The sequence below is a fragment of the Coregonus clupeaformis genome, chromosome 1 (genome assembly GCF_020615455.1).
Source record: "Coregonus clupeaformis isolate EN_2021a chromosome 1, ASM2061545v1, whole genome shotgun sequence".
Taxonomy (NCBI): domain Eukaryota; kingdom Metazoa; phylum Chordata; class Actinopteri; order Salmoniformes; family Salmonidae; genus Coregonus; species Coregonus clupeaformis.
In genome coordinates, this window is record NC_059192.1 from 28,324,537 (window position 1) to 28,612,894 (window position 288,358).

Here is a 288,358-nt window from a genome sequence, read left to right on the forward strand (position 1 = left end):
AAGTACAATCTTTGTCCCCATGTGCAGTTGCAAACCGTAGTCTGGCTTTTTTATGGCGGTTTTGGGGCAGTGGCTTCTTCCTTGCTGAGAAGTCTTTCAGGTTATGTCGATATAGGACTCGTTTTACTGTGGATATAGATACTTTTGTACCTGTTTCCTCCAGCATCTTCACAAGGTAATTTGCTGTTGTTCTATGATTGATTTGCACTTTTCGCACCAAAGTACGTTCATCTCTAGGAGACAGAATGAGTCTCCTTCCTGAGCGGTATGATGGCTGCGTGGTCCCATGGTGTTTATACTTGCGTACTATTGTTTGTACAGATGAACGTGGTACCTTCAGGCATTTGGAAATTGCTCCCAAGGATGAACCAGACTTGTGGAGGTCTACAATATTTTTTCTGAGGTCTTGGCTGATTTCTATTGATTTTCCCATGATGTCAAGCAAAGAGGCACTGAGTTTGAAGGTAGGCCTTGAAATACATCCACAGGTACACCTCCAATTGACTCATATGATGTCAATTAGCCTATCAGAAGCTTCTAAAGCCATGACATCATTTTCTGGAATTTTTTAAAGGCACAGTCAACTTAGTGTATGTAAACGTCTGACCCACTGGAATTGTGATACAGTGAATTATAAGTTAAATTATCTGTCTGTAAACAATTGTTGGAAAAATTACTTGTGATGCACAAAGTAGATGTCTTAACCGACTTGCCAAAACTATAGTTAGTTAACAAGAACTTTGTGAAGAGGTTGAAAAACGAGTTTTAATGACTCCAACTTAAGTGTTCCTGGCACCGACGAAGATGGCGGCCTCGCGACTAGCTCTTAGGAAACTTTGTGTTTTTTTGTTTTTTTCATGTATAATTTTTTACATTATTAGCTCAGAAAGTGTTTTGTATCATTACATACAGCCGGGAAAAACTATTGGATATCAGAGTGGCGGTAACTCACTAGCATTACGACCAGGAATACGACTTTTGATGTGTATTTTTAATGGACTATGAGATAAAACTGGGTTAATCACGAACATAGAGTTAGAATTCTTTGTTACTGGGCCAGGAATTTAATTGGGTCATTTCACTGTGTGTGTGGGGGTAAAGAGGCAATCTGACCTAGGGTCAAATTGTTCGCTCTTACTTAAATCCATGGCTGTCTTATCTCATCAGAGATTGAAACTAGCTTGTGGCCTTTTGTTTCTCTCTTCAAACACAGTGAAGGGAGTGGCACCAGGGTTGAATGGAGTTTGGGCTAGACCTTTGTCTCTCCTTGGCTATCTTCTTGATAGATTACAGCATTTGTGTATGGTTGAAAGATTAGAGTAGGGACCTATCATGTCCAACAATAAGTCTTCAGGTCAAGCCCGGGAGAGCCAAGGTTGAACAGAGTTTAAACTAAACATGAGTGTTTTTGCAAGACAGGGGAGTGATTTATTGTAGTACTATGTGATTCTGAACTGAATGAAAGTCGAATTTAGCCGCCACCATAGACAAAGGGAGTGGGCGGAGCAATAAAAGAGCTGGAAACTGAAGAAGGAGGGATTTTAAAGCTAGGGTGTGTGGAGGGCACTATATAAGATGGAGAGAGAGAGGAAGAGGAGGGGCTACTCTGCAGACCAGCTTCCTTTTATTGAAATTCAATAAAGTAAATCTTGATTCAACAAAAAAATAAGATATTTGATTTTTAATAAAGTATAGTGATTAATTTCCACAACACTTTCCCGAAGCAGATCCTTTGTTTGTTCTCCCCAGGGCAATTGAACTGATTCCAGCGGCTGACCCAAAATATCGCCGGCGGAGGAGAGGCACTCGGAGCGGCTTGCTGGTTCGACTTAGGAGGCGCGCACACCACGCACCGCTTCCATGTATACTACTCGCTAATGTTCAGTCTCTGGTTAACAAGGTCGACGAGCTCCGGGCAAGGATTTCTTTCCAGAGAGACATCAAGGCCTGTAACATACTTTGTTTCACGGAAACATGGCTCTCTGGGGATATTCTGTTGAAATCGGTCCAGCCAGATGGGTTCTCAGTTCGTTGCGCAGACAGGAATAAATATCTCTCCGGAAAGCAGAAGGGCGGAGGTGTGTGTTTTATAATTAACGACTCATGGTGTAATTGTAGTAACATACAGGATCTCAAGTCCTTTTCTTCACCTGACCTAGAATACCTCACAATCAAATGCCGACCGTATTATCTCCCAAGATAATTTTCTTTGGTTATAGTCACGGCCATGTATATCCCCCCTCAAGCTGATACCATGACGGCCCTCAAAGAACTTCACTGGACTTTATACAAACTGGAAACCACATATCCTGAGGCTGCAGTTATTGTAGCCGGGGATTTTAACAAAGCAAATTTGAGGACTAGGCTACCGAAGTTCTATCAACATATCGAATGTTGTACTCGCGCTGCTAAAATCCTCGATTATTGCTATTCGAACTTCCGGGATGGTTATAAGGCCCTCCCCCGCACTCCTTTTGGCAAATCTGACCATGACTCCATTTTGCTCCTCCCTTCCTATAGGCAGCAACTCAAACAGGAAGTACCCATGCTAAGGACTATTCAACGCTGGTCTGACCAATCGGAATCCCCGCTTAAAGATTGTTTTGATCACGCGGACTGGGATATGTTCCGGGTAGCTTCCGAAAACAATTTAGACGAATACACTGAAACAGTGACTGAGTTTATCAGGAAGTGTATAGGTGATGTTGTGCCCACTGTTACTATTAAAACCTATCCTAACCAGAAACCATGGATAGTTGGCAGCATTCGCGCAAAACTGAAAGCGCGTACCACCACATTTAACCATGGCAAGGTGACTGGGAATATGGCAGAATACAAACAGTGTAGCTACTCACTCCACAAGGCAATTAAACTGGCAAAACATCAGTATAGAGACAAAGTGGAGTCGCAATTCAACGGCTCAGACACGAGACGTATGTGACAGGGTCTACAGACAATCACGGACTACAAAAAGAAAACCAGCCATGTCGCTGACACCGACGTCTCGCTTCCAGACAAGCTCAACACCTTCTCCGCCCGCTTTGAAGATAACACCGACGAGTCCCACTACCAAGGACTGTGGCCTCTTCTTCTCCGTGGCCGATGTCAGTAAGACATTTAAGCATGTTAACCCCCGCATGGCTGCCGGCCCAGACGGCATCCCTAGCTGCGTCCTCAGAACATACGGATATATTCAATCTCTCCCTTTCCCAGTCTGCTGTTCCCACATGCTTCAAGATGGCCACCATTGTTCCTGTACCCAAGAAAGCAAAGGTAACTGAACTAAATGACTATCGCCCCGTAGCACTCACCTCTGTCATCATGAAGTGCTTTGAGAGACTAGTCAAGGATCATATCACCTCTACCTTACTTGTCACCCTAGACCCACTTCAATTTGCTTACCGCCCCAATAGATCCACAGACGATGCAATCGCCATCACACTGCACACTGCCCTATCCCATCTGGACAAGAGGAATACCTATGTAAGAATGCTGTTCATTGACTATAGCTCAGCATTCAACACCATAGTACCCTCCAAGCTCATCATTAAGTTCGAGGCCCTGGGTCTGAACCCCGCCCTGTGCAACAGGGTCCTGGACTTCCTGACGGGCCGCCCCTAGGTGGTGAAGGTAGGGAACAACATCTCCACTTCGCTGATCCTCAACACTAGGGCCCCACAAGGGTGCGTGCTCAGCCCCCTCCTGTACTCCCTGTTCACCCATGACTGCGTGGCCCACCACGCCTCCAACTCAATCATCAAGTTTGCAGACAAAACAACAGTAGTAGGCTTGATTACCAACAATGACGAGACCGCCTACAGGGAGGAGGTGAGGGCTCTGGGAGTATGGTGCCAGGAAAATAACCTCTCACTCAACGTCAACAAAACAAAGGAGATGATCGTGGACTTCAGGAAACAGCAGAGGGTGCACCCCCCCTATCCACATTGACGGTACCGCAGTGGAGAAGGTGGAAAGCTTCAAGTTCCTTGGCGTACACATCCCTGACAAACTGAAATGATCCACCCACACAGACAGTGTGGTGAAGAAGGCACAACAGAGCCTCTTCAGCCTCAGGAAGCTGAAGAAATTTGGCTTGGCACCTAAAACCCTCACAAACTTTTACAGATGCACAATTGAGAGCATCCTGTCGGGCTGTATCACCGCCTGGTATGGCAACTGCACCATCCACAACCGCAGGGCTCTCCAGAGGGTAGTGCGGTCTGCTGAACGCATTACCGGGGGCAAACTACCCGTCCTCCAAGACACCTACAGCACCCAATGTCACAAGAAGGCCAAAAAGATCATCAAGGACATTAACCACCCAAGCCACTGCCTGTTCACCCCGCTATCATCCAGAAGGCGTGGTCAGTACAGGTGCATCAAAGCTGGGACCGAGAGAATGAAAAAGAGCTTCTATCTCAAGCCCATCAGACTGTTAAATAGCCATCACTAGCACATTAGAGGCTGCTGCTGCCTATTGAAATCACTGGCCACTTTAAGAAATGGAACACTAGTCACTTTAATAATACATATCTTGCACTACTCATCTCATATGTATATCCTGTATTCTATAATATTCTACTGTATCTTAGTCCATGCCGCTCTGTCATTGCTTGTCCATATATGTATATATTCTTAAAGTCCATTCCTTACTAGATTTGTGTGTTTTGGGTATATGTTGTGAAATTGTTAGATATTACTTGTTAGATATTACTGCACTGTCGGAGCTAGAAGCACAAGCATTTCGCTACACCTGCAATAACATCTGCTAAACACGTGTATGTGACAAATAAAATGTGATTTGATTTGATGTAAACTTCCAACTTCAACTGTACATGTTTGTTTTGGGCTTCTTCCCTGTTGTTTTCCATTATGTACCTTGTGTTGGGTGGAGTAAATAAAACCCCTAATACGTATTCCTGCGCCTGTCTTCTAATCATTATACAAAGTGACATGCAGTCAGTCTTAGCGTTCCCCAGAGACATTTTATCTTTAGAGGAAGTTTGTGCCTGACACTTGATTACAGAAATAGAGGAGAGGAGTTGGACAGCCTGTAACAGAGACAAAACAAGATTACTGTGTGCAAAAACCCTCTATTCTTCCACAATGTTCCAAAATCATGCACTACACCAAACGCATATCTACTATCAGTGTAAATGTTAACAGAGCTGTCCTTTGCCAAAATACAAGCTCTAGTCAAGCCAAATAGTTTTGCAGCCTGGGAAGATAAGTGTGAGGGGAGTCTAGCTCTCTCCACAGTTTCCAAAACAGTCACAACAGCATAACCAACCAATGGTTCCCCTTTTTCATTTCTCTGAGCAGACTCATCTACAAAAAACTCAAGTCCGGATTGTCTAACGGGGTGTCTCTCAAGTCCAACCTGGGGCTACAGTCAACTTCAATAGCTAAGTCACAGTCATGGTCTTCACCGGCTTCTGCTGTAGGGAGAAGAGTTGAAGGGTTAAGAATGGTACATCGTTTCAGAGTAACATGGGACATTGTCAACAGAATGTTCTGATAGTCTCGCAGGGGTCAAATGAGCTGTTCTTTCCTGTGTAATAATTGCGTGCACAGCATGGGGCACATGTACGGTTAAATGAGACATTGCCACAATATCAGAACATGCCAAAATAGCCATCTCAAACAGGAAATCATTCCCCTGATCACAGTATCCAGTCTTTTAGAATAATAACTAACAGGTCTATATCCCACCCCATGATACTGTGTCAAAACTGCTGACATAAACCCACCTGTCTCCGAAACAAAAAGATGGAAGGGTTTAGTATGGTCTGGCAAACCCAAGCAAGAGGTAGACATTAATGTTTGTTTCAATTTTACCTATGCCACCTCAGCCTCATCAATCCAGATCACAACTTCACTCACCTCCATCTTTCTCCCATAAATACAATCCTGCAGCGGTTGAACTATCTCTGCATAGTCTTTCAACCATGGACGACAGTAACCAGCCACACCCAACAAAGACATCATGTGCTGCTTGGTAACAGGTTTAGGCAAAGCTTTAATTGCCTCTAATCTATCTTTGGAGAGGGCGCGACCCTCAGAAGTAATGTCATGACCCAAATATTTAACAGAGCTCTGGCATAATTGCATCTTACTGGGGGAAGCTTTATGACCATTTTCTGCCCAAAAAATCAACAATGCTGGAGTGTCCTCGTGACATATATCCTCTGATTGTGAGCAAACCAACAAATCGTCAACATACTGAACCAAAATACTCCCTCCAGGAGCAACAAAACCGCCTAGGTTTCGAGACATTTCTTGGGCAAAGATGGCAGGTGATTCAACGTAGCCTTGAGGCATTTTTTTTACCAAGAAATATAAACGAGATCCACTCCTGTGACTCTTCAGACACAGGGATGCTAAAGAAAGCATTGGCTAAATCAATTACTGAAAAACAACTACCTACGGGCACCTGGGATAAAATGGTAACAGTGTTAGGCACCAGGGGCGCTCTAGCATATACAGCATAATTTACTATTCTAAGGTCTTGCACAAAACGATAATCACCAGATGGTTTGTTACAGGGCGAATTTGGGCAAGGAACCAGAGTGCCTCTTTCAAGTATCGCATTAGAATGGGAATGATACCCTTTTCGGCTTCTTTGCTAAGAGCTTTGTAAGGTCTGTGAGTGCTTTTTGGAACGACCACAACTGGCGCAGCTCCTTTCATGCGTCCAATGTCGGTCTTTGATTTAGTCCACAGTTCTTCAGGTGTATCTTTTAGCCAATCAATGTGTGAATTATCTTGTAATACCACAGGCATGGTTTCAACGGGAATTTGTTATTTTCTTGGTATTGTCATTGCAGTAGCCCAGTATGGGGAATAGAAAGTTGCTGTTGAAGCTGACCACTTTCCCTCTCCTTCCCAGGCCACCCAATCAGTTGCTTCCATAACTTTCTTCATCCAAACACCCACATCTTTCCATTGTGTTCCAGGGGCTTTTGATAAGCTACAATGGGGAACAGAGCCAGGGACTTCATACAGACTCATCTTAGTATCCATCAGCAACACTCCAGCTGCTACGATGTATTCTCCTCTGTATATCCCATTCATGGTTATCTCAACTTTCTCTTTTCGTTTTTACCATCTCTGTTGGTATTCAGGGTCCTCTTCGCATGAGGGAACAGCAGCAGTACAATGTAGGTGTTCAGACACTTCCCAGTTAGCATGCAATGGGGAAGAGAGGGATTGCTCTCTCAGCTACCCCTCAACATGCTGATCAGTCAGGTGCCAAGCATAGTAACAGTTCATCAGGCACTGGAAGATTCAATTTTCTCTCGATCCCAATGACAAGCCTTCTTCAGTACAGGCAACAGATAAAATCATTTTACACATCAAATCTCTTCCTAATAAATGTACTGGGCAGGCAGAGGAGTATAGGAATCGGTGTCTCTATTTGCCCTCTCTTCACTCCACGTCCAGGGGTACGGTCAAACATTATTCGGGGGGCAGACAGGGCAGACATTTCAAACACTGAGACCGCGGCCCAAAAATGGAATTTTGTGTTTATTAACTAAAATGTAAATGAGGTGGTTTTGGGTTGACATGGTGGTCAATTTGAGCATTTGACAGGTTTCTTCTGGTTCTTCATTATTGTTTTCTTCATTTGTTTCTTCTTCTGTTGCCGCCTCATCCTATGTTTGGTAGCCCACTTGTCCACCTCCTCTTCCAAATGGGTTGTCCACCTGCACGCCAACAGGTGGGGATGGCCACTCTCCTTGGCCTTCTTGTCTTTTCTGCTTTTTCCTTCGTTGCTGTCCTCACTGCTGCTTCTCTTTTCCTCTTCTTCTTCTTGACTGCTACATTCTTCCTGTTCACTCTCATCATTCTTTCTACTTTTACTCTGTGTTCGGCTTCGCGTTTTTCTCCGTCCTCTCTTTTCGTCTTCTCTCTTCCGTTCCTCTCTTTCTTTTCGACGTTCCTCTATGCACCAATTTATAAGTCGCTCTGGATAAGAGCGTCTGCTAAATGATGTAAATGTAAATGTGCTCTTCTTCTTCACGTTCTCTCTCCTCTTTTTCTCTCTGATCGTTTGCTCTGGTTCTTGTCTTGGCTGGTTGCTTTCTGTCTTCAGCTCCAGCACCTTCTGCAGCTCCTCCAACAGCTCCTGTACGAGGGAGTGGGAGGCCACCATCTCTGTCTGCTGGTGGAGGATTTGGCAGTGGCGGATATCCAGAGCGTCTGCTAAATGACTTAAATGTAAATGTAAGGGGGGCCCATGAAAGGGTTCCCCTCGGAGAAAGGCCAGCCAGGCTTCTTCTTTTTATTTTGTCCTTCTTCCTCTTTCTTCTCCCGTTCCACTTGCTTTACCATCAATCGTCTTACAGTTTAATCTTTTTAATTTTCTGCTTCTCTCTCCCACTTTCTGAAATCGTCCCCCGTTCACTTTAACTTTCTTGTATTGTCAAGTTCTGCGTGATTTCTGGCTGACCACAGCTCTGCCCAAACTTGAAAACGGCTTTATCCTTGATGAACGCAAAGGACAACTCAAAACTGTTCACTTTATGATTTTTTATTGTCATAAAGATGGAACAGAATAGGTTGATAACCTTCAAAACACACAAACAAAAGCCCATGGATTAGTTACAAATAACTCTCAATTCCACTTTCTCAAAAATAAGCATAAACTAATGTTACTGAATCCTCAAACCTAAACAAACAATCATTTCATCATTTAGATTAACCTAGGATCATTGCAAGTTAATAATTAAATATCAATATCATAATTAAACATTTAACAATACACATGATTATAGTAACGTTACTGTCAAGTACTACGTTCACATAATGAAGTCTTCACTATTTAATTTAATTAATAATTGTATTGTATGTTACAACCAAACCAAAAGGGCATATAGAAGCATGAATTCACAACACATTCTGTCCTACCAGTTGCGTCTTTGGATGATCAGGAGCTGTGGTCATTGGTATCTCTTCTCAGGAATGAGTGAGAGCCAAGTAAGCTTTTACCAAACATTTCGATGCCATGCACATGCACTGCTTGTGGGTGCGCAGGTTAATATGGTCCCCAGAGCACTTCCTGGTGGTTGGTTTCAACAGCTCCGGTTGCATGGTTGCCCCCTGCAGGTTGGGAGTGCTTTGAGCACCCTGGGTGGATTTAGGCTTGAGTGCTCGGTATAGCTTGTAGTCAGGAATTGACACAACATGTATTTTCTTTCAAGTTGGCCTCTCACAGACTCCCGTTTTTCTGTGCTCAGTGTCCCATCAGCAGGGAAATCTCAATTTGTCCATCTTGTCCAGTCTTATGTTTGGTCCAGTACCCCCCTACCAAATGTTTGGGCCATCACACTACACAGCTGTTTTGGCTCCCAGCACGGATCCTCCATCCTACTCTTACTATTTCCCTTTCCCATAATAAAACCCTTTGTTTAACTTTTTTTACTTCCAGCTTAACACGTTATCCCACACTCACACAACTCTCACACCAGGGCTAAACCCCTGTTCAGTCAATTAGTCAATCACATAATACTCACATCCATATTTACTTAGTACTATTCTCAAACACACTCAGTAATCTCCCTTATTACTCCTTAAGCATCTTCAACGATTCTCTTGTCATTACCTCCTATGCATACATATGTATCTTCAACGATTCTCTTGCCGCTACTTCCTATACATATAAAGTAACACCTTGTGCTCAATAACACCTTGTGCTATTACCAGTGGTTCTCAAACCACATAGACAATAGTCATAAATGTCTACAGACAATTGTCAGTGGGGCTTTTCCTGCCCTCACTCTAGCCTTCTTCTAAGACTATCTCTAGCCTTCTTCTAAGACTATGGTACCTTTCTTCATTTTTATGTTTATTTTTATTGTTTTTTATTTATTTATTTTATTTCATACAAATTCATTTAAATTGACTTACTGAAATTCAGTGGACGTGTCCCTCAGAGGTTCGCAGATCAGGTAGCTCACAGTAAAAGTCTGGTCTGGGTGGGTCCACGTCTTCTTTGGTTAGATGGGAATTTCCCTCACACCTAGGGCTGTTACAGTGACCGTATTACCGCTACACCGGCGGTCACGAGTCAAGATGGCAGTCAAATTCCATGTGACTGTTTATTCTTCATACTATAAAATAATAGAAAATAATGCCACGGAATTCTAAGCAAATCTTGTCTGCTAAATGAACTAGTGTAGCCCACAGCCATATGGCATAGACTGATCAGGGCCTAACATAAGGACAATGCAGAGTATGCTATTCTGTTCTTCTGAAATAGACTACATTTTCTTCATATCATGTTTCTTCAGACCTGTCTAAAATAAATAATGGATTTATTGTGATGGTGTAGGCTATTTTACATGGATTTATTAGACTTTTTAAAATGTAAATGTTCCAAAGGTCTGCATCAGTGGTGGAATGTGTGGAATACAGGAGATGCTAAATGTGTTTGTTAATTAACGGTCTGCTAGAAGAAAACATTTCTTGACTGGTGAGCTTTAACTGCAGCGCTATCTGGATAAGGGGCAGGGGTTGTGTGATGATCATACTTACATGTGTTGTGCACCTTTAAGAGAGCAGGGAATTGTGGGTGAGTAGTTGGATAAACACAAAGCGGGAGATGGCAAAAATGGCCAGTCCAATATGGCATAACCAAATACCTACAATGCTGGTTAGCAAATGACGAATAGGCAACCTTAAATACGTAACATTGTCACAACGTACTGACAACAAAATTACAATGTAAACAACTTACGTTGTACCAACCAAAATGGGTCTTTCACTTTGAAGATTCGTATTGCTCTTGCGTAACTAGTACGAAACCAGTATGAAAGCTTATGTCGTCAGTTCGTCGTGACAAGGTAACATTATTTGGTTGGCTGCAGCAACAGGGAATTTGAATTATTATGTGTACTATAATTAATGGAATTTTTTTGTAGGTGTTGATACATTTTCTGCTAGGAAAAAATAAAGTCTGAAGTTTTAAAGTGGAAATTACAAGTTTGCACTTTCTGCATTCTCAGCAACAAGATTAATCAAATGAAGATCCTGCATCTGTACCCTCTAACCTTTTGTCCAACTTGTTGGGAAAGTGGTTAAGTAGCTGATTTGTGTCAAAGGTTACATTGTTTACTGTAAACGTTGGAAGTCATGATGTCACAATGGGACCCTTAGAATGTTGAAGAAATCCCATTAAAGTGGATGAGGTTTTTTAAGAAGGACAAAAAAAAAGTATAGATGTAAAGTCCCCTGTTTAGGGGACTGCCGTGTTTCTGGAACCAGTTCCGACTGACATTTTTGCTTATAAATCTATTTGTGGACAGATAGATTTGAAATGGCTTGCATTGAGCGATAGCACTGGATCCCACGGAAACAGTAGTATATGTTGTCCTCCTGTGTGACATTGGGTGTGAAATCTGAAAGAACTTGAAGCTGGGATGTCCCTCCTACCATTTCATTCGCTTTTCCGACTGTCCATCAAATCCTGGCTGAACCCTATGTCACAACCATTGACAAAACACATGAGTGCAATCCTTACAGCGCAGCAGGAGTGTGGTTTCATCACTATAGCACATCCAGAGATCGATTTATAGCCATTAATCTAAAATAATTAATAGATTTGAAAGAAAAAACACTTTCTGTTTGTCATAGATGGACAAGTTTAATATGATATGAAAGGTGAGATCCTAAACAGTTCAGGAAGCCAAGCTAGAGCTTTTTGTGACGTTCAGTGGTGGGGGCAGATGCTTTGATCAAGAGAGACCTTTAGAAAATATGCACATTTTCTCTAACACTAAACATACAAATATTTATTTTACAGTTATAAAGAAGGTGAAATATTATAGTTAGTAGTTTTATAATTTGAATATACCATATTTAGAAATCATATACAGTACCAGTCAAAACTTTGGACACACCTACTCATTCAAGGGTTGTTTTTTATTTGTAATATTTTCTACATTGTAGAATAATAGTGAAGACATCAAAACTATGAAATAATACATATGGAATCATGTAGTAACCAAAAAAGTGTTAAACAAATCAAAATATATTTTATATTTGAGATTCTTCAAATAGCCACCCTTTGCCTTGATGACAGCTTTGAACACTCTTGGCATTGAACATTAGAGCATGCTAATAGAGCACATTAGCATCAATGCCTTCCTCTTGCAGGAACTGCTCACACACTCCAGCCACATGAGGTCTAGCATTGTCTTGCATTAGGAGGAACCCAGGGCCAACCGCACCAGCATATGGTCTCACAAGGGGTCTGAGGATCTCATCTCGGTACCTAATGGCAGTCAGGCTACCTCTGGCGAGCACATGGAGGGCTGTGCGGCCCCCCAAAGAAATGCCACCCCACACCATGACTGACCCACCGCCAAACCGGTCATGCTGGAGGATGTTGCAGGCAGCAGAACGTTCTCCATGGCGTCTCCAGACTCTGTCACGTCTGTCACATGTGCTCAGTGTGAACCTGCTTTCATCTGTGAAGAGCACAGGGCGCCAGTGGCGAATTTGCCAATCATGGTGTTCTCTGGCAAATGCCAAACGTCCTGCACGGTGTTGGGCTGTAAGCACAACCCCCACCTGTGGACGTTGGGCCCTCATACCACCCTCATGGAGTCTGTTTCTGACCATTTGAGCAGACACATGCACATTTGTGGTCTGCTGGAGGTCATTTTGCAGGGCTCTGGCAGTGCTCCTCCTGCTCCTCCTTGCACAAAGGCGGAGGTAGCAGTCCTGCTGCTGGGTTGTTGCCCTCCTACGGCCTCCTCCACGTCTCCTGATGTACTGGCCTGTCTCCTGGTAGCGCCTCCATGCTCTGGACACTACGCTGACAGACACAGCAAACCTTCTTGCCACAGCTCGCATTGATGTGCCATCCTGGATGAGCTGCACTACCTGAGCCACTTGTGTGGGTTGTAGACTCCGTCTCATGCTACCACTAGAGTGAAAGCACCGCCAGCATTCAAAAGTGACCAAAACATCAGCCAGGAAGCATAGGAACTGAGAAGTGGTCTGTGGTCACCACCTGCAAAACCAGTCCTTTATTGGGGGTGTCTTGCTAATTGCCTATAATTTCCACCTGTTGTCTATTCCATTTGCACAACAGCATGTGAAATGTATTGTCAATCAGTGTTGCTTCCTAAGTGGACAGTATGATTTCACAGAAGTGTGATTGACTTGGAGTTACATTGTGTTGTTTAACCTCTTCATCACGAGGTTCCCCATATCCGGGGTACTCCTCCCGCAATCTCAAACAATGGCATAGTACGGTTTTTAAACATGTGTGAATACCTGAATGTTACACACTACTGGAACGAGAAGCGTCTCAACTGTGAATCTAGCTAAACTGTTGTTGCCCAAATTAAATAATATTCCGACTCCAAGCAAATATATAAGCATATAGCAAAACCAGTACTGTATTTTGAAACCGTGCATGTCCGTATATTCGTAGACAGATAACGTATTTTTCTCAACCTATCTACACAAATGATACACCATTCAAAAGCTGCTACCTCACAGATTCCAACAGTGATAGCCGTGTTCCTCTATTACCAACACTCACTAAACTATTAATCAAAGAACGTCAATAACAAACTTCCATTTTTTTTATTACAACAACAAACTGCGTCTTACCTTTGTTGTTTCTGTTACCAAAAGTAGTGTCTGATCGAATAAAACCACTTGAAAAGATACTCTAGGGTCTCTCTCTCATTCCGAGTCGATTTCAATGAGTTTCCATCGTTTTACATGGCCAACAATGTGTTTGAAGATGAAGTCAGTAGTTTGGTTCAATCACAACAGGCACTGTTTTGTTGCCATCTTCTGGATATATGATGCAATCCCGGTGGTTTGTCATTGTTCTCATTTAATTATACAGATCCAGAGCTTTTGATAGAGGGGTCACATGTCAAAATCGACCAACCGGTTGTTGAAATATCCTGGTGCGTACCCCATTGTCTCATATTGACTTGCTGCATTACGCACGGTTACGCAGAGCGCACCACAACACTAGAATTTTGGAGGTAAAACACAAAGTTTATTCAAATATGGCAGGTTCTAGTAACAAATATACAGTTACAGAGGCGTTATTAATTGTAACAGATGAAAGTTGGACTCCATGTATCCCCATTGACTCTGAATCAGATGATGAGGACCTGCTTAGACCGGACGAACCAGACCCCAACGACGAGAACGAAGGTTATCGTGTCCAGGGCCCTACTCAAGCATCAGAAGAGTATGTAATCCCATTGTTATTTATTACTTCTAATACTACTATTACTAATTTATTGTATGAGTACAAAACATACATTCTAAAATATATATTTGAGTAACTGAAGCTCAACGTAAGTTAGCGCTAGCTTAGCTAGCTTAGCTTAGAGGCCCACGCGCAAATTGACTTACAATAGAACACTATGTGTATTATTTATTGTCACTGAATTATCACTTTAGTCAACATTCTCATAGTTCTAACTATTTATTTTATATATCTGACTGTTTTGAGTCAGATTTGTCAATGAATGAATACAAGTGTGTTTTAGTCATGATTTTCTTTTCTCTTTTGTCTTGTTTGTACAGTGAAGATGATTATAGGGGTATGAGCCACAGCCAGAGCATCTGCCTCCTCAGCCACAGCTTCCCCTTCCTCAGGCAGAGCCTCCTCTTCCTCAGCCTGGCCGCTTGTCTAGACAACGCACTTCTGCTCCCCTCCCTCGGCCACGGTCTTCATCGGACACTGAGTCCCCTGTAAAGAGCCCTCAACCCAAAAGAAAAGGAAAAGCTTTCTCAAAGTCAGCGTGGTGGAGGTAGGCCTGCCACTCCAAGAGTCGGGGAGGAAGAAGAGGAAGAAGAAGATAGGTGGCATAATAGAGAAGAGAAAAAAGGGTCTACATTTTGTGTGACAACCCACCCAAGGACACCATATCATTGTTTATAGTTTTGGGATGTGTGTAATTTTTGTTTTTAAATTGGTTGTTTATAGTTTCGAATAAATCTGCTCAGTTTGGAGTCAAACTTTCCCATTGTATGGTTTATTTTAATGGGAACACGTATAGAGGTCTGGGAGAACATGGGAAACAACATCAAAACAGTTGTATTTTGATGGAATGTACACATATAGTGATATGTTAGTGAAATTAAATGCATTTTGCTGTCTGGTACCTGATAAAAGTCAAATGGCACTGATGGTGCCCAAATCTACCCAAATGTCTCCATTTGGTAATCCGCCTAAACATACTTCAACTAAAACCCCTACAACTTTGGTTTACTTTACTTTATTGGCATCAAACTTCACATAAGTACTCATCAGATATTGGGCTATGGTCCCATAGTGTTTAGGGGCTGCAGCTGCATAAGTCCAATAAATTATTCCCTATAAAACCTGAAGTTACTTTCAGGCGGAATCAAAACCTCCCAATTTATGCTGTGTTCTAGCTTCACGTACTATGACACAGTAATACCCACATTAATTATTTCACTTCAAGATACATCTCACATGTGTTACCTTTCTTTTGCTACCAATATTATGTTGATAGCCCTTGTCGTTTTGGAGATATACTCTATTCAATTTGGGCATGCACTTTTGAGGCAGGCACTTTAGCCAGGTACCTAGTGATGAAGAGGTTAAGTGTTCCCTTTATTTTTTTGAGCAGTGTATAAACGCAACATGTAAAGTGTTGGTCCCATTTTTCATGAGCTACAATAAAAGATCCCAAAAATGTTCCATACACACAAAAAGCTTCTTTCTCTCAAATGTTGTGCACAAATTTGTTTACATCCCTGTTAGTGAGCATTTCTCATTTGCCAAGATAATCCATCCACCTGATAGTTGTGGCATATCAAGAAGCTGATTAAACAGCATGATCTTTACACATGTGCATCTTGTGCTGGGGACAATAAAAGGCCACTCCAAAATGTGCAGTTTTGTCACACAACACACCAGCCAGGACCTCCACATCTGGCTTCTTCACCTGCGGGAGGGGGAGGGGGGGTGTTGAGGAGTATTTCTGTCTGTAATAAAGCCCTTTTATTGGGAAAAACTCATTCTGATTGGCTGGACCTGGCTCCCAAAAGTTTCAGATTTGTGCAATGTTACAAAGATGGAAAAAAGCTGTCCTTTAAATATTCTTGATATGTTCGTCAAAAGAGAGATCAGGGTCCAGAGGAACGCCAAGGTCCTTCACAGTTTAATTTGAGATGACTGTTCAACCATCAAGATTAATTGTCAGAACCAAGAGCAGATATCTTTGCTTCTTGGGACCTAGAACTAGCATCTCTGTTTTGTCTTGAGTTTAAAAGTAAAAAATCCACTTCCTTATGTCTGTCACACTGGCTTCCAGGGTAGCCAATGTTGGAGCTTCACCATGTTTCATCGAAATGTACAGCTGTGTGTTGTCCGCATAGCAATGAAAGTTGACATTGTGTTTCCAAATGACATCACCAAAAGGTAGAATATATTGTGAAAACAATAGTAGTCCTAAAACGGAACCTTGAGGAACATCGAAACTTACAATTGATTTGTCAGAGGACAAACCATCCACAGAGACGAACTGATATCTTTCCGACAGATAAGATCTAAACCAGACAAGAACTTGTCCGTGTAGACCAATTAGGGTTTCCAATCTCTCCTAAAGAATGTGGTGATCGATGGTGTCAAAAGCAGCACGAGGACAGATGCAGATCCTTGGTCTGACGCCATTAAAAGGTCATTTACCACCTTCACGAGTGCAGTCTCAGTGCTATGATGGGGTTGAAAACCAGACTGAAGCGTTTTGTATACATTATTTCTCTTAAGGAAGGCAGTGAGTTGCTGCGTAAAAGCTTTTTCAATTAGTTTTTGAGAGGAATGGGAGATTCGATATAGGCCAATAGTTTTTTTTACATTTTCAGTGTCAAGGTTTGGCTTTTCCGGAGAGGCTTTATTACTGCCACTTTTAGTGAGTTTTGTACACATCCGAAGGATAGGGGGCCATTTACTATGTTCAACATAGGAGGGCCAAGCACAGGAAGTAGATCTTTCAGTAGTTTAGTTGGAATAGGGTCCAGTATGCAGCTTGAAGGTTTAGAAGCCATGACTATTTTCATGAATGTGTCAAGAGATACAGGATTTAAAAACTTGAGTGATCCTAGGTCCTGGCAGTTCTGTGCAGACTCAGGACAACGGAGCTTTGGAGAAATACGCAGATTCAAAGAGGAGTCCGTAATTTGCTTTCTAATGATCATGATCTTTTCGTTGAAGAAGTTCATGAATTCATCACTGCTGAAGTGAAAGCCATCCTCTCATGGGGAATGTTGCTTTTTTGTTAGCTTTGCGACAGTATCTAAAATACATTTGGGATTGTTCTTATTCTCCTCAATTAGGTTGGAAAAATAGGATGATTGAGCAGCAGTGACGGCTCTTCGATATTGCACGGTACTGTCTTTCCATGTTAGTCGGAAGACTTCTAGTTTGGTGGAGCGCCATTTCCGTTCCAATATTCTGGAAGCTTGCTTCAGGGCTCGGGTATTTTCTGTATACCAGGAAGCTAATTTCTTTGTGACAAATATTTTTTGTTTTAGGGGTGCAACTGCATCTAGGGTATTACGCAAGGTTAAATGTAGATCCTCAGTTAGGTGGTTAACCGATATTTGTACTTTGGTAGGTGGAGGGATTCTGGAAGGGCATCTAGGAATTTATAGCAACGCTTTTGATGATCCTTGGTTGGGGTCTGAGCAGATTGTTTGTTGAGATTGCAAACGTAATAGGATGGTGGTCCGATAGCCCAGAATTATGAGGAAAAACATTTAGATCCACAATATTTATTCCCCGGGACAAAACTAGATCCAGGGTATGACTGTGGCAATGAGTAGGTCTGGAGACATGTTGGACAAAACCTACTGAGTCGATGATGGCTCCGAAAGCCTTTTGGAGTGTGTCTGTGGACTTTTCCATGTGAATATCACCAAAAATGTGAATATTATCTGCCATGACTACAAGGTCTGATACGAATTCAGGGAACTCAGTGAGGAACACTGTATACGTCCCAGGAGGCCTGTAAACAGTAGCTATAAAAAGTGATTGAGTAGGCTGAATAGATTTCATGACTAGAAGCTCAAAGGACAAAAACACAGTCATTTTATTTTTTGTAAATTGAAATTTGCTGTCGTAAATGTTAGCAACACCTCCGCCTCTGCGAGGTGCGCTGGGGATATGGTCACTGGTGTAACCAAGAGGAGAGGCCTCATTTAACACAGTAAATTCATCAGGCTTGAGCCATGTTTCAGTCAGGCCAATCACATCAAGATTATGATCAGTGATTAGTTCATTGACTATGACTGCCTTGGAAGTGAGAGATATAACATTAAGTAGCCCTATTTTGAGATGTGAGATATCACAATCGCTTTCAATAATGACAGGCATGGCGGAGGTCTTTATTCCAGTGAGATTGCTAAGGCGAACACTTCCATGTTTAGTTTTGCCCAACCTAGATCGAGGCACACACACGGTCTCAGTGGGGATAGCTGAGCTGACTACACTGACTGTGCTAGTGGCAGACTCCACTAAGCTGGCAAGCTGGCTAACAGCCTGCTGCCTGGCCTGCACCCTATTTCATTGTGGAGCTAGAGGATTTAGAGCCCTGTCTATGTTGATAGATACGATGAGAGCACCCCTCTAGCTAGAATGGAGTCTGTCACTCCTCAGCAGGCAATGTTGTCATTAGCTAACAAAGTTAGTCAATAATAGCTAGCTAGCTAAAATCAGAGATGGTCTCCCCTCAATGTTATACTGCATCTAAAGTCAATCTGGCGACATCCAAATGATGACTAAAGGTTTTCCTACTAGTTATTTGACTCATTTTGCAATGTCGTTGTATTTCCAAGCCACTGTAATGCACTTTTGATGATACCAGAGCTCATTGAGTACGCTCGATCAGTCGGAAATGCTTCTCAGATAGGGGCTTGCGTGCACTTGAGAATAGCCATAGCTACCATAGTGATCCCCTTGAGAGTAGCTCATTTCAGTGTATCATTCAGATATAGCTTGCTAGCTAACTAGTTGGTTGTGCTCGAAATGATATAATAATGCTAGCTAATTGTTTCAGTGCTCCTTCCAAATGTGAAATTACAAGACAGAAAGGACGCTTACCTAAGCTGTTCCTCTATGTCCTTTTGGTTTTGAAGGTAAGGTAGCTAGCTAATCTCCTTTCCAGAGACTTCTGCCCAAATGTGCAGTCCCTGGGGGTCTAGAATATGAAGTAAATGCCTGACTGTGTTTTGGGTCACCACATAACCCATTTGGATGCATTTAAGATCCATTAGTTTGTATCCATAAAGCTTTCCATGTCCGTCCAGTTGATCAAGAAGGAATAACGCTATGTCAAGGAGGTCTGATCGTTTTTTCCGTCTACTGTAGAGCCATAGAGAACTCAGATTTCTCCACAATGTAGGTAACTAATGACAACACCATCTATATTGCTCAATGACACTAATATACTGTATATCTCCCCATGGCTCAAACCAAGGAGAAAATAAAAGTTGATCAACTCAAGGAAACCGGACATAATGTCAACCTGTGCTTGAGAGGAAGCCAAGCTTGCCAAGTAGCCTATGCTAACGTTTGAGCATAATAAAGGCATAGGCTATAGTCATAATAATGTACAACTGGATTATTTTGTAATAATGACATCTTTCTCGTTATAACGTTATCTTTCTTTATATCTGTCACGCCTACTCCTGCTCCCTCCGGCTCCACATCGTTACGCACACCTGGAATTCATCACCACCCTGATTACTCTCCTTCATATAGCCCTCAGTAGCCTCTGTCGTCAGGCAGTATTGGTTTTGGTAACGTTCAGTACGCTTCTCCTGTTTGGTATTTTCTTAATGTTTATTATTATCAAACTCACCTTCTGCACCTGCTTCCTGACTCCCCGCGTATAGGTTACAATATCATAATAATTATATAAATAAAAATAGGAGTGGCAGCAATACACCACCATAGTTACCCATCCTGACAATCTCATTGTCAGCTTCTGAAAGTGCCATCCAAGTGAGAAATAAACACACTAGAGCTAAACCACAAAGTACATGTAATATCTGCATAAATACAATGTAGTTACTAGGTGTTACACAGGATTTAGCTATTTCTATATAATTACTTAGCGAATTACCTACTCATTACCAAGTGAAAATACCTACAAACAATAGATGAGTTTCTACTTTAGTCAACTTTATTGAAACGTAAAAAGACCTTACATTTCTTACAAAATAATAAGGATTTGTATTGTTAGATGAATAATGTGATTAATTAGGTTAAACAAAGATATAACAAAAATAGCTATTCTAGTGGTGACTGTAGTCTATAGAATGGTGAGTAGCCTAGATAGCTAATTTAGAAAAATGGGATTGTCTTTTTCTCTCCTTTTTAACGTTACAAGTAACAATGGAAATCAGCAACTCTGTCTCTGTCTTCATATGTCTCTTTCTTGTAAACATTTCCCATCCTGGAGTCTGAGACATTGTGGAAACCTGTGGTAAAGAAGAAGAATGTATGACAATTTAGCATTAGACACTACGTTACCCTATATTAGTTATCATCATCATGCTTTCTATAGTTTAGGCCTATAGCTAGCTAGGCTTAGCTCGCTACCTGGCTAGTTATTGTGTTATCCAGATAGCTATAAAAGTGCATGCTAACACCAAAGATTTTTTATAACTAACCCAAAATAGACCACACCCTGTTGTTTCCATTAGGAAGCTAGTGAGTCAAGTGGGCAGAACAAGCAAGGACGTGGGCAGAGCTAAGCATGAGCTAGCAAGATCATATTGGCATGTTCTAGCATGTATTTGCATATTTCCGTTAAGGATCGCCTAGTCTGTGAAGTGTGCATGTGCAATAACTCAATTCACCCTTGCACTCCTTCTAAACATCGCACTTTTTTACAACTTTGTCAAAGGGAGTCCACTCTGTTCATAAAATATTCTAGTTTTGGGAACAGAATACTGTATTGAGATCAAATGTTTCATCGATGAGAAAATCGTCAGAATGTCAGCTCAGTTCCATCTTGCTCCATACTCTCCCACTGCCGGCCACTGAGCTTCCGCTGTCCACCATTTTTGGCGGGGAGAGGAAACTCCAACTGGATGCTTCACATTTATATTTCCGGTGAAAGATCTGGGCCATTGTTCTATCTGTGCTAACGCTAATAAGTTAGTTAGTGTTTAGCTACATTCAAAAGGAACTTATGTTACTCATGGTGTGTGTTGGCACACGTAGCTAGCTTACTTGGTGTGCTCCGTTTGCATCACTTTCAATGGGGGACTTTTATTGTGAAGGCTACAACACTTTCTTTCTTTCGCGCCAATCTATCATGTCTAGATTTTGAACACTGACCTTCTCTACCCCGTTGTTCGAGCATGTTGTGCAGATGGGCAGACATTAAACCTTAATTCCTTGGATAAATAAATAATTGCACAAATGCATCACATCCAAAAGTGAGAATGTTCTTCAACAGTGCAAGGTTACATGATGGAATTAGAGTCTTATGACAATTTTAAGTGCATTTATAAACCATTATTCAACAAAGCTTACAATTTGGCAAGCACAAATGACTATCTCACAATTTTAACCATAACTGTGTATTAATGTGTCTAACAAAATGTAATTGATGGGTAAAGCAATTGACCCACTGTCAAATACACCGTTAAATGATTTAACAATTTAAACTATTTTTTGATGTGAACCGTTTGTGAACCCGTTTTTGCCATTACGCTCATACGCGTCCATTAATTTGAAACAAAAGCTTGACCTGGGCCTGGGAATCAGACTCCAGTGCCCTTTATAGGCTCGATGCAGAACGTTACTTCTGTATTTAATAAACAGTACCCACTTTTTCCGGCACAGCTGGAAGTCGTCGCTCAGTGAGTGAAAATGGCAGAGGTTTTCTCTCGGTGCCTTCAGGAGTTGCCGAAGTTGACCGTTAACATTGTCCACAGATTTGCCCATTAGTGCCAAAAAAGCAAATTGGAGAAGGGCTTTAAATTCTACATATCATTTTATTTAACTGATTGTGAAGGTATGTATACTTAACATTATTTGCCAACTAGCTAGCTAGCTAGGCTAGTTCAGTACTTGCCAGCAGCGACAGCATTAGCCAGCTCGCTGAACTAGTAAACAAAACAACCAAAGTTAACTTACTACCTGGCGATCTAAGCAGAGTTGTGTCAGTGAGGAGATCGGTTCTCAGTTGGCTAACACTTATCATGGGGTTTGTGCAGTTTGAAATATGGTGTGTTGGGATGCTATCGGCAGTGGTTTAAACTAAAGTACCGGTACTTAAAGATGCACTCCAGGATCTTAAGCGCAACAAATTTGTAACATATAGTATGAATTGCATTCGTAACATATCATCCGAATTGCACACACAAATATATATTGTTTATTTTTTGCAGGACGTAACATATCATACGAAATGGATGATGTAGTACACAATTTGATGATGTAGTACACAAAAAATGGGGACCACTTTTGGCTCATGAGGTCCACTTTCAAAACTACTGGCTGAAATTATACAAGCTTTAAAATGAGGGCCATGTTGTCAGGATGGGTAATGTTCTATATAAGTACACATTAGTTACAAGTAATTACCTCTCAAGATACACTTCATTTTAACTATCTAAATCCTGTGTAACAACTAGTAATTACATTGTACTTTGGCAAACATTACATGTGCTTTGAAATAGTGTCTTATTCCTCATCTGGGATGACACTCTATTAAATCTGTTTTCGTAAACTAAACCAAGTTATCTCAGATGGTACGCTTTATTTTGGGGGCAATGCTAGCAACAACGTTAACTGGAGCTATATTTTGAACAGTGCACATTCATGATTAAGTTATTACAGCCTTATTGAGCATACGCTATAATCTTTCAGACACCCAGCACATCCACAAGGGATCCTTCCCAACCTTAATCTCAGTTGTTAGTAAATCGGCTGCAGCTGAGAAGAAGTGAAACACTAAGTTGATGAATTTAGTGAAAACCTGACCATTTGTAACAAGCATGGTAACAAACATTAGTTGATACACTTCTGTAATTACAGACTGCAATTACTACCAGGTACATGTTGTTATTACATTGTAACTATGAGTTATTACTGCTAACTACAATACTTGTAACAGTATAAGGATCCCTTAAAAGGAAGCGTTACCAAGTATTCAAAAGTTTAGTATTTGGTCTCATATTCCTAGCACACAATGATTACATCAAGTTTGTGACTCTATTAACTTGTTTGATGCATTTGCTGTTCGTTTTGGTTGTGTTTCAGATTATTTTGTGCCCAATAGCAATGAATGGTAAATAATGTAGTGTCACTTTTATTGTAAATAAGAATAGAATATGTTTCTAAACACTTCTACATTAATGTGGATGCTACCATGATTACGGATAGTCCTGAATGAATTGTGAATAAATTACAGACGCATGGGGGTATGATAATGTGTGTCTAACTTTCTCACTCATCATTATTCACGATTCATTCAGCACTATCCGTAATCGTGCAACTCAATATTAGGAAGATGTTCCTAATATTTTGTGCACTCAGTGTAATTATATCATCATTCTAGAGACATGATGCAACGGGGCAGTTAGTGTACTATTTTAGTGTACTAACGCAAGCACACACACACACCCTTTGACCCTTCCACAAAGGGGCTCTTTTTTTATTAATAGTTTTTATTATACTGTATGTTCAAGCAAATAGGCAGAATAAACAGCATTGGACAAATAACAATTGCATCGTCAATGTACCTCCAACACATTTTCACATTATATTGAGTAAAACAAAGTTCATAATACATGCACACCCTACCAAGCAACAATAGATACTATGCTAATCGATTCCACCATACAACAAAAAAACGAATTAGAAAATAAACCCTAAATTAAACCCAAACCCCATTCCACCAATCCCATCCCACCCCACCCGTCCCACCCAAGTGACCTATTTGATCTAACTCCTTATAGCAAGATACCTTACATTTTCAGATGCGTTTGACCACATTGTTAATGTTCTTTAATTTGCCCTTTCATTAAGAATTCTAATGAACTTTTAAGATGATCTCATAACCAGCCAAGCACAGGGATTGTGTCAAATGAAGGGGAGACTATTCTGGGAAACTGTAGCATCTTAGAAGAGCATATATCTTAATGTTCCACTTCACAATAAGATTAAAGAGTTCATGTGCTAGCATGTGAGAAAATATATGTGATTTCCCCTACTAGTGTTATTTAGGAATATGAGAATAAATGTGAATAAAGAAGGTCTTTGAGAGAAGCTGAGAGTGTGGACCTATTTCTGGGTATTTGTGTTGTAGAGAAGACTCGGTTTGAACAGGCTATTAAATACAGCTTAACACTAAAGGGCTGATTTACTAGAGGGTAATGGGTGTTTAGTGCGTCTTAAACTGTCCCCACGAGCAAGAAATAGCTCATGTGAATTTACTTGTCTGACGCACAAAGAATTGAAGACAGTGGCAGAACAAGCAGTGTAAACATTTTTAACCCATTTTCTTCGGTGTAGCCAATATATAACTGTCCATTGACATTGTTGCGTTGAGTGGCATTAACTGACCTGGTTCTGAGGCTGTCAGACACTGAGCTGGTCCATGTTGTGATGAGTCCGCCCACCACACTGTTTCCCAGCCTCTTCACCACCACCTGGTGCAGGCCAGAGATTAAAGGTTGAGTGCTTGAATGCTGACTTGTCAATCAGCTACATATATTTATAAATGGGGACAATAGCGGATGATCAGGATTCATCTGGATAAATGTATAGATATCCTGCTTGTCCACATTCACTATGACAAACAAGGCTGGGAGAAGCTAAACTGTACTGAAACGCTCTATATCAAGCATCAAGTCACACATGTTTAACTGTTTATACAGTAGCATTACCAGACAGTCATGCCTTTCAACATAGAGCTGGATGTTAATTGCCATCTCATGATAGGTGACACACTAGCCATGTATGTCATAAAGGGGGAAGTCCACTTTTGGAAGTGTGAAAGAGAGATCCTATATACTCTGGCACACCGTTCATGATTCAATTTGGGTAAGTAGTTGTGAACTTCCAATTTCAAACACAGAATATCAGTTTGGGTCAGCTGTGATTGGATCTGTTTGGGTCTGGTTGTGGTCTGATTCATGTTTTCAGGTCAGTAGTAAACTGATTAACTGTGGTTGGGGACTGTTATCTTCATTAGGGAGAGAGACAGTGGGGTGCAGTGGGGACACTGGTGGAGGGTTGAGTTGAGTTCAGCTGACAGAGCCTCCGCTCTTCTTGTGACTGCAGCCCAGACAGACAGACACTTTAGTTGTCAAGATTCAGGCAGATACAAATGGCATTATGTTTGACTTCAAGTTCACACTGCGATCCTTCCTACTGCGATTTTTCGTACTTGAATTTGCACTACATGTCCTATACATCTTATCTTTGATGTATAGGAAGCAAAGGAAAATAGTGACCATATTGTACAACAGTATTGAAAGGTTCAGAATATACACTGTATATGCAAAAGTACGTGGACCTGGACACCCCTTCAAATTAGTGGATTCGACTGTTTTCAGCCACATCCTTTGCTGACAGGTGTATAAAATCGAGCACACAGCCACGCAATCTCCATAGACAAACATTGGCAGTGGAATGGCCTTACTGAAGAGCACCGTCATAGGATGCCACCTTTTCCAACAAATCAGTTATTAAAAATTCTGCCATGCTAGAGCTGCCCCGGTCAACTGTAAGTGCTGTTATTGTGAAGTGGAAACGTCTAGGAGCAACAACGGCTTAGCCATGAAGTGGTCGGCCATACAAGCTCACAGAACGGGACTGCCGAGTGCTGAAGCACGTAGCGCGTAAAAATCGTTTGTCCTCGGTTGCAACACTCACTACCGAGTTCCAAACTGCCTCTGGAAGCAACGTCAGCACAATAACTGTTCTTCGGGAGCGTCATGAAATGGGTTTCCATGGCTGAGCAGCCGCACACAAGCCTAAGATCACCATGCACCAGGGGCGCAGGAGGGTCATGTCCCCCCCACATTCTGAAATGGCATTTTTGTCCCCCCCAGTTTTATCATTGCATTCTCTGCATGGCTGGCTGGATTTAGGATCTCACAGACACCACAGAGTTGGCTGACTGTGTGAAGGCAAAGCTTCTGGAAGGATGGCTGGACCAGCACAGCAGAGTTGAGCATAGTTCAGTGTGTACAGTGCATTCGGAAAGTATTCAGACCCCTTGACTTTTTCCACATTTTGTTACGTTACAGCCTTATTCTAAAATTGATTAAATTGTTTTTTCCCCTCATCAACCTACACACAATACTTCATAATGACCAAGCAAAAACAGGTTTTTAGAAATTCTTGCAAATGTATTAAAATAAAAAACGGAAATATTACATTTACAAAAGTATTCAGACCCTTTACTCAGTACTTTGTTGAAGCACCTTTGGCAGTGAATACAGCCTTGAGTCTTCTTGGGTGTGACGCTACAAGCTTTGCACAGCTGTATTTGGGGAGTTTCTCCCATTTTTCTCTGCAGATTCTCTCAGATTTATGTCAGGTTGGATTGGGAGTGTCGCTGCACAGCTATTTTCAAATCAAATCAAATCAAATGTTATTTGACTAGTGTTCCATTTCTTAAAGTGGCCAGTGATTTCAATAGGCAGCAGCAGCCTCTAATGTGCTAGTGATGGCTATTTAACAGTCTGATGGCCTTGAGATAGAAGCTGTTTTTCATTCTCACGGTCCCAGCTTTGATGCACCAGTACTGACCTCGCCTTCTGGATGATAGCGGGGTGAACAGGCAGTGGCTCGGGTGGTTGATGTCCTTGATGATCTTTTTGGCCTTCCTGTGACATCGGGTGCTGTAGGTGTCCTGGAGGGCGGGTAGTTTTCCCCCGGTAATGAATTCGGCAGACCACACCATCCTCTGGAGAGCCCTGTGGTTGTGGGCGGTGCAGTTGCTGTAACAGGCGGTGATACAGCCCGAAAGGATGTTCTCAGTTGTGCATCTGTAAAAGTTTGTGAGGGTTTTAGGTGCCAAGCCAAATTTCTTCAGCCTCCTGAGGTTGAAGAGGCTCTGTTGCGCCTTCTTCACCACACTGTCTGCGTGGGTGGACCATTTCAGTTTGTCAGTGATGTGTATGCCAAGGAACTTGAAGCTTTCCACCTTCTCCACTGCGGTCCCGTCAATGTGGATAGGGGGGTGCACTCTCTGCTGTTTCCTGAAGTCCACGATGATCTCCTTTGTTTTGTTGATGTTGAGTGAGAGGTTATTTTCCTGGCACCACCCTCCCAGAGCCCTCACCTCCTCCCTGTAAGCTGTCTCGTCATTGTTGGTAATCAAGCCTTCTACTGTTGTGTCGTCTGCAAACTTGATGATTGAGTTGGAGGCGTACTTGGCCACGCAGTCATGGGTGAACAGGGAGTACAGGAGGGGGCTGAGCACGCACCCTTGTGGGGCCCCAGTGTTGAGGATCAGCGAAGTGGAGATGTTGTTTCTTACCTTCACCACCTGGGGGCAGCCCGTCAGGAAGTCCAGGACCCAGTTAAACAGGGCGGGGTTCAGACCCAGGGCCTCAAGCTTAATTATGAGCTTGGAGGGTACTATGGTGTTGAATGCTGAGCTATAGTCAATGAACAGTATTCTTACATAGGTATTCCTCTTGTCCAGATGGGATAGGGCAGTGTGCAGTGTGATGGCGATTGCATCGTCTGTGGATCTATTGGGGCGGTAAGCAAATTGAAGTGGGTCTAGGGTGACAGGTAAGGAAGAGGTGATATGATCCTTGACTAGTCTCTCAAAGCACTTCATGATGACAGAGGTGAGTGCTACGGGGTGATAGTAATTTAGTTCAGTTACCTTTGCTTTCTTAGGTACAGGAACAATGGTGGCCATCTTGAATTATGTGTGGACAGCAGACTGGGATAGGGAGAGATTGAATATGTCGGTAAACACACCAGCCAGCTGGTCTGCGCATGCTCTGAGGACGCGGCTAGGGATGCCGTCGGGGCCGGCAGCCTTGCGGGGTTTAACAAGCTTAAATGTCTTACTCACGTTGGCCACTGAGAAGGAGAGCCCACAGTCCTTGGTAGTGGGCCGCGTCAGTGGCATGTGTTATACTCAAAGCGGACAAAGGTGTTTAGCTTGTCTGGAAGCGAGACGTCGTGTCGGCGATGTGGCTGGTTTTCCTTCAGTAGTCCGTGATTGTCTGTAGACCCTGCCACATATTTATTGCCTTACCTCCATAACTTGCTACATTTGCACACACTGTATATATATTTTCTGTTGTATTTCTGACTTTATGTTTTTTTTACCCCATATGTAACTCTGTGTTGTTTTTATTGCACTACTTTGCTTTATCTTGGCCAGGTCGCAGTTGTAAATGAGAACCTGTTCTCAACTGGCTTACCTGGTTAAATAAAGGTGAAATAAAAAAATAAAATAAAAAAATAAACATATGTCTTCTGTCTGAGCCGTTGAATTGCGACTCCACTTTGTCTCTATACTGATGTTTTGCCAGTTTAATTGCCTTGCGGAGTGAGTAGCTACACTGCTTGTATTCTGCCATATTCCCAGTCACCTTGCCATGGTTAAATGCGATGGTTCGCGCTTTCAGTTTTGCGCGAATGCTGCCATCTATCCACGGTTTACGGTTAGGGTAGGTTTTAATATTCACAGTGGGCACAACATCTCCTATACACTTCCTGATAAACTCAGTCACCGTTTCAGTTTATTCGTCTAAATTATTTTCGCAAGCTACCCGGAACATATCCCAGTCCGCGTGATCAAAACAATCTTGAAGCGTGGATTCCGATTGGTCAGACCAGCTTTGAATAGTCCTTAGCACGTGTACTACCTATTTTCAGGTCTCTCCAGAGATGTTCGATTGGGTTCAAGTCCGGGCTATGGCTGGACCACTCAAGGACTTTCAGAGACTTGTCCCGAAGCCACTCCTGCATTGTCTTGGCTGTGTGCTTAGGGTCGTTGTCCTGTTGGAAGGTGAACCTTCACCCCAGTCTGAGGTCCTGAGCGCTCTGGAGCAGGTTTTCATCAAGGATCTCTCTGTACTTTGCTCCGTTCATCGTTCCCTCAATCCTGACTAGTCACCCAGTCCCTGCCGCTGAAAAACATCCCCACAGCATGATGCTGCCACCACCATGCTTCACCGTAGAGATGGTGCCAGGTTTCCTCCAGACGTGACGCCTGGTATTCAGGCCAAACAGTTCAATCTTGGTTTAATCAGACCAGAGAATCTTGTTTCTCATGGTCTGAGATTCCTTCAGGTACCTTTTGGCAAACTCCAAGCGGGCTGTCATGTGCCTTTTACTGAGAAGTGGCTTCCGTCTGGCCACGCTACCATAAAGGCCTGATTGGTGGAGTGCTACAAAGATGGTTGTCCTTCTGGAATGTTCTCCTATCTCCAGAGAGGAACTCTGGAGCTCTGTCAGAGTGACCATCAGCTTCTTGTCCACCTCCCTGACCAAGGCCCCCCGATTGCTCAGTTTGGCCTGGTGGCCAGCTCTAGGAAGAGTCTTGATGGTTCCAAACTTCTTCCATTTAAGAATGATGGAGGCCACTGTGTTCTTGGGGACCTCCAATGCTGCAGAAATGATTTCGTACCCTTCCCCAGATCTGTGCCTCGACACAATTCTGTCTCGGAGCTCTACGGACAATTCCTTCAACCTCATGGCTTGGTTTTTGCTCTGACATGCATTGTCAACTGTAGGACCTTATATAGACAGGTGTGTGCCTTTCCAAATCATGTCCAATCAATTGAATTTACCTCATGTGAACTCCAATCAAGTTGTAGAAACATCTCAAGGATGATCAATGGAAACAGGATGCACCTGAGCTCAATTTTGAGTCTCATAGCAAAGGGTCTGAATACTTATGTAAATAAAGTATATCTGTTATTTTTAATACATTTGCAAACATTTCTAAAAACCTGTTTTCGCTTTGTCTCTATGTGGTATTGTGTGTAGATTAATGAGGAAAATTATTAATTTAATCAATTTAGAATAAGGCTATAATGTAACAAAATGTGGAAAAAGTCAAGGGGTCTGAATACTTTCCGAATGCACTGTATGTGTTGCTCTCTTTCAACGAGTTGTAAAGAAGAGCAGAAACTGGCTACTCTTTAGTTGACTGATGTACCTGGCAAGGTAACTGCTGTTTAACTTAACAGAAAAAAATTGAACTAGTGTCTATTCGCAGTGCTGACCTAGTATTGTAACTGACATGTAACATTATCTAATGTTTCATCCCTTCTTGACTGAGGTGAATGAAATAGTTATGCTAGCTAGTAGCTACCACAGCCAGGTCAGCTCTAGCCTCAAGCTATTTGTCAGATAGCGATATGAGATGGCTATTATTACTATCTAACAGCATTTGTTTGTATGGAAATGTTTTGGAGCCTTTGTTTTGTCACGTTTCAACAGAAGTAAATTAACTTGGATAGCTTTCGCCAGTTGATGAACAGTTAGAGAGAGAAAGCTGGCCAAAAATTGGCTAACGTCAGCTATTATTTTTGCCTGAATCACACTAGACCTGACTCAAATGATGAAACCATCAGCCAAGCGATTGAAGATTAATATTCTGACGTTTTTTCAGTGCAATGTGAGTTTTTATTAGTCAGTATGGCAATGTAACGTTATTGATCTGTCAGTTTCCCTAGCTAATTCCCTAATTTTCACACAATAATAAACAGCACTGCCCTCATCCACAGCTTTTCATATCACAATTTGCCTGCACCTGCTGGCTTTCTGTCTGACTCCCACCCGCTACCACAAGAACTGGTCCCAAACCCAACCACAGTCCCGCAATGTTATTTTAGGCATATGTGACGCAGCTCACTTGCCAGCAATGATCCCAGCAATTTTGTGCCCTATAGGCAATATCAAATGTGCAAAAATAACTTAAGAAATAGGTTAAATTAACAGAGATTCTCACATGGCCCTTATATTAGGCTATCTGTATTACTGGGCTATATCAGCCAATATGCTAGATGTAGTTTGAAGAGAGCAGAGTAAGAGATACTTGCACTTTCTCTTGAGCTACTTTTATAGCCTACCTTTTAGGAGTGAGAAATATGGGTGATCAATATTTAGGCCTGTATCTAGGCAATGTGGTAAAGTATTTCGGAATTACATTTCCTTGGAAAGATAACTGCCCCATGCTTCTCCGCCCATGCATAGGCTATAGCCTACTCTATTTAATTGAGACCACACGCGCACCTGATCTTGCAGGTATGGCTACTGAACTTGAAGCAGCAAGAATAATGACAGCGACACTTGCTTCGTTTTGCATAGGCCTATAGGATATAGCCTACCTTTCTAGGAGGACGATTTGCAGGCAGAGACAAATAAATGGGTAATCAATACTTATTGAAAATGAAAAGGCGCAACTCTCACTCAACATACTACCCTAACCTATGTGCGCGTTGTGCCTTTGCCTTTTTGATGATGCTTACATTTTTTGATTGCACTTTGACTCTTTGATTGCACTTTGATTGCACTTAAGCGCCCTCCTTCTTTCCATTATCAATAGCCTATTTATTTACAGACGCTGTAGTAAACTACAGTCTAATCATATTTAAGTACATTTTATATTTAAGTTAACTGTCACGTGATTCTCCGCCCATGTATGCAGGCTACTCTATTTCAATAAGACCACACATACTGTAGTAGGCGTACTTGAACGCTCACGCCCAACTAGGAGAGGTAGGCTACTGGTTGAAGCAGCGAATTCTGAGAGCGTGAATAATAAGAAAAATATGTGTTTTTAATACAATAGGTAGGCTAACGAAGCAGAAAGAGGGCTGTTTCCAAATAATCTGTGCGACAACTAAAATATTTTAATCCCAAAGTCGTCTGTCTGACCGACCACGCCGCAATGATCGCTGTCGGGACCACAGGTCCTGCAGGCATCCCACGGGAATGCAGCCCTCTAGTGCACAGTCAGTACATAACACAGCTCATCATGTCTAAGCAGGATCAGATGGTGACAGGGGTCCCAGCAGAGTCAGACAGCAAGGGAAGACCAGTCTACGGAGCTCAGGTGAATTTTGCAGTATATTAACAATATCAGTGAATTATATAAAGTTCCATCTTGAATTGATGGGTAGACCTACATTAGCTACAGGACAGCAGTTTAAGCTTAAAGCTACAGTCTGGGATCTGGGAATAAGGGTCATTTCAATTATTGAACCATTGATTCTATTCTTGGACAATATAATGTATAAATGTACACCAAGGTGATTCTTTGTCAGGCCTCAACTTAGGAGGATCAGATTGTGACAGGGGTCTCAGCAGGGTCAGGCAGCCAGGGAAGACCAGTTGAGGTTAATCTTTCCAGATACAACACTTTATTCTCTCTGTGCAGCAAACACTGGACAAGCCAGATACTATTTTAAGGTAGTCTGACAAACCTCAAGGTGATTTCCAAACTGTATCAAGGTTTGATATAGGCTTTTCCCGATGACACAAAACATGTCAAACAAAAATGTGAGGAAGACCTGGTAGAAGCTATTGATGATTATGAATGGATACAGATATATTTGAATGCCTAGTCATGTTCATATAATCTCAGACATAAATTACTGCAGTTTAAGACCATCCATAGAACTGGAAGGTTGGTTATCCTCCCACAATGTCAAGTTATGTATCACTAGATTTGATTTATTACAAGATTAAGGGTATACTGGGCAACTTTCATAAGGTCTGGATGCCATATATGGAATACAGTATGACTAAAGGAGTCTGTATTCAAAACATGACCACGTCAGGGGAGATACCTATTTAGGCAATCCCTAGCTGCTGGGCTGCACAGTCCAGGCCCTGGGGGTCTGCCGTCCTGTGGGTTGTCACTCAGGTCTTGGCTTAACACACCCAAAACCATTAATGAATGTTTCACTAAGATCCTAAAGCTGAGTGGGGTGTGTTGGGTTGGGGCGCTGCAGGGTGGTGGACCCCTAGGGACAGGACGGAGCGACCCAGCTATATTGTGTGCAAGTAAAAAGATCTCTACAGTACTATTAGGCCTATGAGATTAATTATGTGGAGAATTTCCTGTTTCTGTGTGTTTAACGTGCACTAACGATCAAAGGTTTTAGAACACCAACCAATTCAAGGGTTTTTCTTTATTTTTACTATTTTCTACATTGTACAATAATAGTGAAGACATCAACACTATGAAATAACACATATGGAATCATGTAGTAAGCAAAAATGTGTTAAACAAATCTAAATATATTTTACATTTGAGATTCTTCAAATAGCCACCCTTTGTCTTGATGACAAAGCTTTGCACACTCTTGTCATTCTCTCAAGCAGCTTCATGAGGTAGTCACCTGGAATGCATTTCAATTAACAGGTGTGCCTTGTTAAAAATGAATTTGTGGAATTTATTTCCTTCTTTATGTGTTTGAGCCAATCAGATGTGTTGTGACAAGGTGGGGGGGGGGGGGTATACAGATGATAGCCCTATTTGGTAAAAGACCAAGTCCATATTATGGCAAGAACAGCTCAAATAAGCAATGAGAAATGACAGTCCATCATTACTTTAAGACATGAAGGTCAGTCAATACGGAAAATGTCAAGAATCTTTAAAGTTTCTTCAAGTGCAGTCGCAAAAAACATCAAGCGCTATGATGAAACTGGCTCTCATGAGGGCCACCACAGGAATGGAAGACCCAGAGTTACCTCTGCTGCAGAGGATAAGTTCATTAGAGTTACCAGCCTCAGAAATTGCAGCCCAACTAAATGCTTCACAGAGTTCAAGTCACAGACACATCTCAAGATCAACTGTTCAGAGGAGACTGTGTGTATCAGGCCTTCATGGTCAAATTGCTGCAAAGAAACCACTACTAAAGGACACCAATGAGAAGAAAAGACTTGCTTGGGCCAAGAAACATGAGCAATGGACATTAGACCAGTGGAAATTTGTCCTTTGGTCTGGAGTCCAAATTTGAGATTTTTGGTTCCAACCGCCGTGTCTTTGTGAGACGTGGTGTGGGTGAACGGATGATCTCTGCATGTGTGGTTCCTACAATAAAGCATGGAGGAGGAGGTGTTATGGTGTGGGGGTGCTTTGCTGGTGACACTGTCTGTGATTTATTTAGAATTCAAGGCACACTTAACTAGCATGGCTACCACAGCTTTCTGCAGCGATACGCCATCCCATCTGGTTTGTGCTTAGTGGGACTATCATTTGTTTTTCAACAGGACAATGACCCAACACACCTCCAGGCTGTGTAAAGGCTATTTTACCAAGACGGAGAGTGATGGAGTGCTGCATCAGATGACCTGGCCTCCACAATCACCAGACCTCAACCAAATTGAGATGGTTTGGGATGAGTCGGACCGCAGAGTGAAGGAAAAGCAGCCAACAAGTGCTCAGCATATGTGGGAACTCCTTCAAGACTGTTGGAACAGCATTCCAGGTAAAGCTGGTTGAGAGAATTCCAAGAGTGTGCAAAGCTGTCATCAAGGCAAATGGTGGCTATTTGAAGAATCTCAAATATAAAATATATTTTGATTTGTTTAACACTTTTTTGTTTACTACACAATTCCATATGTGTTATTTCATAGTTTTGATGTCTTCACTATTATTCTACAATGTAGAAAATAGTAAAAAATAAAGAACAACCCTTTTATGAGTAGGTGTTCTAAAACTTTTGAAGGGTAGTGTATATTAGAGTTTATTTTTTATTTTTATTTTTTAACCTTACCCTTGGGAATTAAAAAAATGTAAGGTGGGAACTGGGAAGGAAATTGTGTTGGGAGAGAGTTGAGTTATTGACTAGACTCGTGGGGATCGGGCATGCAGGCGGCCTGGGCTGGCTGGTCGGTCTGGCTGAAATTTGATAAAGTCTGTATTTTTTCAAGAGTTGTTAATTTGTTAGGCTATTAGTTAAAGGTGTAACACAATATGTATTATTGAATAACCTTTGATCTAGTTCAGTCTTATTAATCACTTATAGTGATCTCTGATGACTGTGGGTATTTTTGCTTAATTTTTGTTCTAAATAGAGACAGCATATTGGATTGTGTAAAAATGCAGGAAATTAGCTTTAGATGTCCCAAAAAATTCTGGGTGAGGACCCCCAGATCCCCCGCCAGGTTATGTCCCTCCCACTTCTGAAACCAAAATGCCGCACCTGCTGTGCGCAATGCCAACCGTCGGCTGGAGTGGTGTAAAGCTCGCCGCCATTGGACTCTGGAGCAGTGGAAACACGTTCTCTGGAGTGATGGATCATGCTTCACCATCTGGCAGTCCGACGGACAAAGCTGGGTTTGGCGTATGCCAGGAGAATGCTACCTGTCCCAATGCATAGTGCCAACTGTAAAGTTTGGTGGAGGAGGAATAAGGGTCTGTGGCTGTTTTTCATGGTTCGGGCTAAGCCCCTTAGTTCCAGTGAAGGGAAATCTTAACGCTACAGCATGCAATGACATTCTAGACGATTCTGTGCTTCCAACTTTGGGGCAACAGTTTGGGGAAGGCCCTTTCATGTTTCAGCATGACAATGCCCCTGTGCACAAAGCGAGGTCCAAACAGAAATGGTTTGTCGAGATCGGTGTGGAAGAACTTGACTGGCCTGCACAGTGCCCTGACCTCAACCCCATCGAACACCTTTGGGATGAATTGTGAGGTTCATCTCACTCTTTTGAGAAACAATGGAATACTGTGTGAGCTCTATCATGATGTTTGTCTAGCCATGGTTAGTATTTAAAACATTTCACATCAAAAGTGTGATGAACAACAAAACAACATAATATGGCACTTAACGTTTCAGGGAAGGGGTGAGGAAAATATTGAAGAGAACTTTGACCTCTTTGCTTTTGGTTTTCCTACCTGTAACATGACAATATTGTCACCTTCAAACGTGACAAATACATCAGTTACAGTTAAGAGCAGGGATTCGATTCTCCATTATAAAACCCTAACAGGGGGAAGAACCCACAGAAACCTGTCATCTTCCGGTATAAAGACACACCTAATTTACATACAGTAGTGATGGGCTTCACATTCATATGTACAATTCAAATAAATTCAAATACAATTTTATTTGCCGCATCCCCCGAATACAACAGGTGTAGACATTACAGTGAAATGCTTACTTACAAGCCCTTAAAAAATAAAAAAAATAAAAAAATGCATTGTTGGTTAAGTGTTAAGTAAAAAAAAAATTATGCAAATAACTAAAGAGCAGCAGTTGTCAGCTTCCTGCTTCCCCTGTTTGTCTCCTGGCCTCTAGAGGTCAGCTGTGTTCCCCTTTTGCCTTAGTTTTTCCTCATGTGTCCTAATTAGCTTATCTATGTCACCTGTGCCTTGTTTCCCCTTGAGTATTTTAGCTGTGTGTTTTCCCCTTGTTTCTCACTTGGTTATTGCGTCCTGACTGTGTGTCTCCTGCTTTGTCTCACCGTGTCTGTCCTAGTAAGTTGTTGAAGTTATCTTTAGTTTGTTTTTCTCCCCTCGTGGAGTTGTTTTGTTTTGCCTCCTGTTTTGGAATATTAAATCTACTTGCCTGGAGTATTGCCTTGGGTGTTTCATTTGGGTCCTACAACATTTCCTCTGTGGCTAAGGGGTAGTACCCCCAGCTCTACACATCTGAGACCGGAGTTCTAACCCGGCTTGTGACAGAATAACCAAGTCAATCATGGACCCAGAAACACTCAGTTCCCAGGACCTGTTGGCGGTGATCATTCGACATGAGGCTTCTTTCCAGCGCCATGAAGCCGTTCTCAGCCGACAAGAGGAGCTGATGGCTAGACATTCTCAACTCCTGGCCGAAATGATGAGTTCCCTTCACCAGCTCTTTGAACGCCTCCTTGGTTCTCCCCCCTTCCCCCGGTCACCTCCCAGTGACGACAGGCCTTCTCGGTTGGCGGAGCCCCGACTACCACCTCCCAAGCCCTTTTCTGGGGATCCAAGCTCTTGTCAGGGTTTCCTCACCCAATGCTCCCTCACCTTCGAGCTCCAACCCTCAAGTTTTCCCACAGACCGTTCCAAGATTGCCTACCTCATTACCCTTCTTTCAGACAAGGCGCTCGCCTGGGCCTCTGCGGTGTGGCAGTCCCAGGAGGCCTGTTGTGACTCCCACGCTGCATTTGTAGAAGAATTCAAGCGGGTGTTCGATCATCCTGTCAGTGGGCGGGAGGCTTCCAAGCGCCTACTGTCTCTCCGTCAGGGCCCCCGAAGCACGGCAGATTTTGCCATTGAGTTCCGAACCATAGCAGCAAGGAGCGGATGGAATGATGAAGCGCTGAGGGTCTGCTTTCAGGGAGGGTTATCTGAGCCCCTTCAAGATGAGTTAGCCACCCGTGAACCAGCTGAAGATCTCGAGTCCCTCATAGCCTTGGCCATCCGCCTGGACAATCGTCTAAGAGAGCGGAGAACGGCTCGCCGTCAGGTGTCTCAGTCCCAAGTTCCTCTGAGCAGCTCTGTTTCTCCTGTTTGGACTCCGTCATTCAGAGCTGCCCCGGCTCCTGAACTGCCCCAAGATTCCCCGGAGAGCATGCAGTTAGGCCGTTCCAGGCTTTCTTCCAACGAAAGGGAACGTCGCATGAGGGAGCGTCGGTGCCTCTACTGCGGGGTTGCCGGCCACTTCCGCTCCACTTGCCCCGAGCTTTCGGGAAACGCCTGTCCCCGCCCAGCTACAGGAGGGTTGTGATGGGGAAAATTAGAGCTCCTCCTACTAACGCGGTCCTAGCTATTCCAGCCACTCTGTCCTGGGAGGGCCACCAGCATCGGGTCCAGGCTATGATCGATTCCGGTGCCGCAGGTGATTTTATGGATGTAACCTTGGCTAAGGAACTTAAGATCCCTACCCAACTACTTCCTCAACCCCAGGCAGTTACAGCCTTAGATGGCCGACCTCTGGAACCAGGAAAAGTTACTGAGGGCGACTCAGTCCCTGCGACTTACCATCTCTCAACACCAGCAGGAGGAGACCTTCTATCTCATTGACTCTCCCGAGTATCCTATTATCCTGGGTCACCCTTGGCTATGCAGACATAATCCCCAGATCGACTGGCCTACTGGCACCATTCTTAGCTGGGGTCCCACTTGCCAACTCACCTGCATGCTTCAGAGTTCCTCAGCCCCTAGTACCCAGTTTCAAGAGTCTGTTGACGTCTCCCGAGTCCCCAGTGTTTACCATCGGTTCAAAACAGTGTTCAGCAAGGCCCGGGCTACTGCCTTACCGCCTCATCGCACTTATGACTGTGCCATTGATCTACTCCCTGGGTGCTGCCCTCCTAGAGGTCGGATCTTTTCCTTGTCCTCCCCCGAGCACGCAGCTATGGACACTTACATTAAGGAGTCCTTGGCAGCCGGCCTCATCTATGCCTCTACTTCCCCGGCTGGGGCGGGCTTCTTTTTTGTTGAAAAGAAAGACGGGGGTCTGAGGCCTTGTATTGATTACCGGGGACTCAACAAGATCACGGTTCGGAATCGATACCCTCTTCCTCTCATGGCCACTGCTTTTGAGCTGCTTCAAGGGGCTTCCATTTTTACTAAGCTGGATCTCCGCAATGCTTACCATCTCGTGCGGATCCGGCCAGGAGACGAATGGAAGACGGCGTTCAACACGCCCACGGGACACTATGAATATCGGGTGATGCCGTTCGGGCTCACCAATGCCCCCGCAGTATTCCAAGCCCTGATTAATGATGTTCTCCGGGATATGCTTAATCTGTTCGTCTTCGTGTACCTGGACGATATCCTCATCTTCTCGAGGTCACTGAAGGAGCATGAGGGGCATGTTAGCCGGGTTCTCCAGAGGCTCCTTGACAATCACCTCTACGTTAAGCCTGAGAAGTGTGAATTTCATGTTTCTCAGACTCAGTTTCTCGGGTTTATTGTCACTCCCGGGCACCTAGAGATGGATCCCAAGAAGGTCAAGGCGGTCCACGATTGGCCCACACCTGCCACGGTCAAGGAGGTTCAACGGTTCATTGGCTTTTCTAACTTCTATCGGAAGTTCATCAAGAATTTCAGCTCGGTGGTAGCCCCCTTGACGACGCTTACCAAGGGAGGAGGGACCAAGATTCACTGGGGTCCGGAAGCAGCAGGGGCCTTCGAGGATCTCAAGCGCCGCTTCACTTCTGCTCCGATTCTGGTGACCCCTGACCCAGAGAGACCTTTCGTGGTGGAGGTGGACGCCTCAGAGGTGGGGGTGGGAGCCGTCCTGTCACAGAGGGGTGCGGATGGGAGATTACACCCTTGTGCCTTCATGTCTCGCCGCCTGTCTGAGGCCGAGCGCAACTACCACGTGGGGGATCTAGAGTTGCTTGCGGTTAAACTGGCCTTGGAAGAGTGGCGCCATTGGCTTGAGGGGGCTCAGCACCCTTTCCAGGTTCTCACAGACCACAAGAACCTGGAATATCTCCAACAGGCTAAGCGGATGAACCCTCGGCAAGCACGATGGTCCCTTTTCTTTAATCGATTCCAGTTCATCCTGACTTACCGACCTGGCACCAAGAACGTCAAGCCGGATGCTCTGTCTCGAGTCTATTCTCCCGAGGTACAAGAGAAGCCCTTGGCATCGATTATTCCGAGGTCTAGGATCGTCGCACCTCTTCAGTGGGAACTAGAAAGAGGGGTACGAGAAGCTCTTGCCCATGAGCCCGATCCAGGCGGTGGTCCTGCCGGTCGCCTGTACGTTCCTCTCTCGGTTCGGGCCCGCGTCTTGCAGTGGGGTCATGAGTCGCCCTTGACATGCCATCCTGGCAGTGCTCGCACACTGGAGTTCCTCCGACGGCGGTTTTGGTGGCCGTCCATCAAGAAGGACGTGCAGGTCTACGTTGAGGCCTGCCCTGTGTGCAACCAGGGAAAGTCGACACGCCAGCGACCCCAGGGACTGCTCCATCCCTTACCTGTTCCTCGAAGGCCATGGTCACACCTTTCGCTGGACTTTGTTACGGGACTTCCTCTATCCCAGGGCAACACCGTCATCCTTGTGGTGGTAGACCGTTTCTCTAAGGCTGCCCGGTTTATTCCCCTGCCCAAGCTGCCCTCGGCTAAGGAGACTGCTGAGCTCCTCATGAACCATGTCTTCCGGATATTTGGCATTCCCCTGGACGTGGTCTCTGACCGAGGTCCCCAATTCTCGTCCCGGTTTTGGGGGCCTTCTGCAGGCTTATTGGGGCCACAGCCAGCCTATCGTCAGGATTCCATCCAGAGTCTAATGGCCAAACGGAACGGATTAATCAGGATCTGGAGACCACCCTGCGGTGTATGGCGGCCAGTAATCCCACGTCTTGGGCCACCTATATCATTTGGGCTGAATATGCCCACAACACCCTCCAGTCCTCAGCCACCGGATTGTCCCCCTTCGAATGCCAGTTCGGTTACAACCCTCCTTTGTTTCCAGAGGAAGAGGCGCAAGTTGGTGTTCCCTCGGCCCAGCGCTTTGTCCAACGCTGTAGGCGGACCTGGAAGAAGGCCAGGTGTACCCTCCTTCGGACCTCCCAGAGATACCAAAGTCAGGCTAATCGCCACCGCCGGACGGCCCCTAGTTTCCGAGCTGGTCAGAGAGTTTGGTTGGCCACTAAGAACTTGCCCCTCCGGGTCGAATCCAAGAAGCTTTCCCAGAGATACATCGGCCCTTTCCGCATTTCTAGAAAGGTTAACCCTGTGTCGTATCGTTTAGTTCTGCCTCGCTCCCTTAGAGTTAACCCCACTTTCCATGTTTCACTCCTTAAACCTGTCTTGTCTTCTCCTTTTGCCCCCCCCACAGACCCCCGCCACCTCCCAGGATCATAGACGGCCAGCCAGCCTACACAGTCCGCCGGATACTGGACTCCCGGAGGGTCCAGAACTCTCTGCAGTATCTGGTGGACTGGGAGGGCTACGGGCCAGAGGAGCGCTCCTGGGTTCCAGCCAGGGACATCCTGGACCCAGGGTTGATCCGAGATTTTCGCACCCTGGGGCCAGGGTGTTCTGGAAGGAACGTCAGGAGTCGTTCCTAGAGGAGGGGGTCCTGTCAGCTTCCTGCTTCCCCTGTTTGTCTCCTGGCCTCTAGAGGTCAGCTGTGTTCCCCTTTTTGCCTTAGTTTTTCCTCATGTGTCCTAATTAGCTTATCTATGTCACCTGTGCCTTGTTTCCCCTTGAGTATTTTAGCTGTGTGTTTTCCCCTTGTTTCTCACTTGGTTATTGCGTCCTGACTGTGTGTCTCCTGCTTTGTCTCACCGTGTCTGTCCTAGTAAGTTGTTGAAGTTATCTTTAGTTTGTTTTTCTCCCCTCGTGGAGTTGTTTTGTTTTGCCTCCTGTTTTGGAATATTAAATCTACTTGCCTGGAGTATTGCCTTGGGTGTTTCATTTGGGTCCTACAACATTTCCTCTGTGGCTAAGGGGTAGTACCCCCAGCTCTACACATCTGAGACCGGAGTTCTAACCCGGCTTGTGACAGCAGTAAAATAAAATAGCAGTAGGGAGGCTATATACCGGGCGGTGCAGAGTAAATGTGCAGGGGCACCGGCTAGTCGAGGTATATTGAGGTAATATGTAAATGTTGGTAGAGTTAAAGTGACTATGCATAAATAATATACAGAGTAGCAGCAGCGTAAAAGAGGGGGGTGGGGGTGGGGGGGGGCAGTGCAAATAGTCCGGGTAGCAATGATTAGCTGTTCACGTACAGTACGTAAATGAAATGAGTGGTCAGCAACCCTGGTCCTAAAATGCCACAGATTATGTAGGCTTTTATTCCAGTCCAGCAGTAGAACACCTGATTCAGCAAATCATGGTACAGGGACCAGCAGGGTCGTCGACAAATATTTGACCAATTAAATAATAGATCAACATTACAACCTTGAATATTCAGACTTTTGAGAAATTAGTCTCAAACATGTTCACAGATAATTCAAAAACCATAAATCAAACAGCAAAACTGAAAGCAGTGAAATGAGCAGGTAAATGTCAGACGATGTCACTACAAAGTGCGGTCTGTGTAGGATCAGACACTCAAGAGATGCGAGCACTCCCACATGACAAGGTGGTTTCCCAAGTTGCCCTTACATCACCTCAACGAGAAACACTCAAACCTATTCATCACATTATTAGAGACTTGATATAATGAAACCATCCTCTACAACAGCAGTATTGCATCAACTGTGCAGACAGAAATGACGTCCAAGAACCCTCTGCACAAGATCCACAACAAGACAATGGGCCTGGGTCTTTAAATGAAAACAACATGGTTAGCAGATGACTGGGGAGTAGTGGTATTTAAGATAAGATTGGAATAATGTGCGTCACATACACGTCTGCACGTAGGCACACACACACACACACACACACACACACACACACACACACACACACACACACACACACACACACACACACACACACACACACACACACACACACATCTGCCAGAACAACAACCTCTCACTCAACGTCAGCAAGGCAAAGGAACTGATCGTGGACTACAGGAAACGGAGGGCTCAGTGTCAGCAAGACAAAGGAACTCATCGTGAATACAGGAAACGGAGGGCCGAGCACACCCCCATTCACATCGACGGTGCTGTAGTGGAGCGGGTCAAAAGCTTCAAGTTCCTCAGTGTCCACATCACTGAGGACCTACCATGGTCCAAACACACTAACACAGTCGTGAAGAGGGCACGACAACACCTGTTCCCCCTCAGGAGGCTGAAAAGATTTGGCATGGGCCCTCAGATCCTCAAAAAGTTATACAGCTGCACCATTGAGAGCATGTTGATTGGCTGCATCACTGTTTGGTATGACTACTGCTTGGCATCCGACCGCAAGGCGCTACAGAGGGTAATGCATACGGCCCAGTACATCACTGGGGCCGAGCTCCCTGCCATCCAGGACCTCTATACCAGGCGGTGTCTGAGGAAGGCCCTAAAAATGTGATCTCTGCTACCGCACGGCAAGCGGTACCGGAGCATCAAGTCTAGGACCAAAAGGCTCCTGAACAGCTTCTACCTCCAAGCCATAAGACTGCTGAACAGTTAATCAAATGGCTACCTGGACTGTTTGTATGGACCCCCTTTTTTTATTTTTTTGCACTGACATTCTTGCACTGGCTCTATGAACACTCACTGGACTCTACCCACACACTCACACATACTACACTGACACTCCATCACACACATACACACACACACACAAACACACAGACACTCACACACTACATACGCTCACACACAAAACACACACACACATACATATTGACGCCACACACACACTCACACAGTCTTCACATACGCTGCTGCTACTCTGTTTATTATCTATCCTGATTGCCTAGTCACTTTTACCTCGACCTACATGTACATATTACCTCAATTACCTCAAATACCTCGTACCCCTGCACATTGACTCGGTAACGGTACTCCTTGTATATAGCCTCGTTATTGTTATTTTATTATGTTACTATTTCTTTTTTTGTGCTAATATTTTCGCACTTTTTAACTCTGCATTGTTGGGAAAGGCCTCGTAGGTAAGCATTTCATGGTAAAGTTTACACCTGTTGTATTCGGCACATGTGACAAATACAATTTGATTTGATTTCAGAATGCATCATCATAGTAGCAAGACTGCCATCTAGTGGCATCAGATACCAGTGCTCTTTTCACCACTAAGTCAGTCATATATAGCCCAGTGTATAGCCCTGAGAGTGGAGGCAGTTTCAAGTGGTGTATGATGATGGTCTTCCCTGATATTGGTGTTAAAGAAATGCTCCGTAACTTTGGCGACTACTAAGTATTTCTTCAACCTCCTGCTTTGGGCTGGATGTGTCAATGTGTAGTTCATACATGCATAATGTTTAAGCAGAATTATTGTCTTACCTCAATTAGCCACGAAATCCCTAGTTTGAAAGCGACTGTTATTCCGGAAGCTGTGCTACGCCATTTTCCTGAGATTTTTTCAGCGATTCTTTCTCACATGGGCCAGCCCCCTAGCAATGTCAGTTCAACCAATGAGCTTCAGCCCCTCGCCATTTCAGTGACGGCTAGCAAGAAGCACATGATTCACCCACAGCAGAGCAAGAGAGAGAGCATTGACGTGGTGCACATATCTGCACATATTTGATGGGAGTACGCCATTTTCGGGGACCACTTTTGGCTAAAAAGTATACTGGCTAAAAAGTATACAAAGTACCGGAAGATCTCTTTAACAGTATCTGGTGGTGAAGGTGAGAGCCAGAGCTATGGCCAGGTGAGGCATCAGTCTAAGGTACTGGGTCTGGTGCTCAATGATCTTCAACTCTTCCTTGTCCTTCGGCCCAAACTGACAACGACTGGAGGGAGAGTGAAAGAGGGTGAGGAAAATTAGTGTGAGAGGGGGAGTGAGTAGAGCGTGAAAGTTGCTTACACTTGTGTGTGTGTGTATGTGTTGTACTGTGAGTATGCATATGCTGTTGTAGTGGAACATTAGTTTTGTGGAGTGTATGTTGAGTGTTGAGATGTGGTCATCATCACACGCATGCCTTGATGTGCACCTGTTGCTCTAGAACCACTACAAAGCTTATCTCTGAGTATTGTATATCTAAAACAGCACAGGTGTCTCAGTGTGGAGAGTGTGGCAGGGTTTAGGGCAGACAAAGGCGATGGATGGTGGTATATAGACTGGTTTACGGGGTACATGAAGATGCTGCAGTCTCAAAGGGAGGCACTGTTATCATTCCTATTCTGATTTCTAGACTGAAGGGCAGAATATACTAACTTTAATGACATAAGCTAACTAACCGAGATACTGTAAAGTTCATGTAATGTGACACTCAGATGTACTTCAGATGTATTGTTTAAGTTGTACACACTAACTGTACGATTGACAGTCCAATGTTACTGCTAAGATGTGTTAACCAGAAAGATCACACAGATGTTTCTACTATGTCAAGGTTTGTCCCCAATCTGCTTTGACACGATGCCAGATCACAGAGGAGAACACACCTTGGTGTTAACACAGAGGGGAGGTCCTCACACAGATGACGTCCCCAAAACCTCTCCTCCAAGTACAGTAGACTCAACTCTGAAGACAAGGCTAACAGTGGTTACACAATGTACTGTTCAAACACAGCCTTCAGGAAGTATTCATACCCCTTGACTTATTCCACATTTTGCTGTGTTATAACATTAATTCAAAATTGCGTAACCTTTTCCTGCAGTCAATTGACCAAATCGCCCTCTAGTTTCCTCATGGGTGGAATATTATTAATATTTTTCATTACTTCATAATTAATAAACATAAAGAAAAATTAAACGCCAGGAATCCAGTGTTTCTATGTCAAACGGTTTTGTTATATTTCAGTCTTCTGTGATGTATATAAAGTGCAATATTGGGACGCAAACTCGAAATTGAATACATTTCAACTCTATATCTGACGTAGTACAGGTGTCTTCTTTATTTAAGCCCATAACCGTGTGTGAGGTGTATACTTTTGTTTCAAGTAGATTTGTTTGACTACCAAGAAACATTCTGTGACCCTGATTTAGTCCACTGCAGTAAAAGGTTAAATTGATGTTTTCCCTCACCCATCTACACACAACACCCCATAATTACCAAATTAAAACATGTTTTTGGAAATGTTTGCTAATTGATTGAAAATGAAATACAGAAATATCTAATTTACATAAGTATTCACAATCACAACCCTGTGTCAATACCTTGTAGAAGCACCTTTGACAGCGATTACAGCTGTGAGTCTTTCTGGGTAAGTCTCTAATAGCTTTCCACACCTGGATTGTGCAACATTTGCCCATTTATTATTTTGAGAATTCTTCAAGCTCTGTCAAATTGGTTGTTGATCATTGCTAGACAACCATTTTAAAGTTTAATTCAAAACTGTAACTCGGCCACTCAAGAACATTCACTGTCTTCTTGGGTTATTGTCCTGCTGAAAGGTGAATTAATCTGCCAGTGTCTGGTGGAAAGCATACTGAACCAGGTTTTCCTCTAGGATTTTGCCTGTGCTTAGCTCCATCCATAAATTTTTTTATCCTGGAAAAACTCCCCAGTCCTTACCGATTTACAAACATACCCATAACATGATGCTGCCACCACTATGCTTGAAAATATGGTACTCACTGGTACTCAGTGATGTGTTGTATTGGATTTGCCCCAAACACAACACTTTGTATTCAGGACAAAAAGTGTATTACTTTGCCAAATGTTTTGCAGTATTACTTTAGTGCCATGTTGCAAACAGGATGCATGTTTTGGAATATTTTTATTCTGTACAGGCTTCCTTCTTTTCACTCTGTCAATTAGGTTAGTATCGTGGAGTAACTACAATGTTGTTGATCCATCCTCAGTTTTCTCCTATCACAGCCATTAAACTATGTAACTGTTTTAAATTCACCATTGGTCTCATGGTGAAATCCCTGAGCGGTTTCCTTCCTCTCCGGAAACTGAGTTAGGAAGGATGCCTGAATCTTTTAATTGACTGGGATACACCATCCAAAGTGTACAGTTCAAGTCGGAAGTTTACATACACCTTAGCCAAATACATTTAAACAGTTTTTCACAATTCCTGACATTTAATCCTAGCAAAAATTCCCTGTCTTAGGTCAGTTAGGATCACCACTTTACTTTATGAATGTGAAATGTCAGAATAATAGTAGAGAGAATGATTTATTTCAGCTTTTATTTCTTTTATCACATTCCCAGTGGGTCAGAAGTTTACATACACTCAATTAGTATTTGGTAGCATTGCCTTTAAAATTGCTTAACTTGGGTCAAACATTTCGGGTAGCCTTCCACAAGCTTTCCACAATAAGTTGGGTGAATTTTGGCTCATTCCTCCTGACAGAGCTGGAGTAACTGAGTCAGGTTTGTAGGCCTTCTTGCTCGCACACGTTTTTTCAGTTCTGCCCACACATTTTCTATAGGATTGAGGTCAGGGCTTTGTGATGGCCACTCCAATACCTTGACTTTGTTGTCCTTAAGCCATTTTGCGACAACTTTGGAAGTATGCTTGGGGTCATTGTCCATTTGGAAGACCCATTTGTAACCAAGCTTTAACTTCCTGACTGATGTCTTGAGATGTTGCTTCAATATATCCACATAATTTTCCTTCCTCATGATGCCATCTATTTTGTGAAGTGCACCAGTCCCTCCTGCAGCAAAGCACCCCCACAGCATGATGCTACCACCCTCGTGCTTCACGGTTGGGATGGTGTTCTTTGGCTTGCAAGTACCCCTTTTTCCTCCAAACATAACGATGGTCATTATGGCCAAAGAGTTCTATTTTTGTTTCATCAGACCAGAGGACATTTCTCCAAAAAGTACGATCTTTGTCCCTATGTGCAGTTGCAAACCGTAGTCTGGCTTTTTTATGGCGGTTTTGGAGCAGTGATTTCTTCCTTGCTGAGCGGCCTTTCAGATTATGTCGATATGGGACTCTTTTTACTGTGGATATAGATATTTTTGTACCGGTTTCCTCCAGCTTCTTCACAAGGTCCTTTGCTGTTGTTCTGGGATTGATTTGCACTTTTCGCACCAAAGTACGTTCATCTCTAGGAGACAGAACATGTCTCCTTCCTGAGTGGTATGACGGCTGCATGGTCCCATGGTGTTTATACTTGCGTACTATTGTTTGTACAGATGAACGTGGTACCTTCAGGCATTTGGAAATTGCTCCCAAGGATGAACCAGACTAGTGGAGGTCTACACATTTTTTTACATTTACATTTACATCATTTAGCAGACGCTCTTATCCAGAGCGACTTACAAATTGGTGCATTCAACTTATGATAGCATTTTTTTTTTTATGGGGGGTGGGGGAAGAAGGATTACTTTTATACTATTCCAGTTATTCCTTAAAGAGGTAGGGTTTCAAGTGTCTCCGGAAGGTGGTCAGTGACTCTGCTGTCCTGGCGTCGTGGGGGAGCTTGTTCCACCATTGGGGTGCCAGAGCAGCGAATAGCTTTGACTGGGCTGAGCGGGAACTGTGCTTCCGTAGAGGTAGGGGAGCTAGCAGGCCAGAGGTGAATGAACGTAGTGCCCTCGTTTGGGTGTAGGGTCTGATCAGAGCCTGAAGGTAAGGAGGTGCCGTTCCCCTCACAGCTCCGTAGGCAAGCACCATGGTCTTGTAGTAGATGCAAGCCTCAACTGGAAGCCAGTGGAGTGTGCGGAGGAGCGGGGTGACATGAGAGAACTTGGGAAGGTTGAACACCAGATGGGCTGCAGCGTTCTGGATAAATTGAAGGGGTTTAATGGCACTGGCAGGGAGCCCAGCCAACAGCGAGTTGCAGTAATCCAGATGGGAGATGACAAGTGCCTGGATTAGGACCTGTGCCGCTTTCTGAGTAAGGTAGGGTCGTACTCTGCTGTCACGATCGTCGGATATAGAGGACCAAGGTGCAGCGTGGAAGGTGAACATACTTATTTATTAAATGATACACGAACAAAACAACAAATCGATACGTGATGTCCACAGGTGCAAAACACAAACCAACACGGAACAAGATCCCACAAACACTGTGGGAAAACCACCTGACTAAATATGGTTCCCAATCAGAGACAACCAGCAACAGCTGACACTCGTTGCCTCTGATTGAGAACCACTCTGGCCAACATAGATATACAAAAACTAGACTAGACACAACGAGCACAAAACATAAACTCTACACACCCTGGCTCAACTTAAAAGAGTCCCTAGAGCCAGGGCGTGACATCTGCGAATGTTGTAGAGCATGAACCTGCAGGATTGGGTCACCGCTTTGATGTTAGCGGAGAACGACAGGGTATTGTCCAGGGTCACGCCAAGGTTCTTTGCACTCTGGGAGGACGACACAATGGAGTTGTCAACCGTGATGGCGAGATCATGGAGCGGGCAGTCCTTCCCCGGGAGGAAGAGCAGCTCCGTCTTGCCGAGGTTCAGCTTGAGGTGGTGATCCGACATCCACACTGATATGTCTGCCAGACATGCAGAGATGCGATTCGCCACCTGGTTATCAGAAGGGGGAAAGGAGAAAATTAATTGTGTGTCGTCTGCATAGCAATGATAGGAGAGACCATGTGAGGACATGACAGAGCCAAGTGGCTTGGTGTATAGAGAGAATAGGAGAGGGCCTAGAACTGAGCCCTGGGGGACACCAGTGGTGAGAGCACGTGGTGCGGAGACAGATTCTCGCCACGCCACCTGGTAGGAGCGACCTGTCAGGTAGGACGCAATCCAAGAGTGAGCAGCGCCGGAGATGCCCAACTCGGAGAGGGTGGAGAGGAGGATCTGATGGTTCACAGTATCAAAGGCAGTGGATAGGTCTAGAAGGATAAGAGCAGAGGAGAGAGAGTTAGCTTTAGCAGTGCGGAGAGCCTCTGTGACACAGAGAAGAGGTCTTGGCTGATTTCTTTTGATTTTCCCATGATATCAATCAAACTGAGTTTGAAGGTAGGCCTTGAAATACATCCACAGGTACACCTCCAATTGACTCAAATGATGTCAATTAGCCTATCAGAAGCTTCTAAAGCCATGACATCATTTTCTGGAATGTTCTAAGCTGTTTAAAGGCACAGTCAACTTAGTGTATGTAATCTTCTGACCCACTGGAATTGTGATACAGTGAATTATAAGTGAAATAATCTGTCTGTAAACAATTGTTGGAAAAATGACTTGTGTCATTAAACAAAGTAGATGTCCTAACCGACTTGCCAAAACTATAGTTTGTTAACAAGAAATTTGTGGAGTGGTTGAAAAACAAGTTTTAATGACTCCAACCTAAGTGTATGTAAACTTCCGACTTCAACTGTAGGTTAGGTAATCATTCAAAAATGAACTTATTTAGGCTTGCCATAACAAAGGGGTTGAATAAAGACATTTCAGCTGTTCATCTTTTATTAATTTGGAAAAATGTGGAAAAACATCATTCCACTTTGACATTATGGGGTATTGTGGGTACGCTAGTAGAAAAAAATATGGCTATTTAATCAATTTTAAATTCAGCCTGTTACACAACAAAATGTGGAAAAAGTCAAGGGGTGTGAATACTTTCTGAAGGCACTGTAACCCTGACACTCTACACATGTCTAAAACTGGCCACATGGCCCGAATAAATAAATAAATATATTAAGTACCAGTCAAAAGTTTAGACACACCTACTCATTCAAGGGTTTTCCTTTATTTTTTCTATTTTCTACATTGTAGAATAATAGTGAAGACATCAAAACTATGAAATAACACATATGGAATCATGTAGTAAACAAAAAAGTGTTAAACAAATCAAACTATATTTTATATTTGAGATTCTTCAAATAGCCATCCTTTGCCTTGATGACAGCTTTGCACACTCTTGGCATTCTCTCAACCAGCTTCACCTGGAATGCTTTTCCAACAGTCTTGAAGGAGTTCCCACATATGCTGAGCACTTGTTGGCTGCTTTTCCTTCACTCTGCTGTCCGACTCATCCCAAACCATCTCAATTGGGTTGAGGTCAGGGGATTGTGGAGGCCAGGTCATCTGATGCAGCACTCCATCACTCTCATTCTTGGTAAAATAGCCTTTACACAGCCTGGAGGTGTGTTGGGTCATTGTCCTGTTGAAAACAAATGATAGTCCCACTAAGCCCAAACCAGGTGGGATGGCGTATCGCTGCAGAATGCTGTGGTAGCCATGCTGGTTAAGTGTGCCTTGAATTCTAAATAAATCACAGACAGTGTCACCAGCAAAGCACCCCCGCACCATAACACTTCCTCCTCCATGCTTTACGTGGGAAATACACATGCAGAGATCATCCGTACACCCACACCACATCTCACAATGACACGGCGGTTGGAACCAAAAATCACCAATTTGGACTCCAGACCAAAGGACAAATTTCCACCGGTCTAATGTCCATTGCTCGTATTTCTTGGCAGGTCTATTCTTCTTATTGGTGTCCTTTAGTAGTGGTTTCTTTGCAGCAATTTGACCATGAAGGCCTAATTCACACAGTCCCCTATGAACAGTTGATATTGAGATGTGTCTGTTACATTGATTTCGGCTGCAATTTCTGAGGCTGGTAACTCGAATTAACTTATCCTCTGCAGCAGAGGTAACTCTGGGTCTTCCATTCCTGAGGCGGTCCTCATGAGAGCCAGTTTCATCATAGCGCTTGATGGTTTTTGCGACTGTACTTGAAGAAACTTTCAAAGTTCTTGACATTTTCCACCAAAGGGTGGCTACTTTGAAGAACACTTTTTTGGTTACTACATGATTCCATATGTGTTATTTCATAGTTTTGATGTCTTCACTATTATTCTACAATGTAGAAAATAATATAAAATAAAGAAAAACCCTGGAATGAGTAGGTGTGTCCAAACTTTTGACTGGTACTGTATATAATAGGCATTAACAACACTACCATCATCACTCACACTACCAAGTCTACTAGCCCCACTTTAAGTTCCTGAAGATTTTACTATGTGTGTTGGTTGTGCATTGGTGGGTTTGGTGGGGTGGGGGTTCTTGTCGTGGTCCTCTGTAGCTCAACTGGTAGAGCACGGCGCTTGTAACGCCAAGGTAGTGGGTTCGATCCCCGGGACCACCCATATACAAAAATGTATGCACGCATGACTGTAAGTCGCTTTGGATAAAAGCGTCTGCTAAATGGCATATTTATTTATTTATTTGTTGTGGGTTCTTTGTCAAGGTGCCAGATGGAAAGCCTGATACCACGGTTAGGTACAGAACAGGACGTGTGTCACAAAACAGGAAACGTGTCCTCCATGTGCAGTAGCCTGAATCGACCTTGTGATTGCCTCTCTCCCTCCTTTTCTTTCTTTCTTTCTTTCTTTCTTTCTTTCTTTCTTTCTTTCTTTCTTTCTTTCTTTCTTTCTTTCTTTCTTTCTTTCTTTCTTTCTTTCTTTCTTTCTTTCTTTCTTTCTTTCTTTCTTTCTTTCTTTCTATCTCTGTCTTTCTTTCTCTCTCTCTCTCTCTCTCTGCATGGGGGTTATTCTGGGGATGCCAACCACAGAGGGAACCCTCCCCTTTCCCTCCACCCACACTCTCGCCCCCACATTGGAAACTTCAGGAGAACAAACGCAACCCACATGTGAGGATGCACAAAAACACAACAACAGATACGGAAAAAAAGAGACTCAGTAGGGCTGTCAAAAGAAATCTGTTCTCTGAGGTGAACAAAATAATGCTTCATACCAACTGTTGTTTTCTTTCCATTTTGAGCAGTTAGTGCTTTTGTTGACATTCTAAACATGTTACACCTATTATGAATTGAATGGAGTTGGGTCAGCTCTGAATGGAAAAATAACAATCTACATTCATAATTTATTACATATATATACATATAGAGTTGGTTTGGAGCTAACATATCACTTCTATTGGCTTCATGTAAACATTCCACACAATGAAAAGTGCTTCAAATCAACTATTGTGCTTGAGCAGGGAGTACAAAAGGCTACCTCTAGAATGACTGTCAGAACCTTTTACTTTTCAGTTGGAAATACAACTGGGAAAATTGTATATTTCCAATATCAATCACATCCAATGCATATATAGATTAAATGTAAAAGCAACCCATTTCTAGATAATGTGGATGTATGGGAGCATCAGAGCTGTACTGTACCTGTGGCTGTAACGCACTGCAATGATGAGGCCCAACTGTAGGAGAGACAGAGAGACACAATGTAAGAACTATCCAGACAGAACTGGGCTGATGCTACATGCCTTTATCTGTAGGTACTGCTTAATTGCTAAATCATATCCATATTTGTTTTGTGTAAAGTTCTTATAGTTCCAAAAACAAAATCCTAAGCTTAAATATGAAACTGTGTTTTTTATGTTTTATTATTTACCATTGACCATAATGTCTTATGTCACTTTTTATTTTACTTATTCAACCTGGAAAGACACTTGCAAACTTTGTACAGGTTCAAAGGCTAAGTTACTGTGACCCACAGCCTATACACACTGATACGATCAGTCCCAAAGAACACCATAGACATCATCTGGGCTAGACAGATCTATTAGCAGCTCTGATTTCTATGCTTCTCTGCTCTCCCCAAAGTAATAATAGTCCCTCATAATTTGAAGCAGCCAGATCTGTTTTAGTAACTCATTTACAGTATGACAATTCTATTTTTGCAACCAAGCAACATTACCAAAGGGTCACCTAGGGGCAGAGCTTTTAATGGTTTGTCTTGGTTACTTGCCAGACTTGGGACACAACCTTGTATTCAGTCCAGTCATTGGGTACACGCATCAGACTATGACATCAGCCAATCTGGCACAGATTTACCCAGACTGATGCCCATAATCCACTTAAACTGCAGATGATCTGAGCTGATGTATCTCATTAGAATAGCATGTAGAATGTAGAAGATGTCTGTGTAACAAATGCAGTGTTCAGGAAACCTGTCTATGTTGTGCTTTGTCCCTATGATGGTGTTGAGGGATGTAAAGTAAATCAAGACTGCCCTCTAGCTATCACTAACCATCACAGTAAAATGGGAAACATGGGATAAGCTAAATTGACATACACTATCCTAAATCATAATGCACATGGCCCTGTAAACTGACCTTCATGGCAGCCATGGCTTGGACAGTGAGCCCCAGCCTGGTAGGGGTGAGAGCAGCCAACATGGCATTAAAATGTTTGCTATTTTTCTGAACCGGAGAAGAGTACAGCCCATCTGCTGACACAGAGCCAGACCTGGAGCAGGAGGGTCATAAAACATATTGATGCTGCATACTTTATATAGTTAGACATATTCCAATTATGTCTGGATTGCATTCAACTTCCAAAGGCAGTTACAGAGAACTGTTCACTGACCTGGCAGTGGAGCACATAATATTTATATGGTATATAGAAATAAAATGATTACAGTCCACTCACTTGTTGAGTAGGTTCTTCCTCAGTATCCTGACATTGTCGAATATCAAGATGCCATTGTCAACCATGTGTAAGCCTGCGAGAACACACACAACATGCCTAAGTGTCAAATGTTCAATGAAAATCCACAAGAGTGATCTGTTTTATCGTCTCGGATTGAGACGATAAAACAGTGAGAACCTATGGGAATGAATACAAACATTGAACAGATGGGTACGCGGCTTGCCAGTTCCTGCTCGACTTTACTTTTTTATGGCTATTTTTGTGTTCATTATTACTTTGTTTGCACAGAATAATCATGCAATAATTTCCTACATCCGACAAACACGTCTGGATCAGAAATCGTAAGCTACACACTTCTATCAGCCTCCCAGATCTGGAATACTACATTTGCTCCTTTGTTCCCTACACAGCGTGCTTACCTGTTGCTGCTGACCAAGATGACAGAAGGCAACGAAGAAGAAGAAGGAAAGGGGGACTCCAAGCTAGGCTGAAAAGACGGGCTACACTTCATAGTATCATGATGGCTAATGTCCAATCTGTGGAAAATAAACTTTGTGAACTCAGAGCAAGGCTTCAATCGCAAAACGACACCGGATTCAAAAATTTGAATCTTTCAATTTAAATTATTATATAAAATTCTTGCTACCAATAGAATGTTATTTATATGGGGGATACAATCTTCCCAGCTCTGCAGATTTTGCTGTGAAGAGACAGAATCATTAGATCATTTGTTTTGGTTCTGTCCATTTGTAGCTTGTTTTTGGACACAGGTCCAGGAATGGCTAAAGGATTGCAATATTTACCTGGAGCTAACCTTGCAGATAGCATTACTGGGTGATCTGAAAAGTCATAGTCAATCGATCAATAATATAATAATACTTTCAGCAAAAATGTTTATTTTTTAATTCACAATCTGTAGAAGCAATGAGAATAGAAAGGTTCAGAACTTTTGTAAAACATCACAGTACGGTTTAAATATATATGGCAAATAGAAATCCTATATGGATGGTGTTAAGAGATAGATGGGAGGTATTGAATAGAGTTGAAGGATGGGACTAATAACAAATAACAACAAATAATAACAAAGATAGCTAATAATGTAAGCATACTGTGTCCATAATAAGTATATAGGTTGTATGTTGGGAGCTTTTGGGAAATAATAATAATAATAATAATATGCCATTTAGCAGACGCTTTTATCCAAAGCGACTTACAGTTATGCGTGCATACATTTTTTTGTGTATGGGTGGTCCCGGGGATCGAACCCACTACCTTGGCGTTACAAGCGCCGTGCTCTACCAGCTGAGCTACAGAGGACCACTAAAGAGCACAGTTAGAAAGATATGGCATATAGAAGCAAACCGGATGGACATCATGAAAATGATCGGAGAGGTTGAGAGTAGAAGAAGTTCAGGAGCAAAAAAAATAAGGCCCCCCCCCAAAAAAAGGCTTCAATCGCAGAGAGACATCCGGGAATGCTGTGTCTTTGTTTTTACAAAGATATGGCTTACGGACGATACACTCGACTCTGCTATTCAACCAGATAGCTTTTCCATTTCCGTATGGATCGAACGGTAGCTTCTGGTAAGAGTAGGGGGGAGGGGTATGTTTCCTCATCAACAATTTCTGGTGCACCGAAATTGAAAAGATCTCAAGCTTCTGTTCTCCCGACCTGGAGTTTCTGATGCTAAAATGCCAATCCCACTATATGCAGAGGGAATTCAAGTGTGTTATTATCACAGCTGTATACATACCGCCACAAGCAAACACCAAGGCGGCACTCAGCGAACTGTACAATAACATTAGTCAACAAGAATCCTCTCACCTGGAAGCAGTCTTTATTGTCGCGGTGACTTTAACCAAGCACGTTTAAAACACATTTTTCCAAAGTACAGTGGGGAAAAAAAATATTTAGTCAGCCACCAATTGTTCAAGTTCTCCCACTTAAAAAGATGAGAGAGGCCTGTAATTTTCATCATAGGTACACGTCAACTATGACAGACAAAATGAGAAAAAATATCCAGAAAATCACATTTTAGGATTTTTAATGAATTTATTTGCAAATTATGGTGGAAAATAAGTATTTGGTCACCTACAAACAAGCAAGATTTCTGGCTCTCACAGACCTGTAACTTCTTCTTTAAGAGGCTCCTCTGTCCTCCACTTGTTACCTGTATTAATGGCACCTGTTTGAACTTGTTATCAGTATAAAAGACACCTGTCCACAACCTCAAACAGTCACACTCCAAACTCCACTATGGCCAAGACCAAAGAGCTGTCAAAGGACACCAGAAACAAAATTGTAGACCTGCACCAGGCTGGGAAGACTGAATATGCAATAGGTAAGCAGCTTGGTTTGAAGAAATCAACTGTGGGAGCAATTATTAGGAAATGGAAGACATACAAGACCACTGATAATCTCCCTCGATCTGGGGCTCCACGCAAGATCTCACCCCGTGGGGTCAAAATGATCACAAGAACGGTGAGCAAAAATCCCAGAACCACACGGGGGGACCTAGTGAATGACCTGCAGAGAGCTGGGACCAAAGTAACAAAGCCTACCATCAGTAACACACTAGGCCGCCAGGGACTCAAATCCTGCAGCACCAGATGTGTCCCCATGCTTAAGCCAGTACATGTCCAGGCCCATCTGAAGTTTGCTAGAGTGCATTTGGATGATCCAGAAGAGGATTGGGAGAATGTCATATGGTCAGATGAAACCAAAATATAACTTTTTGGTAAAAACTCAACTTGTCGTGTTTGGAGGACAAAGAATGCTGAGTTGCATCCAAAGAACACCATACCTACTGTGAAGCATGGGGGTGGAAACATCATGCTTTGGGGCTGTTTTTCTGCAAAGGGACCAGGACGACTGATCCGTGTAAAGGAAAGAATGAATGGGGCCATGTATCGTGAGATTTTGAGTGAAAACCTCCTTCCATCAGCAAGGGCATTGAAGATGAAACGTGGCTGGGTCTTTCAGCATGAGAATGATCCCAAACACACCGCCCGGCCAACAAAGGAATTGCTTCGTAAGAAGCTTTTCAAGGTCCTGGAGTGGCCTAGGCAGTCTCCAGATCTCAACCCCATAGAAAATCTTTGGAGGGAGTTGAACGTCCGTGTTGCCCAGCGACAGCCCCAAAACATCACTGCTCTAGAGGAGATCTGCATGGAGGAATGGGCCAAAATACCAGCAACAGTGTGTGAAAACCTTGTGAAGACTTACAGAAAACGTTTGACCTGTGTCATTGCCAACAAAGGGTATATAACAAAGTATTGAGAAACTTTTGTTATTGACCAAATACTTATTTTCCACCATAATTTGCAAATAAATTCATAAAAAATCCTACAATGTGATTTTCTGGATTTTTTTTCCTCATTTTGTCTGTCATAGTTGACGTGTACCTATGATGAAAATTACAGGCCTCTCTCATCTTTTTAAGTGGGAGAACTTGCACAATTGGTGGCTGACTAAATACTTTTTTTCCCCACTGTATCATCAACATGTATCCTGCCCCACAAGAGGAAGCAATGTGCTGGATCATGTATATACGGGGCTGCAGAAGAGAGAGTCAGCAGTTTTAAATGTGTTGGCTTCCACATCATCAAGGACTTGTCATGGACCAACAACACCACCACTCTTGTCAAGATGGTGCAATAGCGTCTCTACTTCCTAAGGCGGCTGAAGAAATTCGGCATGCCACCCCAGGTCCTCTCCAAATACTACTGCTGCACCATCGAGAGCGTCCTGGCTGGTTGCATCACAGCAGGTACGGGAATTGCTCCATCCACGACCGCAAGACCCTCCAACGGGTGGTGAAGATGGCTCAGTACATCACTGGAACCGTGCTCCCACCCATCCAGGAACTCTACTCGAAACGGTGCCTGAGGAAGGCCCGCAGCATCATCAAGGACCCCACACACCCCAGCTACGAACTGTTCACTCCCTTACCGTCGGGAAGATGGTATCGGAGCATGAGGTCTCATACCAACAGGCTCAGAGACAGTTACTATCTACAAGCCATCTGACTGCTGAACACTTGAACTGGACTGACCACCTGCTCTGATTCTCTGCACCTAAGCACACATGCAGTCACTCATGTGCACGCACGCACGCACTCGCTCGCACACACACACACACACACACACACACACACACACACACACACACACACACACACACACACACACACACACACACACACACACACACACACCAGACTCTTATTATGATTGCTAAATACTGCCCAATTTAAACACTTGCCCCCCAATCCCCCCTTCCCCAAAATACATGTAAATATTGGACTATAAATTGTACCATCCTGTATTATACTCATGCTAAAATGTTTATTCTATTCTGCTAAACGATTCACTTTATGTTCGTATTCTTATCTTTTATTATTTCTTATTGTTACATGGTCGAGAAGGAACCATTTTGTTGGACGGTGTATACCATGTGTATCCTGGACATACAACTAATAAAACTTGAAACTTGAAAATACATTAGTAAATCCATAGGGGCTGTTGCTAAACACAGTCTATAGCAGACAGATTGTTATGTTGAGTCAGTCCCACACAATGATGTATATACACCCTGGATTGCTGATGCTACTGTATGTATTGGTCATTGAGAGGCTTTGAAGCCACTGGTCGGCGATGTTGGCACTCCCAAGTAGGAACAGTCCTCCACGGGAATGAATGGAATTCTACAGTCTTTCAATTCAAGGTTTGAAAGGACCAAAGGACCAAATTACATGTATTTAAGTATTTTTTTATTGTAGTGGATACCGTAACATTAGCAATCTCAAAAAATTATACTTTAAGGAAAATGTTTTAATATTTTATTTTATTTTTTATTTGTATGTTTAGTTCACATAAATAATGTAAAAGTATACATTAAGGTGTCTGTGATATAATAAATGTGGCAAAAACGAATATAGACATTAATAAATGTATTTCTACAGCTTCCAAAATATTTTGTACAATGGTGAGGGAGTGCCAAGATGGAGGCATGGTGGCTTCAACACAGCACCCCCATCAGTCATCTAGTGTATATACACTATATATGCAAAAGTATGTGGATAACACCAGCTGGCGACACGCATCTATGCGTGCCTGGCAGATGCCTCAACTTGGATGTCGGCCCACCACCTCAAGCTCACCCTCGACAAGACGGAACTGCTCTTCCTCCAGGGGAAGGCCAGCCCACTCAAAGACCTCTCCATCACTGTTGACAACTCCACAGTGTCGCCCTCCCAGAATGCAAAGAACCTTGGCATGACCCTGGACAACACCCTGTCGTTCTCTGCAAACATCAAAGCGGTGACCCGCTCCTGTAGGTTTTGGGTATGTGGTATAATGTCTTCTGCACATAGTGAAACCAAATATGCTACACTGTAACTAAACTGGAATGTCTTCCTAATCCAACTGACTGGCACAGTAGATCAATGTTGAGTGGTGAATAGATGTTGCTGCTGTGTTGAACCAATCAAGTGTCTACAGGAACCCCTCTTTATACTTCTATTGGTACATTTTGAAGTTAGGGACAGGCGGGAGGTGGGGTCGCTCCAGTTCAGTAGGTGGCGTTAATGAACAATAACGTTGGATGCCAGCCACCGATAAACCCCACAAAAGAAGGGGCGGGGTGACAATGGTAGCTAGCCTCTGCCTGTCAGGCACTGTTTTCCCGCAGTTTTGTAATAAAAAAAAAAAACGAGTCGATGTCCGCGGCCCAGAGGAAACAATTAGCATAATAACAAAATCCCCATCAAAATCCATCAGTTTAAGCTAGAGATATCTGTTTTTGGCATGGTCTGCGTCTCAATCCACTGCATCTGCCGATGTCGCCCTTCCGCATCTGCGGTGAAAGGTGGCAGAGCTAGAGCGGTGTTTGTCAGACCATGAGACATCCCGAAAATCTGTGTTCTCACGAAAATGTATGTAGCGTCCAAACGGTTTGGCCCACAAAAACAATTATGACCCCTCTATGGAAAGATGAGACTCGCACCGTTTTGCTCTACGACCCCCCACAAGGGTCACGGGACTCGTCTGAAGTCAGTATATCCAATCTGCCAACTTCTGTCTGTAGCGTCTGAACCGTTTGGGCTACACACTAATATGACCCCTCTGTGGAAAGGTAAGTCTCTCACGTGCAGTACCAGTTGTGAAAAAAATTCCACAAATTAACTTTTAACAAGGCACACCTCTTAATTGAAACTCATTCCAGGTGACTACCTCATGAAGCTGTTTGAGAAGGGTGGCCACTGAAGAATCTCAAATATAAAATATATTTTGATTTGTTTAACACTTTTTTGGTTACTACATGATTCCATATGTGTTATTTCATAGTTTTGATATCTTCACTATTATTCTACAATGTAGAAAATAGTAAAAAATTTAGAAAAACACTTGAAAGTGTAGGTGTGTCCAAACTTTTGACTGGTACTGTATATGGGGGATTGGAAATGATGCATACAATTACATTGATAGAAGCCACAATCTACTGTATTTGCAATATTAAAGATGATCTACCCCCTAAATATATATATTTTTAAAGCCTTAGCTATCGCAGGAATATGTCGTCATGATCAACATGTGATAGAAAAGTTGGATAAAACCATCATCACAGTAGAGATCACAAACCTGCTCATTCGAAAGAGTTCGCCTTGGGATATTTCTTCACGAATATGATCTTTGGTTTCCCAACATTCACCATCGAGGTATCTTGCAAGACTACTTGGAGTTGATTTGTCAGCCATAGATGTCTCATATGTCCTCTCTTGTTGGGAAATATCCAATGGCAAGCGGAGCACAGAGCACAACCTGACAGTCTGACACAACTGTTATCACTTTCACATTCAACTTTCGCGTCCGGATGATGTCACTCTGTGTAGCTGAAACCAGAGGCGTCATTCATATATCAATGCTACGTTCGTAACCAAATGGGAAGTGAGAATTTATCATCATAGAGTTGGATAGAGGACTGTAGATGGATCAAATCTGTTTTGGGATAGACATTAGTGATGTGCAGTTTGCAAAAGATTCATTCTTTTTGAATGACACTTTTTACTGACTCGAGAGTCATGATTAGTTTTTCTGACTAACTCGTTCAATTTGGTCTTTCGTTTGACCTGCTAGTGCTGGCCGCAATGAGTCCTACAGCAAGATGTCACGCCCTGGCTCTGGGGACTCTTATATGTTGAGCCAGGGTGTGGATTTTCTATGTGTGATTTTCTATGTTTTGTTCTAGTTCGTGTTTTCTATGTTGGCCAGGGTGGTTCCCAATCAGAGGCAGCTGATTCCCGTTGTCTCTGATTGGGGACCATACTTAGGCAGCTTGTTTGGCACTGTTTATTGTGGGATCTTGTTCCGTAAGGTTTGTTTTGGTGTGTTAACCTAGGACTTCACGTATCGTTTGGTTTGTTGTTTTGTTCGTGTTGTGTACGTAAATAAAGATGTACGCTTACCACGCTGCGCCTTGGTCCGCTTCTTATAACGATCGTGACAGAAGATCCCACCTCGACTGGATCAAGCAGCGTGACGAGGAGAGAGGATGGACCTGGGAGGAGATAAGTGAGAGTCTGGCAAGAGGGTTGGAGGCCATGAGCACGGGGGAGAGACAAGCCCAAAAAATGTTTAGGGGGGCTCACGCCGTGGACGACGAGGCAGCAGGAGGCCGCGATAGAGCGGTTCAGCCGGTTAGCAGAGGAGGCCGCTAGGTTACGGGGGTCACTGGTCACGAGGGAGAAGGAGAGTGTGGAGGCACGGCGAGAGGAACTGAGTAGGCAGCAGAGGGAGCGGAGGTTTATGAGGAAACCCAGTCCCGCTCCTCGCACCAAGCAAGTGGTGTGTGTCACCAGTCCGGTCCGGCCCGTTCCTGATTCCCGCACAAGGCCAGTGGTGTGTGTTCCCAGTACGGTCAGGCCTGTTCCTGCTCCCCGCACCAAGCCAGTGGTGCGCGTCACCAGCCCGGTCCGGCCTGTTCCTGCTCCCCGCACCAAGCCAGTGGTGCGCGTCGCCAGCCCGGTCCGGCCTGTTCCTGCTCCCCGCACCAAGCCAGTGGTGCGCGTCGCCAGCCCGGTCCGGCCTGTTCCTGCTCCCCGCACCAAGCCAGTGGTGCGCGTCTCCAGCCCGGTCCGGCCTGTTCCTGCTCCCCGCACCAAGCCAGTGGTGCGCGTCGCCAGCCCGGTCCGGCCTGTTCCTGCTCCCCGCACCAAGCCAGTGGTGCGCGTCGCCAGCCCGGTCCGGCCCGTTCCTGCTCCCCGCACCAAACCAGTGGTGCGCGTCGCCAGCCCGGTCCGGCCCGTTCCTGCTCCCCGCACCAAGCCAGTGGTGCGCGTCGTCAGCCCTGTCCGGCCCGTTCCTGCTCCCCGCACCAAGCCAGTGGTGCGCGTCATCAGTCCGTCACGGTCCATGCCTGTTCCACCGGTGCCTGGTCCGGCACCGGTCAGCTGCTCCACACCGGAGCCAGAGCAATCCGCTCCACCGATGTCCAGTCCAGCTCCGGCCAGCGGGACCAGACATGGGGCGCTACGGGGGGGTAGAGAGAGAGTGGTGGTCACGCCCGGAGCCGGATCCGCCTCCGAGGCGGAATGCCCACCCGGCCCCTACCCTCTTGTGTTTGGTTGGCCCGCGCCTTTGGGGGTACTGTTACGCCCTGGCTCTGGGGACTCTTATATGTTGAGCCAGGGTGTGGATTTTCTATGTGTGATTTTCTATGTTTTGTTCTAGTTCGTGTTTTCTATGTTGGCCAGGGTGGTTCCCAATCAGAGGCAGCTGATTCCCGTTGTCTCTGATTGGGGACCATACTTAGGCAGCTTGTTTGGCACTGTTTATTGTGGGATCTTGTTCCTTAAGGTTTGTTTTGGTGTGTTAACCTAGGACTTCACGTATCGTTTGGTTTGTTGTTTTGTTCGTGTTGTGTACGTAAATAAAGATGTACGCTTACCACGCTGTGCCTTGGTCTGCTTCTTATAACGATCGTGACACAGGATTAATACATGCTCCTCCAGCTCAGCAGCTCCAGAGACGTGCTTCGACCATCAACTGTCTGTCATATGCGTGCAGGAAAATAAATTATGAGCATAAAGAAGAACTGATAATTGATCGCATGGTGCAAGAATGACTGCAATTAATTGATTATTGAATGTTATGATGGACACAGCTTTGTAGAACCAAAACATACACAGCCTCTGCTCAACAAACTCGAACTCGACAACAAATCATTTGGGGGGCTGCAGTTCGCGAACGACTGTGCTTACCACCTTGCCTGGCTACCCAGACTACTTGCTCCTGCCAAACACCACGCCCATGGACGTTATTTTCTTCTTCGCAATGAAAAGTATGTAGCGAACGACAGAGCAGCGGAAGAGTCAAGCAATGCATTCCGCCAAGAGTCGTTCACAATCTAGTCCGGTTGCAGCCACAACTAGACCTCGTTTTAAATGTATCAAGAAATAATCGTATTTGTAAATTATGTCTAGCAATCAACAAATGTACATTGTTTAAAGCACATGTTTACAAGTCTCAATCATAAATGACAGCTCCAATAAGCCCCCTATGGTGACAACATATGAACGAGAGGCTTATAGAATCATGACTCTTTCGAGTTTTCAGTTAATCGTTCGCAGGTAGGGGGTCCTGCGTGCTCTAGGCATTACTGACGCAAATGAACAAAATGAGTCAAAAGAGTCGTTCTTTTGACTGAACGAGTCGAAAAGATCATAGTCAGTAAAAAGAGCCAACTTCCCATCACTAATAGACATTGCCATTGTGGGCTTACACCATTTTAAAGTAGTCAACTGGGTGGGACTTCCTATGGGTGAAGGAGAGATCTCATGATTCCATCCGGGTCATCAGGAGGGATCAGCCAATTAATTATACTTGTGAGCAAACATTCCATAACTGTAGCTGGCAGTAAATCGCCATCCTTGGGTTTATACCTGTTCAAACAACACACAACACACACCATTTAGTTTGTTTGCCAACTCATAGAAATAGTAGAAGAAAATGGACTACTTCAAAATGGAGATGGCCTCAATGGCGCTGTAGGCCCTACCCCGCTCTATTCTCCCTAGTAAGTGGTTCCTTCCAAGGTGCACCACAGAGCAAAGATATGTGTCCAGACAGTATAGTCAGTGGAGGAAGAGAGAGAGTGTCAAGCGACATCACAGATTATTCATTAATATTGACCAGATACTCTAGTGGTCACTCAGTGGCAGTCGGAAGGAGGTAAGATCAGGTGGGACCATTCTAGCCAATGAGAGGGCAGATACGCTTGTGAACAGCAGAAACAACAGTTTCCACTAGTTATCCCTCTCCATCCTCATAAACTTCTTGCCCCCTCCGAAATAATTGGTGCATGACGCCCCTGGCTGAAACATATACAAAATTATACATTGTATCATACCATTTTAATTTCTCTGTCAGCAAAATGAGAGGGAATATTGTTTGAGACAGACATGTAATGTGTATGGTAATTGAAGAAAAACATTCAATCGAACATCGTTTAATGCCTTTCCGGAGTCGCTGCCAGGTCAACTGTATGTAAAATAGGCTATTCAATTCAAATCAAATCAAATTGTATTTGTCACATGCGCTGAATACAACAGGTGTAGACCTTACCGTGAAATGTTTACTTACAAGCCCTTAACCAACAATGCAGTTCAAGAAATAGAGTTAAGAAAATATTTACTAAATAAACTAAAGTTGAAGATAAAATAAAAAGTAACACAATAAAATAACAATAACGAGGCTGTATACAGGGGGTACCGGTACCGAGTCAATGTGTGGGGATACAGGTTAGTCGATGTAATTTGTACATGTAGGTAGAGGTAAAGTGACTATGCATAGATAAATACACAGTGAGTAGCAGCAGTGTAAAAACAAAGGTGGGGGGGGGGGGGTGAATGTAAATAGTCCGGGTGTCCATTTCATTAATTGTTCAGCAGTCTTATGGCTTGGGGGTAGAAGCTGTTAAGGTGCCTTTTGGACCTAGACTTGGCGCTCCGGTACAGCTTGCCGTGCGGGAGCAGAGAGAATAGTCAATGACTTGGGTGACTGGAGTCTTTGACAATTTTTTGGGCCTTCCTCTGACACTGCCTAGTATATAGGTCCTGGATGGCAGGAAGCTTGGCCCCGGTGATGTACTGGGCCGTACGCACTACCCTCTGTAGCGCCTTATGGTCGGATGCCGAGCAGTTGCCATACCAGGCGGTGATGCAACCGGTCAGGATGCTCTCGATGGTGCAGCTGTAGAACTTTTTGAGGATCTGGGGACACATGCCAAACCATGCCCTCTTCACGGCTGTCATGGTGTGTTTCGACCATGATAGTTTGTTGGTGATGTGGACACCAAGGAACTTGAAACTTTCGACCCGCTCCACTACAGCCCCGTCGATCTTAATGGGGGCCTGTTCGGCCCTCCTTTTCTTGTAGTCCACAATCAGCTCCTTTGCCTTGCTCACATTGAGGGAGAGGTTGTTGTCCTGGCACCACACTGCCAGGTCTCTGACCTCCTCCCTGTAGGCTGTCTAATCGTTGTCTGTGATCAGGCTTACCACTGTTGTGTCGTCAGCAAACTTAATGATGGTGTTAGTCGTGCTTGGCCACGCAGTCATGTGTGAACAGGGAGTAGAGGAGGGGTCTAAGCACGCACCCCTGTGGGGCCCCAGTGTTGAGGATCAGCATGGCAGATGTGTTGTTGCCTACCCTTACCACCTGGGGGAGGCCCGTCAAGAAGTTCAGGATCCAGTTCCAGAGGGAGGTGTTTAGTCCCAGGGTCCTTAGCTTAGTGATGAGCATTGTGGGCACTATGGTGTTGAACGCTGAGCTGTAGTCAATGAACAGCATTCTCACATACAGTACCAGTCAAAAGTTTGGACACACCTACTCATTCAAGGGTTTTTCTTTATTTTTACTATTTCTACATTGTAGAATAATAGTGAAGACATCAAAACTATAAAATAACACATATGGAATCATGTAGTAACCAAAAAAGTGTTAAACAAATCAAAATATAGTAGCCACCCTTTGCCTTGATGACAGCTTTGCACACTCTTGGCATTCTCTTAACCAGCTTCATGAGGAATGTTTTTCCAACAGTCTTGAAAGAGTTCCCACAATACTGAGCACTTGTTGGCTGCTTTTCATTCACTCTGCGGTCCAACTCATCCCAAACCATCTCAATTGGGTTGAGGTCAGGTGAATGTGGAGGCCAGGTCATCTGATGCAGCACTCCATCACTCTCCTTGGTCAAATAGCCCTTACACAGCCTGGAGGTGTGTTTTGGGTCATTGTCCTGTTGAAAAGCAAATGATAGTCCCACCATGCACAAACCAGGTGGGATGGCGTATCGCTGTAGAATGCTGTGGTAGCTGTGCTGGTTGAGTGTGCCTTGAATTCTAAATAAATCACAGACAGTGTCACCAGCAAAGCACCCCCACACCATCACACCTCCTCCTCCATGCTTCACGGTGGGAACCACACATGCAGAGATCATCCGTTCACCTACTCTGAGTCTCACAAAGACACAGCGGTTGGAACCAAAAATCTCTAATTTGGACTCATCAGACCAAAGGACAGATTTCCACCGGTCTAATGTCCATTGCTCGTGTTTCTTGGCCCAAGCAAGTCTCTTCTTCTTATTGGTGTCCTTTGGTAGTGGTTTCTTTGCAGCAATTTCGACCATGACGGCCTGATTCACACAGTTTCCACTGAACAGTTGATGTTGAGATGTGTCTGTTACTTGAACTCTGTGAACCATTTATTTGGGCTGCAATCTGAGGTGCAGTTAACTCTAATGAACTTATCCTCTGCAGCAGAGGTAACTCTGGGTCTTCCTTTCCTGTGGTGGTCCTCATGAGAGCCAGTTTCATCATAGCGCTTGATGGTTTTTGCGACTGCACTTGAAGAAACATTCAAAGTTCTTGTGATTTTCCGTATTGACTGACCTTCATGTCTTAAAGTAATGATGGACTGTAATTTCTCTTTGCTTATTTGAGCTGTTTTTGCCATAATATGGACTTGGTCTTTTACTAAATAGGGCTATATTCTGTATACCCACCCCCCTACCTTGTCACAACACAACTGATTGTCTCAAACGCATTAAGAAGGAAAGAAATTCCACAAATTTACTTTTAACAAGGCACACCTGTTAATTGAAATGCATTCCAGGTGACTACTGTAGTGTATTAAGATTATGACTTTGATAAGGTTTTAAGTGGAACCTGAGAGGATGTTTATTTAGAAGAAAGGGAGCCGTTTTTAGGGTGACGCCCCATAGAAGACAGGGGATTGGACAGTAGAGGGAGAAACCCATATTTTGGGGAACATTATAAATACTGGATGGAGACAAAGAAGAGCAGAGCGGCCATTGCAATTTGGGAAACACTGCTCTCCGGATGCTATATACATCTGTAAACTTATGCTGAAATCTTGTGATATGAATAAAACGTATGATCAAAGTTCAGTATAAGTTATTAGCAACATTGACTCGACACTACAATTTGGCGACGAATGATGAGGCGGATCTACGTCTCTGCAGTGTTATATTCATGAGCAACGACGTGACTCTCGCTCAAGACGCCGGCATAAGGTGAGATTTCTCACGGTCTTGGGTGTGTGTTTCATTCGTTAGCTTCTGGGTGTGTGTGCTGGAGAGATGTACCATAAAGGACCGATGTGTGCTTGTGTTGCTTTATTGCTGTTGACTAGGGGTCTGGCCTAACCATTCTAAATTTGTTTGCACTGGTAGACAGCGCAAAAGGGGGGAGAGTGTCTATAGGGTGTCTATAGAGATATTTTGCTTGAATAAGAGTTCAAGAACAATCGATTGAGAGAGGAAAGAGGCCTAGGCAGATGTATGTAACTTAGAGCCGCTGTGGATCAACGACAAGCCCTGATACAGGCGACCTCTATGGTGGGCCGAAAATCCTGATAACGCGTTAGATGTGTTTTAGGTGAGTCCTGAGGACTGGAGACCGTGGTATATTGATAATGTATGTTGCCCCTCAGCTAATAGTTGACGAATTATTTGATTGATGCAATCCCTCGTATCGATTCCACTGGGATCTCGTGGTAGCACAAATTTAGCTAACAAATGGAATTTTACGGCACGGAGGAGGGAGAAATGCTAACGTGGCCTGCTAATTATGCTTCATGCTACATGCTAATGCTAAATGCTAAATGCTAAATTCATGCTACATGCCAATTTTTGATTCGGGGTTATGATTAATATTTGTTCCTTGGTGGTCCATAGGAATGGGAAGAGCCACCAATATTGTGTTTAGTTAGCTTGGGCTTGGTGCCTAGTGTTTTGTGAGCTCTGTTAAGTGTTATTGTTTGTCTATAAGGGGTAAAGGAGCTATAGCGAGAATGCTAACGTTCTGTTGTCTGTAGTGGAGAGAGCTGCTTCCACTGTGAAATCGTAGTGATGAATGTACTGCGCATGCGTGTGATTTTACAACACTAGAGTGACGTAGGGGTAAATAGGTCACTCCTCTGCTACACTGTGCTGTGGGTAGACGAACGAAGGAACAAAAGACAGAGAGATTTAGAGTCTAATGGTGTATTCTGGTTGTTACATCGGCTGTTGTTTGAAGATGAAACTGTTTTCTTGAGACCTATTGAATTGATAAATGAGAGAGAGATGTTGACGGATTAAAAATAAAAATAAGTAAATAAGTAAATAAAATAAAAATGTTATTGAGCTATTTATGCGATTCCTGAGTTAATTCTTAGAGCGAATGTGACTGGAGGAATATTGAATGGTTGAAGTAACTCAGTGATTGCATAAACTACTAAATTCTTGTCTGTTTCTTTGTTCTTTTGTCATATGAGAGACGATAGTATGAGAGGAGAGAGAGAGAAAGAGAGGAAGTGCTGACGTGTACATCATGTGACAGGGTGTGACGTCAAATATCAGGCTAGTGCTGTTCTGTTTACAAAGTCTTCCCCTACAGGATATTTGATGTTATGACAATTTGACAAAGACTTGGCAAAAGACTGATCAATTGAAGTAATTGCATTTTGGAGTTTTTGTGCATGGGTGAGTTTGATTACAGTTGTGTTGGGAATCGAGTACTGACATTATTCTGTAAGATTGAGGTCATTTGGTGCTTATTAGATAATGGGGTTTATGAGTACTGTAGTGTTGCTGGATTATAGGTATTATACATACTTTTCCTGATTGAAGGTGGTAAGATAGCCACTAATTGATAAATTAGTAAAATAGGAAATATAATTTTTTTTATTTTTGATTATTCATAAATTTATTGATTAATTGTTTAATTTAAAAAATAAATAAAATAATAAAACAACTTTAATTAATTATTTTTGAATATTCATATTTTTTATTGATTAATTTTTATTATTTAGAAGAAAAAAAAGAAAAGAAAAAATGTGTTTGTTTATATTACTAATTAAAGGGAGGACACTATAAGCTATATATTCTAAAATAATAAAATAATTCACATTAAAGGAATATAATACAGTTGTTACAATGGGGAAAAAGGATATCAGGACTATGAAGGTAATTACACCTGTTGATATAGTACAAAATAGTAATCCTTTAGTTAATGGTATTGCTAGGTTATCCGGCAAATGGAACAAACGTTGGCCTGACATTGAACAACCATGGCCAGTGGAAGGGACTCTTAACCCTGACGTAATCAAGATAATGAAAGTGCTTCTGTCAATTCATAAAGCAGATCAAAAGAAAGGGAAAAAAGGGAACAACGTAAAGAAAAGAGACAAAGAGAGCTGGGTGTTCTTAAGCTGTTTGAGAATGAAGGACAAAAACGGATAAAAGATGCCAACGATAAGATAAACAAAGGTATAGAGAAAATTGTGAAACAACAAGGAAAGGCGACAGAAAAACTAATGGCAGAAGTCAGTACACCTTTCTCACATACGGATTCAGCAAAAAGACCCCCACCTTATGAGAAAGAAGTAGAGCTTAAGGACGTCTATCCTCAGCTTCCGGTGATCGTTCAGGAGGGTGATTATTGCATCAGAGATGAAGATGAACGAATAATAGAGAGAGGACAAGCAGAAACGACCATAAAAATGAATCCAAACTCCAGAAGTAAGAAAAAACCGAGATGTCTGGAAACTAAGGGTAGAATGAGGTTCAGGAGAATGGAACTTGATGAAGACGACGACGATGATGATGATGATGATGATCAGAGTGATTCAGAAGAAATCATGGGTGGATATGACCCTGTGATCAGACGGAGGTTGGCAAGAGCGGAAAGAAGGGGTGATGGATGTTTGAAGAAGAAGACAACAAGAGATTCGAGTTCTGATAAAAGCGAAGATGAAGACAGCGATAAAGAGTGGGAGAGTAAGGGTGCTTCATATTCAAGAGGATTTTATCCAGCAATGACTAGCACAGAAGAAATAGAAAGAGATATAGACCGATGCGTATCATGCCTGGATAAAGCGAATAGTTTAGAAGAAGTAAAAGAACTGGAGGAACAACTCAAGAAGCTGAATATACAGAAGAAGAAGCTGCTGAGAAAAGAATCCCAAGAATCTGGGAAGAAATATACATTGAGGCCAAGGAAAGAGGGCACTAGCAAGAAAATTATGCCGGTGATCATTCGAGGTCGAAACTTAGAATATAAGCCTTTGCAAAGTACCGATATGTCAGATATACTTGAGAAGTTGCCTACTCTTCAAGATGGAGCCTATCCTTGGATTTCAAAATTGGAAGAAATTACAGTGGGAACACAGTCTGCTATAGGAGACATTAAGATACTTTTTGCTAATCTCCTGGGAATTCCAGGTATGGAAGAAATTTTTCAGAGAGCGGGACTGAATAGATATGTGGGGACTGCAGTGAACGACCCTGAATTGTTGGCTGCAAGTAGGAATCATCTGTGGAGAGCATTGAAAGATACGTTTCCAACAAATGTTTATCCTGATAATATTCTGATTGACCCACTAGGACAACAAGAAAATCCGAGAGCCTATGTGTCAAGAGTTCATCAAGTGTGGAGAAATATTACTGGAAATGATCCAGATGTGAGTCAAATTGAGCAGTCAATTTTGAGAGCTAAATTGCAGATGGGACTGCCCTCACCAGTAAGGAGTAAACTGGCAGAGGTGGTTGGACTTGGAAGCATGACAAAAGGTGTCTATACAGATCATATACCCCATCAAGTGGATTTGTACAGAAAAAAGGAACACAACCAGAAAGAACAGGACCAATAAACTCTCAGAAAACTCAATCAAATACAGCTGGGGGAGAATAAGAAGGAGAAGAAACAAGCTTTGGTTATGCAGAATCAGGGTGCACTGAATCAACAATCACTGCCACAGCTTCAACAGGACCAGTTCCAATCGCAATTGTATCAGCCACCAATAGCGGTTCCAGTTGTTCCATATCCACAGCCAGTTTCTGGACAGACACAGAATTGGAGAGGAAGAGGACGAGAAGGCTTAGAAGGAGGAGGAAGGTTTCAGCCACACTTCCAGCAACTTTCAGAAGTGTGTTATAATTGTGGACAGGTTGGTCACTTTACCTGTGAGTGCAATGCGCCAGGAGGAAACAACAGAGGAAATTTCTGAGGAAGATAAAGGAGCAAGTGAAGATCATCTGGAGGACAGGTGAACCCTTAAAGGAGCAAGGATTCTAGAGTGCCTAGAAGATCCGAAGGGGGGTGTCAGATGATAGCACCGATTAGGGAGAAAAAAAATATCTAACAATTGAAGTGAAAACAAAGGACGAGGAGAGGTGAATAGTGGAAAAGCTTTTATCTGTGTTGAGCCTAAAGAGGTTAAACATCTCACTATGTAAAATTAACTAATTAGGATAGGGATTTGAGGGAGTAAAACAGCTGATTACTCTTAAGGAACCAATTGAGCTCTGCTATAAAAAATCAAAGAGAAATTAAAATACACATACTGGTATTAGAACATATACCTATTGCATTGTTGGGAAGAGATGCATTGTGTAAATTGAACTGTACAATAAGATGTACTAGACGGCTGTCTGGTAGAATATTTTAAAAGAGTAGGGTTTTTGGGAATCATATTTGCTTGAAAAGATAATGTCCTCCTTCCTATGATAATCTATTAGACTGCCTATTAGACAATCTGTCTGAAAAATAAAGTTAAAAGGGGTGACTGTTATTCTTGGTTACATTCCTACACCAGGAGATTTCAAACTAGGCTAAAAGATGTTCGATCGTTTGCCAAGTCTGTGTGTAAAGAAGTCTAGACAGGGGATAATATCTTATGTTTCACGGAGTCGTGGCTGAACGACAACAATGATACCATTCAGCTAGCAGGCTACACGCTACATCGGCAGGACAGAACGGCTGGCTCCGGTAAGACAAAGGGTGGCGGTCTCTGTATATTTGTAAACAACAGCTGGTGTACAAAATCAAATACTAAGGAAGTCTCGAGGTTTTGCTCGCCTGAGGTAGAGTATCTTATGATAAGCTGTAGACCACACTATTTACCAAGAGAGTTTTCAGCTATATTTTCATAGCTGTCTATTTACCACCACAAACCAATGCTGGCATTAAGATTGCACTGAATGAGTTGTACAAGGCCATTAATCAACAGGAAAACGCTCATCCAGATGCAGCGCTCCTAGTGGCCGGGACTTTAATGCAGGGAAACTTAAATCCGTTCTACCTAATTTCTACCAGCATGTCAAATGTGCAACCAGAGGGAAAAAAAACTCTAGACCACCTTTACTCCACACACAGAGACGCATACAAAGCTCTCCCTCGCCCTCCATTTGGCAAATCCGACCATAACTCTATCCTCCTGATTCCTGCTTATAAGCAAAAACTGAAGCAGGAAGCACCAGTGATTCGGTTAATAAAAAAGTGGTCAGATGACGCAGATGCCAAGCTACAGGACTGTTTTGCTAGCACAGACTGGAACATGTTCCGGGATTCTTCAGACAGCATTGAGGAGTACACCACATCAGTCACTGGCTTCATCAATAAGTGCATCGATGATGTCGTCCCCACAGTGACCGTACGTACATACCCCAACCAGAAGCCATGGATTACAGGCAACATCCGCACTGAGCTAAAGGGTAGAGCTGCCGCTTTCAAGGAACGGGACTCTAACCCGGAAGCTTATAAGAAATCCCGCTATGACCTCCGACGAACCATCAAACAGGCAAAGAGTCAATACAGGTCTAAGATTGAATCATACTACACTGGCTCTGACGCTCGTCGGATGTGGCAGGGCTTGAAAACTATTACAGACTACAAAGGGAAGCACAGCCGCGAGCTGCCCAGTGACACAAGCCTACCAGACGAGCTAAACCACTTCTATGCTCGCTCGAGGCAAGCAACACTGAAGCATGCATGAGAGCACCAGCTGTTCCGGACGACTATGTGATCACGCTCTCCGTAGCCGATGTGAGTAAGACTTTTAAGCAAGTCAACATTCACAAGGCCGCTGGGCCAGACGGATTACCAGGGCGTGTACTCCGAGCATGTGCTGACCAACTGGCAAGTGTCTTCACTGACATTTTCAACATGTCCCTGACCGAGTCTGTAATACCAACATGTTTCAAGCAGACCACCATAGTCCCCGTGCCCAAGAACTCTAAGATAACCTGCCTAAATGACTACCGACCCGTGGCACTGACGTCTGTAGCCATGAAGTGCTTTGAAAGACTGGTCATGGCTCACATCAACAGCATAATCCCAGAAACCCTAGACCCACTCCAATTTGCATACCGCCCCAACAGATCCACAGATGATGCAATCTCTATCGCACTCCACACTGCCCTTTCCCACCTGGACAAGAGGAACACCTACGTGAGAATGCTATTCATTGACTACAGCTCAGCATTCAACACCATAGTGCCCTCTAAGCTCATCACTAAGCTAAGGATCCTGGGACTAAACACCTCCCTCTGCAACTGGATCCTGGACTTCCTGACGGGCCGCCCCCAGGTGGTAAGGGTAGGTAACAACACATCTGCCACACTGATCCTCAACACGGGGGGCCCCTCAGGGGTGCGTGCTCAGTCCCCCTCCTGTACTCTCTGTTCACCCATGACTGCATGGCCAGGCACGACTCCAACACCATCATTAAGTTTGCCGACGACACAACAGTGGTAGGCCTGATCACCGACAACGATGAGACAGCCTATAGGGAGGAGGTCAGAGATCTGGCCGTGTGGTGCCAGGACAACAACCTCTCCCTCAACGTGACCAAGACAAAGGAGATGATTGTGGACTACAGGAAAAAAAAGAGGACTGAGCACGCCCCCCATTCTCATCGACGGGGCTGTAGTGGAACAGGTTGAGAGCTTCAAGTTCCTTGGTGTCCACATCACCAACGAACTATCATGGTCCAAGCACACCAAGACAGTCGCGAAGAGGGCACGACAAAGCCTATTCCCCTCAGGAGACTAAAAAGATTTGGCATGGGTCCTCAGATCCTCAAAAAATTCTACAGCTGCACCATCGAGAGCATCCTGACTGGTTGCATCACCGCCTGGTATGGCAACTGCTTGGCCTCTGACCGCAAGGCACTACAGAGGTAGTGCGTACGGCCCAGTACATCACTGGGGCAAAGCTCCCTGCCATCCAAGACCTCTATACCAGGCGGTGTCAGAGGAAGGCCCTCAAAATTGTCAAAGACTCCAGCCACCCTAGTCATAGACTGTTCTCTCTGCTACCGCACGGCAAGCGGTACCGGAGTGCCAAGTCTAGGTCCAAAAGACTTCTCAACAGCTTCTACCCACAAGCCATAAGACTCCTGAACAGCTAATCATGGCTACCCGGACTATTTGCACTGCCCCCCCCACCCCATCCTTTACGCTGCTGCTACTCTGTTAAGTATTTATGCATAGTCACTTTAACTCTACCCACATGTACATATTACCTCAACTACCTCAACTAGCCGGTGCCCCCACATTGACTCTGCAACGTTACCCCCCTGTATATATAGCCTCCCTACTGTCACTTTATTTTACTTCTGCTCTTTGTTTTTCTCCAACACTTTTTTTTTTTTTTTTGTTGTTGTTTTATTCTTACTTTTTTGTTTAAAATAAACGCACTGTTGGTTAAGGGCTGTAAGTAAGCATTTCACTGTAATGTCTGCACTTGTTGTATTCGGCGCATGTGACCAATAAAATTTGATTTGATTTGATTTGATTTGATTACCCAATCACATATTCTAAAAATTGGTGGTAAAAGGTTTTGTGAATAAATCAGTGGAAAGGGTTTTTTAAAAGTTAGGAGAAAAGATTAGATTAAAAAAGTTAGGAAAACTAGGGTTGAATTAACTCTAGGACAGTAAGCTAAGTTTCAATGTTAGTAGGAAGAGAGAGTGGCACTAGTGGTGATAGATGGAAATACAAGTAAGGAGTTAAGAGTCTTAGGGAGAATGGATGAAGTAACAACAAGGACATCAACACTTCAGCCTATTATAACAACAGTGAGAAGCAATTTAACTCTTTCAACATTGATAGTTATTAAAGCCATAAATATATTGCATTTGATTACAAGGGAGCAGATAGCTCCAGCACCAATTTTAGAGGAATTTCATAGTCTGGGAAGCCTATCATTGGAGGATAAGACTAAGAGAGAAGTGGGGATTTTTCCATGGTATGGTGTAAAATTTGGGAAGATCATATTGATAATATTACCTATACTTTGATTCCAGATAGTTCTGATAATATCACTAGTGTTATAGATGCATTGAAGAATATAAGGGATGCATTTGGTAGATCTGAAGGAGCTGGATGGTCAGTGAAGTCTTGGTTGCAAGATTAGTTAGGCCCAGTGGGAGCAGTGATGGTTTAGATTTTAGTAGCAGCTTTGATAGCACTGTGTGTGATGTTTCGCTTTTGTAATTTGTTACTGACCTTTGCGAAAGCTATGATATTGAGATGGGTTGGAGTAGTGATGCCTGGAGACAACACTCAGATGCCGTTGTTGACTGTTCCTGATCTGGATGATGAGGGACAAGTGGGACTGGATGGAGTATTGATGGATAAATATCATTTTTGATTATTTGATCATTTTTTAAATGTTTTTCAATATTAGTGTGATTTTAGTATTTTGTTATGAATCAAAGGGGGGAAATAGGATAATGTGATTCATATATCATTTATATATCATTTTTATATTCTTCGTTGATATTGATGTTTTAATTTGAAAGTGTTGTTTTGCAAAAGATACTATTTGGTATTTTCTTTTCTTCCAGAAGCATTTGGGGGAATATGTAGAGATTGAAATACTCAAACAAGGACAATATGAAAGGACAATATGAAGGGACTGGAGGAGATGGAACAAGGAAGGTGTGGAAATGTTCCAATTCCATCATCAAAGATGCATTGGAAGTCGAGACTGCTGAGGAGATGAAGTGTAGTGGACTACATTCCAGTGTCTGCAATGAAATATAGACATATTTGCATGTGTAATACATAATTTGTGTCATATTCTTAGGTATTAATTTTTGTAGAATGATATTTGATGTTATTGAATACATGTGGGGATCTTAGATGTTTTTGTTTATTTCGTGGAAGCTTAGGGACATGGAGTCTAGGCAGGGATAGAGATAATCCACCGTAGGGTCCGATGGGTCGACCAGCCTTAGTGTGGACATTTTTTGGATAGTATTTTGTTTGCTGGGGCTTTCATGTGTATTTAATTGCATCATAGTTTCAAATGCATTGATAAAGATTTATGAATTGATCTGGAGTACCTAGGTGGTTGCCTGGGGCAGAGGGGCCGTGAGAGAATTTTACTGTCTTGATTGATGGATGGATATTTGGAAAGAAGGCTGCCAGACAGGTTTTTCGCTCTCACACTCCATAAAGATTTGTTCATATTTCATAGTAATGTATTCACACTTCATAAATATTTGTTCATATTTCATAGAAAGGTATTTACACTCCAGAGAAAAGTGTTTTGGGGTTTATTGTTAAAGATACTCAATAAGAGAAATTGTTACTTGTCATAATCCTATTCTTTTTGTTTTCGAGACTTTTAGTTAGTCTCGAAGGGGGGAAATATGTAGTGTATTAAGATTATGACTTTGATAAGGTTTTAAGTGGAACCTGAGAGGATGTTTATTTAGAAGAAAGGGAGCCGTTTTTAGGGTGACGCCCCATAGAAGACAGGGGATTGGACAGTAGAGGGAGCAACCCATATTTTGGGGAATATTATAAATACTGGATGGAGACAAAGAAGAGCAGAGCGGCCATTGCAATTTGGGAAACACTGCTCTCCGGATGCTATATACATCTGTAAACTTATGCTGAAATCTTGTGATATGAATAAAACTTATGATCAAAGTTCAGTATAAGCGGACTCCTTTGTTACAGCATTATTAGCAACATTGACTCGACACTACACTACCTCATGAAGCTGATTGAGAGAATGCCAAGAGTGTGCAAAGCTGTCATCAAGGCAAAGGGTGGCTACTTTGAAGAATCTCAAATATAAAATATATTTTGATTTTTTAAACACTTTTTTGGTTACTACATGATTCCGTATGTGTTTTTTCATAGTTTTTATGTCTTCACTATTATTCTACAATGTAGAAAATAGTAAAAATAAAGAAAAACCCTGGAATGAGTAGGTGTGTCTAAACTTTTGACTGGCACTGTAGGTGTTCCTTTTGTCCAGGTGGGAAAGGGCAGTGTGGAGTGCGATTGAGATTGCGTCATCTGTGGATCTGTTGGGGCGGTATGCAAATTGGAGTGGTTCTAGGGTTTCCGGGATGATGGTGTTGATATGAGTCATGACCAGCCTTTCAAAGCACTTCATGGCTACCGATGTCAATGTTACGGCGCTGTAGTCATTTAGGCAGTTTACCATTGCTTTCTTGGGTACAGGGACTATGGTGGTCTGCTTGAAACATGCAGGTATTACAGACTCAGTCTGGGAGAGGTTGAAAATGTCAGTGAAGACACTTGCCAGTTTGTCCCCGCATGCTCTGAGTACATGTCCTGGTAATCCGATGCTTAGGCTGTATTTACATTGGCAGTCCAATTCAGATCTTTTGCCAATTATTTGCATATCTGATATTTTCCCTAATGTGTAAACAGCAACAACAAAAAAACATATTTATTTCGATTAATACCACCTTTTGTCACGATTCAGACAGACGACCAGAGGACCACAATTGCGTCACACCAGAAAGTTTATTAAACTTAAGGGAAAAGGGAAGTAGGGAGTGAATGAAGGCTCCAGGGGTAACAGGGATCCCGTCCAATGCGCTGGGTCTGTGCCCCCCCCAGTGGCAGCGATGCGTCCTATGAAGCCGGTGGTGGGTGGTCCAGAAGTCCTGGGGGGGGGGGAGACACAGACACAACAGGGCGGAATGAAACCAGGCAGCAGTACAGTTCAAGGGAAATCCAAAATACGTAGTAGCAAGGCAGAAGGCTGGTCAGAGTTACCGGGATTGAAGAGTAGTCAGGAGTCGTAATGGCAGAAGCAGGTCTGGATCTCCTGAGGCAGAAGAGTATCCAAAAAACAGGCAGGTCCGGGGTCACAAAACCAGGGTGAGCCAGAAGCGCGAGCAAACAGGTTCCGGGTGTGAGCTTTGCAGACGATCTGACACCGGAGAGCTGAAAGACAGGGCCTTAAATACTGGGAGAGGTAGTGGGTAATGCAGCGCAGCTGGCAGAGTAATTAGAGCAGAGCAGAGCAGGGACAGGTGGAGCTAGTTAGGCTGAGTAGAGAGAGTGGTGAGCAGAGTGGAAGAAAATTAAGGTGGTAACCCGGTGGAGTGAGAGGCCCATGACAGAACCCCCCAAGGGACGGCCCCAGAAGTCCCAAGAGCAACACCACGCCGGGCGGGAGGAGGGGAGCCGGAGGAGGGCTAGAACTCCTCCGAACGGTCCGAGTGAACGTCCTCATCCTCGGAGGAAGCCGGAGGGCCGTGGTCGGGAGATGGGACAGGTCCCGAGACAGGATCAGGCACAGGACAGGAAGCCGAGCGGGCCGGACGGTTAGGGACCCCTCTGGGGCGGCCCCTACGGATTGCAGGTTGATCAGGATGCCGTTGGTGGAAAGCGGTGATGAGAGTCCTATCCACAATCCGACTAGCTGGCACCCAGGTCCTTTCCTCAGGTCCATAGCCCTCCCAGTCAATGAGGTACTGGAGACCCCTACCCCTCCGTCTGGACCGAAGCAGGCGGCGGACGGTGTAAACCAGACCACCATCGACGAGCCGTGGAGGAGGAGGACCAGGCGCAGCAGGGACCAGCGGACTCTCATGGATGGGCTTAATCTTAGACACATGGAAAGTGGGGTGCACCCTCAGGGAATTAGGCAGTTGGAGCCGGACAGCAGTTGGGCTAATCACTCTTATGATAGGGAATGGGCCAATGAACCGAGGTGCCAGCTTCTGCGACTCCACCCTGAGTGGCAGGTTCTTCGATGACAACCACACCCTTTGACCAACATGGTAGGTGGGAGCAGGAATTCTCCGACGGTTGGCCCCGGTAGTGTAGCTGGCAACGGACCTGAGGAGTGTGGCTCGGGCTTGTGACCAGGTGCGGCGACATCGACGGGCAAAAGCAAGTGCAGATGGGCAAGTAACCTCCTCCTCCTGGCTGGCAAATAGAGGAGGCTGGTATCCATAAACACATTGGAAAGGGGACATACCGATGGCAGAGCAGGTCAGAGAATTGTGTGCGTACTCCACCCATGTCAATTGCTGCGACCAGGAGTGGGGGGTTGCGTGAAGTCATGCATCGCAGTGCCTTCTCGAGCTCCTGATTAGCCCGCTCTGACTGCCCATTGGATTGGGGATGGAATCCGGAAGTCAGACTGACTGTGGCTCCCAGCAGGTGACAGAACTCCTTCCAAAAAGCGGAGGAGAATTGTGGACCACGGTCAGAAACAACATCCTTTGGCAGTCCGTGGATCCGGAAGACGTGTTCCAGGACCACCTGGGCGGTCTCCTTGGCGGTTGGGAGCTTGGGGAGGGGAATGAAGTGTGCCATCTTGCTGAAACGGTCAACGATGGTGAGAATGACGGTCATGCCACTTGAAGGGGGCAGCCCCGTGACAAAGTCAAGGGCGATGTGAGACCAGGGACGTCTGGGCACAGGCAGGGGCTGCAGCAATCCGGCTGGGGGCTGGCAGGACGACTTGTGTTGGTTGCAGATGGGGCAGGCTTGGACGAATTCCCGTACATCCTTCCTCAGAGAGGGCCACCAGAACCTCTGGGCGAGCAGGTTGTAAGTGCGGGTGGAGCCAGGGTGACAAGCTAGGCGGGAGTCATGTCCCCACTGAATGACCTGGGACCTCAGGTCTTCGGGGACAAAAAGGCGGTCAGCTGGGCAAGTGCTGCGACCTGGCTGGTTACGGAGAGCCTCCAGCACCTGTTCCTCAACAGCCCAGGTCAGAGCTGCAACGATGCAGGGACTTGGCAGAATCGACACAGGGTCCTTGGAGGGGGTGTCATCCTTCTGGAATTGACGGGAGAGGGCGTCTGGCTTGGTGTTGCGTGATCCAGGCCGGTATGACAGAGTGAAATTAAACCTGGTGAAGAACAGGGCCCAGCGGGACTGCCTGGAGTTCAACCGTTTGGCCGTGCGGATGTACTCCAAGTTCTTATGATCGGTCCAAACGAGAAATGGAATGGTGGACCCCTCCAGCCAGTGACGCCACTCCTCCAAGGCAAGCTTCACAGCCAGCAGCTCACGGTTCCCTATGTCGTAATTGCACTCAGAGGGGGACAACCGACGTGAGAAAAAGGCACAGGGATGGAGCTTCCTATCCTCCGCAGCCCACTGAGAAATCACAGCACCAACTCCCACATCCGAGGCGTCCACCTCCACAATGAATTGCCGGTCCACATCAGGCATCTGGAGGATGGGAGCGGAGGTGAACCTCACCTTGAGGGTACTGAAGGCTTTGTCGGCTGCTGGGGTCCAGGTGAAGGGTTGCTTGGTGCTGGTTAGAGCAGTGAGAGGGGCAGCAACGGTACTGTAGTTCCGGATAAACTTCCTATAGAAGTTAGCAAACCCCAGAAACTGTTGCAGCTTCTTTCTGTTCTCGGAACTGGCCATGAAGTGACTGCTGATACTTTGGCAGGATCCATTTGGATACTTCCCTCTGCCACTATGTACCCCAGGAAGGCCACTGTCTTGACGTGAAACTCACATTTCTCTGCCTTGGCGTAGAGGGAATTCTCCAGAAGACGATGAAGGACTTGCTGGACATGGCGGGTGTGTTCAGACAGGTTTCTGGAGTAAATTAAGATGTCATCCAGGTAAACGAAGACAAACTTGTTTAACATGTCCCGCAGTACATCATTCACTAGAGCCTGGAACACAGCAGGAGCATTGGTGAGGCCAAAAGGCATAACCAGATACTCGTAGTGGCCTGTTGGTGTATTGAATGCGGTTTTCCATTCATCTCCCTCCCGGATCCGCACTAGGTGGTAAGCGTTTCTGAGATCCAACTTGGTAAAAACAGTGGCTCCCTGGAGCAACTCAAAAGCAGAGGTGAGCAGAGGCAGAGGGTAACGGTTTTTCACTGTGATGTCGTTGAGTCCCCTGTAGTCGATGCAGGGGCGAAGAGATCCGTCCTTCTTCCCCACAAAGAAGAAGCCAGCACCAGCAGGAGATGAAGATGAACGGATTAATCCTGCGGACAGAGAGCCATTGATGTAGTCCTCCATGGACTTTCTTTCAGGAGCAGACAACGAATAAAGACGACCCCTTGGAGGAGCTGTTCCAGGGAGGAGGTCGATGGCACAGTCGTACGGTCGGTGAGGGGGCAGAGATGTGGCTCTTGCTTTGTTAAACACCTCTCTGAGACCATGGTAGCATTCTGGGACATTGGAGAGGTCAGGAGCGGAGTTAGTAGGTACTGGCCGAGGGGGTAGTGCGGCAGCAAGCAGGCAGGTACGGTGGCAGTCCTCTCCCCACTCCCTGATCACCCCGGTCACCCAGTCGAGCTGAGGGTTGTGCCGGGCGGAGCCATGGGTAACCCAGGATGAGGGGTTGGCCTGGAGAGGGGAGCAGGTGAAACTGGATAGTTTCTTGATGGTTTCCGGACAGACCCATCGAGACCGGGGCCGTGACATGAGTGACCGATCCGAGTAAGTGTCCGTCCAGTGCCCGGGCAGGAATAGGAGGTGTCAAACGGAGGTTCTCCAGTCCCAGTTGGCGTGCCAGCTTGATGTCCATTATGTTGGCTTCGGCGCCAGAATCCACCAGAGCAGCCAGGGTGTGAGTTGAGTCAGAGAGGCGGAGGTGAACTTGCAGCAGGGGTTTGCGGTCGGAGGACTGGATGGTCATTGAACTCAACCGGACTCCCCCTACGCCCGGTGAGCTTCGGCCCTTTAAAGGGCAGGTTACCACACGATGTCCATCACCTCCACAATAGAGGCAGAGGTTTGAGGTGAAGCGGCGCTGGCGCTCTGCAGGAGTGAGGGAGGCTCGCCCAATCTCCATAGGCTCAGACTGATCAAGCTGACCTGGGTGAGTGGCAGTAGATGACAGGAGCCCAGTCGGATCTCTCCGAATGCCGGTAGTAGGTGGACCTTGGCGCCCCCTCTCACGACGACGGGTCTGTATCCTTCTGTCGATCCTGACAGTCAGTGCGATGGCTTCATCAAGAGTGGAAGGCAGTTCATGGGAGACCAACTCGTCCTTGATATAGTCAGCCAAACTATGGAAGAACGCGTCCACCAACGATGGTGTGTTCCAAGAACTTCGTCTAGCCAGGGTTCGGAAGTCGATGGAATGGTCTGCGACTGTACGTCTGCCTTGTCGAATACTGAACAGTTCACGAGACGCCTCTGCGGTGGGTGAATCCAGGTCAAACACCTTCAGCATCTCCTCAGCAAACAGGTCGAAGGTTGCACATGCGGGGGTTTGACGTTCGAACTCTGCTGTTCCCCAGAGTCGAGCTCGGCCCGTCAGGTGAGTGATGGCATACCCAACTTTAGCCCCCTCCGTGGCGAAGGTCCTTGGCTGCAAGGAGAACTGAAGTCGGCAGCTAGTCAGGAATGGCCGGACCTGGGTTGAATCGCCGTTGAACCGCTCGGGGTTTCCAATCTTGGGTTCCGGAGCAGCGGCTGCAATGACCGGGGCAGGTAACTCGGGGGCTGGGCTGGTGGGCAGACTGGCTGGGGTAAGGTTGGTGAGGAGTTGAATGATCATGGCGAGTTGTTGTTGCTGCTGCTGGAACTGCTGCTCATGCTCATCGGTTTCCATGTCGGGAAAGTGTGCGCTGAGTCCATAATGGTCAGATCGTACTGTCACGATTCAGACAGACGACCAGAGGACCACAATTGCGTCACACCAGAAAGTTTATTAAACTTAAGGGAAAAGGGAAGTAGGGAGTGAATGAAGGCTCCAGGGGTAACAGGGATCCCGTCCAATGCGCTGGGTCTGTGCCCCCCCCAGTGGCAGCGATGCGTCCTATGAAGCCGGTGGTGGGTGGTCCAGAAGTCCTGGGGGGAGACACAGACACAACAGGGCGGAATGAAACCAGGCAGCAGTACAGTTCAAGGGAAATCCAAAATACGTAGTAGCAAGGCAGAAGGCTGGTCAGAGTTACCGGGATTGAAGAGTAGTCAGGAGTCGTAATGGCAGAAGCAGGTCTGGATCTCCTGAGGCAGAAGAGTATCCAAAAAACAGGCAGGTCCGGGGGTCACAAAACCAGGGTGAGCCAGAAGCGCGAGCAAACAGGTTCCGGGTGTGAGCTTTGCAGACGATCTGACACCGGAGAGCTGAAAGACAGGGCCTTAAATACTGGGAGAGGTAGTGGGTAATGCAGCGCAGCTGGCAGAGTAATTAGAGCAGAGCAGAGCAGGGACAGGTGGAGCTAGTTAGGCTGAGTAGAGAGAGTGGTGAGCAGAGTGGAAGAAAATTAAGGTGGTAACCCGGTGGAGTGAGAGGCCCATGACACCTTTTTCCAGTAATTGGTCTTTTGACCAATCACATCAGATCTTTTCACATCAGATATTTTTCAGAGCTTATGATTGGTCAATAGACCAATTTGTGTAAAATATATTTGAATTGGGCTTCCTGTCTTAACACAGCCTATGTGAATCTGAATCCTGATACAAACCCCATTCTCCATACACAACTTCTGTTTGGATTCTCAGATCTTTTTTTATTTTTTTCTGAAGTGGTTTTTATGCACATGACCTGTCGTTACCAGGAAATTAGCATTGCACCTGTCTGCTACTTCAGAGGTTACATCAGTGGGAATCTGCAAATATGATATGGGTCACTTGTAAAACTAAGTGTGGAAAAGAAAATCTGATTTGGGTTCTTAGTGTGGCTGTGTAAACACAGTCAAATTATGTAAGAGAAAATGGTAAACAAGTAAAACGTAATCAATAATAGATAGCCTACAGTGAATTTGAAAATTTGAAAATTATACATATTGTACCGGCTGGTTATAGAAATAATTTTCACTATATCTAAACGGGTTTCACAGATAATGGAAATGATCACCAAAGGGAAGAATTGGTCCCATCCCTAGTGTAGGCCCTCACACAGCACGAATATAATAGACAATATACCCTGCTCTTTACATGACATCGACTGACCAGGTGAATCCAGGTGAAAGCTATAATTCCTTATTTTTATTTTATTTTAGGGGGTGGATCATCTTTAATATTGCAAATAGATTGTGGCTTTTATCAATGTAATTGTCTGCATCATTTCCAATCCCCCATATATATACAGTGGGGAAAACAAGTATTTAGTCAGCCACCAATTGTGCATGTTCTCCCACTTAAAAAGATGAGAGAGGCATGTCATTTTCATCATATGTACACGTCAACTATGACGGACAAATTGTGGAGAAAAAAATCCAGAAAATCACATTGTAGGATTTTTTATGAATTTATTTGCAAATTACGGTGGAAAATAAGTATTTGGTCGCCTACAAACAAGCAAGATTTCTGGCTCTCACAGACCTGTAACTTCTTCTTTAAGAGGCTCCTCTGTCCTCCACTCGTTACCTGTATTAATGGCACCTGTTTGAACTTGTTATCAGTATAAAATACACCTGTCCACAACCTCAAACAGTCACACTCCAAACTCCACTATGGCCAAGACCAAAGAGCTGTCAAAGGACACCAGAAACAAAATTGTAGACCTGCACCAGGCTGGGAAGACTGAATCTGCAATAGGTAAGCAGCTTGGTTTGAAGAAATCAACTGTGGGAGCAATTATTAGGAAATGGAAGACATACAAGACCACTGATAATCTCCCTCGATCTGGGGATCCACGCAAGATCTCACCCGTGGGGTCAAAATTATCACAAGAACGGTCAGCAAAAATCCCAGAACCACACGGGGGGACCTAGTGAATGACCTGCAGAGAGCTGGGACCAAAGTAGCAAAGCCTACCATCAGTAACACACTACGCCGCCAGGGACTCAAATCCTGCAGTGACAGACGTGTCCCCCTGCTTAAGTCAGTACATGTCCAGGCCCGTCTGAAGTTTGCTAGAGTGCATTTGGATGATCCAGAAGAGGATTGGGAGAATGTCATATGGTCAGATGAAACCAAAATAGAACTTTTTGGTAAAAACTCAACTCGTCGTGTTTGGAGGACAAAGAATGCTGAGTTGCATCCAAAGAACACCATACCTACTGTGAAGCATGGGGTGGAAACATCATGCTTTGGGGCTGTTTTTCTGCAAAGGGACCAGGACGACTGATCCGTGTAAAGGAAAGATTAATGGGGCCATGTATCGTGAGATTTTGAGTGAAAACCTCCTTCCATCAGCATGGGTATTGAAGATGAAACGTGGCTGGGTATTTCAGCATGACAATGATCCCAAACACACCGCCCGGGCAACGAAGGAGTGGCTTCGTAAGAAGCAATTCAAGGTCCTGGAGTGGCCTAGCCAGTCTCCAGATCTCAACCCCATAGAAAATCTTTGGAGGGAGTTGAAAGTCTGTGTTGCCCAGTGACAGCCCCAAAACATCACTGCTCTAGAGGAGATCTGCATGGAGGAATGGGCCAAAATACCAGCAACAGTGTGTGAAAACCTTGTGAAGACTTAGAGAAAACGTTTGACCTGTGTCATTGCCAACAAAGGGTATATAACAAAGTATTGAGAAACTTTTGTTATTGACCAAATACTTATTTTCCACCATAATTTGCAAATAAATTCATTAAAAATCCTACAATGTGATTTTCTGGATTTTTCTTTCTCATTTTGTCTGTCATAGTTGACGTGTACCTATGATGAAAATTACAGGCCTCTCTCATCTTTTTAAGTGGGAGAACATGCACAATTGGTGGCTGACTAAATACTTTTTTTCCCCACTGTATATATATATATTTAAAAACATATTTTCCTTTATTATTTTCACCTTACCCTGCCACTATTCCCCTAATTGGAGTAAACTATTGGACAACAACACTTAGGCTTCTTATACAGTGAGGGAAAAAAAGTATTTGATCCCCTGCTGATTTTGTACGTTTGCCCACTGACAAAGAAATGATCAGTCTATACTTTTAATGGTAGGTTTATTTGAACAGTGAGAGACAGAATAACAACAACAAAATCCAGAAAAACGCATGTCAAAAATGTTATAAATTGATTTGCATTTTAATGAGGGAAATAAGTATTTGACCCCCCTCTCAATCAGAACGATTTCTGGCTCCCAGGTGTCTTTTATACAGGTAACGAGCTGAGATTAGGAGCACACTCTTAAAGGGAGTGCTCCTAATCTCATCTTGTTACCTGTATAAAAGACACCTGTCCACAGAAGCAATCAATCAATCAGATTCCAAACTCTCCACCATGGCCAAGACCAAAGAGCTCTCCAAGGATGTCAGGGGCAAGATTGTAGACCTACACAAGGCTGGAATGGGCTACAAGACCATCGGCAAGCAGCTTGGTGAGAAGGTGACAACAGTTGGTGCGATTATTCGCAAATAGAAGAAACACAAAAGAACTGTCAATCTCCCTCGGCCTGGGGCTCCATGCAGGATCTCACCTCGTGGAGTTGCAATGATCATGAGAACAGTGAGGAATCAGCCCAGAACTACACGGGAGGATCTTGTCAATGATCTCAAGGCAGCTGGGACCATAGTCACCAAGAAAACAATTGGTAACACACTACGCCGTGAAGGACTGAAATCCTGCAGGGCCCGCAAGGTCCCCCTGCTCAAGAAAGCACATAGAAAAAAATATTCATCGGCCAAGTGTGCAAGTTCTCCCACTTAAAAAGATGAGAGAGGCCTGTCATTTTCATCATAGGTACACGTCAACTATGACAGACAAATTGAGGAAAAAAATTCCAGAAAATCACATTGTAGGATTTTTAATGAATTTATTTGCAAGTTATGGTGGAAAATAAGTATTTGGTCACCTACAAACAAGCAAGATTTCTGGCTCTCACAGACCTGTAACTTCTTCTTTAAGAGGATCCCCTGTCCTCCACTCGTTACCTGTATGAATGGCACCTGTTTGAACTTGTTATCAGTATAAAAGACACCTGTCCACAACCTCAAACAGTCACACTCCAAACTCCACTATGGCCAAGACCAAAGAGCTGTCAAAGGACACCAGAAACAAAATTGTAGACCTGCACCAGGCTGGGAAGACTGAATATGCAATAGGTAAGCAGCTTGGTTTGAAGAAATCAACTGTGGGAGCAATTATTAGGAAATGGAAGACATACAAGACCACTGATAATCTCCCTCGATCTGGGGCTCCATGCAAGATCTCACCCCGTGGGGTCAAAATGATCACAAGAACGGTGAGCAAAAATCCCAGAACCACAAGGGGGGACCTAGTGAATGACCTGTAGAGAGCTGGGACCAAAGTAACAAAGCCTACCATCAGTAACACACTACGCCGCCAGGGACTCAAATCATGCAGTGCCAGATGTGTCCCCCTGCTTAAGCCAGTACATGTCCAGGCCCGTCTGAAGTTTGCTAGAGTGCATTTGGATGGTCCAGAAGAGGATTGGGAGAATGTCATATGGTCCGATGACTTTTTTGGTAAAAACTCAACCTCGTCGTGTTTGGAGGACAAAGAATGCTGAGTTGCATCCAAAGAACACCATACCTACTGTGAAGCATGGGGGTGGAAACATCATGCTTTGGGGCTGTTTTTCTGCAAAGGGACCAGGACGACTGATCCGTGTAAAGGAAAGAATGAATGGGGCCATGTATCGTGAGATTTTGAGTGAAAACCTCCTTCCATCAGCAAGGGCATTGAAGATGAAACGTGGCAGGGTCTTTCAGCATGACAATGATCCCAAACACACCGCCCGGGCAACGAAGGAGTGGCTTCGTAAGAAGCATTTCAAGGTCCTGGAGTGGCCTAGCCAGTCTCCAGATCTCAACCCCATAGAAAATCTTTGGAGGGAGTTGAAAGTCCGTGTTGCCCAGCAACAGCCCCAAAACATCACTGCTCTAGAGGAGATCTGCATGGAGGAATGGGCCAAAAATACCAGCAACAGTGAGTGAAAACTTTGTGAAGACTTACAGAAAACGTTTGACCTGTGTCATTGCCAACAAAGGGTATATAACAAAGTATTGAGAAACTTTTGTTATTGACCAAATACTTATTTTCCACCATAATTTGCAAATAAATTCATAAAAATCCTACAATGTGATTTTCTGGATTTTTTTTCTCATTTTGTCTGTCATAGTTGACGTGTACCTATAATGAAAATTACAGGCCTCTCTCATCTTTTTAAGTGGGAGAACTTGCACAATTGGTGCCTGACTAAATACTTTTTTTCCCCACTGTATACATGCCCGTCTGAAGTTTGCCAATGAACATCTGAATGATTCAGAGGAGAACTGGGTGAAAGTGTTGTGGTCAGATGAGACCAAAATGGAGCTATTTGGCATCAACTAAACTCGCTGTGTTTGGAGGAGGAGGAATGCTGCCTATGACCCCTAGAACACCATCCCCACCGTCAAACATGGAGGTGGAAACATTATGCTTTGGGGGTGTTTTTCTGCTAAGGGGACAGGACAACTTCACAGCATCAAAGGGACGATGGACAGGGCCATGTACTGTCAAATCTTGGGTGAGAACCTCCTTCCCTCAGCCAGGGCATTGAAAATGGGTCGTGGATGGATATTCCAGTATGACAATGACCCAAAACACACGGCCAAGGCAACAAAGGAGTGGCTCAAGAAGAAGCACATTAAGGTCCTGGAGTGGCCTAGCCAGTCTCCAGACCTTATTCCCATAGAAGATCTGTAGAGGTAGCTGAAGGTTCGAGTTGCCAAACGTCAGCCTCGAATCCTTAATGACTTGGAGAAGATCTGCAAAGAGGAGTGGAACAAAATCCCTCCTGAGATGTGTGCAAACCTGGTGGCCAACTACAAGAAACGTCTGACCTCTGTGATTGCCAACAAGGGTTTTGCCACCAAGTACTAAGTCATGTTTTGCAGAGGGGTCAAATACTTATTTCCCTCATTAAAATGCAAATCAATTTATAACATTTTTGACATGCGTTTTTCTGGATTTTTTTGTTGTTATTCTGTCTCTCACTATTCAAATAAACCTACCATTAAAATGATAGACTGATAATTTCTTTGTCAGTGGGCAAAGGTACAAAATCAGCAGGGGATCAAATACTTTTTTCCCTCATTGTACGTACTAAATTATATACATTTTACGGACACAGTATATTTTATATTAGTTATCTTTTGTTTGTTTTTAGTCCCAGCTACCCTCAACCCCTCCCATCTATCTCTGAAGACTATCCAGTTTTGATTTCTATTTGCCATATATTTTTCAACTGTACTGTGATGTTTCACAAAAGTTCTGAACCTATATACATTTTACAGACACAGTATATTTTACATTAGTTTTTATTTTTTAGTCCCACCTATGATCCCTTATTGATATCACCTGTTAAATATGCTTCAATCAGTGTATATGAAGGTGACGAGACAGGTTAACCTCTACTGGATCGGTGTCCCGTATATGGGACAGTTGAGCTGACATGCGCTAATGTGATTAGCATGACTGTTGTAAGTAACAGCAAACTTTCCAGGACATGTCTAATATGGGCAGAAAGCTTAAATTCTTGTTAATCTAACTGCACTGTCCAATTTACAGTAGCTATTACAGTGGAAAAAAAACATGCTATTGTTTGAGGAGAGTGCACAACAACAAAAAACGTATCACGGCAACTGGTTTGATACATTCACCTCTGAAGGTAAATAATGTACTTACGTTCAGTAATCTTTCTCTGATTTGTCATCCTAAGGGTCCCAGAGATAAAATGTAGCATAGTTTGTTTGATAAAATCAATTTTTATATTCAAATGTAGGAACTGGGTTCTACAGTTTGAACCCCTGCTGTCTCTGGCTCCACACCCACCACGCCATCTAGATGTGTGAAAGTTAGTGTATAAGCTAATGATCCATCATGTATGACATTACTGGGAGTGTGTAAACTTACATTTTGTATTATCATATCATTTTTGTATGTTCTCTATAGTTATGTACATTATGTACAATGTATCAATTGACCAATTCGGCACATTTGGGCAGACTTGATACAAAATAGTCCAGTATTGCAATGCTTCACTGGATCAATCTGAAGCTTTCTACACCCACTGCTGCCATCTAGTGGCCAACATCTAAATTGCGCCTAAACTGCAATATTACAGTGGGGGAAAAAAGTATTTAGTCAGCCACCAATTGTGCAAGTTCTCCCACTTAAAAAGATGAGAGAGGCCTGTAATTTTCATCATAGGTACACGTCAACTATGACAGACAAATTTAGCATTTTTTTTCTCCAGAAAATCACATTGTAGGATTTTTAATTTATTTATTTGCAAATTATGGTGGAAAATAAGTATTTGGTCACCTACAAACAAGCAAGATTTCTGGCTCTCACAGACCTGTAACTTCTTCTTTAAGAGGCTCCTCTGTCCTCCACTCGTTACCTGTATTAATGGCACCTGTTTGAACTTGTTATCAGTATAAAAGACACCTGTCCACAACCTCAAACAGTCACACTCCAAACTCCACTATGGCCAACACCAAAGAGCTGGTGGACAGGTGAACACCATACCTACTGTGAAGCATGGGGGTGGAAACATCATGCTTTGGGGCTGTTTTTCTGCAAAGGGACCAGGACGACTGATCCGTGTAAAGGAAAGAATGAATGGGGCCATGTATCGTGAGATTTTGAGTGAAAACCTCCTTCCATCAGCAAGGGCATTGAAGATGAAACGTGGCTGGGTCTTTCAGCATGACAATGATCCCAAACACACCGCCCGGGCAACGAAGGAGTGGCTTCGTAAGAACCATTTCAAGGTCCTGGAGTGGCCTAGCCAGTCTCCAGATCTCAACCCCATAGAAAATCTTTGGAGGGAGTTGAAAGTCCGTGTTGCCCAGAGACAGCCCCAAAACATCACTGCTCTAGAGGAGATCTGCATGGAGGAATGGGCCAAAATACCAGCAACAGTGTGTGAAAACCTTGTGAAGACTTACAGAAAACGTTTGACCTGTATCATTGCCAACAAAGGGTATATAACAAAGTATTGAGAAACTTTTGTTATTGACCAAATACTTATTTTCCTCCACAATTTGCAAATAAATTCATAAAAAATCCTTCAATGTGATTTTCTGGATTTTTTTTTCTCATTTTGTCTGTCATAGTTGACGTGTACCTATGATGAAAATTACAGGCCTCTCTCATCTTTTTAAGTGGGAGAACTTGCACAATTGGTGGCTGACTAAATACTTTTTTTCCCCACTGTATATTGTGACTTTTCTCTTGCATTTCAAAGATGATAGAACAAAAAAAACACGCATGTTTTTTTGTTTTTATTATCTTTTACCAGATCTAATGTGTTATATTCTCCTACATTAATTTCATATTTCCACAACGTCAAAGTGTTTCCTTTCAAAACCTATCGAGAATATGCATATCCTTGCTTCAGGTCCTGAGCCACAGGCAGTTAGATTTGGGTATGTAATTTTAGGCGAAAATGGAAAAAAAGGGTCAGATTCTTAAGAGGTTAAAGAAGGATGTTTAAGCCTTTAGACAATTGAGACATGGATTGTGTATGTATGCCATTCAGAGGGTGAATGGGCAAGACAAAATATTTAAGTGCCTTTGAATTGGGTATGGCAGTAGGTACCAGATGCACTGGTTTGAGTGTGTCAAGAACTGCAACGCTGCTGGGTTTTTCACGCTCAACAGTTTCCCGTGTGAATCAAAAATGGTCCACCCCCCAAAGGACATCCAGCCAACTTGACACAACTGTGGGAAGCATTGGAGTCAACATGGGCCAGCATCCCTATGGAACGCTTTCAACACCTTGTAGAGTCTATGCCCCGACGAATTGAGGGTGTTCTGACAGCAAAAGGGGACGCAACTCAATATTAGGAAGTTTTGTACACTCAGTGTATACCGTATCTACCCTAGTGTAGGCCCTCACACAGAACAAATATCATAGACAATACAGTGGCTTGCGAAAGTATTCACCCCCCTTGGCATTTTTCCTATTTTGTTGCCTTTCAACATGGAATTAAAATTGATTTTTTGGGAGGTTTGTATCATTTGATTTACACAACATGCCTACCACTTTGAAGATGCAAAATACTTTTTTGAGTGAAACAAACAAGAAATAAGACAAAAAAACGGAAAACTTGAGCTTGCATAACTATTCACCCCCCCAAAGTCAATACTTTGTAGAGCCACCTTTTGCAGCAATTACACCTGCAAGTCTCTTGGGGTATGTCTCTATAAGCATGGCACATCTAGCCATTTTGATTTATGCCCATTCTTCAAGGCAAAACTGCTCCAGCTCTTTCAAGTTGGATGGGTTCCGCTGGTGTACAGCAATCTTTACGTCATACCACAGATTCTCAATTGGATTGAGGTCTGGGCTTTGACTAGGCCATTATAAGACATTTAAATGTTTCCCCTTAAACCACTCAAGTGTTGCTTTAGCAGTATGCTTAGGGTCATTGTCCTGCTGGAAGGTGAACCTCCGTCCCAGTCTCAAATCTCTGGAAGACTGAAACAGTTTTCCCTCAAGAATTTCCCTGTATTTAGGTTCATCCATCATTCCTTCAATTCTGACCAGTTTCCCAGTCCCTGCCGATGAAAAACATCCCCACAGCGTGATGCTGCCACCACCATGCTTCACTGTGGGGATGGTGTTCTCGGGGTGATGAGAGGTGTTGGGTTTGTGCCAGACATAGTGTTTTCCTTGATGGCCAAAAAGCTCAATTTTTGTCTCATCTGACCAGAGTACCTTCTTCCATATGTTTGGGGATTCTCCCACATGCCTTTTGGTGAACACCAAACGTGTTTGTTTATTCTTGTCTTTAAGCAATTAATTTTTTCTGGCCACTCTTCCGTAAAGCCCAGCTCTGTGGAGTGTACGGCTTAAAGTGGTCATATGGACAGTTACTCCAATCTCTGCTGCGGAGCTTTGCAGCTCCTTCAGGGTTATCTTTGGTCTCTTTGTTGCCTCTGATTAATGCCCTCCTTGCCTGGTCCGTGAGTTTTGGTGGGCGGCCCTCTCTTGGCAGGTTTGTTGTGGTGCCATATTCTTTCCATTTTTTAATAATGGATTTAATGGTGCGCCGTGGGATGTTCAAAGTTTCTGATATTTATTTATAACCCAACCCTGATCTGTACTTCTCTACAACTTTGTCCCTGACCTGTTTGGAAAGCTCTTTGGTCTTCATGTTGCCGCTTGCTTGGTGGTGCCCCTTGCTTAGTGGTGTTGCAGACTCTGGGGCCTTTCAGAACAGGTGTATATATACTGAGATCATGTGACAGATCATGTGACACTTAGATTGCACATAGGTGGACTTTGTTTAACTAATTATGTGACTTCTGAAGGTAATTGGTTGCACCATATCTTATTTAGAGGCTTCATAGCAAAGGGGGTGAATACATATGCACACACCACTTTTCCATTATTTCTTTTTTAGAATTTTTTGAAACAAGTTATTTTTTTCATTTCACTTCACCTATTTTGTGTATGTCCATTGCATGAAATCCAAATAAAGATCAATTTAAATTACAGGTTGTAATGTAACAAAATAGGAAAAACGCCAAGGGCGATGAATACTTTTTCAAGGCACTGTATATACCGTATCTATAGTGAATTTCAAATCAGTAGGCTACCATAACCTCAGTTCTGAAAATTCACTTTTTTGAGAGTCACTGTCTTTACAGTAAATAATTGATATTACAGGATGATAGACTTTACATTTACAGACGGCCTCAGCTTGGTCACCTTTTCCAAACTGAATAATTATATTTGCTTTGAATCTTGTATTGTATGCATTTCAATCCAACGGTCTTATTGCGTGCAACCTGTCACATTGTTGGCCTGCAGTAATTGAGGTTACCATGTGATCCAAGCATGGCCATTACGACAAAAGCCAGTACCAACGTCAAAAGGCATTCTAATTAGGACTTTGAACATATTATTACTATAGTTCACCTCATGTGGCATGTAATTCATTGAACTACACTGTGTGACTCTTATGATCCTGGGGTAAAATTCCATTACTCTGAACTGAATGCCTAACATAATGAAATATCATAAAATAGAGACAAGGAGGCTGATATAAATCAATGAACCAACTTTAATTAACATACTTAAGTGCAGTGGTATATAAACAAGGATTACAAGATGTGTATAAAGAATCTAACATGAAGTATATCATGTCTACTCTATCTCATGTCACACTTTCACAAACCAGCTCTCCTGCCTGTTGGGGTTGAATTTTCCTAATCTGTCAGTGTTTCCCTTGCGTCCTGTCTCGGTTCAGTCAGTGCTCATCCAGTCTGCTGTCTACTTGCAGTACAGGTCATACTTCAGTTTGGCCCCAAGCTTAGTCCCTGCCAGGTGCTTCTCAAATGCTGTGTCCATCTCCTGGCTTTGGGCTGGGCTGAAATGGTTCTTCCAGTCTCCTACTTCACCTGGGGAGGAAATACCCATTAAACACACATGAGAAAGACTAAAACACGTGATCAGTGTAGAGCAAGAAGTACATAACATAACCTTTCTAGTACTCTGTATTCTGGACATAAAGCATGAGGCAAGTTATCTTTAGATTACAGTTATTCATAGATTACAGTTGACCTAGTCTTTTAGGTAGTGTGAGGTAGCCGACATATTATAAAATATCACTTTGCTTGATGATAAGATTACCTAAACCTCACACGTAAGACATGCAGTATAGTGAATGTGCATTGCGAGTATGAAACATACAGTATAAATACACAAATGTAACCCAAAAATCCCAGTCCACCAAGTTTAATGTTGGTGGTGTGATAATCATGCATGAAACTAACTAAACAGGTGTGCAACAGCCTTTTAAATCAAATCAAATCAAATTGTATTTGTCACATACACGTGTTTAGCAGATGTTATAGCGGGTGTAGCGAAATGCTTGTGCTTCTAGCTCCGACAGTGCAGTAATATCTAACAAGTAATATCTAACAATTTCACAACATATACCTAATACACACAAAACTAGTAAGGAATGGAATTTAAGAAAATATACATATATGGACAAGCAATGACAGAGCGGCATGGACTAAGATACAGTAAAATATTATAGAATAGAATGCAGTATATACATATGAGATGAGTAGTGCAAGATATGTAAACATTATTAAAGTGACTGTAAACATTATTAAAGTGACTAGTGTTCCATTTCTTAAAGTGGCCAGTGATTTCAATAGGCAGCAGCAGCCTCTAATGTGCTAGTGATGGCTATTTAACAGTCTGATGGCCTTGAGATAGAAGCTGTTTTTCATTCTCTCTGTCCCAGCTTTGATGCACCTGTACTGACCTCGCCTTCTGGATGATAGCGGGTGAACAGGCAGTGGCTCGGGTGGTTGATGTCTTTGATGATCTTTTTGGCCTTCCTGTGACATCGGTGCTGTAGGTGTCTTGGAGGGCGGGTAGTTTTCCCCCGATAATGCGTTCGGCAGACCGCACCACCCTCTGGAGAGCCCTGCGATTGCGGGCGGTGCAGTTGCCGTACCAGGTGGTGATACAGCCCGACAGGATGCTCTCAATTGTGCATCTGTAAAAGTTTGTGAGGGTTTTAGGTGCCAAGCCACATTTCTTCAGCCTCCTGAGGTTGAAGAGGCTCTGTTTCGCCTTCTTCACCACACTGTCTGAGTGGGTGGACCATTTCAGTTTGTCGGTGATGTGTACGCCAAGGAACTTGAAGCTTTCCACCTTCTCCACAGCGGTCCCGTCGATGTGGATAGGGGGGTGCACCCTCTGCTCTTTCCTGAAGTCCATGATCATCTCCTTTGTTTTGTTGATGTTGAGTGAGAGGTTATTTTCCTGGCACCACACTCCCAGAGCCCTCACCTCCTCCCTGTAGGCGGTCTCGTCATTGTTGGTAATCCAGCATGAGGCTGTCTGTTCAGCACAGACATGTTTAGGTTGTGTGAGGTCATGTAGAAAATGAGAGAGAGAGAGATCTCTCCTATGCTACCTATACCATACCCCAGCAGAGTGAAAGAACACTAGTCAATGAATGACAGACTATATACTGCACTGTATTTATGGGTAACAATCATGGTTTGTTAGGCAAACAGACAGTAATTGATTAATGCATTCATCCTATAGGAGGTTACCAAAGGTTATTATCCCAATGCTTTCTCTCCCTGAAAAGGACAAGGATTGTTTTAGGAGGACCTGGAGACCTGAGACATGAGTCTGTATTTAAAGTCGACAGACATCATATCAAGTGTATATTTGTCTCACCATAATACCACATTTTCTGTCTCAGGTGGGTGGGATTAAACAAACAAAGCTCCCTCATACAGCGCTCTCTCTCTCTCTCTCTCTCTCTCTCTCTCTCTCTCTCTCTCTCTCTCTCTCTCTCTCTCTCTCTCTCTCTCTCTCTCTCTCTCTCTCTCTCTCTCTCTCTCTCTCTCTCTCTCTCTCTCTCTCTCTCTCTCTCTCTCTCCTCTCTCCTCTCTCCTCTCTCCTCTCTCCACTCACACTCACACTCATACACACACACACACACCTTTCCTGAAGAAGACGTTGCCCATCTGGCCGTGTGAGTCATTGGAGCTCTCCTTCATAGCGTTGAAGGTGCTCTCCTCTGCGATGGCCTGGACCTGGGCATCACTGAGACTGAAACCAAAGAACTCAGAGACCCTTCGCACACCTTCACTCAGGTCCTGGGTGGGTCACAATTAACAAGACAGAATGTAAATGACACAAAGCAAACCTATCAAAACTATGGTCTGTATCCAAAACACAAGGAATGTTTGATACCTGTTTTAACTCCTCAAAGGTGACTATTATCACGTTAGGGTCATCCATTCTCTTCTCCCAGCCAAGTGCATGGTCAAAATATGAACCCCAGGGAACTAGGAATAGGCACATACTATTCAGGTGAGGCTTTGTAATGTATAGATACATCTGACTGTAATACCAATGACTCAAGTTGTATATTTGTAAGAAGCAAACCCCAAATATAAACCCAATGTTCATAAGGGCACTTTACTTTAGGTACCTTTTCCACTCATAAACTCTGAGAAGAAGCGATCCCAGGACTCGGCAGTTGGTAGAACTGGGTTTTTGTTGGAGAAGTGATAGAAGGAAACCACTGTGTCTTTCGGGTTCCTGAATATCACCAGCATCTGTTTTTGATCAACAGAAGACCATAACATAATAATAATAACTGTATATTTTTTTGACTGTTCCAGGCAGCCTGGTCTCATAGACTAGACGTGGCATAGTAAACAAAAATCACTCAAATATGAATGATTTGTTACGTTTGGTATGGTTACATTAGACAGAAGGTTACTAATTTTTTTTTAAATAAACACTGCCAGACAAAAGTTTGGACACCAACTTACTCAAGGGACTTTCTTTATTTTTAAAAAATTTTATATTGTAGAATAATAGTGAAGAAATCAAAACTAAGAAATAACACATATAGAATCATGTAGTGACCAAAAAAGTGTTAAATAAATATTTTATATTTGAGATTCTTCAAATAGCCACCCTTTGCCTTGATGACAGCTTAGCACACTCTTGGCATTCTCTCAACCAGCTTCACCTGGAATGCTTTTCCAACAGTCTTGAAGGAGTTCCCACATATGCTGAGCACTTGTTGGCTGCTTTTCCTTCACTCTGCGGTCCGACTCATCCCAAACCATCTCAATTGGGTTGAGGTCGGGGGATTGTGGAGTCCAGGTCATCTGATGCAGCACTCCATCACTCTCCTTCTTGGTCAAATAGCTCTTACACAGCCTGGAGGTGTGTTGGGTCATTGTCCTGTTGAAAAACAAATCATAGTCCCACTATGCCCAAACCAGATGGGATGGCGTATCGCTGCAGAATGCTGTGGTTGCCATGCTGGTTAAGTGTGCCTTGAATTCTAAATAAATCACAGACAGTGCCACCAGCAAAGCATGCTTTACGGTGGGAAATACACATGCGGAGATCATCCGTTCACCCACACCGCATCTCACAAAGACACAGCAGTTGGAACCTAAAATCTCCAATTTGGACTCCAGACCAAAGGACACATTTCCACCGGTCTAATGTCCATTGCTCATGGTTCTTGGCCCAAGCAGGTCTCTTCTTATTATTGGTGTCCTTTAGTAGCGATGTCTTTACAGAAATTCTACCCTGAAGGCCTGATTCACACAGTCTCCTCTGAACAGTTGATGTTGAGATGTGTCTATGTCTTGAACTCTTTGAAGCATTTATTTGGGCTGCCATTTCTGAGGCTGGTAACTCTAATGAACTTATCCTCTGCAGCAGAGGTAGCTCTGGGTCTTCCATTCCTGTGGCGGTCTTCATGAGAGCCAGTTTCATCATAGCGCTTGATGTTTTTTGCGACTGCACTTGAAGAAACTTTCAAAGTTCTTGAAATGTTCAGTATTGACTGACCTTCATGTCTTAAAGTAATGATGGACTGTAATTTATCTTTGCTTATTTGAGCTGTTCTTGCCATAATGTGGATTTGGTTTTTTACCAAATAGGGCTATCTTCTGTATACCCCCCCTACCTTGTCACAAAACAACTGATTTGCTCAAACGCATTAGTAGGAAAGAAATTCCACAAAATAACTTTTAAGAAGGCACACCTGTTAATTGAAATGCATTCCAGGTGACTACCTCATGAAGATGGTTGAGATAATGTCAAGAGTGTGCAAAGCTGTCATCAAGGCAAGGGGTGGCTATTTGAAGAATCTCAAATATGAAATACATTTTGATTTGTTCAATGTTTTTTTGGTTACTACATGATTCCAATATGTGTTATTTCATAGTTTTGATGTCTTCACTATTATTCTACAATGTAGAAAATAGTAAAAATAAAGAAAAACCCTTGAATGAGTATGTGTGTCCAAACTTTTGACTGGTACTGTACATATAAAATACAAATATATATTTACACATCTTTTTTATACAGTGGGGGAAAAAAAGTATTTAGTCAGCCACCAATTGTGCAAGTTCTCCCACTTAAAAAGATGAGAGAGGCCTGTAATTTTCATCATAGGTACACGTCAACTATGACAGACAAAATTAGAAAAAAAAATCCAGAAAATCACATTGTAGGATTTTTAATGAATTTATTTGCAAATTATGGTGGAAAATAAGTATTTGGTCAATAACAAAAGTTTCTCAATACTTTGTTATATACCCTTTGTTGGCAATGACACAGGTCAAACGTTTTCTGTAAGTCTTCACAAGGTTTTCACACACTGTTGCTGGTATTTTGGCCCATTCCTCCATGCAGATCTCCTCTAGAGCAGTGATGTTTTGGGGCTGTCGCTGGGCAACACGGACTTTCAACTCCCTCCAAAGATTTTCTATGGGGTTGAGATCTGGAGACTGGCTAGGCCACTCCAGGACCTTGAAATGCTTCTTACGAAGCCACTCCTTCGTTGCCCGGGCGGTGTGTTTGGGATCATTGTCATGCTGAAAGACCCAGCCACGTTTAATCTTCAATGCCCTTGCTGATGGAAGGAGGTTTTCACTCAAAATCTCACGATACATGGCCCCATTCATTCTTTCCTTTACACGGATCAGTCGTCCTGGTCCCTTTGCAGAAAAACAGCCCCAAAGCATGATGTTTCCACCCCCATGCTTCACAGTAGGTATGGTGTTCTTTGGATGCAACTCAGCATTCTTTGTCCTCCAAACACGACGAGTTGAGTTTTTACCAAAAAGTTCTATTTTGGTTTCATCTGACCATATGACATTCTCCCAATCCTCTTCTGGATCATCCAAATGCACTCTAGCAAACTTCAGACGGGCCTGGACATGTACTGGCTTAAGCAGGGGGACACGTCTGGCACTGCAGGATTTGAGTCCCTGGTGGCATAGTGTGTTACTGATGGTAGGCTTTGTTACTTTGGTCCCAGCTCTCTGCAGGTCATTCACTAGGTCCCCCCGTGTGGTTCTGGAATTTTTGCTCGCCGTTCTTGTGATCAATTTGACCCCACGGGGTGAGATCTTGCGTGGAGCCCCAGATCGAGGGAGATTATCAGTGGTCTTGTATGTCTTCCATTTCCTAATAATTGCTCCCACAGTTGATTTCTTCAAACCAAGCTGCTTACCTATTGCAGATTCAGTCTTCCCAGCCTGGTGCAGGTCTACAATTTTGTTTCTGGTGTCCTTTGACAGCCCTTTGGTCTTGGCCATAGTGGAGTTTTGAGTGTGACTGTTTGAGGTTGTGGACAGGTGTCTTTTATACTGATAACAAGTTCGAACAGGTGCCATTAATACAGGTAACGAGTGGAGGACAGAGGAGCCTCTTAAAGAAGAAGTTACAGGTCTGTGAGAGCCAGAAATCTTGCTTGTTTGTAGGTGACCAAATACTTATTTTCCACCATAATTTGCAAATAAATTCATTAAAAATCCTACAATGTGATCTTCTAGATTTTTTTTCCACAATTTGTCTGTCATAGTTGACGTGTACCTATGATGAAAATTACAGGCCTCTCTCATCTTTTTAAGTGGGAGAACTTGCACAATTGGTGGCTGACTAAATACTTTTTTCCCCACTGTATATATATTTCCCATTATTATTTTCCACTAACCCTACCACTCCTCCCCTAATTAGAGTAAACTAATGAACAACAGCACTTAGGCTTCTACAGTGGCTTGCGAAATTATTCATCCCCCTTGGTATTTTTCCTATTTTGTTGACTTACAACCTGGAATTAAAATGGATTTTATGGGGGTTTGTATCATTTGATTTACACAACATGCCTACCACTTTGAAGATGCAAAATATTTTCTTATTGTGAAACAAACAAGAAATAAGACAACAAAGCTGAAAACGTGAGCGTGCATAACTATTCACCCCCCCAAAGTCAATACTTAGTAGAGCCACCTTTTCCAGCAATTACAGCTGCAAGTCTCTTGGGGTATGTCTCTATAAGCTTGGCACATCTAGCCACTGGGATTTTTACCCCATTCTTCAAGGCAAAACTGCTCCAGCTCTTTCAAGTTGGATGGGTTCCGCTGGTGTACAGCAATCTTTAAGTCATACCACAGATTCTCAATTGGATTGAGGTCTGGGCTTTGACTAGGCCATTCCAAGACATTTAAATGTTTCCCCTTAAACCACTCGAGTGTTGCTTTAGCAGTATGCTTAGGGTCATTGTCCTGCTGGAAGGTGAACTTCCGTCCCAGTCTCAAATCTCTGGAAGACTGAAACAGTTTTCCCTCAAGAATTTCCCTGTATTTAGTGCCATCCATCATTCCTTCAATTCTAATCAGTTTCCCAGTCCCTGCCGATGGAAAAATATCCCCACAGCATGGATGGTGTTCTCGGGGTGATGAGAGGTGTTGGGTTTGCACCAGACATGGTGTTTTCCCTCATGGCCAAAAAGCTACATTTTAGTCAGAGTACCTTCTTCCATATGTTTGGGGAGTCTCCCACATGCCTTTTGGCGAACACCATTAAGCAATGGCTTTTTTTCTGGCCACTCTTCCGTAAAGCCCAGCTCTGTGGAGTGTACGGCTTAAAGTGGTCCTATGGACAGATATTCCAATCTCCGCTGTGGAGCTTTGCAGCTCCTTCAGGGTTATCTTTGGTCTCTTTGTTGCCTCTCTGATTAATGCCCTCATTGCCTGGTCCGTGAGTTTTGGAGGGCGGCCCTCTCTTGGCAGATTTGTTGTGGTGCCATATTCTTTCCATTTTTTAATAATGGATTTAATGGTGCTCAGTGGGATGTTCAAAGTTTCTGATATTTTTTTATAACCCAACCCTGATCTGTACTTTTCCACAACTTTGTCCCTGACCTGTTTGGAGAGCTCCTTGGTCTTCATGGTGCCGCTTGCTTGGTGGTGCCGCTTGCTTAGTGGTGTTGCAGACTCTAGGGCCTTTCAGAACAGGTGTATATATACTGAGATCATGTGACAGATCATGTGACACTTAGATTGCACATAGGTGGACTTTGTTGAATAATTATGTGACTTCTGAAGGTAATTGGTTGCACCAGATCTTATTTAGGGGCTTCATAGCAAAAGGGAGTGAATACATAAGCACGCACCACTTTTCCGTTATTAATTTTTTTGAATTGTTTGAAACAAGTTATTTTTTTCATTTCACTTCAACAATTTGGACTATTTTGTGTATGTCCATTACATGAAATCCAAATAAAAATCCATTTAAATTACAGGTTGTAATGCAACAAAATAGGAAAAATGCCAAGGGGGATGAATACTTTTGCAAGGCACTGTACTTCCAGCTCATACATACTATATACATTTTACACAATCTATTTTACAATAGTTATCTTTTGTTTGTTTGTACTCCTATCCTTCCGCTACCTTCAACCCCTCCCATCTATTTCTGAAGACCATCCAGTTTGATTTCTATTTGCCATATATTGTTAACTGTGCTTTTTCACAAAAGTTCTGAGCCTATATACATTTTACAGAAGGTTGCTTAAGGAAAAACCAAAAGGATGGTGGTTGGATGGGTAAGCATATAACGCGAACATCTAGAAACCCAAAGGTTGCATGTTACTGCTTTTTAGCTACTTTGCAACTACTTAGCGTGTTAGCTAACCCTTCCCCTAACCAGAACCTTAACCTTTTAACCTAACTTCTAACCTTAACCTTAACCCTAACCGTAACCCCTTACCCCTAGCCTAGCTAACGTTAGCCACCTAGCTAACATTAGCGTTAGCCACCTAGCCACCTAGCCACCTTGCTTACATTAGCCACAACAAATTGTAATTTGTAACATATTATACGAATTGTAAATCGTAACATATCATACGAATTGCAATTCGTGTTCATATCATATGAAATGGATTATGGACATCCACAAATTAATACATACCATACCAAACGTAACATATCATACTAATTTGAGTGGGCCGGATTTTAGTTTACTATGTTACGTCTACCCCTGAGTCCATGTTGATCCAGGACATTTTCTATATCCTGAGGAAGGGGGAGGGCAGAGTTATGGCGAGTTATGAGACACAGTCTATTGCCAGTTGTAAACAAGGTTTGAGATTTGAGTGGAACGTGATTGTCTGCTGAATAGTGTCCTACGTGTGTATGTTTACTGCTTTGCTCTGTCTACCATGTACTCTGTACAGTTTGTTCTTTGCAGTATGTGTATCTATGTCTGTGTGGTACTCTGTCTGCTGTGGCTGCATCTGCAGAGAAACAATAGTTCTCACATTGCACAGGAAAAGCTTTCACTCTTACATAACAAGGGAATTACAAGTTGATGTTTGGAGGAAGTCGTGATGGAATTTTGTATCACTCATATCAAAGGAGGAAGTTCTGTGGGCCCGAAGCATAAAAAAACTGCTGGAAAAGTAAACATGGTAATCGTGAGTTCCATCACAACAACACTTAGATACCTGGATGAAAGAACATACCTTTGTTTTCTTTGTGGTGAAGGATGCAGGAATGTTATCTGGGTGCATGTGTGTCCCTAGAAATCTGGGGGACGGTGCTTTGTGAATAACCTGCAAGTTAGACAAGGCGTCCATTTAACGCTACATGAGCCATGGTATGCTGTTGCTCTTACGGTCATATACTGAACAGACACTGTGCAAACAGGCATGTTAGGTTGTTTTAGGCATAGGGGATCACAGGGTGCCAATGGAATGACAGTTACAAACTCTTCACTCCTGACACAGCTGGCCATGTATACTGTAGGGAGACCACTCTTGTTGGATTAAGTTTTAGATCTAGCTGTGCTAACATTTCCACACACAAGGGCTCATGAGGGCGTTCAGTGGAGGCCACTCACAGCACATGTTTGTAATTCACTAACATTCACTAACAGGCCTTACTGGATCACAGCATGATTGCAACACATGTATGTAATTATTGTGACTAGTTACAGAACAGTAAAACTACATTATTGTTTGCCTGTGTAACAGATGGGGATTTGTGAAACTCACTCCTCAGCCTGAAGTGTCTCCACTTGCGCTGGCGAAGAGCTAGCTTTTCGGTGGTGTGACTCTGTAAGATGCTTCAGGGGCACGGTCACATGTGTTTGCGAGGCAGAGGTCCTGGTTTGGAGCCTCTGTATGAGCCGAATCAGGAGGAAACGGTACTCGCTAAGCAATCAGCGTGACGTCCTTTGCACCTGACTGTATAGATATTCTCTCTGTTTGTGACATAAGTAGCATAGAGAACAGTGTCCTGACCTGACGTTGTGTCATGAAAACGTACTTTATGGACCTAAAGTGGGCTGAATACCTCACAATATAACTACAGCACCTCTTTAAACTACAGGGAATTTGTGCATTTTTGAACCATACAACCCCACACAACACATACACAGCATTTCCAATGAGCTACACCCACATTATTTACACATTTGACTTATTTGAGGCAGACAAACCTGCAGTGTTGCTAAAACTACAGGGGAGTCAACCAGTATAACCCACCTGCAGCATTTCTGGCCCAAAGAACTCCATCAATGGAGGGATTTTGGACTCTGCTTTCTCACCGGTTGCTGCTGCTATTATTTTACGAAGCACCGCCACCATCCAATTAAAACCTGCCAGAGACAGTGAACATTCAGGTCCATTTACATTTGAGCATAAGAGAAAGTTTTTCAATTTACACAGAGGGATCAGGAATAGAAAGGGTTAGTGTCCTTTGATTTTCTTAAAAAATGTGTCACCACGTTTCACAATGAGGTAAGAGTGAGTTATAAATTATTATCCCAAAATATTTGTCATTTCAGTGGCAATCCGCTAAGGACCGGTTTCCCAGAGACAGATTAAGTCTAGTCTTGGTATAAAAACCATTCTCAATTGAGAATCTCCATTGAAAGTTCATTTTAGTCCAGGACTAGGCTTATTCTGGGTCTGGGAAACCAGCCCTTAGTGTTTTGTAATATCCATAAAATGGTTTCATGGATTGTGAAGGATACAGCTAAAAAAGAAACAGGGTTAACATCAATGAGGCCGTTTGAGGCTAAAAGGGGAGACAAGGTAAAGGGTGGGACACACCTTCAAAACCAGGATTTGAAATATACTCAGAGTGCTCTTTGCACTTTATAAATTGCCCTTTACAATTTGCATTGTCCTTAAAAGATACTTTGAACGGTAGGCTATGTATTGTTTGAACTGTGTACTGAAGATTCCAAAAGGAGCAAACTGAAAGATATACCTTTTTTTTATACACCAAATTAACATGGTATAGGCAGAGCCACGGGCAGTAGGGGTGCTGGGGGTGCGGCAGCACCCCCTGTGGTAAAATGGTGAAACGGCACTACTCCCTGCAGAAGAGGTGTAAGAATTTGTGTTGTTGCAATAAAAACGACTAAACTCTTTTTCCGTATCATTATTGCTATAAATTATACTGGGATTGGGGTAAGGGAGAGAAAAAAAACATGGGATATTTATGTAGGGACCCCATTCTGCATGGAGAGCTCTCAGCTCTGTTTTGTAAGTGGTGCGCTCATGATCTTATCTATTCAGTTGTGGGGGTTTGGAGTCGGAAACATGCTCTTCCGTACAACAGACAGTTTAGTTTGAGATGAGTCGGGTCTCTCTCTCTCTCTCTCTGTCCCTCTCCCATCTCTCCCTCTTCTCTCCCCCTTGTGGTGGATATCAAGTGATTTGGAGCATGCTTGCAATAGTCTTCCACTTCTATTTTCTATTAGTTTAGAATTCTAAGCTTGGCGAAAATGGGAACAATATAAAAAAAAGGAACATGAATTGCATAGCAGTCCATTTGTGCTTAGTTTTAATTGTCACAATCTTGTTTTTACTCATTTAGTTACAACACCCCTCTCCTTTTCTCTCTCTCTCTCACACACACCCGTTGTAATTATGCACTACAAAGACATGTACGGTCTGTTCACAACGGTCTATTTTGTTTTGCAAACAGTCATGAGATAAATTAACTTAGGCTGTAGTGAATACTGTTACCGAATCTTGTCCTATGCTTAGGATACTCATCACATTAGGAATTGTATATTATTGTTAGCCTGCAAACGCTTTATTATAAAGGTGATTTTTAAAAAGATGATTTGGACATGAAGTTCGAAGATTAAGGTCTCTTCAACCACAAAATATGCATCTAAGCCAAACTGAAATCTTATCAGAAACATGTTGGGTCTTTTTCACAGCTTTCTATTTCCTTACAACCGATCAAATTTACATTTTAGTCATTTAGCAGACACTCTTATCCAGAGCGACTTACAGTTTTTTTAGTGAGTGCATACATTTTCATACTGGCTCCCCGTGGGAATCAAACCCACAACCCCGGCGTTGCAAACGCCATGCTCTACCGACTGAGCTACACGGGACTATGGATGTAGTTTGGAAATTTTGCACAGAAGATCTTTCCCATTATTTTTTTTGTTATTCCATTTTCTCCCAGGTCCCTAAACGTATTTGATCCGCGCAAGAAGCAGAGTTAACAGAAAACTTTACCAATGTCAACTAGATTGAAGCATTTTATTCTATCATTTATGGCATTATTCTGGTGAGCAAGGGTTTATTTAGTCTTCTAGGGCAACATATAACGACAGAAGAGAAGCTGCATGTATATGTATTATAGACAAGTTGACTAACAAATAGCCTACCTGTCACGGTTTCGGCCGAGGCTGCTCCTCCTCCTTGTTCGGGCAGGTTTCGGCGGTCGTCGTCCCCGGAGTACTAGCTGCCACCGATCTATGTTTCATGTTCGTTTGGTTTTGTCTTGATGTTGTACACCTGTGTCTAGTTAGTCCTCATTAGTGTCCTATTTAGTTCTCGTTGTATGTGTATGGTGTTGTGTGTGATTGCTCTTCTGTTTTGGTGTTCTGAGCTACGTACTTACCTCTGTTGTTTGGAGAGGTTTTCGCACATGTTAGTGCGCCTTTTGTTTGACGCCTGTGTGCGCCTTTATTTCGCCTCCGGGCTTATTGTGCTCGTTTACTACGTGAATATTTCACTAAAGTCTTTTGGACTTAGCTTCTGCGTCCTGCGCTTGATTCCTGCACCACACCCACCTTCAGCACCCCTGACAGAATCACACACCATTTAATATGGAATCAGCAGGAGCAACAGTCACGCCTGAGTCGCTGGAGGAGCATGTCCGCGGCCAGGATGACCAGATACGACAACTGGGGACCGCTCTACAGGACGTCATCAACACCCTGCACCGATGGGAGTCCAGAGGGGTACCCACACCTCCACCTACCCTGCCACCCCCATCGGCCGGTCCACCAGTCCCAGGTCCGGAACCCAGTGGGATTCGGCTCTCGCTCCCGAGGGCGTATGACGGAACAGCTGCCGGGTGTCAGGGGTTCCTCCTGCAGGTGGAGCTCTACCTGGCCACTGTACACCCGGTGCCCTCGGGACACGAGAGCGTTTCCGCCCTCATCTCCTGTCTCACGGGCAAGGCGTTGGAATGGGCCAACGCCGAGTGGAGGAGGATGGACGCCACCACCATCTCCTACGCCGAGTTCTCCCGTCGCTTCAAGGCCGTGTTCGACCATCCACCTGAGGGCAAAGCGGCGGGGGAGCGTCTAGTCCACCTGAGACAGGGGAGGAGGAGCGCACAGGCGTTCACGCTGGAGTTCCGGACTCTAGCGGCAGACGCAGTGTGGAATGAACGGGCCCTCATCGACCATTTTCGATGTAGCCTACGGGAGGACGTTCAACGTGAGTTGGCCTGCAGGGACACCAATTTCACCTTCGACCAGTTGGTCGACATGTCCATCTGTCTGGACACCCTGCTGGCCACCCGTGGACGTCCCGAGTGGGGTCCGTCCATTCCACCCTCCGGCACCTCCGAGCCGAGCCCTATGGAGCTCGGGGGTGCTGGCGCTAGAGAAAGGAGGAGGAGGAGCCCGAGGGGGCCTGTCCCCTGCACCAAGTGCGGTCGTGGAGGGCACACTGCGGCCAGGTGCTGGGGAGGGGTCCCCGAGGGAGGAGACAACAGGCCACGCACTGGGGAGCCTTCCCAGGTGAGTAGACGCCCCACTTACCCAGAGCTCTCTGTTGCGCACTTTTGTATGCCTGTTTGTTTTCCACAGGTTGCACCTCATTCCCAGCATAAGGCGCTAGTAGATTCAGGCGCAGCTGGGAATTTTGTTGATCGGAAGTTTTGTTTAGATTTAGGGATCCCTCTCCTACCTGTTGACAAGCCTTTTCCCGTTCATGCTTTAGATAGCCGCCCGTTGGGGTCGGGGTTGATTAGGGAAGTCACAGCGCCACTTAGGATGTGTGCGCAGGGGGGTCATGAGGAGACTATACAGTTGTATCTGATCGACTCTCCTGCGTACCCGGTGGTGCTGGGAATTCCCTGGTTAAGCACCCATAACCCTGCTATTTCGTGGCAACAGAGGGCTCTCAATGGGTGGTCTGCTCAGTGTGAGGGGCGATGTCTGGGTGTTTCCGTAGGGGCGACTTCGGTGGAAAGTCCAAACCAAGTGCCCGCACTGCACATTCCGCCTGAATATGGGGATTTAGCTCTCGTGTTTAGTAAAGCTAGGGCGACGCAGTTGCCTCCTCATAGACAGGGGGATTGTGCGATTGATCTCCAGGCAGGAGCAGCGCTCCCACGGAGCCACGTGTAAAAGATGGAGGGTTGCGCCCGTGCATCGATTACCGTGGTCTCAATCAGATTACTGTGAAATACAGTTATCCACTCCCTCTGATTGCGACCATGACGGAGTCATTGCATGGAGCGCGGTTTTTCACAAAACTGGATCTCAGGAGCGCGTATAACTTGGTGCGCATTAGGGAGGGCGACGAATGGAAAACAGCGTTTAGTACCACGTCAGGTCATTTCGAGTATCTCGTCATGCCATATGGGTTGATGAATGCTCCATCAGTCTTCCAATCCTTCGTAGATGACATTTTCTGGGATATGCAGGGGCAAGGGGTGGTCGTGTACATTGATGACATTCTAGTGTACTCGTCTCCCAGGCCGAGCATATAGCCCTGGTGCGTCGTGTATTGAGGAGGCTGTTGGAGCACGACCTATATGTCAAGGCAGAGAAATGTCTGTTTTTCCAGGAGTCGGTCTCCTTTTTGGGCTATCGGTTGTCCGCGTCAGGGGTGAGAATGGAGGTGGATCGTGTGTCAGCTGTGCGTAATTGGCAAACCCCAACCACTGTCAAAGAGGTGCAGCAGTTCTTGGGCTTTGCAATTACTACCGGAGGTTTATCCGGGGTTTTGGACAGGTGGCAGCTCCCATCACGTCCCTTCTGAAAGTGGGTCGGTGCGCCTGCAGTGGTCAGCTGATGCGGACAGGGCCTTTAGGAGACTGAAGGACCTGTTTACGTCGGCTCCGGTGCTGGCGCATCCGGACCCCGCATTACCCTTTCAGGTCGAGGTGGACGCGTCTGAGGCCGGTATAGGGGCCGTACTCTCTCAACGGTCCGGCACGCCACCTAAACTCCGCCCCTGTGCTTTTTACTCTAAAAAGCTCAGCCCGGCGGAGCGAAATTATGACGTCGGGGACAGGGAGCTGTTAGCTGTAGTTCAGGCCCTTAAGGTGTGGAGGCATTGGCTTGAGGGGGCTCAACACCCTTTCCTCATTTTGACTGACCATCGGAACCTGGAGTACATCCGGGCAGCGAGGAGACTGAACCCTCGCCAGGCTCGATGGAGCATGTTTCTCGCCAGGTTCGTATTTAAAATCACGTACCTCCCTGGGTCCCAGAATGGTAAGGCAGATGCGCTGTCCCGGCGGTATGACACGGAGGAGAGGTCCGTTGAGCCTACTCCCATACTACCGGAGTCTTGTCTTGTGGCACCGGTGGTGTGGGAGGTCGATGCCGAAATCGAGCGGCGTTGCGTGCCCGACCCCAGCCCTCCACAGTGTCCTGAGGGTCGGAAGTACGTTCCGCTCGAGATTCGGGATTGACTCATTTACTGGGCTCACACGTCACCCTCCTCTGGACATCCGGGTATTGGCCGGACAGTGCATTGTCTTAGCACTAAATACTGGTGGCCCACGTTAGCCAGGGATGTGAGGGTTTATGTCTCCTCCTGCTCGGTGTGCGCCCAGTGTAAGGCGCCCAGACACCTGCCCAGGGGTAAGTTACAACCCCTGCCCGTTCCACAACGACCATGGTCCCACCTCTCGGTGGATTTTGTGACAGACCTTCCCCTCTCTCAGGGGAATACCACCATCCTGGTCGTTGTGGACCGGTTCTCTAAGGCCTGTGGTCTTCTCCCTATGTCGGGTCTTCCTACTGCCCTACAAACCGCAGAGGCACTATTTACCCACGTCTTCCGGCATTACGGGGTACCCGAGGATATAGTGTCTGATCGAGGCCCCCAGTTTCCCTCCCGAGTATGGAGAGCGTTCATGGAGCGTTTGGGGGTCTCGGTGAGCCTTACCTCAGGGTACCACCCGGAGAGTAACGGGCAGGTAGAACGAGTCAACCAGGATGTGGGTAGGTTTCTGAGGTCGTATTGCCAGGACCGGCCTGAGGAGTGGGCTCGGTACATTCCCTGGGCCGAGATGGCCCAGAACTCTCTCCGCCACTCCTCTACCAACCTAACCCCCTTCCAATATGTGTTAGGTTACCAGCCGGTTCTGGCACCTTGGCAGCAGAGCCAGATCGAGGCCCCTGCGGTGGATGATTGGATGAGGCGCTCGGAGGAGACGTGGAACGCTGCACACGTCCACCTGCAGCGGGCCATCCGTCATCACAAGGCGAGCGCCGATCTCCACCGCAGTGAGGGGCCGGTGTACGCACCCGGAGATCGAATCTGGCTCTCTACCAGAAACCTACCCCTCCGCCTGCCCTGCCGGAAGCTGGGTCGGCGGTTTGTGGGGCCTTTTAAAGTCCTGAGAAGATTGAACGAGGTGTGTTATAGGTTACATCTGCCTGTTGAATATAAGAATATTAACCCCTCGTTCCATGTGTCTCTTCTCAGGCCGGTGGTAGCTGGTCCACTCCAGGAAGGTGAGATAGGAGAGACTCCTCCGCCCCCCACTGGACATCGAGGGGGCTCCGGCGTACACCGTTCGGTCCATCTTGGACTCAAGACGCCGGATGGGGGGTCTCCAGTATCTCGTGGAGTGGGAGGGTACGGCCCGGAGGAGCGGTGCTGGGTGCCGCGGAGGGACATCCTAGACCCATCTCTCCTGTCGGAGTTCCACCGGGACCATCCCGCGCGCCCTGCTCCGCGCCCTCCTGGTCGTCCCCGAAGCCGGGGTCGGCGCACGGCTGGAGCCGCGCGTCAAGGGGGGGGTACTGTCATGGTTTCGGCCGAGGCTGCTCCTCCTCCTTGTTCGGGCAGGTTTCGGCGGTCGTCGTCCCCGGAGTACTAGCTGCCACCGATCTATGATTCATGTTCGTTTGGTTTTGTCTTGATGTTGTACACCTGTGTCTAGTTAGTCCTCATTAGTGTCCTATTTAGTTCTCGTTGTATGTGTATGGTGTTGTGTGTGATTGCTCTTCTGTTTTGGTGTTCTGAGCTACGTACTTACCTCCGTTGTTTGGAGAGGTTTTCGCACGTTAGTGCGCCTTTTGTTTGACGCCTGTGTGCGCCTTTATTTCGCCTCCGGGCTTATTGTGCTCGTTTACTACGTGAATTGTCACACTCGTTGAACGGAGTAGACCAAGGCGCAGCGTGATGAACGAACATATTTTATTATCTTTAGTGATAACACAAACAAAACAATAAACGATGACGTGACGTCCTAGGTTAAACACAACCAACACGGAACAAACAAAGCTCTTTTTTTCTCAACACTTTTTTTGTTGTTGTTTTATTCTTACTTTTTTGTTTAAAATAAATGCACTGTTGGTTAAGGGCTGTAAGTAAGCATTTCACTGTAATGTCTGCACCTGTTGTATTCGGCGCATGTGACCAATAAAATTTGATTTGATTTGATTTGAAGATCCCACAAACACTATGGGAAAACAGACTGTTTAAATATGGTTCCCAATCAGAGACAACCAGCAACAGCTGACACTCGTTGCCTCTGATTGGGAACCACTCTGGCCAACATAGAAATACAATACTAGACTACCGACATAGAACAAGAACACATAGAATCTACACACCCTGGCTCAACATATAGAGTCCCCAGAGCCAGGGTGTGACAGTATCCCCCCCCCCCCCAAAGGCGCGGACTGCGACCGCGCCTCAACATAAACCAAACAGGGGAGGGCTGGGTGGCCATTCCTCCTCGGAGGCGGTTCCAGCTCCGGGCTTGCCCACCACCCTCCAATAATCCCCCCGTAGCGCCCCTGGTCCGGTCTGGCCCCGCTGGCTGGAGCTGGACTGGACATCGTAGGAGCGGATTGCTTAAGCTCCGGTGTGGAGCAGCTGACCGGTACCTGACCAGGCACCGGTGACCCAGGCACGGGTTGTGCCGGACTGACGACGCACACCCCTGGCTTGGTGCATGGAGCAGCAACGGGCCGGACCGGGCTGACGATGCGCACCCCTGGCTTGGTGCGTGGAGCAGCTATGGGCCGGACCGGGCTGACGATGCGCACCCCTGGCTTGGTGCGTGGAGTCGGAACAGGCCGTACCGGGCTGACGATGCGCACCCCTGGCTTGGTGCGTGGAGCAGGAACGGGCCGGACCGGGCTGACGATGCGCACCCCTGGCTTGGTGCGTGGAGCAGCAACGGGCCGGACCGGGCTGACGATGCGCACCCCTGGCTTGGTGCGTGGAGCAGGAACGGGCCTTACCGGGCTGACGACTCGCACCCCTGTCTTGGTGCGAGTGGCAGGAACAGGCCGGGCCGGGCTGGCGACGCGCACCGTAGGCTTGGTGCGAGTGGCAGGAACAGGCCGGGCCGGGCTGGCGACGCGCACCGTAGGCTTGGTGCGAGTGGCAGGAACAGGCCGGGCCGGGCTGGCGACGCGCACCGTAGGCTTGGTGCGAGTGGCAGGAACAGGCCGGGCTGGGCTGGCGACGCGCACCGTAGGCTTGGTGCGAGGAGCAGGAACAGGCCGGGCCGGGCTATGGAGACGGATAGGAGGCCTGGAGTGAAGAGCGGCCACAACCCGTCCTGGCTGAATGCCTACCTTCACACACTCTGTGTGAGGCATCAGCACAGGACGTACAGGGCTGTGTACCCGTACTGGCATAACAGCACGTGACACTGGCGCAGGATATCTGGGACCGAGGAGAGGCACTGGAGGCCACGAGCGCTGAGCCGGCACACTCCGTCCTGGCTGCATGCCCACCTTCGCACGACACGTGCGGGGTGCTCGCACAGGACGTACCGGACTATGCCGGACCACTCGTGGCACAGTACGCAGCTCCGCATACCGCGGAACCTGCCCAGTCTCATGCTGCCATGCCTGAGTACGGGGAGTTGGCTCTGCTCTCCATCCAGGCTCCGCCAACCTGCCTTCTGGCCCCCCAAACCCGGTGGCCTCCTCTCCTAATCTCCCAATTCGCCCTGTGGCAGCCTCCTGCTGCCCAGTCGCCCATGCCGTGTGCCCCCCCCTAAAAATGTTTTGGGGTTGCCTCTCGTCCGTCCGACGATGACACTGTTGACGCCGTTGCTCCTCTCTCGCCAGGGCCTTAACCTTAGCCCATGGCCCTTTTCCCCCAAGCATGTCCTCCCAGGACCACACTTTGCCCACCTGGGCCATCGCCAACCTCTCCAGCTCCTTTCCCGGCGCTTCCTCCCATGTCCAGGCTGCCTGCTCCTGGACACGCTGCTTGGTCCTGGTATGGTGGGATCTTCTGTCACGCTCGTTGAACGGAGTAGACCAAGGCGCAGCGTGATGAACGAACATATTTTATTATCTTTAGTGATAACACAAACAAAACAATAAACGATGACGTGACGTCCTAGGTTAAACACAACCAACACGGAACAAACCAAAAGGAACAAGATCCCACAAACACTATGGGAAAACAGACTGTTTAAATATGGTTCCCAATCAGAGACAACCAGCAACAGCTGACACTCGTTGCCTCTGATTGGGAACCACTCTGGCCAACATAGAAATACAATACTAGACTACCGACATAGAACAAGAACACATAGAATCTACACACCCTGGCTCAACATATAGAGTCCCCAGAGCCAGGGTGTGACATGAATATTTCACTAAAGTCTTTTGGACTTAGCTTCTGCGTCCTGCGCTTGATTCCTGCACCACACCCACCTTCAGCACCCCTGACACTACCAAAATGTTGAAATTATGCGGGTTAGGATCAGGTGCGGACCTAAGATTTTCTCTTTATCACATATAGTCAGGCGGTTGCGGATGGGTTATTAGCAGTTGCGGGCGTGTGAACAAACAGATGACCGGCGCACCACTAGTGTGTGTGTTATTTTGTCACGTGACTACGTGTACCTGTGAGTGTGTGTGCAATGGGCATGTGTGTGTTTGTAATACATGTTGAGTCTGTATGTGTGTTTGTAATACATGTTGAGTCTTTTTTTGCGTATGGAACAATTCTGGGATATTTTATTTTAGCTCATGAAACATGGGAACAACACTTAACATGTTGCGTTTATATTTTTGTTCAGTATAATTTTGCTACCTGGGTCATGCTCTGGGCCCTGTTTTCAAAACGTTTTATCTGGATAACAATTATCTGGATTCTGTAATCCCCTTTTTTGCAATCTAGGATCAAATCAATCTGGCTGATTTTGAGCCAGTTTTTCAGAAAAAGATCGGGCAGGGTAATTCTGATCCAGATACCACACTCTTGAAAAAAAAGTGCTATCTAGAACCTAGAAGGGTTCTCCGGCTGTCCCCATAGGACAACCCTTTGAATAACCTTTTTGGGTTGCATGTAGAACCCTTTCCACAGAGGGTGGAACCCAAAAGGGTTCTACCTGGAACCAAAAAAGGTTCGCCTATGGGGACAGACGAAGAACCCTTTTGGAACCCTTTTTTCTAAGAATGCACAATATCAAGATCACGAATACAGATTTTCTGTGCTTTGAATAGGCCTACACCTTGCCATCTACTGGACAGGTCATGTTACACTTACTACTTCTACACTGTCAGGAAAACAGAGATGAGTAAACTGCATGAATCAAGGTAACTCATATTTAAAATAATAAAGCCTGCATAACACTTTAAGTACATTAATTTATTTGACGCTACTCAATAATATTGTGCTGCCGAATAGCTAGCTTTTCGATTTTGTGACTGGATAAGACGCTTCTCAGGAGTGGCTTCCGTCTGGCCACTCTCCCCTAAAGCCCAGATTGGTGAAGTGCTGTAGAGACTGTTGTCCTTCTGGCAGGTTCTCCCACCTCAGCCAAGGAACTCTGTAGTTCTGTCAGAGGGGTCATTGGGTTCTTGGTCACCTCCTTTTCCCTGACAAAGGTCCTTCTTGCCCGGTTGCTCAGTTTGGTCAGACGGCCAGCTCTAGGCAGTGTCTAGGTAGTTCCACATTTTTTCCATATCCCAATGATGGAGACCACTGTGCTCTTGGAAACGTTCAACACTCTAGAAATTGTTTTATACCCTTCCCCAGATACAGTCAGAGATCCAAAAGTATTGGGACAGTGACACATTTTGTTTTGTTTTGGCTCTGTGCTCCAGCACGTCAGAGCAGAAACTATACCATGAAGTCCAAGGAATTGTCCATAGATCTCCGAGATAGAATTCTGACGAGGCAAAAGCACAAAACATTTGTCACTGTCCCAATACTTTTGGAGCGCATTGTATATGTCTCGTCAGAATTCTATCACGGAGATCTACGGACAGTTCCTTGGACTTCATGGTATAGTTTCTGCTCTGACATGCACTGTCAACTGTGGGACCTTATATAGACAGGTATGTTTCTTTCTAAATCATGTCCAAACAATTGGATTGGCCACAGGTAGACTCCAATCAAGTTGTAGTGACAGCTCAAGGATGATCAAAGGAAATTGGATGCACCTGAGCTCAATTTCGAGTGTCATAGCAAAAGAGTGTGATATACTTATGTAAGTGAGATATTTCTGTATTTCATTTTCAATACATTTCAAAACATTTCTGAAAACATGTTTTCACTTTGTCATTATGGGGTATTGTGTGTAGATGGGTGGGGGAAATAATAATATTTAATCCATTTTGAATTCAGGCTGTAACAAAACAAAATGTGGAATCAGTCAAGGGGTATGAATGCTTTCTGAAGGCACTCTATATATGTGGTTATTTGTTATATTGAGTAGTATCAAATAAGTGCATATATATGTCCTATAATGAAGACGTACGTTCACAATATAGAATACAGCATTCCTTTTCTCCATATGACGTTTCTAGTCAGACTCTTCTTTCACTTGTTATTAGTAACCTTATTCATGTAGTTAACTCATCTGTTTCCCTATGACCATGTAGACGTAGGAACATTACCTTCTCAGTAGATGGCAAGGTGTATGTCTATTCAAAGAAAATCCGGATTCTGTGTCTTGATATTGTGGTATCTGGATCAAAATGATCCTATTCCGATCCTTAAAAAATAAACTGGCTCAAAATCAGACAGATTGATCTGATCATGGATTTTGTTTTTAAAGGGGATAACACAATCCAGATCATTATTATCCAGATTTTTTTTTTTTTTAACTGGGCCCAGAGGCTTACCCAGTGCTCCCAGACTGTTGCATAAATAGTGTGTCAGGGGGTTGGGTACTGTGGCAGTAAAAATACACATTTCCTTTGTAATGATAAATTAAGAGCTATTCGAAGGAACTTTTATTTTGAAAGTCCCTTACGAATGATGTTGAATAAATGTGTAATGATGGTTGTTATGAATGATATTGCAACACTCATAAAGGTGTTATAACTGGTTTCATAAAGATGTTATGTATACTTCATATAAAGTGTTACCTGTGTTTCTGTGTGTGTGTATGTGTGTGTGTGTGTGTGTCTATGACTGCATGTGTGTACATTTCAATGTGTGCTTGTGAGTGTGTGTGTGTAAGAGTGTGCATGGGTTTGTGTGTGTATTTGCAGTAGGTGGAGGGTGGTATGTGCATTCAAATAAGGGAAATTATACATAAAACATTGATTTTAGTACGCTATAAGATGATCGGTTGAAGTTACTTAGGTTATTAATCCAAAAAGTTGTTACAAGGTATTACATTAACCGATTTTATTACATTATAAATATAAAATATATTACATTTAGACAAGTTATTACATTAACCTCCTGTAGCTCAGTTGGTAGAGTTTGGTGCTTGCAACGCCAGGGTTGTGGGTTCGATTCCCACGGGGGGCCAGTATGAAGAATGTATGTACTCACTAACTGTAAGTCGCTCTGGATAAGAGCGTCTGCTAAATGACTAAAATGTAAATGTTATTACATTAACCGTTGTTACAAGGGGGCCTCTATGTCTGCAGCATGTAGAGTGGCCTGTGTTTAATTCAACATTCATCAACACTGATTGCTTATCTTACATCACTCTATAGTGTGCAGAGGAAACAACTGACAAAGCGGGCAAAACTGGCTGCAAAACAAGGTAAAAAAAATGAAACATACTTTATTGCAACCAATTTTGCCTGCCGGGGAGGCCCTACACCAAAGCACACGGATCATATTCTGCAAGTCCAAACGCTCAGAGGCCCATCCATTGTGAAATTGAATTATAGGTCACTATTGTAAGAGAATATCTCAAACCCACTCAACAAATAAAAAATATTTTGTATGACTTTTGAATACACGCTGCAAAATAAAATGACATACACTATGAGCTATGAGTAAGACAACACTATGAGTAAGACTGATTACCCCAATTGTATAATGAACTTGAACTTTGAGCCTTATGTCGGCTACAGTAGGTAAGGCCAGAGAGTAGGCTACTGAAGACCAATTGGAACACTCCTTATTTCACTGATTAAAACTTGATATAGTAGTAAAATAAAAATAATTTTTTTTATCTGTCACATGTTTCGTAGACAACAGGTGTAGACTAACAGTGAAATGTTACTTACGGGTCTTTTTCCAACAATGCAGAGTTAAAGATAAGATTAAAATGTGTATAAAAAAGTGACACTGTGAATAACGAATAACAATAACGAGTAAAAATAACATGGCTATATACTCAATGACTATATAGATGCCCATTGCCCAAGGATGACCATCTAAATGCTTCAGTTTTTCATCATTCAAATATTTCTGACTTACCACATTTGGGATATGCAACTAACATGACATCATCTGCTCTTGCTTCCAGCCTCTCCATAGCCTTCAGGTTCTCCTCTGGACTCATGATGACAGGGTACAGCACTCCATTATATCTGTACAACTTATCCTCCTCCTTCATGTCTTTGGCCAGTTCCATTTTGGACTGAATTTTGGCTGAGAAAGAGCTGCTCATTTTGGATAATACTGCAGAAAATCTCAAGCTACGGAATATTCAGTTTCCACCCCTTACAGGCATCTAGTGTATTTGTGCAGCTGGGTGGCCACGAGCTCCGCTCTGTGTATGAGTGTGGGTGTGTGAATGTGGGTGGGTGTGTGTGTGAGAGAGAGTAAAGTAGGAGGAGAAGGAGGAGAAGGAGGCATGTCCTTCAAAGATAGAGCTTGCGTGAGAAGCAGGAGTTTCCTGGATTCTATAGGGGAGAATGGAAGATCTGGTTTCCTGTGTGTGATGGTGATTGATAGGGAGATGCCTCTGCAATACTAACCAGATGGGAGGGACTGCTAGATCTAAGACTACAGTAGGTCATTGACTGGCTGGAACTGTTTGGGTAGGGTATCCAATGACAGCTGGCCATGATCTTTAATCAGTACAGTTCATACTATTAATATATTTCCAATGTTGCATGGAAATACACTATTTCTATTAAATAAGTTTATTTCCTAAGGGTCTAAACACCACTGTGCTATCTGACAGCGAACATACTGTAAATGAATCACTTTGAGACAATGCTGTGTATCCCTTCCTATACATTTTGCCATTATGTAAATAGGGAGCGTTTGAAATATCCCAGATGTTGAAATGTCCTCTCACAAGTGTTTTTATAAACCATACCTATGTGGATGAATTTCCCTTAGAATCTAGTGGCCCCTATAGCTTCATCCACTCAAAGGCAAAAGTAAATACTGTTTCCTCATTCACATTTTTTACTGTCACTTGATTAACCGTTTCTGTACAATGTGACTATTCATGCCTATAGAAATAAGCAAATAAGCTTCCTCTCTGGCCTTCCTCTTGGCATGGTGCCACCAACTCAAACACACCCAGTGGGACATAAAGCATGGCATGTGGTTACGCTTCACATTTCCCCATACTCTTACTGGAAATTAATCATCTCTGAATAATGCTTTGGAAATTAGGCCCATTCAACAGTGCCGGCAATAAACAACGTCAGTGGGTCGGTGAACATTGAGATAGGAAAGTATTCACAGGGCGTAAATGAATAAAATGGGAGGTTTTCGTTAGATCATTTGCTCAGTTTCACTGCAAAGTGTATCCTGCTGTAATCTCCGTATGCATATGTCATTAATTCTCACTTTTAGGTTGTTGTTGTTGGACAATTCCTTACTGAAACATACATACAGGGACAATGATGATACCCCATCAACCCCATAAAGCCCAAAACAGAGAAGATATTTTTTTGTGCTTATTTAGGCCTAGATAGGCCTAGTTGTATGCGGCACAGGCTTAGTGGTGAAAGTGTGCATTGGATGAGATGTTGACATGATGTGACATGTTATGACTGGGGTTATTCTGACCCTGCTGATGTACCATCGACAGGACCGATACTCTTTTTCTGGATGACTTAGACAGGTTACATACTGTATACCACCCACCCACACAGAGCACTATAATGGAACGACTCAAGTGCACATAAGGGTGTTTTATCATCCAAAGCTGCACAGCAACCAGACTCTAACTCACCTTGACACATGTCAAAGCCGTTCGGAGAGAAAGAAGTTACTGCATTTCTAAAAGATGAGGTCCTCCTGTTCAAGCAGCCAGTCAGGAGATGTGCCCTGTGCTAAACATGTGAAGCTCTAGCAGGCCTCCAGTCTCTCCAAGTGACTACAGGACTTACAACGGCTGGATGGCCAAGTGAATTCAGTGAATGCGGATGCGAATCTGAACACAAACACAGCACAGCCTTCTCACATAGCTCTGCAGTGTTGTAGCAAGCCCATATCACTGTGATAACCTGGGGAGAAATAATGTAAACCGACTGTATGAGGTGCTGAGATACAGAGCGAAATACAGAGTAACTGTAGAACCAAACTGAACCATCACTGGCATGCAATGGTTCAAGTTCATGGATCACTCAAAATTGGCTCCCACTGCTGACAAGTGTTTGGCAGTCAAGATCAGCCTTGATTCACTGTGAAAGCACGTGTGGGACTGTATTATATAAAGACAGTAAAAGAGAGATACATTGTCTGTATGAGGGAGCCAAAGGTTTAAAGATCTGCTAATATTGCTCTTGTATTAGACACGAGCTGTTATCACTCAGCTGAATCACATAGCCTGCTGTTGAATAATCATTAATCACTTTGCTTTGTGTTATGTGTATTATTTCTATTATTATTTTAAGTCTCTGTAACTGCAGAATAATGCAGAATAATGCTTACGCCTACACTACGTGTTTCCAGTTATACAAGTTAAGTTGCTGGCCACACGCAACGTGATTATATCTTCTATTTTATTACTGCAGAATCCGAAGAATGTAGTAGTCACATGACTATTGTGGTTGTCAACCAAGAAAAAACGGGTGTGAGCAGATCTGGGTCCAGATTTACTGGGCTTTTGCACCTGTTCAACTTTTCTTTGATATTATTTCTAGAATCAATTAAAAATAAAAAGTACAATTAAGGATGAAAGACTCATATAAACACAGTTTCATGTTTGTTTGTTTTTCATTGTTATCTGCTTGGTTGTTCAAATATTTTGCTATCTATTTGTGCAAACTACCTACTATATAGTACTGTTTTTTATGTTTGTGGAAGCTATAGAGTCCATGAGCAATATCTACAGCTATTTAACAGTTGACTATGTAATGGTGTTGAAAATGAGTGGGTTGGGCCAGGTTGTAAAACACTGACAGACCAGTTAGGCAGCTTGTTGTATACACTGAGTTTACAAAACATTAAGATGAGGTCCAATATACTGTATAGTGCAGTGGCACATACAGTACTTAAAAGGACTTCCGTTTGTCATACCACAGTGTAATTACTTAACACTAACTCTCCTTGTTAGCTTATCGAATAGCATAGTGGCATCTGAATCTTTGTTGAAGTGTATTTCATTTACTGCCCATGTGGAAATGCCTTGTTTGACACTATTTCTGCATATGAATGAGGGAGTTCGATTAAGCTGAACAGGTGCACACCGGGCTACGTGGTCCTCTGTAGCTCAGCTGGTAGAGCACGGCGCTTGTAACGCCAAGGTAGTGGGTTCGATCCCCGGGACCACCCATACACAAAAAAAATGTATGCACGCATGACTGTAAGTCGCTTTGGATAAAAGCGTCTGCTAAATGGCATATTATTATTATTATTATGGCTCATGACATGAACGGGTCGAAAGCGGTGAGGGAGGAGCACCCTGCTCAAATAGAACTGTAATTTGCGCCACCAGGTCATATTGTCAACAAGGCAGCATGGTGCATTGTTCAGGAACATACAACATGTATTTTCCATAAATACATTTTACAATTATCAAACTAGTTTAAGGCAAATAAAGTACATATGCATTTTTATCAAGAGCAAACACTTTGCATATGTTGTAATCATTACTCCACGTGCTTGACATACATCACTTTGTTTTGAGCCGACTTCGCCATGTCACCTGGCTCACGCCCAGGAGGCAGCCAGGTTTAAAAATGAATGCAATCACTTTTCACCCGGTGAAATCTTCGCCAACCCGGGCCAGCTTAATCGAATCCCCTCATTGGAACTAAAAAAAATTTCAGAAAATCTGCAATGAAAGAAACCTATCCCAGCGACCATATTATTTTTGGAAGCCCAATTGATTCTGAATTCGGGCATTTAAAATGTATTGTTATGCTCAGACCGCTTGATAGATACTTGATACGAATAGACTATCCAATATCATAGCTTAGGCTACATTTCATTGCATAATATGCCTTCTTCAAGGGAAGGAGGTGAGAGACAAGTATTTTAAGATAGGCCTATGTTTCTTTGTTCTCTGTTTGTTATGATTTAACTGGATAGAACCCAAATGCAGACAAGTACACCAAGCCAGAGAAGTTTTAACAGGTTTATTATAATGTTCAATAGTCCAGGTTTCCAATAAATGGGGAAGAGCAAGTCCAGGTTACAGTGAGGGTACAGATCCAGGTCAGGGCAGGTGTGGTACCGTAATGTCCTAGTGTCCGTGGGGAGTCCAAAGGAGAGGTCCGATAGTGGAGAGCAGGATGGTGGTGGCAGGAGTGAAGCGGAGGCAGGAGTCAGGTTCCAAATATCTGTGGCACAGGAGAAAAAGTAAATAAACAGTCCAAAAAACACAAGCGCGAAAACAGACAGGTTGAGTCGGCAGCGAGACTAACATGGTTGTCTTGACTATGATCTGACGATGAGTGGCAAGTTTGACCGGGTCTTAAAGGGCTGAGGTGATTATGGTGAATGAGCTGCAGCTGGAACCCTGACTCCCGCACACCAGACTTCACTCCTGCAATCAAGGACAAACAGAGGGGGAGGGGAAGAGCAGAGAGAGAGCTACCTAGCAGCAGTAGGCCTAACAGTACCCCCCTCTACGGACGCCACCTGGCGGCCGACAGGGTTTATCGGGATGTAACCGATGAAATTCACGGACCAGAGCAGGATCCACAATGAAGCTCCTGGGCACCCAGGAACGTTCCTCAGGACCATAACCCTCCCAATCCACCAGGTAATGGAAACCACGACCCCGGCGGCGAACATCCAGAAGTCGCCGGACAGTGTAGACAGGACCCCCACCCACGATCCGGGGCGGAGGAGGGGGACGAGAGGGCGGGCACAGAGGGCTGACAGACACAGGCTTGATCTGGGATACATGAAAAGTGGAATGAACCCGTAGGGAGGCAGGAAGCTGTAGCTTAACCGCGCAGGGGGTTAACAATAGACAGTATCTTGAACGGTCCTATAAAACGCGGCGCCATCTTCTTAGATTCTACTTTCAATGGAAGATCACGTGACTTAAGCCATACCTCTTGACCAGGAGAGTAACCGGGAGCCTGGGACCGGTGACGGTTGGCTTGCCTCTGCATGTATGACGAAGCTCGGGACAGAGCTACCCTGGCCTTCCTCCAGACCTTGAAGCAGCGGCGCATGTGGGACTGCACCGAGGGTACCGCCAGTTCCCTCTCTTGAGAAGGGAACAGGGGAGGTTGATAACCCAGAGCACACAGAAAGGGAGACAAACCAGAGGAAGCGTTAGTCAAGGTGTTATGAGCATATTCCACCCAGGGGAGCATGGAGCTCCAAGACCCAGGGTTAGACCCTGTGACACAGCGGAGAGCGGTCTCCATCTCCTGGTTCGCTCTCTCGGCTTGCCCGTTGGTCTGGGGGTGATATCCAGAGGACAGGCTGGATGTGATGCCCAAAGCTTTACAGAAAGCTTTCCATACCTGGGAGACAAACTGGGGACCCCTGTCGGAGACAATATCAGTGGGCAGACCATGAGAGCGGAACACATGTTCAACCAAAATATCAGCCGTCTCTCTGGCAGTGGGCAGTTTAGGTAGGGCCAAAAAATGAGCAAACTTAGAAAAACGATCAATCACAGTAAGAATGACAGTCTTTCCAGACGAGGGGGGAAGTCCAGTGACAAAATCCAAAGCAATGTGGGACCAGGGCCGACTGGGTATTGGCAGAGGTCGTAGATGACCAGCGCTGGCCTGGGTGGAGTTCTTACTTCGTGCACAGACCGTACAAGCAGCAATGAAGGCTCGAGTGTCCGCCTCCATCCTGGGCCACCAGAACTTCCGTCGCACAAAGTCAAGGGTCCGAGTAACTCCAGGGTGACAGGTAAGGGGAGACGAGTGAGCCCACTGAAGTACCTGGGAGCGAACAGACTCAGGGACAAACAACCGGTTAGGAGGACCGCTCCCAGGGTCAGCTTGATGATGTTGAGCCTGTCTAACAATCCCTTCGATGTCACATGTAATGGCCGCAATACTGCAGGTAGGAGGCAAGATGGGTTCAGGGTTACTACCAGTATCAACAGCAGAATGAACACGAGACAGGGCGTCAGGCTTGACGTTGCGTGACCCAGGACGGTAAGACAGAGAAAAATTGAATCTCCCAAAAAATAGTGCCCACCTGGCTTGACGGGGATTGAGCTGCTTAGCTGACTGGATGTATGCCAGATTCTTGTGATCCGTCCAAACGATGAAGGGTTGTTCCGCCCCCTCCAACCAATGCCGCCACTCCTCGAGAGCCAGCTTAACGGCGAGCAGTTCACGATTGCCAACATCATAATTCCTCTCTGCCTGAGAAAGCTTCCGTGAAAGAAAAGCACAGGGATGCAGTTTGTTATCTTCAGGAAAACGTTGTGACAAAACCGCACCTACCCCAGTGTCGGATGCATCCACCTCCACGACAAACTGGCGGTCTGGGTCCGGCTGCATCAGAATGGGAGCCGAGGCGAAGCGATGTTTCAGTTCTTCGAACGCTGATTCGGCCCCTTCATTCCAAGCGAACGGTAGTGAGATGGAGGTGAGAGCGGTGAGTGGTGCCGCAATGCGGCTGTAGTCCTTGATGAACCTCCTGTAGAAGTTCGCAAACCCCAGGAATCGTTGAAGTTGTTTGCGGGTGGAGGGGGCTGGCCAGTCCGTGACTGCAGAGATCTTAGCTGGGTCCATCCGCAACTCCCCCTGAGCGATTATGTAACCCAAAAAAGAGGTCTCAGACACATGAAATTCACATTTCTCCATCTTCACAAATAGTTTGTTCTCCAACAACCTTTGCAACACCTGGCGCACATGTAGTTCATGTTCCTGGGAGGACTCTGAGAAAATCAGGATATCATCCAGATAGACAAAAACAAAACGATTCAACATGTCCCGAAGGACATCATTCACGAGTGCCTGAAAAACAGCAGGGGCATTAGACAAACCAAAAGGCATGACCAGATACTCAAAATGTCCCAAGGGTGTGTTGAAGGCAGTCTTCCATTCATCACCTTTACGAATGCGCACCAGGTGATACGCATTTCGTAGATCAAGTTTCGTAAAGATGGTAGCACCATGAAGGAGGGGAAAAGCAGAATTAATCAAAGGCAGAGAATACTTGTTCTTAATGGTGATATTGTTAAGTCCACGGTAATCAATACAGGGTCTGAGGGTCTTATCCTTCTTAGCAACAAAAAAGAATCCTGCTCCTACAGGTGACGAGGAAGGACGCATAATACCTGCCGCCAAGGAGTCCCGAATGTAGTTCTCCATAGCCTCCGTCTCCGGCCGGGAGAGATTGTACAGGCGACTGCTGGGGAGCGGGGCTCCTGGCTGGAGGTCAATGGCGCAGTCATAAGGCCGGTGAGGAGGAAGAGAAGTAGCTCTGTGTTTGCAGAAAACGGATGCCAGGTCATGATACGCGTCAGGAACAGCAGAAAGATCCATGGACTCCAGTGGAGGTTGAGGCACAGTACTGGCAGGAGTCTGAGCAGAACACAAACAATTCACATGACAAAAAGTGCTCCATGAAACAATGCTACCTGTCACCCAATCAATGTGTGGATTGTGTCTTATGAGCCAGGGGATACCAAGGACCAGGGGGGTCTGTGGGCAGTCGATAATATGGAATTGAATGTTCTCCTGATGATTTCCCGACACTCTAAGACACACAGGAACAGTCTGATGGGTAATACGGGTCAACAATTGTCCATTTAGACCCTTAGCCTGCAGCGGACAGTCCATAGGAACAGTCTCCAAATCCATCTGTTGAGCCCACTCTCTATCCAAAAAGCTTTCGTCGGCACCAGAGTCAATCAGCGCACTAACCGAGAAATTCTGAGACTGCCACTGGAGGGATGCCTGGAGCAGAATGCGGGGAGAAGAGGAAGAATCCGCTGCTCGGCTCACCAAAACTTCTCCCATTAATGATGAGCCGGGCCTTTTCCCGGGACGAACTGGGCAGGAAGGAACGAAATGACCAGCTTCTCCACAATACAGGCAGACCCGAGCCTGAATACGACGTGCACGCTCCTCTGAGGACAACCGTGCACGACCCACCTCCATGGCTTCGGGTTCAGTGCTCCTCGTATCGACTCGGGAAGACACGGCTTTCTCCGTAGGGGAAGATGCAGGGAGGAGTTTGTTGATGACAGACACTCCTCTCCCGGCGGCGCTCCCGAATCCGATTATCCAACCTGATAGTGAGTGAAATAAGATTATCCAGCGTAGGCGATTCATCATATGACACCAATTCATCCTTTAAAGTCTCAGACAAAGCATTGATGAACACTCCTTGTAATGCCTCGTCATTCCAACCACTCACTGCTGCTAAAGTCCGAAACTCCACTGCCATCTCCGCCACACTACGAACCCCCCTGCCGAAGAGAAAACAACCGTTTCGCAGCCTCCTTGCCTCGTACGGGGTGGTCAAAACCTTCCTCATCTCCGTGGTGAAGGCCACGTAAACGTTGCAAATGTCCGACTGACTCTCCCAGACCGCGGATCCCCAGGCACGAGCGGAACCGCTAGTAGAGTTGATAAGGTAGGCAATACGGGCTCTTTCTGAGGCGTAGGTGAGGGGCTGTTGTTCAAACACTAACGAGCATTGAGTCAAAAACTCGCCACAGGTTCCCATGTTCCCGTCATAGCGCTCTGGAGCAGGAACAAAAGGCTCTCTGATCTGGGCTGAAGGGGTAGTAAGGGCAGACACTTGATTGGTGAGTAATTGAACCTGATTAAGCAGCACCTGACTGTCCTCAGCAATCGTCTTAAACAGGGTATCATGTCGGCCAAGTAAAATGCCCTGATTGGCTATGGCAGTCCAAATTTGAGTGCACTCTGGGGTGGTATCCGAGCTACTGTCTGCTGGGTTCATGTTGGTCAGATCATACTGTTATGATTTAACTGGATAGAACCCAAATGCAGACAAGTACACCAAGCCAGAAAAGTTTTAACAGGTTTATTATAATGTTCAATAGTCCAGGTTTCCAATAAATGGGGAAGAGCAAGTCCAGGTTACAGTGAGGGTACAGATCCAGGTCAGGGCAGGTGTGGTACCGTAATGTCCTAGTGTCCGTGGGGAGTCCAAAGGAGAGGTCCGATAGTGGAGAGCAGGATGGTGGTGGCAGGAGTGAAGCGGAGGCAGGAGTCAGGTTCCAAATATCTGTGGCACAGGAGAAAAAAGTAAATAAACAGTCCAAAAAACACAAGCGCGAAAACAGACAGGTTGAGTCGGCAGCGAGACTAACATGGTTGTCTTGACTATGATCTGACGATGAGTGGCAAGTTTGACCGGGTCTTAAAGGGCTGAGGTGATTATGGTGAATGAGCTGCAGCTGGAACCCTGACTCCCGCACACCAGACTTCACTCCTGCAATCAAGGACAAACAGAGGGGAGGGGAAGAGCAGAGAGAGAGCTACCTAGCAGCAGTAGGCCTAACACTGTTGTGGACAGCCCTGGCATGGTCTGCTAGCAGTTTCCCACCTAGATGTTGACAGGTGCTCTTGCCTCCCTCTCCCTTCTCACTACCTTGGTGTGGGCAAGGCACTGCTTTTTCTGAGGTGGCAGAGACAGGCAGTTGACACCTGAGGTGGTTGACCTCTTCTTCCAGTGGGGTAGTCTCCAACTGGCATTAATAGATAGTTTGGCAACCATCCTGCGTTTGGAGGGGAATGTGCAGTCCCTCCAGTCTCCAGCACCATTTCCGGCACCAGTCCCCACACAACCACTACCTGCCTCCGTCCCATCTGAGCCGGTCCGCGAAATACCCCTGTCCTTCCCGGAGCGCTTTGACGGCGCGCCAGTGAGATGCAATTCGACCTGTACCTCGCTCGCTACGCCGAGGCTGTCTCCGGGAGAGACAGGGTTGCCACCATCATCTCAGCACTGACCGGACAGGCCCTGGACTGGGCTGCCGCGGTCTGGGAAACGGGAAAACCCGAGGTCGAGTCCTACGAGCGCTTCAACCTCCTCTTCCGCTCGGTGTTTGATCATCCTGTGGAGGGCCGAGAGGAGGGTGAGCGTCTACTCCGTCTAGGTCAGGGATCTAGGACTGCCTCTGTGTTCGCCCTGGTGTTCCTGACCATCGCGGCCTCCACCGGATGGAATGAGTCGGCTCTGGACACTGTTTTCCTCAGCGGACTGTAGGAGGAGGTACATATGGAGTTAGCTTGCCGTGATGACAACCTGTCACTCGACCAGCTCATCAGCATGGCGATCCGGTTGGACAACCTCCTGCGGTCCCGACGAAGACCTGTGCTTAATCCGGAACCCCTGGCTACACCTGCTCCGTGGCCAGAGCCGATGGAGGTGGGCTCTGCACGTTTGGCTAAGGCAGAGCATAGGAGAGGGAGGAATCTGGGCCTCTGCTCCTATTGTGGAGAAAGGGGTCATTCCTCCCTGACCTGCCCTCTATCCACTAATAGGCGAGGAGGTGACAAGCCAGGGAATTCCCTTGCTCCAACGCAGATAGGATGCAAGATCTCCTCTCCTTTTCTGTCATCTCAACCAGTGTGTTTTCCCATTCAATACCCTGAATACCCTACCCCCTCACTCCCGTTAGCTCTGATTGATTCCAGAGCTGCAGGGAATCTTTTAGATAGCGCACTGGCCACTGCATTACACATTCCTTTGGTTCCCCTACAATCACCCATTCCGGTTCGAGCCCTAGATAATCGTCCAATAGGGACTGGGCTCGTTCATTACATCATTGTTCCCGTTTCTCTGCTGACCCATGACACTCATTTAGAACAGATCACCTTTTTGATTATAGACACCCCCACGCACCCCGTTGTTTTAGGTCTCCCCTGGTTGAGTTGGCATAACCCTGTTATTTCCTGGTCCGAGAAGAGACTGCTGGGTTGGTTGTAGGAGTGTCAGGGGAGGTGTCTGTCAACGCCACTACGGTGGATTTACCTGAGAAATACCAGGATCTGCACCAGGTTTTCTCTAAGACCCAGGCTACACACCTGCCTCCTCATTTTCCCTGGGACTGTGCCATTGACCTGCTGTCTGACGCAGCCATCCCGACATGACAAGTCTATCCCCTCTCCTGTGCGGAGACCGAGGCCATGGAGACCTACATACAGGAGAGCCTCCAGCAGGGTTTTATCTGCTCCTCTACATCACCAGCCTACTCAAGTTTATTTTTTGTTAAGAAGAAAGATGGGGGACTGCATGTGATGAGTGTGATAGAAGGAGTCAGGCGCAGGAGGGTAATCACTGAATGCAGAGTTTATTCCGTCGTACACAAATAGCGCTGGATTGCGACAAGCGAAACAGGCACAGGGGAAAATCTACCCTGGAAATAATAAGGTACGAGTAGCTCCACCGAGCTACACTACTCTCACAAATAAACAATCACCCACAAGGACAAGGGAGGCAGAGGGACAACAATTATACACAGACTAATGAGGGGATAAGAACCAGGTGTGTGTGATTGACAAGACAAGATAAATGGAATGATGAATAATGGAGCGGCAGTGGCTAGTAAGCCGATGATGATGAAAGCCGAAACCTGCCGAACAAGGGGGGGGTTAATACGGTAATCAGGGGGAAGTAATAACCTATAAGTGACCTTGTTGATTCTCCTCAGGACTTTGAACGGCCACACAAACCGCGGGCTCAGCTTCCGGCAGGGCAGGTGGAGGGGCAGATTCCCGGTCGAGAGCCAGACCCGATACCCCGGTACGAAGACCGGGGCCTCACTGCGGTCACGGTCAGCGTTGGCCCTCTGACGACGCACGGCGCGCTGGAGGTGAACGTGGGTAGCGTCCCACGTCTCCGCCACGCGCCAAAACCAGTCATCCACCACAGGAGCCTCGGTCTGGCTCTGGTGCCACGGTGCCAGAACTGGTAGGTAACCTAAAACACATTGGAATGGCGTTAGGTTAGTAGAGGAGTGGCGGAGAGAGTTCTGGGCATATTCTGCCCATGGCAAGAACACCGACCACTCCTGCGGCCGGTCCTGGCAGTATAACCTACCCACATCCTGATTTACCCGTTCCACCTGTCCATTTGACTCGGGGTGGAACCCAGAGGTCAGGCTGACCGAGACCGCCAGACGTTCCATGAACGCCTTCCAAACCTTGGACGTGAACTGGGGACCTCGGTCGGACACTATATCCTCTGGTCCCCCGTAGTGCCGGAAGACATGAGTAAACAGGGCCTCCGCAGTCTGCAGGGCCGTGGGGAGACCGGGCAGAGGAAGGAGGCGGCAGGACTTGGAAAAGCGGTCCACAACGACCAGGATGGTGGTGTTACCTTGGGAGAGGGGAAGATCAGTCAAGAAATCAAAACTAAGGTGAGACCATGGTCGTTGGGGAACTGGTAAAGGTTGTAACTAACCCGCTGGGAGGTGCCTAGGTCACCCTCAAGTCCTTAGCCAAGGTAGTCCACCAGTACTTGCCGATCAGGCAGCGCACTGTACGACCGATACCTGGGTGACCAGAGGAGGGTGACGTGTGTGCCCAGAAGATCAGACGATCACGGATAAGAGCAGGGACGTACCAAAGACCAGCTGGACACTGACGTGGAGATGGATTTGTGCGTAATGCCTGCTCTATATCCGCGTCCATCGCCCATACTACCGGCGCCACAATGCAGGAGGCCGGGAGTATGGGGGTGTTGTCTCTGGGCCTCTACTCTGTGTCATACAGCCGGGACAGTGTGTCTGCCTTCACGTTTTTCGTACCCGGAATGTATGACATTGTAAAATCAAACCAGGTGAAGTATAGGGCCCACCTTGCCTGGCGAGGATTCAGCCTCCTCGCTGCCCAGATGTACTCCAGGTTACGGTGGTCCGTCCAGACGAGGAAAGGGTGTTTCGCCCCTTCGAGCCAATGCCTCCACGCGGTCAAAGCTCGGACAACAGCCAACAGCTCCCAATCACCAACGTCGTAGTTCTGCTCCACTGGGCTGAGGTTCTTCGAGAAGAAGGCACAGGGGCGGAGCTTGGGTGGCGTGCCTGAGTGTTGGGATTGGACAGCGCCTATCCCTACCTCGGACGCATCCACCTCCACTACGAACGGTAGTGATGGATCGGGGTGGGCCAGCATCGGGGCTGAGGTGAACAGACCCCAAAGTTTGCTGAAGGCCAGGTCAGCCTCAGCAGACCAGCGGAGCCGGGATGGCCCACCCTTCAACAGGGATGTAATGGGAGCTGCGACCTTGCCAAAGCCCCAGATAAACCTTTGATAGTAGTTGGCGAAGCCAAGGAAGTGCTGCACCTCCTTAACCGTGGTTGGAGTCTGCCAATTACGCACGGCTGAAATGTGATCTCCCTCCATCTCCACACCTGAGGTGGTAATGCGGTATCCGAGGAAGGAGACGGACTGCTGGAAAAACATACACTTCTCTGCCTTGGCATAAAGGTAATTTTCCAACAGTTGGGCCAGCACAGTTGCGAACCAGGGACACATGCTCGGCGCGCGTAGCAGAATACACCAGGATGTCATCGATGTAGACCACCACACCGCGACCAAGCATGTCCCGAAACACCTCGTTCACAAAGGACTGGAAGACGGATGGAGCATTCATCAAACCGTAGGGCATCACCAGGTATTCATAATGCCCCGCGGTTGTGCTGAATGCTGTCTTCCACTCATCCCCCTCCCGAACACGCACCAGGTTGTATGCACTCCTGAGATCTAATTTGGTGAAGAAGCGCGCCCCATGCATTGACTCAATCACTGAAGGAATGAGGGGGAGAGGATAACTAAATCTTATAGTCTCCTTGTTCAGTGATCGAAAATCAATGCACGGGCGCAGACTGCAGTCTTTCTTCTTCACAAAGAAGAAACTCGAGAAGGCGGGTGAAGTGGAGGGACGTATATACCCCTGGCCCAGGGACTCGGTGACGTATGTTTCTATAGCCGCCGTTTCAGCCTGCGACAGGGGGTACACATGACTCCTGGGAGGTAGAGCGTCTACCCAAAGGTTTATCGCGCAATCCCCCGCCCGATGAGGTGGGAATTTTGTTGCCTGTGTCTTAGAAAATGTGTGCGCCAGATCATGGTATTCGGGGGGAATGCGCACGGTGGAGGTACCGTCTGAACTTTCCACCGTGGTTGCACCAACGGAAACACCTAGACACCTACCCTGACACTCTCGCGACCACCCCTTGAGAACCCTCTGTGGCCATGAGAAGGTGGGGTTGTGGAGTGCTAGCCAAGGGATACCTAATACCACAGGGAAAGCAGGAGACTCAATAATCGAAAAAGTAACCTGCTCACAAAGAGTCTCCTGTGTGATCATGGTGACTGGTACAGTGACTTCCTTTACAAACCCGGACCCTAATGGTTGACTATCAAATGCTCTGATGGGGAGTGGAATGGATAGGGGAACCAATTAAATGCCTTGACAGTGTGAGAATGCCCTGTCCATAAAGTTCCCAGCTGCGCCTGAATCGACTAGCACCTTACACTGGGGAACTACCATGTGATCGGGAAAGTGGATAGGTAGGGTACAGTGCGCAGCAGAGAGCTCTGAACAAGTGTGGGTGTTCGATGCCTGGGGTGATGCGAGAGTGCCCTGCCTGCCGCCTCCAGGCCCAAAAGAACGTTGACCACGAAGTGTGGTGTACTGTCCCTTCGTGCCACAAGAGTGGCACTGTCGCTGTCATCCTCCGCTCTCTCGTACGGCGGCTCCACCCAGCTCCATCAGCTCAGGATCCGAGTCGTCCGGGGTGGAAACGGGCAGACCCCTACCAGGACGTCCTCTGGCTACCAGCAGGTTGTCCAAACGGATGGCCATGTCCACCAGTTTTGTGAAAGACAACATGGTGTCCCGGCAGGCTAGCTCCCGTTGGACGTCCTCCCGCAGATGGCACCGGAAATGGTCGATCAGGGCCCGCTCGTTCCACCTGGATCCCGCTGCCAGAGTCCGATACTCCAACGCGAAGTCCTGCACGGTCCTTGTCCCCTGCCTCAGGTGGACCAGCCGCTCGCCCGCCTCTCGACCCTCGGGCGGGTGATCGAAGACCGCCCGAAAGAGGCGAGCGAACTCCCCGTAGTCCTCCAATGCGGCTCCTCCTTCGTTCCAAACCGCGTTGGCCCACTCCAGGGCTTTCCCCGAGAGGCAGGAAACAAGGACGGACACCTTCTCCCGCTCCGATGACGCCGGCCTGATGCTGGAGAATTAAGCTCCAGTTGGAGGAGGAATCCTTGGCAGAGCGCTGCCGTCCCGTCGAACGCCCGTGGTCGGGATATCTGGATCCCTCTAGGTGCTGGGGTGTAGGTGGCTGGATCTGGTTGGCCAGCTGGTCTCGACAGATCAGGTCCTCTCCTCTCCAGGCGTTGGACGACCTGAAGAACCCGATCCATCGCTTCCCCCAAGCTGGCCAGCATCGTTCCCCCAAGCTGGCCAGCATCAGTGTGATAGAAGGAGTCAGGCGCAGGAGGGTAATCACCGAATGTAGAGTTTATTCCGTCGTACACAAATAGTGCTGGATAGCGACAAGTGAAACAAGCACAGGGGAAAATATACCCTGGCAATACAAGGTAACGGTAGCTCCAACAATAATAGGCACAGGGGAAATATCTACCCCGGCAATAATAAGGTACGAGTAGCTCCACCGAGCTACACTACTCTCACAAATAAACAATCACCCACAAGGACAAGAGGGGCAGAGGGAACACTTATACACAGACTAATGAGGGGATAAGAACCAGGTGTGCGTGATTGACAAGACAAGACAAATGGAATGATGAATAATGGAGCGGCAGTGGCTAGTAAGCCGGTGACGACGAACGCCAAAACCTGCCTGAACAAGGAGGGGAGGCAGCCTCGGCGGAAGTCGTAACACTGCGCCCCTGCATTGATTATCGAACACTGAATAAAGCCACCGTTATGTTCAGCTATCCTTTACTCCTCATCCCAACCATCATCGAACAAATGCACGGGGCGCAGTACTTCACAAAACTGGACTTGAGGAGCGCCTACAATCTGTATTTCGTAATGCCCTTTGGCCTGTCTAATGCTCCTTCAATCTTCCAGTCCTTTATTAACGAAGTGTTTCGGGACATGCTGGGACGGGGTGTAGTGGTTTATATAGACAACATTTTGGTCTATTCTGCTGACCGAGCCAAGCATGTCTCGTTAGTCAGGTCTGTGCTGGGAAGACTGTTGGAGCATCATCTCTATGTTAAACAAGAGACATGTTTGTTGTTCCAGCGGTCCGTGTCCTTTTTGGGCTACCTCATATCCACGGAGGGAGTGGAGATGGAGGAGCAACGCGTCAGCGCAGTCAGGTCATGGCTCATCCCCAACTCTGTGAAAGCTGTCCAGCGATTCCTGGGGTTCGCCAACTATTTCCGGAGGTTCATCCGGGGCTTCAGCACGGTGGTCGCGCCTCTTATCTCCCTGCTGAGAGGAGGTCCCCAGCTGCTTCGTTGGAGGCGGAGAGGGCGTTCGAGACACTGAAGGCCCGCTTCACCACTGCTCCCGTGCTGGCACATCCCGACCCCTCACTCCCATTCATCGTCGAGGTGGATGCCTCCGAAGTAGGAGTCAGGGCAGTGCTGTCCCAGTGCACCGGAACCCCTCCAAGCAGCTGAGCCCCGGCCAGAGGAACTACGATGTTGGGGACCGGGAACTCTTGGCGGTCAAGAAGGCTCTGAAGGCGTGGAGGCACTGGCTGGAGGGGTCCAAACACCCTTTCCTGGTGTGGACGAACCACCGCAACCTGGAGTACATCAGGGCAGCAAAGAGGATAAACCCGAGACAGGCCAGGTGGGCTCTATTCTTCGCCAGGTTCCAAATCACGCTTTCCTATAGGCCAGGCTCGAAGATCGTGAAGGCGGACGCCCTGTCTCGCCTCTATGATGCAGAAGAGAGGCAGGGAGAAGAGACCCCCATCATCCCTCCGTTCCGTATCATCGCACCAGTGGTGTTGGACGTGGATGCCGACATACGGCAGGCCCTGCATATGGAACCCGCACCTGCACAGTGCCGGGAGAACCGCGCCTACATGCCCACGGGTGTGCGGGACCACTTCCTTTCCTGGGCGCACACAGCGCCTGTGTCGGGTCATCCTGGGATAGGCCGTACCATCGCCTGCCTGACTGAAAAGTACTGGTGGCCCACCTTGGCTAGGGACGTCCGGGTTTAGGTCTCTTCCTGGTCCATCTGTGCCCAGTCTAAGACACCCAGACACCTCCCTTATAGAAAGCGCCTTCCCCTGCCGGTTCCACAATTACCCTTGTCTCACCTCTCGGTGGACTTTGTCACTGACCTTCCCCCCTCCCAGGGGAACACTACCGTTCTTGTTGTTGTGGACCGGTTTTCCAAAGCTTGTCGCCTCCGTCCTCTGCCTGGGCTCCCGTCGGCCATGCAAACCACAGAGGCTCTTTTTACACACGACATTGTGTCAGATCGTGGCCCTCAGTTCACCTCACGCGTATGGAAAGAGTTCATGGAACGCCTGGGGGTCACGTTCAGTCTCACCTCCGAGTACCGTCCTTAAGCTAATGGGCAGGTGGAGATGGTCAATCAGGAGGTGGAAAGGTTCCTGAGGTGTTACTCTCAGGACCGACCAGGGAAGTGGGCGGATTTCCTACCTTGGGCTGAGTATGGACAGAATTCCCTCCGCCACTCCTCCACTAACCTCACTCCTTTCCAGTGTGTGTTGGGGTATCAGCCGGCCCTGGCACCTTGGCATCCGAGCCAGACCGAGGCCCCTGCGGAGGACGAGTGGTTTCGGCGCGCTGAGGAAATCTGGAACGCTGCGCACACTCGTCTCCAACGTGCCGTGCGTCGGCACAAGGAACAGGCCGACCGCCACTGCAGTGAGGTACCTGTTTTCTCTCCAGGTGACCGGGTCTGGCTCTCCACCTGGAATCTGCCCCTCCGCCTGCCATGCCGGAAGCTGAGCCCGCGGTTTGTGGTGCCGTTTAAAGTCCTGAGGAGGGTTAATGAGGTAACGTATCGTTTGAAACTCCCTGTTGATTACCGCATTAACCCGACTTTTCATGTGTCTCTCCCCAGGCCAGTGGTGCGTGGTCCCCTCGCTGAGGCTGGACCCAGTGACGCCCCACCTCCTCTGTACATTGAGGGAGGTCCGGCGTACTCGGTCCGTGAAGTCCTGGATTCGAGGCGTCGGGCGGGGCGTCTACAGTACCTCATCGACTGGGAGGGGTACGGCCCAGAGGAGCGGTGCTGGGTTCCTGCGGTGGACATCCTGGACACTTCACTGACCAGGGATTTTAACCGTCGGGGCCCTGACCGACCCGCACCACGTCCCTGTGGTCGTACCCGAGGCCGGTGTCGTCCCGCTGTGGGGGGGAGGGGGGGTACTGTCACGGATCCCTCCGGTACTGCTGCTCATTCCGTTCACCAGCTCCGGAGGTCTACGTCACCGGCCTTCTAGGCGTCACTGACCTGGATCATTATAACCAACCATGTCTTGTCTCATTACACACACACCTGCTTCCTATTCCCCCTGATTATTATGTGTATATATGTGCCCTCTGTTCCCCATTGTCCTTGTCGATTATTGTCCCATGTCCGTTGGTCTCGTGAGTACCGTGTATTGTGCTCTTGCTATTACGGGTCTCGTCCTGTGTATGTATTTAGAGGTTTACACCTCGCTCTTTTGTTTGGGTTACAGCTCTGTGTTATATATATATACGTGTTTGTTTTGGGCTTCGTCCTCATAGTTTTTTATGACGTACCTTGTGTTGGGTGTAGAAATAACAACCCTAATACGTATTCCTGCGCCTGTCTTCCTATCATTATACAATGTACAGGTAGCATTCTCCTGGCATCCGCCAAACCCAGATTCATCCGTTGGACTGCCAGATGGTGAAGCGTGATTCATCACTCCAGAGAACGTGTTTCCACTGCTCCAGAGTCCAATGGCGACAAGCTTTACACCACTCCAGCCCACGCTTGGCATTGTGCATTGTGATCTTAGGCTTGTGTGCGGCTGCTCGGCCATGGAAACCCATTCATGAAGCTCCCAATGTTCTTGTGCTGACATTGCTTCCAGAGGCAGTTTGGAACTCGGTAGTGAGTGTTGCAACCGAGGACAGACGATTTTTACACGCTTCAGCACTCGGCGGTCCCATTCTGTGAGCTTGTGTGACCTACCACTTTGTGGCTGAGCCATTGTTGCTCTTAGACGTTTCCACTTCACAATAAGAGCACTTACAGTTGACCGGGGCAGCTCTAGCAGGGCAGGAATTTGACAAACTGACTTGTTGGAAAGGTGGAATCCTATGACGGTGCCACGTTGAAAGTCACTGAGCTCTTCAGTAAGGCCATTCTACTGCCAATGTTTTTCTATGGAGATTGCATGGCTGTGTGCACGATTTTATACACCTGTCAGCAACGGGTGTGGCTGAAATAGCTGAATCCACTAATTTGAAGGAGTGTCCACATACTTTTGTATATATAGTGTAACTCAGTAGGGGGAGTGCGAGTGCTTCTCAAATGTAATGTTTTATGCGTTCTCCACACAAGAGAACTTCCTCAGAGAACGCACTCGGAGCATGAGTGTGGAGCACGGTGGTGTACATATTGAGAAACACCCTGAGTGTACAAAACATTAAGAACACCTTCCAAATATTGAGTTGCACCCCCCCTTTTGCCCTCAGAACAGCCTCAATTCGTTGAGCCATGGACTCTACAAGGTGTCAAAGCGTTCCCCAGGGATGCTGGCCCATGTTGACTCCAATGCTTCCCACAGTTTTGTCAAGTTGGCTGGATGTCTTTTGGGTGATGGACCATTTTTGATACACACAGGAAACTGTTGTGTGAAAATCCCAGCAGCGTTGCAGTTCTTGACACAAACTGGTGCGCCTGGCACCAACTACCATACCCCATTCAAAGGCACTTAAATATTTTGTCTTGCCCATTCACCCTCCGAATGGCACACATACACAATCCATGTTACAATTGTCTCAAGGCTTAAACATCTTTCTTTAACCTGTCTCCTCCCCTTCTTCTACACTGATTGAAGTGGATTTAACAAGTGACATCAATAAGGGATCATAGCTTTCACCTGGTCAGTCTGTCACGGAAAGAGCAAGTGTCCATAACGTTTTGTACACTGTACATACCATGCACAATTTTGACAAGTTGGAAGATACATACTGAATTTATACTGTTTTTCATACCAAGATGGAGCAAGATATGTGTTGCTTTTTCACATATTTGTTAATTGGTTTTGCAAGAGTTGGTTGATTGGTCGTTTCATTGGTTTTCCAATATGTTCATGCCATTGATTTAAGAGTAATAATAGGATGCAATGTCCAACCCAAAATATAAGCTTGTTTTACTCCATTGTTTGTAAACAATATAATTGTACAAATAAATAAATGATGTTGGTTGCATAAATAATGATGATTACTAAATGTTACATGACATGTAAATATGAAATATGACAACCGAATGGAAACCCCTTTATTAGTATGTAGTGGCAATAATTCACTTAATGGTGAGGCATGGAATAATAAAAAAGGTATATTTTGTTATGCTGGGTGTTGGAAATTTGAGTAGGTGATTTGAGTCATGCCTCTTCACTAGTGGAATAAAGACAATTAGCACTTGAATGTTGTAAATTAATACTGTGTGTAAATACTTGAGTAATGTATGATTGTTTATCAAATTGATCATAGACCAATGTTTTATACTGTGTACATGTGTATGCAAGTACGTTGAAATTACGTTGTTTTCAACTCGTTGAAACGACCTGAAAAACTTATTTTCAACTTTCAACCAAAACCGAATGTAGATTGGACGTCGGGCATAGTAGTCTTTTCAACGACATTTTGCTAGGTAATTTCTGTATCATGTACAGGTCATGGATCATAAAGGGCCTAACAATTTTCTAATGGCAACTTTAGTCATGATTTTCTCAACAAGAAAAGACAGACTGGTAAAAAAAAACATCTACATTTCCAACATTGATACCAACTATGTTGGTAAATGTGTTCATGTAATTCTTATTGATACAGAATCTTTTTTTATTTTTATCAACCAGCAACATAGCTAACTAAAATAATGTCATTTCAAACAGAAAGTGCGCTTTCAATGTATCATTCAGAGATCTGTGATTTCATTAAATGAGCGCTTTTTTCCCAACAAAAACGGTATGTTCTCGTCTTCCATTGTATTGCGCCTAGTAAACAATGTTTCGGGATAGCCAAGAGCTAGATCACGAGTAGATGATCAGATCTGTGCATTTGCGCAGGCTTTCGAGAGTTGAATCGATTCATTTTGTAGCTGAAAAGTCCAAAATGGCGATGGACGGTGGCATGTCCACGTCTCCATCAGGACTATCGTATCACAATGTTGGGGACTTTTACCCCAGAAAATTCGGTTCCAAGCCGGACGTGGTGCCGACCGGGGTGACCGAGAGGAAAGTTGGCCCACTTGATAAACCTGACATGGTGGCGGTGGACGTTGTCAACATCAACGATTCAGGTAGCTAGCTAACGTTACCGGTAGCTAGTTATGTTATGCTAGTTAGCCAGTGCAATGTAGTAGGGGGTAACTAGTTAGCTGTCTAGCCACGTTTAGCGTTAGCTAGCCCCATAAACAGCGGTGAAGCCTCTTTCCAAAACTGTGTGTGTCGCTAGAGCTAGCTAAATCTTCACTTTAGCTAATGTATTGTCATTGTTTGCCAAGACAATACTTGCTTTGTAGAGCTTAACTGAATTCCGGAACAAAGCTAACTAACGTTAACGTATCTAGCTAACGTTAGGTATGTTTTATCTGCTAGCGTATCTATGTAACGTTAGGCTAGCTAGCTAGGCCAGGAAACCAAAGCAAAGATGGTGGATATTTGAAGATGTTCCACTCAGGCCGTTTACCATAGGAAAACAAGGGTCTGTTTAACGGGTTCGCTCTCCCATAGGCACAAATTCAACAGCAACTGCGGTTGGTGAGAGGGTCCACTCCTGTCAAAATCTGCCCACGTGGGAATACGGCGATTCTGCTTATGGCCAGCCTTCCCGCCTTTGGGACAACAACTCCCATTGTTGCCCCGTGTAGCTCAGTTGGTAGAGCATGGCGCTTGCAACGCCAGGGTTGTGGGTTCGATTCCCACGGGGGGCCAGAATGAAAAAAAGAAAAGAAAATATATATATGCACTCACTAACTGTAAGTCGCTCTGGATAAGAGCGTCTGCTAAATGACTAAAATGTAAATTGTTAGTGCGGAGACAAGACCATCTCGTCATTATATACAGTGTCTCTAGTCTGGTCTGCTTAGTTCATTGATTGTATATGAACCAGAAAGTTCCCTGTAGTCCCCTGTAGCTCAGTTGGTAGAGCATGGTGCTTGCAACGCCAGGCCACGGGGTGCCAGTATGAAAAATGTATGCATTCACTAACTGTAAGTTGCTCAGGATAAGAGCGTCTGCTAAATGACTAAAATGTAAAGAAACTGAGGGGGTTGGTTGTCTCGCTTCCTCTTCCGTCTCTGACCAAAGCAGATATAGTTAGCTAGGTGGCTGACTTGCAATCTGCAGAGTTTTTAAACCTTTGCCATCTGCATCCATTTTGCACGTTAACGTTACGACTAGAAGGAGAGCATTCCCTTTCAGTTATAAAGTTATGGCTAAAGTTAGGCACACATTAGACGACAAAAATCTTTACATCGTGGGAGCACTTATTCAATTGTCTGCATAATCTTTTCATCCTTAAGTCTGTGACCGGTGTGCTCACATTACACAAGTTTGCTCACATTGTGACCTGTCTATTGAAAAAAATATATAATAATAACACAAGGAATAAATACACAATGAGAAACGATAACTTGGCTATATAGGCCTACACAGGGTACTAGTGTTGCTTCCGTCCCTCTTCTTGTCCCAACCTGGGCTTGAACCAGGGACCCTTTGCACACATCGACAACAGTCACCCTCGAAGCACCGTTACACATCGCTCCATAAAAGCCGCGGCCTCTCCTCGCCCCAGCTGTTACATTGATGCTGTTGACCCGGATCACTGGGTGCTGCGGAAAAGGAGGAGGTCAAAGGGGGGTGAGTGTAACCGGTGTGAAATGGCTAGCTAGTTAGCGGTGCGCGCTAGTAGCGTTTCAATCGGTGACATCACTCGCTCTGAGACCTTGAAGTAGTTGTTTCCCTTGCTCTACTTGGGTGGTTGGAGTCTGACAATTTTTTGGTCCTTCCTCTGACACTGCCTGGTATAGGGATCCTGGATAGCAGAGAGCTTGGCCCCATTGATGTACTGGGCCATATGCACTACCCTCTGTAGCACCTTGCGGTCGGACGACCAAGCAGTTGCCATATACTAAGCGTTGATGCAGCCAGTCAAGATGCTCTCAATGATGCAGCTGTATAACTTTTTCAGCATCCTGAGGGGGCAAAGGCATTTTCGTGCCTTCTTCACGACTGTGTTGGTGTGTATGGACCATGATAATTCCTTTGTGATGTGAAAACAGAGGTACTTGAAGCTCTCGACCCTTTCCACTACAGCCCCATGGATGGGGGCGTGCTCGGCCCTCCGTTTCCTGTAGTCCACGATCATCAGCTCCTTTGTCTTGCTGACGTTGAGGGAGGGGTTGTTGTCCTGGTTTGTGGTGGTAAATGGACAGATACGAAAAATATAGATGAAAACTCACTTGGTAAATAGTATGGTCTGCAGTTTATCATGAGGTATTCTAATTCAGGCAAGCAAAACCCCAAGACTTCCTTAACTTTAGAGATCACGCCCCAGCAGTTGTTAACAAAGAGACACACACCTCCCCCTTAACCTTACCAGAAGCTGCCGTTCGGTCTTGACGATGTATAGGAAAAAACAGCTCGATATGTATTATCCATGTTCTTGTTCAGCCACGACTCTGAGAAACATAGGATATTACAGGTCTTCAGGTCCGGTTGATAGGATAGTCTTGAACGGAGCTTGTCCAGTGCTCTAGTGATTGTACATTCGTCAATAGAACGGAGGGTAGAAGTGGTTTATTTACTTGCTGACGAAGTCTCGTCAGGGAGCCCGCTCGTTTGCCTCTCTTGTGCCATGTCTTCCTCTCAAGTCCCGGGGATTAGGCCCTGGTCCGGAATGAGCACGTCCAGAGCTGCCTACTCATTGAAGTACTCCTGAGTGGCGCAGTGGTCTAAGGCACTGCATCGCAGTGCTAACTGTGCCACTAGAGATCCTGGTTCAAATCCAGGCTCTGTCGCAGCCGGCCGCGACCGGGAGACTCATGGGCGGCGCACAATTGGCCCAGCGTCGTCCAGGGTAGGGGAGGGAATGGCCGGCAGGGATGTAGCTCAGTTGATAGAGCATGGCGTTTGCAACGCCAGGGTTGTGGGTTCGATTCCCACGGGGGGCCAGTATAAAAAAAATTATGTATTCACTAACTGTAATTCGCTCTGGATAAGAGCGTCTGCTAAATGACTAAAATGTAAATGTAAAGTAGAAATCTTCATTCAAATCGAGGTTAGTGATCGCTGTTCTGATGTCCAGAAGCTGTTTTCGGTCATATGAAATGATGGCGGAAATATTATGTGAAAAAAAGAAATTATGACCAGCGTAAGAAAAACATACAAAATAGAAGAATTGGTCAGGAGCCCGTAATACGGCAGCTATCTATTGCAGCTTCATCTTCCATTGTCGCATCGTAGCACCTCCTTCACTGCACAAGATACGACTGGAAATGTCTGGCATACCAGAGAAATAATCAGGACCTAAGATACGGATCGCCAGAGCGCAAGACCCATAATTGCACGTCTTTCACCCGCTCACATTATGCGACCTTCGACGTCTTAGTTGTAGCCTACGACGTTAGGATTTGCCTGCAATCCCCAAAATTTGTTGTGGATCCCAGATCGTGGCAAAATTGCAGTTTAAAATCGTATGATGTATGGCCAGCATAAGCCAGACCACCCAGATTATTGGTGACATTTTGAAAACCATGCATAATCAGACATGCGTCGTCCTGCTATCTTGAAAATAACATTAGATTAAACTTGACTTTGTGTACAGTCTATATCAGTCATCTGTTGTTTTCTGTTTTTCATAACCAAATACTTTGCAGATATCCCAATCCACAGAAAAAAGCAAGAAACTGACGCATATGTGCTGGTAAGTTTTCCTTTTTGAAGACACCAGTTGGTAGGGTCTAAAGCACAGGTGTCAAACTCATTTTGCCGCATTTGGTCTTTAACGAGGTCCGGAGGGCCTTACTGAAAATTGGTTTGATTTCCTCACTGTCAATTTTTTTTTTTTTTTTCTTTCTCTCTATCCATCGTTTTTGGCATTTTCGATGCTCCCTGACTGTCTAGCTTTCATTTAGGTGATTATTAGCGAGCTGTACACTGTCAAACTGTATGAATGTAGGTCCATTATCATTTCCACACAGTTTCGATTTGGGTTTGACACCCCTGGTCTAAAGCTGCATTTTTTTTTTTTAACAGGCAGCCTACTGTAGCTAAATACGAAGGATAAACACTATAGTGTGAAACCACTAGATGGTAGTGTTATAGTATAGCTAGTATCCTTCTGCTTCTCTCTGAGTCCTTAATCTCACATCCTTCCATGTGACTGTGCGTTTGTGTGGTACCCACAGGGCACTATACACCCATTCCGGAAGACAGACAGATCCTTCTTCGGGAAACTCTCTCAAGAATTCCGCTTGGTGACTTCAGACAGACGGGTAAGGAATTAGTAAGGGGTGTGTGCATGCGTGTACATTAAAATGCCACAGGGACAACTGTTGCACAGTGCTCTTTGTTTTGGAATTCCCCAATTCCCCATCCCAGTAAAATGACCCTGACTTTATTATTGCATTATTCTGGTAAGCTGTTTAGACATCTCATCTCATAGGCAAGCACCTCATGTTAATCTTTCACTCCAGGGCTCCAGACTAACGTTTTCCCATGGTGGCACTGGTGCCACAAAAGTTTTTAGTTGGTGGCACCAGCCCATTATTTGGTTGCACCCAAAATGTTGTTTTTTGTTGCAGCGTCGCGCAATAGATAAAGGAGTAATCAATCATCTTATTAAATCATTCACAATGCTTTATTAAGAAGTGTAATAATAGACTACTGAGATGGTATTCAATAAATAAGTTGATACATCTAACAGGTCCAGGCAGAAATGCATGATTCAAGCTATTTTAATATTCAACCTAATCCAGTGATTGTCATGAATTTTTGGTTGACAATTAGGCAATTATTGCTAAATTTTACTGTTAAAATAGGGCGGCAGAATTTTTACATACATTTTTTTTCAATAGAGATGAATTGCCTTAATCTTTGCTCACTAATATTACATATACAGTTGAAGTCGGAAGTTTACATACACTTTAGCAAAATACATTTAAACTCAGTTTTTCACAATTCCTGACATTTAATCCTAGTAAAAATTCCCTTTCTTAGGTCAGTTAGGATCACCACTTTATTTTAAGAATGTGAAAGTCAGAATAAGAGTAGAGACATATATTTCAGCTTTTATTTATTTCATCACATTCCCAGTGGGTCAGATCTTTACATACACTCAATTAGTATTTGGTAGCATTACCTTTAAATTGTTTAACTTGGGTCAAACGTTTCGGGTAGCCTTCCACAAGCTTCCCACAATAAGTTGGGTGAATTTTGGCCCATTCCTCCTGACAGAGCTGGTGTAACTGAGTCAGGTTTGTAGGCCTCCTTGCTCGCACACGTTTTTTCAGTTCTGCCCACAAATGTTCTATAGGATTGAGGTCAGGGCTTTGTGATGGCCACTCCAATACCTTGACTTTGTTGTCCTTAAGCCATTTTGCCACAACTTTGGAAGTAGGCTATTTGGAAGACCCATTTGCGACCAAGCTTTAACTTCCTGACTGATGTCTTGAGATGTTGCTTCAATATATCCACATCATTTTCCTTCCTCATGATGCCATCTATTTTGTGAAGTGCACCAGTCCCTCCTGCAGCAAAGCACCCCCACAGCATGATGCTGCCACCCCCGTGCTTCATGGTTGGGATGGTGTTCTTCGGCTTGCAAGCCCCCCCCCTTTTCCTCCAAGCATAACGATGGTCATTATGGCCAAAGAGTTCTATTTTTGTTTCATCAGACCAGAGGACATTTCTCCAAAAAGTACGATCTTTGTCCCCATGTACAGTTGCAAACCGTAGTCAGGCGTTTTTTGGCAGTTTTGGAGCAGTGGCTTCTTCCTTGCTGAGCGGCCTTTCAGGTTATGTTGATATAGGACTTGTTTTACTGTGGATATAGATACTTTTGTACCTGTTTCCTCCAGCATCTTCACAAGGTCCTTTGCTGTTGTTCTGGGATTGATTTTCACTTTTTGCACCAAAGTACGTTCATCTCTAGGAGACAGAACGCGTCTCCTTCCTGAGTGATATGATGGCTGCGTGGTCCCATTGGGTTTTACACTTGCGTACTATTGTTTGTACAGATGAACGTGGTACCTTCAGGCGTTTGGAAATTGCTCCCAAGGATGAACCAGACTTGTGGAGGTCTACACATTTGTTTCTGAGGTCTTGGCTGATTTCTTTTGATTTTCCCATGATGTCAAGCAAAGAGGCACTGAGATTGAAGGTAGGCCTTGAAATACATCCACAGGTACACCTCCAATTGACTCAAATGATGTCAATTAGCCTATCAGAAGCTTCTAAAGCCATGACATCATTTTCTGGAATTTTCCAAGCTGTTTAAAGGCACAGTCCACTTAGTGTATGTAAACTTCTGACCCACTGGAATTGTGATACAGTGAATTATAAGTGAAATAATCTGTCTGTAAACAATTGTTGGCTTGCCAAAACTATAGTTTGTTAACAAGAAATGTGTGGAGTGGTTGAAAAACAAGTTTTAATGACTCCAACCTAAGTATATGTAAACTTCCGACTTCAACTGTAGGCCTAATTCAATTGGTGTTAATTAACCACCTGAGGAAATGGAAACTCAAAATACATTAGCTAGATCGCTAACTCAAAATATAACACTTACTGCTAGTAGCAATGTATGAATCTAACAGTAAATGTAATGTCCAAAAAAAAACTTTGCATCGGTAGTAGGCCTACTACCCCAAAATGTGTGCTTTGAGCTCAATAATGAGAAATGAGAAATACAAATTATACCTACAGAAAGCTGAGACCCTCATCTCTTTAGCATGGACAATAGAGAATGACCACTTATCGGCCAAGCCGATATATATCGTGCCGATATTGGTATTTTCTTGTCTTTCGGCTAATGGCCCTTCTCTATAAACGTTGCCAATAGTACCTTTACATAGCAAATCCAATGCACCCTCTAGTGTCGACTCTGAAAACTGCTGCTATCCCAGCTGCCACTCACCGTCTGAGCCAGGAGCACTGAACAGTGCTGAGGAATGTCTAGCTGGGAAAATCAGCAGCAAGATAGCTCATTCTCCAACAGAAAGGTGCAGTATTGAGAAACAGAAGAATTGACACATTGACCAAAATCAAACATGTTACAAATATGAGTTTACTTTATTCACTATTAATAAGGCTTGTGTCGACTTGCCCTGACATGCATGCAATAAGCAAGCTAGCTAGCTAAGCAGATCGCTATGTGACCTGTTAGCAAAGTTGATGATAACTAACCCTTTCATCTGTGGTGCTAGCTAGCTGTATTAGCTACTATGCTAGCTGGCTATACAAATATGGTGCTAAGATATCAGATAGGGGCTAAAAGCCAACGTAGCTAGCTAACATTAGCTGGTTATCATTTTAAACATGTGCCATTTTCTTCCTGATCGTGGAAAATTGAAAAAAATATACTATGCAAAAATAAACGCAACATGCAACAATTTCAAGGAAATCAGTCATTTGAAATACATTCTTTAGGCCCTAAGCTATGGACTTCACATGACTGGGCAGGGGCACGATCCCACAGGTAAAGAAGCCAGATGTGGAGGTCATGGGCAGGCGTGGTTACACGTGGTCAGCGGTTGTGAGGCCGGTTGGGCCAAATTCTCTAAAACGACGTTAGAGGCGTCTTATGGTAGAGAAATTAACATTAGATTCTCTGGCAACAGTTCTGGTGGATCTTCTTGCAGTCAGCATGCCAATTGCACGCTCCCTCAAAACTTGAGACATCTGTGGCAATGTGTTGTGTAACAAAACTGCACATTTTAGAGTGGCCTTTTATTGTCTCAAGCACAAGGTGCACCTGTTTAATGATCATGTGAATTAATCAGCTTCTTGATATGCCACACCTGTCAGGTGGATGGATTATCTTGGCAAAGGAGAAATACTTACTAACTGGGATGTAAACACATTTTTGGACAAAATTTGAGAGAAATAAGCTTTTTGTGCGTATGGAACATTTCTGGGATATTTTATTTAGGCTCATGAAATATGGGACCAACACTTTACATGTTGCGTTTATATTTTTGTTCAGCATTTTAGCTAGCTGTGGAGTGAGTTTACGGCATGTTGTTATGTCTTACACATGGGACAGTGGATGGTATCACCACCGGACTGTAAGGCTTCTGTTCACAGGGACACATTAAGTCTCGGGACTGAGGCTGCTCTCCACCAGTACACTGTGTACAATGAGGGTACATGGGGATCAATCCCCTCTTTTAGGAATAATCAGTTTGTGTTCTATCTGCCGGTGTACTAGTTAGCTCTGCTAGTGTAGCGCAGCCTGCCTCTACTGGAGGACCACTGGGATGGCTAGGCTGGGATAAGATGCTTTTGGATCCAAGTGGCCAATCTGCCAGAGGCAAAAGACCTAATTACATTTACATTACATTTTTGTCATTTAGCAGACGCTCTTATCCAGAGCGACTTACAGGAGCAATTAGGGTTAAGTGCCTTGCTCAAGGGCACATCGACAGATTTTTCACCTAGTCGGCTCGGGGATTAGAACCAGCGACCTTTCGGTTACTGGCACAACGCTCTTAACCACTAAGCTACCTGCCGCCCTACTACAGTAGGGACTAGAAAGAGAGTGGGCTGTGCTGTGGAGACCTCTGACTGCTGTCCCTAGAAGCTGTATGAAAGAGACTGGGTTAGGTTCTATAGGAACAGAGAGACTGATCGAGGTAAAGTCAATGGAGTTCACTTCACATGCATAGAGAGGAGATTACGTTTTCCAAAAACATGGCCTTACGAGAGAAAGTGGAGAGCAGTGTCTTTTCTTGATAAGGGTGTGATTATTTAGGTTAGGCTCACTGTGGCTGTAGACTGGGTGTCTGCTCCATCCATGCACCAGGCAGTGGGAGTTTTCCAGACTGATGCTGCTGTTGACCTGGCAGTAAAACTCTCCTCTCCTGTGCTGCTGAGTAGCCCTATATTCTGCTGGATTAAAGCTGATGATGTACTTGACGTAGGCATATTATTTACAGATGATATATCTGCAACAGTATTCTGTGACTCAGGGAGGCTGATGTTCCTGAAGGTATTTGGGAGTGTCACTCCAATGTAAGATTTAACCTAGACATGTTTACCTGCAATACCGCCTTCACCCAGAGGGTGGCAGTGTCATCTCGTTGTCCCCTGCTTCCCCAGAAAGAGTGTGTGTGTATGTTCATGTGTGTGTGTATATGTAAGTGTGTGGGTGGGGGGTTTGGATGTGTTGGGCAGCATGCTGTCGCTCTGTTTGCACACAGACACGGGCACAGCGATCTGCAGGGCCCTGAAGCCGCAACAGGCCCAAACACACTTCAGCTCCCATCTCTATCCTGGCTCCGGCTGTCACAAGACGCCCTAGCCCTGTCATAACACAGTGCACCGCAGTAATTGTAGATTTCACAGCACTCCAAGGACAGCCACTGACTCCAACACGAAGTGACAGACAAAGACGTGGTTGATGGCATTGAGTTTGTACAGTCTTCACATTTTTGTTTCCATTTTTTACATGTTTGTCTGATACAAAGCATTCCCTAAATTAGCAAATTAACAATACAATATTATTCGATTAGCCTAACTGACAGTATGAAAAAATTTAATAATAATAATTGTGCATGCACTCACTAACTGTAAGTCGCTCTGGATAAGATGTAAAATGTAAATGTTAGGCAATGGCGTAGCATAACCTATCATCCACCTGCATTAGCTATTAATATCCCACTCCAAGCAATCCTATAGATCTAAATGAATTAATTGGTTTAGAAAGCTCTGGTTAATGTTCTGTTTGTGTTTCAGTCATGGAGAATCCTGGTGTTCGGCATACTGAATGTTCTTTGTACTGGCTGCCTTCTGATGTGGTGCAGCTCCACCAACAGTATGGGTGAGTACTCATCTACATGACACAGTGTTCCACACAGCCAGCCAGGCAGAGTTAGCCTAGAGGTTAGAGGGTCCACTGAGTAAACAAGGACATCTATGGACTACCGCTTTGGATACTACGTAGTAGAGTACATCAGTGAGAACACTATGTACTGACATTGTTCTGATACTGTGCTCTGACATAATTCTGTTCTCCCTAAAGTTCTTCAACTAGGGCACTTGCAGTTCCCACCATTATAGTGATTATTCTCCAGCTTCCTAGATCCACTCATGATGTCACATATCCAGAGCGAGAGAGATCCCATATTACAGAGTCCTGCTGACCCATAGAAATAGTAATTAATCTACCATGTTCCGACATCCCACCCCCATGCAGATTAGATCTCTGCTGGTGTCGCAGTGTTATTGTGATGGTGTGTTCAGGGCTGTAAAGTGTAACCATTTTGATCGCATATGCTCCTAAATATTTTGCTGTGCGACTAGAAAGAAAATCGTCCAGATGTAATGATTAGGCTTCGCAGTACTGCTGTTTCCGAGTGCCGAAGACAAAAAAGCGAGCGCAGATTTGTGACCATGGTGGTCCTTTGTAGCTCAGTTGGTAGAGCATGGCGCTTGTAACGCCAGGGTAGTGAGTTCGATTCCCGGGACCACTCATATGTAAAATGTATATCCGCATGACTGTAAGTAGCTTTGGATAAAAGCGTCTGCTAAATGGCATATATTATATATAATATTATTGCACCATTACTACAGAGAAAACTGCTTGTCTCTAGCCCAAACCGTTCAAATGTTGTGACTATATTACCGGCGCTACTATTGCGCTTTGGCGCTGCAGCTGGATGCATCTCCATCGGCGGGCCGTATTTAACATTCATAAACCATGTCGCGGGCCGTTAGTGTATTAGAATTTGTTACTTTCGGTTCTTCTATCACTCCTACAGCATGGCAAGCGGTACCGATGCACCAAGTGTGGAACCAACAGGACTTCTAAACTCAAGCCATAAGACTGATAAATAGTTAGTTAAATAGTTAACCAAATAGCTACCCGGACTATCTGCATTTTGCACAAACTTTTTTTGGCTCATCACATACGCTGCTGCTACTGTTTATTATCTATCCTGTTGCCTAGTCACGAAGTTATCGTTACTCATTGTGTATTTATTATTACTTGTATTATTACGTGTCATTACTTTTCTATTATTTCTCTATTTTCTTTCTTTCTGCGTTGTTGGGAAGGGCCCACAAGTAAGCATTTCACTGTTAGTCTACACCTGTTGTTTACGAAGCATGTGATAAATAACATTTCATTTGTTTGATCAAATGTCTCACGTTTGGAAATCAACAGAATTTATTGAACTTATTAGAAAATGTATTAATTTGTTGTATTAAAGTTTAAATCATAAGACATGAACAGACTGCATCAGTGATTCGTATTCCCTGAAACTTTCTGAAGAGGCTACGGCAAGGGAATGCCCCTGTCTGTGTGTGTGCAGCAGGGGAGAATGACTGCTCCCTCTCATTGAAGCCACAGAAGTTCAATGCTGACCGCGGTACTGCAAGCATTGTTTGCAGAAAACAGGATCCCTCATTATTTTGAATGAAAAAATTGCAATCTTTGTGTAAATCAAAACAAAATTCTAAGACAATCATGGTACCCAATAATTGCTTCTAATACACCAAATGTATGTCCTTGAACCGATTTTTATTTTTAAATCACACAAAGAAGAAGATATAAGGATAATTTAGTTGCTAATGGCAGCCTGCAGTACCCCAGTCGGCCTTCAACTTGAGTTAGTCAATGAGAGGGGGCAGCACTGAACTAGCCTGCAACGTCACTTCCTGAAGTAGCTCAAACTGTTATGTCTCCATGAAATGCCATCTTAACAAACTTAATTTGGCTTCAATGTGCTATTGATTCTTCACATAGTAATGAATGGTGTCACGTGATCAATGGCTTTGTCCATTCATATTTACAGTCATTGGTGTGCGGAGCTCGTATGTCTAGTAGGGCTGGTCCAAAATATATCACAATATTTTTCTCATTTTTGATGTTATTTATGTTTTTATGTTCAAAATATGCTTCATGAGTTGTGCATGACCCTAGTGTGGCAACAAATACATTCTAAGTGATTTTAATTAGACTTTCTCTCTTCTGATAATTTTATACTGTTCAGTCAAAATGTTCTGCATTTTCATCAAGTTCTGCATTTCCTTCACTAGTTTATCATTTTCACACTGTACCACATTTGTTTTCTTTTTGTATGCCTCTATTTTGTAAAAAGGTAACTTTATCATTATAATTACACAGTGTTTATCTATACAGTATGTGTGTGTGCGCTGTACAAGCTTGTGGATGTTGTTTTAGCTGTGGGTTGTCTGCTTGGTGCTCAGACCGGAGCAATGCTGTAGTGGGCTGAGAGTTATTATAGTGTGTCTGTATGGCAAATTACACTGAACAAAAATATAAATGCAACATGTGAAGTGTTGGTCCCATGTTTCATGAGCTGAAATAAAAGATCCCAGCACATTTTATTTCTCTAAAATGTTGTGCACAAATTTGTTTACATCCCTGTTAGTGAGCATTTATCTTTTGCCAAGATAATCCATCCAATTGACAGGTGTGGCATATCAAGAAGCAGTATGATCATTACACAGGTGCACCTTGTGCTGGGGACAATAAAAGGCCACTCTAAGGCCACTTCTCAGGGAAGCTCATCTGTGTGCTCGTCGTCCACACCAGGGTCTTGACCTGACTGCAGTTTGGCGTGGTAACCAACTTCAGTGGCCTAATGCTAACCTTCGATGGCCACTGGCATGCTGGAGAAGTGTGCTCTTCACAGATGAATCCTGTTTTCAACTGTACCGGGCAGATGTGTGGGCTAGCGATTTGCTGATGTCAACGTTGTGAACAGAGTGCCCCATGGTGGCGGTGGGGATATGGTATGGGCAGGCATAAGCTATGGACAACGAACACAATTGCATTTTATCGATGGCAATTTGAATGCACAGAGATACCGTGACGAGATCCTGAGGCCCATTGTTGTCCCATTCATCCGCCGCCATCACCTCATGTTTCAGCATGATAATGCACGGCCCCATGTTGCAATGATCTGTACACAATTCCTGGAAGCTGAAAATGTCCCAGTTCTTCCATGGCCTGAATACTCACCAGACATGTCACCCATTGAGCATGTTTGGGATGCTCTGGATCGACGTGTAGAACAGCATGTTCCAGTTCCCGCCAATATCCAGCAACTTCGCACAGCCATTGAAGAGGAGTAGGACAACAGTCCACAATCAACATCCTGATCAACTCTTTGCGAAGGAGATGTGTCACGCTGCATGAGGCAAATGGTGGTCACACCAGATACTGGCTGGTTTTTTGATCCACACCCCTACCTTTTCTTAAGGTATCTGTGACCAACAGATGCATATTTGTATTCCAAGTCATGTGAAATCCATAGATTAGGGCCTAATGAATTTATCACAATTGACTGACTTTCCTTTTATGACCTGTAACTCAGTCAAATCTTTAAAATTGTTGCATGCTGCATTTATATTTTTGTTCAGTGTAGATCTCTTCCACATCTCAGGATGTTTTCCAGTCATTGCATAAAGACCCTGATGTGGCGCGCTGCGCGTTTGGTTTCTGGTTCATTAGACTCCCTGCTGAAAAGGAGATGTACGCTTGTCATACTTGCGTTGTACTGCCTCTGTTGCCTTGGGTGGACTTTCATTATTCAAAGAGTGTAATAATCATGACCTGAGTGACAGTGTGAAAACGAGAATCTCTAATTGCGTTTTATACGATAATGTACCAAGGCCATGCAGCAGGGAACCACAGAACGTGGGGTTTGTATAATCAGGTCATAATTTACCCTGTCAGCGACCATATAGTCACACAGGGCGAGGAAGAGTGAGGAAGGGCTGTTAGCCTGGTCTGAGAACAAGTCTGAAGTCCCCATCAGCAGCACCGAGCCTCATCACTGTGACTGGTCCTAGCTGTGAATGTAGCCGCTCAGTTGGGAGAAAATGGCTTCCTGAAGAGATCTCCCGTTGTAAACTTGAACGGGATCTGTGTTTCCATGACAAATACCTTGTAGAATCAATGTTCACTCCACAGAGTTTGAGTCAAATTGGAGGGCGACTGGGCCTTCACTGACCCGTAAAGTTCAAGCGCAGGGTTTGTTGTTGAGCGAGATGATGATTAACTAAGATAAAATGATCTCATTGTCTATGTATAGGGGTTTCCACTTTCCAATTCAGTGACACCCTCTCTCTGACTTTTAGGTATACTTAAAGTGCATTTCATAAAGCGGTTGTTAAACAAGCATTCATAACGTTACTTGGAAGAGAACACGTAATTAACAGTGGCATTGCAGCCTATTACTGGGCTTAGCATGTATGGTGAATAGAATACATCTAGGCCCTGCAATAGACTAGCGCCCTCTCAAGCTGCCTCACATTACAGAAACAGGAGAAAGGCTCCTGTCCTATGTGCTGTTCTGTCTCGTGCGAGGTTAGTTACTTATTTAGGTCAAATTTTTTGTATATAGAGTTTAAACTGTCTGGATGAATCGAGAACACCATAAATCCAAAAGGTGGCCTATCCCTTTAAGATGCCATTACCATGAAGTCGTTCAAATTCGAAAGGGAGACATTGCACTGCATCCAATTTTCAGTTCGTTTCTCATCTGAAAAAAAAAAGAGCGCTTGATCTCTTAGGAGGCTACTTTTGCTGATATATGTACATTATCCCGTCAGTAGCTAGCCTAATAGTGATAAAAAATAGTGAGAAGATATTCGCTTGTAATTTACTGAATTGTCGCCAATTCAGGAAGAATAATATCTAGCTAACGTTAGGCTCCGTGTTTTTAGCTTACTACATAAATAAATACGCTAGACTATTAGCCACGTTATGACTGACTTGTGATCATTGCCCTTGCTAGTTTGATATTATTGACATTCCAAGCCTTAGTTACATTCGTCCGTTTTTGTCCAAAATATTGAGTCATTGAAACTGAAACAGTGCATCCCGAATGGAGGCAACAAACAATGTACCAGGCCAGCTGTGATTTACAACCTGATAGCAATATTTTTGGGACTAACAACAAATGTATTGGTGAATTATATTAGCACACAATAGAACACTCCATCTCAGGTCATCAATCAATCAATCAATTTTATTTTATATAGCCCTTCTTACATCAGCTAATATCTCGAAGTGCTGTACAGAAACCCAGCCTAAAACCCCAAACAGCTAGTAATGCAGGTGTAGAAGCACGGTGGCTAGGAAAAACTCCCTAGAAAGGCAAAACCTAGGAAGAAACCTAGAGAGGAACCAGGCTATGAGGGGTGGCCAGTCCTCTTCTGGCTGTGCCGGGTGGAGATTATAACAGAACCATGCCAAGATGTTCAAAAATGTTCATAAGTGACAAGCATGGTCAAATAATAATCAGGAATAAATCTCAGTTGGCTTTTCATAGCCGATCATTAGAGTTTAAAACAGCAGGTCTGGGACAGGTAGGGGGTTCCATAACCGCAGGCAGAACAGTTTAAACTGGAATAGCAGCAAGGCCAGGCGGACTGGGGACAGCAAGGAGTCACCACGGCCGGTAGTCCCGACGTATGGTCCTAGGGCTCAGGTCTCTCAGTTGGCTTTTCATAGCCGATCATTTAGAGTTGAAAACAGCAGGTCTGGGACAGGTAGGGGGTTTCGTAGCCGCAGGCAGAACAGTTGAAACTGGAATAGCAGCAAGGCCAGGCGGACTGGGGACAGCAAGGTGTCATCATGCCCGGTAGTCCTGACGTATGGTCCTAGGGCTCAGGTTCTCAGAGAGAAAGAGAGAACGAGAGAATTAGAGAGAGCATACTTAAATTCACACAGGACACTGGATAAGACAGGAGAAGTACTCCAGGTATAACCAACTAACCCCAGCCCCCCGACACATAAACTACTGCAGCATAAATACTGGAGGCTGAGACAGGAGCGGTCCGGAGACACTGTGGCCCCATCCGAAGAAACCCCGGACAGGGCCAAACAGGAAGGATATAACCCCACCCACTCCGCCAAAGCACAGCCCCCCGCACCACTAGAGGGATATCCCCAACCACCAACTTACAATCCTGAGACAAGGCCGAGTATAGCCCACAGAGGTCTCCACCACAGCACAAACCAAGGGGGGGGCGCCAACCCAGACAGGAAGATCACGTCAGTAACTCAACCCACTCAAGTGACGCACCCCTCCCAGGGACGGCATGAAAGAGCACCAGCAAGCCAGTGACTCAGCCCCTGCAACAGGGTTAGAGGCAGAGAACCCCAGTGGAGAGGGGAACAAGTCATGGTCAACATGTACTCCCAGGTATTTATAGGAGTCGACCTGCTGGATGTGTTCACTGTGAATGATGACCTGGTTCCGGTCAGCCACTGACCTGGGGTCAAAGATAACCTCTTGTGTTTTTATGGACCAGAGAGTTTGCGTCACACCACTGCACAAAGCTGTTTACACTGTAGGTACAGTGGGAGGTTGCTGTTGTCATCCATTAAGGCCAGCAGGACGGTGTCGTCTGAGAACTTAATTATGTAATGCTTAGTGTTTTGACTTGTGCAATCGTTGTTGTACAGAATGAAGAGGACGGGTGAGCTCTCACAACCTTGTGGGGCACCGCAGTTGGTGACCACAGGAGTGGAGAGAGTGTTGTTTAGCTTGACCAACTGAGTTCTGTCACTAAGAAATTAGTGATACCAGTGAATGAGATGTGGGTCAATGTCCAGTTCTTTCATTTTGGCTAGTAGAAGGTGTGGTTGTATGGTGTTAAAGGCGGAGGAAAAATCTATAAAGAGTGCTCTGGTGTAGGTTTTTGGTTGGCCAAGGTGTTTCCGGATCAGGTGTGAGGGTGGTCACTGCATCCTCTGTACTGCGCCCGTTTCTGTAGGAAAACTGGTAGGGGTCCAGATTCCTATCTGCAGAGAGTTTTAGGTTCCAAACCACTATTCTCTCCAGAGATTTGACGAGCACTGAGGTCAGGGCCACTGGTCGGTATTCATTGTGCTATTTGGGGTATGGTTTTTCAGGATGGGGATGATGTGAGATGTTTTGCAGGCCTGTGATATTGTGTGTGTGTGTGTGAGTCGCGGGATAACTGGAAGATGAGTTGCCAGACTGGGCCATGCTCCTCAGCGGTCTTGAGGAGGAGTGGGCTCACATTATCTGGCCCAGAGGCCTTCCTTGGGTTCAGCTGTTTAAAAACCTTTGTCACCTGCTCTGTGGTAATGATGATTTCCTCTGCGTCAGAGGTAGGGACAGTCTGTAGGACTGCAAAGTAGGCATTTGTGTGATTTTGGGTGTCGCTGAGCAGCGCACTGCAAGTATCCGATAATGGTGCCTTCAACGGTGGTGTTTGGAGGTTTCCAGAGGTGAATCTCAATTGTATTTCCTTGATTCTTCGCGTCCTCTCTGCTCACCTCCTCCTCAAAGCGCATTGTGTGTGTGTGTGCGTAACTTATCCTAAAGTGGTGTGCTGTTCTGTAGCCTTTCAGAATAAAACAGATGAGTTTACAGGACACTGTTTGGTGTTGTCAGCTGGTCCAGATCAAATTTTGCACCGGTAGACTAGATAAAGTTTCAAGCTGTTGAAAAATGTCCACACTTTAATTTGATATGCGCATTCCTCTTTTGTCAACACTTCTTTTAGCTGGATCAATACTTGCTGGGGAACGTGGGTTGTGTAGGTCATTACAGACAAACACAAACTGACTGCATTGAGTTATTGTTTTCAAGGCCAATGATCCTCTAGGTTTATGCCCTTCTTATACTGTGTTTGTTTACCATGTCAATTATTCTGCTAAACTGATATGGGGGATTATACTGGATGATTTTAAAGGGTTACTTTTAAGCATGTTTAATGCTCTGTTGTGATTTCTGGAAATTCAGGACTTTCTTTTTCTACGTTGATGGTGTTATGGAACATGGACGGACACACACACACAGTCTCACAGAGTCTCACACAGAGTCTCACACAGAGTCTCACACAGAGTCTCACACAGAGTCTCACACAGAGTCTCACACAGAGTCTCACACACAGAAGTTAGTTGATCAGTGTGTGTGTTTTCATGTGATAGGTTAGGTTTGTGTTAGTTGGTGCAACTGATGTCTTTCTGCTCTGCTCCTTTATATCAGACAGCCTCCTGTCAGAAGCACTAGTCTCTGGCACTCTGTGTTCCCGCCGTACACTGTATTTCTACAGCTGGGGGAAGCCAAGCGAAAGGAGGTCAAGTGCCTGTTCTGCAGGCTTATAAACACCCCTCCTCCTCCCTTATCCCCCCTCTCCATCCTTCCTCCTGCTCAGGGAAAGAGAGAGCTGAATGAAAGGGTTTACCCTGTCGGATAACCCCCCTGGTCTGAGCTGCTGGCCCAGTGTGGCTCTCAGGAGACTGGCATGGTGGCAAACTCTATGCAGATGCCTCCCCCAAAAAAGTCTGACTGTGGGTAAGAGCGTGTGACTGACAGTGATGGAAAGAGAGAATGCGTGTGGCACTTGAGACTGAGTTTGTCCTCTCTAGGCTCATGCAGCATGTGTGTGTCCAACTGTCCGTGAGTTTGTTTGTTTATCAGTGTGTGTTTGTTTGTGTATGTGTGTGGCTGTGTGTGTAAGTGTGTGTGTGTGTGTGTGTGTGTGTGTGTGTGTGTGTGTGTTTTCGGTAAAGGGAGAGTTGGTTAGTCCCCAGGCCCCTCCTGTTCTTCCACGTTAGAGCACAGCTGGTGAAGCCACTGAGTCCCACAGGGCTATGAGTAAAGGGAACAGTCCTACATTCAGATTCACTGTCTGTTCCAAACGTTTCTCAGCTTTGCCTATCATAAACTCACTTACTTTATTCCCTATACGACCACATCAAGTAGATCACATCTGCTTTACTTAGAATCTGTCTAAGTAAAGCACACCGTGATCTAAACGATGTAATCGGTCCATAGGGTTAGCTTTATTCATAGAGATGTAGCTAATAGGCTAGAACTAGGTGATATGGACAGTATGTTCAGTACAGCTAGAGTACGTCCTCATCTGCCTCATTACCTTACGTAATCTCTTTAGAGCTACCATCCGTCCGAATTAGCTAATCTAATAGCAGCGTCCGGTTTTGTTTCTGTTAAATAAAGAGGAGACCGTAGTAAGACACCTAAGACATTCCACAGGCACAGACTGAGATCCACCCTGACGACAGGAGCTTATCCAAGTCAAGTCTGGCCAGAGACAGTGTATTCAGCTCAGGGTTGGAGCAGGGAGTTCGCTCTCCTGTCTCCAGGGCAGGGGACGATATCACTACAAGCTGGTGTGGAGCTCCTCAGGGGCCTGTCCTTGTACCCCTATTCATTTCTGACAGCCTACTTAAAGTGTAGAGTTCCAGCCTCCAGCTGCAGCCTCGCGTTACACAAGTTTATTCATTATTTGAAAAAAACAATGTGCTGCTCACCCATGTCTTCCTATTCACAGAGGGCTATATCCTACTAGCCTCATCCATCAGGATTCAGTGTAGCCTGTCACTCTGACAACAGTAGGGCCATCTTGTACAAAGGGGGGTGGGGGGTGGAATGGGGTGCTCAATTACACCAAACTTTGAAATAGGTGAGAATTGACGGGCAGGTAGTTATTTTTTGTTCTTGATGACAACTAGAAATGTCTTTAGGCACTGTGGCTGTGAAATCCCAACCTTCAAGAGTGAACAAGTGAGAAATCTTTACATAGAACCTGAAAGCAACTTTAAAGTTGTGGTTACAACCATAAAAATACAATCTCATTCAATTCTGTAGTTACAACACTATACCTTGATCATTATCAGAACACTATCCTACTAAATCAGTAATGTAACCATCTTCACTTTATTTCCAGTGAATGGTGAATTAAAATGTTGATCTCTGATGTCAGGTTTTCTTTCAAACAGTTACTCCATTTATTTAGTGGTCTGGTGAAAGTTTCTTAGTGAGAGCTGCTAGCTTCAGGTTTTGGTTACTGATGGGTCATGTTTGATGGATCAACTCTATCTCATCAACAATTGTGTTTTTATAGATATATGTGTTTGTGTGTATACAGTTGAAGTCGGAAGTTTACATACACTTAGGTTGGAGTCATTAAAACTTGATTTTCAACCACTCCACACATTTCTTGTTAACAAGCTATAGTTTTGGCAAGTCGGTTAGGACATCTACTTTGTGCATGACACAAGTAATTTTTCCAACCATTGTTTACAGACAGATTATTTCACTTATAATTCACTGTATCACAATTCCAGTGGGTCAGAAGTTTACATACACTAAGTTGACTGTGCCTTTAAACAGCTTGGAAAATTCCAGAAAATGATGTCATGGCTTTAGAAGCTTCTGATAGGCTAATTTACATAATTTGAGTCAATTGGAGGTGCACCTGTGGATGAATTTCAAGGCTTACCTTCAAACTCAGTGCCTCTTTGCTTGACATCATGGAAAAATCAAAAGAAATCAGCCAAGACCTCAGAATTTTTTTTGCAGACCTCCACAAGTCTGGTTCATCCTTGGGAGCAATTTCCAAACACCTGAAGGTACCACGTTCATCTGTACAAACAATAGTACGCAAGTATAAACACCATGGGACCACGCAGCCGTCATACCGCTCAGGAAGGAGACACGTTCTGTCTCCTAGAGTTGAACATACTTTGGTGCGAAAAGTGCAAATCAATCCCAGAACAACAGCAAAGGATCTTGTGAAGATACTGGAGGAAACCGGTACAAAAGTATCTATATCCACAGTAAAATGAGACCTATATCGACAACCTGAAAGGCCGCTTCGCAAGGATGAAGCCACTGCTCCAAAACCTCCATTAAAAAAGCCAGACTACAGTTTGCAACTGCACATGGGGACAAAGATCGTACTTTTTGGAGAAATGTCCTCTGGTCTGATGAAACAAAAATAGAACTGTTTGGCCATAATGACCATCGTTATGTTTGGAGGAAAAAGGTTGAGCTTGCAAGCCGAAGAACACCATCCCAGCCGTGAAGCACGGGGGTGGCAGCATCATGCTGTGGGGGTGCTTTGCTGCTGGAGGGACTGGTGCACTTCACAAAATAGATGGCATCATGAGGAAGGAAAATTATGTGGATATATTGAAGCAACATCTCAAGACATCAGTCAGGAAGTTAAAGCTTGGTCGCAAATGGGTCTTCCAAATGGACAATGACCCCAAGCATACTTCCAAAGTTGTGGCAAAATGGCTTAAGGACAACAAAGTCAAGGTATTGGAGTGGCCATCACAAAGCCCTGACCTCTATCCTATAGAACATTTGTGGGCAGAACTGAAAAAGCGTGTGCGAGCAAGGAGGCCTACAAACCTGACTCAGTTACACCAGCTCTGTCAGGAGGAATGGGCCAAAATTCACCCAACTTATTGTGGGAAGCTTGTGGAAGGCTACCCGAAACATTTGACCCAAGTTAAACAATTTAAAGGCAATGCTACCAAATACTAATTGAGTGTATGTAAACGTCTGACCCACTGGGAATGTGATGAAAGAAATAAAAGCTGAAATAAATCGTTCTCTCTACTATTATTCTGACATTTCACATTCTTAAAATAAAGTGGTGATCCTAACTGACCTAAGACATGGAATTTATACTAGGATTAAATGTCAGGAATTGTGAAAAACTGAGTTTAAATGTATTTGGCTTAGGTGTATGTAAACTTCCGACTTCAACTGTATATTTTTACAAATACCTAACGCAACAATGCTGTAACGTTAGGAGGTGATATGCGTCTTTCAAGTTATTTGCCACAGATATACAGTGGGGGAAAAAAGTATTTAGTCAGCCACCAATTGTGCAAGTTCTCCCACTTAAAAAGATGAGAGAGGCCTGTAATTTTCATCATAGGTACACATCAACTATGACAGACAAAATGAGGGGAAAAAAATCCAGAAAATCACATTGTAGGATTTTTAATGAATTTATTTGCAAATTATGGTGGAAAATAAGTATTTGGTCAATATCAAAAGTTTCTCAATACTTTGTTATATACCCTTTGTTGGCAATGACACAGGTCAAACGTTTTCTGTAAGTCTTCACAAGGTTTTCACACACTGTTGCTGGTATTTTGGCCCATTCCTCCATGCAGATCTCCTCTAGAGCAGTGATGTTTTGGGGATATCGCTGGGCAACACGGATTTTCAACTCCCTCCAAAGATTTTCTATGGGGTTGAGATCTGGAGACTGGCTAGGCCACTCCAGGACCTTGAAATGCTTCTTACGAAGCCACTCCTTCGTTGCCCGGGCGGTGTGTTTGGGATCATTGTCATGCTGAAAGACCCAGCCACGTTTCATCTTCAATGCCCTTGCTGATGGAAGGAGGTTTTCACTCAAAATCTCACGATACATGGCCCCATTCATTCTTTCCTTTACATGGATCAGTCGTCCTGGTCCCTTTGCAGAAAAACAGCCCCAAAGCATGATGTTTCCACCCCCATGCTTCACAGTAGGTATGGTGTTCTTTGGATGCAACTCAGCATTCTTTGTCCTCCAAACACGACGAGTTGAGTTTTTACCAAAAAGTTCTATTTTGGTTTCATCTGACCATATGACATTCTCCCAATCCTCTTCTGGTTCATCCAAATGCACTCTAGCAAACTTCAGACGGGCCTGGACATGTACTGGCTTAAGCAGGGGGACACGTCTGGTACTGCAGGATTTGAGTCCCTGGCGGCGTAGTGTGTTACTGATGGTAGGCTTTGTTACTTTGGTCCCAGCTCTCTGCAGGTCATTCACTAGGTCCCCCCGTGTGGTTCTGGGATTTTTGCTCACTGTTCTTGTGATCATTTTGACCCCACGGGGTGAGAACTTGCGTGGAGCCCCAGATCGAGGGAGATTATCAGTGGTCTTGTATGTCTTCCATTTCCTAATAATTGCTCCCACGGTTGATTTCTTCAAACCAAGCTGCTTACCTATTGCAGATTCAGTCTTCCCAGCCTGGTGCAGGTCTACAATTTTGTTTCTGGTGTCCTTTGACAGCTCTTTGGTCTTGGCCATAGTGGAGTTTGGAGTGTGACTGTTTGAGGTTGTGGACAGGTGTCTTTTATACTGATAACAAGTTCAAACAGGTGCCATTAATACAGGTAACGAGTGGAGGACAGAGGAGCCTCTTAAAGAAGAAGTTACAGGTCTGTGAGAGCCAGAAATCTTGCTTGTTTGTAGGTGACCAAATACTTATTTTCCACCATAATTTGCAAATAAATTCATAAAAAATCCTACAATGTGATTTTCTGGATTTTTTTTCTTCTCAATTTGTCTGTCATAGTTGACATGTACCTATGATGAATATTACAGGCCTCTCTCATCTTTTTAAGTGGGAGAACTTGCACAATTGGTGGCTGACTAAATCCTTTTTTCCCCACTGTAAAGCGCTCCGCACGTCATTGTCATTAACAGTTGGAAAAATGGCAGAGTGAGATAGGGAAGTGACAGCTTGTATGACAATACTTTTGAGAAGTTAAATAAGAAGGTGGTGAAATGCAAACTTTGCAATTGAGCTATGGTGGCAGTACAGGTGCAATGCTTAACCGTCTGGAAGGGAGGCACCGTGACCCCCAAACCGTTGCTGGCAGCAGCTCAGGCCCCCAACAACAGACATTAGACAGGCTCTTCACACGAAAGTGTGATAAGGGATGGAGTGAGAAAATCACAGCGCTGATTACAGAAATGATTACATTTGATATTCAGCCATTTTCAATGGTAGAGGATGTCAGCTTCAATGCCATGATGGCATATCTAGAACCAGACTACAAGATGCCATGTCGAAAAACCATGTGGCCCGGATGGAGAAATTGTACAATGATTGCTCTGCAAGTACAAAGTCCGAGCTCTTAAACACCATACGTGGCGTTAACAACAGATTGTTGGACATCTATGAACACGCTGTCATATATCGCTGCAACGAGCCATCACATTGATGAGAAGTGCGACAGGAAGTCCCATGTACTGACCACTGAGAACATGGAGGAGAGGCACACAGCAGAGAACCTAAAAACGCCATCAACTACCATCGTTGCTAAGTGGGTTGGGGACAGCATTAAGGTGAGTGCCGTCTGGTTGCCATCACTGCGGTATATTGAACTACATTGCCCCCTAGCTGTCACACGCAGGACCATATCTGCATTGTGAATTCACCATCGACATTAAAAGTGAGAGTGAAAACGCTGACATCATCCACGTATTCCTGTGGAAAACTCCTGAAGGCGCATGAGCCAGAAGTATTTGAATTTGAAGCGCGCCATATTGCTGAATGGGGCTAAATGGTACTACGAAATCACTAAGGATCATGGTGAAAGTGGCCGTAACTAGCAAAGGATCATGGTCGACGTAGTCATTTTCATCCTGCCTGAGCGAGTCAACCTTAATGTCTATGGCATGAGGGCTTAAGCCTCCTCATAGCCTGCCGGCCTGTAATTGGTTTGTGTTAGCACGTTGTCCTGTGTGACTACAGAATGGATCACTATTTAATTAAATATCTCGATTTGATCATAATAAACACATTTTGGGGGCCAAAACGGGCGTCCAATTTTTATTTTTGCTTGGCCGTTCTAGTGATCGTAATTTACATAGGCTTTCTATGGCAGACCAGGGCTTGTGACTTCACGCTCCAGACCGGATAGTGGGGGGCCTAGAATTCACATCATTTCATGATTTTTTTCTTATCATTTAAATGATAAAAAAGGGCAGTTTAAACATTAAGAAAAATCACATTTGTCACATCCCTAGTGTGTGTGTGTGTGTGTGTGTGTGTGTGTGTGTGTGCGCACGCTCTCAGCTCTCAACCCTATGTAGCAGGCAGCCCTGAGTGTGTGTTTCCCTGGTCTCACTTCCCCCCCATGTGGCCCAGACCAGCAGCCGCTTCCTTTGCACGGCTCCCATTTCCCCTGCCAGATGTTTCTGTGTAGTCAGTCAATAAAGCTTTTAGTTTACATATGGAGCGATTTATTGTTGTTTTAATGTGCCGCGTTGACAGACACCCGAGTGCCCCGGTCGATGCGTGTTTCTCTGCGCAATGACAGTCCACAGCTGCAGTTAGCAAATCTCTCCTATCTGAGATACTGTGTGTGGGTGGGTGGGTGGGTGTGGGCCTATTGAATATTTTCCAGGTATTTTACAAATGTTCCATCCTGAGAATAAATCACCTTTCTCCCGGGTATCACGGTATTTCCTGCCTAAACCGGAAGTTTCAGTCTAAAGCATATAAATAGGCTTTGATCGAAGATTCAATGATTCTTATGAGCCCTACATTAAAGACATTTTATGAGCCCAAACCGAAAAAGCCCAAATGATTGTGCTGTTATCCAACACATATGATATAGGCTACTGCACATTATGCACGACAGAAAGACATAATAGCCAATAGTCGTGGTCAAAAGTTTTGAGAATGACACAAGTATTGGTCTTCACAAAGTTTGCTGCTTCAGTGTTTTTAGATATTTTTGTCAGATGATTCTATGGTATACTGAAGTATAATTACAAGCATTGTATCAAAGGCTTTTATTGACAATTACATTAAGTTTATGCAAAGAGTCCATATTTGCAGTGTTGACCCTTCTTTTTCAAGACCTCTACAATCTGCCCTGGCATGCTGTCAATTATCTTCTGGGCCACATCCTGAATTTGTGGGTTTTTGTTTGCCCACCCGCCTCTTGAGGATTGACCACAAGTTCTCAATGGGATTAAGGTCTGGGAGTTTCCTGACCATGGACCCAAAATGTCGATGTTTTGTTCTCCGAGCCACTTAGTTATCACTTTTGCCTTATGGCATGGTGTTCCATCATGCTGGAAAAGGCATTGTTCGTCACCAAACTGTTCTTGGATGGTTGGGAGAAGTTGCTCTCGGAGGATGTGTTGGTACCATTCTTTATTCATGGCTGTGTTCTTAGGCATAATTGTGAGTGAGCCAACACCCTTGGCTGAGAAGCAACCCCACACATGAATGGTCTCAGGATGCTTTACTGTTGGCATGACACAGGACTGATGGTAGCACTCACCTTGTCTTCTCCGGACAAGCTTTTTTCCGGATGCCCCAAACAATCGGAAAGGGGATTCATCAGAGAAAATGAATTTACCACAGTCCTCAGCAGTCCAATCCCTGTACCTTTTGCAGAATATCAGTCTGTCCCTGATGTTTTTCCTGGAGAGAAGTGGCTTCCTCGCTGCCCTTCTTGACACCAGGCCATCCTCCAAAAGTCTTCGCCTCACTGTGCGTGCAGATGCACTCACACCTGCCTGCTGCCATTCCTGAGCCTGCTCTGCACTGGTGGTGCCCCGATCCCGCAGCTGAATCAACTTTAGGAGACGGTCCTGGCGCTTGCTGGACTTTCTTGGGCGCCCTGAAGCCTTCTTCACAACAATTGAACCTCTCTCCTTGAAGTTCTTGATGATCCGATAAATGGTTGATTTAGGTGCAATCTTACTAGCAGCAATATCCTTGCCTGTGAAGCCCTTTTGATGACGGCACGTGTTTCCTTGCAGATAACCATGGTTAACAGAGGAAGAACAATGATTTCAAGCACCACCCTCCTTTTAAAGCTTCCAGTCTGTTATTCTAACTCAATCAGCATGAGAGAGTGATCTCCAGCCTTGTCCTTGTCAACACTCACACCTGTGTTAACGAGAGAATCACTGACATTTTGTGGCAGGGCTGAAATGCAGTGGAAATGTTTTTGGGGGATTAAGTTCATTTTCATGGCAAAGAGGGACTTTGAAATTAATTGCAATTAATCTGATCACTCTTCATAACATTCTGGAGTATATGCAAATTGCCATCATAAAAACTGAGGCAGCAGACTTTGTCAAAATTAATATTTGTGTAATTCTCAAAACTTTTGACCACGACTGTAGATCTCTTGGGTAAATATATGATACAAGCTCCAGTAGGCTAATGTTTTTGAGTGTGAACTGTATTATTGTACCGTATTGAATTATATAGACTGGAATTACGCACCTCTTTCAAACCATGATAAAGCAGGGAAGAGAACATGTGATTCTGGTGCAGCACATGCTGCCTACAAAGTTACAAGTATAGGCTAGCAAATTTGATTTACATTTTGAAATATAATAGGGCCTATTTGTATAATTAGTAGGCTGACGCATATATACAGTGGGGGAAAAAAGTATTTAGTCAGCCACCAATTGTGCAAGTTCTCCCACTTAAAAAGATGAGAGAGGCCTGTAATTTTCATCATAGGTACACGTCAACTATGACAGACAAAATGAGGGAAAAAAAATCCCCGTGTGGTTCTGGGATTTTTGCTCACCGTTCTTGTGATCATTTTGACCCCACGGGGTGAGATCTTGCGTGGAGCCCCAGATCTAGGGAGATTATCAGTGGTCTTGTATGTCTTCCATTTCCTAATAATTGCTCCCACAGTTTATTTCTTCAAACCAAGCTGCTTACCTATTGCAGATTCAGTCTTCCCAGCCTGGTGCAGGTCTACAATTTTGTTTCTGGTGTCCTTTGACAGCTCTTTGGTCTTGGCCATAGTGGAGTTTGGAGTGTGACTGTTTGAGGTTGTGGACAGGTGTCTTTTATACTGATAACAAGTTCAAACAGGTGCCATTAATACAGGTAACGAGTAGAGGACAGAGGAGCCTCTTCAAGAAGAAGTTACAGGTCTGTGAGAGCCAGAAATCTTGCTTGTTTGTAGGTGACCAAATACTTATTTTCCACCATAATTTGCAAATAAATTCATTAAAAATCCTACAATGTGATTTTCTGGATTTTTTTTCCTCAGTTTGTCTGTCATAGTTGACGTGTACCTATGATGAAAATTACAGGCCTCTCTCATCTTTTTAAGTGGGAGAACTTGCACAATTGGTGGCTGACTAAATACTTTTTTTCCCCACTGTACCTTCCATAATATTTCCCCTAATGTTATTAGCCTACCTCCTCTTTCTCTCTCTATTGTTGCATCATTCCTTTCTCGCTTTCAACAGTTAAGTAAAATACGTTTTGTTGTCCTTATTTTCATCATTCTAATTATAAAAAATTATAGGTTAGAATTAGATGCAGATAGCTTTCACTTCTCTTCATGACCATTAAATGGTTATGGGTCTGAATAAATAACTGCTATAGCCTACCGCCATCGCGCGTTCGCTCTTCTTTCAAACTACCCATGAGTTCTATTGGCTGCTGTATTTAACATTCAGCAAACAAGAGCTTGCGTCGCTCTTCGAATAGTCTATTGGTATAAGAAATGCTACAAAACAAATGTCCAGCAAGCTATTCTAGTCTAGCTTTTCCTGAATGGGACTCCAAGAGCTATGGAGTGGTTTTTTAAGGAGAGAGGCCAGCGGAGAATAGGTGCGTGCGTATTGCGCAAGAGACAGAAGCTATGTACTCCCGAGTGGCGCAGTGGTCTAAGGCACTGCATCGCAGTGCTAGCTGTGCCACTAGAGATCCTGGTTCGAATCCAGGCTCTGGGAGACCCATGGGGCGGCGCACAATTGGCCCAGCGTCGTCCAGGGTAGGGGAGGGAATGGCCGGCAGGGATGTAGCTCAGTTGGTAGAGCATGGCGTTTGCAACGCCAGGGTTGTGGGTTCGATTCCCACGGGGCCAGTATGGGGGGGAAAAAAATATATAATAATAATAATAATGTAAGTCGCTCTGGATAAGAGCGTCTGCTAAATGACTAAAATGTAAATGTAATGTTAGAAACTTCTTATGCATAACCCATCATTCATTAGCTAAATATAAGGCTAATAATGCTTTGAATTTATTACCTGAAAGAGGTATATAGGACAGATAGATATCTTGAACAGGATGATCTATTTTGGATGCAATTTGAATGGAATTGATGCGGAGAGAGAGACTGCTCGCGCATGCTCTGATTTTAAAGCAACAATATTTGAGTGATAGGCTGTTTTAAAACTCTGCAGCTGCAATTAAGAAGAAAATATCTTTACAAGAAAAATAATTGACCCCCGAAAGCCAGATGGAGATGTGTAAATTAGACGTGCATTCGGTCCTTATGTTACTGTGGCATAGGCTATGCTGCAGCAAATGTAGGCCTACCTGTAACAAGAAACAAAGTTGCCATGATGAGATGATAGGTTTACATGCATTGTAAATGGCACTCCATACTGAGATGGGCTGTCTGTCCCCACCATGAGCGTTGATGATTTGATTATGCAGAGAGAAGGCCGTAGAGAAGCCAGATTTAGACATTGCATATTCATTTAACAGTTCCATTTCACGTCATGCTATTGATATAAATAATATAAATAATTGATTATAATTTACCGGTTTCTCGCAGTTATTTATCTCAGGAAAAGGGAGTGGTTTTGGGCGGTAGATCTTGGTAAATCTCGGAAACCGGGTTCCCGCCATTCCACCCTAGTGTATACCTGTGTGTAACCAGTGTCTATGCGCCAATACAGTTAGGACCCAGCATGGCCTGGCTCAGGGAAAGGTGATACACAACAGTGGTCCAAAGGCCCCTTTAACTTTTGCTTATCCTCCGATAACCAGGCAGCACTTAATGCCGTTAATGGGTTTTGTTCCCTGGGGTGGGTGCAGCTGATGGGCTGGTGCTAGGGGGTGAGGCTGGGATTGAGCTGGGGCTGGGATGGCAGGAAGGCATGGGGCACAGTCAGCCGATCAGACTTGTTTGGGCTTCTGCTCTGCAGACATCATTAAATATGCAGCTCCCGGGTCATATTCCTCCACTGTGCTCCTTTCCTTTTATCTCCCATTGATCAGGTCTGCAAACATACACAAGTGACCTTAATCTGGACACATTATGCTTCACGTATTGGGTTCAGCTCCGGACTCGTCTGGGTTATGACTAATGTACTTGTGCTGTATGATACCAGACAAGTGTGTGTATGCATGATATTTGGAGGGACGTCTATTTTGAAACAAAAGAGAGCAGAGACAGTTAGGTGGGTCGTTGTATAAACCGCTTAGCATTAAACTCTATCAGACAACTGGGTAGGATATGTGTCCTAACAGATGCAGTGTGTTGTGAATAGAACACTGTGGGATGGATGTAAAGTGCACTGTAAAGGCGCTGAGCCGGACACATCTCACCGTCTTTTGTTTTATTAAACATGGTCCGTCTTCTAATCATTGAGTGAATAGCCCATGCTCTGCACCAGGGCTTATCCGATTTGATCATTCATTTACCAATAGGCAAGTCAAGCCTATGTCCTCCCTGATGTTATAGTACCTTCACATGATTACACCTAATGTTAATGCCTGTACCACAGTGGATTTATAGGATTGGGCCAGATTTGAAAAGCCATATGGGATGATACCCTATAGGAGGTGATCTCATGTACCTGTGTGCTCTGGCGGTGACACAGTGCTGAGCTGTCACTGTCGCAGCGTGGCCTGTACAGTACAAACAGAGCTCAGTCAGTCCGATAGATCCACTGGGTGAACGGATAATGGATTACGTCAACTCAATTTGGTCAACATGGTAGAGCAGTGTGAAAACAAAATGTTCCTCTCCATGCAAAGCTTTGCTAATCTCCTCTCCATCATATTCAGCTTACATAAAGCCGGGTTTGCAGGCCGGCGGATATCACTCCGCCTCCACCTCTGTCTCCTCCTTGTCCTCCAGCCTACTGCTTCTCTACTCTACAGTGCCCCATAGGACCAGGGAGTTTGACTGTGAGAATGCCAAGGCACTACTCCCTGTGTTTTAAAGTCTAGATACATTGGGGAGCAGTAGGAGGCTGGAGTCTGGTTAAGGCCTGTTCACTGAATCTATTCACAATTACTGGCTGTGTATGTGTGCATGCGTGGGAGCTGGCATCTTAGTTCAGACACCACAGCTACACTGGCATCTCTACTGGAAAGGAATAACACCGTTTTTGTCAACCAAAGGATATTAATGTTTGTGTGTCCGTGAAATGGCTGGTACACTAAGGGTGTATTACAACTGATTTATCATCATAGAACATTTGTCTTGTTGATTGACAGTATATTCAATTGCGGTTTATCTCACCAAAATAGGCTATATTCATTCAACTGGTGTATCGCAGCTACCAGCTTCATACTTAAACATGTTGCAATAGCTTTTTACTGAGCAAAAAAGTATTTGCTTGATTTCTATTACAATAATTTCAAGTAAAATATAGCGCTCACTGATCATCTATTTCTCTTTCATTTCAGCCTTAACCGCATACACGTACCTCACCATCTTCGATCTCTTCAGGTGAGTAAGTGGGAATCCTGGGGTTCAATATGTTTTATCAGCACTGTCTGAAGAAGTTTTATTGTGCACCTAACATTTGTGTTGAGCTCTTTTTACTGCTGTGCAACTGCTTGTGTTGAGCTGTTGTTGTTAGTCATGATGACTTATGTGTACCTGTTGGCCCACAGTCTGATCACCTGTCTGCTGAGCTCTTGGGTGGCAATGAAGAAGCCTAGTCAGCTCTTCTCTTTTGGGTAAGTCCATTAGCACACTGATTCTACAGTAGCCTGTTTTCTAACATGATGACCCCCACTGTTAATCTTTATTTTAAAAATGTAGTCATTAGATGATCATGTTTCTATTGGCCTGTATTGATTATTAATAATATGTGTGGTGTTCTTTTGTGGTGCTTATGCAATAAATATATGTGATACAACACTTACACACCCACACAGCTTAGGTTGTCTAAGCCCCTGGGAAACGACGACGACTATGGATCGGTCTCCATCTGTTCGTACGTTAGTTTACTAAATAACACTGATTGGCCGAAGGGGGTGCTATAGTAATCAACTGAAATTCCAAATGTTGAACAAGCATATCTCCTGTCCCGTTTGAGCTACAGTCATGACAATTTGTACATATATGCATCTCCTCATGAGAAACACGTTTCCCATAAGGACCTATAAGCTCGGCCCATTACGTTTTCCTAAATTATACTTTTTGTCACCCACCAAACTCTGAACAAGCATCTCTTCTGTCCCGTTTGAGCTACAGTCATGACATTTTGTTGCCTGGCTACCCAGACTCCTTGCTCCGGCCAATCGCTACGCCGCACCCACAGACGTTAGTTTCTTCTCCGAAATGAGTCTGGATCTGAGTACCTCCCCGACCATTCACTGAATGCGAACACATTCAGGGCCGTCTGATTGGTCCAGAAACCAGTGGGTTGGGCCAAAGCCAGAACACACGTGGGTAAAGCGGCGGTTTGAAAACTCATCATTGGCATTGATACTCTGATTGATTGGTTAGAGATGATCCAATCGCTGATGACTTTGTTGTGTACAACACCCCTCGTGCCCTTCGTCACCACAAATGTCTTCAATGATTGCAGTCTCAGACTAAAGTATGCAGTGAGCGACAGAGGAAGAATTTAGTGTGAGTCGTCAGGCTAGACATTTTGTACATACAGTGAGGGGAAAAAAGTATTTGATCCCCTGCTGATTTTGTACGTTTGCCCACTGACAAAGAAATGATCAGTCTATAATTTTAATGGTAGGTTTATTTGAACAGTGAGAGACAGAATAACAACAACAAAATCCAGAAAAACACATGTCAAAAATGTTATAAATTGATTTGCATTTTAATGAGGGAAATAAGTATTTGACCCCCTCTCAATCAGAAAGATTTCTGGCTCCCACGTGTCTTTTATACAGGTAACGAGCTGAGATTAGGAGCACACTCTTAAAGGGAGTGCTCCTAATCTCAGCTTGTTATCTGTATAAAAGACACCTGTCCACAGAAGCAATCAATCAATCAGATTCCAAACTCTCCATCATGGCCAAGACCAAAGAGCTCTCCAAGGATGTCAGGGACAAGATTGTAGACCTATACAAGGCTGGAATGGGCTACAAGACCATTGCCAAGCAGCTTGGTGAGAAGGTGACAACAGTTGGTGCGATTATTCGCAAATGGAAGAAACACAAAAGAACTGTCAATCTCCCTCGGCCTGGGGCTCCATGCAAGATCTCACCTCGTGGAGTTGCAATGATCATGAGAACGGTGAGGAATCAGCCCAGAACTACACGGGAGGATCTTGTCAATGATCTCAAGGCAGCTGGGACCATAGTCACCAAGAAAACAATTGGTAACACACTACGCCGTGAAGGACTGAAATCCTGCAGCGCCCGCAAGGTCCCCCTGCTCAAGAAGGCACATATACAGGCCCGTCTGAAGTTTGCCAAAGAACATCTGAATGATTCAGAGGAGAACTGGGTGAAAGTGTTGTGGTCAGATGAGACCAAAATCGAGCTCTTTGGCATCAACTCAACTCGCTGTGTTTGGAGGAGGAGGAATGCTGCCTATGACCCCAAGAACACCATCCCCACCGTCAAACATGGAGGTGGAAACATTATGCTTTGGGGGTGTTTTTCTGCTAAGGGGACAGGACAACTTCACCACATCAAAGGGACGATGGACGGGGCCATGTACCGTCAACCTTGGGTGAGAACCTCCTTCCCTCAGCCAGGGCATTGAACATGGGTCGTGGATGGGTATTCCAGCATGACAATGACTTTTCTGAAAAAGTATAGTTTTTGTCCCCCACAATTGTGGTGGGGAATAGATTTTTTTAAATAAAATGCTGGTACTTCCTTCCTATATGATTTGATGACACTACATAACCGCCTGGTATTTTGTCACAAAACTTTGCACAATGTGCAAATGTGGCTATGGCGTGCTTGGCCCCCAGAATTGCTGCTTGCAGCTATATTTTCTTTCTAACTGATATTCAGATTTAGTTAAACATAACACCATTTTGCACCAGCTCTAATTACATATCTGTTTGTTAACTTCTTTTCATTGTTGTGAAATCAGAAACCTTGGTAAATTGTTAAAGACTGACCAAAAATGTAATGGTTGGCGTTAGGCTAATTAACTTAAATGTGCATGCATTAGATATTCTCAACTTAGTTTTTTTTGCGAGTACTTGATAATAATTTAAGGTGAGTACTCAAGGTGAAATTATTTAAAATGCCCTATTAGTGTCTTACATGCCTACTGTATAGAGACCGTTTGCATAAGTGTAAACGATCTACAACAATGGATTGACGTGAATATCTCAGTCAATTCATTGACATGGGACCATTATGTTACTATCAGTTTAGTCTAGTGAGACTACTATCAGTATAACTGTCTCTCGTCTGCCCATAAAAATAAATCCTGTTTTATATCAATGCTTCTCCCTATCAAGCAGTGGAGTCCATTCTCTGACATCCCATCCATTTTGAGCTATCAAGTTTTGATTTCCAGCAATGGGAAAACATTATTAATCGTTTTTTGTCTCTCTCTCATTAATCCACGCAACATACATTTGAATAATTGTCACTAATTGGCCCAAGGGGGGGCGCGGGACAACATGTTTACTGTTGCCTTGATGGGGTACGACAGTTGAACTAAGCTCATGAGGCATTTATAAGTTATTTTCTTCAATAATCAGTGGGTACATATCATTAATGTATAAGTCAAAAAAATGTATGTAGCAACTGCTGATTGCCCCTTTAAAGCTGGGAAGGCTTAAACTTTGGTATAAATGTACAAGGGTATATGATCACATACTGAGATATGGTATTTGAGATATGTACTTTTAATATGTGCCTTTACTTTCAACATTTTGGCCCCACAAATTTTGTGAAACATAAAGTAGCATATTTTATAACTGAAAATGATGCATATCCAAACTTGATCCCAGTTGTAATTTGGGGTTTTCGGTTAACGTTATCCAGTATGATTTTGAATATAATATAATATAATTTGTCCGTGGCCATTTTGTTCCCACAGTTTTTGGTCTAGTTTAGGACGAGCTCATTGATATGGATTTCCCTCCCAGTGAGTTAATGTGTTCACGCTGCTCTGTGACATCCAGGGGAACCCCATTTGATTTTGTTAGTTAGCATTTTAACATGGCATAAATCATGGCAGAATGTGTAGAATTTCATGAAATTCGCTTTAAAACTGCATGTTTTTCTCTCCACACCATGGCAACAATTTTAGGGGGGGGTGGGGGGTCAACCATATCTTGCTTAGGGCCCCCCAAAAGGCTCACAGTAGGACAGTACTGGGAGCCACGCTCCACTAATCTGCTACTCTCTGCTCAGCCCCTAATAGCAGTATTTAGCTTTTTATTTGGATCCCCATTAGCTGCTGCCAAGGCAGCCACTACTCTTCCTGGCATCCAAATAGGAACAACACATCGCAACAAAACAATAGTCTCTACACTTCTCTGTGAACTTGACTGGGCTTAGCGGGCAGGGCCGGGCCGGGGGGGGCAATATCGAGCCTTTGTTTTACAGGGGTTTGTTTGGTTTCAACTAAAGGGTCTGTTTGTGGTGCTGGCAAACACCAGAGTGACCCAGTGACATTTAGATGTTGGCTTGACTGCCCCACAGAATAGGACATGGCACTCTGTTGCCCAAACAACCCATTAGGCTTCATTTTGGGGATATGCGATGCCTCGCCCTCTTTTTGTGTTCTGCCTTTTGTGGCTAGTGTTATGGTGTGTTAGCAAAACAGTTGTTGGGTATGCAACATTTTACACACATGAGTTTACATTTGACATACTAGTTTCCAGTAGACATCAACCCAACTGATGTACATTAGCATTGTGGTTTGTCTTTAGGTTTTGGGCAGACCGCTGAGGATGGCGTACTGGTTTGTATCCCGGTCAGAGGAACAGGTTTTGAAGATGAATGGACATTTGTGTTATCTGGGATTAAAATGATACAGTAGCGCTTTCATTAAGGCTTACATGGAATTGTGCTGTGCATCATATCACCCAGTCCCAAAATGCATACATTGTATGTTGTTTTATTTATGTACATCTGTTATTGTTATACAGCATGTTTATATTTACTTCTCTGTTGGGGTTTTCATAAGACACAATGAGATCAGTGACAAAAGTTTTTTAAAATCTATTTTCAAGCGTCTTAGTAGTCTTTCAGTAGCTCAAATGAAAATGCGCGGTACAAAGCACATTCTCTGATGTCAGTCATGTATTTGTAGTTATGTCGGTTTGCTTGATTGCTCATGTATTGTATTGTGTGTATTCTGTGTGTGTGTGTGTGTGTGTGTGTGTGTGTGTGTGTGTTCGGTCACACTTTATTTGGATAGTCAGGATAGTCCATCTGTAGATGCCCTACAGATGGTCATCAGACCTGGTGCCAGGATAAAGTGACTAAGGGGGCAGTTGAAATCCGCGAGGGGGTAAAAACATTTTGGGTTCTTGCATTGGAATTATATTGAATTCTGCTTATATTATCACAATATACTACAATAAACGTAAAGTTCAAATGCCGAGACTCTGAGATCATTGAGTGCTTTTGAAATCTGTAGCATATCTCTGCTGCGCTGTATCAGCACAATGGACAGCGCCCTACAGCTAGGCCGTTTAGGTAATGAATATAGGCTACAAGATAGATAGGGCAATTCACCTATTACAAACAGCATATGTGAATGCAGCTGTACACACAGCTGTCTTACCAAAATAATGCAAACTAAATGCTGAAAGTAGTAACCTAGTATTCAAATCAAATCACATTTTATTGGCCACATGCGCCGAATAAAACAGGTGTAGACATTACAGTGAAATGCTTACTTACAGTCCTTAACTAACAATGCATATTTTTTTGTAAAAAAGTAAAATAAAACAACAACAAAAAAGTGTTGAGAAAAAAAGAGCATAAGTAAAATAAAATAACAGTAGGGAGGCTATATATACAGGGGGGTACCGGTGCAGAGCCAATGTGCAGGGGCACCGGCTAGTTGAGGTAATATGTACAGTGAGGGAAAAAAGTATTTGATCCCCTGCTGATTTTATGAGTATGCCCACTGACAAAGACATGATCAGTCTATAATTTTAATGGTAGGTTTATTTGAACAGTGAGAGACAGAATAACAACAAAAAAATCAAGAAAAACACATGTCAAAAATGTTATAAATTGATTTGCATTTTAATGAGGGAAATAGGTATTTGACCCCTCTGCAAAACATGACTTAGTACTTGGTGGCAAAACCCTTGTTGGCAATCACAGAGGTCAGATGTTTCTTGTAGTTGGCCACCAGGTTTGCACACATCTCAGGAGGGATTTTGTTCCACTCCTCTTCGCAGATCTTCTCCAAGTCATTAAGGTTTCGAGGCTGACATTTGGCAACTCGAACCTTCAGCTCCCTCCACAGATTTTCTATAGGATTAAGGTCTGGAGACTGGCTAGGCCGCTCCAGGACCTTAATGTGCTTCTTCTTGAGCCACTCCTTTGTTGCCTTGGCCGTGTGTTTTAGGTCATTGTCTTGCTGGAATACCCATCCACTACCCATTTTCAATGCCCTGGCTGAGGAAAGGAGGTTCTCACCCAAAATTTGACGGTACATGGCCCCGTCCATCGTCCCTTTGATGCGGTGAAGTTGTCCTGTCCCCTTAGCAGAAAAACACCCCCAAAGCATAATGTTTCCACCTCCATGTTTGATGGTGGGGATGGTGTTCTTGGGGTCATGGGCAGCATTCCTCCTCCTCCAAACACGGCGAGTTGAGTTGATGCCAAAGACCTCATTTTGGTCTCATCTGACCACAACACTTTTACCCAGTTTTCCTCTGAATCATTCAGATGTTCATTGGCAAACTTCAGACGGCCCTGTATATGTGCTTTCTTGAGCAGGGGGACCATGCGGGCGCTGCAGGATTTCAGTCCTTCACGGCGTAGTGTGTTACCAATTGTTTTCTTGGTGACTATGGTCCCAGCTGCCTTGAGATCATTGACAAGATCCTCCCGTGTAGTTCTGGGCTGATTCCTCACCGTTCTCATGATCATTGCAACTCCACGAGGTGAGATCTTGCATGGAGCCCCAGGCCGAGGGAGATTGACAGTTCTGTTGTGTTTCTTCCATTTGCGAATAATCACACAAACTTGTCACCTTCTCACCAAGCTGCTTGGCGATGGTCTTGTAGCCCATTCCAGCCTTGTGTAGGTCTACAATCTTGTCCCTGACATCCTTGGAGAGCTCTTTGGTCTTGGCCATGGTGGAGAGTTTGGAATCTGATTGATTGATTGCTTCTGTGGACAGGTGTCTTTTATACAGGTAACAAGCTGAGATTAGGAACACTCCCTTTAAGAGTGTGCTCCTAATCTCAGCTCGTTACCTGTATAAAAGACACCTGGGAGCCAGAAATCTCTGATTGAGAGGGGGTCAAATACTTATTTCCCTCATTAAAAATGCAAATCAATTGATAACATTTTGACATGTGTTTTTCTGGATTTTTGTTTTGTATTCTGTCTCTCACTGTTAAAATAAACCTACCATTAAAATTATAGACTGATCATTTCTTTGTCAGTGGGCAAATGTACAAAATCAGCAGGGGATCAAATACTTTTTTCCCTCACTGTACATGTGGGTAGATTTAAAGTGACTATGCATAAATAATTAACAGAGTAGCAGCGGCGTAAAAAGATGGGGTGGGGGTGGGGGTCAGTGCAAATAGTCCGGGTAGCCATGATTAACTGTTCAGAAGTCTTATGGCTTGGGGTAGAAGCTGTTGAGAAGTCTTTTGGACCTAGACTTGGCACTCCGGTACCGCTTGCCGTGCGGTAGCAGAGAGAACAGTCTATGACTAGGGTGGCTGTAGTCTTTGACAATTTTGAGGGCCTTCCTCTGACACCGCCTGGTATAGAGGTCCGGGATGGCAGGAAGCTTGGCCCCAGTGATGTACTGGGCCGTACGCACTACCCTCTGTAGTGCCTTGCGGTCGGAGGCTGAGCAGTTGCATGAAAACAAAAATACTGAATAGCAGTTTGGCTTAGAATACTGACAACCCTGAATGCGAACAGATGTTATTGCGGGTGTAGCAAAATGCTTGTGTTCCTAGCTCCAACAGAGCAATAATATCTAACAATACACACAAATCTAAAAAGTTAAAGTTTGGACACACCTACTCATTCCAGGGTTTTTCTTTATTTTTACTATTTTCTACATTGTAGATGAATAGTGAAGAAAACAAAACTATGAAATAACACATATGGAATCATGTAGTAAGCAAAAAAGTGTTAAACAAATCAAAATATATTTGAGATTCTTCAAATAACCACCCTTTCTTTGCCTTGATGACAGCTTTGCACACTCTTGGCATTCTCTCAACCAGCTTCACCTGGAATGCTTTTCCAACAGTCTTGAAGGAGTTCCCACATATGCTGAGCACTGGCTGCTTTTCCTTCACTCTGCGGTCCGACTCATTCCAAACCATCTCAATTGGGTTGAGGTTGGGAATTGTGGAGGCCAGCTCATCTAGTGCAGCACTCCATCACTCTCCTTCTTGGTAAAATACCCTGTACACAGCCTGGAGGTGTGTTGGGTCATTGTCCTGTTGAAAAACAAATGATAGTCCCACTTACGCCATCCCATCTGGTTTGGGCTATCACTGCAGAATGCTGTGGTAGCCATGCTGGTTAAGTGTGCCTTTGAATTCTAAATAAATCGCAGACAGTGTCACCAGCAAAGCACCCCCACACCATAACACCTCCTCCTCCATGCTTTACAGTGGGAAATGCACATGCGGAGAGCATCCATTCACCCACACCGCGTCTCACAAAGCCACGGCGGTTGGAACCTAAAATCTCCAATTTGGAGACCAGACCAAAGGACACATTTCCACCGGTCTAATGTCCATTGCTCGTGTTTCTTGGCCCAAGCAAGTCTCTTCTTCTTATTGGTGTCCTTTAGTAGTGGTTTCTTTGCTGCAATTCGACCACGAAGGCCTGATTCACACAGTCTCCTCTGAACAGTTAATGTTGAGATGTGTCTTTTACTTGAACTCTGTGAAGCATTTATTTGGGCTGCAATTTCTGAGGCTGGTAACTCTAATGAACTTATCTTCTGCAGCAGAGGTAACTCTGGGTCTTCCATTCCTGTGGCAGTCCTCATGAGAGCCAGTTTCATCATAGCGCTTGATGGTTTTTGCGACTGCACTTGAAGAAACGTTCAAAGTTCTTGAAATGTTCCATATTGACTGACCTTCATGTCTTAAAGTAATGATGGACTGTTGTTTCTCTTTGCTTATTTGAGCTGTTCTTGCCATAATATGGACTTGGTCTTTTACCAAAAAGGGCTATCTTCTGTATACCCGCCTACCTTGTCACAACACAACTGATAGGCTCAAACGCATTCAGAAGGAAAGGAGTTCCACAAATTAACTTTTAACAAGGCACACCTATTAATTTAAATGCATTCCAGGTGACTATCTCATGAAGCTGCTTGAGAGAATGCCAAGAGTGTGCAAAGCTGTCATCAAGGCAAAGGTTGGCTATTTGATTCAAATATAAAATATATTTTGATTTGTTTAACACTTTTGGTTGCTACATGATTCCATATGTGTTATTTCATAGTTTTGATATCTTCACTATTATTCTACAATGTAAAAATAAAGAAAAACCCTTGAATGAGTAGGTGTGTCCAAACTTTTGACTGGTAGTGTATATGACTTTCAACGTGGCACCATCATAGGATGCCACCTTTCCAACAATCAGTTCATCAAATTGCTGCCCTGCTAGAGCTGCCCCGGTCATCTGTAAGTGCTGTTATTGTGAAGTGGAAACGTCTAGGAGCAATGGACTTTGGAGCAGTGGAAACGCGTTCTCTGGAGTGATGAATGACGCTTCACCATCTGGCAGTCCGACAGACAAATCTGGGTTTGGCGGATGCCATGAGAACGCTACATGCCCCAATGCATAGTGCCAACTGTAAAGTTTGGTGGATGAGGAATAATGGTCTTGGGTTATTTTCCATGGTTCGGGCTAGGCCCCTTTAGTTCCAGTGAAGGGAAATCTTAACGCTACAGCGTTCAATGACATTCTAGACAATTCTGTGCTTCCAACTTTATGGCAATTTGGGGAAGGCCCTTTCCTGTTTAGCATGACAATGCCCCCGTGCACAAAAAGAGGTCCATACAGAAATGGTTTGTCGAGATCGGTGTGGAAGAACTTGACTGGCCTGCAGAGAGCCCTGACCTCAATCCCATCTAACACCTTTGGGATGAATTGGAACACCGACTGCGAGCCAGGCTTAATAGCCCAACATCAATGCCCGACCTCACTAATGCTCTTATGGCTGAATGGAAGCAAGTTTCTAGTAGAAAGCCTTCCCAGAAGAGTGGAGGCTGTTATAGCAGCAAAAGGGGGACCAACTCCATATTAATGCCCATGATTTTGTTGTTCAACGAGCAGTTGTCCACATACCTTTGGCCATGTAGTGTATATATGTATATACTGTATCATTTGCATTCGGAAATGATTCAGACCCCTTGACTTTTTCCACATTTTGTTATGTTACAGCCTTATTCTAAAATTGATTAAATAAATACATCTAATCAATCTACACACAATACCCCATAATGACAAAGCGAAAACAGGTTTTTATTTTTTGTGCACATTTCTTAAAAATAAAAAACAGAAATACCTTATTTACATAAGTATTCAAACCCTTTGCTATGAGACTCGAAATTGAGCTCAGGTGCATCCTGTTTCCATTGATCGTCCTTGAGATGTTTCTACAACTTGATTGGAGTCCACCTGTGGTAAATTAATTTGATTGGAAATGATTTGGAAAGGCACACATCTGTCTATATAAGGTCCCACAGTTAACAGTGCACGTCAGAGCAAAAACCAAGTCATGAGGTCGAAGGAATTGTCCGTAGAGCTCCAAGACCGGATTGTGTCAAGGCACAGCTCTGGGGAAGGGTACCAAAACATTTCTGCAGCATTGAAGGTCCCAAGATGGAAGAAGTTTGGAACAACCAAGACTCTTCCTAGAGCTGGCCGCCTGGCCTAACTGAGCAATCGGGGGAGAAGGGCCTTGGTCAGGGAGGTAACCAAGAACCCGGTGGTCACTCTGACAGAGCTCCAGAGTTCCTCTGTGGAGATGGGAGAACCTTCCAGAAGGACAACCATCTCTGCTGCACTCCACCAATCAGGCCTTTTATGGTAAAGTGGTCAGACGGAAGCCATTCCTCAGTAAAAGGCACATGACAGCCCTCTTGGAGTTTGCCAAAAGACACCTAAAGGACTCTCAGACCATGAGAAGCAAGATTATCTGGTCTGATGAAACCAAGATTGAACTCTTTGGCCTGAATGCCAAGCGTCATGTCTGTAGGAAACCTGGCACCATCCCTACGGTGAAGCATGGTGGTGGTAGCATCATGCTGTGGGGATGTTTTTCAGTGGCAGGGACTGGGAGACTAGTCAGGATCGAGGGAAGATGAACGGAGAAAAGTACAGAGATCCTTGATAAAAACCTGCTCCAGAGAGCTCAGGACCTCAGATTGGGGCGAATGTTCACCTTGCAACAGGACTATGACCCTAAGCACACAGCCAAGACAACACAGGAGTGACTTCGCAAGAATGGGACACTCTCCCCAAATACAGGTGTGCCAAGCTTGTAGCATCATACCCAAGAAGGCTCGAGGCTGTAATCCCTGCCAAAGGTGCTTCAACAAAGTACTGAGTAAAGGGTCTGAAAACTTATGTAAATGCGTTATTTCAGTTGTTTTTTATAAATTAGCAAAATTTACAAAAAAATTGTTTTTGCTTTGTCATTATGGGGTATCGTTTGTAGAGTGATGAGAAATATTTTTTTAAATCCATTTTAAAATAAGAGCGTAACGTAATAAAATGTGGAAAAAGTGAAGGGGTCTGAATACTTTCCGAATGCACTGTATATGTGTGATGTTGGACAAAGTTTGTGATATCAACAGAGGTATATTTTCTGGGTGACCTAAATATTGACTGGTTGTCATCAAGCTGCCCACTCAAAAATAATCTCTAAACTGTAACCAGTGCCTACAATCTGGTTAAAGTAATCAGTCAACCTACCAGGGTATTTACAAACAGAACAGGAACTAAATCATCCACTTGTATTGATCACATCTTTACTAATCCAGAAATCTGCTCTAAAGCAGTATCCACACCCATCGGATGTAGTGATCATAATATAATAGCCATATCTAGAAAAACCGATGTTCCATAGACTGGACCTAAAATTGTTTACAAACGATCATACAAGAGGTTTTGCAATTATTCCTATGTCGAAGATGTGAAAAATATTTGTTGGTCTGATGTGTGTAATGAGGAACTTCTGGATGCTGCACTTGAAGCATATATGAAACTGCTTCTTCCGTTTACTGATAGGCATGCCCTGCCTCCAACTGTTTGCTTAGAAATTCTAGGGACAATAAGGAGGCCTGCATCTTGTGACCATAGCGTAAGTGTAGGTATGTACTGCAGGACCAAATCGGAAAGATAGGTAGGAGCAAGTCAATGTAATGCTTTGTAGGTTAGCAGTAAAACCTTGAAATCAGCCCTAGCCTTAACATGAAGCCACTAGAGTAATATGATCAATTTTTGGGGTTATAGTCCAGATTTTAGCAGCTGTGTTTAGCACTAACTAAAGTTTATTTAGTGATTTATCCGGGTAGCCTGAGAGTAGAGCATTGCAGTAGTCTAATCTAGAAGTGACAAAAGCATGGATTAGCTTTTATGCATCATTTTCTGACAAAAGGTTTCAGATTTTTGCAATGTTACGAAGATGGAAGAAAGCTGCCCTTTAAATATTCTTGATATGTTCGTCAAAATAGAGATCAGGGTCCAGAGTAATGCCGAGGTCCTTCACAGTTTTATTTGAGATGACTGTTCAAACATCAAGATTAATTGTCAGATCCAACAGCAGATCTCTTTGTTTCTTGGACCCTAGAACTAGCATCTCTGTATTGTCCGTACTTTGAACCCATCCACTTCCTTATGTCTGAAACACAGGCTTCCAGGGTAGGCAATTTTGGGGCTTCACCATGTTTCATTGAAATGTACAGCTGTGTGTCGTCCGCATAGCAGTGAAAGTTGACCTTGTGTTTCCGAATGACATCACCAAGAGGTAGAATATATATAGTGAAAACAATAGTGGTTCTAAAATGAAACATTGAGGAACACCGAAACGTACAATTGATTTGTCAGAGGACAAACCATCCACAGAGACAAACTGATATCTTTCCGACAATTTAAGATCTAAACCAGGCAAGAACTTGTCCGTGTAGACCAATTAAGGTTTCCAATCTCTCCAAAAGAATGTGGTGATCGATGGTGTCAATAGCAGCACTAAGGTCTAGGAGCACGAGGACAGATGCAGAGCCTTGGTCTGACGCCATTAAAAGGTCATTTACCACCTTCCCTAGTATAGTCTCAGTACTATGATGGGGTCTAAAACCAGACTGAAGTGTTCCGTATACATTATTTGCTGCGCAACAGCTTTTTCTAAAATTTGTGAGGAATGTGAGATTCGATATAGGCCAATAGTTTTTTTTACATTTTCCAGGTCAAGGTTTGGCTTTTTCAAGAGAGGCTTTATTACTGCCACTTTTAGTGAGTTTGGTACACATCTGGAGGATAGGGAGGCGTTTATTATATTCAGCATAGGAGCGTCAAGCACAGGAAGTAGCTCTTTTCAGTAGTTTAGTTGGAATAGGGTCCAGTATGCAGCTGGGAGGCCGTGAGTATTTTTGTGAATGTGTCGAGATACAGGATAAAAAAACTTGAGTGTCTCCATTAATCCTAGGTCCTGGCAGTTCTGTGCAGACTCAGGGCAACAGAGCTTTGGAGAAATACGCAGATTCAAAGAGGAGTCCGTAATTTGCTTTCTAATGATCATGATCTTTTCGTCAAAGAAGTTCATGAATTCATCACTGCTGAAGTGAAATCGTCTCTTGGGGAATGCTGCTTTTTAGTTAGCTTTGCGACAGTATCAACAATAAATATTGGGTTGTTCTTGTTCTCCTCAATTAGGTTGGAAAAATAGGCTGATCGAGCAACAGTGAGGGCTCTTCGATATTGCACGGTACTGCCTCTCCAAGCTAGTCTGAAGACTTCCAGTTTGGTGGAGCGCCATTTCTGTCCCAAATTTCTGGAAGCTTGCTTCAGGGCTCTGGTATTTTCTGTATACCAGGGAGTTAATTTCTTGTGACAAATGTTTTTAGTTTTTAGAGGTGCGACTGCATCTAGGGTATTACGCAAGGTTAAATGTAGATCCTCAGGTGGTTAACCGATTTTTGTACTCCGACGTCCTTGGGTAGGTGGAGGGAGTCTGGAAGGGCATCTAGGAATCTTTGGGTTGTCCGAGAATTTATAGCGCAGTGTTTGATAATCCTTGGTTTAGCAAACGTAATAAAATGGTGTTCTGATAGTCTAGGATTATGAGGAAAAATATTTAGATCCACAATTATTCCTCGGGACAAAACTAGATCCCAGGGTATGACTGTGGAAATGCGTAGGTCCGGAGACATGTTGGACAAAACCCACTGTGTCGATGATGGCCCCTGCCCCCTGGTAAACAGTGTATGATCACTGGATGATTGTTTTTAAGTCTAATATTGTGGGTAATGGAGTCGCCAATGACCTAGGATTTTCAATTTGTCAGAGCTAATGGTGGGAGGCTTCAGCAGCTCAGACCCCGTAACGGGTAGAGGAGAGACCTGAGAAGGCTCGGCCTCTGACTCCGACTCGTCGCTTAATGGGGAGAACCGGTTGAAAGTTTCTGCCGGCTGAATGAGCGACACCGGTTGAGCATGCCGACATAATTTATTTCCAGAAGCCTTGACAAAATTGTCCGGCTGCGGGGACTGTGCGAGGGGATTTATACTACTATCTGTACTTACTGGTGGCACAGACGCTGTTTCATCCTTTCCTACACTTAAATTGCCCTTGCCTAACGATGGCGTCTGAAGCTGGGCTTGCAACTCGGCTATCCTCACCATAAGGCGATAGTTTTCCTGTATATTATGAGTACAGCGACTGCAATTAGATGGCATAGCGTTAATGTTACTACTTAGCTTTTTCGGCTGGTGGAGGTCCTGTAGAACCATGTCCAGATAATGCATCCGGGGTGAAAAAGTTGAATGAAAAAAGTTGAGCAAGGAAAAAACTAAGATGTTGGTAAATGTGTTAAATGCAGAGTTGTTATTAAAAGTTTTTAAAAAACGAAACATTTGGCAGGTAACCAAGTAGCAACAAACAGCACAGCAGCACGGAGACAACGTGGAAGTGTGACATATTGTATTTTGCACTGTACTATGTATTAGTCCTAGATATTGTGTGTATGTACTGATATGTAGGCTATGTGTGACATTTTTAAATGTATGTATTTCAGTCCTTGACTAATAATGTTCTGTATTATGTCATGTTTCATGTGGACCCCAGGAAGAGTAGCTGATGCTTTTGCAGCAGCTAATGGGGATCCTGATAAAAAGCATATACAAAAGCATATTTACAGTCAATAATGTGAAAAATATCGTGATATGATATTTTGCCCATATCGCCCAGCTCTAGCAGCCATGCACAGCTGTCTTTCCAGATAAATAGGCATGTACAGACCCGCTTCAAACATGGAAAATCATGCCGCTCGCTCATGAGTTCAGCAACACGTTGTGATATGGCACAATACACTTCTGTGGAGCAAATTCGACCCACATAATCAATTAAGGAATGCCTACCATAAACACGTTTCCAATACATACAGTTCCATTTACAGCAATGAAAACCAATAGGCTACCAAGAAAATCAGAATAGCATCTGCAGTAACCAAGTATTCCAGCCACTCTTTTCCTATGAACCAATTGCTAAAATTGCAATTGCTGGGGTAGGATTCTAGGCTAACCTGGGCTGGCTCCTCTGTTCCAAGAACAGTTGGAGGTGGAGGCGGCTGTGGAGCCATTATCCTGGCTGCTGCGCTTGTGGAAGGGTGGGTAGGCTCTGCACAAGGAGTTAGCTGGAGCTCGGCAGCATCATCGCTGCTGTGCTTGGCGGCGGCCTTGGTGGTTTGATGCTGCTGCTCATCACTTTCATTCTCCTTTGTTTGGCTAAGAAGCTAACTAAACTCTGTTATGGTGGGGCGTGAGGCAGAGTTAAGTGAAGCAGCTTCAACTGTAAACTTTACCCCGCCCTTATAAATAAAAATAAAATATTACAGGCAGAGGCACATCACGTTATTCACTTAGCCTACCACAGATGAGAAGCGTTTTTTCACGCTTTCTATGGAAACCCAAAGGAGTCATACCTAACCACCCATTGGTTTTCCATTGTCCCCAACACACACCGCTGTGCATCCTGTCCATTGTGCTGACACAGAGCAGAGGAGATACTTTTTTTTGCCGCAAACCTGTCACACAGTCATTTAAACTTTTTTTGCTATATTTAAATAGGGACATAAAACTAAACTTAGCCCCCTCGTGGAGCTGACCCCATTGGTCATACTATCAACAAACTATCTGTTGTTGATAAGCAACTGCTTGCTAAGGTTACAACTAGGGTCAGGTTTAAAATAAGGGTAAGGGTTAAGTTTAGGGGTAGGATAAGGGTTAGGGCTAGGGTTAGTAGATAGTTAATTGAAATGTAACTGATAGTCTGTAGACCGTCTACAGATAGACTATCCAAATTAAATGTTACCATGTGTTCCTCCAGGTTTGAGCGGCTGGAGGTCCTGGCTGTGTTTTCCTCCACGGTGCTGGTGCAGCTCGGAGCTCTGTTCATCCTGAAGGAGAGGTGGGTGGAACCAGGGTTTACCCCTGTTTGTGACACGGGATGGAGTAGGGTGGGGGACGGGGGCTACTGAATATTTCAGAGCTGTGGGAATGTCTCATGCCTGTGCCCACACCTAGGCCCAAGCGCCCAGAACCAGGGTTTATCCAGCGGTCACGGCTCAGGCAGGGAAGGGGTGAGGAGGGGAGTGGAGTGCTGCCAACTAGTACATCAACCACGTGTGTGCAGTGTGTGTGTGTGGCCCTTAATTCCAATAGCATAGAGAGTAAGAGAGAGAGAGAGACTGAGTGGGGGGGGTCTGAGGAGAGGATGTTTGTGTTGATGAGGGCCGTGGGAATGTTTGTTCCTGCATATGTCCACACCTTAGCCTGAAGCACACATTAGAGAAGACATGGTTTATCTAACAGTCACGTTTCTGTCAGTGAAGGGGAGGGAAGAGATGATGATGTTTCACCGTCCATTTCACATGGCTGCCGAACAACATGTCAAGCATGTGTGTAACAAGGCTTCCGGCATTCAGAGAGAGAAACGGAGGGGGAGGGAAATATGAGAGAATTCATACTGTGTATTTGTGGTAAGTGTATGGTAAATATAGACTGGCTGCATGCCTTCTTCCCTCCATGCCACCATGAATACTGGACACAGGTTTTGATCGTCCACCTTAAAACGGTCAAGTTGCTGTTGCCATGTTTACATATCGGAATCTATCCTGGAGAAATATGCAAAAACACTTCTGTATAGCCTTGAGGGGTGTTTCTGATGGCTGTTGTCACGGTGAGTGGTATCAGACTTAATCGGCCATTTAGCTCCCAGGGTGTCCTGGCCATCACTTCTATTACACTACCAGTCAAAAGTTTGGACACACCTACTCATTCAAGGGTTTTTCTTTATTTTTACTATTTTTTACATTGTAGAATAATAGTGAAGATATCAAAACTATGAAATAACACATATGGAATCATGTAGTAACCAAAAAAGTGTTAAACGAATCAAAATATATTTTATATTTGATATTCTTCAAATAGCTACCCTTTGCTTTGATGACAGCTTTGCACACTCTTGGCATTCTCTTAACCAGCTTCATGAGGTAGTCACCTGGAATGCATTTAAATTAACAAGTGTGCCTTCTTAAAAGTTAATTTGTGACATTTCTTTCCTTCTTAATGCGTTTGAGCCAATCAGTTATGATGAAACTGGCTCACATGAGGACCACCACAGGAATGGAAGACCCAGAGTTACATCTGCTCCAGAGGATAAGTTCATTATAGTTACCAGCCTCAGAAATTGCAGCCCAAATAATTGCTTCACAGAGTTCAAGTAACAGACACATCTCAACATCAACTGTTCAGAAGGGACTGTGTGAATCAGGCCTTCATGGTCGAATTGCTGCAAAGAAACCACTACTAAAGGACACCAATAAGAAGAAGAGACTTGGGCCAAGAAACACGAGCAATGGACATTAGACCGGTGGAAATTTGTCCTTTGGTCTGGAGTCCAAATTGGAGAATTTTGGGTCCAACCGCTGTGTCTTTGTGAGGCGCAGTGTGGGTGAACGGATGATCTCTGCATGTGTGGTTCCCACCGTAAAGCGTGGAGGAGGAGTTGTTATGGTGTGGGTGTGCTTTGCTGGTGACACTGTCTGTGATTTATTTAGAATTCAAGGCACACTTGACCAGCATGGTTACCACAGCATTCTGCAGCGATATGCCATCGCATCTGGTTTGCGCTTAGTGGGACTATCATTTGTTTTTCAACAGGACAATGACCCAACACACCTCCAGGCTGTGTAAAGGCTATTTGACCAAGAAGGAGAGGAATGGAGTGCTGCATCAGATAACCTGGCATACACAATCCCCCGACCTCAACCCAATTGAGATGGTTTGGAATGAGTCGGACGGCAGAGTGAAGGAAAAGCATCCAACATGTGCTCAGCATATGTGGGAACTCCTTCAAGACTGTTGGAAAAGCATTCCTCATGAAGCTGGTTGAGAGAATGCCAAGAATGTGCAAAACTGTCATCAAGGCAAAGGGTGGCTATTTGAAGAATCTCAAATATAAAATATAATTTGTTTAACACTTTTTTGGTTACTACATGATTCCATGTGTTATTTCATAGTTTTGATGTCTTCATTATTATGTAGAAAATAGTACAAATAATGAAAAAACCTTGATTGAGTAGTTGTGTCCAAACTTTTGACTGGTACTGTATATCACTCCACCTTAGCATCTCAGCACAGACAACAGCAACAGCCCAACCAGAGTTTTTCCTGGTCAGGTCACGTGGTACCTTTCTTTCTTGTTTGTTTATTTACTTGTTCCATATTGCCTCATGTTTCTGTGTGACAGTTTTTCTTCCCTTCTGTTATTTTGTCAGTGTGGAGAGATTCGTGGAGCAGCCGGAGGTGCACACGTAAGTAGGCGCCGGTCCAAACACGCACGCCCACACACCCCTGTTCCACATACATACTCCAGGGAGAACATCAGCCCAAACAAACATCACAGCTGGGTCTGGGTCCAGACAGACTTAGCCTTCGATCCCTGTCATCCCTCTAAACTGAACGCAATGGGATTTTCAGCTAATCAGGTTGCCAAACCTTGCTGCAGCTGCACCATCCTGAATCGCCATTATGAAACAAAGATTAGTAGTTTGATGAAACACAACCGATTTAAACCTGTCTTCGTTGATGAGATTACCTTTCAAAGCAGTGGAACATTGGAGATGTGATGTTGGGTGTAATGCAGGGCACTATCACTAAAACAACAGATTATTATCACTGCTGGGCAGCAGGTGCCAGCCAGGCAAGACACTACATGTTCTAGATACCACAACACTTAATCTAGTGGGGAACATCCATTTAAACTGCAGCACCAACTGACTTCCCTCAGCATTAAAATCTGCCTCTGTTGATTGTTTGTGTGGAGTTTTTTAAATGGGTTGTCTCTCTTTTGATGTTTATGTGGGTGTTTGTGTTTTGGAAACGTTTACACGTGTTTGTTTTCCATTATGATTCACTTATTTCCAAATTAATTGTAGCAATAATATTACTATTTTATCTTGTTTGTGTGTGTATATAGTAATTAGTACTTGTGTGGTGTAAGTCAACAGAGATGACTGTACAAGCCATGGAGAGTATGTGCTATGTTTGACACGAATGTGTTACAAGTGTGCATCTATTTTGTACTGATAATGGTCCTCTGTGTATGTAGGGGTCGTCTGTTGGTGGGGACCTTTGTAGCTCTGTTCTTCAACCTGTTAACTCTGCTCTCTGTGAAGAACAAGCCCTTTGTCTATGTCTCAGAAGGTAGGTCAACGCTGACTGTCCTCACCTCTCACTGCCTAGTATGTCTGAGTTTATAATAAACTGCTATACTAACTTACTGTATGTAAAAATAACTTATTTTATGTAAAAAGAGGTAGACAATATTAGTTTAAATTATAGTATAATAATAGTATGAAATGTATGCCAATTATAAAGCATCATTATTGTAGTTCATTCTGGGATACTATCAGGTTTTCAGCTGTTTCTGTCAGTATTGGATTCCACACAGTCATTGATAATCAATTATATCTGTAGTACATGCCAGCCCTAGTAGTCCCCTGTAGCTCAGTTGGTAGAGCATGGCACTTGCAACGCCAGGGTTGTGGGTACGATTCCCACTGGGGACCAGTATGAAAATGTATGCACTCACTAACTGTAAGTCGCTCTGGATAAGAGCGTCTGCTAAATGACTAAAATGTAAAATGTACCATGGTGCCTCCCAGCTGTGCCTGGTGCTGCTGTACGTGGCTCTGTCTGCTGCAGTCTGGCTGTTATTCCCCTGAGCTGCCAGCAGGGGGCCTGGCGCAGCACAATGCCTGTGGCTGCAGTCCTCCACTAAGCAGGGCCCAAGCTGTCATGGCTCACTGTTTGTTTGTAAATCCTCATTGACACAGTTATGGACTCTATGACAATCCAGACCCCAGACTAGTTGACCCCCTAAATCTCAGTGCCTGAAATCCAATGAGACTTTTAATTTTATACACCATGTACACACAGCCCTGGGCACGTCACTAGCCCAAAATAGAACCAAAGATTCAGAGAAAAAGTTTGCTGGAGGGATGCGGTAAGGCGAGAGAAAGAGATGAAAATGGCCATAGAAGAGAGCCGGAATGAATGAATGGAGGGAGACGGGAGGAAAACACAATCCCTGGAGATCACACAGTCAGCACTTTACCTAGTAGAGGCCAGCGTAGAAAGCTGACCCTCCTGTCTTTGTTTGTTTTGAGCCCAATGTTTACGACACAAGCAAAATGTTGTCTGAGTCCCCTTCACCTATGGTTTGTGCTGTATTAATGTCAGCTCCGATTTGCTCAATGTTTTTGATTGGTCCAGATGCGGTCCATTTGGTCCATGGCCTCTTACAGAGGCTATATAGCTTTGCTCTTATGTAATTAAGGGCTTTAATGGAGCAGTATGCTAGATTAAGAGCACTACGACTGTCTTGCCTTCCTCCTTCGCCTTTCATTGGAATTACTTAATCTGCTCGAGGAACATTATGACTCGAGACAAGACGTGCTTAGATCATGGACGACTTGTCTTCTCTGTCGGACTGTCTGTCACCCAGTCACGTGCCACAAAGAAGAGCTCTGAATAGCTCTGGTTGTACCTCTCTCCACCAGTCCTCTCCTTGGCTTGAAAGGATTTCTTCCCGTGTTTTGGCCCTTAGCAGGTTGTGTTGAGTAACAGTGATGTAGTGCACAATGACTGATGATAATTGTCATGTTAGTATGCACATTTAGATTGTGCTGTTTGTGATTGATGAGTTGTGGCGAAGCTGTACATTGGGTAAATTTTGTCTAGGTCATTCACTTTTGTCTAGGTCATACCCCACACTCAAATAAACAAGGCTAAGTAAACAGGCTAACTTAATTTAAGATCTCATTGCCAGGAGTGCATTAGTCAGGCTAATTGCACACACACACGTGCGCACAGATGCGTGCGCACACACACACAGTTGTATTATATAAGCATGTTCCAGACGGCAGTGCCCTGAGGCAGCCAGACAGGCTGCCATATCATGAATAAGGCACTCTGCTAAAATGGTTCATTCATGGAGTTGGCCCAGCAAAAGTGCCCTTCCTGTGGCTTTACTCAACACAAGTCCCCAGAATGGGGGTGGGTTTCATGTGTTACTCTGACTGTTTTTGTACACTTAGATGGTTTACATTATGATTGTAAGTCATTGTTTTTATTCATAATGTTGAGTAATTTATTATTCAAATGAACATTTATAGACTAAAACACCTTTTTATAATGCTGTAACAGAAATGGGGATATGGGACGGTAAACTTGAAAGAGGGTTGCTTATCTGTTGGTTAGCAAGCAGACGTATGGCTTTCTAGGACTATTCCTGTCTACATCACAAGCACCTCAGACTCCTATCCTTAAGAAGCGGTACATGATACTAGGGTTGGGGTATTTTACGATTGCATCGTCTATAGACCTTTTCAACTGTCAAATCAATAACACGTTCTACACTACATAACCAAAAGTATGTGGACACATGCTCATCGAACATCTCATACAAAATCATACAAAATCATGGGCATTAATATGGAGTTGGTCCCCCCTTTGCTGCTATAACAGCATCCACTCTTCTGGGAAGGCTTTCCACTAGATGTTGGAACATTACTGCAGGGAGCATTAGTGAGGTCGAGCACTGATGTTGGGCGATTAGGCCTGGCTCGCAGTCGGCGTTCCAATTCATCCCAAAGGTGTTCGATGGGGTTAAGGTCAGGGCTCTGTGCAGGCCAGTCAAGTTCTTCCACACCGATCTCGACAAACCATTTCTGTATGGACCTCTCTTTGTGCATGGGGGCATTGTCATGCTGCCACAAAGTTGGAAGCACAGAATGGTCTAGAATGTCATTGTATGCTGTAGAGTTAAGATTTCCCTTCACTGGAACTAAGGGGCCTAGCCCGAACCATGATAAACAGCCCCAGACCATTATTCCTCATCCACAAAACTTTACAGTTGCCAATATGCATAGGGGCAGGTAGCGTTCTGCTGGCATCTGCCAACCCAGATTCGTCCATCGGACTGCCAGATGGTGAAGCGTCATTCATCACTCCAGAGAACGCATTTCCACTGCTCCAGAGTCCAATGGCGGCGATCTTTACACCACTCCAGCTGACGCTTGGCGCATGGTGATCTTAGGCTTGTGTGCGTATCGAACTGTACAAATCCTAAATATAGGCCTACAAGTTATAAAATAAATTAATGTTGTGTAAACAAAATAGGAAACAACCTAAATTAGTTAAAATATATTTTCAAGGTTTGATGGAATATTTTTCGAAAAGATGCATCTGGATTTGAATATAGGCTACGTTTTTTAATTAAATCCAAAAAGTGAAATTATGAACCACTAGGCCTACGTAAAGGTTTCTGGCAAGGAACACCAGCATTTTAATAGCCACGGGAAGTAAGGGTGCTGAGGGTGCTGCAATCGAAAAATATATATTATTGAAACAATTATTATTACTCCTGTATGAGCGGAGAAAAATAATCATCCGCAGAGCAGAGAAAAAAAGCAATCGCTTTGGATTGTTTTTCCAAGATGGCGTAGCAGTGCGGTCGCTTTTATTTCATCGTCCTGTGTAAATATCCCGTTTCTTGTTTTTTTTGTCTATTTTGTATATATTTCTCAATTTTTTACTTTCATTCTTTAACTAAATATACTTTCCTGCAACCCGCCTCACCCAACGTGGAAAGGATTCTATTATTTCTTTATAACTTTCATCAAGAACCGTAAGCTGAAACGAGTGTAGCCGCAATCTGAATGGCTACCTGCTATTAGTCAACGTTAGCGTCTTCACCACTGTCCGTGGCCTACACTATCCACCAGCCAGCTCTAGCTCTAGCCTGGACAATTCGTCGGCCAGTCTGCACAGCGTGCTATCGACCCAGCGTGCTATCGACCCAGAGCTTATTGGACTTTCTGCCGGAATCACTGGACCCTAGCGCCGGATCATCACAACCAGCTAGCTAGCTGCAACCTGTTGTTGGCTGATTACCATTGCCCTATAGCAAGCACCAGTTAGCCTTGAGCTAGCCTCAGGCCCATCTCCCCGGCTATCTACCTCTCTGTCAACCGGACGGGACCTCCTAGTGTTGACACTGAGCCCCGCCCGATCCAACACGACTGGTTTGCCGACGAAATAGTCTGATGTGGTTTCAACAGGCTTCCCGTTGCGACGACCACGAAGATCCATCTGCCAGCCCCGGCCCGCTAGCACACGCAAACTACAACTGTGCTCCCTGCTAGCTGTACTGAAGCACCAATTTGAACTGCTCTCGGACTCACATATTGCTGTTCACTGGACCTTATGATCACTCAGCTGCACAGCTGATGCCTGCTGGACTGTTCCTTTACACGGTACCCTGTCCTGTTTATTCTGTTTAGTCTTAGCCCAAACGTTATCGCTATTTCCAGTTGTGTCTTAACTCTCTCTAATAACACCTGTGACTGCTTTATGCCTCTCTCCCATGTCAATTATGCCTTGCCTATTGCTGTTTGGGTTAGTTCTTATTATACAATTTCACTGTAGAACCCCTAGTCCCTCTCAAACTGCCTCATATAGTTCCTTTGTTCCACCCCCCCATACACGCCGAGACCGGCTCAATCGATGCCTCCAATGACGCTATCTCTTTCATTGTTACCCAACGCTTAGGGTTACCTGAACTGCACTCATATCCTTCCATATCCTTTTCTGTACATAATGCCCTGAATCTTTTCTACAACGCCCGGAGAACTGCCCCCTTTATTCTATGTACCCAACGCACTAGAAGGCCAGTTCTTAAAGCCTTTAGTCGTATCCTTATTCTAGTCCTCCTCTGTTCCTCTGGTGATGTAGAGGCTAACCCAGGCCCTGCAGCCCCCAGTATCACTCCTACTCCCCAGGAGCTATCATTTGTTGACTTCTGTAACCGTAAAAGTCTTGGTTTTCTGCACATAAATATCAGAAGCCTCCTTCCTAAGTTTGAGTTATTCACTGCGTTAGCACACTCCGCCAACCCTGATGTTCTAGCAGTGTCTGAATCCTGGCTTAGGAAGGCCACCAAAAATTCTGAAATTTCCATCCCCAACTATAACATTTTCCGTCTAGATAGAACTGCCAAAGGGGGGTGGAGTTGCAATCTACTGTAGAGATAGCCTGCAGAGCTCCATCATACTATCCAGGTCTGTGCCCAAACAGTTTGAGCTTCTACTTCTAAAAATCCACCTTTCCAGAAATAAATCTCTCACTGTTGCCGCTTGCTACAGACCCCCCTCAGCCCCCCAGCTGTGCCCTGGACACCATATGTGAATTGATTGCCCCCATCTATCCTCAGAGTTCGTACTGCTTGGTGACCTAAATTGGGATATGCTTAACACCCCGGCCATCCTACAATCTAAACTAGATGCCCTCAATCTCACACAAATTATCAACGAACCTACCAGGTACAACCCTAAATCCGTAAACATGGGTACCCTCATAGATATCATCCTGACTAACTTACCCTCTAAATACACCTCCGCTGTCTTCAACCAGGATCTCAGCGATCACTGCCTTATTGCCTGCGTCCGTAACGGGTCCGCGGTCAAACGACCACCCCTCATCACTGTCAAACGCTCCCAAAAACACTTCAGCGAGCAGGCCTTCCTAATTGACCTGGCCCAGGTATCCTGGATGGATATAGATCTCATTCCGTCAGTAGAGGATGCCTGGTTGTTCTTTAAAAGTAATTTCCTCTCAATCTTAAATAGACATGCCCCATTCAAAAAATACAGAACTAAGAACAGATATAGCCCCTGGTTCTCCTCAGACTTGACTGCCCTTGACCAGCACAAAAACATCCTGTGGCGTACTGCATTAGCATCAAATAGCCCCCGCGATATGCAACTTTTCAGGGAAGTTAGGAACCAATATACACAAGCAGTTAGGAAAGCAAAGGCTAACTTTTTCAAACAGAAATTTGCATCCTGTAGCACTAACTCCAAAAAGTTTTGGGACACTGTAAAGTCCATGGAAAATAAGAGCACTTCCTCCCAGCTGCCCACTGCACTGAGGCTAGGAAACACTATCACCACCGATAAATCTACAATAATCGAGAATTTCAACAAGCATTTTGCTACGGCTGGCCATGCTTTCCACCTGGCTACCACTACCCCGGCCACCAGCTCTGCACCCTCCGCTGCAACTTGCCCATGCCCCCCCGCTTCTCCTTCACACAAATCCAGACAGCTGATGTTCTAAAAGAGCTGCAAAATCTGGACCCCCTACAAATCATCTGGGCTAGACAATCTGGACCCTTTCTTTCTAAAACTAGCCGCCGAAATTGTCGCAACCCCTATTACTAGCCTGTTCAACCTCTCTTTCGTAACGTCTGAGATCCCCAGAGATTGGAAAGCTGCCGCGGTCATCCCCCTCTTCAAAGGGGGTGACACTCTAGATCCAAACTGTTACAGACCCATATCCATCCTGCCCTGCCTTTCAAAAAGTTTTTGAAAGCCAAGTCAACAAACAGATCACCGACCATTTCGAATCCCACCGTACCTTCTCCGCTATGCAATCCGGTTTCCGAGCTGGTCATGGGTGCACTTCAGCCACGCTCAAGGTCCTAACGATATTATAACCGCGATCGATAATAGACAGTACTGTGCAGCCGTTTTCATTGACCTGGCCAAGGCTTTCGACTCTGTCAACCACCGCATTCTTATTGGCAGACTAAATAGCCTTGGTTTCTCAAATGACTGCCTCGCCTGGTTCACCAACTACTTCTCAGATAGAGTTCAATGTGTCAAATCGGAGGGCCTGTTGTCTGGACCTATGGCAGTCTCTATGGGGGTGCCACAGGGTTCAATTCTTGGGCCGACTCTTTTCTCTGTGTATATCAATGACGTCGCTCTTGCTGCTGGTGACTCTCAGATCCACCTCTACGCAGACGACACCATTTTGTATACATCTGGCCCTTCATTGGACACTGTGTTAACAAACCTCCAAACGAGCTTCAATTCCATACAACACTCCTTCAGTAGCCTCCAACTGCTCTTAAACACTAGTAAAACTAAATGCATGCTCTTCAACCGAACGCTGCTTGCACCCGCCCACCCGACTAGAATCACTACTCTCGACGGGTCTGACCTAGAGTATGTGGACAACTACAAATATCTAGGTGTCTGGTTAGACTGTAAACTCTCCTTCCAGACTCACATTAAGAATCTCCAATCCAAAGTTAAATCTAGAATCGGTTTCCTATTTCGCAACAAAGCCTCCTTCACTCATGCTGCCAAACATGCCCTCGTAAAACTGACTATCCTACCGATCCTTGACTTCGGGCGATGTCATTTACAAAATAGCCTCCAACACTCTACTCAGCAAATTGGATGTAGTCTATCACAGTGCCATCCGTTTTGTCTCCAAAGCCCCATACACTACCCACCACTGTGACCTGTACGCTCTTGTTGGCTGGTCCTCACTACATATTCGTCGCCAAACCCACTGGCTCCAGGCCATCTATAAATCACTGCTAGGCAAATCCCCGCCTTATCTTAGCTCATTGGTCACCATAGCAACACCCACCCGTAGTCTGCGCTCCAGCGGGTATATCTCACTGGTCATCCCCAAAGCCAACACCTCCTTTGGCCGCAATTCCTTCCAGTTCTCTGCTGCCAATGACTGGAACAAATTGCAAAAATCTCTGAAGCTGGAGACACTTATCTCCCTCACTAACTTTAAGCATCAGTTGTCAGAGCACCTTACCGATCACTGCACCTGTACACAGCCCATCTGAAATTAGCCCGCCCAACTACCTCATCCCTATATTGTTATTTATTTTGCTCATTTGTACCCCAGTATCTCTATTTGCACATCATCTCTTGCACATCTATCATTCCAGTGTTAATACTAATTGTAATTATTTTGCACTATAGCCTATTTTATTGCCTTACCTCCATAACTTGCTAAATTTGCACACTGTATATTATATGTATTTCTGTTGTATTTTTGACTTTGTTTTGTTTTACCCCATATGTAACTCTGTGTTGTTGTTTTTATCGCACTGCTTTGCTTTATCTTGGCCAGGTCGCAGTTGTAAATGAGAACTTGTTCTCAACTGGTTTACCTGGTTAAATAAAGGTGAAATAAAAATAAAAAAATAAAATAAAAAAATAAACATTTTGTGTTTTTGCGCATGTACACTACCGTTCAAAAGTTTGGTGGCACTTTGAAATGTCATTTTTTTTCGAAAGAAAAGCAATTTTTTTGTCCATTAAAAGAACATCAAATTGATCAGAAATACAGTGTAGACATTGTTAATGTTGTAAATGGCTATTGTAGCTGGAAACGGCTGATTTTTTTTATGGAATATCTACATAGGCGTACAGAGGTTCATTATCAGCAACTATCAGTCCTGTGTTCCAATGGCACGTTGTATTTGCTAATCCAAGTTTATCATTTTAAAAAGCTAATTGATCATTAGAAAACCCTTTTGCAATTATGTTAGCACAGCTGAAAACTGTTGTGCTGATTAAAGAAGCAATAAATTGGCCTTCTTAAGACTAGTTGAGTATATAGAGCATCAGCAATTGTTGGTTCGATTACAGGCTCAAAATGGCCAGAAACAAATAACTTTCTTCTGAAACTCATCAGTCTATTCTTATTCAGAGAAATGAAGGCTATTCCATGCGAGAAATTGCCAAGAACCTGAAGATCTCGTACAACGCTGTGTACTACTCCCTTCACAGAACAGCGCAAACTGGCTCTAACCAGAATAGAAAGAGGAGTGGGAAGCCCCGGTGCACAACTGAGCAAGAGGACAAATACATTAGTGTGTCTAGTTTGAGAAACAGACGCCTCACAGGTCCTCAGCTGGCAGCTTCATTAAATAGTACCCGCAAAACACCAGTCTCAACGTCAACAGTGAAGAGGCGACTCCGGGATGCTGACCTTCTAGGCAGAGTTACAAAGAAAAAGCCATATCTCAGACTGGCCAATAAAAAGAAAAGATTAAGATGGGCAGTCTGAGATATGGCTTTTTCTTTGCAACTCTGCCTAGAAGGTCAGCATCCCGGAGTCGCCTCTTCACTGTTGACGTTGAGACTGGTGTTTTGCGGGTACTATTTAATGAAGCTGCCAGTTGAGGACCTGTGAGGCACCTGTTTCTCAAACTAGACACACTAATGTATTTGTCCTTTTTTGTAGTCTTTCTCAAGGCCTCTCTCACTTATCTGCCTAAACCACAGTAAACTAGCCAATATGGACTGAGAGGTTTGCTCTGTAGCCATTTGTGTTTAAACATCACAGATGGCGGTGGGATACTCTAAAATCATATGTGCCCTCCCCTGGTCAGTCATCTGTGAGTGTAACCCATCCTGTGGGGTGGACAGCTGAGGACACACTCCGCTTGCTGATCAAATGGCACTCAGGCTCCTGTTACGGCCAAAACAATGGCCGCTGTGGAGGAAGATATATTGGAACAGACTGCAGATAAGGGCTGCTAGAGTGATGCTCTCTCACTGTGTTGATGTTTGTCATTCTTACCCCCGTCTTCTGTCTTCTCTCTCTCTGTTTTCCTCCATCCCTCACTCTCTCTCACCCTCTCTCTCCCCCCCATCCTCCCAACAGCTGCCAGCACCAGTTGGCTCCAGGAGCATGTCGCAGACCTGAGTCGAAGGTAAGATCCTGTTTCAATGAGTCATCCTGCTGTATTGATCCTCCTTGTTTTCCCCATGTAGTCCAGAAGTGGACAGTTTCCCTCCCAAGAATCCCTCAGGAAATGGATGCACCACAGTGTATGTGTGTAATGTGACTAGCAGTCTGTTCCAATCAAACTGAGGCTAAAGGGTAAATAGACACACAGATTACCCTACACCTTGACCTCTTTCTCCCCTTTCTCCCAGATGAAATCCTGCGACTAGTGAGGTCTGGCCGCCCGACAACCTGCCCGCTCAACCCCATCCCCTCCTCCCGTCTCCATACCATCTCTGGAGACCTTCTCACTTCCCTCATCAACTTATCCCTGACCACTGGCTGCGTCCCTTCTGACTTCAAAATGACCCGAGTCGCTCCCCTCCTCGAGAAACCAACACTTGACTCCTCTGACGTCAAAAACTACAGACCTTCTTTCTTTTCTTTCCAAAACACTTGAGCGTACTGTCTCTGATAAACTCTCTCACTATCTCTCCCAGAACTATCTTCTTGACCCTAACCAGTCAGGCTTCAAGACGGGTCACTCAACCGAGATTGTTCTTCTCTGTGTTACAGAGGCTCTCCGCACTCTCCTCTGGTATCATCCTCCGAGATCCATCAGCTGCCTTCGACACCGTAAACCATCAGATCCTCCTCTCCACCCTCTTAGGGCTGGGCTTCTCAGGATCTGCACACTCTTGGATTGTATACTACCTAGCAGGCCACTCCTACCAGGTGATGTGGAGACGATCTGTGTCTGCACCACATACTCTCACTACTGGTGTCCCCCAAGGCTCAGTTCTAGGCCCTCTTCTCTCTGTACACCAAGTCACTCGGCTCTGTCATATCCTCACATGGTCTCTCCTATCATTGCTATTTGGATGACACGCAACTACTTTTCTCCTTCCCCCTTCTGACACCGAGGTGGCGACACACATCTGCGTGCCTGGCAGATATCTCAGCTTGGATGTCAGCCCACCACCTCAAGCTCAACAACACGGAGCTGCTCTTCCTCCCGGAGAAGGCCTGCCCGCTCCAAGACCTCTCCATCACGGTTGACAACTCGACGTTGTCCCCCTCCCAGAGTGAAAGAACCTTGGCGTGACCCTGGACAACACCCTGTCGTTCTCTGCAAACATCAAAGCAGTGACTCGCTCCTGCAGGTTCATGCTCTACAACATCTGTAGAGTACGACCCTACCTCACACAGTAAGCGGTGCAGGTCCTAATCCAGGCATTTGTCATCTCCCGTCTGGACTACTGCAACTCGCTGTTGGCTGGGCTCTCCGCTTGTGCCATCAAACCCCTGCAACTTATCCAGAACGCTGCAGCCCGCCTGGTGGGTAAGTTCTCCCATGTCACCTCGCTCCTCCGCACACTCCACTGGCTTCCAGTCGAAGATCACATCCACTACAAGACCATTGTACTTGCCTACGGAGAGGCAAGAGGAACTGCCCCTCCCTACCTTCAGGCTATGCTCAAACCCTACACCCCAACCCGAGCACTCTGTTCTGCCACCCCTGGTCTCTTGGCCCTCCCAACCCTACGGGAGGGCAGCTCCCGCTCAGCCCAGTCCAAGCTCTTCTCTGTCCTGGCACCCCAATGGTGGAACCAGCTTCCACCTGAAGCCAGGACAGTAGTGTCCCTGCCTGTCATCTGAAACCCTACCTCTTCAAATAGTATTTTAAATAATCCCCCCCCCCCCCCCCACCCCCCCTACTAGTACTGACTTCACTGATAGCTACTTTATTGAGGAAAAATGTACTTACTATGAATGTGATATGTGGTTGTTTCATTTTATGATAGCTAACTGTGAGTCACTCTGGATAAGAGTGTCTGCTAAATGACTAAAACATTAACAAATGTAGAGTACCAGTCAAAAGTTTGGACACTCCTACTTTTCCTTTATTTTTACTATTTTCTACATTGTAGTTTTGATGTATTCACTATTATTCTATGAAATAACACATATGGAATCATGTAGTAACCAAAAAAGTGTTAAACAAATCAAAATATATTTATATTTTAGATTCTTCAAACTAGCCACCCTTTGTCTTGAAGACAGCTGTGCACACTCTTGGCATTCTCTCAACCAGCTTCATAAGGAATGCTTTTCCAACAGTGTTGAAGGAGTTCCCACATATGCTGAGCACTTGTTGGCTGCTTTTCCTTCACTCTGCGGTCCAACTCATCCCAAACCATCTCAATTGGGTTGAGGTCGGGTGATTGTGGAAGCCAGGTCATCTGATGCAGCACTCCATCACTCTCCTTCTTGGTCAAATAGCCCTTATATAGCCTGGAGGTGTGTTGGGTCAATGTCCTGTAGAAATACAAATTATAGTCCCACTAAGCGCAAACCAGATGGGATAGCGTATCGCTGCAGAATGCTTTGGTAGCCATGCTGGTTAAATGTGTCTTAAATTCTAAATAAATCACTGACAGTGTCACCAGCCAAGCACCATCACTCCTCCTCCTCCATGCTTCATGGTGGAAACCACACATTCGGAGATCATCCGTTCACCTACTCTGCGTCTCACAAAAGATAGTGATGGCGCCGACGGAGATGGCAGCCTTGCGACTAGCTCTTAGGAAACTTTGCGGTATTTCGTTTTTTTATCTACAATTTTTTTATATTATTAGCTCAGGAAATATTTTGTGTCATTACATACAGCCGGGAAGAACTATTGGATATCAGAGCGGCGGTAACTCACCAGAAATACCAGCATTACGTCCTGGAATACGACTTCCCCGGAGCAGATCCTTTGTTCGCTCTCCCCAGAGCAATTGAACTGATTCCAGAGGCCCACCCAAAACATCGCCGGCAGAGGAGAGGCGCTCGAGGCGGCCTGCTGGTTCGACTTAGGAGGCACGCACACCACCCACCGCTTCTGAGTATATTACTCGCTAATGTTCAGTCTTTGGATAACAAAGTCGATGAGCTCAGGACAAGGATTTCTTTCCGGAGAGACATCAGTTTCTGTAACATACTTTGTTTCACGGAAACATGGCTCTCTCAGGATACTCTGTCAGAATCGGTCCAGCCAGAGGGATTCTCAGTTCATCGCGCAGATAGGAATACATATTTCTCCGGGAAGCAGAAGGGCGGAGGTGTGTGTTTCATGATTAACGACAAGTCCTTTTGTTCACCGGACCTAGAATACCTCACAATTAAATGCCGACTATGTTATCTCCCAAGAGAATGATCCTCCGTTATAGCCACGGCCGTTTATATCCCGCCTCAAGCCGATACCACGACGGCCCTCAAAGAACTTCACTGGACTTTATGCAAACTGGAAACCACATATCCTGAGGATGCATTTATCCTTTAAGCAAATCTGACCACGACTCCATTTTGCTTCTCCCTTCCTATAGGCAGAAACTCAAACAGGAAGTACCCATGCTAAGGACTATTCAACGCTGGTCTGACCAATCGGAATCCACGCTTCATGATTGTTTTGATCACGTGGACTGGGATATGTTCCGTGTAGCTTGCGAAAATAATTTAGACTAATAAACCGATACGGTAACTGAGTATATCAGGAAGTTTATAAGAGATGTCGTACCCACTGTGACTATTAAAACCTACCCTAACCAGAAACCGTGGATAGATGGCAGCATTCGCGCGAAACTGAAACCACAAACCACATTTAACTGCATTTAACCATGGCGAGGTGACTAGGAATATGGCAGAATACAAACAGTGTAGTTATGCACTCCGCAAGGCAATCAAACAAGCAAAACGTCAGTATAGAGACAATGTGGAGTCACAATTCAACGGCTCAGACATGAGACGTATGTGTCAGGGTCTACAGACAATCATGGACTACAAAAGGAAAACCAGCCACGTCGCTGAGACCAACGTCTTGCTTCCGGACAAGCTAAACACCTTCTTCGCCAGCTTTGAGGATAACACAGTGCAACTGACGCGGCCCGCTACCAAGGACTGTGGGCTCTCCTTCTCCGTGGCCGTCGTGAGTAAAACATTTAAACGTGTTAACCCTCGCAAGGCTGCCGGCCCAGACGGCATCCCAAGCCGCGTCCTCAGAGCATGCGCAGACCAGCTGGCTGGTGTGTTTATGGACATATTCAATCTCTCCCTATCCCAGTCTGCTGTCCCCACATGCTTCAAGATGGCCACCATTGTTCCTGTACCCAAGAAAGCAAAGGTAACTGAACTAAACGACTATCGCCCCGTAGCACTCACCTGTCATCATGAAGTGCTTTGAGAAACTAGTCAAGGAACATATCACCTCTACCTTACCTGCCATCCTAGACCCACTTCAATTTGCTTACTGCCCAAATAGATCCCATCTTAACAAGAGGAATACCTATGTAAGAATGCTGTTCATTGACTATAGCTCAGCATTTAACACCATAGTACCCTCCAACCTCATCATTAAGCTTGAGGCCCTGGGTCTGAACCCCGCCCTGTGCAACTGGGTTACTTTGAAGAATCTCAAATATAAAATATATTTTGATTTGGTTAACACTTTTTGTGTTACTACATGATTCCATATGGGTTATTTCATAGTTTTGATGTCTTCACTGGATACTCTCAGGTCAGCCACTTCCTGCCCCTGGCCCTCACCCCTGGAGACCCTGTGCAGGGCTGGGAATAGGCTTGACAGTGAAACTCCACCCCTTATAGCTTTCCTCCCTCATACAGTAGCTTCCAGGATGATGAATCGCCTCACTTGTTTTATCTGAATAATGGATGTTGGTGGGTTTTGTTTCAGCCCAGAGTGTTGAGATCATTTGCACCTCTACTGTCTCTGCTGGTGCCCCGGTCTGGAACATGCCACTCAGGAAGTGGAAAATGACAAAAGGCTGATTCATGTTTGGAGGAGGAGGACTCACTGAAAAAGAAAACCCCCCTTACCTCCTAATGGGTTATGTGAATGAGCTGCTAAAGGTCATTTGAAACAAGCCGTTACCTCATTGCAGGGCCGGCTATCTTTTGCTTTCCTTATGCAGGTGTTCCCTCATAGCTATAACATCCTGATCCCAAAGAATATTCCAGTAGCACTCTATGAAACAAAACTAGGCCTAAATAAGATTGATTCTGAGAGCGTGCGTTTGGCCATCACTGAAGTCTCATAATCTATTCTAAAACCCCAAATATTATGAAGTGGCTTTCTGTCGCATTCCATCCTGAATAGTAAAAGGCACATACAATTCCACCCACTCTCCAGGTTACCTAGGGCAAAAGCACCAGTGCCTTCAGAAAGTAGTCATTACCCCTTCACTTATTCCACATGTTGTTGTGTTTACAGCCTGAATTCAAAATGTATTAAATATATATTTTTCCCACCCATCTACACACAATACGCCACAATAACAACATTTTAGCACATTTATTGAAAATGCAATACAGAAATATGTAATTTACATAAGTAAGCACACCCCTGAATCAATACATGTTAGAATCATCTTTGCAGCCATTACAGCTGTGAGTCTTTCTGGGTACGTCTGTAAGAACTTTACACACCTGGATTGTACAATATTTGCACATTATTGTTTTAAAAATTATTCAAGCTCTGTCAAGTTGGTTGTTGATCATTGCTAGACAGCCATTTTCAAGTCTTGCCATAGAATTTCAAGCCGATTTAAGTCAAAACTGTAACTGAGCCACTTAGAAACATTCTACGTCGTCTTGGTAAGCAACTCCAGTGTATATTTGGCCTTGTGTTTTAGGTTATTGTCCTGCTGAAAGGTGTATTTTTCTCCAACTTTCTGTTGGAAAGCAGACTGAACCAGGTTTTCCTCTAGGATTTTGCCTGTGCTTAGCTCTATTCCGTTTCTTTTTATCCTAAAAAACTCCCTAATCCTTGCCGATGATAAGCATACCCATAACATGATGCAGCCACCACCATGCTTAAAAATATGAAGAGTAGTACTCAGTGACGTGTTGTTAGATTTGCCCTAAACATAACACTTTGTATTCAGGACATGAAAGTGAATTTAATTGCTAAATTCTTTGCAGTTTTACTTTAAGTGTCTTATTGAAAACAGGATGCATGTTTTGAATATTTTTATTCTGTACAGGCTTCCTTCTTTTCACTCTGTCATTTAGGTTAGTATTGTGGAATAACTACAATGTTGTTGATCCATCCTCAGTTTTCTCCTCTCACAGCCATTGAACTCTGTAACTGTTTTAAAGTCACCATTGGCCTCATGGTGAAATCCCTGAGCGGTTTCCTTCCTCTCCGACAACTGAGTTAGGAAGGATGCCTGTATCTTTGTAGTGACTGGGTGAATTGACACACCATCCAAAGTGTAATTAATAACTTCACCATGCTCAAAGCGATATTCAATGTCTGCTTTATTTTTTATTTTTACCCATCTACCAATAGGTGCCCTTCTTTTGCGAGGCATTGGAAAATCTCCCTTGTCTTTGTTCTTGAATCTGTTTTTGAAATTCACTGCTTGACTGAGGGACCTTAAAGATAATTGTATGTGTGGGGAACGGAGATGAAGTAGTCATTAAAAAATCATGTTAAACACTTATTGCACACAGAGTGAGTCCATGCAATTTATTATGTGATTTAAGCACATTTTTACTGCTGTTTTTATTTAGGCTTGACATGACATAAAGGAGTTGAATACTTATTGATACTTATAGATTTTTTTTATTAATTTGTAAAAATGTATATTCCACTGACATGATGGGGTATTTTGTGTAGGCCAGTGACACAAAATCTCAATTTAATCCATTTTAAATTCAGGCTGTAACACAACAAAATGTGGGAAAATTCAAGTAGTGTGGATACTTTCTCTGTATAACAGAGTAAAGTTCTGATTGTCCTGAATAGAAGGCACAGTGGACAGGATGTCCCGGACGACTTTGACTCATCGTTTCATTATCTGCTGTAATCGTGTCATGCATGTCTCTGGGCCTCACCACCCTCCCTGGTGTTTGGTGGGTAGACATTATATAACCCTCGGAGCTAGTCCACTGTGTACTATTGTTTGGGCAACGGCGTTTAGCCTGTATTTATAGCCGACCGATCATATCAAGTGTTTGTTTGTCTCACCGTAATCCCACAATTTCTGTCTCTAGTGGGTGGGATTATACAAACAGTTACTCTGGAACAAAGCCCCCTCTATCCACACAGTGTTCTCTCTCTCTCTCTCTTTCTCTCTAGGCAGCGCCGGCCGCACAGACTGTGCAGACAGACGGCCGTGGAATCACACGACCCTGTCCCTAGTACTCAAATTATATCAATGCAGCGGGGAGATTACGAGATTATTGGGATTGTAAATCCTGCTTCCCGCTCACCCCACTCCCTCCCCTCAAAAATGTTGGCTTCAAATTAAGTGACTGGAGGTCGAGCTTCTTTAGGTTAATGGGTTTTCTTTTCTTTTTGAAAGATAATGCCTATTGTTTTTTGTGTCCTTGTTGGACATCAGAGGACTAGTGTCCATGTATAATAAGAGGTTGACATTGGACTGTGATGCAGTTTAAAAACACTATATAGAATTAATCTTCTCAGTATTTAACTAATCATGACGTATTTAAAATAATAATATGCCAAGATCTGTGTATATCGCTGTGAATACAAAAACAGGGCTAAATGTCAGTGCTTGATGTCACACTGGCTAAATGTGAGTGAACTCATTGCCCTCTACTCCCCTTACTGATCCTGATGTGTATGATGTGTGGTCTCAGAAACTGTGATCCCCAGTGTTGACAGCACCCATCTGTCTGAGTAGGGCATCACTTCATATCATATCATCACGCCTACTCTGATGGGTTACACCTCCTAATGCACTACATTAACATCTCTGATTAAACACAGATAACTGATCTGTAAACCATGCACACTGCCTCATCGCACAACTGTTAAGATCGGAGGGGGTTCCACTCACTATAGGGATCTGGTTTCTCTTCTTGTGAAATGAAAGCAATGTATTTATTTTAGTCACATGCTGAAAAGCAGCACACATTCATTCTTAATGCCCATTATATGATAACGGCATTATGAAAGGCTAGCCATTTGAATTAGATCAGACATTGGTCATTTATGAACAGGATGCAGCGCATCCCAAACAGAAAATATAAAATCTGATCCAAAAACCTCACCACGTAGAGAGAACACAGGACGAATGCATCCATCTGTCTGTAAAATAATACATTGAAGAGTTGGGTCCCAAGAATATACACTACACGGTCAAAAGTATGTGGACACCTGCCCATCAAACATCTCATTTCAAAATCATGGGCATTAATATGGAGTTGGTCCCCCTTTTGCTGCTATAACAGCCTCCACTCTTCTGGAAAGGCTTTCCACTAGATGTTGGAACATTGTTGCGGGGACTTTCTTCCATTCAGCCACAAGAGCATTCGTGAGGTCAGGCACTGATGTTGGGCGATTAGGCCTGGCTCGCAGTCTGCGTTTCAATTCATCCCAAAGGTGTTTGATGGGGTTGAGGTCAGGGCTCTGTGCAGGCCAGTCAAGTTCTTCCACACCGATCTCAACAAACCATTTCTGTATGGACCTCGCTTTGTGCACGGGGGAATTGACATGGTGAAACATGAAAGGGCCTTCCCCAAACTGTTGCCCCAAAGTTGGAAGCACAGAATGGTCTAGAATGTCATTGTATGCTGTAGGGTTAAGATTTCCTTTCACTGGAACTAAGGAGCCTAGCCCGAACCATGAAAAACAGCCCCAGACCATTATTCCTCGTCCACCAAATTTACAGTTGCCACTATTCATTGGAGCAGGTAGCGTTCTCCTTGCATCCGCCAAACCCAGATTCTTCCGTCGGACTGCCAGATGGTGAAGCGTGATTCATCACTCCAGAGAAAGCGTTTCCACTGCTCCAGTCCAATGGTAGCAAGCTTTACACCACTCCAGCCGACGCTTGGAATTGCACATGGTGAACTTAGGCTTCTGTGTGGCTGCTCAGCCATGGAAACCCATTTCATGAAGCTCCCGACGAACAGTTATTTTGCTGATGTTGCTTCCAGAGGCAGTTTGGAACTCGGTAGTGAGTGTTGCAACTGAGGACAGACGTTTTTTACGCGCTTCAGCACTTGGCGGTCCCGTTTTGTGAGCTTGTGTGGCCTACCACTTCTTGGCTGAGCCGTTGTTGCTCCTAGATGTTTCCACTTCACAATAACAGCACTTACAGTTGACCGGGGCAGCTCTTGCAGGGCAGACATTTGACGAACAGACTTGTTGGAAAGGTGGCATCCAATGACGGTGGCACGTTGAAAGTCACTGAGCTCTTCAGTAAGGTCATTCTACTGCCAATGTTTGTTTATGGAGATTGCATGGCTGTGTGCTCGGTTTTATACACCTGTCAGCAACGGGTGTGGTTGAAATAGCCGAACTTTTGTATATATAGTTTATATTAGTGTTTTATTTGTCATTACATTTTTTACAAATGTTAGAATTCTTCTTCCACTGACAGTATTTTCTGTAGATTGTTGACAAAAAAATGACATTCATTTTAATCCCACTTTATAACACAACAAAATGTGGAAAAAGTAAAGAGGTGTGAATACTTCCTGAAGGCACATTGAACAACACAGCAACTTTTTGGCATGTTTTGTTATTTCCTTATAACCAAAAATTGATGACGATGTTTGGGGTCAATGGGAAAGAATGTTTTGTTTTCCCCAATTTGTGGCCGTGGTCAAGGGGAATTCCTTCTTATGACATGAATACTGACTCGAGTATCAACAATGTTTGACAGCCATCGTCGATGGTGACGGCATCGTGATGTCACAAACAATGGTTTAGCATATTTGAATTTGACTGCAACTCCGGAATCTGGCAGCACAGTGAGCACACCAGCCACCCTTACAGCTGTTGAAACTGAGGAGTATTTCTGTCTGTAATAAAGCCCTTTTGTGGGGAAAAACTCATTCTGATTGGCTGTGCCTGGCTCCCCAGTGGGTGGGCCTGTCTCCCAAGTGGGCCTATGCCCTCCTAGGCCCACCCATGGCTGTGCCCCTGCCCAGTCATGTGAAATCCATAGATTAGGGCCTAATGAATTTGTTTCAATTGACTCATTTCCTTATATGAACTTTATATGAACTTTAAATCGTTGACATTGTTGCATTTTGCATTTATATTTTTGTTCAGTAGATTGTAGAAAGAAGATTACAATCACTTAGTCTCAGCAATATTAATATTTTCACTTTTAAGATGGACGTGTATATTACAGGTGCTTTCTGTGAGTCCCTGTCTTGGATTGTTTGTGTAATTTATTTTGTTGCCCTTTGGTAATGTGTGTTGTCACAGTAACTAACAAGTTTAGACACGTTTGGAGCATCACCGTAGGGTTGAATGGTTCAGTATAGTAATCTTATTTTTGTGTTTGAATGTTTTCAGCCTGTGTGGGATCATCCCTGGCCTCAGCAGTGTCCTTCTGCCTCGTATGAATCCCTTTGTCTTAATCAACGTGGCCGGAGCTCTCTCACTCTGCATCACCTACATGCTCATTGAGATCAAGTAAGTCCTCCCCTCCGACATGGTGTAATTGCATTAGTTAGTGGATTCGGGGAAGTTATAAATCAATATTGTTGAGGAATAATGTGTACGCTGAATTGTGTTCCCACAAAGCCCTCATTATCAACCTGATGTGTGTTTGACATCCCTCTTGTTACTTATCAACCTCCATGATAACTCCTGACATAGAGCTTGGACGATAAACCGAAAATTGTCGACACCGACCACTTATCGTGGACATTTGCTGATATCGTTCCTTACGATAAGTAGCCTATACTAGAGAAATGTGAAGTTTGAAATGAAATAAGTCTGCTTATATGTAAATAGCCTTGCACAAGCCGCTCATAGGGCAGGAGCCTATCTTCTGTTTCTGTAGCGTGAGGCAGCTTAATGTACATGTACACCCCCTGGACAGAACGCTAGTCTATCACAGGGCCTTACCCTCAATCTATCTCCTTAATGCTGAGTGCCAAGCAGAGACTCATCAGGTGCCAGTTTTACAGTCTTTACTCGGCCGGGGATCAAACTCACAGCCTTCTAATCTCACGGTGGACACTAACCACAAGACCACTGAGTTGGTGATTGTTATATGGGTGATTGTTAGTAACCGTGGTCTACATGAATGTTATTAACTTAGAAACGTATCGTTATCATGATAATTCAGTCAATTTATGGTGATATGGATTTTTGTCCATATCACCCAGCTCTATCCTGACATAGATATATGCTCCTAACTTTATAACTTACCGATATTATATATTATGAAGTACTTTATTTTATTTTATTTTATTTCACCTTTATTTAACCAGGTAAGCCAGTTGAGAACAGGTTCTCATTTACAACTGCGACCTGGCCAAGATAAAGCATAGTAGTGCAATAAAACAACAACACAGAGTTACATATGGGGTAAAAAACATAAAGTCAGAAATACAACAGAAAATATATATACAGTGTGTGCAAATGTAGCAAGTTATGGAGGTAAGGCAATAAATAGGCTATAGTGCAGAATAATTACAATAGTATTAACACTGGAATGCTAGATGTGCAAGAGATTATGTGCAAATAGAGATACTGGGGTGCAAATTAGCAAAATAAATAACAATATAGGGATGAGGTAGTTGGGTGGGCTAATTTCAGATGGGCTGTGTACAGGTGCAGTGATCGGTAAGGTGCTCTGACAACTGATGCTTAAAGTTATTGAGGGAGATAAGAGTCTCCAGCTTCAGAGATTTTTGCAATTCGTTCCAGTCATTGGCAGCAGAGAACTGGAAGGAATGGCGGCCAAAGGAGGTGTTGGCTTTGGGAATGACCAGTGAGATATACCTGCTGGAGCGCAGACTACGGGTGGGTGCTGCTATGGTGACCAATGAGCTAAGATAAGGCGGGGTTTGCCTAGCAGTGATTTATAGATGGCCTGGAGCCAGTGGGTTTGACGACGAACATGTAGTGAGGACCAGCCAACAAGAGCGTACAGGTCACAGTGGTGGGTAGTGTATGGGGCTTTGGAGACAAAACGGATGGCACTGTGATAGACTACATCCAATTTGCTGAGTAGAGTGTTGGAGGCTATTTTGTAAATGACATCGCCAAAGTCAAGGATCGGTAGGATAGTCAGTTTAGAGGGCATGTTTGGCAGCATGAGTGAAGGAGGCTTTGTTGCGAAATAGGAAGCCGATTCTAGATTTAACTTTGGATTGGAGATTCTTTATGTGAGTCTGGAAGTTGAGTTTACAGTCTAACCAGACACCTAGGTATTTGTAGTTGTCCACATACTCTAGGTCAGACCCGTCGAGAGTGGTGATTCTAGTCGGGTGGGCGGGTGCCAGCAGCGTTCGATTGAAAAGCATGCATTTAGTTTTACTAGTGTTTAAGAGCAGTTGGAGGCTACTGAAGGATTGTTGTATGGCATTGAAGCTCGTTTGGAGGTTTGTTAACACAGTGTCCAATGAAGGGCCAGATGTATACAAAATGGTGTCGTCTGCGTAGAGGTGGATCTGAGAGTCACCAGCAGCAAGAGCGACATCATTGATATACACGGAGAAAAGTGTCGGCCCAAGAATTGAACCCTGTGGCACCCCATAGAGACTGCCATAGGTCCAGACAACAGGCCCTCCGATTTGACACACTGAACTCTATCTGAGAAGTAGTTGGTGAACCAGGCGAGGCAGTCATTTGAGAAACCAAGGCTATTTAGTCTGCCAATAAGAATGCGGTGGTTGACAGAGTCGAAAGCCTTGGCCAGGTCGATGAAGACGGCTGCACAGTACTGTCTATTATCAATCGCGGTTATAATATCGTTTAGGACCTTGAGCGTGGCTGAAGTGCACCCGTGACCAGCTCGGAAACCGGATTGCATAGCGGAGAAGGTACGGTGGTATTCGAAATGGTCAATTATCTGTTTGTTAACTTGGCTTTCGAATACTTTCGAAAAGGCAGGGCAGGATGGATATAGGTCTGTAGCAATTTGGATCTAGAGTGTCACCCCCTTTGAAGAGGGGGATGACCGCGGCAGCTTTCCAATCTCTGGGGATCTCAGACGTTATGAAAGAGAGGTTGAACAGACTAGTAATAGGGGTAGCGACAATTTCGGCGGCTAGTTTTAGAAAGAAAGGGTCCAGATTGTCTAGCCCAGCTGATTTGTAGGGGTCCAGATTTTGCAGCGCTTTCAAAACATCAGCTGTCTGAATTTGTGTGAAGGAGAAGCGGGGGGCATGGGCAAGTTGCAGCAGAGGGTGCAGAGTTGGTGGCCGGGTTAGTGGTAGCCAGATGGAAAGCATGGCCAGCTGTAGCAAAATGCTTGTTGAAATTCTCGATTATTGTAGATTTATCGGTGGTGATAGTGTTTCCTAGCCTCAGTGCAGTGGGCAGCTGGGAGGAAGTGCTCTTATTCTCCATGGACTTTACAGTGTCCCAAAACTTTTTGGAGTTAGTGCTACAGGATGCAAATTTCTGTTTGAAAAAGTTAGCCTTTGCTTTCCTGACTGCTTGTGTATATTGGTTCCTAACTTCCCTGAAAAGTTGCATATCGCGGGGGCTATTTGATGCTAATGCTGTACGCCACAGGATGTTTTTGTGCTGGTCAAGGGCAGTCAAGTCTGAGGAGAACCAGGGGCTATATCGGTTCTTAGTTCTGTATTTTTTGAATGGGGCATGTTTATTTAAGATTGAGAGGAAATTACTTTTAAGGAACAACCAGGCATCCTCTACTGACGGAATGAGATCTATATCCATCCAGGATACCTGGGCCAGGTCAATTAGGAAGGCCTCCTCGCTAAAGTGTTTTAGGGAGCGTTTGACAGTGATGAGGGGGTGGTCGTTTGACCGCGGACCCGTTACGGACGCAGGCAATAAGGCAGTGATCGCTGAGATCCTGGTTGAAGACAGCTGAGGTGTATTTAGAGGGTATGTTAGTCAGGATGATATCTATGAGGGTACCCATGTTTACGGATTTAGGGTTGTACCTGGTAGGTTCGTTGATAATTTGCGTGAGGTTGAGGGCATCTAGCTTGGATTGTAGGATGGCTGGGGTATTAAGCATATCCCAATTTAGGGTCACCAAGCAGTACAAACTCTGAGGATAAATGGGGGCAATCAATTCACATATGGTGTCCAGGGCACAGCTGGGGGCTGAGGGGGGTCTGTAGCAAGCGGCAACAGTGAGAGACTTATTTCTGGAAAGGTGGATTTTTTAGAAGTAGAAGCTCAAACTGTTTGGGCACAGACCTGGATAGTATGATAGAGCTCTGCAGGCTATCTCTACAGTAGATTGCAACTCCACCCCTTTGGCAGTTCTATCTAGACGGAAAATGTTATAGTTGGGGATGGAAATTTCAGAATTTTTGGTGGCCTTCCTGAGCCAGGATTCAGACACTGCTAGAACATCAGGGTTGGCAGAGTGTGCTAACGCAGTGAATAACTCAAACTTAGGAAGTAGACTTCTGATATTTATGTGCAAGAAACCAAGACTTTTGCGATTACAGAAGTCATCAAATGATAGCGCCTGGGGAGTAGGAGTGATACTGAGGACTGCAGGGCCTGGGTTAGCCTCTACATCACCAGAGGAACAGAGGAGGACTAGAATAAGGATACGGCTAAAGGCTTTAAGAACTGGTCTTCTAGTGCGTTGGGTACATAGAATAAAGGGGGCAGATTTCCGGGTGTTATAGAAAAGATTCAGGGCATTATGTACAGACAAGGATATGGAAGGATATGAGTAAAGTGGAGGTAACCCTAAGCGTTGGGTAACAATGAAAGAGATAGCATCGCTAGAGTCATCAATTGAGTCGGTCTCCCGCGTGTATAGGGGGAGGTGCAAAGGAGCTATCTAATGCAGGTTTAGCTAGGCTGGGGGTCTACAGTGATATAGTACAATTAGAAATAACCGAAACAACAATAAACTAACCATGTTTGGGCTGAGGCTAAACATAAACAGGATGTAGTACCGTAAAAAGGAACAGTCCAGCAGATATCAGCTGTATAGCTGAGTTATCATAAGGTCTGGTGGTGAAGCACTAGTAAGAGGCCACGGCTAGCGGGCCAGGGCTAGCAGATGGATGGAATCTTCGTGGTTAACGTCGTAACCACATCAGACGATTTCGTCCCGCAGACCAGTCGTGTAGGATCGGCGGGGCTCCGTGTCAACACTAGGTGGTCCCGTCCGGTTGACAGAGAGGTAGATAGCCGGGAGATGGGCGATGGGCCTAGCTCAGGATGATTTGATTAGCCAGACCACAGCGTCCGTTTTGTTGTAGCTGGCTGGTGGTAGCTAGCTGGTAGCGATGAAATCCGGAGTTAAAGGTCCAGTGATTCAGTGATTCCGGCGGAAAAACTGATATGTTCTGGGTCGATAACGCGCTGTGCAGACTGGCCGAATATCCGGTGATCAATGTCCAGTGATTAAAATTAATCCCGCAGAAAAAAATCCAATGTCCTGGGTGAAACACCGCTAGCTGTGGCTAATAGCAAATAGCAAGTAGCTAGTTAGCTGGCTAGCTAGTTTCAACTGGAGATTCTAGATTCTAGATAAAGGTAAGTCAAGGTAAGTCAATAATAGAATCCGTTCCACATTGAGTGAGGCGGGTTGCAGGAAAGTATATCTTGTAGAAGGATGAAAAGTCTGATAGGGAAATATGTACGAAAAATAGGGTATTTACAGGCTATTTACAGACAGACGATAAAAACACAACTGCACTACTACGCCATCTGATGACGCTCTCTCTCTCTGACTGCAGTAATTACAATGCTGTGGACACGGCCTCTGCGGTGGCCATCGGCCTTATGATCTTTGGCACCATGTATCCTATGAGTGTGTACAGCGGGAAGGTGCTCCTTCAGGTAGGCTATTCAAACATGTCCACAGTCTAAACTGAACTGGATCATTGAATTCTCTGTAGGATGTGATGTGGATCACAACTTTACTATAACTCAACTCCGTAAACTCTTGGAATGATTGAGTTATGTTCTGTCCGGATTATGTTTGGCTTACATTGTTTGTTGTAAGATAGTATCTTCTTTGATGGACCTTAGCGCATTACTCGTTAAAGGGAAAATCCACTCAAAAATGATATTTTGGAATGTTTTTTGTCATTTGTCCACTGTTGATACAGTCCCAAAATATTTTGCATGTCAGCAGTCAAGTTTTCAAGATATTGGACTTTTAAGAAGCAATGTGTCACCTGCCACATCATGATGATTCAAAATGGAGACATTTTAGAACTGTATCAACAGTGGACTAATGAAAAAAAGATTAACATCTGGCTGTGTTGTGCTTTCTCCTCTTTAGACCACTCCCTCCCATGTCATCGGTCAGCTTGACAAACTGCTCAGAGAGGCAAGTGGGGTGCCTTTAATTACCTATTGAAATAGGACGGGAGGTCAATTGAGCAGGTTAGGAGAATTAGGAAAAGGGTCACTTCAGTCGTAGCTGGACTCCATCTAGACAAAACCAATGAGGACAACCCTAGTTGTAATTTGTAAGTTGCTCTGGATAAGAGCCTCTGCTAAATGATGTAAATGTTGTGGGGAGAGGAGATCATCCTAATAATATCAACAGGGTCATTTAAATAGCACTAAAGTTAGACATGAAATACATTTTAGTCATTTAGCAGACGCTCTTATCCAGAGCGACTTACAGTTAGTGAGTGCATACATTTTTTCATACTGGCCCCCCGTGGGAATCGAACCCACAACCCAGGCGTTGCAAGCGCCATGCTCTACCAACTGAGCTACACGGGACCACATGTTAATAACGAGGCATGTGAGGCAGAATACATATAAACTATTGACATAATACAGGATATTTACACAGTGATCAAACCGTCTACATAAAACATTTTAATTTCTCGTAAATGCCCTGCTTATGGCCCTTCATATATTTTTGTTGTTGCAACAAACATAAAAAAAAAAGACAGTCGAAACGTGTATTGAAGCCAATTTTTGTCTCTGTGCTTTACATGTATATATTATTGAAGTGTATTTCAGTGTGCTACAACTTGCAATGATTCCCTACCGCGTTTTAAAATATATTGTGCCCCTTGGGATCCTATTGTGCCATTCTACCTATTTTACATTTACATTTTACGTCATTTAGCAGACGCTCTTATCCAGAGCGACTTACAGTTAGTGCATACATTATTCTTTTTTATTTTCATACTGGCCCCCCGTGGGAATTGAACCCACAACCCTGGCGTTGCCAACGCCATGCTCTACCAACTGAGCTACCTCCCTGCCGGCCATTCCCTCCCCTACCCTGGACGACGCTGGGCCAATTGTGCGCCGCCCCATTGGTCTCCCAGTTGCGGCCGGCTACAGCAGAGCCTGGATTCGAACCAGGATCTCTAGTGGCGAGCACTGCGATGCAGTGCCTTAGACCACTGCGCCACTCGGGAGGTACCTATCAATATTATAACTAGAGCCAGTCCATGCGAGTTGACTGGGGCTGGTCACACGGTCAGGTTAAACTGTTCCACTCATGGCAGAGACTGTTGTGTGCCAACAAAGATTGTGGCGCGGTCATCATTTTTCATGATGCGGTCAGATCCTGCAGATTATTTGGAAACGGACGTCTTTCTGCTTTGTATGCGTTATCCCACCTATTGTATTAAAAGCACCTCTTTGTCGCGTTATTCACACACCCTCAGAATTTCGCTGCTTCAAGTTCAGTAGCCTACCTCTCCTCTCCTAGTTGGGTGTGCGAGATCAAGTGAGCCTAGTATATGTGTGGTCTCAATGAAGTAGAGTAGGCTGCCTATGCATGGGCGGAGAATCACGTGGCTAGATGTTTTTTTGCGTCCAATACTGATTCCGATTTTTGGGGGGACAAAACATCTGCCAATATATATCTGCCGGCTGTTTTACGCCGGGGAAATTAAAATGTTTAATTTTCCCACACTGAATTTTCATAAATTTGCTAGCAATTGTCCAAGAAATATGCTTAAACATTTGATTTCTTACATTTTGAAATTAATGACATCATGGGAATGGCCGCAAGTGTTCAGATAAGCATGAGATTCCCGTTTTTCATCGTATTTATTGAATATCAGTTATTGGTGGAATTATCAGCCGATACAGATAAAGCATTAAAAGGCCAATATCGCCGATAATATCGGGCTCTACACGTGGCAGTTATCTTTCCAAGGAAATTAACTTAACTATGATTAGGCTATAGTTTACTACAGTGTCTGTAAAGTAATATTGATAATGGAAAGAAGTGGCGGGTGCTCAACCAACGTGAGTCCAGGTGCAATATTGAAAAGGAAGAGGTGCATTGCACCTTTTCCTTTTCAATAAATATTTATTACCAATTTATTTGTCTCCGCCTGCAAATCGTCCTGCTCCTAAAAGGTAGGCTACATCCTATATGCAAAACGTAGCTCAAGATAAAGTTTGTGTCCGCCCTCATCATTCTGGATACTGCTTCAGGTTCAGTATCCATACGTGCAAGATCAGGTGCACATCAATTAAATAGAGAATGCTATAGCCTTTGCATGGGTGGAGAATCACAGCGCAGTTATCTTTCCAAGGAAATTAACTTCCTAAAAATGATAAGGCTATAGTTTACTACATTGCCTAGAAATAAATATTGATCACCCATATGTCTCCATCTGAAAATTGTTCCGCTCCTAAAAAGGTAGGCTATAAAATGTAGTTCAAGAGAAAGTGCAAGTGTCCGCTTTCTCTGCAACTCTGCTCTCTTCAAACTCCATCTGGCCTGTTGGCTGATATAGCCCAGTAATACCTACCGATAGCCTAATATAATGGGCCATGTGACGTAAGAATCTTCTTAGGTTATTTTGGCACATTTTGATATTGCCTATAGGGTGCAGAATTGCTGGGACCATGGCTGGCAAGTGAGCTGTGTCACATACTCCTAAAATAACATTGCGGGACTGCGGTTGGGTTCGGGACCAGTTATTGCGGGAGCGAGTGGGAGTCGGACAGAAAGCCAGCGGGAGCAGGATGAAAACAATCTGTGCCGTGCAGACCTTTAGACTGTATGTACTGCTGTACTACCTCTATCACGCTGTACATGTGTAACACTGTACTTGTCTTCCATCAGGTCTCCACTCTGGATGGGGTCCTGGAGGTCCGTAACGAACACTTCTGGACGGTGGGCTTTGGCTCTCTGGTACGCCATCATCGTTCTGTCCCTGTTGTCTCCTCATTATACCCAGAAGACTCCCAGCATAATGCGTCACGCTCTGTTTGCTCTGCCTCTAGGAGAAGCAAGGCCATGTTCCTTGATTCCCATTGTGAAGACAGAGTAGTCACACAAAAAGACAGTAGTCACATCGTACATAAAGACGGAAATGGAGTCATTCTGGTTTCATTGAAATGCCTGAGATGTAAATTGTTCAGACTGTGGCTCTAACAATGTTGCTTCATGTAGAATGACTTAAGAAATGAAATACAGATTCTGTCAGGTCTGCTGCTATGTTAAATTTCATTCAATGAAATAACACTTATTTGCACTCTGCATAATAGCAGCATAATGTAATGGTAACATTATGCAATTACAGCATCACTGCTGTCATATCGATAAATTGGCCAGCTTCTTGGCTGCGCTCGTAATTCCCGTGTAGACTAAGTTTAAACAGTGGTTTTGCTGCTGTGCTCAGTTGTTGTCACACAGTTCTGGATTGTTGCCACACTCTCTCCAGACTGTATGCCCTAGGGTACTGCCAGTAGAGCTAGAGAGAGAGAGGGAGAGAGAGAATGTAGAGTAAACACACAGACTGGCTCTTTAACTCCTTGTCTCCTCCACCGGCTTTGTGTGCAGGCTGGCTCCGTCCATGTCCGAATACGCCGGGATGCCAACGAGCAGATGGTGCTGGCCCATGTGACCAACCGCCTCTTCCCCCTCGTGTCCACGCTGACGGTTCAGATTTTCAAGGATGACTGGATCCGGCCTTCCCTCATGGCCGGAGTGCTCCCAGCCAGCACACTCAGCCCCTCTGACTACGGGGGCCTGTCCAGCTTTGTTCCCCCTCCCCCCAAACCCTCGGCGGACATGGACCGGCTCACCTCCACCCCATCCAAACCCAGCAGCCCACCGCCAGAGTTCTCCTTCAACACCCCGGGGCGGCATGTCCATCCTGTGGTTCTCCCCAGCACCCAGCATCAGAGGCCCTACAGCATGGGCCTCAACTACGGAGCCTTCCCCTACACCAACATGCTCAACCAGAACCTAGCCCGGCCGGGGGGTGAGCTGGGGATGGGTATGAACCTGGGAATGGGTGTAGGGATGCCTTTATCACAACAAGGTTTCAGAACTGCCTTAGGCGCAGCGCCACAGCGATTTGGAAGCAACCCTCTCCCATCACAGTACAGCCAGTACAGACCCTGATGTTTAGAACATAAGGTATAGAAATGGGATATTCAGAGAGAGAATATATTATGGTATTTATTTTGATGGGACCAGGACATACATTCTGACCTTTGGTGGATTTTCTATCTTTCTATATTTTTTTGTACTATTCTTCAAAAAGCAAGTGAGTTGGAAATTAACTGTAGGCCTGTGTTCTTTATATGATATGCCAGTTAACATTTTTCAGGGGCAATACGTAATGGGGTAATTAGACTCTTTATTATGTTTTGCTCCATAACTGCCACATTAAAGGCATCACTTTGTTACACTATAATGTTTCTTAATGCCAACCTCATTGTGAAGGAGTGGTCTGTATTATGCCTTTTTACCTTTTATGGAAAACAAAAACGTGTCATTTTCCATTTCAGTAGAGTCTGCAATAAATTAAAAGCAAACTCTCATGAAAAATTACTGTACTTGCCCTATTATTTGTCACTTACTCTAACTTTCTAGGTCAATGTCCATTGAAAGACTCTCCAATGAGTTTGGCGACTTGGCGTGGAACGTGAATTATCCTAGGTATATAGGCCTGTCAGCTATCTGGATCAGAGTATGGGTATAAGAAATTAGGTAGGCCTACTTAAAATGTTCCAACATAATATCCTGACCGAAGCTTTAAGACATTGAGTATAAAAGACCCGCCCTGGGCTACCTTTTGAGTGAGATGTTGAGAGTGAATGTTGAATAGTCTGGTTGTATTTCTCTTTTTGTTACTCTTACTGTTTGATAACAGTAATTCATACAAAGTGTGTTAGGCTAAATTGGACTTTTTCATTTATTGGCAATTGGCTAAATAAAATCAGCAAAATAAAATCCGAGCACAAGACCATAACTAAAAGTAGATGGTAATTTTCCATGAAGAAAAATTGTGTGACTTGCTTCAGCTCTTTGAAAGTATTTTTGTGGTAGTGGAAGAAGTTTAAAATGTTTTACTTAAGTGAAGCGGTGAAATATAGTCAGTTAAAATATCTGGTCTGATTTCTTTGATAGACTATGTCAACCTAATTACTTTGGAGTTTGGAGCAGTTAGATCAGTGTTTGCAACTCCAGTTCTGGAGTACCCGCAAAAGCACACATTTTTGTTGCTGCCTCGGACAAACTCACTTGATTCAACTCATTGAGGGCTTGATGATTAGTTGACAAGTTGCATTAGGTGTGCTTGTCCGGGGCTACAACACAAAGGTGTACTGTTGGGGGTACTCGAGGACTGGAGTTGGAAAACACTGAGTTAGATCACATTTCATCACAAATAACTACACTCAGACTACTCTACCTTTACTCATAAGGAATTAGAAAAGTTTTAGCCTATTATTTGGGGATAGAAATATGATGTTGCATCTAGTAGAATAAGTTTGTTAGTATTGAAACATTGTGGCTGGTGATGTAGAGGGAGTGACTGTTTTATAAATAGATGATAGTAGCCTTCAGTGGGAGACCTAGGTAGAAGTAGTGGTAAGTAGCCCGGAAGTACTAGTAGCAGTACATTGCAGTAGCAATAGTGAATGTTTTAGATAGGTAGGCCATGGGTTAGCTATAGTAAGTGGAGTCGCTATTGTATTATACCGTCATTTGATTGATAGAAGCTCATTCTATTCTGAATTTAGATTTGAATAACAGAGAAGTAGAATAAGGTATTGTATGCTCAAAGTTTTTGTCTAACTTGTTGGGAAAGTGGTCAAATTAGCTGATTTGTGTCAAAAGTCCCATTGTTTACTGTAAATATAATGTTGGAAGTCGTGAGTTTTTAACAATGGGACCTTTATGTAAACTGGATGAGGTTTTTTAAGAAGGACAAGTTTAATAGTATAAAAAGTATACATTTTATCAAAAAGTTGTATACAAGCAACTTAATCCAGACCAGTCTACACATTTTAAAGTTTGAATGACGGTTTTATCTTAAACGGTGTACGAAAAATTGCGTTCCAAATAATAAGTCAGAAATAATTTATACATTATTTAAAGTGGGACTTTGTGCTTTCGCAAGTCCCATTAAAGAGGCCTATAGCCTAAAATGCCTGTAGGGAAATGTGATATTCAGTTGAAAACTATTAATGTGGGACTCGCAGTTGAAAACGTAAATGTAAATGTTAATGTGCGTATTACAAATTTATAGGCCCACCAAACATCAGAATGTCCTTTTCGCGCTTGTTTTCTCATGTTTTGACCGCACGCTCTTTCGCGCTCTCACATCGGTGGCCTGGCGTGCAACAAGGGACAGGCTGGCACATCCCCTTTCTGAAAGTGTATTGCACGGACAAATTGCCTATGGTAAAGAAAAACTATCCTTGTGAGTCTATAGCCTACTATAGTGAGCGTGAAGAAGCTGTAGGCAACCTTTGGCTAAAGGTTTCTGCGTGAAAGGTAAGCAATCCAATGCAAATTCCCTTTGCCACAGAGCCAGAGGTCTCAATTATGTAACACTATCGGGTTTTCTGAAAACGAATCATATAGTAGGCCTATACCTAGCCTCAGGGCCAGTTCCAGGCATAAGGGGTCACTTAGTGCCCAGACCCAAAAACTCTGTCTGTGTCTCCACTTACTATTGAGAGTAATAGTAGAATGTCCTATATCGACCTTGAGAAACCAGGACATGACATTAAGAGGCATAAATAATCTGTTACCAAATGCACTGATTTGCTGAGTTGAAAGGAGATGGAAAGCTAACAAATGAATTTACTCAAGTAGGCAAGTAATAATAATTTAGATCAACGTTCTTCACTGAAAAATATATGATGTGAAACGATCTGGTGTGATTGGTCAAAAGACCGATTAGTAGAAAAAATATCAGAATTGGGCTGCCTGTGTAAACACAGCCTTCGATCAAGTTGGCTGGATGTCCTTTGGGTTCTTGATACACACGGGAAACTATTGAGCGTGAAAAGCCCAGCAGCGGTGCAGTTCTTGACAAAAAAACGTACTACCATACCCCATTCAAAGGCACTTAAATATTTAGTCTTGCCCATTCACCCTCTGAATGGCACACATACACAATCCATGTCTCAACTGTCTCGAGGATTAATAATCCTTCTTTAACCTGTCTCTGCCCCTTCATCTACACTGATTGAAGTGTATTTAACAAGTGACATCAATAAGGGATCATAGCTTTCACCTCGATTCACCTGGTCAGTCTGTCATGGAAAGAGCATGTGTCCTTAATGTTTTGTACACTCAGTGTATGTGACAATAAAACATATTTTTTATATTTTTGACATCCATCAGAAGCAAGTTATTTATGTGTGAAAGCTCAAAATTATAAATCAAAATTATATTGTGAATATTTACATAGCTCTCATATTTTTTGTTTTTATCCCAGTCTTTATGAAATCCCATTAAAATAGGATCTTGATCAATCAATCAGATCAATTTCTCACACATAATGCCTCAGGTTGTAATGATTTTTATAAGCGTGCTTTTTAATTCGAGTGCATTTCTCGTAATGGGTCTTTGGTACATTGTCTGGGGATGTGTGCGTGTCCATATTCATTCTATATTTCTGAATTGCCATGATCTTCTTCATACTTATCAGTGCAATTTGCACTTCACGTCTGTCAAGTATTAATTGTTTAGCCCACTGCAGCTCCAAAGTGGCACAGATGGACTGAATGACTATGTAGATGATTTATTCTGTTCTGTGCCATTTCTGTTTAGTAGTACTATTTATTGGGATCCCCAATGAGCTGCTGCCTTTCCCGGGGTCCAAAAAGGAAACAAAACACAAATAAAATACATAATATAATATATATAATACTACATAATTTCCTGCCTCTGCCTCTCGAAACAGGAGATGGCTCCTGCCCAATGAGCCGTTCCGGCTTGCACAAGCCAAGGTTTCGTGCAAGGCCACCCACCTATATAATACAATAAATAGCTCAGTTGGTAGAGCATGGTTGTGGGTTCGTTTCCCACGGGGGGCCAGTATGAATTTTTTTATGCACTCACTAACTGTAAGTCGCTCTGGATAAGAGTGTCTGCTAAATTACTAAAATGTAAAATATATAAAAATGGACGTGTCTCTTCACAGTCCCCGTTGTGCCGTATGGTGTTCTTTTATCTGTTTTTTTGTATCTGTTTTTATTGCTAGCATGAGTTACCTGGGGTAGCAGAGAGTTTCATGTAGTCATGGCTCTATTTAATACTGTGAATTTCCTAGCCTCTGTTCTGGACCTAGGGACTGTGAAGAGACCTCTGATTGCATGTCTTGTGTTGTACCGATGAGTGCCCGAACTGTTAGCCAACTGCTTGAACAGACAGTTCCGTATCTTCAACACCTCCCACAAAGACCAATAGTGATGCAGTCAATCTCTCCTCAACTTTGAGACAGGAGAGATTGACATGCATGTTACTGACTTTCGCCCTCCGTGTATGTCTATACTGAACAAAAATATAAACGTATAGTGTTGGTTTCATGAAGCGTGAAATAAAAGATCCCAGAAATGTTTCATACGCACAAAAAGCTTATTTCTTGCAAGTTTTGTAAACACATTTGTTTACATCCCTGTTAGTGTGCATTTCTCCTTTGCCAAGATAATCCATCCACCTGACAGGTGTGGCATATCAAGAAGCTGATTAAACGGCATGATCATTACACAGGTGCACCTTGTGTTGGGGACAATAAAAGGCCACTCTAAAAAGTGCAGTTTTGTCACACAACACAATGCCACAGATGTCTCAAGTTTTGAGGGAGCATACAATTGGCATGCTGACTGCAGGAATTCCCCCCTGAGCTGTTGCCAGATAATTTAATGTTAATTTCTCTACCATAAGCCACCTCCAACGTTGTTTTAGAGCATTTGGCAGTACGCCCAGGACCTCCACATCCGGCTTCTTCAGTTCTGGGATCGTCTGAGACCAGCCACCCGGACAGCTGATGAAACTGTGGGTTTGCACAGCCGAAATAATGTTGCACAAACTGTCAGAAACCGTCTCAGCGAAGCTCATCTCCATGCTCGTCGTCCTCACCAGGGTCTTAACCTGACTGCAGTTCGGCATCGTAACCGAATTCAGTGGGCAAATGCTCACCTTTGATGGCCACTGGCAAGCTGGAGAAGGGTGCTCTTCAAATCAAATCAAATCAAATTTTATTGGTCACATGCGCCGAATGCAACAGGTGCAGACATTACAGTGAAATGCTTACTTACAGCCCTTAACCAACAGTGCATTTATTTTAAACAAAAAAAGTAAAAATAAAACAACAACAAAAAAAGTGTTGAGAAAAAAAGAGCAGAAGTAAAATAAAGTGACAGTAGGGAGGCTATATATACAGGGGGGGTACCGTTGCAGAGTCAATGTGCGGGGGCACCGGCTAGTTGAGGTAGTTGAGGTAATATGTACATGTGAGTAGAGTTAAAGTGACTATGCATAAATACTTAACAGAGTAGCAGCAGCGTAAAAGGATGGGGTGGGGGGCAGTGCAAATAGTCCGGGTAGCCATGATTAGCTGTTCAGGAGTCTTATGGCTTGGGGGTAGAAGCTGTTGAGAAGTCTTTTGGACCTAGACTTGGCACTCCGGTACCGCTTGCCGTGCGGTAGCAGAGAGAACAGTCTATGACTAGGGTGGCTGGAGTCTTTGACAATTTTGAGGGCCTTCCTCTGACACCGCCTGGTATAGAGGTCTTGGATGGCAGGAAGCTTTGCCCCAGTGATGTACTGGGCCGTACGCACTACCCTCTGTAGTGCCTTGCGGTCGGAGGCCAAGCAGTTGCCATACCAGGCGGTGATGCAACCAGTCAGGATGCTCTCGATGGTGCAGCTGTAGAATTTTTTGAGGATCTGAGAACCCATGCCAAATCTTTTTAGTCTCCTGAGGGGGAATAGGCTTTGTCGTGCCTTCTTCACGACTGTCTTGGTGTGTTTGGACCATGATAGTTCGTTGGTGATGTGGACACCAAGGAACTTGAAGCTCTCAACCTGTTCCACTACAGCCCCGTCGATGAGAATGGGGGCGTGCTCAGTCCTCTTTTTTTTCCCTGTAGTCCACAATCATCTCCTTTGTCTTGGTCACGTTGAGGGAGAGGTTGTTGTCCTGGCACCACACGGCCAGATCTCTGACCTCCTCCCTATAGGCTGTCTCATCGTTGTCGGTGATCAGGCCTACCACTGTTGTGTCGTCGGCAAACTTAATGATGGTGTTGGAGTCGTGCCTGGCCATGCAGTCATGGGTGAACAGAGAGTACAGGAGGGGACTGAGCACGCCCCTGAGGGGCCCCCCGTGTTGAGGATCAGTGTGGCAGATGTGTTGTTACCTACCCTTACCACCTGGGGGCGGCCCGTCAGGAAGTCCAGGATCCAGTTGCAGAGGGAGGTGTTTAGTCCCAGGATCCTTAGCTTAGTGATGAGCTTAGAGGGCACTATGCTGTTGAATGCTGAGCTGTAGTCAATGAATAGCATTCTCACGTAGGTGTTCCTCTTGTCCAGGTGGGAAAGGGCAGTGTGGAGTGCAATAGAGATTGCATCATCTGTGGATCTGTTGGGGCGGTATGCAAATTGGAGTGGGTCTAGGGTTTCTGGGATAATGCTGTTGATGTGAGCCATGACCAGCCTTTCAAAGCACTTCATGGCTACAGACGTCAGTGCTACGGGTCGGTAGTCATTTAGGCAGGTTATCTTAGAGTCCTTGGGCACGGGGACTATGGTGGTCTGCTTGAAACATGTTGGTATTACAGACTCAGTCAGGGACATGTTGAAAATGTCAGTGAAGACACTTGCCAGTTGGTCAGCACATGCTCGGAGTACACGTCCTGGTAATCCGTCTGGCCCTGCGGCCTTGTGAATGTTGACCTGCTTAAAAGTCTTACTCACATCGGCTACGGAGAGCGTGATCACATAGTCATCCGGAACAGCTGGTGCTCTCATGCATGCTTCAGTGTTGCTTGCCTCGAAGCAAGCATAGAAGTGGTTTAGCTCGTCTGGTAGGCTTGTGTCACTGGGCAGCTCGCGGCTGTGCTTCCCTTTGTAGTCTGTAATAGTTTTCAAGCCCTGCCACATCCGACGAGCGTCAGAGCCAGTGTAGTACGATTCAATCTTAGACCTGTATTGACTCTTTGCCTGTTTGATGGTTCGTCGGAGGTCATAGCGGGATTTCTTATAAGCGTCCGGGTTAGAGTCCCGTTCCTTGAAAGCGGCAGCTCTACCCTTTAGCTCAGTGCGGATGTTTCCTGTAATCCATGGCTTCTGGTTGGGGTATGTACGTACGGTCACTGTGGGGACGACATCATCGATGCACTTATTGATGAAGCCAGTGACTGATGTGGTGTACTCCTCAATGCTGTCTGAAGAATCCCGGAACATGTTCCAGTCTGTGCTAGCAAAACAGTCCTGTAGCTTAGCATCTGCGTCATCTGACCACTTTTTTATTAACCGAAAGTCACTGGTGCTTCCTGCTTTAGTTTTTGCTTATAAGCAGGAATCAGGAGGATAGAGTTATGGTCAGATTTGCCAAATGGAGGGCGAGGGAGAGCTTTGTATGCGTCTCTGTGTGTGGAGTAAAGGTGGTCTAGAGTTTTTTTCCCTCTGGTTGCACATTTAACAAGCTGGTAGAAATTAGGTAGAACGGATTTAAGTTTCCCTGCATTAAAGTCCCCGGCCACTAGGAGCGCTGCATCTGGATGAGCGTTTTCCTGTTGATTAATGGCCTTGTACAACTCATTCAGTGCAATCTTAATGCCAGCATTGGTTTGTGGTGGTAAATAGACAGCTATGAAAAATATAGATGAAAACTCTATTGGTAAATAGTGTGGTCTACAGCTTATCATAAGATACTCTACCTCAGGCGAGCAAAACCTCGAGACTTCCTTAGTATTTGATTTTGTGCACCAGCTGTTGTTTACAAATATACACAGACCGCCACCCCTTGTCTTACCGGAGTCAGCCGTTCTGTCCTGCCGATGTAGCGTATAGCCTGCTAGCTGAATGTTATCATTGTCGTCGTTCAGCCACGACTCGGTGAAACATAAGATATTACAGTTTTTAATGTCCTGTTGGTAGGATAACCGTAATCTTAAGTCGTCCACTTTATTTTCAAAAGATTGAACGTTGGCTAATAGGATTGATGGAAGAGGCAGTTTACTCGTTCGCCGTCGGATCCTTACAAGGCACCCCGATCTCCGTCCACGATATCTCCGTCTCTTCCTCACGCGAATGACGGGGATTTGGGCCTTGTCGGGTGTCTGTATGATATCCTTCGCGGCCGCCTCGTTGAAGAAAAAATATTCGTCCAATACGAGGTGAGTAATCGCTGTCCTGATATCCAGAAGCTCTTTTTGGTTATAAGAGACGATTGCAGAAACATTATGTACAAAATAAATTACAAATAACGCGGAAAAACACACATAATAGTACAATTGGTTAGAGGGCTGTAAAACGGCAGCCATCTTCTCCGGCGCTGTTTGAGTAGTATCAGGCAGATGGCGTCGTGTGGGCGAGTGGTTTGCTGATGTCAAAGTTGTGAACAGAGTGCCACCATGGGGCAGGCATAAGCTATGAACAACGAACACAATTGCGTTTTATCAATGGCAATTTGAATGCACAGAGATACCGTGACGAGATCCTGAGGCCCATTGTCATATCATTAATCCGCCGCCATCGCCATGATAATGCACTGCCCCATGTCGCAACGATCTGTACACAATTCCTGGAAGCTGAAAATGTCCCAGTTCTTCCATGGCCTTCATACTCATCAGACATGTCGCCCATTGAGCATGTTTGGTATGCTCTGGATCGACGTGTACGACAGCATGTTCTAGTTCCTGCCAATATCCAGCAACTTTGCCCAGCCATTGAAGAGGAGTGGGACAACATTCCACAGGCCACAATCAACAGCCTGATCAACTCTATGCGAAGGAGGTGAGTCATGCTGCATAATGGTGGTCACACAAGAAACTCACTGGTTTTCTGATCCATGCCACTACCTTTTTTTTAAGGTATCTGTGACCAATAGATGCAAATCTGTATTCCCAGTCATGTGAAATCCATAGATTAGGGCCTAATTGACTTAAATTGACTGATTTCCTTATATGAATTGTAACTCATTCAAATATTTGAAATTGTTGCATGTTGCATTTATATTTTTGTTCAGTGTAAGTGCAATATGTGCTGTTCTGTTCTGGACCAACTGCAATTTACCTATGTTCCTCTTTAAGGTGACTACACAACTGGGCACTAGTCCAGTTGCGACAAAACTAGGGCCTGTAGGACCTGTCTGGTCGACTGAGATGTCAAGAAAGCAGAGCAACACCTTATCATGGACAGATCTCTTCCCATTTTAGCAACCATTGAGTCAATATGTTTTGACCATGACAGCTTGCTATCTAGGGTTACATCCAGCAGTTTAGTCTCTGCAACTTGCTTAGACAGAATGTCAGCCAAATCAGTTTAGCTCTTGTGGATGAATAGCAAAAGCTTTGTTTTTTTCTAAAGCAAGGTGTTATTGTTTGAATGGAGCTGTGCTTACTAAAATGTCTACACTACTGTGATGTGCACTAACAAGTGGTGAAATAATCCCTTGGTGGGGTGTTAAAAGGGCCACAGCTGGTGTGAAAACTGGTGCTAGCCCTCAGCGAACACCCCAAGCATCAGATATGCTATGAAAGCTTAGCTGTCATATTGGATGAAGGGGAAAAAAGCTACACAGTACATTGGGAACCATTCCCAAGGAGGGAGTAATTGCGATGCCAACAAATGTTATCACCTTTCACCCCAATGCCCATGGAAATTGTATTGTCGGAATTCCCTTGCTTCCTCTCTTCCTCATTATTTTATGCACTTTCATCCAAGTAACTTCTTATCATGTGACTCCCAACCACTAACTGTATTGCTTTACTCTCAATGTGGATTGGAACAGACCACTTGATATCATAATCTGATTGCCTGCCAGTTACCTAAGAGAAGTGGACAATGCCACCACTGTGTTGGACTCATGTCTTGCTGACTGACTGTATTTCCATCTCATGAATTTGTGAAGATAAAATAGCACATTCCACAAATTAGGAACTAACAATTATCCCACAAAATTGTTTTATTTTGCTAAGCAATACATTGCCTTCGTTAGACAACATCCCTCCGTTTTGTGTTACGCAAATGACTTTTCCACTTGTGACTCAATAGAGATCTCAGTTTTTGGTTCCAAATCCGGATACAATTTGTCAGCGAATGTCTGACATCTAAATACAGTGTTAGAGAGTCAGTCCAGGGTCAAAAAATAGGTTTAAAGATGAACCAGAACCACTCTCCTGCTTCACAGTTCTCATTCAAGAAAAAAGAATCCTCTACAGACAGTGAAATGCTAGTTAATTTTAACTGTGGGATTTGACTAATGGCAGATGAGATCAGAATATCGCACCTGCAGTCACTGCCCAGGTGTTTTGACTGCACCTGCTCCCATTGGCTGTGCCCACTCTAATCTACAGTGACGGAAAAAAGTATTTGATCCCCTGCTGATTTTGTACGTTTGCCCACTGACAAAGAAATGATCAGTCTATAATTTTAATGGTAGGTTTATTTGAACAGTGAGAGACAGAATAACAAAAAAACAATCCAGAAAAACGCATGTCAAAAATGTTATAAATTGATTTGCATTTTAATACGGGAAATAAGTATTTGACCCCCTCTCAATCAGAAAGATTTCTGGCTCCCACATGTATTTTATACAGGTAACGAGCTGAGATTAGGAGCACAATCTTAAAGGGAGTGCTCCTAATCTCAGTTTGTTACCTGTATAAAAGACACCTGTCCACAGAAGCAATCAATCAATCAGATTCCAAACTCTCCACCATGGCCAAGACCAAAGAGCTCTCCAAGGATGTCAGGGACAAGATTATAGACCTACACAAGGCTGGAATGGGCTACAAGACCATCGCCAAGCAGCTTGGTGAGAAGGTGACAACAGTTGGTGCGATTATTCACAAATGGAAGAAACACAAAATAACTGTCAATCTCCCTCTGCCTGGGGCTCCATGCAAGATCTCACCTCGTGGAGTTGCAATGATCATGAGAACAGTGAGGAATCAGCTCAGAACTACACGGGAGGATATTGTCAATGATCTCAAGGCAGCTTGGACCATAGTCACCAAGAAAACAATTGGTAACACACTACGCCGTGAAGGACTGAAATCCTGCAGCGCCCGCAAGGTCCCCCTGCTCAAGAAAGCACATATACAGGCCCGTCTGAAGTTTGCCAATGAACATCTGAATGATTCAGAGGAGAACTGGGTGAAAGTGTTGTGGTCAGATGAGACCAAAATCGAGCTCTTTGGCATCAACTCAACTCGCCGTGTTTGAAGGAGGAGGAATGCTGCCTATGACCCCAAGAACACCATCCCCACCGTCAAACATGGAGGTGGAAACATTATGCTTTGGGGGTGTTTTTCTGCTAAGGGGACAGGACAACTTCACCGCATCAAAGGGACGATGGACGGGGCTATGTACCGTCAAATCTTGGGTGAGAACCTCCTTCCCTCAGCCAGGGCATTGAAAATGGGTCGTGGATTGGATATTCCAGCATGACAATGACCCAAAACACACGGCCAAGGCAACAAAGGAGTGGCTCAAGAAGAAGCACATTAAGGTCCTGGAGTGGCCTAGCCAGTCTCCAGACCTTAATCCCATAGAAAATATGTGGAGGGAGCTGAAGGTCCGAGTTGCCAAACGTCAGCCTCGAAAACTTAATGACTTGGAGAAGATCAGCAAAGAGGAGTGGGACAAAATCCCTCCTGAGATGTGTGCAAACCTGGTGGCCAACTACAAGAAACGTCTGACCTCTGTGATTGCCAACAAGGGTTTTGCCACCAAGTACTAAGTCATGTTTTGCAGAGGGGTCAAATACTTATTTCCCTCATTAAAATGCAAATCAATTTATAACATTTTTGACATGCGTTTTTCTGGATTTTTTTGTTGTTATTCTGTCTCTCACTGTTCAAATAAACCTACCATTAAAATTATAGACTGATCATTTCTTTGTCAGTGGGCAAACGTACAAAATCAGCAGGGGATCAAATACATTTTTCCCTCACTGTACATGTTCCTCTTTTAGATGGTTTATTGGCTTTGGTACCTGTGAGCATTAAATCATGGAACAGGAGGGTGGTTGGAAAACGTTCTGGGACATTTCCTCCACCAAGCCTGAACCTGATCTACAGGAAAAATAATCCTAATCCCCATAGTTAGGGAGGGGGGGGGGGAGTACCAATGGATGAGAGCCAGTGAAAAGGCCCCTTTTGACATCACCCTGTTCTGAATTGCCACTAAAGCAATGTGTGCCGCATACCCAGTTCAGCCCGTATGCTGTGCCTGTCCAGGAATGTGACAGGAGGGGTGTTTCCATGATGGCTGCTGGTGGAGCCTGAAGACTCCCAGCTCCGTTAGGGGTTCCTCCTCTCAACCTGAACAGACGCAGGGCACTAAAAGCCCCCAGCCAAGCCCGCCACTCAGTGTGTTCTCCACGCCTGCCTTTCACACAATGCAAACAGCCCACCCCTACTGGTGCAGAGACAGTGTGTCTGTTACTCGCTGCCACTAATGATCTCCTGGGTGCGCTCAGATCAGGGTCACCAGCTCACTGAAGCAGAACCATGCCTGTCAGGAATGCAGAGGCCTCAGCTCCATAAACCTACTCATGTAGGCACCCCTCTCTCCCTTGCGACTGTCCTCACTGTACACATATACATCCCTTTAGTGCCTCCCATACAGCCCCCCCACAGTGCACTTAACGAACAATCAAGAATGCTGAATGGATTTCCATGATATGTGGAATTTGGTCATTCATGCACGTTTGGTTTTGTGTTATTAGCAAAGACTGCATGCAATTTTCAATATTAATGCATGCATTTGATGCATTGCACCACATTCAGTGCAAGCTTAATATTTAGTGCAAGCTTATTTATCTATAGTCCCTTGTTACAAAGTGCAAGATAGTAACTCCTAGCCGTGTGTTTGTTTGTGTGGATAGTGTTGGCAGATGTGAAGATTTGACTGAGCCTTTGTGTAACATGATGTTGGCTCATAAATATGGCATTGAGTTGGTTTATAACACATGATATGGGCTAATGACTACATGTACATTTTTGTGCTGATATGGCAGAACTTTTGTATGGAGGAAAACGCCAGTCAGTGACCTACTAGCTCTTGACAAAAATATTTATCTGATAACCTCTTCCTTTATACATGCTAATAGCAATAAAGCATTATATCTGCAGGCTATAAGTAAATTACCAAAATGTCCACAAAGATAGATTGTCACACTGTGACAATTTCTTTTCTTGATATACAAAAAAGGTACATTTATAAACTTGCCATTTCTGGTTGTATTTCAAAGTAGCCTACTCCCTGGAGCTGGCTTGCTTGCCCATAGGGTACCGGACCAGTATAGAATGTGAAAACATTGATGTAGGTTGATATGACAACATACTCTGAGGGGGGAGGCAGCATGGTGTAAGGGAGAGTCCCATTTAAATGTCTTCCCTCCAAGTTGTAAATGTTACATAACAAGGATTAACCCACTTGGAAGCTATAAATATAAGTGTACACTGTGTACAGACATAGACAGACATTTAAGATCAGTGCATCTGTGATGGCTGAGATATGTCCGTACGGTCCTAATGCTTTATTGGATTCAAAGTAAAATATGAAAAAATCTTCTCTCCTAATTAGGTTGTCTTTTCACTTCAGATCTGGTTAGAATCAAGAGTTTGTGGATCAGCATCTGGTTGAGTGGGTAACACTCACCTCTGGATAGACCGGAGTCATATACTTCCCGGTGCGATCCCCGCTAGAGCCCTACGCACTTCAACTCTGTGTCTTTGCTTCTGCTCCAATCCTGTCATAAAAATTATTTAAAAACGTAAGGATTTATGAATTCTGTTCTCCCAATATATATATATATATATATATTTACAGTGCTATGAAAAGTATTTGCCCCCTTTCTAATTTTCTCTACTTTTGCATATTTGTGATACTGAATGTTATCAGATCTTCAACCAAAACCTAATATTAGATAAAGGGAACATAAGTGAACAAATAACACAACAATTACATATTTATTTCATAAACAAAGTTATGCAACACCCAATTCCCCTGTGTGAAAAAGTAAATGCCCCCTTACACTCACACTCAATAACTGGTTGTGCCACCTTTAGCTGCAATGACTCCAACCAAATGCTTCCTGTAGTTGTTGATCAGTCTCTCACGTCGTTGTGGAGGAATTTTGGCCCACTCTTCCATGCAGAACTGCTTTAACTCAGTGACGTGTGAGTTTTCAAGCATGAACTGCTCGTTTCAAGTCCTGTCACAACATCTCAATTGGGATTAGGTCTGGACTTTGACTAGGCCATTCCAAAACTTCCAATTTGTTTGCCAAAAAGCACCTGGATGATCATCAAGACTCTTGGAAGAACGTTCTATGGACAGATGATTCAAAAGTATAACTTTTTGGACGACATGGTTCCAGTAATGCCTGGCGAAAACCAAACTCTGCATTCCACAGTAAGAACATCATACCAAAGGTCAAGCATGGTGGTGGTGGTGTGATGGTTTGGGGATGCTTTGCTGCCTCAGGACCTGGACGACTTGCCTTAATAGAAGGAACCATGAATTCTGCTTTGTATCAGAGAATTCTACAGGAGAATGTCAGACCATCCGTCTGTGAGCTGAAGCTGAAGCGCAGCTGGGTCATGCAGCAAGACAATGATCCAAAACACACAATCAAGTCTACATGAAAATTGCTAAAAAGCAACAAATTGGAAGTTTCGGAATGGCCTAGTCAAAGTCCAGACCTAATCCCGATTGAGAAGTTGTGGCAGGACTTGAAACAAGCAGTTCATGCTTGAAAACCCACACGTCACTGAGTTAAAGCAGTTCTGCATGGAAGAGTGAGCCAAAATTCCTCCACAGCGACGTGAGAGACTGATCAACAACTACAGGAAGCATTTGGTTGGAGTCATTGCAGCTAAAGGTGGCACAACCAGTTATTGAATGTAAGGGGGCAATTACTTTTTCACACAGGGGAATTGGGTGTTGCATAACGTTGTTTATGAAATAAATGAAATAAATATGTAATTGTTGTGTTATTTGTTCACTTATGTTCCCTTTATCTAATATTAGGTTTTGGTTGAAGATCTGATAACATTCAGTATCACAAATATGCAAAAGTAGAGAAAATTAGAAAGGGGGCAAATACTTTTTCATAGCACTGTATACAGTGGGGGAAAAAGGTATTTAGTCAGCCACCAATTGTGCAAGTTCTCCCACTTAAAAAGATGAGAGAGGCCTGTAATTTTCATCATAGGTTACACGTCAACTATGACAGACAAAATGAGAAAAATAAATCCAGAAAATCACATTGTAGGATTTTTAATGAATTTATTTGCAAATTATGGTGGAAAATAAGTATTTGGTCAATAACAAAAGTTTCTCAATACTTTGTTATATACCCTTTGTTGGCAATGACACAGGTCAAACGTTTTCTGTAAGTCTTCACAAGGTTTTCACACACTGTTGCTGGTATTTTGGCCCATTCCTCCATGCAGATCTCCTCTAGAGCAGTGATGTTTTGGGGCTGTCGCTGGGCAACACGGACGTTCAACTCCCTCCAAAGATTTTCTGTGGGGTTGAGATCTGGAGGCTGGCTAGGCCACTTCAGGACCTTGAAATGCTTCTTACGAAGCCACTCCTTCGTTGCCCGGGCGGTGTGTTTGGGATCATTGTCATGCTGAAAGACCCAGCCACGTTTCATCTTCAATGCCCTTGCTGATGGGAAGGAGGTTTTCACTCAAAATCTCACGATACATGGCCCCATTCATTCTTTCCTTTACACGGATCAGTCGTCCTGGTCCCTTTGCAGAAAAACAGCCCCAAAGCATGATGTTTCCACCCCCATGCTTCACAGTAGGTATGGTGTTCTTTGGATGCAACTCAACATTCTTTGTCCTCCAAACACGACGAGTTGAGTTTTTACCAAAAAGTTATATTTTGGTTTCATCTGACCATATGACATTCTCCCAATCCTCTTCTGGATCATCCAAATGCACTCCAGCAAACTTCAGACGGGCTTTGACATGTACTGGCTTAAGCAGGGGGACACGTCTGGCACTGCAGGATTTGAGTCCCTGGCGGCGTAGTGTGTTACTGATGGTAGGCTTTGTTACTTTGGTCCCAGCTCTCTGCAGGTCATTCACTAGGTCCCCCCGTGTGGTTCTGGGATTTTTGCTCACCATTCTTGTGATCATTTTGACCCAACAGGGTGAGATCTTGCGTGGAGCCCCAGATCGAGGGAGATTATCAGTGGTCTTGTATGTCTTCCATTTCCTAATAATTGCTCCCACAGTTGATTTCTTCAAACCAAGCTGCTTACCTATTGCAGATTCAGTCTTCCCAGCCTGGTGCAGGTCTACAATTTTGTTTCTGGTGTCCTTTGACAGCTCTTTGGTCATGGCCATAGTGGAGTTTGGAGTGTGACTGTTTGAGGTTGTGGACAGGTGTCTTTTATACTGATAACAAGTTCAAACAGGTGCCATTAATACAGGTAATGAGTGGAGGACAGATGAGCCTCTTAAAGAAAAAGTTACAGGTCTGTGAGAGCCAGAAATCTTGCTTGTTTGTAGGTGACCAAATACTTATTTTCCACCATAATTTGCAAATAAATTCATTAAAAATCCTACAATGTGATTTTCTGGATTTTTTTTCTCAATTTGTCTGTCATAGTTGACGTGTACCTATGATGAAAATTACAGGCCTCTCTCATCTTTTTAAGTGGGAGAACTTGCACAATTGGTGGCTGACTAAATACTTTTTTTCCCCACTGTATATATATATATTTATTTATCAAGAGTTTGATCCAGACATGACTTGATGTGCTACTGTAAAGGTCAAATGCAGAGTGGTTTTACCATTAAGAATAAAGCATATTCGGAAATTATTCAGACCCCTTGACTTTTTCCACATTTTGTTACGTTACAGCCTTATTCTAAAATATATATATTTTTTTAATCCCCCCCATCAATCTACACACAATACCCAATAATGACAAAGCAAAAACAGGTTTTTAGACATTTTGGCAAATCTATATAAAAAAACGGAAATATATAATTTACATAAGTATTCAGACCCTTTACTCAGTACTTTGTTGAAGCACCTTTGGCAGTGATTACAGCATCGAGCCTTCTTCGGTATGATGCTACAATTTCGGCACACCTGTATTTGGGGAGTTTCTCCCATTCTTCTCTGCAGATCCTCTCAAGCTCTGTCAGGTTGGATGGGGAGCGTCGCTGCACAGCTATTTTCAGGTCTCTCCAGAGATGTTCGATCGGGTTCAAGTCCGGGCTCTGGCTGGGCCACTCAAGGACATTCAGAGACTTGTCCCGAAGCCACTCCTGAGTTCCTGAGCGCTCTGGAGCAGGTTTTCATCAAGGATCTCTCTGTACTTTGCTCCGTTCATCTTTCCTCGATTCTGACTAGTCTCCCTGTCGCTGAAAAACATCCTCACAGCATGATGCTGCCACCACCATGCTTCACTGTAGGGATGGTGCCTGATTTCCTCCAGACGTGACACTTGGCATTCAGGCCAAAGAGTTCAATCTTGGTTTCATCAGACCAGAGAATCTTGTTTCTCTTGGTCTGAGAGTCCTTTAGGTGCCTTTTGGCAAACGCCAAGCGTGCTGTCGTGCCTTTTACTGAGGAGTGGCTTCTGTCTGGCCACTCTACCATAAAGGCCTGATTGGTGGAGTTCTGCAGAGATGGTTATCCTTCTGGAAGGTTCTCCCATCTCCACAGAGGAACTCTGGAGCTCTGTCAGAGTGACCATCGGGTTCTTGGTCACCTCCCTGACCAAGGCCCTTCTCCCCCGATTGCTCCGTTTGGCCATGTGGTCAGCTCTAGGAAGAGTCTTGGTGGTTCCAAATGTCTTCCATTTAAGAATGATGGAGGCCATTGTGTTCTTGGGGACCTTCAATGCTGCAGAAATGTTTTGGTACCCTTCCCCAGATCTGTGCCTCGACACAATCCTGTCTCGGAGCTCTACGGACAATTCCTTCGACCTCATGGCTTGGTTTTTGCTTTGACATGCACTGTCAACTGTGGGACCTTATATAGATAGGTGTGTGCCTTTCCAAATCATGTCCAATCAATTGAATTTACCACAGGTGGACACCAATCAAGTTGTAGAAACATCTCAAGGATGATCAATGGAAACAGGATTCACCTGAGCTCAACTTCGAGTCTCATAGCAAAGGGTCTGAATACTTATGTAAATAAGGTATTTCTGTTTTAAATTTTTTATACATTTGCAAAAGTTTCTAAAAACCTATTTTTGCTTTGTCATTATGGGGTATTGTGTGTAGATTGATGAGGGAAAAATGTATTTAATCCATTTTAGAATAAGACTGTAACGTAACAAGATGTAGAAAATGTCAATGGGTCTGAATACTTTCCGAATGCACTGTATATTGTGTACTGACAGTCTCTTCATAGTGCTTAGTTATGAATTGCAGTATTGCTCACATTTTAATGCTTTTACAATCAATAAATTAATAGAAATAAGTTATCTGTAAACTATGATTTTCTTTGGATTTAAACAATTTAATCTTGAGTCATTACAGTAGGGCTCATTCCAAAACTTGACACACTTACCTCAGGGGACTCTTTCTTGAAATATGAAATGAGGGGATGTGAGGTTGTGTCCTCTCCTTCAGAACTCCAGTGCCTCTCCGCTCTGTCTGGTTGACTGGGCAGGTGAGCCTTATGCGCTGTGTCAGAGTGGAGCCCACAGGCCACCAGGTCGCCCAGTGGGACATTACAGGACCCAGGTCAACCCTGTCTGACTGACTGCCTGGCAGTGTTGGGCTGTGCCTCTTTCCCCTAACCCACCACAAGACAGTAGATAACCCATCAGCTAGACTCTCACCACTTTTGTGCCTATGGCAGTTTCTGGGATGAGAGGTGCTCTTACCAACAGAGAAGGAACTATGTGACATGATATTGGATTGGCTGACATGTAAAATCGAGGGCGTCATGGCTATGCTGAGGCAGCATCATGACGACACAGGTTTAGTGAGACGAGCCTGAACCTTGTGAGTATAGTTCACATACTTTCCCATAGTTGGTTCCTCTTGTTTCACTTCGGATGTTGGCTTATATCACTCACCTGTTTAAATGCTTGGTATGGACATGAACAAGTTAATGTACAGTTGGGAAATGCAGATTTGATCATGTACTTTCTTGCGGCCATGTATTTATACATTGTACATATAATTATTAATCTCTCCTTTCTGTTTGCAACAAATCTGTAGTGTGAGCTGTAAATTGGTTAAGCTAGAGAGGATAATCTGTTGAAACGCAATTTAGTACTTAATATGATTCCCATGTAATTGTAAGTATCCCGCTGATGACGTTTCCTGTGCTGTCATAAAGCACATTAGTGCCTGGTTTGGAGTGTTGTTCAACATGCTACTGTTGTATGAGTGCTGTCTATGGATGGTTATTAGTACAATGCAGTTTAACGATTGACCTAAGCATGGGGCCTAAACTTGTGATGGTGTGGGGTGTCCTTTCAACCGAGCATTTAACAATCTCCACTTAACCTCCAAAGCCTCTCAGTACTGTAGCTCTTTGCTAAATGATTAGTAGAACAGACACAAGTAGACAGAAACATTCATCCAAACTCAGGCTGAGATGACAGACAATGATAGAATACATTTCTGAAATAAAATGTTTTGAAACACACCTGAGCAGATTGTAGTGGTGTGGGGTCAGTAGAGGGCACTCTCTCCTCCGGACCAAACGAGTAGAAGACCTAATGGCCCAGTACATTGACAGCCATGACACTGTTGAACTATGTTGAGTGTAAATGAGTTTCAAGGTCTGACTTTTTCTGATATAGAGTTTGTATATTAATCAGGGCCGGACTACCGCATTTAGTCACGAGGCTAAGAGAAAATTTTCCAGTTTTAAATCAGAGAGAAAAATGTGCTGTTCCCTTTCAGTCAGTCAACTTCAGTACAACATATTATGGGGGAGTCGCACTCTCGCGACTTCGGTTGAAGGATCTACAATTACACCTGACAAGGCCAATGAAATCTGCTCCTCGCTGGAAGCCCCGCCTTCCACAGGTGATAAGTGTTCCGCTCTTCAATTATTCAGCTCTTAACCTCGGTGTGAATAGGAACGATTCACGCTACTAAAATAAACAATTGGAACATGAGACTGTCTTACGTTGCGCCAACTAAACTGTCCATTAGTGGTAGAGCGTCCTCACCACCTGGACATTCTGTGCTGAAGTTTGTATGATTCTCATAAGTTTCCTAATCACAAACAATTAGTTATTCTTCAAATTGCTTGGCCTGGCCTTAGCAATAAGTAAGATGGATAACGCAACTGAAACGACGAAGGCTAACAAGCCGGGTTCGGGTTCGGGTTCGCGTTCGCGACCATGCCCCAATGAATTAAAAGATACTCACGTTGGTTGTCTTGTATGTCTCGACTCGGTGCATGCTCAGGCTGCCCTCGCATGAATCTGTTTGTGTGCAAGACTAGGGGACGGCTGGCACTGTTCCCCTACTAGTCCGTGGCGCAGGTTCTCTTGACAATTGTGTAGCATTCTTTAGGGGGCTTGGTGTTTCCGATAGGGATTCCGTCTCCCGGGTGCCCATACCTCAGATAAGTATGAGTTGCGGGACGTGGAGATGGTTTGGGTCGTTGGTCGGGTCTAATATCTCCCAGCTCATGTACACTCTTTCGCCGGTTATGGGAGGCTACTCGAAGAGAGATGGTGACCAGGTTCTGTGAGTATCCCCCCGCCCCTGTGCAGCCTTGGTTAAGCACTGCTTGCATCTCTTCCCAGAACGGTCCGGGTCCTATCTCGGTGATCTGGTCCTACGTAGACTTTCGAGACCAGGCTAGCTAAGTGCTGCGTAGCGTGCTAGCCAGGTTAGCTAACTCACCGAGGCTAATCCTGACTCCCCACGGTGGAGTTGCTTGGGCATCAAATCAATAATTTAAAATGTTATTTGTCACATGCTTCACAAACAACAGATGTAGACTAACAATGAAATTTGAAATGCTCTCTTGTTTAGTATAAGTAGCGTTAAGTCACTTGGTTATTCTAAATGGACCGTGCTGCGGTCAGAGGCTAGCTAGCCTAGCTTAGACTAAAGAGCCTCCTCGTTAACGTCGGATAGCATACATAACTTCCAGTGAATTAAGCTTACTAGCGTTCCCCCGGCGCTATGGCAACCCCATTCCTATTTTCAATTCCTGGAGTTGGAGGGAGTAGAGAGAGCGGGGCTTGCGTGCTCCTCCAATGAGGAAGTAGCCCCCGAGCAGCTGTGCCACTCCACAAAAACATTGCTGTGAAGACAGTGCCCCCACTTTTAGTTACTTCAAACGGGGTACTGCGTCAGCCATTGCCGGAGCCCTTTGTGCCCATAAGGGGGCCGGGCTTCATGCAGGCTATACAGTCTCACGGAAGCAGAACCTGTGTTGGAAGTTTGTCCGTGTTTAATGCCCCTCTGGTACCCCACGTTCCATGGTGTTCACAGGGTTCAAGGAGTATAGCAATCTCCCAAGGGTGGGAATAATAAGTTGGGCGGTTCGCTCTCTGTCCACAAGGCACTCCTCCCCCATAGGTGGCTCATTAATGGGATTCATTGCTGATTCCTACCTGCAGCTCACTAGGCCCTATGAGGTGTCTAGTGACACAGGTTATGGGCCCTGTTGGCGATTGCTGGTTGGTAGCGGAGTCGAGGGAACAAGCAGGGTTGGACACGACCATGCTATTATCCCACACAAATATGAACCCCGAAATGAGCTGTCTTTTTCCAGCTCAGTGCTTTAGATTCAATTACGAATCGCCCCTGTCTGTTACCACAGATGGGGTCAGTTTTTCAGAGCTCTGTCCCATTCCCAGCTTGGTTAAAAGGTTCTTTGTTGCCAGCACCTACAGTGAGGGAAAAAAGTATTTGATCCCCTGCTGATTTTCTACGTTTGCCCACTGACAAAGACATGATCAGTCTATAATTTTAATGGTAGGTTTATTTGAACAGTGAGAGACAGAATAACAACAAAGAAATCCAGAAAGACGCATGTAAAACAAATATATAAATTGATTTGCATTTTAATGAGGGAAATAAGTATGGACTTTGCGTCCCATTCTAGACCTACAGTATGTGCCCTCAGCAAGCACCTCAGAGTCTACAAACTCAGAATGCTCACGAGCAGCCGGCTTTTACAGCCGATTGGCTGGTAGAGGCGGAGTCAAGGGGGCAAGAAGTGTTACACACATCCATGCTACTATCCCATATTCAGTCTCTAGGCTTCATACGAAACCAGAAAAATTGCTGTCTGACTCAATCTCACCGCATTTCGTTTCTGGGTCTCAAGCTAGACTCACTCGTGTATTATGCTTTACTATCCCCCCGGAGGGTGTCCGGGTTCTGGCTGTGCTTAGCCAAATTTCGGCTGGGTCACACAGTGCGTTTTCGCCAGTGCCTACGCCTACTGTGGATGATGGCTTCTGTGATGGAAGTCATTCCCCTGGGGCTATTGTTGATGCGGTCCTTCCAGCACTGAGTGCTAGCCACTCACCTGGACACATCTCGCAGCCTAAGCCGGTCGCTTCGGGTGTCCCTGTCAGGCCTACGGACCATGGCCCAGTGGTGGGACCCTCTGCTATGGTCAGGGGGCTCCCATGGGCTGAGTTGTATCCTGCAAGGTGATCACGACAGACACATCCCCCCAAGGGTGGGGTGCGCTGTACTGAGGCAACTCGATTTGGGAGGATGGACACTGGTGTGGAGCACACAGCATATCAATTACCCGGAGCTCCTAAAGGTGTATCTGGTGCTCAGGCGCTTCCCCCTGCTTTTGTTGGGCCGGCTTATGCTGGTCAGAACGGACAGTATGTCAGTGGTGGCATGCATCAACAGACGGGGAGAGATTCTGTCTATCCCTCCTAACCTTGGCTCGCTCTCTATTGCTGGGGAGCAGTGTGCACATGCTCTCGGTTTGGGCGACGCATGTCCCCGGTTGCCTTAACTCAGGTGCAGATATTTTATCCAGGTGGGACCCTCTCTCTCAGAAGTGGAGGCTGAGGCCTCCCGAGTGGGGCAGCGGTCTAAGGCACTGCATCGCAGACCCGGATTCGATCCCGGGCTGTGTCGCAGCCGGCCACGACCGGGAGACCCATGAGGCGGCACACAATTGTCGTCCGGGTTAGGGGAGGGTTTGGCCGGCCGGGATGTCCTTTTTCGATCCTTAGCGACTGCTTGTGGCGGGCCGGGCGCATGCATGCTGACTTTGGTCGCCAGTTGTATGGTTTTTCCTCTGACACATTGGTGTGGCTGGCTTCTGGGTTAAAGCGAGCATTGTGTCAAGAAGCAGTGCGGCTTGGCAGGGTTGTGTTTCGGAGGACGTATGGCTCTCAACCTTCGCGTCTCCCGAGTCCGTACGGGAGTTGCAGCGATGGGACAAGACTGTAACTACCAATTGGATATCAAAAAATTGGGGAGAAAAAAGGGTAACAAATAAATAAAGTGGAGCCTGGGAGACCACCCAGGTTACACCCCTGGGTGGTCTTCCAGGTATGGGACATTTTCGGCAGGGCCGACGTAGCTCTTTCCGCATCGCAAGAAAACGTGCCATGTCATCATATCATCATATCTCGATGAGGGACCCGAGTGCCACATTTGGAATGGACGATCTGGTGCACCAGTGGCCTCAGACCCTCCTTTACGTGTTTCCGCCAGTGGGTTTGATTTAGCCCACGTTGGAGAGGATTCGCCAGGAGGGCTTATCAATAACTCTTGTGGCTCCCCATTTGCTTAGGCAGCCTAGGTTCACGGAGATCATTCACCCATTAGGCGGAGACCCGTGGAAACTGCCGTTGCACAAGGATCTATTGTCCCAGACACACAGGCAGGTTTGGCAAGCAAGGCTGGACATTTGGTTACCATGGGCCTGGCCCCTGAGAGCACCAATCTGATTACCTCCAAATGTTATTGCTACCATTCAGTCTGCAAGGGCTGACGCGTACAAGTGGCAAGTGTTTGCGCTCTGGTGCCAAGATAAAGGACTTGTTCCTTTTCAGTGCTCTGTGAGGGACATCATTATGTTGCTGCAGGAGCTTTTCGAGCAGGGGCGGGCATTCTCCATGTTAAAAGTGTACATGGCCTCACCGGGGGCCCACCCGCTGGTTGTGCAGTTCCTGAAAGGTGTATGTCATCTCAGACCAGTCTCTAAACCTATTGCACCCACACTGGTTTTGGAGGCTCCTTTGAGCCTCTGGAGTCGGTGGATCTGAAGATCGTCTCCTACAAAACCTCCCTGCTCATGGCTTTGACCTCGGCTAAACGTGTTGGGGACCTCCTTTTGCTTCAGAAGAGCGATGGAGGTTATATGCCCTGTGTCCAGTGCGAGCTTTACGCACGTACATTGAAAGGACCTGGGATATCTGGTTATGTGACCAGCGCTTTGTCTGTTTTGCTAATCCAGCTTGCGGCAGGGCGCTACCTAAGCAGCGTCTCTCCCACTGGAATGTGAAGGCACCCACTCCACCAGGGGTCTTGTAGCATCTTGGGCGTTGTTTAACTACAGGAGATATTTGTGCTACTGCAAGTTGGGCATCATCACACACTTTTGTGAGGTTTAATTGCTTGGATGTCACTGCTCCCAGTGTAGCCCACAGGGTGCTTATGGCTAGGACAGGGAAAAGTCACTAGGCAGCGCACCATGTGCTCAGTACCCAGACTTCTGCATCTGGCAGGGTCAGGTCTGGGTGATCTGCCATGGGCTGTTTTAATTTAGTATCTGTTGCGGTCGGCTTGGGGCGTGATTATATTTCCCCATAGTATGTTGTACCGAAGTTGACTAACTGAAAGGGAACGTAATGTTATTCCCTGGAGGAGGGAATTGAGGTACAACACCTGTTTGGCCCCGCGCCGCCAGTTCCTGGGCTCTGTGAATACCGGAGGAGCACGCAAGCCCCGCTGTCTCTACTCCCTCCAACTCCAGGAATTTAAAATAGGAATAGGGTTGCCATAGCGCCGGGGCAACACTAGAAAGCTTAATTCACCGGAAGTTATGCATGCTAGCCGACGTTAGCCAGGAGGGTCTTTAGTCCAAGCTAGGCTAGCTAGCCTCTGACCGCAGCATGGTCCGTTTAGAATAACCAAGTGACTTAACGCTACTTATACTAAACGCTACTTATACTAAACAAGAGAGCATTTCACACACCTGTTGTTTACGAAGCATGTGACAAATAACATTTGATTTAATTTATTTGATTTGATACCCAAGCAACTCCACCGTGGGGAGGCAGGAATAGCTAGTAGTAGCTAGCTCGCTGTGCTAGCCTGGTCTGGAAAGTCTGCGTAGGACCGGATCACTGAGGTGGGACCCGGACCCTTCTAGGAAGAGATGCAAGCAGTCCTTAACCAAGGCAGACAGGGACGGGGGGATACTCACTGAACCTGGTCACCCTCTTTCTTCGAGTAGCCTCCCGTAAACGGCGACAAAGCACACAGGAGCCGGGAGACATTTCACCCAACCAACGACCCAAACCATCTCAACTCAGACTCAGCCGAGGTACGGGCACATGCTACACGACTGTGAAGAGAACCTACGCCACGGACTAGTAGGGGAACAGTGGCAGCCGTCCCCTAGTCTCGCACATGAACTGACTCGAGCAAGGGCAGACCGAGCATGCGCCGATCCATACAAGACAACCAACATGAGTATCTTTTAATTCATTGGGACATGGTCGCGAACCAAAACTCGGCTTGTTAGCCTCCGTCGTTTCGGTCGCGTTAGCCATCTTACTTAAAAATAACTAATTGTTTGTCATTAGGAAACGTATGAGAATCATACAAACTTCAGCACACAATGTCCAGGGATTGAACAAGCTCTACTACTAACGGACCGTTTAGTTGGTGCAATGTAAGACAGTCTCATGTTACAATTGTTTGTTTTAGTATTGTGAATCGTTCCTGTTCACACCGAGGTGAAGAACAGAATAATTGAAGGAATCGAACTTCCAGCGAGGTGCGGATTTCATTGGCCTTGTCAGGCGTGATTGTAGATCCCTCAACTGAAGTTCACATTTGCCATGGGGCTGAAAGAGAATTTTGCAGTTTTAAAGCTAATTTCCTGCAATTCTACACATTTTGCTATCATATGCTATCAGGGGAGCCCCCTGGAGGTCGGAGGCCCTGGGGCATGTGCCCTGTGAGCCAGTTCAGTAATCCGGGCTGATATTATTGGTTTGGGTGGGCAACATCTCCCAGAAATACTGTATAGCTTACATTTTATGTACTGCAGTGCTAGCTACAGTACCAGTCAAAAGTTTGGACACACCTACTCTTTCCAGGGTTTTTCTTTATTTTTACTATTTTCTACATTGTAGAATAATAGTGAAGACATCAAAACTATGAAATAGCACATATGGAATCATGTAGTAACCAAAAAAGTGTTAAACATTATATTTGAGATTCTTCAAAGTAGCCACCCTTTGCCTTGATGACAGCTTTGCACACTCTTGGCATCTCAAATTTGGACTCATCAGACCAAAGGACAGATTTTTACCGGTCTAATGTCCATTGCGCCAAAGGAGATGGCTGCCGTTTTAAGGTAAAAATAAAGAAAAACCCTGGAAAGAGTAGGTGTGTCCAAACTTTTGACTGGTACTGTAGCTAGCACTGCAGTGCATAAAATGTGGTGAGTACATTTACGTCATTTAGCAGGCGCTCTTATCCAGAGCGACTTACAGTTAGTGAGTGCATACCTTTTTCATACTGGAGTCGAACCCACAACCCTGGCGTTGCAAATGCCATACCAATTGAGCTACATCCCTGCCGGCCATTCCCTCCCCTACCCTGGGCCAATTGTGCGCCGCCCCATGGGTCTCCCGGTTGCAGCCGGCTATGACAGAGCCTGGATTCGAACTAGGATCTCTAGTGGCACAGCTAGCACTGCGATGCAGTGCCTTAGACCACTGCGCCACTCGGGAGGACAGTAGTTGATTCAAAAAGAGAGAAAGACAATCGTTGAACAGTTAACAAATTAATTTATTCAAAAATGACGGAGAAGCAAGAGAGAGAGATGTTTTGTTGTATTTTTTTCATTTTTACTTTCACTTACTTAGCGAATGCAGCTAGCTAGTTTAGCCTACTCAACCCATTGTGCTATTGTGTGTGTATTTTCGCGTTATTTGTAACTTATTTTGTACATAATGTTTCTGTCACCGTCTCTTATGAACGAAAAGAGCTTCTGGATATCAGGACAGCGATAACTCACCTCGTACTGGACGAAGATTTTTTATTTAACGAGTCGGACGCAAAGGATTTTCTTCAGACACCCGACAAGGCCCAAATCCCCGTCATTCGCATGAGAAAGAGATGGAGATATCGGGGACGTAGGTCGGGGTGCCTTGTAAGGATCCGACAGCGAGTGGGTAATCTGCCTCTACCATCAGTCCTATTAGCCAACGTACAATCATTGGATAATAAAATAGACCATCTACGATCACGGGTATCCTACCAACAGGACATTAAAAACTGTGATATTTTATGTTTCACGAGTCGTGGCTGAACGACGACATGGGTAACATACAGCTGGCGGGATATACGCTGCATCGGCATGATAGAACAGCTGCTTCCAGTAAGACAAGGGGTGGCGGTCTTTGTATATTTGTAAACAACATCTGGTGCACATCTCATGATAAGCTGTAGACCACACTATTTACCAAGAGAGTTTTCATCCATATTTTTCGTAGCTGTCTATTTACCACCACAAACCAATGCTGGCACTAAGAACGCACTCAATTAGCTGAATAAGGCCATAAACAAACAGGAAAACGCTAATCCAGAGGCGGCGCTCCTAGTGGCTGGGGACTTTAATGCAGGGAAACTTAAATCCGTTTGACCTCTAATTTCTACCAGCATGTTAAATGTGCAACCAGAGGGAAAAAACTCTAGACCATCTTTACTCCACACACAGAGATGCGCACAAAGCTTTCCCTCACCCTCCATTTGGCAAATCTGACCATACTCTATCCTCCTGATTCCTGCTTACAAGCGAAAACTAAAGCATGAAGCACCAGTGACTCGGTCAATAAAGAAGTGATCAGTTGACGCAGATGCTAAGCTACAGGACTGTTTTGCTAGCACAGACTGGAATATGTTCCAGGATTCTTACGATGGCATTGAGGAGTACACCACATCAGTCACTGGCTTCATCAATAAGTGCATCGATGACGTCGTCCCCACAGTGACCGTACGTACATACCCCAACCAGAAGCCATGGATTACAGGCAACATCCGAACTGAACTAAAGGGTAGAGCTGCCGCTTTCAAGGAGCGGGACTCTAACCCGAAAGCTTATAAGAAATCCCGCTATGCCCTCCGATGAACCATCAAACAGGCAAAGCGTCAATACAGGACTAAGATTGAATCATACTACACCGGCTCCGATGCTCGTTGGATGTGGCAGGGCTTGCAAACTATTACAGACTACAAAGGGAAGTACAGCCGCGAGCTGCCTAGTGGCACGAGCCTACCAGATGAGCTAAATTACTTCTATGCTCGCTTCGAGGCAAGCAGCACTGAAGCATGTATGAGAGCATCAGCTGTTCTGGACAACTGTGTGATCACGCTCTCCGTAGCCAATGTGAGTAAGACCTTTAAACAGGTCAACATTCACAAGGCCGCATGGCCAGACGGATTACCAGGACGTGTACTCCGAGCATGCGCTAACCAACTGGCAAGTGTCTTCACTGACATTTTCAACCTGTCCCTGACTGAGTCTGTAATACCAACATGTTTCAAGCAGACCACCATAGTCCCTGTGCCCAAGAACACTAAGGTAACCTGCCTAAATGACTACCGACCCGTAGCACTCATGTCTGTAGCCATGAAGTGCTTTGAAAGGCTGGTCATGGCTCACATAAACACCATTATCTCAGAAACCCTAGACCCACTCCAATTTGCATACCGCCCCAACAGATCCAGAGATGATGCAATCTCTATTGCACTCCACACTGCCCTTTCCCACCTGGACAAAAGGAACACCTACGTGAGAATGCTATTCATTGACTACAGCTCAGCGTTCAACACCATAGTGCCCTCAAAGCTCATCACTAAGCTAAGGACCCTAGGACTAAACACCTCCCTCTGCAACTGGATCCTGGACTTCCTGACGTGCCACCCCCAGGTGGTAAGGGTAGGTAACAACACATCTGCCACGTTGATCCTCAACACGGGGGCCCCTCAGGGGTGCGTCCTCAGTCCCCTCCTGTACTCCCTGTTCACCCATGACTGCATGGCCAGGCACGACTCCAACACCATCATTAAGTTTGCAGACGACTCAACAGTGGTAGGACTGATCACCGACAACGATGAGACAGCTTATAGGGAGGAGGTCAGAGACCTGGCCATGTTGTGCCAGGATAACAACCTCTCCCTCAACGTGATCAAGATAAAGGAGATGTTTGTGGACTACAGGAAAAAGAAGATGGAGCACGCCCCCATTCTCATCAACGGGGCTGTAGTGGAGCAGGTTGAGAGCTTCAAGTTCCTTGGTGTCCACATCAAACTATCATGGTCCAAACACAGTCGTGAAGAGGGCACGACAAAGCCTATTCCCCCTCAGGAGACTGAAAAGATTTGGCATGGGTCCTCAGATCCTCAAGTTCTACAGCTGCACCATCGAGAGCATCCTGACTGGTTGCATCACTGCCTGGTATGGCAACTGCTCGACCTCCGACTGCAAGGCACTGCAGAGGGCAGTGCATATGGCCCAATACATCACTGGGTCCAAGCTTCCTGACATCCAGGACCTCTATACCAGGAGGTGTCAGAGGAAGGCCCTAAAAATTGTCAAAGACTCCAGCCACCGTAGTCATAGACTGTTCTCTCTGCTACCGCACGGCAAGCGGTACCGGAGCGCCAAGTCTAGGGCCAAAAGGCTTCTTAACAGCTTTTACCCCCAAGCCATAAGACTCCTGAGCAGCTAATCAAATGGCTACCTGGACTATTTGCATTATTCCTGATTGACTGACCTTCATGTATTAAAGTAATGATGGACTGTCATTTCTCTATGCTTATTTGAGCTGTTCTTGCCATAATATGGACTTGGTCTTTTACCAAATATGTCTATCTTCTATATTCCACCCCTACCTTGTCACAACCCAACTGATTGGCTCAAACGAATTCCACAAATTAACTTTTAACAAGGCACACCTGTTAATTGAAATGCATTCCAGATGACTACCTCATGAAGCTTTGTGAGACGCAGAGTAGGTGAACGGATGATCTCTGCATGTGTGGTTCCCGCCGTGAAGCATGGAGGAGGAGGTGTGATGGTGTGGGGGTGCTTTGCTGGTGACACTGTTGGTGATTTATTTAGAATTCAAGGCACACTTAACCAGCATGGATACCACAGCATTCTGCAGCGATACGCCATCCAATCTGGTTTGCGCTTTGTGGGACTATCATTTGTTTTTCAACAGGACAATGACCCAAAACACACCTCCAGGCTGTGTAAGGGCTATTTTACCAAGAAGGAGAGTAATGGAGTGCTGCATCAGATGACCTGGCCTCCACAATCACCCGACCTCAACCCAATTGAGATGGTTTGGGATGAGTTGGACTGCAGAGTGAAGGAAAAGCAGCCAACAACTGCTCAGCATATGTTGGAACTCCTTCAAGACTGTTGGAAAAGCATTCATCATGAAGCTGGTTGAGAGAATGCCAACAGTGTGCAAAGCTGTCAGCAAGGCAAAGGGTGGCTATTTGAAGAATCTCAAATATAAAATATATTTTGATTTGTTTAACACTTTTTTGGTTACTACATGTTTCCATATGTGTTATTTCATAATTTTGATGTCTTCACTATTATTCTACAACGTAGAAAATAGTAAAAATAAAGAAAAATGTATGCACTCACTAAATACTGTAAGTCACTCTGGATAAGAGCGTCTGCTAAATGACTAAAATGTAAAATGTAAAAACCCTTGAATGAGTAGGTGTGTCCAAACTTTTGACTGGTACTGTAGCTGTAACTTATGCCTTCAGTACTATATTTTCTCTGATCCTTTGATTGGTTGGACAACATGTCACTTCAGAGCAGGAGCTCTGATAGGTTGGAGGACGTCCTCCGGAAGTTGTCATAATTACTGTGTAAGTCTATGGAAGGTGGTGAGAACCAGGAGCCTCCTAGGTTTTGTATTGAAGTCAATGTACCCAGAGGAGGACGGAAACTAGCTGTCCTCCGGCTACACCATGGTGCTACCCTACAGAGTGCTGTTGAGGCTACTGTAGACCTTCATTGCAAAACAGTGTGTTTTAATCAATGATTTGGTGACGTGAATACATTTAGTATATGTTTCACTATTTTTTTTTCAGAAAATCACTGAGGAGGATGGTCCTTCCCTTCCTCATATGAGGACCCTCCACTGGTGGAATCGGGCTATGACCATTTTATAAACATGTTTACTAACGAAACACAATTTAGTTTTATGTGAATTCCATATTTGAAAATTACAAATTAATAGGTATAGGTATTAAATAAATGGTAGCATATTGCTTTGAAATGAAGAACGACTGTATACGTCACCTCAGAAACATGAAAACTGTAGGCCATGTCATCCCACGTCGTTGTTGTTTATGAACTGGAAATGCTGACATCGATCCTTTCACTGCAGTTGTATCAAATGCCATGCATATCGAAGACCCACACATTGCACATTTTAATTGAATTTACATATGTTTAGACTATTTACTATTTATCTTTATTATTTATCTTTTATCCACATAAATATAAATTATTGAAGCGTAGTTGCACACAGAACAAATTTGAAAATAATTAATTAGGCTACTTGGGCTGATGGTCTTCACAGAAAAACACTTTACTGTGGTTTGCATTGAAATTGTTCATCTATATTTAGATTTTGTCCTTCACCTTGTTAGATTCAGCAACAATATCCGACTACTGGATAGGATATTGGATGCTGTTATGGTGTGGACTTATGGTGTGGAATTTTCAATGCAGCCATAAAAAAAGTATGTATTTGTTTCTGTTGATAAAACAAATATTTTGATATACTAGGCTACTTATAACTGAGTGTACAAAACATTAGAAACACCTTCCTAATATAGAGTTGCACCCCCTTTTGCCAGCAGAACAGCCTCAATTCGTCAGGGCATGGACTCTACAAGGTGTCTAATGCATTCCACAGGGATGCTGGCCAATGTTGACTCCAATGCTTCCCACAGTTGAGTCAAGTTGGCTGGATGTCCTTTGGGTGGTGAACCATTCTTGATACACACTGCAAACTGTTGACCGTGAAAAACCCAGCAGCATTGCAGTTCTTGACACAAACAGGTGTGCCTGGCACCTACTACCATACCGTGTTCAAAGGCACTTAAATATTTTTGTCTTGATCATTCACCCTCTGAATGGCACACATACACAATCCATGTCTCAATTGTCTCAAGGCTTAGTAATCCTTCTTTAACCTGTGTCCTCCCCTTCATCTACACTGATTGAAGTGAATTTAACAAGTGACATCAATAAGGGATCATAGCTTTCACCTGGATTCACCTGGTCAGTCTATGTCATGGAAAGAGCAAGTGTTCTTAATGTTTTGTATACTCAGTGTAGATGGAGGCTGCTGTTGAATTAGTTGAGATTGCAGTACCTTTTCCCTCCATAGTTGGTGTAATACTCCCTTCTTTGTACTGTGGAATGACTGGGCAAGCTTCAACAATCATACAGTACAGAGGTTAGGAAAAGGGGATAGTGGATAGTAGTTATGGAGCTGTAGATACTCTAAAGGGTACATTCGGATACTTGAACACACCTGAAGAACACTCGTTGTCTTTTCACACTATTTGACCACATTCATCACTGTTCTTCTATTGTTGTTGTGACCATCTTATCTGGATGATTACATTGTATGTGTTTGTTGAATGGAAAACATGCATTCCGACTATCCTGTACTCTCTGCTTATGTCTGCTTATGCCCAATTCATTGTTTTGTTACAGTAACATGGGATAATGAAACTATGTCTGCTTTGATTACAAAATTGTCCCGCTTTCAACAAATTCTGTTATCATCTAAATATATGATTAGAATTGTGAAATAAATATCCTAAATTGATGTAAAATATTTACTACATCACTCAAGCTGCTTTTGTTTGTTTCATGTCAACAGGGCAGTATAAATCCTGCAATTCTCATTTGTCAGCAGGATGTAAGTCTTAGTGTATACTGTGTGTCTGGCGAGTCCGACAAAATATAATCGAGCAATTTGGTATCCTACATAACATGAGATTTACTACATTCCTCTACACAGCACATGTAATCTATTATTTATTGTTTATTGCTGTATAATATAAAGGCCTGTTATACTGCCAGACGGGTGCCAGTGCTGGACTGAAGAAAAGCCTGCACACACTGTATTGTACTGTAGCTTTAAACGAAAGCCTAAGACAAGTGCTTATGGAGACTTATTTGATAATGTATATGAAACTAGCGTGAATACTAAGCTGTTGAAATCATTTACAGTCTAGGATTTTAATGCCAGCTTTTGATGTTTATTTTCTGGTAGTGTCGAACATGTACAGTTTGTTTATAGAAAACAAATATTGCCAGAATTTAGTTCATATTGGTAGCATTTCTGTATGATGAAGAGTCAGAGACTGTGTTTTTTGTACCGCTGCTTATCGTATGAGTATGTTGTAATATCTATCAGAATAGGTATTTTAATTTAAAGACCTCTTGAAAAGGATGTACACAAATGACGCTCATTAGACAGCTCAGCTATAGAGGTAGGGGGTTAATGGGCCGTTATTTTAGCTTGTTGTGATTTGATTATTCAGCCGTTGGTGGTAACAGGCCGCTAGCAGCACGCCATGCTAACCCAGCTGCCCGTCTGTGAATGGGCAGTGCCAGGCTGAGTGAGTGCATGTAATGAATAACAGTAACAGTGTCAGGAGTCTAATCATGGCTCCACAAGCCAGTGTTACTAGACATCAGCTCAGCACTCTAATGGAGGTTGCACACCTAAGATGGCAGGTAGATCATGCACTTCTTCTCTTCTCTCTTGTATGACTACAGTGATCCCTGTGTTCCAATGCAATTCACATTTTACACTCAGAATTATAAATATTCCCTCATTAGGCCTATAACTAGATATGTGCTATGATGTGCCTGCAAGTATTCATATGTTGTTATTTGTTGGACAGTGTTTTTTCTCTGTTATGAGTTGATGAGCTGTGTGTTCATCCTGTGCTGTGTATTTTTTCGCTAGGGTGAAGTCACAGCTGTGTTTGTGTGTGTATGCTTATGTGGGCAGTACTGTTTATTTGTGTATGTGTGTGTGTGTGTGTGTGTTTACAGTTTGTTTCTGTGAAACGGCATAATGTTACGGTACAGTGGTGTGTGTGTGTGTGTGTGTGTGTGTGTGTGTGTGTGTGCGCATGTGCTCAGTCAATGTGTACTCTGACTTGTGTTCACCTCTGTTCTGCAGTCTTACGTTAGCCAGGGCTGTTTGCTATTCCCTAAGCAGAGAGACTTCCATTAGCTCTGATCATCACATGTATGATCACTGATTAGGAGACAGGGGAAAAGGCTGTTTCCCCTTATTGCTCTTTTTCCTTCATTTATTTAGACCTATTCATCCTTTGATTGTCATGGGTTGCAGATGTCCCAGAAAACGGACTTATGGTGATTTGATGGTGATTGTAAATAATAGTACTCCACTTGATCTTAAGTGTACTTTTCTTTCTTACTATTTAGGGCAAATGTAAAGGCAGTGTACTGTCTCCCGCTTCCTACTGGGATGTAGTCTGAGAGGGTCACAAGAAATAGGACTAGACTGCAAAGTACCACTGCCAAATGCCAAACTAGACCCTTTTGACCTAGAGTCAAGATCTTCAGTGACAGGTCTCGAGGGGTACTGTATGTCAGTAGCAGTGGTGTAGTGGAGGTTAAACACACGTCATTGCCGTTTACTCACCTTTTTGCTCGACCGTTTACCCACCTTTTGCAGAAAAAATGCATTGAAAGTATAGGTAGCGTTACTTTTTTCACCGTGACCGGCGATTAGAGTTTACCCACCTATTTTTTTTTATCACTATATCACTGATCAGTAACCAACCCATTGCCAAAGTACTGGTATGAAGACATTTGACAATAAAAAACAAATAGTAAAATCTCATTGTAACTTGGGTGCCTGCTTCACTGCCTTTTCGCAGTGTAGTGCTGGTTTTCTGATTGGAATCAAGACAAGAACATTAGATAAAGGATAATTTTGTTCTATTCAGGGGTCGATACCGCAATTGCAGGGTCAATAGCAATCACAGTACCTGTGTGCATAAATATGGTCTTTACATGCATAAACCAGAGGGATTTTCTGTGGGATTGAACCCTGGGGCAGCTGTTAATATATGTGCTGGAGGGAACATGCTCTATAATTACCAGAGTGCCAGTACAAGATGCTTCAGGAAAATGTGTATGTTTATTTGGATTACAGAAAAACAGAATTCTGTCCTCCTGAGGGACATATAGGTTTCAAAGCTTAACTCTGGCATATATGATAATTTTCACTGTTGTTTTGAAAGAGGGGTAACAATAACTCAGGTCACATGGCACCTCCCATCTCCCAGCCTAGGGAACTAAATGCACGTATTCCAAAAGTGTGTGTGTGTGTGTGTGTATGTATTTAAATAATTTCAAATCCCAATGCCACAATTGTGATGACAGTGTTTACCCAAATTAGTACAACAGACTCTTCCAATAGGGGCTGAACTGTGGAGAAATCTTGAGAGTGCCTTTACTGCCTCAGAGGCAGATGGAATAGGTTACAGGGATGCACTGATCACAGGATCCTGTATGGTACTTTACCCACACAAGGTTTGAAAACATTGAGAGAATTATATTTTACATACAGACCATCAACGAACAGTGAAAGGTGAAGACACTTTTATGGAAATGAGTTTGAATGTATGTAGTAGAAGGGGGATAATGTTGCTGTAGAAAGAAAAAGGAGCAAGAAGGATAAACTACTTTAGTTTCAGGTCTTGATGTATCTGCGCATCATTATGTGATGGTCTGTAGCTAGTAATGCTTACTGGGAAGTTTCCATTGAAAACACAAGGCAGGTATTCAGGAGAAATGACTTGAGAGTGTTGCAACGGTTGTGTGGAGGACGAATCTGAACCTACAGAGCTTCTAATCTGATCCAGTAAGATTACAAAGCTGTTTAGTCATGAATTTCATCATGACTTTAAGGCGGCTTTGCAGTATGTCAAAACAAGCGCAAGTTGTACAAATAGACATTTCTGAGTGGTGTTTACACATAACAAATATGTCCTTGACCTTGTGTCCTTGTCCTTACTTCAGGTGTGACAGTTCCCTGCTTAGTTCTGAGTGAGAGGAGTAAACAAAACTTTCAAGAGGTTATCCTGAAGAGGTCACACATAACCTTAATCAGAATCGGTTGTCTTTACTAAATCCTGCTTAAACTATGGATCTATGGATTATGATTAAATGTTATTATTATAATTTGTTTATGTGTGTGTATAAGTGTGTTTTTCATTGTAAGAAATCTGCCCTTGACTTTGTTATGTCTTACAAATCCCACATAGGCTTTCTGGATATTACATGGTTCAAGCATATAATCTTTAAAATTCCAGATAATTTACAATTGAAATGTTATTTTATACAGGGTTGAAATGTTTTCTTTTATAACGTCGTGCCCTTCTGAGATTTATATTATCACAGCTCTTAAACGATGGTGAACATCATAATCTCTTTGTCAAAGACCAGTCCTATAGTAATCAGACAGCCAAGCCTGATCGAATGCATATGGATCTCTTCCTTAGGAGCCACAAGGGGTTGTGATAACATTTCAAAGACATTATATCCCACTTTCATGCCTCTGCAGAGCACCAGGTAGTCTTAATTCAGGAAGACCAGGCTTGTCCTCTCTTTACAAATGGAGGATATCAGAACGGACACCAATTAGGAAGGAAAAAGGGGGATAAATCCTGTGCAACACAGTATGCAAAACTTTAAAAAAGTATCTTTAGGAATAGGTTAAGTGGAGAATACATTGTGCTCATGTTTTTGGGAACTTTGTGTTCAAATTTAGTTACAGACTTATAGGTCTGCAGTATATAATCTAATGGACATACAATTTCGAAAAATCCTGAAGAAAATAAAAAAATATATATATATATATTATAATATTGTCTTTGTATCTCAAATTCATTGTAATATGGTTAACCTTAAAAATGAAAATTATTCAAATCTAAAAGATAAAATTCAGCCAGTGCCTCTGCCGCCCTAGACCGTTGCACTTGAATCATTGCCACGGGGAATGGCTATGTTATGAAACCCCACACTATTGCAGAGACTTTGATATTACCGGCCGCAAATGATATGGTGAAAACAATGTGTGGGGAGGCAGAGGCACGGAAACTCATATCAATACCTTTGTCAGATAACACTGTTAAACGAAGAACTTATGCTATTGCTAGCTATCAAGAGTAAACTCTGACTGAACGACTCAAAAACTCCCCAGCTTATGCTCTACAAATGGACGTCAGCTGTGAGCAGTGCTTGACTTGGGCCGGAGCTGTCCGGAACGCCATACCGGCACTTCTACACTGAACAAAAATATAAACCCAACATGTAAAGTACTGGTCCCATGTTTCATGAGCTGAAATAAATGGTTTCTTACCCAATAAATTACTGGGAGTTTATACACAGAGTGTGCGACTCTCTTTATTTGTTTTTATAGCTTACAGTTTATTCTCCGTTAGTCAGCACCTCCACACTAAATAATGTTCTCTGGGTGTACGCCAGCTCATACTTTATTATTATTATTATTATTATTTATTTTTTTCTCGCAAATATATATATATATATATATATATATAACACACATACATACACATACATATACACATACATACATATATATACGTATACATACATATATATACATATCCTTTAAAAAAATATATTTTTACAATAATTCTATTTTGTTTGTTTTTACTCCTGAACCATCCTGTTTGCTTCTATATGCCATATCTTTCTAACTGTGCTCTTTCACAAAAGCTCTCAACCTATAACCTATATACTTATTATGGACACTGTATGCTTTACATGAGTTATCTTGTTGTTATTAGTTGTTGTTAGTCCCATCCTTCAACTCCATTCAACAACTCCCATCTATCTCTTAACACCATCCATATTGGATTTCTATTTGCCATATATTTTTCAACTGTACTGTAATGTTTTACAAAAGTTCTGAAACCTTCTATTCTCATTGTTTCTACAGATTGTAAATTGAAAATAAACATTTTTGCTAAAAGTATTGTTATATTATTGATCGATTGACTATGACTTTTCAGATCACCCAGTAGTGCTATCTGCAGGGTTAGCTCCAGGTAAATATTGCAATCCTTTAGCCATTCCTGGACCTGTGTCCAAAAACAAGCTACAAATGGGCAGTACCAAAACAAATGATCTTATGATTCTGTCTCTTTGCAGCAAAATCTGCAGAGCTGGGAAGATTGTATCCCCCATATAAATAACATTCTATTGGTAGCAATAATTTTGTATAATAATTTAAATGGAACAATTCTAAGTTTTGAATCCGGCTTCGTTTTGCATATCAGTTCATAAACACTATGCCATGAAATCGGTACGTCAAAAATCTCTTCCCAACTATTTTGCAATCTATATGGGACGGCTGTCAATCCTTTTGGTCCTTAAATGAAACTGGTATACTTTTTTATTTATCCCTATTTTCTTTAACCAATTATGTTCTTTAATGCAGGGCCGACAGACAAGTTCCTTACTTTTTCCCCCTTCCACTTTCCTCTTCCATTTTTGCGGTAATGCTGCAATTATTTGGTTGTAATTTTGGGTAGAGCAGACATTTCCATATGTTTTTGTTAGCTGCATGTGCGACATAACTCCACCAGTCCTACCTATGATATCATTTACAAAGATTATACCTTTTTTAAACATTTTGTCAAAAAATAATGTTTTTTTATCAATTAGTATATTTGAGTTTAACCACAATATTTGTTGCATTATTTGTTCTGTCGTTTTTGGCGGATTAAATTGAAATTGCAAACAACTTTCTATTGCTTGTTTTAGAAATAGTGATATTTGGGAGATTACTTCCTTTTCAAATAACTGAAAGTGAGAGGTTGTAATCTGAATAACGGGGAAAAGGCCATTCTTGAACATTGGGTGAGACAATCTTACTAATTTGCTAGAGAACCAGTTCGGATTTAAGTATAACTTTTGTATGACTGAAGCTTTTAGTGATAGGTCTAATGCTTTAATATTTAATAATTTCTGTCCTCCGAATTCATATTCATTATATAAATAGGCCCGTTTAAGTTTGTCTGGCATGCCATTCCAAATAAAATGGAATATTTTTTTTATCACATAATTTAAAAAAAATTTGCAAGGCGTAGGCAAGACCATAAGCAAATAGGTAAACTGGGATAATACTAAAGAGTTAATCAGGGTGATTTTTCCACAAATTGACAGGTATCTTTCCATGGTAGCAAGATCTTATCTCTTTTTGCTAACTTTCTATTAAAGTTTATTGGAGTGAGATCATTTATTTCATTTGGGAGATGTATTCCGAGTATATCCACATCACCATCAGACCATTTTATTGGTAAACTACATGGTAATGTACAATTTTTATTTTTAGTGATCAAATACGTAATATAGTACATTTATCATAATTTGGTTGTAATCCAGAGAGGTTAGAAAATTAGGCTGTGGAGGGATTCAAGTTGTGGATTTAAAAGAAAACATGAATCATCAGCGTACAATGACACCTTTGTTTTTAAGCCCTGGATTTCTAAACCCTTGATATTATTGTTGGATCTGATTTTAATAGCTAACATTTCGATGGCCATAATAAATAGATATGCCGATAGTGGACAACCTTGTTTCACTCCTCTTGACAGTTTAAAACTTTCAGAGAAATAACCATTATTTACTATATATGATTTTAACCCATTTTATAAGAGATTCTCCAAAATTGAAATGCTCCAGGCATTTATAGTGTTCAATTGTTTCCAGTACTTGCCTTATATTATCTCCAATGTATCGTCCATGTAAAAAACTTGTCTGATTAGAATGAATAATGTCCAACAATACCTTTTTAATTCTATACGCTATACATTTTGCTAGAATTTTTCCATCACAAAACTGAAGTGTAAGGGGCCTCCAATTTTTTTAATGGACTGGATCTATATATTTTCTACTTGTATCCTGTTTCAGTAATAATAAAATCAGACCTTCTTGAGTGTCTGATAATCTCCCATTTACATAGGAGTGGTTAAAACATGCTAATAACGGTCCTCTGAGTATATCAAAAAAGGTTTGGTATAACTCATGGGGCGGCGCACAATTGGCCCAGCATCGTCCAAGGTAGGGGAGGGTTTGGCCGGCAGGGATGGCGTTTGCAATGCCAGGGTTGTGGGTTCGATTCCCATGGGGGGCCAGTATGAAAAAAATAATGTATGCACTCACTAACTGTAAGTCGCTCTGGATAAGAGCGTCTGCTAAATGACTAAAATGTAATGTAAATGTAACTCGACTGGTAAGCCATCCAACCCTGGAGTTTTCCTGGACTTAAAGTCTTTAATTGCATCCAGAAGTTCCTCCTCTGTAATTTCACCTTCACATGAGTCTTTCTGTATGGCTGTTAATTTTACATTATCAATAGAAAAAAAGCTTCAGTTAGAGGAGATGGAGGCGACTGAAACGAAAACACATGCTTAAAGTACTTTGCTTCCTCCTTCAAAATATAATTTGGGGAATCATGGGTGACTCCATCATTTGTAACCAGTTTCAGTCAATTATTTTTAGTAGCATTTCTATGTTGAAGTATTCCATCCAGTTTGCTTTATTTTTATAATATATTACACTTCATCTTTCTTGAATAAGTTTCTCCATTTATTTTTGTTTTTCCTCTAATTTATTATTTTATGTTACAGTTTTTATAGCTGTTCTGTTAGACCTTCTATTTCCTTTGTTAGTATGGACTCTTTTGACCTAAATTGCTTTTGTTTTCGAGATGAGTACTGAATTGCATGGCCTATAAAGGCACATTTAAAAGTGTCCCATACAATAAGGGGATTTGCTGTACCTATGTTATGTCGGAAAAGATCAGTTATAAATTCCTCTGTCCTAGTTAAAAACAAGTTTTCATCCAATAGGCTTGATTACATTTCCAATATCCTCGCCCATGTGGAAATTCAGTAAGAGTAATGTATATGCCAATTATATGATGGTCCGACCGCATTCTGTCCCCTATCAACACTTTTTAAACTTTTGGTGCCAACGAGAATGACATAAGAAAGAAGTCAAGACGACTAGCTTGATTGAGTCTCGGCTATGTATATCTCACTAGATCAAGATATTTAAGCCTCCATATATCTACTAGTTCTAATGTATCCATGACATTCACGATTTCCTTAAGAGCATGAGGGTGATAGTTTGTAGTGTGATTTCCTTTACGGTCCATTGAGCTATTTAAAACAGTATTATAATCTCCCACCATAATAATATAGTCTTGTATTGCTTGCAGGGTTGATACTCTAGTATATATATTGTCAAAGAAGTGTGGATCATCATTATTTGGTCCGTAAAGGTTAATGAGCCATATATGTTTATGGTCCAATAACATATTTAAAATAATCCATCTACCTTGCGGATCTGTTTGGACAATTTGCACATTCGGATCGAAATTACTGTTAATTAATATCATCACCACTTTTGAGTTTCTTTGCCCATGGGATAAGTATATTTCGCCGCCCCATTCCTTTTTCCACGTAACTTCATCTAGAATTGTTGAATGAGTTTCCTGTAAACAATATATATTATATTCCTTCTCTTTGAGCCATGTAAATATTGTGTCATTGTACGCTGATGATTCATGTTTTCTTTTAAATCCACAACTAGAATCCCTCCACAGCCTCATAGAGGATCTAGATACATTTTCTAACCTCTCTGGATTACAACCAAATTATGACAAATGTACTATATTACGTATTGGATCACTAAAAAATACAATTTTTACATTACCATGTAGTTTACCAATAAAATGGTCTGATGGTGATGTGGATATACTCGGAATACATATCCCAAAGGAAATAAATGATCTCACTTCAATAAATTTTAATAGAAAGTTAGCAAAAATAGATAAGATCTTACTACCATGGAAAGGAAAATACCTGTCAATTTGTGGAAAAATCACCCTGATTAACTCTTTAGTATTATCCCAGTTTACCTATTTGCTTATGGTATTGCCTACGCCTAGCGAACAGTTTTTTAAATTCTATGAGAAAAAAATATTCAATTTTATTTGGAACGGCAAGCCAGACAAAATTAAAAGAGCATATTTATATAATGAATATGAATTCGGAGGACAGAAATTATTAAATATTAAAGCATTAGACCTATCACTAAAAGCTTCAGTCATACAAAAGTCATACTTAAATCCGAACTGGTTCTCAAGCAAATTAGTAAGATTGTCTCACCCAATGTTCAAGAAAGGCCTTTTTCCCTTTATTCAGATTACAACCTCTCACTTTCAGTTATTTGAAAAGGAAATAATCTCCCCAAATGTCACTATTTCTAAAACAAGCCATAGAAAGTTGGTTGCAATTTCAATTTAATCCTCCAGAAACGACAAACAAATAATGCAACAAATATTGTGGTTAAATTCAAATATACTAATTGACAAAAAACCTTAATTTTTTGACAGAATGTTTAAAAAAGGTATAATCTTCGTAAATGATATCATCGGTAGGACTGGTGGAGTTATGTCACACATGCAGCTAACAAAAACATATGGAAATGTCTGCTCTACCCAAAATTACAACCAAATAATTGCAGCCTTACCGCAAAAGTGGAAGAGGAAAGTGGAAGGTGGATAAAGTAAGGAACTTGTCTGTCGGCCTTGCATTAAAGAACATAATTGGTTAAGGAAAACTGTGATAAATAAAAAAGTATATCAGTTTCACTTAAGGACCAAAGGATTGACAGCCGTCCCATATAGATTGCAAAATAGTTGGGAAGAGATCTTTGACGTACCGATCCCATGGCATAGTGTTTATGAACTGACACGCAAAACGACACCGGATTCAAAAATTACAATCTTTCAATTTAAATTATTATATAAAATTCTTGCTACCAATAGAATGTATCCCCCATATAAATAACAATCTTCCCAGCTATGCAGGTTTTGCTGTGAAGAGACAGAATCATTAGATCATTTGTTTTGGTTCTGTCCATTTGTAGCTTGTTTTTGGACACAGGTCCAGGAATGGCTAAAGGATTGCAATATTTACCTGGAACTAACCTTGCAGATAGCATTACTGGGTGATCTGAAAAGTCATAGTCAATCAATCAATAATATAATAATACTTTTAGCAAAAATGTTTATTTTTAATTCACAATCTGTAGAAGCAATGAGAATAGAAAGGTTCAGAATTTTTGTAAAACATCACAGTACGGTTGAAATATATATGGCAAATAGAAATCCTATATGGATGGTGATAAGAGATAGATGGGAGGTATTGAATAGAGTTGAAGGATGGGACTAATAACAAATAACAACAAATAATAACAAACATAGCTAATAATGTAAGCATACTGTGTCCATAACAAGCATATAGGTTGTATGTTGGGAGCTTTTGGGAAGGAGCACAGTTAGAAAGATATGCCATATAGAAGCAAACCGGATGGACACCATGAAAATGATCGGAGAGGTTGAGAGTAGAAGAAGTTCAGGAGCAAAAAAAAAATATATATATATATAATATAATTATTGTAAAATTAACTCTGTCCATAAGGTGTAGATAGTAAGTATAGACCGGAAGTAGAGGCCTGGGCATTGTTGTTCACTAATTTACTCCAAGTAGGGAAAGGATGGTGGGGTTGAAAAGTAATAAAGGGGAGTATATATATAAAAAATAAAAAAAACATGGGGGATTGGAAGTGATGCAGACAATTACATTGATAGAAGATACAATCTATCTGCAATATTAAGCTGATCCATTCCCCCCCCCCCCAAAAAAAAATAATAATAATAATAATAATAATTTTTGTTCTTCTTTTGTTATTATCTGCTAAACCATTACAATTATAACTGGCTATACTTATTTCAACACATACCATAATGAGATACAAGTTTCAAATCTATTTATCATGATATATGTTTGTAAAGGTACCAATAAAAAATACCATAGTGATTGAGTGTCCATATAGCTGCACCATGATATTTGCATTGGTACTAAGTAACCCTCCAATTGTTCTCCACTATTCCCCCGCTAAAGCCCCTCCCCATCCCAAGTTGGGCCGTCATCCCAGTGATCGGCATACCACCCCTGTCCCCCCGGATTGCTAGGCCCCCGAGAGGCCAGGACCCATCCATCGAAAACAGCACACAGTGCCACCCACAAAACAGAAGTAGGTCAACCGCCAAAAGTATTTCCAATGCTCTCACCTCAATATATATATATATATATATATATATATATATATATATATATATATATATATATAGCTATTAAAAAATGTATATCTATTCAAATATCTTGCATATCTTAATTTCCATCATTATCAATTAATATGCGTAATGTCGGCAGTTCATACGTAGGATTGTTACCTATAACCCGGATTGCCATTGTATTACATTACATTTTTGTTAAGCAATTATTATTTTAGAAAACAATTATTGTGGTTCATCCTATATTCTCCCTAACAACCTTACCCCCTTGCAACAGATGTGGGATAAACACACACACACACGCACGCACATACTCTAACACACTCAACCCCTTTCCTCCGCAATCAACCATAAGATCAGATGCTCCACGGTTCATGCTTTTTATTAGAATGTAATTCATGAAAGCACACTTTTAAATATGATCAATCAATTAAAAAACGACATATCAGTCATTATCAGAATGACCCTTCAGTGCATGTCTGTGGTGATGCGTGTGTGCCAGTGCTAGTGGGCCGTTGCCGGAGTAGAGAGAGCGCGACATTTCAGCAGCAGGTAAAATAATGACAAACAGACTAACTAGATCACCAATTCAAAACATAACTTGTAGCAGTTATCTCGCTAGCTAACTATAGCTAACTAAGTATTAATTTCATTGTTGCCTTTCCACCGGTACTGTAGAGCCTAAATAAATCTGCACCGTTGGAAAGCTGGGATTCCCATCTATTAAACAGTAGCCATGTAACTGCGACAACGTAAAAAAATATATTTTAAGAATAGCCTAATTGACAAATAACTTGCTGTGCATAGATCTCCCCCGAAACATGAATATTTGAGCCTCATATATAAACATGTCTAGTTAGATACCTTGCTTTGAAGTAGCCTACCTTGTCCATTTGATCCCTGATTTATTGAATAGGGGAATCATTTTATAAAGACAAAAGTATTTGGTTGTAATGTTGAAAAAGCCAAGTCTGCACACCTAGGCGATCTCAAGATGGAGGGTTGTCAACATGTGACTAACAGTGCAGTTATATGTGGGGGGCTAAGTGCCTTGATCAATGGTACAACGGAAGGAGGTGGTAGGTCTACATGGGATCAGACACAGCAGCTTTCCAGTGTCGATAATGCTTACTTTTTCATGTAGGCTATAATAATAGTCATGAAGATTTGGATAAAAGTAATGGAGAAGTCATGGAAAATGTGTATAAACCATTAACAGTGAATAATCAGATGTCTCTATAGCATAATGTCATTTGTGAATTTCGATTAACATAGTCTAATGGACCGACATGGAAAAAGACAGCTCCTGCACTTCTTCCATCACAAGTCAAGCACAGATTGTGAGGGCTGAGATGCCCATGTATTTACTTTTGTTCGCTATTGTTGGTGAACTAAATTATATGGAGAGGGAGTACAAACCAACGACGCTAGACAGAGAGGAATTTGCTTAAGCAAAAGGCAGTTTATTAAACACAGAGATATCTTGTCCTGCTCAAGCTACATGCATGGACCCAATCAATTGCCTCTTATGGAGACAGTTGAGAAGGATGATTAAACAGAGTTTACAGCATTACTTTATACAATGTAACATAAAGGAAGGGGTCCTTCTTCTAGTCCCTTGATTGGTTCCCGAGGCGTAGGAGGCGGGTCTGCTCTGTCCAGAGCAGATGCCCCATTGGTGCACGGCAGAGTCCTCTGCCCTTGGCACCCGACCAGTAGACAGGGGAGTGGAGTTTGAGTGTGCGTGCACAGTGAAATGTCTGTGTGTGTCCAGGGAACTCGTGGGGAGTAACTGGTGGTTTATGGCCGGAGGTGGGGGTGTTGTCCTGTTATCGCATTCCTGCAAGACTAGGCCATCTGGTGACAAGATATGGTGTTCTCCTCTGTCCTTTGTTCTCTGACCTGGAACAGCATTTATTGAAAACAAGCTCCTAACACAAATGGGTCTTGCACAACATTTTAGTCAGACCAATCTATAACATTTTATATTTACTACGACAAATTATATTTACTACGACACTATACATGTCGGGGGATGCTATTCACGATGACATATTGTTCTGTCTCACCATACCCAAGCATGAAACGGCACAGGGGATGTTCAATGTGCTGCGTGGCTATAAACAGATGTGACCGAATGCATTCACAGGTCACTAGGGAGGGGTTTTGGTTCCTGACTCAAAGGGAATACCCTGACGTCTACCGCTGAGCATTAAATCGGCGTTCAAAACAACTGGGAACTCTGAAGTGGGAACTCCGACTTCCGAATTCAGTGCATTCATGACAACTGGGAACTCAGAAAAAAAAAGCTCTGACTGGGAAAAAATTGTTTTGAACGGTCATCCAACTCGGAATTCCAACTAGGGAACTCGGGCCTCTTTCTAGAGCTCCGACTTTCTGACCTGAAGATCACTGATGTCATGATTTGACCACATATTTGTCCGAGTTCCAAGTTGTCTTGAAAGCACCATCAGTGCTCTCGTCTGCATTAAAACCAAATATCGATACAGGTTGGATGTGACGGCAGAGATGAAGTGCGCACTGTTGACCACACCCCCTGACTTTGAGAAGCTCAGATGTGACATGTGTCAAGAACACCCATCTCATTAGTGGTGGTGAGATAAGATACATTATGTCAGACTAATTTGCAATTGACTGTCATAGCCCCACATTAACAGTGTGTGATGGTGAGTTGAGAAGACAATCAGAAATAGCCTACTGTTAGAATGTTTTTCAATTGACTGTCATGGCCCAAAAGAAAAAACTAAACGTTGGCTGTTAATTACATCATTTATTTCACATGGTTGGAGACAGGAGAATTTTCAAATATCAAAATGGGATGGTGGGTCCAAAAAAGTTTGGGAACCCCTTCTTTAAACGGTCACATGGCCAAACATACAGCATAGGCACAGCTAGACAAACTCCCAGTATCCTTGGAAAAACAATCATTATTTGATCAGTGTCAATTTACTTACTTGAATGGTGGGTCTTAAGTGCTGATGAATAACATTATGGTTGCACCCTGATATCCTATTTTGCTGACAGGACAGGCGAGTTATTGGGCGGATCACTTTTGTCAAGTCAATGATGGTCACCGCCTTTCAAAGTGTGTTGCATTATGGGGATAAAAATGGTCAGACTTGTGTCTACATGTCGACTGCATGAACTACAAAAATCATGTAATCAAAGGTCATTAAGTTTTGACTGCAGTTGCTCTTCACCAGCTTCATCATGCAGCCATCATCACAGTGGAGAAGGTGAAAATCTTCAAGTTCCTCGGCGTACACATCACTGACAATCTGAAATGTTCCACCCACAGAGACAGTGTGGTGAAACAGCGCCTCTTCAACCTCAGGAGGCTGAAGAAATTTGGCTTGGCCCCTAAGACCCTCACAAACCTTTACAGATGCACCATTGAGAGCATCCTGTCGGGCTGTATCACCGCCTGGTAAGGCAACTGCACCGTCTGCCACTGCAGGGCTCTCCAGAGGGTGGTGCGGTCAGTACACTGCCTGCCCTTCAGGACATCTACAGCACCCAGTGTCACGGTTCTACATCTACAGCACCCTGGTTCTAACGATGAACTTATCCTTAAGATGTCTTTGAGAAACCGGGCCCTGGACTGTTTGCTTAACTTGCACACTCACCCCCAGCTGAGGTCAAGGTGCCCAGCTACGCCCTGTCATCACAATGTTTGAAAAGTTTGAGATAATTAAAGATTATATCAAAGAAGGTAGGCTTACAGTATGAAGACATTCAGAAACGGCGATGTCATGGCGAGGTCATCGGGTCTAATGGCCGTGTCGCACCAAACTGTGCATGTGCAGGCCATGTGAAAGGCACTCCTTCGATATAAAGTTGTTTTTGACAAAAAGGAAAACGTGTTGGTTTTTCACTTCACGAGATTGTAGTAATGACAGGTTCAGCTACGTAAGACATTGGCTCGAATCTAGGTTTTTCTTTTAGAATTAGATTACATTTACAACTAAGGATTCCTTGTTCACTTCTCCCAATTACTTACCAAACCACAAATTCCGGTCTGGTCTGCTTCGCGACGTGTTCCCTGAAGTATCGCAATGTTGTGCCTCCGTTTGAAAACTGTGATTATATTTTACAAACAGACCATCAACAAACAGTGAAAGGTGAAGACACTTTCATGGAAATCAGTTTGAATGTATTTAGTTAGAGGGGGGATAATGTCGCTTTTGAAAGAAAAAGGAGCAGAAAGGTCAACTAGTTTCAGGTCTTCTTGTATCTGTGCAGCATTATGTGATGGTATAGCTAATAATGCTAAATGGGAAGTTTCCATTGAAAACATAAGGCAGTTATTCAGGAGAAATGGCTTGAGAGTGTTGCAGCGGTGAATGTGACCAACGGTTGTGTGGGGGACGAATCTGAACAAAACAAGCGCAAGTTGTAAATAGACATTTCTGCGTGGTGTTTACACATAACAAATACACTACATTGCCAAAAGTATGTGGACACCTGCTCGTCTAACATCTCATTCACAAATCAGGTGCATTAATATAGAGTTGGTCCCCCCCCTTTGCTGCTATAACAGCCTCCACTCTTCTGGGAAGGCTTTCCACTAGATGTTGGAACATTGTTGCGGGGACTTGCTTCCATTCAGCCACAATAGCGTCAGTGAGGTCGGGCACTGAGGTTGGGCGATTAAACCTTGCTCGCAGTCAGCCTTCCAATTAATCCCAAAGGTGTTCGATGGGGTTGAGGTCAGGGCTCTGTGCAGGCCAGTCAAGTTATTCCGTGCCGATCTCGACAAACCATTTCTGTATGGATATTCCTTTGTGCACGGGGGCATTGTCATGCTGAAACAGGAAAGGGCCATCCCCAAACTGTTGCAACAAAGTTGGAAGCACAGAAACGTCTAGAATGTCATTGTATGCTGTAGCGTTAAGATTTCCCTTCACTGGAACTAAGGGGCCTAGCCCGAACCATGATAAACAGCAACAGACCATTATTCCTCCTCCACCAAACTTTACAGTTGGCACTATGCATTGGGGCAGGTAGCGTTTTCCTGGCATCCGCCAAACCCAGATTTGTCCATCAGACTGCCAGATGGCGAAGTGTGATTCATTATACCAGAGAACGCGTTTCCCACTGCTCCTGAGTCCAATGGCGGTGAGCTTTACACCACTCCAGCCGACGCTTGGCATTGCGCATGGTGAGGCCCTTCTACTGCAAATGTTTGTCTAAGGAGACTGCATGTCTGTGTGCTCGATTTGATTCACCTGTCAGCAACAGGTGTGGTTGAAATAGCCATATCCACTAATTTCAAGGGGTGTCCACATACTTTTGTTTATACAGTGTATGTCTTTGGCCTTGTGTCCGTGTCCTTACCATAGGTATGACAGTTCCCTGCTTAGTCCCTGTTTGGTTCTGAGTGTGAGGTGTAAACAAAAGGTTCAATAAGTTATCCTGAAGAGGTCACACATAACCTTAATCAGAATCGGTTGTCTTTACTAAATCCTCCTTAAACTATGGGTTTATGGAGTGTTATTAAATGTTGTTGTTTTTTAAACGTGTGTATGTATATAAGTGTGTTTTTCATTGTAATAAATCTGCCCTTGACATTGGTATGTCTTACAAATCCCACATAGGCTTTCTGGATATTACATGGTTCAAGCATATAATCTTTAAAATTCCAGATAATTTACAATTGAAATGTTATTTAAAAGGGCTTGAAATGTTTTATTTTATAACGGCGTGCCCTACTGATATTTATTCTCACAATTCTTAAATAACGATAATGATAACATCATGATCTCTTTGTCAAAGACCAGTCCTATAGTAATCAGACAGACACGCCTGATCAAAAGCCTATGGATCTCTTCCTCAGGAGCCACAGAGGGTTGTGATAACATTTCAATGCCATTATATCCCATTTATGGCCACTTTCATGTCTCTGCAGAGCACCAGGGAGTCTTAATCCAGGAAGACCAAGTATATCCTCTCTTTACAAATGGAGGATATCAGAACAGACACCAATTAGGAAGTAGATCGGGGATAAATCCTGTACAACACAGAATGCAAAACGTATAACACTCTCAAGGAATAGGGTAAGTGCAGAATAGGGCAAGTGGAGAATACATTGTGCTCATGTTGAAGTTTTTTGTGAAGTTTTTTCAAATTGAGGTACAGATTTATAGGCCTACGGTATATAATCTAATGGACATACGATGTAACTATATTTTGATGGTGTGTGATGGCATTAAACTGTCACATGGCCAACCACGCAGCAAAGGCACAGCTAGACAAACTACCAGTATCCTTAGGAAAAACAATTATTATTTGATCAGTGTCAATTTACTTACTTGAATGGTGGGTCTGAAGTGCTGATGACTAACATTATGGTTGCACCCTGACACCCTATTTGGCTGACAGGACAGGCGGATGATTATCAAAGCCCATGGCTGTTTGCTTAACCTGCTCACCCATCCCCAGCTGAGGTCAAGGTGCCCAGCTACGCCCCGTCGTTACCACGATTAGATCACAAGTTGTCAAGCACAGCAGGGGAGGTCTCCATGATGGGGAGGTTGTGTGACTCTGAACTGGGGAATAGATTCCTTCTACCTGTGCTCAAGGAGCTATGTGAGGCCCGGGCCCATTTGGTAAAGGGCTATGTCTGCACTTATATTCATTTTGAACAATTGCAGCCTTCATCAGAGCTAATGAAGCTCTGATTAAGGCCTTGAGGCTGAAACGTTAGCGATGAATTAAAGTGATACTTTACCAGCGCAATGAGTGGGAGCTTCTTTTCTTTGAATCTAATTTCAACATATCTGAGGCACATGCTGAAGCATCCTTCAGGTGTGCTATTGTATTTAATTTGCAAAGGGTTATCCCAGCTAACAACAAACGTTCCCACAACTTTAGAGAATGTTCCCTTAAGAGTCTCATTAGTTAATTAACTAATGTTTACATAGCAATGTTCCCGTGATGTGCAAGTCATGTTTCCAAGAGACCATTCCCTTAATGTCAAATAGAACTTAGCCAGAACGTGGTACCATTTTCTCAGAATTTAAGATAGTCATGTTTTAGACACGTTTCATGGGAACATTGCAATAACTTTAATGTGTCCAGTTTTCTGTGGGTTAGGAGAATTTCCATCAATGTCCCCCCAAACATACACAGAACATGGATGCCATGTTCTCAGAACATATGGTATTAATGTTCTAGACACGTTTCATGGGAATTTAGCAATAACTTTTGTGTCCAGTTTTGAGGGTTAGGAGTATTCCATCAACGTCCCACCAAACATATACAGAACATGGTTGCCATATTCTCAGAATAAGATGATAATCTTGTAGACACGATTCATGGGAATGTAGCAGAAACATTTCTGTATATCAGTTGTCAGGACATTGCCTGATGGTCCCAAAGAAACGTTATCCCCCCCCCAAAAAAATGTGTTTTAATTCAACATCATGCCTTGTTACTGTTGCCAAGCCAATCAAGGCCCTGATTGGTGAACCACTGATCCATTCATAGCTCTTTGTGTGTTGGCAAGTGTAGGGATACTCAGACACACTGTGCTTTTAACATAGTGTTTTCAATTTACATATTTGACGTAGATGGTTACATTGTGCATGTTCATTTAGACCGTAATTATTATTCAACATGTCCTCATCTGGGATTTAAACTCACAACCTCTTGGTTCACGGTACTCACATCTTCCCTCTTCTACACCATTTCCGTGTTAGGTATTGGTTAATCTGACTATTGTCATCATTGATTTGATTGACTTATTTCAGGAATTCAAGGGCTTTCTGTATAGTTGTCTAATGTTGGCACTTTGAAGTAAATCTCAGCTCTGTAAAAACTACATTAAATTACACTTATTGATCATAGGGTTTCAGGTATCATTAATATGCCCCACCAACATTAGACAACTATACTGAAAGTCCTTAAATTGCTGAAGTAAGTCAATCAAATCAATGATGAGAATAGTCAGAATAATTTATACATGATACAAACATGTTGGCATAGCAGGAAGATTGGCATACCGTGATCCAAGAGGTTGTGAGTTCAAATCTGAGGTGAGGAGAGTTGAAAAGTAATTACTGTATAAATGAACATGCACAATGTAATCATGTACGTCAAAGTGTGTCAGATATGTAAGGTGAAAACACTATGTTAAAAGCACTGTGTTGGTATCCCTTGCCAACAGACAATAAGCTATGAATGGATCAATGGTTCACCCATCAGGGCCTTGATTGGCTCAGCAACAGTAACAAGGCGTAATGAAACAAAAACATTTTTTGAGAAAGTTTCTTTGGTTCCAACTGATACACAGAAAAGTTCTTGCAACGTTCCCATGAAATGTGTCTAGAACCTTAATATTGTATATTCTGAGAACATGGTAACCACGTTCTGGGTAGGTTCTGTTTCACATTAAGGGAATGTTCTCCTAACTAACGCCAAAACATGTTAAGAAGGTTCTCTGAAGGTTTTTGCTAACATAGAATGTTCCCCTAACTAACGAAAAACTGGACACTCGAACATTAGTGGAACATTACGGGTAACATTACAAAAACGTAGCTGGGGTGTCACCATGCATGCTCTACCCTGATTTTTTTGTTTGTCTGTCCTAGTTTAGGAGAGCTAGTCTAGCAATACCAGACCTCAACACTATATTCTCGTTCAAGAATTGAAGAAACCTAGAAGGCCTGGAGTCGAGGAGGCGAACTTGGCTCTCTGAAAACCTGACAATCCTGTCCATCCGCAGAGTTACTGTAGGTGTATGTCTGTGATCTAGCACTGTAAGATTGGACCATCTCTTCTTGTTGTTTTCAATAATTGGGTCAAGTATTTCACATCTGCATGAAGCCACACCCCCAAAATCCAAAATATTGTCTTTGGCTACTAAAGTAATCCTAGGTATTTGTCCTAGCGTTCGCCAAAGTATTAACCCTAGAATCCTGTCTTAGCACACTGAAATATAGCTGTCAAATGTATGAGCTACACATTTGCCCTTTTTTTCAGCAAATAAATGTCTGAACCCCATATAAGCCACTCGATGTAGCTCCGATTGTAGCCATTGGCCATATGAAATGTTGATACTTAGCCATCAGTAAGCGTCTATCACATTCCATGTTTAGTCAAAAGGGAGTATAGCATTAGCCCCCAGTGTTGCATCGGTTATTATCTACTGGAATATGTGGCCAACTGTAGTGTTGGCACCCATTATAATCCCAAGAATTAAAGCCTCCTGTTATCTCCAATCATTATCCCTTCACGTGTGCCTAACATTAGTGACCTATGTAAGCCCCTATAGTGGCCTTAAGTATCACCTCAGGTTAAGGAGTTGTGTCTAAGTAAACAGAATGTAGCTATGACTAGAATGGTTACAGCTGGCATGTGGGTATCTTACATGCTAGGCTAAAGTAGACCCTTAGCTGAAGTATTAACTGTAAACAATTACTTTATCCTCTACAATCTGAACACCTGCCTTTTTGTGAGCATGCAGCAATTAGAAACAAGTAGGCCTATAGGTTGTTTTTTAGGTTAAAATAGCCTATTTCATAGTTTTTTTGAAGCGATGATAATCAGTCACCTACAACCTCAGAGTATACAGATTTATCCCAGACACAATTTGACTTGTTTTCTCATAGGCAAAATAATTAATAAATAACATTGTGTTCAATTCGCTCCCATTGTTTTTAGGTTAAAATAATTGATGGCAGTTGATAGCATTGGCAAGTATGCAAATTGAAGTTTTCTCTATTGATTGCAGGCTATATTAGAACAGTATTAATCAGTTAAAATAAATTGGCTAACATTTGAGTATATATGATCTGGAAACGTTCTAGGCCTGACTGTGTAGTTTAGCCTATGCATCTGCGGCCACAGGGATGAATAAACATACTTTTTTTAGTGGCCAGTCCTTCAGGTGTGATGTGCGCTCGGGAGGGCATCTAAAGTGTTCATTGTTGCGTTGAGTGGTCTGGACTTTTTTATTTTACAGTAACATTTGTAATGTTTGGTAAACGCCTTAAATGTTAACAATACTCTAGGCTACACGTGAACGAATAAGATTCTGATGATGACACTATATTGTAACAGCCATGGGGCCCACAAATGGCTACTTATAGGCCTATACTGTGGGCCTAGTAGTCTAGAGAGGCTGCTCAACTGTGTATACTACACATAATATACTTATTTGGTTACAGGGCTCAGATAGGCTAATATGAAACCTGCACATGTGGAGATATTCAAACTCTTATCTCCTAAAACCAATTAGATTTTTAAAAACTATTTCCATTTTGTTTGTTTGTTGCCCGCCTCTCTTTTGATAGGCCAATATGCCAATGACATTGCAACTGCTATTACTTTTTCCAAATTATTCTAACAATTTGAACTTATGACCTGCTGCATGCATCTCTATTTCGCCTCTATCCTGCTATCATTGACAATTCATGGGGTACCCCATCATCAGATAGTGTCAGACCTAGGTATGTTGTCATTTTCTATAGTTTTTAAAATCTTTTCAATATCATCAAATAAAAATTCAATTTGCCAAATTCCAGGAAGAAAGACAAAGTTGTTCCGTATTGGTGTAATAGTAAAAAACCTTGTTCAAAGTAGCCTTCAATCATTTTTTTATAGTCAAGACAGTAATTCATACATTTGTTATACATAATAATTTTTAATATTTTGAAATACTACTAAATATTTTTTTTACATACCAGTTAATACATCTAAGTAATTTTTTACAAACTTACATCCTGTTGTATAAAGTATATGCCAATTAGCAGACACTTTTATCCAAAGCGACTTACAGTCATACGTACATTTTAAGTATTGGTGGTCCCGGAAATCGAACCCACTATCCTGGTGTAGAAAGCCCCATGCTCTACCAAGCTACAGAGGACCACAAAATTCTGCAGGAAGTTCTTGAAAAGTTTGTTTTGAAACAGAGAAACTGACATAAAATATAATTCTCCATTAAATTAATTACAATCAAACCATTTTAGACATCAACTTAATAGATGTTTGATATAAAGTAAAATGTCTTGCTAATTACTTAATGCAGGTGGAAAAGTTAATATTTTTCTCAATTGATCTATTTTCATGTCATAGAATACAATGTCCTTTATTTGGGAAGATGAAATTCCTACTTCAGGAATAGGCTATAAATGCAGTTAGTGCTATGATTTTAATTCCCACTCTGAATATTTAATATAATATTGAATGTGTATACATTGTAAGTCACGTTGAATGAAACTTTATGCTAAACTACCATGTTACTATTATCAAAATTACTACCATTAAAGCCATATTTTGTAATATTTCCAGCAATGATGTTTGCTTCAGATAATCTTGAAAAAAGTACCCTAATGCAATCAAATCCGTCAAATGTATTTTATAAAGCTCTTTTTACATCAGCAGTTGTCAGAAAGTGCTATACAGATACCCAGCCTAAAACCCCAAAGAGCAAGCAATGCAAATGCAGAAGCACAGTGGCTAGGAAAAACTCCCTAAAACTCCCTAATGTTGCATCATACAGAGTCCTAACTTCATCATTCCCTTCTGATCTGCTGCCAAAAAAGGCATATGAGGCGAGAGGGTAAACGTACAGTTGAAGTCTACATACACCTTAGCCAAATACATTAAAACTCAGTTTCACAATTCCTGACATTTAATCCTAGTAAAAATTCCCGGTCTTAGGTCAGTTAGGATCACCACTTTATTTTAAGAATGTGAAATGTCAGAATAATAGTAGAGCAAATAATTTATTTCAGCTTTTATTTCTTTCATCACATTCCCAGTGGGTCAGAAGTTTATATACACCCAATTAGTATTTGGTAGCATTGCCTTTAAATTGTTTAACTTGGGTCAAACGTTTCGGGTAGCCTTCCACAAGCTTCCCACAATAAGTTGGGTGAATTTTGTCCCTTCCTCCTGACAGAGCTGGTGTAACTGAGTCAGGTTTGTAGGCCTCCTTGCTCGCACACGCTTTTTCAGTTCTGCCCACACACTTTCTATAGGATTGAGGTCAGGGCTTTGTGATGGCCACTCCAATACCTTGACTTTGTTGTCCTTAAGCCATTTTGCCACAACTTTGGAAGTATGCTTGGGGTCATTGTCCATTTGGAAGACCCATTTGCGACCAATCTTTAACTTCCTGACTGATGTCTTGAGATGTTGCTTCAATATATCCACATAATTTTCCTTCCTCATGATGCCATCTATTTTGTGAAGTGCACCAGTCCCTCCTGCAGCAAAGCACCCCAACAGCATGATCCCTGTAGCTCCTGTAGCCTAGTTCCCCCACCCATACTAGATTGTAGTCGCTTTGTAAGCGTCTGCTAAATGGCTATTATTATGAGCTGCCACCCCCGTGCTTCACGGTTGGGATGGTGTTCTTCGGCTTGCAAGCACCCCCTTTTTCCTCCAAACATAACGATGGCCATTATGGCCAAACAGTTCTATTTTTGTTTCATCAGACCAGAGGACATTTCTCCAAAAAGTATGATCTTTGTCCCCATATGCAGTTGCAAACCGTAGTCTGGCTTTTTAATGGCGGTTGGATATAGATACTTTAACGCACCCTGTATCTGTCATTCAGCTTGCCCTTAACTCTAACTGTTTTCCACACAGCTTTAGTGAGAACCCCAACTCTCCCGCCTTTCATCTCCGCCCACATTCCCGCCCATCCTCCTTCGCAGTGCCAGGGAGCATAAGGGGCTCAGACATCACTGTCTGTATGCTAGAAAAGATCTCTACCGACCCAATTTAAGCTCTTTCATTGGTTATGTACAATCTCCAACACACTATCACAGCTTATTGTGAAATAGACACAAATTCCTTGTTTGAAAATACTTCGGCTTTTTTGTGTGTATTACACAATTTTTTTTCTTAACAACGCATTTCATGTACATTACACAGATTCCAATTTGTTGTGGCTAACGTTAGCTAGGCTAGCTAGGTGGCTAACGTTACCTATGCTAGGGTTTAGAGTTAGGGGTAGGTAACATGCTGTCTAAGTAGTTAAAGGGTTAGGGTTATGAGTTAGGTTAAAGGGTTAAGGTTAGGGTTAGCTCAGTCCCGTGTAGCTCAGTTGGTAGAGCATGGCGCTTGCAATGCCAGGGTTGTGGGTTCGATACCCACGAGGGGCCAGTATGAAAAAACAAAAACAAGTATGCACTCACTAACTGTAAGTCGCTCTGGATAAGAGCTTCTGCTAAATGACTAAAAATGTAAATGTAAAAAAATGTTAGAAGAAGGATTAGCTAACGTGCTAAGTAGTTGCAAAGTATCTAAAAAGTAGTAAGTAGTTGCTGCTAATTACATAAAATTCTAAAGTTGTTCATGATGAGATTTGAACATGCAACCTATGGGTTGCTAGACGTTGGTGTTCTACGCCAATCCCATCCTCCCCAACCAAGCTCCCTATCTCATTTCTGTCTTAAGTAACATTCTGTGATTGAAATGCACTGTATACAAAATCGTGTGCTGCACACAAAAAAATCAGGAATTTCCAATAAGAAATGTGTGTTTATTTCACAATCTGTGATACTGGGTTGACAATCTCATCAAATTTTCATTCCAGCTGTCAAGAGGTCAAAGCTTTCATAACTACAAAAGGTTGGCGATTAGCCTTGAGCAAGCGAGATTTACCCATGACTTTAAGGCTTTAAGGCTTTAATTACTTTAAAGTTATCAATAAATGAACCAATGTAGAATAATAACATTAAGGCTGGCGCTTAACAGACATTGGGAAAACTATAAGGAAAAAATTCAGGAAATGTGATGGTAATGTGAGGTTATAACCAAATCAACATTTCATTGACGTCATCTTCACCAACACTATGAAGCTAATATGAAAGATTAAGAATTATAGGCACTGAAAATGGGGTCCACCAAAGAGTATGACTGCTTTACATCTGACAATTTGCATGCCTAATCTCAAAGTACTTTAAATCAGATTGTGTTTGTAAAAAGCGAAGGAAATGAATGCATGCATACATAATAAACTGAAACGATGAGAAGAAGTGGAGTGTATCAGCCACCCTTTGTTCGTGTAAATGCAGAACTCTAAACAAAGAAAGCAATGCAATTGCTTATATGATTTATGTTAGTAATTTAAGCAATTATATAACAGTGGAATCACACTGGTTCTCAATTAAGCTAAATGATTTGACACAGTTCAAGGGATTTTTAATATTTTAAGACTATCAAACATTATAGCGACGGGAAGACAAAGACATATTACAAATCTTATTCATATGCCGTGTAATACTAAGGTCCAAGCGGTTCAGTTTTATGTTGTCAGAATACTTTTCTGCTGTGACCATTGCATTCCCCAATGTGATGTAGTGCTGGATAATATTGACCGAAATATAGTGGATAATACATTGCACACACTCTTAGAAAAAAAGGTTCCTTATAGAACCAAAAAGGTTATATCGCTTGCATTATATATGGAACCCCTAAACGTTTTGTATAGAACCCGTTTTTAGGGTTCTTTGATCAGAACCCGAAGGATTCTTCTTCACTGAACCAAAATTGGTTCCTTATAGAACCCTGTATGGTGCCATTTATGAATTATGGCTACTACTAATAAATAATATTTTTTGCTAAGAATATAAGATAATAAACTATTAAATATTGGCCAAAAGAATACTAGTATAGTTTTAAGATTTTATTGTCATTATATGCAATTATAGTTTGGAAATATGCACTGGTGGCCAGGGAGGCATCTCTTTGTTTGTTTGAATGATGGCCCACATCAATCTTGGTACCAACTCTGGCTGACTTCTTTATGTAACAGTACAGTATGGGTTGTTGCCTGGCAAGTTCCTGTGAAGAAGAAAAAAGGCGCAAAAACATGAGTTAATCTGCCAAAATGAAGACAAAATGCTATGCAGACATATCATTATTATGATGTAGATTAGAAGTATAATTTACATGCAGTTGTTGTCAGCAGCAGCCGAAAGAGAGATCCCCTGCCTCTGATAGTTGGGTTACTGCCAGACTAAGCGAAACATAGTGTGTTAAAGTCATGTAATAATTAAATAGGCTATTTAATCAGCAAGACTTATTATACATCATTTATTATAAATAATTTAGATGCATACATCCTCTGTCAGCCCACTACCCATCACCTGCATTCAACAGATGTCAGCAACAGTCTTCTAACGGTTTCATTAAATATAGTCCCCTCATCTGACTCAATAGTGAAATAAAAGTAACAATTAGCTAATTGCCAATGTCAGGCTGGGTGTGTAGCTAGCTCTATTTGGCATATTCCATAACAAAAAAGGTTTATTTGTAAGAGTTAGCTAACTAGCTTGTAAAGTGGCTAATTAAAGTAGCCTAGCTTTTTCCTGTCTAGCTAGCTGGTTGGTAGGTGATCAAATACTTATGTCATGCAATAAAATGCAAATTACTTAAAAATCATACAATGTGATTTTCTGGATTTTTGTTTTAGATTCCGTCTCTCACAGTTGAAGTGTACCTATGATAAAAATTACAGACCTCTACATGCTTTGTAAGTAGGAAAACCTGCAAAATCGGCAGTGTATTACATATTATTGTGTAACCACACATAAAGCATATAAAGTAATGATGTTGAAATGTTGCATGATTAAAATAATATCCAATGTTTTCATTGGGTTAAACTACAGTATAGGCTATATTTATGGTTATCCGCATTAATCCCATATGTTTCCTCATGTTTGTCATTAATTTACTTCAGTAATGCACTGTAACTTCCATGTGTCTTAACAAGCACATTCAAATGAATTGGACATGAATTGGACATGGAGTGAGTCAGCAAGTTCATGTATCAACACATTTAGTTTTAGTTTTAATTCAGGTATGTCCGTCCATGCTAGATGTAGACAATGTGTACTTATTTTGGAATGGAATGATGGAAATCTGATGTGTGTCAGTTGCCTACAATTTTAGAGCAATACAAAAAGTATCTCAGATGATATCCTGTAAACCTTTATGTGTGTCAAGAGAAGACAAAAGATGATTTGTCGTATGAATGAAATGGAAGAATAACAATCTTAATATTTGGTGTTGAATTTTACAAGTGTATTTACGTGTATGTGTACTGTAGCAAATAAGTATTGTAGATACAATACATCCGCTCTCATTTCTTCACTTTGAGATTAATATCTCTCTGTCTTCTCCTCTGATGAGAATCACATCCATACCGGAAGATGAGGTTTTTACCATGTTTTGAGTCTATACCGTGTTTGTTTACATTTACTTTGTTTACAAACATTGGAGCAAACCAAGCTTATATTTTGGGTTTTGACTATTTATTCTTATTGAAACGCATCTACCTTTTTTAAATTTTTTTACTCGTTCAGTCCAGGGGCGTAGGCAGATTGTGCCAAAAAAACATTATGCTCTATTTGTCAGTGTTCCAAACGTGTTTAAAAAAAAACCTAAACACAGTACTTGACTTGGACAGGAGCTCACCGGAACTGAGTACCGGCACCTCAAATGTTCTTGCACTTCCTTTAGGATATTACCACAAATGTATTGAGGAGTTCCTGCACCTAAATACAATACATGACCAAAAGTATGTGGACACCTGCTCGTCCAACATCTAATTGGCTTTACAGGAAACAGGAAAGGGCCTTCCCCAAACTGTTGCCACAAAGTTGGAAGCACATAATCGTCTAGAATGTCATAGTATGCTGTAGTGTTATGATTTCCCTTCACTGGAACTAAGGGGCCTAGCCCGAACTATGAAAAACAGACTCAGTATTACTCCTTCACCAAACATTACATTTGGCACTATGGTAGCGTTCTCCTGGCATCTGCCAAACCCAGATTTGTCCGTCGGACTGCCAGATGGTGAAGCACGATTCATCACTCTAGAGAACGCGTTTCCACTGCTCCAGAGTCCAATGGCGGCGAGCTTTACACCCCTCCAGCCGACTCTTGGCATTGCACATGGTGATCTTAGGCTTGTGTGTGGCTGCTCGGCCATGGAAACCCATTTCATTAAGCTCCCGACTAACAGTTATTGTGCTGATGTTGCTTCCAGAGGCAGTTTGGAACTTGGAAGTGAGGGTTGCCCCTGAGGACAGACGATTTTTACACGCTATGTGCCTCAGCACTCAGCGGTCCCGTTCTGTGAGCTTGTATGGCCTACCACTTTGCTGCTGAGCCGTTGTTGCTCTTAGATGTTTCCACTTCACAATAACAGCACTTACAGTTGACCGGGGCAGCTCTACAAGGGCAGAAATTTGACGAACTGACTTGTTGGAAAGGTGGCATCCTATGACAGTGCCACGTTGAAAGTCACTGAGCTCTTCAGTACGGGCCATTCTACTGCCAATGTTTGTCTATGGAGATTGCATGGCTGTGTGCTCGATTCTATACACCTGTCAGCAACGGTGCGGCTGAAATAACTGAATCCACTAATTTGAAGGCGTGTCCACATGCTTTTGGCCATGTGGTGTATATTGACAATAATAATAATAATAATAATAATAATAATACATGATAGGCCTCCCGAGTGGCGCAGTGGTCTAAGGCACTGCATCGCAGTGCTAGCTGTGCCACTAGAGATCCTGGTTCGAATCCAGGCTCTGTCGTAGTCGGCCGCGACCGGGAGACCCATGGGTTGGCGCACAATTGGCCCAGCGTCGTCCAGGGTGGGGGAGGGAATGGCCGGCAGGGATGTAGCTCAGTTGGTAGAGCATGGCGTTTGTAACGCCAGGGTTGTGGGTTCGTTTCCCACGGGGGGGCCAGTATTAAAAAATTAAAAGAAATGTATGCACTCACTAACTGTAAGTCGCTCTGGATAAGAGCGTCTGCTAAATGACTAAAATGTAATACATTTCATTTGGCAGATGCCTATTAGGACACTCAAGGACATCTTATATAAAATCTAGGCCTATGTATAATGAATTTGATTTATGCTTGATTATTTACTGGGAAAAAAACTTTTAAACAAATTGTAAAAAAAATAAAAAAAAAAGTAATCAGCTTATCAATTTCTAAATAATGGACGGATTCTGACATGTATCACTTCACACTGATACCATGTGCAGTAAACAGTAGCTATCGTGTAGGCTAGGCTACACTGTGTAGGCTACTCACCATTAGCTACTAGCTAGCTAAGACTCACTAGCCAACTTGCCTAGCAAAAAAAAAGTACAATGGCCAAACAAAGCTCACTGTTAAATGTTTTCAAGAAAATAAAATGTTAGAGAAGTTATTAGTGATTTTGACATTGAAAGGCCTCCAGTCCCCCTCTATATCACAGATTGCATTGATCTAATCGAGTGCCTTCAATTCAGTTTCAGTACATTCAGAGACAATGATCAGCACTACACCGCTGGTTTTATTAAACGCTTTCTGAAATCATGAAACACGTGTCTCCACTTCGACTCACACTCTCTTCCTCCCTCCACTGAGACATGACCATCAAAGAAAAGCTCAATTTATTATTTACATTTACATTTTAGTCATTTAGCAGACGCTCTTATCCAGAGCGACTTACAGTTAGTGAATACATATTTTTTTATACTGGCCCCCCGTGGGAATCGAACCCACAACCCTGGCGTTGCAAACACCATGCTCTATCAACTGAGCTACATCCCTGCCGGCCATTCCCTCCCCTAACCTGGACGACACTGGGCCAATTGTGCGCCGCCCATGAGTCTCCCGGTCGCGGCCGGCTGCGACAGAGCCTGGATTCGAACCAGGATCTCTAGTGGCACAGTTAGCACTGCGATGCAGTGCCTTAGACCACTGCGCCACTCAGGAGCTCCAATGTGCTTCACAAGTAATAGGCTACAACAACTGACCTATTACCAGTGTTATCATATAACATAGCTTGATACTCAAGTTTTGAAATATAAGGGACTCATCATTATTTATAATAAGCGGTAGGCCTATTTGGAGAGAATCTGACCTCTCTTATTACATATGAAAATAGGCAAATGCATGAAACAATATATATTTCCAGACAATGTAAATAGCCTATCATTTTTAGGAATTTCATTTAATTGGAAATAGAACTTTGCCCTGTGCTTCTCAGCCCATGCACTATAGTTAGGCCTTATAGGCTATTGATAATTTAATTGATGTCACACAATACATTGTAGGCGCACATGATCTCCTGCGCCCAGCAGAGAATTGCACTCGGCTTGCATTTTGACTCATAAAGTGATCTCGACTAAGAAAAGGTTGGTGACCACTGTTGTAGTCTATATAGGCTATGGCTGCCTATTGTGATTATTACTGTTATATTAGGGCATTATGTTCTAGTCTCATAGTCTATTAATTATAGGCCTATTGTTTATTATGTGTAGGTCTATGTGAGTTGCATGTTAAATGCAAGACTCATGAACTATTTGGTCTGTAATGCGGAATCACCTTAGATGGTTTGTTGTGTGCGATAGATTTACAGTAGGGTTTAGGGTAGGCTTTTATGATAACTTGGGCACTCAAATCATAATTACATTTTGGCCCACAAACATTTTTGCTGGCCATGCCATCAACGGATTTCTGCCTACACCACTGATTCAGTCATGTGTATCTTTCTTGAATGTACTCCCTTGGTTTCTAATAAGCCTATCGCCATGGATATTTGTCAAGATTTGTTACTGTTATAACTTGTGTGCATAAGCCTATATGGAGATAACAAAATGTTATGTATAGTAATTTGACAATGTTTCCCTGATTATTAGTTTCAATGTTGGCAGTATCATAGTCCTCTTTTTGTGTCCAATACAGAATGTGTGGTTGTGGCCACCATGTTTTGTGGCTTTTGCATATTTTGTGATAGTGCACTTTGAAGTATTCAAAAGAAAAGTAATTCATACTATCTTTAGTGGATAGGCAAAGTTTCGCCGGGATCGGGCTTCATCGTAAGCATACACACTTCGTTAGTCTTTCCTTCGTGCCACATAGCAATATTTATATACATAGTTATATCCGGAACCTATTCATTCTCCCACCACCAATCTGAGTTATACACCGTTAGCCATGTAGCTCTACTTAGTGGCCTTGTTTTTGTTGTGTGACACTGATAAAGCCTAATCTTGGAACAGTCTCTGTCTATCCTGGAATGAACTCCTTTTCTTTTTAATGCTTCAATTTAATGAGTGTGGTCATTTCCTTTTCTCATCATTGACAATTTTGGGGTAAAAACACCATACTTATTTTTACTTGGTAAAAACAAATACCATTCCTTTGGAAGTATTTAAATCATAGCTTTGTTAGTGAGTAGTAGTCAGGATGATTTTTGGTAGTGTGGAAATGACTACGGGTATGCCTGTGCTATGCTTGAGAGTTATTGATTAGTAAAGTCCTCACCAACGGCCGGCCTAGGACATTGTTTGGTTACTCATGGGTCAGTGGATTGGCACTCATCCTTTAAACCCAGTCTGTAAGAGAGTCATTTTAATGCCCACTGACCAGAATAGCTCCTAACCTATAGTGTGTGTGTGTGTGTGTGTGTGTGTGTGTGTGTGTGTGTGTGTGTGTGTGTGTGTGTGTGTGTGTGTGTGTGTGTGTGTGTGTGTGTGTGTGTGTGTGTGTGTGTGCGTGTGCATGTGCATGTGTGTGTGTGCGTGCGTGTGTGCATGTGCACGTACACCAAAAATGTACGCGTGTGTGTATCTCCTCTCAGGCTCTGCAGAAAGAGTGGGGGATGGATGTTCCTTTTTTTTAAACTTTAGTTTATATAGTAAATATTTTCTTAACTCTTATTTTTCTTAACTGTATTGTTGGTTAAGGGCTTGTAAGTAAGCATTTCACGGTAAGGTCTACACCTGTTGTATTCGGCGCATGTGACAAATAAAATGTGATATGATTTGAATAGGCAAGTCGTTTTAGCTAAGTCGATCGAATAAATTATTTCTAAGCATTTGGCCATTTAAAGGTGAACTCATTGCATTATTGGTGGCATTATGATAGACATTCACCATCATAGCTCAATATTGTTTGATTTACAGAGCTTGTCCCACTTTTTTCACCTGCAGAGACCCTCCCCCTCAGTCCTCCAAAACCAAACCTAAGTAATGTTTAGGATGGAACTAGAAGCTACAGTGTTCCTTTAAATGTGAGAACAATTTCTTAGTTGTCTAACTTCAAAGTCAGTATAGAACATTTTTGGAGAAATTCATATTTTCTGCTTTGTGTCCTTGAGTATACATTCATGTTTTTCATTAATTTAATTTGCATGCTACATATCACATTTCAGGTAGTTCGTCAAAATTTATATAAAAATAATGTATAACATTTTGGTACCTAATCAACATCACATAATTTCATAGTGAAAATGGGAAATTTGAAGAAACGGTTTTGTATTTCTGATTCACAAAAAGTGCACTCTTTAAATGGCAATTCTGCCACTTTTCAACCTCAAATTCATTATCGACTCCAGCACCATACCAGTGTAAAAGCGGCTCGTTTCTATGATCTGTGGTTAAAAAGATACGAAGAAACGTCCTAAGAAATACTTTTCTGTGACATCACAGGGTAGGATTCAAAGTAAGAAATACAGTGATTTTCAAAACCTGTAATGAGTTTTAGCCAGAGACAGGGTATTTTCTTGCTCCTCATGACCACAAATCTCATAGCGTTTGAAAATCACTGTTTTTAAAATGTTTAAAATGTTGATGATGCCATCGGGTAGAACTTTTTAACTTTATATTTGTTTCTACAAAACGTAGAAATGCACTGTTTTCACATACAGTGAGGGAAAAAAGTATTTGTTCCCCTGCTGATTTGTACGTTTGCCCACTGACAAAGACATGATCAGTCTATAATTTTAATGGTAGGTTTATTTGAACAGTGAGAGATAGAATAACAACTACAAAATCCAGAAAAACGCATGTCTAAAATGTTATAAATTGATTTGCATTTTAATGAGGGAAATAAGTATTTGAACCCCCTCTCAATCAGAAAGATTTCTGGCTCCCAGGTGTCTTTTATACAGGTAATGAGCTGAGATTAGGAGCACACTCTTAAAGGGAGTGCTCCTAATCTCAGCTTGTTACCTGTATAAAAGACACCTGTACACAGAAGCAATCAATCAATCAGATTCCAAACTCTCCACCATGGCCAAGACCAAAGAGCTCTCCAAGGATGTCAGGGACAAGATTGTAGACCTACACAAGGCTGGAATGGGCTATAAGACCATCGCCAAGTAGCTTGGTGAGAAGGTGACAACAGTTGGTGCGATTATTCGCAAATGGAAGAAACTCAAAATAACTGTCATTCTCCCTCGGCCTGGGGCTCCATGCAAGATCTCACCTCGTGGAGTTGCAATGATCATGACAACGGTGAGGAATCAGCCCAGAACTACACGGGATGATTTTTTGTCAAGCAGCTGGGACCATAGTCACCAAGGAAACAATTGGTAACACACTACGCCGTGAAGGACTGAAATCCTGCAGCGCCCGCAAGGTCCCCCTGCTCAAGAAAGCACATATACAGGGCCGTCTGAAGTTTGCCAATGAACATCTGACTGATTCAGAGAAGAACTGGGTAAAAGTGTTGTGGTCAGATGAGACCAAAATCGAGCTCTTTGGCATCAACTCAACTCGCCATGTTTGGAGGAGGAGGAATGCTCCCTATGACCCCAAGAACACCATGCCCACCATCAAACATGGAGGTGGAAACATTCTGCTTTGGGGGTGTTTTTCTGCTAAGGGGACAGGACAACTTCACCGCATCAAAGGGACGATGGACGGGGCCATGTACCGTAAAATCTTGGGTGAGAACCTCCTTCCCTCAGCCAGGGCATTGAAAATGGGTCGTGGATGGTTATTCCAGCATGACAATGACCCAAAACACACGGCCAAGGAAACAAAGGAGTGGCTCAAGAAGAAGCACATTAAGGTCCTGGAGTGGCCTAGCCAGTCTCCAGACCTTAATCCCATAGAAAATCTGTGGAGGGAGCTGAATGTTCGAGTTGCCAAACGTCAGCCTTGAAACCTTAATGACTTGGAGAAGATCTGCAAAGAGGAGTGGAACAAAATCCCTCCTGAGATGTGTGCAAACCTGGTGGCCAACTACAAGAAACGTCTGACCTCTGTGATTGCCAACAAGGGTTTTGCCACCAAGTACTAAGTCATGTTTTGCAGAGGGGTCAAATACTTATTTTCCACCATAATTTGCAAATAAATTCATTAAAAATCCTACAATGTGATTTTCTGGATTTTTTTTCTCAATTTGTCTGTCATAGTTGACGTGTACCTATGATGAAAATTACAGGCCTCTCTCATCTTTTTAAGTGGGAGAACTTGCACAATTGGTGGCTGACTAAATACTTTTTTCCCCCACTGTATATATATATATATATATATATGTGTGTATATATACAGTAACCTATATATATTTATGACAGCCCTATATATACAGTTGAAGTCGGAAGTTTACATACACCTTAGCCAAATACATTTAAACTCAGTTTTTCACAATTCCTGACATTTAATCCTAGTAGAAATTCCCTGTCTTAGGTCAGTTAGGATCACTACTTTATTTTAAGAATGTGAAATGTCAGAATAATAGTAGATAGAATGATTTATTTCAGCTTTTATTTATTTCATTACATTCCCAGTGGGTCAGAAGTTTACATACACTCAATTAGTATTTGGTAGCATTGCCTTTAAATTGTTTAACTTTGGTAAAACGTTTCAGGTAGCCTTCCTTAAGCTTCCCACAATAAGTTTGGTGAATTTTGGCCCATTCCTCCTGACAGAGCTGGTGTAACTGAGTCAGGTTTGTAGGCCTCCTTGCTCGCACACGCTTTTTCAGTTCTGCCCACAAATTTCTACAGGATTGAGGTCAGGGCTTTGTTGTCCTTAAGCCATTTTGCCACAACTTTGGAAGTATGCTTGGGGTCATTGTCCATTTG

The 288,358-nt window shown here is 43.8% G+C and overlaps 2 protein-coding genes and 1 non-coding gene across 3 annotated transcripts; 1 reads left to right on the forward strand and 2 right to left on the reverse strand.

Annotated features, from left to right (window-relative positions):
• Positions 1-94,345: 94,345 nt before the first annotated feature.
• LOC121583353 (sulfotransferase 6B1) lies at positions 94,346-118,606 on the reverse strand. The gene is made up of 7 exons (XM_041899536.2): positions 118,274-118,606; positions 104,651-104,763; positions 103,628-103,717; positions 97,274-97,400; positions 97,033-97,127; positions 96,779-96,935; positions 94,346-94,700 (listed from the first exon to the last, which is right to left on the reverse strand). Exons 1-7 carry the CDS (start codon positions 118,464-118,466, stop codon positions 94,573-94,575), a joined length of 903 nt encoding a protein of 300 aa, XP_041755470.1. The 5' UTR covers positions 118,467-118,606; the 3' UTR covers positions 94,346-94,572.
• Positions 118,607-139,425: 20,819 nt separating this feature from the next.
• On the forward strand, positions 139,426-220,370 carry slc30a6 (solute carrier family 30 member 6). The gene is made up of 15 exons (XM_041883556.1): positions 139,426-139,660; positions 143,240-143,286; positions 143,771-143,857; positions 149,319-149,403; positions 170,573-170,615; positions 170,783-170,848; positions 186,848-186,928; positions 189,300-189,335; positions 190,133-190,227; positions 199,573-199,621; positions 209,978-210,097; positions 215,326-215,428; positions 215,877-215,924; positions 218,652-218,720; positions 219,372-220,370. The coding sequence occupies exons 1-15, from the start codon at positions 139,474-139,476 to the stop codon at positions 219,936-219,938; spliced, it is 1,683 nt and encodes a 560-aa protein (XP_041739490.1). The 5' UTR covers positions 139,426-139,473; the 3' UTR covers positions 219,939-220,370.
• Positions 216,747-216,827, reverse strand: trnaa-ggc. The gene has a single exon. It is a non-coding gene; the product is annotated as a tRNA-Ala (tRNA).
• Positions 220,371-288,358: the final 67,988 nt, after the last annotated feature.

Excerpts from the sequence above, each read along its gene's own strand:
- LOC121583353 (XM_041899536.2), bottom strand. The coding sequence starts at position 118,466 with ATGAGCAGCTCTTTCTCAGCCAAAATTCAGTCCAAAATGGAACTGGCC. Across the intron at positions 104,764-118,273 it reads AGTTGCATATCCCAAATGTG|GTTTTAATTGGATGGTGGCG; the intron begins GTAAGTCAGAAA and ends TGTCTCTGGCAG. Across the intron at positions 97,128-97,273 it reads AGAGTTTATGAGTGGAAAAG|TTCCCTGGGGTTCATATTTT; the intron begins GTACCTAAAGTA and ends GCCTATTCCTAG.
- slc30a6 (XM_041883556.1), top strand. The coding sequence starts at position 139,474 with ATGGCGATGGACGGTGGCATGTCCACGTCTCCATCAGGACTATCGTAT. Across the intron at positions 186,929-189,299 it reads CTGTTCATCCTGAAGGAGAG|TGTGGAGAGATTCGTGGAGC; the intron begins GTGGGTGGAACC and ends TTATTTTGTCAG. Across the intron at positions 218,721-219,371 it reads CGGTGGGCTTTGGCTCTCTG|GCTGGCTCCGTCCATGTCCG; the intron begins GTACGCCATCAT and ends CTTTGTGTGCAG.